This window comes from Myotis nattereri, assembly GCF_964212035.1.
Source record: "Myotis nattereri genome assembly, chromosome: 12".
Taxonomy (NCBI): Eukaryota; Metazoa; Chordata; class Mammalia; order Chiroptera; family Vespertilionidae; genus Myotis; species Myotis nattereri.
Window position 1 is genome coordinate 71,434,943 of NC_138087.1, and position 288,358 is coordinate 71,723,300.

Consider the following 288,358-nt stretch of genomic DNA (forward strand, 5'->3'; position numbering starts at 1 on the left):
GGCAGCACAAGAAAGAGGCGTGTGTTTAGAGGTGCCGTTTGCGGCATCAGCAGTCTGGCCTTGCCTCATCAGGAAATGAGAGCATGACCGATGGGCTCTGTGGCCTTGGGCAGATGTCTTCTCCTTTTTGGATCTTGACCTCCCATGCAGCATGATTTGGAGAATTAAACCAAAACGGCCCAATGACTCAGGACCTGGGAGAATACAGATTTCTAAGCCCCACTCATTGAAATTCCAGTGTCTCGGGGGCAACCTGGGAATCTGTATCCTTGCATGTCTTCCATGTGGCTGATGTATGTCGTGTGTAAGAACTACAGGTCTAGAGGATTTCCAAGAACTTTTCCAAACAGATCACAGAGAGTGTGTGAGTTTACACAGAGAATACACCAAGGCTTAATCTCATCTTCAGATATTAGAATGGTAGGCACGTAGCTGAAGGAATGAACTCCTTTGTTGGCATGCAAGAGAATAGAGTGGAGACAAGAGGTCTGCCCATGGAGGCCAGCTTTGTCTTCATGTGAGGGATGTTGTGTGTGTGAGGTGGTGAGCTTTCCATCCATAGAAAGGTACAAATTGAGAGTCAACGAAGCTGAAGTTCTCGTCCCCATGGCAAAGAACAAACTAACTGTGGAAGAACTGTCAAGGGACAGAGGAATTCTGGGAGTCAGACAAATGTGGGCTTAAATCCCAGCTCCCCCAAACCTGGGGACTTTACAGACCTGGAATTAAATTTTCCCACCAGAAAAACAGGACTCACTAGATTCATCTACCTCAACGGGACACTGTAGGGGAGACATTACAAATAAATAAGAAAGGACTGACATAGAGCCTGGCACACAGTAGGTGTGTGGTTTGCTTTCTCTTACGTTTTCACTTGCCCATTCCTTTGGCATCACTGCAGGTTCCAGGAAAACCTAACTTCAGGGAGAGAGAGAGCTTCTCACCCAACCACGTGTCCTGTTATGTAAGAAATGGGCTTATGCTAAACACAAAGTCAACAAACTCAGAACACAGGGTCCTTACTGGTCAGCAGACATTTCAGTGGTTGGCTGGGGCATGGGGCATGTGCCACAGATGAGAATTTTTTGCCCTTGTTCCTTTTAAGTCTTAAGTGAAGCTTCCAGTTGGGGATGGGCCAAGCTCAGAGCTCATTCTGCATATCTGTAATCGGGTTCATGGCATTGGGACTTGTTGAATCTGTTTGTCCCAGTGTCAGTGGGATGTAGCAGTCACCGCGCACACTGCAGCCCTTGACGCTGGGCAGTATTTCCAAGCAGCAGCGACACAGGCAAGTGTGGCACTGGGTTCTGAAGCCTCTTCATTGTCCCAGTCACTGCACAGTGCAATGTCAGGTGTAAGCCTACCACATTGTGCCCCTGTCACATCTGGTCACTTTTCATCTCATGCCTTGTAAGCAAGACGTGCCAAGTGGCTTGAAAGTCCTCACCCATTGCTTGTTGTTCCAGACCTCCCTAACCTTGCTCATGCTGCTTTCATGAGCGTGCAGACTCTTGCTCTTCTTTTTCTTCCGCCTACCTCTGTTAGGCAGTTGCAATGTCTTCTTTTGGCTGCTCAGTAACACTTACTGCTTCTCAGCAACACCCTAATTTCTTGGAAGGACAGGGTAGAGCACCCACTGGGATGGTGTGGTGGCATTTAAAGGGTTATCATCCCCCACTGCAGAGGAGTCTTCCTGCTCATGACCCACATATGACCTGCTGTGCCAACTGGAGACCACTCCCAGGAGGGAGGGATACAGAGAGGGGCTGCTGGGGTGTGTTTCGCTGAAGAGCCAGTAGATGTTTTAGCTCTTCTTGCTGCTGGGCCTCCGGAGCAGCCTGGCTTTCTAGCTCCTTCCAGTCTTGGTCTCTGTCCTTCATGCGGGGGGCAACCTCCCCCGAATGCTTGCAACAAATTCTTCTGCCACATTCTACTGCAAACTATGAGCCCTGGCACAGATAGTCAACCATGATCCAAGAGTATGTTGGGGTTCTTTGGGAGGCCTTCATTGAACTCTCAGATATAGTGCTCCTTTATTCATTCATGTTATTCCTAAGGAGGACCTACTATGTGCTTGGCTCTGTACTGTCCTTTCTTCTGAGATTCCCCAAGTGCCTATGTTAGCGCCCCCGAGCTTGTCAGGAAGCTCTGGTTCTGTGACTGCCTCCCGCTAAGGCTGCGAGATTGCCACCGAGCGCTCCATTCATCGGTGAGCCCCAGTGCCCAGCACCATGCCGGGCACACTTCATGCTGAATAAATCTGTATTGCAGGGAATTGACTTACTTTGGGGGCCTCCCTACAAATCAGCCTCAGCTTAAACCCAAAACTGCTTTGAGAACCAAGGCAGACAGTGTTGTATTCAGGAAAGCAAAGAGGAAAAAAACATGGTGGTGGTGGTGGGGGTGGGGGTGGGGGGGTGGGAATCGCAATGGATGTGTGCTTTGAGTCAATGAAGCATTCTTTTTCTGCTGGCCTGTTTGTAAAAGATCACGTTCTAGCAGTAGCCGTGCCCCTGTGAGGGCTCTGGTGACTGAATGGAAAGATTTCAGCGAGGGGTGCTAGTAAAACGCTCAGGGAACGGGATTCCCATTCCCACCCTCTCCCCACACCCTCCTCTCTGCCCATAAGAAGCCTTAATGCAGCTCTGACATGATGGAAACTGCGAAGAGCTGGAATTTCCACCCTGGGCAGAACCCAGAAGAATGTTATTCTTCCCGCTCCAAGCCTGGAGCCGGCAAGCGCTGGGTGGGAAGGGGGGCCGTGCAGGAGTGGGCAGGGCGGCAGAGGTTGGATGATGGAATGACAGGCCTCCAGATATTTGCTCCTTGCAGATGTGTCCATGCTGGCTTGGCCCCCACATCTGGGAGATAATCATCACCATGGCTCACATCTGGAAAGGACTTAACAGGTTGCGAAGTTCTCTCACTGATGCCTCCAATCTGAGCCCCACGGCAAAGTGGGCGGAGCAGATCTCCCTGTCCTCATTTGACCAGTTGGGCTCCTGAAGCCATCACATGTCTGTCACATGTCCTTGCTCAGGCAGTGAAGCCAATAGCAGTGACAGTGAGAATGATGATAACCAACACGTACAAAGCACTTGCTCGGGGCCAGGCCTTGGTCTGTGCAGTTTCCATGGAGAGTATCGGTCATTGAGCCTTCAGGTCATTTCTACAAGGTGGCATTTTTATCCCCACTTTACAGGTAAAAAGAGTGAGTCACACAAGGGTCTACCAATTTGCCCAGAATCACTCAGGGAGCCTGTGGCAAAGCCAGGATCCAAGCCCAGGCAGTTTGCCTCCAAAAATCTATGTTCTTCACACTTATTTCCTGCCTGCCTATCAAAACTGGGAATCGAAGCAAGCCTGAGTCCTCATTTCACTTCTCTGCTTACAGCATTAAACATTGCAGTGTGATTCTGGTAGGAGACGTTCATTCATTTCACTCAAGCACGCACAGGGCAACGACAATATTCCTGGTGCACAGTGGGGCCACAGTTGAGGGAGGGCAGTCTTACCGCCCAGTCCATTGGTTGTAAGTGCCTTGAGCACCTTGACCATTCTGAGCCTGCCCCTGAAACAGCATATGGGGCATGTTGGGCACTTCTTAGATAAGAATTGAATGAATGCACTGCCCCTGCTCTTGAGTAGTTCACAGTCTAGAGGAGAAAGACTTGTAAGTGGACATATATTCATTTTATTGCCTACTGAGTAATTAATTAGATATATGTGTTAGAGTGTTGAGACCTGCTGTGGGGTCTGGAGATGGAATGGATGAGCATGTGTTTGGAAGGTTTCCTGGTCCTGCCGGAAGGTCTGCCCCCCCTGACATAGAAAGGCAGTGTAAGGGAAGCGTCACTGGAGAAGGCTGGGAAGGTAAGCAGGGATCCCAAACTTTCTTTTAAAGGACCATACAGTAAGAATTGTAGGCTTTATGGACCAGATGGTCTCTGTCACAACGACTCACCTCTGCTTTACAAAAGCAGCCATAGATGGTGTGTAAATGGGTGAGCATAGCTCTGTCCCAATAAAGTTTTATTTGTAGAAATATACGGGCCAGTTTTGGCCTCTGGGCTACACTTTGCCCATCCCTGTTGTAGGGTGGTGGGTGCCATTGATAGGGTGTGATCAGATTCTTTTCCTTCTTTACTCATTCCTTAAATATGTATTGAACACTTACTCTGTACCATGTACAGCAGCAATTTTTTCACTGTTATTGCTCACAGTCTGTAGGGCTGATAGAGTCAGTCATAGGGGCCTGACAAGTCCTGTGATGGATGGAATCAGAGGGTCATGAGGCCACAGAATGGGACCCTGAACCCAAATTGGGAAGCTGAATACACTCCCCACTAATCCAAGGACGTGACATGTGAACTCTGGCCCAAAGGATGAGTAAGAGTAAATGAAATGAAAAATAAAATGCTCCCTATAAATAAAGCCTGGGGAGTGATAGAGGCCTTGCCGGGGTGGAGGCCTGGAAGGGGTTCTGTGCACCTGGAGCGCAGGTTGTGATGGGAAGAGACAGGCATTGAGGCTGACTGTTAAGTATTTGTTAGGTCAGTGCCACCCAAGAGAAATCGAGTGTGAGTCACACGTGTCATTTATGATTGTCTAGTAGCCTTATTTAAAAACTGAGAAAGACATGTGTGAAATTATATTTAGTGATATGCTGAACTTAACCCCAAATATCCAAAATGTTATCCTTTCAACATGTGATCAATATAAACAATTGTTAGTGAGACTTCACATTATTTTTTGGTAGAAAGTCTTTGAAATGCTGTGTGTATTTTCACATCCAGCACATCTCAAACAGACCAGGTTTCAAGTGCTCAGTGGTGGCGTGTGGCCGGACGGTCACTGCATGGGCCAATGCCAGGCGATCATTCCGAGCCGTGTGGCTGGTGATGGCGTCTGGGCAGTAGCTTCAGTGCAATGGGATTTCTATGTATCATCTGGTAGCAGGAGGGCTGCTGTCCTCGGCTTATGGCTTTCTCTGTCCATTGCCCTGGGGCGGGAAACTCAGAGAAGAAACGCAGAAAGCAGGAGAAAGGAAGAAGGGAGAATGGCCAGCGTTAGACGAGGAAGAAGAAAGTTTATGGCTTTGCCAGAAAACCCGGGAAAATTGAAAATAATGGCACCAAATTTCTGACCGACTTCGGTGATGGTTCACAGGCCAGAGGTCTGGTGACCCTGGTTACACAATGAGGAGGTGTAAGCCTAGGACTTCCACCAGGCATCAGCTCCGTGAACTAGCTGGCAGCCTAGTAACCGACGTTCCTCTCATCCAGAGCCTGGAGGTGTCAAGAGAGGGAGAGCAGGTCAACGGAGGAAGCCACCTCATTCTCTTGCCAGAGTTACAGGTTCAGAGTCAGAGGGGTTGGCACTTGCTCCTATCTGAGCCTGTGAAGGCTGTGATCTGTCTTCCCACTGAAACTTACTAGATGGCCTGGGTGGGTGAGTTAGTCCTGGTTACACCAACCCCCTCTCAGGTACTTGGATGTCCTTCTGTTTGCCCACTTCTCTACTTTGCATCAAAACTTTAAACGTAGCTTTGCCCTCAGTTGACCAACTCTTATCCATCTATGACTCTGTTTATCTAGACATAGGCCACAGGGATGTGCTAAGCGTTGGAATTACTGATTTTTAAAAAAAATCAGATTTTTGTATTTCTAACCACATGCTCATCTTGGTTAAGCCTTAGCATCGGAGGCCTTTCACGCTCCTTCTTCGATGGATAAATGAAAAAGATTCATAATTGACATACGATTTTTATGTTGGCAGACTTTACCAAAATGCTGAAAACTTTTGTTCCCGTGGTTGGTTTAGTCACAGCCTGGAGTTTATACCACTAATTGGATCGGCTTGTATTTTCTCCATGAATGGTATTTAACTCAGACTCTGTCCAAATGTATTCATATCTTCCTCAAACAATCACAGCAGACCTACTGTGATCTTCGGGGGAGCAGTTGGATGAAAAGCAGATTCTGTGTGTGTTTGAGGAATGGCAGGAGTGAAGGATGGCTAAGGCAGTTGTGGAAGAAATCAGGGCTGTTCGGAGCTCACAGGCCTGCCAGGCAAGGCTGAGCCTGGAAACGGCTTCGAGGAGCGTCATACGGCCTCGTTGTGTCTGGGGATTCAGGGTCAGATCACCTGGGTTCAAATTCACATTTCACCCCTTCCTAGTCAAGTGACCTTGGGAAAGTTATTGGACATTTCATGCTTCAGTTTCCTCCTTTATAAAATGAGGAAACCAATAATTATCTCTATTTCCATGGGTTGTTGTGTCTATTAAAGAAGTGCCTGTAAAGTATTTTGTTTCGTGTCAGGTACATAGCAAGCTTACAGTCAATGAAAGCTATAATAATAATTGTTAATATGCTTATCTGAGCTGGGACCTCAAAAATGAACAGGTGTGAGCTTTACATAGTTAAGGGAGGGTGTCCCAGGTGAAGGGCACCCTGACTTCCACACTCAGATCTGAGAGAATGTGGAATGCGACGGGAACTGAAGGGAGCTCATTTTGCGTGGAGCGAAAAGTAGGGTCGGGTAGGTGGTGGTGCGGGGATTGTGGCAAAAGATAAGTCTCTCGAGGTAGGCAGCATCCCAGTGAGGGGGGTAGGAAGAATCCACTGGGGGGTAGGCTAGCTAGAACGTGGGGGCAGCTGTGTTCTTGAGAGCTGAGCCTGTTTACAAATCTTAGGCTCTGAACCCAACTTGAAATGTACAGGTGAGTGGAGTCCCAACAACCGATGCTTTGTATGTGTTCACATGAGTTCCAGGAGAGCTGCAGATGTCTGAGATGAAAGCATCTGGCAGGGAGGTTCATGGAAAATATTTTGAAAATACCAACACAGAGAAAAATTTGTAACAACTCGACAGAAAGCCATTCCCCTGGTGGGCAAGAAACATCAAGGTTTGGGTTTAGACCTTGGACGGTGCACTGAACGTCTGGAAACCAAGTTCTCTCTGGATCCTTGGAAAGAGGTTTTGAAATGGGGCCTTGGGAATTGCGCGCGCGCGTGTGTGTGTGTGTGTGTGTGTGTGTGTGTGTGTGTGTCTCGCATGCATGCGCACAGATGTATGGACGGATAGACGCCTTGTGTCTGTGTTTCAGGAGGAAATGGGACGTCTGGTCACTTCCTTTCTAGCATGCGGTCCTTGTTACTCTGAGGTGCTTGTAATCCTGGAGAGGAATGTGTTCTCTGTGGTGCAAGGTTCTGGGAGGACGCGCTGCTCCTTTTCCATGCGAAGACCTGAGAGACTCCTGGCGGGAGCCACACAGTAGGACCCCACCTTCTGCACAGTCCGCACCCTTTATATGGATTTATTTATTGTGAATATTTCATATGCATGGAATCATATGACATGTAACCTTTTATGTCTGCCTCTTTCACTTAGCAGAATGTCTCGGAGGTTCATCTACTTTGCCACATACATCAATACTCTCTATCCCTTTTCATGGCTGAATAATGGCCCTTTGAGTGGACCACAGTGTGTTTATCATTCACCTGTTGGTGGACATTCTGCAACTTTGTCAAAAGTGCTCCCTTTGCAACATAGTGCAGATGGATCACTTGTCCGAGGGGCTCAGAACAGTGTGAAGGTGATTAAATCTCTAGTCCTGGTCAAGGAGAGAGCATGCTGGCCAGGGAGGCCACCATGGGGCCCTATGGCCGCATGGTGCACAGACCTGGAGAAGCTCCCCTTCAACACAGACTTCAGTTCCTCATTTGACAAAGAAAGCAATTGTACCAAACTCCAAAAAGCAAGTGGAACATTGACACAGCCACGTCCTTTCCCTCTCCACCCCGGCATGGAGAAGTGAGCTCCGCGATGACTTGCGCAAGGTTACATTCCTCTTTTCCCCGGAGCCCGGCCGCATTATGAAAACCTTTCTCAACCCAGCACTGCAATCACCACCCGTCAGTCTGTGTCGAGATTAAGTTGAAATAAATGCCATCCCTGGAGTATTTAAATGATAGTGTTTTGGGGCCCGTTTAGGACAGAAATGATAAAGCCCATGCCATAAACAGGCCACTGGAATTCAAACAGGTGCAGCATGTAAATGATGAGGCTCCCAGGGCCCCCCTAAGCCCATCCTGACTCCTTCCCCAGAGCTTTCCTCTCAGCAGGAAGATGACTTGATATCACACACATGATAAAAACAACTATGCTTGTATGTTTTCCTGCTAGCTCACCTTAGAAAATAGTTAGATGCCCCATCCCCATAGTTTATTATGTAAAAGGAAATCCAATTTGAACCCTACTGTCTGCTCATTGTTCTGTAAACCCAAAACTTCTCTGAAAAATAGTCTATTAATTTTTTAAAAAGGAATCTAAAATCAGTCACTAGCAGGGGCGTACAAGGACTTTCTAGAATCGCAGAATGTGACACACTGCAACTCATTCTGTCCAATCTCACCATCGAATGGAAGGGGGAACATCGTCTGCCTACCCACTGTTACCATTGTCATCCAGATAGCCACCATGTCTTTCCTGGTCTACACCTTGTCCTCTCACTCCCTACATCTGCTCCTCCCTCCCTCAGCGTTCTCCTTCACACTGCCATCTAAGGGATCTTTCTCAACCGCAAATCTGATCACGGAAAAAAACCCCGCTATTCCACAGCTCCCCATTGCTGCTAAGATAATGCCCGGTACCCTCAGCATGGCTCACCGGCCCAGGATCACCTCCCCACTCTTTCCCTGGTCCTCTGTGACCCTCTCCATATTCTTTGTGAGTGCATTGGCCTGTTAGTCAGTTTTGCGAGAGTTTTTTAATTTATTACCTAGGATGCTGCACCTGTTGGTCTCAGTTGCTGAACCTATCGCCTGCCTTTTTCGCATCACTGACTCCTCCTGTCTTAGAAAAGATACACCAGGGGCAGGTGGCTCTTGAGTCTGGTTCCCCTGATCCCTAACTCAGACCTCATCCCTTTGCAGTGGTTCTCAACCTTCCTAATGCTGCGACCCTTTAATACAGTTCCTCATGTTGTGGTGACCCCCAATTTCATTGTTACAAATTGAACATCATTAAAGCATAGTGGTTAATCACAAAAACAATATGTAATTATATATGTGTTTTCCGATGGTCTTAGGCAATCCCTGTGAAAGGGTCATTCGACCCCCAAAGGGGTCGCGACCCACAGGTTGAGAACCGCTGCTTTAGAGTGTTTAAAACAGTCATTTGAGGAAGCAAAGTGTCTCCAGGGCTGCTGGCTCGAGGGCCATGCTTTTGTCCTAGGTTCTTATTCTTGGCATCTGAGAATTGGGTTTACCAGTGCCAGATCGCATGATAGAAAGCCGCCTCTACCCTATTACTTATTTATTTTTGTAAAAAGACTTTAAAATACTATGGTTAGACAAATTCTAAAATCTTGGGTGACATACAGATCTATATGCTGACTGTTTCTGCCTGTTTGATAATGAGAAGTCAAAGCCACTAACGCCCAGCGAACTTCTCCATCATGGAGTACGTGTTGGTGTGTGTGTGCATGGAAAAGACACCGGAAGGAATGTCTCATATCCTCCGAGAGAAATCTCTTTGCCCCATGACTTCTGGTCTCTGCAGATAAAACCAGGGTGCACACAAAAACACATGAAGATTTGGTCACTTAATCTTTCTATTCGGGAAATATGTGCCTCTTTTCATGAAGCTATTCTTTAAATTTGGTGTCAGTCTTCACAGTGAATTCAAGAGAAGTGAATGGAACTTTAATCATTTATCTTATTTGGGAAATAACCAGTGATCTGGCAGATTCTCCCAATGACCTTCATTTTATTTGGTGCCCTCCCTTGTGTCTCTAGGTGGGTTGTGTTTGCAAAGAGGCCAGAACACCTGTGATGGCTCCCCTACCCGTGTCTTTTGTCATTCACACTGATATTCTCAAACTGCCCTTTTGTGCAGAGTTCAGCATTTCAGGTATCACGTGTTTGACCCGTCCTTTGGTTGTGCTGCCAACCACCAGCTCAGAATGCAGTGCCAGGAACCCCACTGCATGGCAGTGCCTGTGCGAATGAGTGCTTTAGTGCATCTTGTTTTCATTCTTATAAGGAACAAGCCGATCTCGGAAGAAAATGAGTGTATTGTTAATACGTGTCATAAGCAGCCCTTGTCTCATAATAATCATAGCCAAGAGTTAATGTAGTATCTGCCGCATTTTAGTCACTTCATATATTTATCTTATTCTAGCAACAACCTCAAGTGGGGACTTTTATTATTACCATTTTACAGGCGAGGAAACTAATGCTTAAAGCACCTAAGTAACTTTCCAAAGATCACACAGCTACTGAGGTAGTGACAAGATTTAAAAAAGAGAGAGAAATCCCATAGGCAGCTCAGAAACAGCAAAACGTTGGTGTCGGCTGCAGGTTTGTGGTATGAACGGGATGACTGTGTGTTTCATGATGAAGGGCAAAAATTAGAAGACTGAAGGTGCTGGCATATATTGGTGAAGAGGGCATTCCCAGGGCAGGCATGGCTGGAGGTGACATTAGTTTAGTCCCTGAAAACTGAACTTTCCTATAAGACGTGAGAATGGTTTTCATGTTTGCATATGCAAAATGGAGATGCTCTCCTGGAACTGTTTGTGCAGAAGAGGGGGTGTGTCCTAGATTCATGCTGCCACTGGTTTCCTGCCATTAGGTTTCCGCAGCAGACAAACAACACACCACTCCAAACTGAAGCATACAAGCTATTATATATTTTCATAATATAGAACTTTAAAGTATAATAATCAACAGTGGCAAAATATTTCTGTCTTTGACATTAGTTTTTTTGTGAGATCCAACCTGTAATTGAGACCAGAGAAAACAGTATGGAAAAACGAATCCACGAGAACAGGATAAAAATACCATGAACAGCAAAATATGTCTGAGTATTTAAAACCGTATAGAAAAAAATAAATTAGATGAACAATTGTGTAAATATAAATTAAAAAAGATGACATTCTTAATAAATAAAGTTTACTATTTACATTTTTTATATATTGCTAAAAGACTTAACTTAGATCCATAAAAACACATGAACAGGAAAAAAAAATAAAACCCAAAATAGGAGCAGCAAATTTATGCGCGTGAGGTACAGAAAAAGGATTGGAATCATGTTTTGGTTCTGGTGTTTAGATTTTTTTTTTTCCTTTTTCATAGTAGGCCAGTAGAATTCTCATGAGAATAGATTTTTAAGCACTTCAATGGAGAATTATTTTTTTGGTAGTTTCCAGAAGGTGCCAAACAGATTTTCAACATCATCATGATTAGAAATACCCATAATAATTATAACAATAATAAAAAGGTATAATATGGTACATAAATATGGAAGAGCAGTTTGTAATATGAATACATTTTCTCTAGACGAGATCACAGTTTTATTTTGTAAATATTACATTTAAGTATATATATACACACATATATGTACAACTATATATACATGTGCATATATATGTAAATTTATATTTATATATAATATCTTTATATAGATAGGTATCTGTGGACAGGTTATTGATTATAGAGACCCCAAAAAGCAACTCAGTAATTGTTCCAAGTCCTCCTCGCTGACTGCTGGTGTCTAGTTTGAGAAGCCCCGAGGGGTTTGCACTCAAGAGAGCCAGATCTTCTAACCAAACGCTGGGGAAGAAGAGCCTTGAGGGCCTCTCTTCCTCTATAGAGTAGGAAATGGCCTGGGAGTATCGGAGAGGAAGCAGTACACTGGCTTTTACTTTGCAGGAAGTAATTGGCTTTGAATCAAATGATAGAACTTGTCAAGGCCAGGATAAGGGGGGAAAGTCCAATTCACCTAAGGATGAAATATTCCCTAACACAAGCCTCCCTCTGAACACAAACTCCGTCTTTATCCCCTGGAGTATCAAACGCCCACTGACTGTCGTCCCTGAAAGGCCCGAGGGCCCCCACCTCTCTTGAGGGAGCCCATGGATTGTGTGTGTAGCCTTGGCTCTCAGATCGCCATGGCCCGAGTAGAACCTCAGGGCCTCCCAATCCCCCGGCCTCTCATGGTGAGGTAGGTTAAGTAGTATTATCCCCATTTTGCAGCTGGAGAAACTGAGGCAAATGGAGAGGCGAATTGATGACTTGTTCGAGATCACTAAGCAAACTGCTTGCTGCCTGGAGTCAAGATGTCTAGGTTCTTATTCTAGGGACATGATTCCTGTGTGGCTATTCAACATTTCCTTTATGGATCCAACAGTGGGGAGGAATTTGGCAAAATGTGAATGGGTTTAAAAAGAACAGGCTCTCATTTCATTGAGCTTTTATGTGTGTTGTTTGTTGGGTTTATTTTGTTTTGTTTCTCAGAAACCGTGGGGATTACCTGTTGGGTTAGGTAGCAGACTGTAGCCCCGGTGGACTGTGCAGTGTAGTTCTAAGTGCAGAAAGCCCAATGCTACTGGTCGGGACACACGTTTTATAGTGTGAGAAGCACGACAAAAAATGTCCCCTTAATATCTGGTAAAACCAATTGCCAGCCCTCTCACTCCCTATGAACACACATTGCCACCAAAGAGACCAATGCCTCCCAAACAACAACTCCACATCAAGGGGGAAGTTGCCTGATTTCCTGGATCTAGCACAACATACAGAAAATAGCAGGATTATACATCCCACTCTATGCCTCCTGTAGGGAAATCTTTATGCTTGTGTCTACCTACTCAGTCTGTAGAAAAAAACAAATTTTTTTAGGAAGCACAAAAATAGTTGTGTTTTTTTTTAAAAAAAAAAAATCTTATTTTTAATCATGCATATGTATTTCCTTTTAATCTCCTTGTCTTCTATTAATTTCTATCTGTACAGTTTTGTCACCATCAATTTATATTCTGCACTTGAAGTAGTTCCAGAAAAAAATCACACCACCCAAAACCTCAAAACTGATCACTTGAAAACATGGTTTCCTTTCTTTCTTCCCTCCTTCCTTTCCTTCCTTCTCTCTAACACAGGTAAGACCTATAACAAATGGACAGTTGCAACCAAGTTAACTCACACCTGGAAGGGAGGTGGCTGAAATCTGTCTCAAAGAATCATTTTCCACAAACAGCATTTACGCACTGGCCAGGTGGGACTGAGACCAACAGCACTGTCTAGGCAGCGACACAACCCGCTGCAGCCAGGAGCAGCAGCTGACACCCTCCATCCTCAAAGCCCTGCTCTGCATGAACAATGGTCTCTCCCGTCCATCACACCCATCAGCCACCGAAACAGGCTTCTCAAGGACGGTCTTCCCCTAAGAGGTGGTTGGCACCGAATCTGGGGTGAGGGTGGCAGTGGGGGTGGGGTAATGCAAGTCCTCTGGGCAGGCAGGCAGGGTTGTGGCTTAATAAGGCTTCCCAAGAGAGGGCTTGGAGAGCTGTCTACCTCATCTCCTTCCTTGCTGCTAACAGGCTAATCCTTCTATAGACACAGGACCCCAAGTGCTGACAGACAACAGGGCTTCCTCCTGGTACTCCCTTTTCCTAAACAGGAGATGATGGGAAGATGAGACGATCAGTTTATTCCCAGAAAGAAAATGAAATTGGGTGTCAGTGCACTGCATGAATAGAGCAGACCCAACTCCGCCAAGGTGGGAGGAGGGCCTATTGGTTACACCTCCCATGTGGGCACGAGGCCGGCCACCAATCCAGTAGCCTCTCTTGCCCAATGGCCTTGGCAAAAGGGAATTTGCGAGTGACAGGTTTGAATGATGGTAAGGAGAGACCGGGTGGAAGTTTGCTCAGAGGGCTCAACTCCATCTGGAGATAGAAGGCAGGCTTCAGGAAACTCTACTCAGCTGGAGAAGGTGGGGACAGATAAGGGGGAGAGGGAAAGGAAGAAAGAGGATGGGGGTCCATTTAAGGGAAGCTGGTAAGGTCCATTAGTCATGTTGTCTTGGGGTCTCCAAGGCTTTTTGCATTACTTCCTGGTGTCATAAAGCATCGGGGAGGGCTAACAACGTTATTTTTCTTAGTTCATATCTTCAACCTAATACCACACGGGGTGATAACTCAGAGCAAGAGAGGGGCCTGGAGAGTTGGGAAGAGCTCTTAGACACTGGAGAGGGGTACAGAACGGGATGAAGTCTTCAATTATAATTATTATTTTGCTAATAATTGGCCCTGGTAATTAATTATAGAAAAAAAATGTCCTGAATGAAAATAGGAGTTTGTAAGGAAGAAACATAAAGGATTTGAGCCTGGCCTTAACAATGGTGGCAGCCTCTTCACTCTGGAACTCCGTCTCAGAGTTGGTAATGTAGTGTGAACCACACAAAATTCTAAGCACTGTATCCTTATTTGTGGGCACCTGTGCAAAAAGCACCTTGATAGATTTTTTTAATATCACAAACCACAGATGATGGCCAATAAATGTCTTTTCAAGCATCCTTGATCAGTAGGCAATTGCTGTCGGGAGTGATGAAGGAGCTTTCTGAAGTTCTTGTTGGTCCCCATGGGAGAAAACACTGTAACTAACAATGCCTGCCTCAGAAGCAGGAATGTGTGGATCAGCGCGCATGCCTGGCATATTCCACTCCCATGCTAGACTGTTTTTGTTGGTTGTCTTCTCTAAACTTGAGAGGACTTGATTTACAGCAATCTTTATGGGCTATGTCTGATTCAGACCTTCCTTCGCATTGCCTCACTTTCTCAGTTCCAGGTGTCAGAAATTATGTCAAACTTAACCATTCTCTCCACCTTTTTCTGTATTCATCTCTCCTCATATTCCTCAAAAGGAGTGGATGGAACCTGGCTGAAAAGAGGCAAAGAGGGCCCCAAAGGGGGGGGGGGCTCCTATGGGGTTCTGACTGACTTACTCTGCACTTTTGGAGGTGGAATGTGGGAGAGACGGAAGGGTTGCCCACCCCCAGGTGTGGACGGGAGCACTGGCAGATGGAAGACTATGGGAAACATCATGACCATTCTGGGTTGCTGGGGACCGAGGCTGGCACCCTTGGACTTCCCTCTGATGGCCCCTGGAACACAGTCGAGACTGATCTCATCCAAGATGATTCTCTATTACAGGAGGCTAGCTGCTCAGGGCCACCTCGAGGTCCTCAGGACCAAAGCCCGCTGTAGCCTAGATGGGCAGGAAGGCTCGGTGAAGAAGCATAACTCAAGAGTCCTTACAACTCTAACAGTCCCCGGATGACTCTAGCATCACAGAAACATAACACTGTTCCACTTGATTATGAAATCTAACACTGGCTTAGACATTCTGCACTCTCGCTGAGGGTTCCGACTCCCTTCCAGGGTAAGAAGCCCACCCACAGAGGACCACGCTTCTCTCCATGGGGGGCTAAGGAGGGGTTTCTCTTGCAGGAGGACTAGGGAGTGAGGAGCTATGGGGAAATGGGGGTCACGTTTAAGGCAGACTGTTTGGTTGTGTGGGGTTTTTCCTAACCTAGTCCTATCATCTTGGGTTACTCAATGTATAGGATAGAGCAGCAGGAAAAGTAGCAGCAAATGTGGTCCCAAGGCAAGATTTGGGGAATGGATGGGTTCCGGAGGGATATTATGGCCTCATGCCTCAAGCAGGGGGCTCTTATAATACCTTGACATTGCAATTTTAAGCCATTTCCAGCTTGGCCTTAAACCCTGGAGTTGGGGTAAGTCCCCCATGGCAGCGGGAAAAATCAGGGGGCTTCGTACACTTTGGATTCTTTCTCCCTGGGCCCTACTTTCCTAGAAGGTAGGTGATCAGAGACCATTTCACTTTCGATCCCAAAGGACTGCACCACTGCGCACGTCCTACACATTCTAGGCCTCAGGGTGTGAACTATCTTGGCATCTCAGTACTCGGCCTTAGCAGTTTCTGCAGCTCTTTCTCCCAAGGACAGTGTTGGCTGGGAGCTTGGGAAAGGAAAGATTGACTTTGTTCCAGTCTCTCTCTGCTCAGTCTCCAAAACTGCCCTCACACAGATGTTTGTATGGGTGTGTATGCATGCATGTGTACTAACCACAGATGTGCACATTCCTGGGCACAGAGCATGTTCCTCGCTGCGGTCATGTGACAAATGGTTAGAGTTTTAGGAGGCTCTGGGACTGCATGCTGTGCATGTGATCCATCTAAGACTGTGGGGTGGGATTCTATGCCATTACTTAACATGGCGAGACTTGCTTCGTGCGCCCCCACTATGAGTCCTTCCTGGGTGAAATTAAAGGCAGACCGGTTGGATGCTAAGGATCCCTGGTGTGGAGAGGCCATTCCGTGGAGCAGCTCACTGTGAAATCAATACCAAAGGGATGCGGGTCCTGGCGCTGGGAATTCTTAACTCCTTGTCCTTCCTTAGCCGTGGCTGTATCCCCGGAGGTCTTTCCGGCTGTGTTCTCGGGCCTGGGGGTCCCGACAAGCACAGTCACCTTGTAGGTCACAGGACATAGGGAAGGGAGTGACCTGCGGAGAGAAAGAGAGGGGAGGTGAACCAGGGGTTTGGGTCTCAAGGGATACTTTTCAAAGAGGCAGCTCAGGGGACAATCGCTGGATTGGGGGGACAGCAGATTCAAGTTTGAGTCCTGACTTTGCTTCCCTAGCCCTATGATAGCTTGTATCAAGATCACCAGCGTTATTATCCTAGCAGCTTTCCTTTCTGGTGGCATTTACCATGGGTCAGGCAATGTGCAAAATACTTTGCAAATACGGAAACATCAAACCCTTCGACAACTCTGTAAGACAGATACAAAACAGTCACCATTTCACAGGTGGAGAAACGAAGGCTCAGAAATGGGCAGGCATTCCCCCAAAGTAACAAATGGCAAATCTTGCATTTCCAGTAGGACGAGCCACCTCTCCTTCACCCTCAGGTGCGTAGCTGTAGAAGTGATATGATGAGACTGACTTGCACTATGACCTTTTGGGCTGGATGAAATTGTGGGTGAAGAATTGTAATGCACTATCCCAGAGCTGTTCAGAGAATTGTGAAATGGAATATCTGGTAGGACTGTCGAGGTGATTGGTGAGATGAAGGATGTGAGAGTGTCTTTTAAAAAAACACAGCTCTCTGCACGGATTGGGCATTTCCATTTAGCGAGGCAAGGATGCAAGCCACAAAAGCTCCTCTCAGCAAGCTCAGAGCCAGGGCACCTGACATCCTGTTGGGGACATTTCACATAGAGATTTTGCATAACATTTGGTTGAAGGACCTAGGGAACAGATTTTAGCAAAAGAAAAGCGGGAGGCATACAATGATTTGCTATATGTAGATATTACAAAACCTGGGGAAAAGAAGACATAATGATTTGAAAAAAATTTTAAAAAGAAACAGTGAGAGGCCCTAGTGTCAGTTCCCGCGCCATCCCCTCACGTGCTCTGTGACCTTGGGCTGCCTTCCTTTCTAGAAACAGAGGCAGAGCCCAACCAAGCGAACGTCTTCCCCATGCAGCCAGCGATCTCTTTCCTAAGAGCGCCATGCAGCCCCTGCCTGAGCCCAAGCTGGGCTACCACGAGCCAAGTGGATTTCACCTCATTGCATCATGACATTCACATCGCACTTTCCCCAGAGGGTCCCCCATCTGCGCAGATGGATTTAGTGACCTCATTCGCCTCCTGCCTGGGCAGGGTCTCCAAGTGCTCACAGAGCCTCAGAGAGCTGTGACTCTCTAGCTTGTGGACTCATTCTGTGTAGCTAACTCTTTTTTCTCTGCCTCTTGGCCCATCCTCCCTCCCTTCCCCCAAACCTCTCCCCATGTCCAAATGTACGGATGAGCAGGAAGATTGAGGTATCAGCCCCAGCAGCTCTGTCATCTAACAGTGTGGCCTGGGGCATGTGACAATTTCTCTGCATCTTAGGTAACTCATTCATTAAATGGAAACAGTGAAAGCATACGTGTCCCTGAGGCTGTGGTGAGGGATGAGTGAAGTGACAAAAACCACCTACCACACAGTGCTTGACATATGCTCAGAGTTCAACCATATACCTATTTATGCACATATATAGCTTTCCTCCTCCCTCTCACTTGGTGAGTTAGGAGCATGTCCATCCTGTTCATTCTTGTTTTCCAAGGCCTAATCCATAGAACGAGGGAGTGTATGTTCACTTCTCCTTCTGCCTGACTCCTCCTCTGCACCCACAGCCAGCGTACCCGTTTCCCTAGTCAACCTACACCCGCAGGTGCTTGGTGCTGGGGGAGCCTTCTCACAACTGCCTCTTCCATGCAGTGTCTTTCTGCTCACAACTCCCTGCTGTTCCCTGCTTAGCACCTTTTCTCCCCAACCTCCATGCCCTTATGCAGGCTGTGCCTTCCAATCTAGAATATTCTCCCACAACTGCTTCGCCTCCAGGAGAAGCAAGAGTGTTAGAATGGGAAAAGACACAGAAAACCCTCTAGTCCGGGTGAGGAAACTGAGGCAGAGCTAAGACCAAGTCTAACTGATGGTGAGTGGGGAGAGTTCCATCGTGGGAGCTCAGAGGCCTGGGTGGGCACCCTCAGGCCCCATTCTTGCTGAGCCATTTGGGGAAAAGCCCTTCACTGCCATAACCCCGAGTTTCTACATTTGTAAGAGTGCGATTAAAAAAGCACCATATTTCATATGGTTGTGAGGATCAAATAAGAAGAAATATGCAAAAGCCCTAGCACATGGCCTAACACTCAGGAGATGCTTAATGCTAAATACACGTGTGCTGACTCGGATTTCCCACCAGCTCCAATTTCACCGTCTGTGACACCTTTCCTGCCTATTGCCCCCCCACCCCACCCCACCTCCCCCACCCCCCCCCCCACCTCCCAGACTTGGGCAGCCTCTTTGTCCTCAACTCACCCATCCCTTTATCTGTCCCATTCTGCTGCCCTTGCCCACATCCTAACGTTACAATGATCCAGTTACCTCTAATGTCTCCTGCACAATTCTCTCCATAACTCTTTTCCATCGGGCACTACGTCCCACGAGGGACTGTTTCAGTCTGGTTTCTCTCTCATGCATCCTGCCTCACCTCACACAAGCAAAAACTCAACAGGTACTATCTCTTCAACTAAGACTCAAAGTCCTTACCACGGGGTCAAGGCCTTGCAGGACCTGCTCTCCAACGCTTCCTAGACCTCACCTGCCCCCCTTTGTCCCCACACTCCTTGCGGCTTGTTTATTTATGGACTGGTTCCTCAAATACTCCGAGTGCTTTCCCACTTCTAAGTCTTTAGCCATTAATGGCCCTCCACCCTGCTCTCTCCCCTGGCAGCTCATTCACTCTGCAGGTCTCATCTCCCCCCTCACTGGCCTGACCAATGGCACCCTGACCTCCATCCCATCTCCCAGCACCCCGTCTCCATGCTCCTCGTACTGAAGCACTTCTCACTTGTACACCAGCTCAGTTGAGGCAGGGATCATGTCTGCTTTGAACTGAGTCTTTATATACAGAGATCAGGTGCTCTATGAACCCAGAGATGGAGGGACAGATGGACGCACGGATAAATATCCAGAAGCACACAGGCCAGGCAGCCTCTGCTCTTGCCCTCGCTGTCTGGGTGACTTGGCACAAGCCCCTGCCCTTCCCTAAGCTTCGGTTTCCCCATCTTATGTTAAGATTGGATGTTAATGTTCGGGACCTTTCTGTCTCTCTGAAAGTCCTCAATCTGAGAAAGACAGAAGGCAACTCCTGGGCAGAAAGTACCTAGAGATGCACATTCTGCACACGCTCCTTGCGTGCTCCCCGTCCTGCCACGCCCAGTTCCACCAGCTTCTCCTCGGCCATCAGGTTCCAGGACCTTGCCTCCAGCTGGTTTCTCAGGCCGGTCTGGTCACCCTGGCTCTGTGGGTGTGAGTGACCGTTCTCTCTCCTCCCGGGTCAGCCCAGGCCGTTTCAGCATTTTTCCCAAAGAAATGTGTCTGGCACCTAAGGAAGGAACCCCACATAGAACACAGCCAAGTCTAGAAGGTTTGCTCTCAGGGGCAGGTCTGCAGACAGGCAGCTCCTCGTCTCCACCACATGCTGAAGTGCGGCTGCGTTTACTGAGCCCTCCAAGGAGTTTGGGAGCAGACAAGCCCAGCTTGGGGTGGGCACTGCATGGCTTGGGCGAGTCCTTGGCACCCTGTGGACTCACCCCCCCCCACCCCCCGTCTGTAAGATGAGGGTCTTCATAAATACCTTGCAAGATTCTGGGAAGGAGTAATGAAATAATGTTGCCTCCAAACTAGCTTGCAGGTGCCCAGTGCCTTGTCCCCTCCTCCTGCCCTTCGCTCTCCTCTGTGGGAACTGCCTGTCCTGAGCTCTCTCTGCACAAGTGCCCTCCTGATCAAGGGCCTACACCTGGGAAGAGAAGGGAGGCAGTGGCCAGTCCCCCACCCTCCCAGGTGCTCCTGGGCCTGACCTAGATGAGACTGGTGAAGCCCATGTGTGCAGGTCCACAGCAGTGAACACTTTACACACATGCACATGCACACATGCATGCAAGCACATGCACATACACGCATGCACACACATTCGTACAGGTTCATAGCAGTGAACACCACTTTCCACACACACACGTGTGTGCACACACACATGCACGTTAGCATTTCCTGAGGGCCTTCCACTTGCAGATGACTGCCACCTGCTAGCATGCGGACCCCACACCACCTCATGAGGCTGTCGTTATTAGCTGCCCGTCTTGCAGATGAGAAAATAGAAGCCTCAGAATGTTTACAACAAAGCACAGCCGCCCTGGGCTTCACAGCCCATCGATTAGTAGATGATGCAGGATTCCAAACCCACTCAAACACTGAGCTTTCAGCGAGTGAGTCAGGGCGAGGTGCCTGCCTCACCACATGGCCGCCAACTACTGCTTTGCCAGATAGACAATAGCCCCTTCTCCCTTACATGTCTGGCCCTCAGTCAACACAATGTGCACTACTGCACTCACCCTTCCCAACAGCTCTACTAAGACAGCTATTCTGACCATCCCTGTCCTACAGCGCGGAGGAAACTCAGATGCCAAAAGGTGAGTCACTGGTTGGCAAGTAGCCTGGGTTCTGCATCCCTGTTTGTAACCATTCCTCCCTCCTGTCTCCCAAATGGCAGGCAGAGTGGGAGTCAGGGTCCCCTTTTCACAGAGAAAGAAAGTAGGGCATCCTGAGTTTCATCCTGATAAAGTCAGTGCTCAGCAGAAATCCTAGGCCCCTGCCTCCCCCAGTAGCTGCCCGCCTTCTCCCTGACATGGCCTCCCAAGAAAGCCTACCATGAAGGCACAAGCCCTGCAGTGGCCAGTTTACATCTGGGACACCTAGTGCTGTGTGGATAGGCCCCCCCAGAAATGCTGGGCCGCCCACTCTGGCATTCTGTCAACAAGCCCAGGTCAATGACGAAGGGCCAGGATTCTCCCCTTTTTGCCTCTGGGCTGAGGATGTCGTTCAGGCCAGGCGTTTCTTCCCCTGGGTGAGCTGCCTGGGCTGACACCTCCATGCACGTGTGTGAGCAGCTCAGGAATGCAGGCTGAGAAAATGTACCACAAGGCCCTGGCCGCAGATCTCCTCTGAGGCTGGGAGACAGGCAGGGGCTGGATTATACGCAGACTCTGCAGGGAGATCCCCAGCGGCAAGTGTACAGTCGGAGGAGTGAGAGGCACCCGGGACTGTAGGTCAGATAGCCCTGTCTGTCCACTGCCCACTGTGGGACTTGGTCAGGTCACGTGGCCACTCTGGGTGTCAGGGCATTCATAGTGTTGATGGAAAGATTTACGGAGACCAAGGAGACTATGGGGAGGATGTTGAGTCTGAGGACTCCCCTGCAAGCTTCTTGGGGGTAGTAGCATGGATTCATGCCTGGTGGAGGGCATGGAACAGTCCATGAGTACAGAGGGTGGTTTCAATGTGAATAAGTGGAGGATAAAATGGAGGAAAAGTGTGGTAAAGCAGAGAAAAGCACCAGCCTAGACCCAAAGGAGACACGGGTTTGATTTCTCACCCTCTTACTGACTGAGTGTATGTCATCAAACAAGCGACTTCCCCTCTGGGGCTTCAGTGTCTCTGTCTGTAAAACGGAGGTCATGGCAGTCCTGCCGCACAGGATTTTGGATAAAGTATAAAATTCAGGTAAAGCATTTAGCATAGTGCAGGGCATGTACTATGTGCTCGATGATGATGGTGGCGATGGTGATCTTGGAATTGATGGTAGTGTTGATGATGTGGTGATAATGGTAGTGATGATAGTATTGACAATGGTTATGATGATACTAACTTTTCAGGATGGAAAAGCTAAATGAGTGTCTAATTCATCCACATGAAAAAGTCAGACCTACACCCCAGATGAAGAAATCATAGCGTCCCAGAAGCTAGTGATTTTTGGACAGGGGGGATTAGTCTAATCTGCTTAGTCATATGCCTGTTATCCTTATAAACCTTCCAAGCTAGGCACATCTGTCACCTCTTCCAGGAAGCCTTCTAGAACCTTCTAGGCTGGTTCAGTGTTTAAAATCATTGACAACCCCCATGGCTCTCTGGATAAAACTCAAATTCCCTGCTTGGCCTATATCAGTCTTGCCCATCCCTCTAGGCTCATGTCTTGCCCATTCCCTGCTTGCCCTGTGCTCCCACCACATGCAAGGAACCATACTTCCCTTCGTGCTCTCTCCTACGTCTGGGTTTTTGCACAGACCATGCCCTTGGCCAGAAGCCCCCTTCTCTCTCATCCTTGTGTCTGGTCATCGCCCTACTTTTCTGACCTGGGGAAGACCTCCTGCACCTTTCCTGTCTGCTCTGGTGTTGCCCTCTCTGGAAGCTTACTGATTCCCCTCACCTGCGGTGTCTCCATGAGCAGGGACGATACTCTCAGTGCCCACAAGTCCACAAGACGCGAGCTCAGCATGGCTGAGCCCCAGTCCGTCTTGCTCATGGCCTAGACCAGTGTTATCACACGGCATCAGAACCTGGGGTTCATCAGGAATCAAATCAAATGCATGCTCTTGCCCTCCTGAAGTTTTCATTCTAGCAGCAAGAAGGGCAGGGGTTACCAGATAATCAATAATGTATACGTTTTGTAGTACGTGCCAACATGCTAAGTGTCACGGAAGGAAAAAGGAGTGGAAGCCAAGGCAATTGGGTGTGGGAGTGCCAGGGGGGATAGAAGGTGGGTGGCCAGGGCGGGGCTCCTTGAGAACGTGGCACTCAGGCAAAAAGACCTGCAGGAGGTGTGGGGGAGTCATGAGGAGGAATGGAGAAGAAGGTTCTCAGCCAAAGGAACAACCATGCAGGAGGCCATGTAGAGTATACTGAGACATGAATCTAATCCAAATGTCAAGCAATAAAAAGCTGGGGTGAACTAGCCTGCCCAAGGGCACAGAGCTAAGTGGCAGCCTGGGACTGCACCTCCCTTCCCAGGCATCTTCTAGAGTCAGTCTCCCAGTTGCCTGGAACATGACCAGGATGGTGGTCCCAGGCCACCACACCTCAGGCAGCCTGGGTGTGCCGATGCATGAAGGTGATTTCCCCTCCTCTGTTACGGCTCCACGTGCGCTTACTTAGAATGACTGCAATTATGAAGGAATACTTGTTGCTGTTGTTATGAGGGGAAACTGCTGAAGCAACCGCTCTGGAAATCTGCTCTGTATTGGAGACTTTAGGCTCCACCAGGAAAATAATACACTGACACGCTGGGAAGCTGAGTCCCGCCCCTTCCTGTCTGCCTCGCGCTGCAGACAGGTGTCTGGGTGAGAAACTGGTCACCCCTGTCAGACCGAGTTTCCTGCACTGTCTTGCTCTTGTCTGTCAGCCGGGCCCAGGTCACACAAGGCAGATGTGGGAAACAGCTGGTGTCTGCAGAGACAAACAAGGGAGGAAGGATGGAGGGAGCAGACAGACATCCTTCTGGGCCAAGTGACTGGGAGGCCCCAGCCCTGGGGACCGGGGAGAGGGTTAGGTGGAGAGTTGGCGAGAAGGAAGTCTGGGAGAAGGTGCTGAGCGCTGAACCCTGAGCCCGAAGTTCATACCCTGGACTCAGTCCAGGAGGACTGAGAAGCGAGAAGCCCACCCACCAGGGGAAGGGCAAGTGCAAGCCCGGAGCAGCGAGAGGTCCAGACCGGGTGCAGAGGCAGGGCTGTGTGGTGAGGAGTCACTGGGGTCGCATCTCAGCTCTACCACTTCCTGGCTGCATGGCCTAACCTCTTAAGCCTGAGCTGCATTATCTGTAAAATGAGGACACAAAGGCAACACCTACAACGGGCTACTGTGCCGACAAAGTGAATTGACACATGTGAAAGCAGTTAGCGCCATGCTTGGCAAATAGCAAGCTTTCGACAAATAGCAGCTACATTATTTGTTTGTAGTCGGGAAAGGCGAAATCCTAATAAGTTCTGTCACCTCGTACAGATGATCCCGCCTCTCTGAGCCTCAGCTGTCTACATGGTTGAGTGGTCCTGGGGTCTAAGGATGGTATTATGCACAGAGATTCCAACCCATGGCCAGGACATACGTGTACTCAATTAATGGCATTGCTGTACTTGGAAAGGTGCAGGAAGCAAGTCTGCCCACTCAACAAGTATCTGAGTGCCAGTCTGGGTGCTCATAGTCAGGGAATGTCCCCTGATATGTGTCCGGGGCCAAGAGTTCAGGTGGGACCACCAGGTAAGGGTAGGGAGGGGAGGAGAGGAAGGAATCTGGCCCCTGTCCTGCTCTCAGAGGCTTCCTGCTGTGGAAACTGGAGACAGAAAGCAGGAAGTTTTTCCACTCGGGGAAACTCCTGTCTGGGGCGTCAGGGATGATTGGCAAGGCTGGGAGCCTCCGCTACTCCCCACCCGGTCTTTGCTGCTGGGAAAAGCGGCTTCCACCTTGCCAAGGGGAGGGGTCCCACACCCCAGGTTCCTTGGCAGTCTGGGTTGACAGTGAACTGTCTGCAACTGGAAGGGAGAAGGTCATGCCCGGGTGCTCTGAGGACACGGCCCTATCCCCACCTGCTTTCCTCTTTGGAGACTCAGCCCGTGCGGGAGAAAGCTGGGCCTGTGAGTCAGACAGAACTGGGTTGGAATGGGAGCCTCGGCGCTCATGGCCAAGTGAACTCAAGCGAGTCCCGCAGGTACTCGGAGCCAAAACTGGCTCACCTGTGCGACGGGGCGACTAGCACCCTGCCGGGCTGAGATGAGGGTTAAAGAAGGTGACGGAGGACAAGTGTCTGACCGTGTCTGGCATATTCGGCAGCTCACTTAGGGGTATTTTATCTTCTTATATATTTTCTCCACCTCTCATCTCTAGAAGCCAGTTTATTGCAGGGAGTAGATGAGTGTTTACAAGAGAAAGTAGAAAGTTTTCAAGAAGTTGGAATTTATGTAGACGTCAAACTGAGAGAGGAAGAATGACTTTAATTCGGGACCCCTTTCTTCTCCAGAAGAAACACCTCCAGGAATCTCGCACCTGAAGAAAGGCCCAATCTCTTCCTAACAGCTGATCACTAAGGTTGAGCCTTGTGCACAGTAAGAGAGGCCCCTAGGCTCCAATCCACAGGCCACACACAGTTCTCACAGCCTGCCCCAACCTGTGCCCCCTCACCCGGACACTCCCAGTCCAGGTCTCAACACAAACATCACCTCCTCAGGGAGATAGATGCTGACGGGCACACTGTTCTCCGTGAGATCCCGTGCCTCTCCTTCACTGCCTCTCCCACCAGGTGATAAATGCCTGTCCTGTTCCTCACTGCCTCATGTCTCCTGACCTTCACAGGCCGTGAGCTTCGCAAGGGAGGCGTGCGCAGGGCCCGGGCCATGCTGGTTCCCAGGTGCACAATGAAATTGCATCTCCCTGCAGGAAGGAAGCCTGGCCGCCTGCATTCCGGAGCCTTGGCTTATAGGAAGGACAGTTTAAAGTGGGAGAAGGGAGCCTTTTTAACACACCAAAAGCCAAAATTAATGTATAACGTGGGTGGGAAAGGAAGAAAGAGTGAGTAGATCAAATGACATCTGAGATCAGGTGATTTTTCAGATCAGTTGTAGATGAGTATAAAATAGAGATCGTTTCCCATTGTCTCAATGATCACAAGAATAATTCTCAACTCAGTGGCCCAGGTCGACCACCGTTCTCCTTGCTCTTGGCTGGGCCCAAACTCTGGTCCCAGCGCTGGCCAGGAGGAAGGTGGGCATGGCCGCCCTCTGTGAGTGATACGTACTTCAGCCCAATGTTTCAGTTTTACTATAAACACTTGAATCACTCCTGGTGCACAAAGGAAGAGAATCACAACCAAGACTCATTGTACAGGTGTGAACAGCAAGAGAGGTTATGATGCTCGACGGCCATGACGGACCTTATTGGGAATGTCCCACCTTCTCTCTTCCCCTCGACCTCAGCCATCACCGCAGAAGGGCATGTTCTCTGCAGGACTTTTCATGGCAATCTCTGTCTCTGATGCCATTTCCCTGGTCACCACCCCCACTCCTTCCCCTCAACCCTCAAAATGCAGCATCGAATATGAGCCTCCTGCAGAGCCTTCTCCACCTCTAGCCTGAGCCTCCACAGCACCCTGTTCTTCCCTTTAAAAGTATGTATTACACTTTCACTTGTCAAAGCTTTCAGGGTAAGGGACCACATCTGCAAAAATCATCCATGAGCCTCCAAACCTTGCTCAGGGTCCAAGCACATGACATTAGCTCCACTACTGGCTAAAAGGATAAAAAGCACAAGACGATATGATACAGTACAATACAATACAGCTTGTAGGCAAGCGCTGGCACAACCAGAACAATGGGTTGTCCAACAGGTAGGGGTCATCCTGGCCCAGTAAGCTGGGCTGCTGGGGAGGAGGGTACTGCCTACCTTTTTGGTCTTCACCGTGGACGTGCAGCAGTCCCCACCGTCGTAGTTGCAGAAGGCTCTGTTGTTGATGGCATCACAGTAATTGTCTCCCATGAAGGGCTATAGGAGGAGAGAGGCAGGAAGGAAAGGTGCCTTGTTAGCATCCTAAAGCAAAGGTGGGAGTGGCAGGCACAGGTCTGTAATCATTTAGCCGTCTCTCATCTCCCAAACCGCTTCCTGGCTTCAGATCCCAACACCCGCTTGGACAAGTCAATACTTCTACATGTATAAAGAGTCTTATATAGCCAAATTTTTCCCAATTAAAGTATGGTTGCCCTGGGAGACACACTCCTGTATGTCTTACATCTTCCTAAAGAAGGGGGCTCATTTTACTTGAAGAAATGATAAGCCAAGTTGAGTCCCCTTGCCCCACTTTTACTGGTAGGAGGTAATTTAAAAACAATTTATAATAAAATATATGCAAATATATTAGGAAACTGAGTGTGAACTGCCCAAAGAACCACTCTCTAACTGGCCAATCTCAACACGGAGAGGGGCTATGGGAGAAAGGTCCATGAGACCTTTTGAGTAGAGTGGGAGGAGTTGGCCTAATCAGAGAGCTTCGTGAAGGTGTCCCTGAGGAAAGGACGTTTTGGCTGAGTTTGGGAGATGGGTGGGAGTTAATCAGATAGGAATGGAGAAGGGAGAATTTCCAGATAAAGGGGCATGTGCAAAGATCTGCTACTTAGAGCTTTCTCCTGTCCAGTATTTCTCATGCTGCTACTTCCAACAATGGAAGCAATTCATTCTTCAAGATCCAGCTCCAACATGATCCCTCTAAAATGCCTTCCCTGACACCCCCAAGACGTTCTGCCCTCTTGCGGTTTCCTGTCTGCTTCCTTTACTATTCTGTGAGTTCCTTATGGACAGGAATGTGTGTCATCCATTGGTCTTGCCCCTATTTCCCAGCAAAATGCCTGGAAATTTGAGCAAAACTTTGTATGTGTTCCTTGAGTGTTCATTTAGTAAAATGATGGACGATGGAGGCACACACATGGCTGAATGGATGCATGGATAGATGGAGGGCAAAAAGACTCCACAGGTGAACCAGGGAGCACAGTGACTGTTCTCACTTGGCTGAGATCATTTTATTCTCAGAACCAAGAGTCGTGTCCGGCACATAATAGTCACTCAGTGAGGCTGTGATGACTGAGCGAGCGAATGACCACTTTGGACACAGCTTGGGGTAGAGGGCTGGGGGCACAGTGTCTCAAACCCTTTCTGGATCTTGGCTACCTCTCCACCCTCCAGGTGGATGCCCCCTCCCTAGACCCAGCCTTTGTATCTCTTCTAAGTATCCCTTTCTGCCCCAGACAAGAGGCCAACTATTGGCGCTAAGCTCAGGAAGAAAGGAGACGAGGGGCACCTGCAAGGGCAAGGGTGATAAGCATCACTGGCAGGGTTCAGAGCCTGACAGGTGAGGGTCTTGCAGGTCCCAGTGCTGAGTCAAAGGAGGGATCGAATTCTGCTGTCACACTGGTGGCCCAGACCGCCGACTCAGCAGGACGCCTGCCCAGGTAACCCAAGCTCCCTTTTCCCGAAATGCTGGACTGATCCAGGGAGATGGGAAGAAGCAACAACCACATGGCCGTGGCCTTGATGGTTGCTGTCCCGTGCTGACTCTTGGGGGAATGGGGTTCTTAAAGGCTCCAGTGCCACAGGAGAAGATGCCACAGGAGGTCCCTAGCCAATACATAGACAAAAATGTGTGACCCAGGGACTGTCTTGTGACACAGGGCAGGGGATGGTTCAAGAGTAGGAGGTGACCTACTGGGAAAGAAAGAGCACCCGAATGGAAGCCAGGAGCCCTAGGCTCATGTCTGGCTCTGTGTCTGTTATGCTGTGCCACCTTGGGCCAGTCCATCCCCTCTCTGGCCACAATGTCCAGTTTATACAACAAAAGAACAGGATGAGACACACTAAGCACCCTTCCAGTTGGGGCATTCTATCACAATTTAGCCCAACCACCCACCATCTAGGTCTCCGTTCCCCATCTTTAGATTAAAAGGTCAGGTTTAGGTCACCTAGAAGAGCATTTCTGGTTCTGACATTCTAAGAATTTCATCGAATACAACTTTTCCTAGAGCACAGTCCAGTCCTCTCCAACTGCCTTTTCCTGAGCGGGCTCTGGGGGACCACGGAGATTTGGACATCCACCTGGATGGAATTCAGGGTCTCTTCACCACCAGCTGAGCAGAACCACAGGGCATGGGGCACACAGACGCGTCTTCTAGTTTTACGAAAAGCCCCTCTTGAGAACAAAGATGACATCCCCAGTACTCTGCCCTCCCCAAGCTTGTCGCTGATACACAGAGACAAAGCTCCATGGTGCCAAGTCCCAGGGCGTGGCTGTGACTCCGAATTGAAGGGTCAGAGAGCATCCTGGTTCTGTTATCCATTAACCATATTTCAGCTCAGTGGCTGGGTCTAAGGGGTTGAAGAGCAAGTGAGTGACATGTATATCGCAGAAGGATGTGACCTGTAAGATGCTCACCATAAAGTAGGAATGGAAAACACCTGCCTCACATGGTTCTGTGAAGGTTAAATGTGAACATGCTGGTAAAACCCCGCATATTACAGATGCCAAATCAATACGGCTTCCCTGCCACCCTCACTCAGAAATGCACTATTATGCTGAATGCAGGGTTAGGAGGCAGAACAACCTGGATCGGAATCCTGGTTGTTACCCAGTAAACATATTTTTGAGTATGTTTGTTGGTATCTCTGTGCCTCAATTCCACCAGCTGTAGAATAGGATTGCTGATTTCTGGCCAGGAGGCCAGTTAAAGGGATATTTACAACATTTAGCAGGTACAGTAAATGGTAGCCATGATTAACACACCGATAACATTAGTAACAGTAGGGTCATTTCCGCGGACTCACCTCACAGCCTTTGACACAGTGGATCACAGCAGGGTGAGGGTACCACTTGAGGCCAGCCGTGCAGACGACTCTCTGTAGAGACAGAGACGGGTCAGATGGGTTTGGTTCTGGGAGGGAGCATGTCTTTTCTGGCACCACATTCCACCACCCCACCTCTTTCTGGATCTTCCAAGTTCTGACCTCCCCTTAGGAATTACATGGAGAAACTGCCCAGGTACTCGCAATAGCAGGAGCCATAAGATTAAAGTAACACTTGTGTTCGCTGTAGGTGTCCTGAGCCTGTATTTCCCTGGCAGGAATAGGGCTGACAAGAAGCAGAACTGAGGGATGGAGACAAGATCAGAAAGGCCTTTCAGAAAATTTGTGGCTCATCTTTGACCCATGGACAGAGTTGGGGGTAAGGTGGGGGGAAGGAGGAAGAGTAGAGAAAGAGGAGGAAGAAGGTAAGGAGGGAGGGAGAGAGAGTGGTGTGTGTATACAAGTGTGTGCATGTCCGTGTGTGTGCATATAACTATATGTGTGTGTATGTGGGGAATGGTTGGAGCAGGGAGAATGCGGACACTGAGGACCACTGCCCAGGGCCACTGTGGGAGCTCTTTAAAAAGGCACATACTTTGGGGCCGCCTTGCATCTAATAAATCCAAACCTCTGAGGTTCAGGGCTTCGGACTGTCCCTTTTAAAAACCAGCCTCCCGGTGATTCTGGTCCACAATGCTGTGTGAGAGCCGGAGGATGAACGAACTAACCTTGGATTCGGAACCCGTGGAGACAGAGAACCCTTCGGGCTTCCACTGGCTTCCCTGCTATATGGGCCTGCTCACACTTCCCTGAGGTGGCCCACACTTCCCTTCTTTATCCCTGCGACTTTGTTCCTGCTGCTCTCCTTCCCCAAACAGCTTGTCCTCATCTTTTCACCTGGAGAATCTTTCGTTATCTCTGAACTTTCTGCTACAGACTCCCTGCCTCTGTGCTGCTCTCCCCTCCCCCACCCTCAGGCAGAGCTGACAGGTATGCATATGTGTATTTATTTATAGCCTCCTTTAATAACAATTGCTGTTATGATAATGACAACTAAAATGCATGGAGTGCATGCACAGTACTAACTGCTTTATGTATGATCTTATTTCTTTCTTGCCAGGCAGTGAGGTGGGCATTACTCTCAGGTCATAAGGACAATAATTCCCTAGGCTCCATAGCGGTGACGTGGAGAAACCAGGATTTGAAACCTAGCAGTCGCTTTGGAAATAATTTAAGGCAGCTCAGAGCATAACATCCAACATGCGGATAATTTTTAAAGTAGATGAAAAAAGAAAGATAAAACTAGGGAAATAAAATAGCATCAGGAATGGGGCTAATGTAACCATCCTAGAAGCTCCCTTCTCTAGTCTACAATAAATGACTGTTTTCCATTCCAGATTAACAATGATTTCTTTTAAAAAGTAAAAAATGAGATAAAAATGACCTGGAGGCAAATGCTTAGATTTGTAGTGAGAAGTAACTGTTTCAGGAGCCAGCCACGGAAGTCTATATGATTGGGGCTTGCTCTCCTGGCTGAGAGCCAGTTGATAAATTTTAATTAAGAAATAGCCCAGTCAGTGGGGATCAGTGGTTGAGGGTTGACCTATTCAGGGTTGAATTCCAGGTCAGGGCACATGCTGAGGTTGTGGACTTAATCCCCAGTAGGGGGTGTGCAGCAGGCAACTGATCAATGATTCTTACTGATATTTCTCTCTCCTTCTCCCTCTGAAATCAATAAAAATATATTTTAAAAAAGAAACAGTCACATGGTCAGAATGTGGAAAAGCCATGTGACTGGCTCATTCTCTCCCTGAGGGCAGACCTATCTGGAACCCAAATAGTAGTTAGGTTTCTTGGCGAGCTTGGAACTGAGGTCACATGACTCCGAGATCTGGCTGAGACTGGGATGGGCGCCTTTCTCCTCTACCACACTGCATCTCTGGTTCACCTTGGATCTCCCAGGCCTAGGATGGTGCCTGGCACATGGAGGAAGCCTAGGAAGTATTTATGTTAAAAATAAATGAACGGATCCATCTCAGGATAGAGATGATTTTGTCGATGGACTGTATTTTCTCGTCTTCCCCCTTCTCCTAGACCCATGGTCGGCAAACCGCGGCTTATAAACCACATGCGGCTCTTTGGCCCCTTGAGTGCGGCTCTTCCACAAAATACCACGTGCGGGCGCACACGTACAGTGCGATTGAAACTTTGTGGCCCATGCGCAGAAGTCGGTATTTTGTGGAAGAGCCAGTATTTTGTGGAAGAGCCACACTCAAGGGGCCAAAGAGCCGCATGTGGCTTGCGAGCCGCGGTTTGCCGAGCCGCAGTTTGCCGACCACTGTCCTAGGCCTAGAGCCGTGGTAGGCAAACTGTGGCTCGCGAGCCACATGCGGCTCTTTGGCCCCTTGAGTATGGCTCTTCCTAAGCCTTAGGAGTACCCTAATTAAATTAATAACAATGTACCCACCTATATAGTTTAAGTTTAAAAAATTTGGCTCTCAAAAGAAATTTCAATCATTGTACTGTTGATATTTGGCTCTGTTGACTAATGAGTTTGCCAACTACTGACCTAGAGCATCAGTACATTTACTATGCCTACCACAGTGTCTAGTTTAGAGAACCAGTTAAGTGTAGAATGAATTAAAGATCTTGGACAAACAGCCTACTTTGAAAATCTGCCAGTAGTCTTGAAATGTGAACTCTATCTGGCTCCCTACTGCCTCTATTGACAAGTCTGCCTTCTCCCAATAGATATACGCAAAGCAATATATGGGAAGGACCTTGGGTGCTGAGGTATGACAGACGTGGTTGCAATTCTTACTTAAAATTGCTCTGTAAATTTCCTCTTGGAGACGTGGTTCTCCCATCTGTTAAATGGGAGAGTGTCAGAGGCTTGTTGTGATGACACACTGAGATAAATAATATGGAAATGGTTAACCTAGGACTGATTACTTAAGGTTCTTAAGGGCAGAGCCTGGGTTTGAGACCTCTCTGTCTCTCCCCAGGACAAGGCATGGAGCACAGCAAACACAAACGTGTTGACCAAGTGAAGGAATGTGATTGCCCCCCATGTTCCTCCCTTCCAGCTCAGCTACTTTCGTGCCCCCCGATTCCCAGCCATGGGGCTAGAAGTAGAGAGAATCACCTGCTTTCATTCTCTGAGAAACTTTAACCAGACTTTCATTTCTGGGCTGGAGAGTCTGTTCCCAGCCAAAATACAGGATGTTCGAGGGGCACTCGGTAATGGTTGAAGTAGCAGAAACAGCAGGGTTAGGATCCACTAGGGATTTGATGCCCATCCCTCCCTTGCTTATTTGGGAGCTAATTTAATCCGTCCATAGGAGTGTCTTGGTGTGGTTGTACATGTTTCTGTCAGTTGAGGTTTACCTGACGTGAGTTCAGAAAAAGGACTTTTATACCATCTGCATGAGCCTATTTATCTTTCCAAGGTGTTTGGAGTTTCCACTATTCCTCAGAGCTGCATGCCCCACCTGTCTCACTACAGGGCCCCTCTGTATGTGAGGAGAGCTGGGAAAGGGGACAAGCAGCAGGAGATGAAGGAAGGGCTGGGCTGTTTACATCACAAGTTGTGAGATCCCAGTGGGGCCCCTCAAATGTCAGCTTTGCTCCCCTTGATGCCAGTGAGACCGCTAGTCCCATCAGAGTCCTTTCAGACCAGATTTTGTAAGGCAGCTTTCATTTCCTGCTTTGGTGCACAGGAAGAATATACTGTCTTCCTAGATGCAATGACCACCAGCATCAATGCCACCACCACCATCATCACTGTCAACAACACCAGCACTATCATCATCTCCACCATCAACCCTACCATCATCACCTCTACCCTCACCTCCACCCTCACTACCACCCCCACCATTAACAACCCCAACCCCATCATCATCACCTCTACCCTCACCACCACTACCATCACCACCAACCCTATCATCACCTCCACCCTCACTACTACCACCGTAATCATCAACCCCACTATCATCACCTCCATCCTCACCACCACCACTATCACCACCACCACCAACCCTATCATCATCACCATCCTCACTACCACCTCCACCATCAACACCACCAACCATATCATCATCTCCACCCTCACCAACACCATCAATAACACCACTAGCATTATCACCATCACCTTCACCAGCACCAGCACCACCACTGTCACCAATAACACCAGAACTACTGCTGTCACACTACCACCACCACTGCTATCATCTTCATCATTGCCAACCCCACCATCATTATCCAGATCCTTATCAACACAAAGTCCTCTATTACATAAATATTGTGGTCCAAGACCTATGCTCAGAACTTTCATCTATTTAATTCTTACCATAACTATAAGATAGGTACTAATTTTGAATCTGGTTTACACAAGAGGAAACTGAAGCACAGAGAATTTAAGCAAGTTGCCCCAAATCATACACATAGATGATGGCAGTCAGGAATTAAACCCATATCTATCTGATTCCAGGTCTATACTTTGAATACCACACTCTCCTTCAGATTCCCCTAACCCCCAAAGCTGCAAACATAAAGTGGCTTACTCTTTTGAGTAAGACCAAGGTTCAAAAAGGTGGAGAGGCTTTGAAACAAACACGGGAGCGGGCAGAGTGTCTAAAAGACGGGCCCCAGGCGGAACCAGACATATAAGAAAATACACTGAGCCTCCTCGTTCTGAGCTCAGATCCCACACCCTCCTGATATTTTCTAAGATATGCTGTCTTCTCTCCTGGACTTTTCCTTGGTTTATGAGACCTTCTGTGAGTGAACTGTATCATTTAACTTTAGAAAAAAATGAAAAACTGTATATTTTCCTTTTGGTATCAAGTGGGTAAGGTTTTTGAAAGCCTAGGCATTTTCTACCCCATATCCCTTAAATCTGAAGAATACCTGACATTTCAATGGAGGTACGCAATCAGTGGCTTTGAACGAGTGAATGAACAATGAGCAGATGAGTGACTGTATCATTATGTCCATGAGTGAATGAGGAATCGCTGGAGTCTGGACACATCTCTCCATCTACGGGCTTCCCCTCCACGGCTCAGGATAGCCCTTCTATACTTTGATATGCACTCTGAACCATCCCACCTCTGATCTTTGGACACCTGGCAGGATTTCCCACGGTGCTGTCTTCTCTTCAAGGAATGAATTCTCTTATCATTTGTTGCAAGGGTTGCATTTATAACATAAATCATAAACGTACGCATATCAAGGTGGTTGCCTTGTAGGACGGATACAGGAGAATTAGCCTTGGGTTCAAATTCTAATTCAGACACATTAGTTACATGAATGGGGCAATGGCATTTTCTCAGAACTTCAGCGTCTTCATCTATTAAGTGGTGATAATATGTATCTCACTAGCGTGTGATGGAGACAAAATGAGTTGGCACATATGAAATTGCCTAATAAGCAGTGCCTACATATCATAGATATTCAATAAATGCTGATTTCTTTTTTCTGTCAATTCCCTCCCTCTGGCCCTATCTTCCTCTTTCCCTCTTTTTCCTCCTTCCACCCTTTTCTCAGAAGCCATTATAAAATCCAAGGCCCCATCTACCTAGAGCAGTGGTTCTCAACCTTGGCTGCACATTAGAATCACCTGGGAATCATTTTAAAATCCTAATTTCTGGGCCTCATCCTCCGGAAATTCTGTTTCTTTGTTATGCGGTGGGGCCACAACATTAGTAACAAAGAAACAGAATTTCTGGAGGATGAGGCCCAGAAATCAGGATTTTAAAAAGATTCCCAGGTGATTCTAATGTGCAGCCAAGGTTGAGAACCACTGACCTAGAGGGATTATAAGCAGCTGAGGTTGTGAGCAGCATTTTCTCTTGGGAAACTCTCCAGCTCCTCTGGGCGAGAGGAAGTGCTGGGCAGACAGGGGGTGCTCCTGAGGAGCTGGCGGCAGAGCCTGAACCCTGAATTCTAGGTACCCGGGGCCAGAAGAGTCTCTCTCATTCAAAGGTTGCGAGCCAACAGCTTCCAGGCTACACAACCCACAGAAACATTTGGTTTGGCATATGAAGTCCTTAACAGAAGTCAAAATTATTTGCCAATATGTAAAAAACCCTGAGAGATTTCATATTTTAAAGACTCGAGAAAAAATGGAAAATCTGGCCACCCCAAGCCCATATTTCCACCTTGTCACACTTGGCTAGAGCCGCCCCCTTTGGAAGCAGCCTGGTATCCTCAGTTCACCACAGTCCCCACCATTCCCTGTAGTCTCTCCAGCATTCAGCCTGAGCGACATTTCTATCTGTCCTCGAGTTTTGTATTGTATTGTCTCATTTATTAGGTTGGAAGAAGATTTCTTAGTTTCCCTATTACTTTCAAAGTGCATGTGTATGTACCTGTGTGTTCGGGGTAGGGAGAGGAGGGGGGAGTCTGGGAGGAACTCCCATGGGGGGAGTACTTTAAAAACATAAAGGGATAGAGTGTTTTGTTCTTAAAGAAAGTCAAACTAAAATATTTTAGTACACCTGAAACTAACATAATCTTATGCCAATTATATACCAATTAAAAAAAAAAATAAAACCAGCAGGGATTACCTTGGTGGTAGGGGCACTGCCTGGCATGGAGAGGGGAGAACTCTGGGGAGCTGGAAATGTCCCCACCCCGACTTGGGTACTGGTTTCATGAGTGAACACAAATATAAACACTTACCATGCCATATGCTTAAGATGACCATGTAAGTTATAGCTCAATTAGGAGTAAAGAACCTCAACTGTATCTGAAAGTCCTCTTTGTTAAGTTGGGTAGTATGTACGTGAGGGTTTGCTATATTTCCTCTAAGTCTGAAATATTTATAGTAAATACTACTGCTATTACGAAACATATACTACTACATAGGTATTCAACATAAAAAAATGGTGTTCAGCCTGCTTCACCCATTCAGCCCACCTGCCTGGATCCTGCATATGTTTGAGTTTGTGGCTCTTTGATCTCAGCCTCTCTCATTTCACAGATGGGGAGACCGTGGCCTAAAAAGTGATACAATTTGTCCAAGGACATAAAGCAAGAAGGTTCCTGGGCTTGAACTAGGCCTTGGTCACCTCACTCAGCAACCATAAATATGCAGTGAGCACCTACTGTGAGCTGGGCACTGCGGGGTGTATCATGGTAAATAAGATGACCGCGGGCCTACCTTCACAAAGCTCACTGTTGTGGTAGCACACGATGTCAGTGGTGATACTGTACTCATCTAAGTAGTCCTCATTCTCTCCTTATATGCCAGTGGGTGCTTAGAACTGAGCCCGTCATGTACTGAGCACAAGTGGCAGGCTGCAACTGGCCTGCCTTGGCTCACAAGAGGCAACAGTGAGGTTTCTCTCTTCCTAACTTTGTGTGCAGTGACAGTAACTTGGAAAACTTGATATCTGCCACAGTGGGAATATTTACACCACAGTAAGTGGCAAATGCTACAAATCAGAGTTCCTTTCGGGGGGGGGGGGGGGCAGTTGCTAACTGTTTACCAGCATATCCCTGGTAAGCGGTCAGTAAACATTTTGCCTTTATTATTACTGTACATTCAAGACAGGCTGCATGGGTAGCTTGAATAAGCTGCAGCATCAAACTGACATGGGTCCCCGTTCATTTCCTCTTAGGCATGAGGCTTCCATCTCTGGGACTCCATTTCCTCCAGTGGAAAAACAGAGACTGCTACCTACCTCATAGGGGAGTGTGTGTGCATGTGCGTGTGAGCTGGAGTTTGAGGTGAAAGTAAGTGATCCAATGCCCGATGCACAGTAGGCGTCCATGAACTGTCAGTTCTCGCCTCTCACTTTCTTACCCTGGGACGAAGGTGACAGGAGTAGGGGTAGACCCTTGCCCCGACCATCTACCTCACGCTGGTCCTGGGAGGCAGACCTGCAGAAGGCAGAGCTGTCCAGGGCCTGCTCCGGCCTGGTGCCTCCCGCACCAGCAGCTCTATTTCTGCAGCTCTCGCCACACAAGGGGCAAGTGTGCAGCAGAGGCCAGCTTTCTGCCGTATTCCTGGAAATCATCAATCTCTGCCCTTCACCCTCCTCCCTTTTTCTACCACATTTTTTTCCTCCTGGATAATGAGGCCTCCAGAGACCGGTGGAGGTCTGAACCTTGTTATGGCTCTCTTGGTAGGCCGGCATCAATAAAGGCCGGCCGACCAGGGAACGGGTGGGGGCTGGGGCAGGCAGGCAGCGGGTGGGCAAATGGGGAGGGGGCTTGCAGGCTTTCAAATCCCTGGATTTATTTCACAGTGAATTATAACTGAACTTTTTAGTGCCCCAGGCTCTCAGAGGGAGGGGTGGGAATTCACCTGGGGTGGGGAGGGTGCGGAGCAAAGGCCTGAGTGGAAGCTGGGCCAAGGCACCATGGTCTGGGCCAGGCAAAGGAGCCCCGCAGTCCCAGGTGTGAGTGGTCCCCTGGGTCTGCACTGTGTGGGAGTGTGTCCCTGCCTGTTGGTGTGTGGGAGTCAGGGTAGGAGCGAGAGGGAGGCACGGAGGGAAGGAGCTGAGATCATGGTCCGGGCTCTGCTCCTGTGTGACCCTGGGTGAGGGATGGCGAAAGGCATGGCCAGTGGAGAAAAGGGCTGGAGGAGTGTGAGCTGAGGGAAACAGGGCTGCCTGGTGGGTGCGTCGGAGAGTCATAGGCAGGAAGACAGAGACCAGGGAGACAGATGGGGTAGACATGGAGGGAAAGAGGGCAGGGGAGGCAGAGTGAGGTGACAGTCCTGTCAGGAGAGGGAAGACAGGGAAAACAGGCAGGAAAGGGAGATAAAGTTGGAGATGGCACAGAGAGCAGCAGAAGAGGAAGAGGAAGGGAAGGGAGGGGAGGAGAATGCTGGGGGCACGGGGTAGCAGAGGTGGGCTGGCCAGGTCCCGCGCCAGGTCCATAGGCCCAGAGTGCTGAGTAAGCCCTCACAATCCTGCCATCCTCTCATTTGAGAAACAGGACACCTGGTATCGGGTTCTTCCCAGCTATCTGGGGCACGATCTGCAGGTGGGCAGACCGGAGGCCTCCCAGCACCCAGGCAGGAGGCTGGGCCAGAGACAGAGCTGAACCTCAGCCCTGCACCCCAGAGCCTCTGCCTCCCACTTTCTTCATGGGAAGGGCAGTGCCCAGAGCCGGTTCCTGTGGCCTGGGATGCATGCTGCCCTAGAGGACAAGAGCGGCCCCACATCAGCTCTGAGGGCCCCTGACTGATCACATAAAGGAAGTGGGGGTGGCCAGCCCCCAAATGAAATGGGCAATGCCATTGGCTGTCAGGAGGTGGGGCTTCCAAGGTCTGGCTGGGCAAGCCAGCCTGGTGCCTTGAGTAGAACAGGGCATGTGGCTCAGGCTTGGGTTCGAGCTGTCACTCCGGAGATCTCAGAGTCCACGGCCGAGAAGGCAGAGAGTGCTGCCCACCCTGCACCACAAAACCATTCCAAGGTTTAAATGCAGTCTGTGTGCCAGGACTGGGCACATGAACATAGTAAGTGCTTCGCAAACTGTCGGTGTTACTAGTTTCCCATGTCGCACATTCATTGCTTTCCACCAAATGAGGAAAGCACGGGGAAGATGCCAGAAATCTAGGCTGTGGCATGTAGAAGGCTTCCAAGAGCTCACACTGAGAAGCCCGACAGCACCTCTCTCATGAGTGCGTGTGTGACCCGACTCTGTGCTCTCTACTCATGCGTTTGTGTCCAGGTTTCCTCTCCTGTAACTAGAAACATCAGTCCCCTAGGCTGTCATCGGATTCAGTGGGACAGGAAAGCATAGGTCCTAAGCACAGGACCCAACAGAGTATTAAATATTTAAGGACTGGAGAGTGATGGTGACAGAGAGGTGTGGCCATGTGACAGTGTAACACAGGTAAAGCGATGAGTGCAGCACCCAGGCAACACAAATGTTCGACAAGGGCATTTTCCTCCCCTTAGGCCCAGGTAGGCAGCCCTTGTCACTTACCTGCACCCGCGTGGGGTTCAGCCAGTGAGGGATGTCACGGACAGTCACGTTCGTGGGCAGGATAATGGGCTCGCTGTTGTGGTCCAGGCAGGAGGTGGCACACTCGGACCCTGTGGGAAGCAGAGTGTGAGCTGGCCACTTAGCCCCAGTCTCCTAACGCCCAGGGCTGCTCTTCCCAGAGTGGGCCCTGCCGCTCTCTGGCCCCCAGTGACTGGGCTGCCCACCCTGAGGGCAGTGGGAGGGAGGGAACTCCCCAGCAGGGCTGCCCCTCTTCTCCCTGACTGTTCTCTCGTCTCCAGTTCAGCTGGCGCCCACTGCCATTTGCATCGGCCCCGAGCCCAGTTTGGTCTTGTTCCTCCTTTGCCTGAAGACCTTTCCAAGGTTCTCCATATCCAGGGCAAGGTCCAACCCCCTTCCCCGGCCTTCATGGGCTCATCTCCCACTAACTACCTTCACACTTTGTTCAGTCCAACTGGCCTGCGCCTGGGTTTCCCTCTGAGCCCCACACATCCTTTCCTCTGTCCTGCTCTCATTTTCTCCCCCTGAACCATCCCACCATCTGCCTTCTCACAGTCAAGTCCTACTGGCTTCAAGGCCAAGGTTATGTCCTCCAAGAAGCCCGCCCCATGTGTGCAGCGGAGGGAGCAGTGTTCAGCAGTGAGGAGTCTCACTCCAGGGTTGGCCCTACCCCCCGTGTCTCCCTTCCACAGTTACAGAGATGCCCCGAGAGGGCAGGGACAAGGTAGGTTCATCCCTGAGCCTAACCTGCTGCCTGACACACAGGGATTGCTAATAAGCACCAGCCGAGTGAGCGATGACTGCAGCCCCAGGCTTTTTCTTGGCACAGGACTTGCATTCATGCCTTCTACTCTTCTTCAAATGGTGCCTTACCAGGACCCTTCAGACCCCCAGCCTGCTTAGAGGAGACCTCTGTGCTTTCCTGACTGGCCAAACCCCCCTCACAGCACCCGCATTTGTCACTACCACTTCCGGTTGGCTTGGGGACTTTTAACATCTGTCAGTATCTCTCTACCCTGTGAGATTGTAAGCTCCACAAGGTCAGCACACTGTGCATGGCAGATGGCAGGCACTCGATAAGGACTTATGACATGAATGAAAGAGACGTTGAGGCAATGAGCGCATAGATGGAGAAGAAATAAGTGAATGAATGCATGACACAAGGAGTGAATGAGGAATAGGGGCTTAGGTATCTTATGAAGAAGGAAGTGAGTGTGTGAGTGGGTGCATGAATGAATAAATGACTGAATACATGGAAAAGAATACAAAGAACTGAAAAAAATGAAGGCATGGATGACCAACGGGGACTGAAGCCTTCGGTCCAGGGATTTCTCCTTGAAGATGATTAGCTGTCTAGCTGTGGGATGGCAAGCTGGCTCTAATTTGGCTCTTTCATGCTCTGGCCTGACCTCACACATTCTGATGTCTCTTGAAAATCAGTCCTATCCCAGGACATCTCCCAGGCCTCCAAAAAGGTGCTTACTCATGTGGGCAAAGAGTAGGGGTGAGGATCTGACCAGGGCCCTAAGGAGGCCTTTCCCCACCTGGGTGCCAAGACCACCCTGAACATCAGAACACCATGCGTTCACAAGAGACAGACAATTCTTTAAAATATATAAATATATTAAAGTGTATAAAAATACATACATATAAAATTCTATTAGCCATTCTAAAGCCTCCCTTCCAAATGTGTATACATACAGGGTGGGGCAAAAGTAGGTTTAAAGTTGTTCATATGGAAAATAATAAAATAATCTATATATATATAAAAGGCTAATATGCACTGTCCCCTCAGGAGTTAGACCGGGAGACTGGGAGTTCGATCACTCACTATGACGTGTGCTGCCCACCAGGGGATGGTGTGGAATGAAGGAAGGCCCTGGCTGGCAGCTCCGAATGGCCCTGATTGCCAGCCAGGCCTAGGGACCCTTCCCGTGCATGAATTCTGTGCACCAGGCCTCTAGTTAATAGATGATAATACAAGAATAAACTCTGTGTTTCAACTCCATCATGGCTCAGTGATTGAGTGTCAACCTATAAACCAGATGGTTACAGTTTGATTCCCGGTCAGGGCACATGCCTGGGTTGTGGGCTTGATCCCCAGTAGGGAGCATGAAAGAGGTAGCCAATCAATGATTTTCTCTCTTCATTGATGTTTCTATCTCTCTCTCTCTCCCTTCCTCTCTGAAATCAATAATTATTAAAAAACGAAACCCTACTTGTCCCACCCTGTACACATGCATACACACATACATATGGACATGTGTGCATACACACACACTTCTTGTGCATGCCTAGTTTATCCCGTGAACTCCTGTTGCAGCTTCTCCTCTCTTCAGTGGAAGAGGCATGGGGGGTGAAGAAGAGGCGAGGGTGGGTGGCAGGTGCAGGACAGGTTAGAACCTCCTCACTTTACGCACCAGGATGCTGAGCCCAGAAGGGGGAGTGACCTGCCTTGCGGGTGCCTTTCAGAGGCTGCTCCTTCTGCACATCCAGCCCCTAAGAGAGGTGCCCTCACGCCCCTTTCACAGGTGCCCAGAGCTCAGGTTACAGAGCTGGCGGTCCAGGACCATGAATGAGAACCGCTGTCTCTCTGACTTCCAAGCCCAGCGATGGAAATAATGGAACCTCACAGAGAAAGAGGAAGGGAGGCAGTCGAAGGGGACAGAGGCGGGTGAAGGGCCAGAGGAGAAGAAAGCAATGGGGGAATGCGAACAAAGACGAGTGATGAGAATAAAGGGGACACTGGCTGGGCAGTGGGGGAAGCTCAGAGCTGGTGGTTGTCATGAGATCCATCCTGGAGTTTCTAGAGAGCAAGGACAACGCCAGGCTTCCAGGATAAAATGCTTCTCAAAAAACGAAGGGGCAGCCTCTGAGACACAGACCAAAGCTGTCTTATCCCAAGAGGGGAGAAAGGAAAAATTCTGGTCAACACAGGAGGCAGTGGCCGCCCTGTGCTGCTGCCTGTCTTACTTCCTCTTCTCTGTGCTCTCTCCTCTGCGCTCCCCTCCCCCACGCCTGGGCAGCTCTGGGCTTGGAGACCAGGCTGCTGTGTTGTGATATATGAGCCCTAATTGGCATCATCACAGAGCAGTGATCTCACCAGGCCCCTGCCTGCCTCTCCTTCCCCAAGGAGCAGGGAGGTGGCAGCTTTGGTGGCAGTAGCCATGAGAGCTCCTCACTGCCAGAGCCTCCCTGTCCTGCTGGGGGGCTGGCTCTGGGGAGCCCCAGATGTGCCCTCCAGCCCCCAAGTCCCACACAGACCTCACCCCTTTACAAGGCTTTTGATGAAGTCCCTCTCCTTAGAGAGGTAGGCTCTCCCCAGGGAGGGGCTCCACCTGGGATGGATGATGTCTGAGGGGCCTTCAGAGGTGAGGAGGGAGAGGGAGCTGGAGCCCAGGAGGTGATGAGGGAGAGGGAGCTGGAGCCCAGGAGGTGAGGAGGGAAAGGGAGCTGGAGCCCAGGTGAGGAGGGAGAGGGAGCTGGTCCCCAGGAGGTGAGGAGGGAGAGGGAGCTGGAGCCCAGGTGAGGAGGGAGAGGGAGCTGGTCCCCAGGAGGTGAGGAGGGAGAGGGAGCTGCAGCCCAGGTGAGGAGGGAGAGGGAGCTGGTCCCCAGGAGGTGAGGAGGGAGAGGGAGCTGGAGCCCAGGAGGTGAGGAGGGAGAGGGAGCTGGAGCCCAGGAGGTGAGGAGGGAGAGGGAGCTGGAGCCCAGGAGGTGAGGAGGGAGAGGGAGCTGGAGCCCAGGAGGTGAGGAGGGAGAGGGAGCTGGAGCCCAGGAGGTGAGGAGGGAGAGGGAGCTGGAGCCCAGGTGAGGAGGGAGAGGGAGCTGGAGCCCAGGAGGTGAGGAGGGAGAGGGAGCTGGAGCCAAGGCGGTGACGAGGGAGAGGGAGCTGGAGCCCAGGAGGTGAGGAGGGAGAGGGAGCTGGAGCCCAGGAGGTGAGGAGAGAGAGGGAGCTGGAGCCCAGGTGTGAAGGGAGAGGGAGCTGGTCCCCAGGAGGTGAGGAGGGAGAGGAGCTGGGTGTCCAGCAGGGTCCCTGCCCTCCCTCTTCCTTCTCACTCAGTGTCCCCTGTTTCTTCTCCTGGCCAGGCTCCCCTATGTGCCCCCACCTCCCTGGGTGACCGACCCATTCATCAAGGGCATCTGCGTGGCAGTGGGAGCATGGGCTGCAGGGGAGAGAAGGAGATTCAGTTTCCAAGGTCAGACAGACTTCCTTCCCTTTTGGCTCTGATCATGAGGAAGCTCATGGGTGAAGGGATGCTGCTGCCACCCCGCCTACCACTAGACTGTGCTGAGGGCAGCAGAGCCAGGCCCCGCGGCTCATTGATGTGTGGCTGTGATGTGGGAATGCAGCATATGCACAAGGTGGGCAGGAGATGTGTCGGTGTGCATGGTGGTGTGAGCTCTGTTTGCCTTTTGTGCATCTTTGTGTATGTTTGATACGTTTGGGGCCTAAGAGGTGGTTGTGTCTGTAATGTGTGTGTTCTGATGTGTCACGTGTGAGCTTGAGCTCCGTGTGCCTGTGTGGATGTGTTTGTGTGGGTGCTGTGTTCGTGTGGTATTTGGCTGATGTGTACGTGCTGGGCATGAGTTTACTGAAGGATGTGTGTGTTTGGGTCTACGTTTCATTCCCAAACATGTGTGCTTGTGTTTATTTATGCATGTATGAATATATTTGAATACGCCAGTGGGTGTAGACATAAAGTCTGTTTTTATAGGTTGTTTGGTTTTTTTTTTTTTAAAAATAAAGTAACTCAATCAGTGTTTTGCTTACTGCCAGTCATGAGTGTGACTGAATGTTCACTGCATATCCTAAGTTGGGGGTGGGGACGCCATCAGACGTAGTGTCCAGAGCTGTGCACATCCATCAGCAGTGACGGGAAGGAGCAGCCAACAGACTCGCTGTTGCTCACCTGTTGCCCCCACATTCTAGAATGTCCACATTGGCAAGCCCTATGAGATCCCACCTCTCTGCAAGCCTCGTGTCAAGGCCCTTTGGACCAGAGCTCTGTAGGATCTTTAAGTGCCTTCTGAATTGTCACAGAGGGCAACCGTGCAGGAGCAGGGCTGAATATAGGAAGGAGCGCTGGTTTCTCCTCTAGGTTTAGGTGCAGACTTCTGGGCTCTGAGGCTGCGTCCATCTCCAGCAGGGTGCTCAGGCCCTGCCCACCCCTGCTCTCAGGAAGTGGTCACTCATCTTGCTGGGTGCAGAACAGGCTGGCTCTGCTGTGCTGGGGAGGGAGTGTGTGCACAGATAACCTTCTGCTCCAGACATGCCGGGTGACTGTCCCATAAATCACACTGGCCATGAGAAAGGACATTCAATTCCCTGGGCTTTTCATCATGGTCAATTAGGGAATCCGCCCAAAAGGTCAGCATCACTGTCCTCGGCTGAGCTCCGGCTCCATGCACACCCCGTTCCCCAGAAAGCCCCGGGACGGTGATTAATGTGTCTGTCCAGACTCCTGGTTCCCACCAGACCAATGCCTGGCATCAAAGCCCAGGTTGCCTCCCTCGCTGCGAGCACTTTGCAAACTGGCCTATCACCTCGCAAATGGTATTTTGAAGCTGCTATTTGTTTATCCTCATTTCGGAGGCAACCGAGACGCCATGGAAAGAACTCAGGCTTTGGAGCGGGTTCTGTTCTCCCTTTAAGTCTCCATTTGCTCAGTTGTTGAAGGTTACTGAGAGGACAGGACATAACGCCTCTAAGTGCTGGCCCATGTAGACGCTCATGAGTGATTACTTATGCAAATGTTAAGATTAATAATAAAGGCAGCCACACTGAACCACTACTGCCTTCTCATCTCCCTCCTGCTGCCACATGGTTGCTCTGTCTGCAATATCAGTTCGTGCCCAACAAGATCTTTCAGAGCCCTGTGTAGGTGAGCCTGCTATACACGCCCCCTCCTCCCCCCCACCGCATCCAGGAAGGAGCCTGATTGCATCCGGCTCCCTTTCCCCAGGGCCTCCCACAGGGCCCCACAGGGCCCCACAGGCAGAGGCACCCAGCTACCCGGTGAGGCACCAGCCCGGGCTCTCCGGAGCCCTCGCCCCTCCCACGCTGCCCGCATGCGCCCGTCCTACCTATGGCATAGCCTTCAGGACACTGCAGTTTGAGGTTGCTGTTGAGCTGGTTCGGGGCCGAGCACTGGCCTTGCATCTCCTGGCAGAGGTGGAAGGAGCCGCTCCAGGTCCCGTCTTTCCGGCAGTGGATGACGTTGCTCCCCCGGCCCTGAGCACCACGGAAACACAGTCAGACCAAGACACCACCCTCAACCGCAGCTTCTCAAGGAAAAAAGGAAATCAGAGCAATCTGTTAACACTGGTGGCACTGATGGCATTGGTAATACCTCCACTGGTAATACCTCCATTCTACAGACGGGGAAACTGGAGGGCTCAGTGTGGGCCCTTTCTGCAAACCCCTTTCCATGTCTGAACTGGCCAAAACTTCTCAGAGAGCCTAACTCCCAGGCTCCCTAAGTCCTGGCTCAGTGTCCCTACAGAGATTTCAATCAGAGAGATTTGTTTTGTTGGTTGTTTTTATTAACTGAGAAGGCAGAGGCCCCAGTGCACCCCAGCCCATACAGTGAGTGAGAGCACGGGCCCGGGGCTGTTTGTGAGGAGGCAGGGACACACCAGAGCTTGCTTCCTCTCAGGCAGTGAGAGAACATCCCATGCCAGGCCTCTGCCATTTGCTCACGGCGCTGCCTGGGCCCAGCTGGGAAACTTTCTCTTGCCCCTTCCTCCTTCCCTCCCTCCCTCCCTCCCTTCCTTCCTCATCATCTGTTCCATTCATCCCAGCAATGAAGGTACTAAGAAGCTGGCATGGGGATGCTTTGACCTGTGCCCTCCCTAGAGTCTTTAAAAATAAACAATACTCAGTTCCTCCATCTTCTGCACCGCGGAGGTGAACACAGCTTGCAGACACAGGCCTTCCTGCAAACCCCGTTCTGTGTCCAAGGTTCTAATGGGAGTCCAGCTCTGTAGAAACCTCAGAACTGCCTCTGAATTCAAGGAGCACCTCTTAGTGCCCATTCTGTTCCCAGCTCTGTGGGGCCCAAAAGTAAAGCGAGCCAGTATCTGGTCCCACTGAGCTGGGGAAGAAAAGACAGTGGTGTGAGCAGCCAGCCATGTCAGTGTGACTGTGCTCGGTCACAGTGCTGTGAGTACACGGGGACAGTCACCGGTTGTGCAAGGGTAAGCAGGGAAGGCTTCATAGAGGAGGTGATAGATGGAAATAAGTCTTTAAGGATGCATACAAGCACAGGCAGCACAGGGATGGGAGGACATTTCTAAAAGGCCAAAGGCCATGTGCAAATGCAAGGACGTATATTTAGCAGCGGAGAGTCCCCACCCCACCCCCACCAGCCTTGTGATCCAAGAAAGAAAATTGGGGAAGATTGAGCTGGTAAGGCCAGTAAGGTGTGGGGCCTTAAATGTCAGCTCATGTTTGGACTCCACCCCTTGGAAACAGAACCGTGGGTGGTTTCTGCCCAGGGGTCCATCTGCCTGAGAACAAGCTATGTATCCTCCCCCTCTTTCAAGGTCACCAGGAGAGAAAGTACACGAGGTAGAGGTGCCAACCATGCTCACCAGGGCACCAACCTGTGGAACAGCCCGTGTCCAATCCCAGAGTGCCCAGCCTTAACTCTGCCTCATCCTCCTGCTCCTTGCTCCCTGCAGCACCATTACCAACCTTGAACTTTCGTTTAAATTGACTGTATTACTGTAAGCTGAATCACACGGCCATGCGCTGTGCTCACTGCCCCTTCTGTCTGCTGTTTCCTATCCCCGCCTGCCCACAATCATCATCTGGCACAAGCCATTGTCTTAATGCCTCCTCATTGTGCAGAGCACACTGCCTTACGGTCTCTGACACGCATCGCCCGTTGTGCCTAGGTGATGAGCTCCCCAAGGTCTAGGAAGGTGCCCTATTCACCCGTGCAGCCGCAGGGCCTTCTGCAACCTTTAATAGGTCCTGGCCATTCCATTCACTCATTCCTCACTCAAAGGATATTTCTTCTATTCACTCAAGACCTGTTTGTTAACAAAAGGTGGAGTGAATAGAGTTATGGAATGAACTTGGCTATTAAATGAAGAAAAATGAACACATGGATGAGGAAATCAATGAGTAGGTGAGTGAATGAAGAAATGAGGGGATGAATGAATTAGTGCATGCCAAGGAAACAAATAAAATCTTTGGAAGGGCTAATACAGGCTGAAGCTCCCATCTGGGAAAACAGCTGCAAGGAGACAAGATTCAGAAGAGAAAGGGGGGCCCTCTCTGGGCCTCTCCTGGGCCGGCACGAGGAGGGGCCAATGGCGTTGGGAATCTCTGTGTCCGTGGGTGAAGGGTGGTCCATCCCCAGCATGTAGCCGTGGGCCGACTTGCATAGTCCACCAGAGATGTTCTGTGTGAACACAGGGGAAGTTTAAGAGGCTTCCAGAGAACCCCAACTCTCCCTCACAGAACCCCAGGCTCCAGGCCCCATGATTCTGCTGGGCCCCCAGGGGAGTAGGAAATTGACCCCAATTTCCTGGAGCCTTGGCCCGAGGCTATGATGCACTTGGCCTCCAGCCCCTGCAGGGCTGCAGACCTCAGCACTACGTGGGCCAGAACTGGCTGGGGAGCTCAGTTTGCAACAGAGAATGTATCAGAACTCGCTGGAATCTGCTCGGGGAATTTCAAACCAGGAAGGCTCCACCATAAAAGGCGGGAGCATGAAGGCACTGGTCTTGCTGCCTCCAGTCTCTCTCTCCTGCCCAGTTCATCTGGCACTCTGTGCTGCTGACTAAATCTGCTTTAAGAAGACTCCTTCTGCTAAGGTGCCTTCGCCTTCCTCACCAGGCATGCTCCCAGGCTGGCAGTCCCGGGCTTCCACGGTGGAACCCAGACAACAGGTCCAGCCCCACCTCTTGCTACGTGCATGTCCTTCCTTCAGTCTCCTGGTCACCTGGCCTCTCCAGCACACTGCTCTTGCTTCCCACTACCACACCTTTGATGCGCCCTCTGCACAGCAGACTTTCCGGAGCCTCTCTGGATGTTCAAACCCTCCTCTGGACTAGATCTTGGGGCACTCAGGGCTTGCCTACCACCTGCTGAAGATCCTCGGAGTAGGTCCTTGACGTGAGTTGGACTGCAGAAGACCTGACTGTGCATCCAATACGGGAAGACCCGAGACCACTGGAGCACCTGGCTCTGAATGCACCATTTTGCACACTAAGGTGAAATCCTCAAGAGGGTTAAGCGTCCCTCAGCAAGTCTGCCTCTCTGAGCCTGCGTATACAGCTACAAGAAAAAGCATTGCATTCCGGCCAGTGTGGTTCAGTGATCACAGCATCAGCCACAGACCAGTCCTAGGTTTGATTCCTGGTCAAGGGCACATACCTGAGTTGCAGGGCCACAGAGAGGGAGAGATAGAAGCATCAATGATGACTGAGATTCACTGATTGGCTGCTTCCTGTACGCCACACACTGGGGATGGAATCCGCAACCCGGGCATGTGCCCCTGACCAGGAATTGAACTGTGACCTCCTGGTTCATAGGTCGACACAACCACTGAGCCATGCCGGCTGGGCAACCTAAGTGAAGCTTTTAGAGCTTGGCACACAATTCAGGCTAAGAGTTAGCTAAGACTCTTAACCACTCAGCTATACTGTCTCTAAGGGTACTTCAGAATGAACCAACCATCACCCAGGTTTTAGAAATGCCAGCAGCAAGAATGGAGAAGTGATGTGGCCAGTCCTGTAGATGCCAATGCTGGGGCCAGGTCCCTTGACTGTAAGTGTCTGTGAATTTACCAGCGTGGAGGGGAGAGGAAAGGGAGGGGAGGGAGATGGAGAATTAAACTTCTTCTATTTAGTAGAAATACAAATAAAATAATTGCAGAGAGAAATGTGGCTGCATCAGGGCAAGGCGGAACCAGGAAGTGCAGTGCAGGATTGAAATAGTTAAGCTCTGGAGGCAGCCTGTGCTGCCCACAGGAACACCAGTTCTATCACATCCAGGTTGTATAAAGTCGGGCAAAGCACCTGACCTCACTGAACCTCAGGTCCCTGGTCTATGAAATGGGACAGCAATGCCAGATGTCATGGGGCTTAAACGCAGTCGTCTCTCTAAGCCAGTGGTTCTCAACCTTGGCTGCACATTAGAATCACCTGGGAATCTTTTTAAAATCCTGATTTCTGGGGCTCATCCTCCGGAAATTCTGTTTCTTTGTTACTAATGTTGTGGCCCCACCCCTAACAGAGTGACAACACGTCCTACAGGAGGCGGAGAGCTACAGGAGAGGGCAGGGAACAATTTGTTATGGGGTGAGGCCCAGAAATCAGGATTTTAAAAAGATTCCCAGGTGATTCTAATGTGCAGCCAAGGTTGAGAACCACTGCAAGTATTAGCCCAGCAACCGGTGTGGAGCAGATGCTCAATAAATTGCAGCTGCTGTTAATTACTGGTCTTTGTTCCCAGTCACGTGCATTCACTTCCTGCAAGCGAGGTGCAGCCTGGGCAGGAAAACGTGGCTTGTGCGATGACTCAGTTAGGAGATCTGAGGCTTTAAGACCTGATTCAGCCAGTAACCTGCTGGGTGACTTGGCTAAGTCCCTTCTGCTCTCTGGGCTCCAGTGGTGCCATTGACAGAATAAGTGGATGGAATGGGAGACACTCTGAGATCCTGCCCACTGCTCACATCACATGGGTGATGTTTCTGACTTCCTCCAGGAAGCCCGGGTGCGTGGGCAAGCATGGACGACCCTGAGACTGGACGTGGCCCCTGCCTGCAGAGGCACTGTACCCGAGAGCTATGCTGTGTCCACAGCAGAACCCGTCAAGGCAGCTGCACGCCACTGGTGGCAGAAAGGCTTCTACAGCCACCCTCTGTGACCCACGGGAGGAACCGAGGGCATGTGGATCCCACTCCCACGCTCCCTCTCTTGCCCCTGTTGAGTTGCCGAAATCCACCATTAAGTAATAACTTTGTACACAAAATTTCTTCAGGCTTTTCCTCCCCTGCACCTCCCAGAGACCCCGTCCCCACCCCGAGATGGCCCACTCCCCGGATTACCTACAAACAAGAACTGAGCCTGAAGCCTCACCTCGGACAGCTCAGGAGCACCTGCGCGGGGTTAGTGCTGAGACAATCAGGCTTCTCACCAGTCCCCTGGGCACGAACCCATGCACCCTGCCTTTGCTACCTGACTGCCCTGGCAACCTCTGGGCCGAGCATCGGTCAACACCACCGCCTCTCGCAACCGTGGGCAAGCACCGAGCCTCCTGAAGTTTCCTTCCTCATCTGGCCAATGGGCATATCGTGTCTTTTTCAAAGGTTTAGAGTGAGTTGTCGAAATAAGAGAAATCCTGTAACACTGGTTTGGCATCCGGGGAACACTTAACCAGACAGCTGTTATTAGGAAGGTTCTTTGTCTTGGTTTACAAAGATTCATTCTAGAACAAACGGTCCAATAGGGTAGCCACTACACAAGTGTGGGATGTTTACATTTAAAACTATATACGACGTCATATTTCGCTGCTCAGTCACATTTCAGTGCTCCACAGCCACACATGGCTAATGGCCACCGGACTGCCCAGCGCAGCTATGAGGGTTCACCATCGCAGTGTGACCAGGCAGCGCTGGTCTAGAGGACCCATATAGTCTACAGATTTATTGAGCGAGAGGTCAGGTCTCCCTGTGGTTCCACTGATCTCCCCCTCCCACCCCCCACACATCCTGTCCTCACGCATGCTGGACGCTCCGTCTCTGACTTTCTGGGGTAACTTTGCAACCATCGCCTTTGCGTTTAGCTCCTGTAAGAGCCCACTTGGAGCATCGGGAATCGTCCTCACTAGACGTGACCTCACAGGTGGTCTGGTTCACTTGCACCACACCCAGGGCTGCTGGGTAGGGGCCACAGGTGTGCTGCACCATTTCAGGGGATACTCGTAGACATACACTGCTTTCATGGACCCCACCGCATGCTGTGTCTGAGGAAACTGAAGCTTAGCGAGTTAAATAACTTGCCCAAGTCTCCCCGCTAGTAAGGTGGTGGAGCCAGGATCTGAACTCTGACACCAGGCCTAGCATCATCCTGGCTCCCAATGAACCAACCAAGTGGAGGGTTTACTTGTTAATTTGCTCTTGTGGCAGTGGGAGAGTGAACAGGCATCTCCCCTACGACAGCCCCGTCCTCTCCGCCAGGGTCTGAACTCGTTTGGAAGGCCAAGAATTCCTGCTCGTACAAGCTATTGGGTTTAAGATGCTCCAGGCTGTATGTTTCTGCGCGTTTACAGGCAGCGAGAGGGGATCTGAGGTGAATACTAGATTTGGCTCCCAGTCCCTAGGGCTGAGGGCAGAGGAAATTCATTTGCAGTACAAACCAGAAACGTCAATTGTATTAGGAGCCCATTTGGCAGGCGCTCCCTCATTCTTTGAGCCGACAAGCCATACCCTGCTCCTTTGCGTCTAGCCTCTCCGCCTGCTGCCAAACTGAACTGCTTGAGTCGTCTGATACATCTACATTTCCCTCTCCTTTAAGTACAAACTGGCCATGAAAGGTACTTGGCAAGCCCCAGGCAGACTGGGTTTCAGTTTGATAATATGACTGCTGCCAGAATATTATTTGGCTCAGTAGTCGGGGTAACGGTCAGCAACAGTTTTATGTAAGGGAGCGAGAGGGAAGTTGATCGGCCTGCATGAGGCCGTGGTAATCTCTGGCCTTAGCCTGTGCCAGCCCCAGCTTCTGCTTCCCTGGAAGTCAAGGATGGGAACGACTCGGCACACACATCCCTCAGTGGACACTACCAAGTATCTTCAGGGAGTGCCCACTGAATTAAGTCCGTCCACAGTTGGGGGGACCTGGGTTCTGATTCTGACTCCACTGACCCCCACTGTGTCACCTTGGGTGGTTGAGGGACTTCTCTGAGTCTCGGTTTTCTGAACTGGAAAAGAGGTGATTGGCCTGGATGTTCCCAGCAGCGCTCTGCCCTGCCCTCTCATTTCCCAAGCCCCTACTAGGTGCCTGGCACTGTCCCCAGTGCTGAAAACATTTCCCAGCCTGGGGTGGGAGGTGGGGCGGGGAGGTGAGGTGGGAGCATAACATGGATTTCAGTGTAGTGTGTCCAGTGCTGTGAAGGAGGACCCTGAGAAGGACACTGAGCCCAGCAGTGTGAGGGAAATCAAGGCAGGGTCCCTGGAGGAAGGGGTCCTGAGCTGAATCGTCGAAGGTGGTTAGTGAGGCAGCTGGAAAGGGTGAGAGATGGCAGAGGGGAGGTCATTCTTACTGGTGATAGAGGAAAGGTCTTGAATGCCACCCTGAGGAGTTAGGGTTGAATCCTGAGGGAAATGGGAGTTGCTGGTTCACCAGCCTTTAAGCAGGGGAGCCGTCATGATCAGATTTATGCTCCAAACAAGCCACTCTGGCTGAAACATGGAGGAACAGTGGAGAGGCCAGGGCACAGGCGCAGGGAGGTAACCAGGGAGCTTCCTGGTAGCCCAGGAAAGAGATGGTGGTGGCCTACATTAGGGTGGAGGCACTGGAGATAAAGGAGGACTTAGGATGTCTTGGAGGGAGAATGGGTTGGGCTTGGTAATGGCTTGGCAGAGGGGAGGATGGTGGTTTGGCAGTGCCTGGTATTTGGTGGCCAACAATAAAGACTCGTGAGGACTGGCTGGAGGTGGAACCTGCACTGGGCCCAGGTGGCAGGACACTGGCCTCACCTGGATGAATACCCTTGCACACCTGGGAGACATGGGGCTTGGGGTGCAGCCCTTACAGGTTGGGTCTATGACGGTGGAATTCCTTATAGACTTTGGTCTTCTTTGGAGCTAGCTTGGCCTCTCATTTCTTTCCCATTCTTGACTCCCTACCTGTCTTCCTGGAGGGTGTAGGGGAGGTATGTGTAAGGATTAAGGGCAATTAATTCACAGAACTCCAGCAGAGGCCGGCAGGCTGTTGGACTTCCTCTCGATTACAAGTGGACTAAATAAAATCCAATCCCTGCCATCTCCTTCTCTTCTTTTTTCTGAAGTTTTCTCAAAACTGCATCTTTAGTCTAAATATGGTTCCCTTTCTCTTTATGCTTGAAGAGTCTTCTGACTTTAAATACTTCAGGGACCAATGTCATGATGATGGTGGCAGACAGTTGGCCAAACAGCCTTGGTCACTCCTATTAGAGTCACTTCACTTCGATCAAATTCATACGCTGGGATTGCATATATGATTTCCTTCGTCAGGGTTCCAATACTAAAGTATTTTCAGAGCTAAGGATCTCAGAACAAATACAATATGGCATTGCAGGGAAGAAAACAAGGTTCAGAGAGGTTACAAAGAGCATTCGAATCCAATTTCCTAACCTCAGCACTGGTGATGCTGCTACTGCACACACCTGGCATCTGCAGAGAGTCCCCTGGAGGAAGTGGTTCTTGAACTAATGGCTGGTCTTGGGTAAGCAGACAGGAGGTGGACCCGAGTATTGATCTTAAGGTCAAGGAGTCTTACCTGGGCGGCATCGCTGTCTTCACACCTGATCCGACACTCGCTGTTGAACTGGAAGCCGTCTGTGCACTGGTAGAGCCCGTGGAACTTCGGTGGAGGCGGGTCACATGTCACGGGAACACAGGCTCCCTCCTGCCAGCTGCCGTCTTGGGTGCACTGAGTCTTGAAGGCGCGCCTTCAGGGAAGAGATAAAAGAAGAGGCATCTCAAGGACCAAATCGCTAGAGCCATGCTCTACCCAAACTCCCAGGTGTCTCTGAGGCCAGCTGCGTTTCACTCCTGGTTCCCTACCTGTCCTGTGGGCTTGAGAGGGGGCATGTGTAGGGATTAAGGAAAAGTCATCCATAGAACTCCTTTAACAGGGATGAGCTGGAGTTTCAGATTTTGTCACAGATACATATGAACTGAAATAAAATCCAAGCCCGGATGGGTGGTTTAGTTGCTTGGCACATTGTCCCTTGCACCAAAAGGTCATGGGTTCAATTCCCAGTCAGGGCACATGCCTAGGTTGTGAGTTTGATCCCCATTGGGGCACATATGAGAGGTAACTGATCTATGTTTCTCTCTCTTCCCCACCCTCAAATCAATGACAAAAGCATATCCTCTGGTGAGGATTAAAAAAAATTAAAATTAAAATTAGTTTAAAAAAAGGAAAAGAAAATCTAAGCCTTACTAGTCCCCGTCTTCTCCCTTCCTTCCCGAGCTCTTTGATTGGTGCTGACACTGATGACGTTAAACCCACTATTTATTGAACAATTACTATGTGCCAGGCATGTGGCAAGCACTTTACATACACATCCTCATTTATTCTGCCCACCATCCTACGGGGAACTCTTATTATTGGCTTCATCTTCTTGTTGAAAAATAGAGGCCCAGAGAAGGGAAGTCACTTGCATGAAGTCACACAGCCAGTAGGCAGGTATTCACAACTCCTTCAAGATTCCCATAACACAGAAGGGGTTTTGCTTCCAGCAAAGAAAGGAACCCTTGCTTCTAATCAGACAGCAGACTCAGCTCTGCTGCTCCCCAGAACCTGCCCCACTTACTTCTTCGACTTCCGAGAGGCGCCGGGCACATGGTATCCAGGCTTGCACTTGTACTTGCAGAAAGAGCCCACCTTGTGCTTGTTCTCTCGGCACCTGGCGGTCTGCAGGTCTGCATTGGGCACCGGGGGCGGAGCCAGACACATGAGCTCGCACAGGGCCTCCGGGAAAGACCACAGCCCGTCCTCCATGCAGGTCAGGAGGCTGTTGTTGCCTGGAAACAATAGACAGGCAGGGTTAGCCGACGGGGGTCTGACAGTCAAGCTAATTCATGGGCTGCCTGGACTTATGCCAACCTGAAGAACCAGAGGGTCTTCCACGTGTAATGCCAGACCCTTACACTTACAGCCGGGAACCTTGGGGGATGGAGAGAGCCGCTCAGAAGGAGCCCAGCTTGGGGGGTGACTTATCTGTGTCCATCGTGAATTGAGATTCAAGGCTCCTGACTGCCACTCCTGGACCTTTTTTCTGCACAGGAAAGAGACCTCCTCCCCCCCACCTTTGCTTTGCCAGGTGGACCTCTGAGCCCAGGGTTGGAAGGCTTTGCCTCCTAATAACTGGCAGAGTAAGCTCCTGCCGAGTCTACTGAGGGCTTTGACCCAGTGTGCCGCGTGACCTTGAGCTGCGGCTCCGCACCGGGCCCTGCGCCCTGTTCATCCCGCTCCCCTTGTGCCTGGTAGTGACAGCATTGTGGGACCTGAAGGTCTGACTCTCTCCGTCCCCAGTGTTCCTGATGTCCTGCCAGAGCAGGCGGGAGAGTAGCACACCCCCCGCAGCCCGTGCCAGCTCTGCCCGCCGTGCTGACGGCCACCCGGAAGCTGGCCGGATGGAGACGTTGCAAATAAAAGTGAAACCGGGGAGTCCAGCATCTCCCTGCCAGGTCGTAGATTATCAGCACAGCCTGCCCCAAGCCTCCCCAGGACAATTAGAGATGGACCCAGCACTTGGGTTTCTCAATCACACTCTCCTCCTCTGGGGTATTACTGAGCAGTGTTGACAGAAGGGTGGGGAGCATGGAGGCTCTGGGATTTGGAGGTCGGAAGGTCTGATCTGAAGGGGGCAGGGCGGAGTGACCGGCTGAGCTGAGGTTACTACATGCCGACCGCTCTGATGTGTAATCTCCTGTGTTCTCAAGCACTGCTCCTAGTCTGACACCTCCCATTTGGAAGCAGACTTGGAGAGGGAAGTGACCTAAGTTCTCACAGTCAGTGAAACTGCCCTTCAAAACCAATGTTGTGTCACTGCAAGACGGTGACTGTTTTTAATGGGAAGCTGGCCCTATATGCTCAGCAGAGCCCTCATTAGCTATTCTGAGAGGCAAACCCCAATATCCCGTCTACAGAGAGAAAACAATTGCTCCTGCCCTTCCCGGTGATGAGAAGATACAATGAAACAACAGTTATGAAAAGTGTCCAGAAAATGGTATCAAACTCATTTCCTCCCTCCCTCCCTCCCTCCCTCCCTCCCTTTCCTCCCTCCTAACCCTCTGCCTGCATTAGATCTGAAAGGACTCTGTGAATTGCACAGAAGCTTTCATTTATTCAATAAGCATCTACATAGCGCTCACTATATGCCAGCTACCAACAGAGCAGTGGACAAAACTTAAAAAAGAAGCCTCAAACCCTGCCCGCTGGGAGCTTATACTCTCCTTGGATGGGGAGGAACACCGTAAGTTATACCAGGAAGTAACTTTTCTGGTGTGATGAAAGCATTGAGCCCTATGGAGAGAAAGCAAGCAGGGAGAAGGAGGAAGAGAGAGTCCTGTGCAATTGTATTGTAGGCTCCTCTGCTCCCCTCCTTCCTGTCATTGTCAGTGTCAACCATCTGGTGAGCACAGATAATTTAGTGTCTGTAAACCCCAGAGGACCCCACGTCGATAAACTGTGATGCTGCAAAAACAAACCACTGCTTTTTCTACATTAACTAAAAGGCATGAGGGGTATGGAAGGAGGATTCATTGGGCTTCCTGCATTGCCTCTGTGCTTGGGGCTGTGGTGTGGGATGCCCATGCATAGCAAACGCTTGGGAGGAAGAGGCGTTATCAAAGATCTGCAGAGAGCACCCTCTCTATATTCCCCAAGGAGGATAAAATATCTGTGAAGAAAGTGTTGGGACTCTTAACAGTATCCCACATCTGCTATGCAAATCAAAATTGTGAAATGGATGGTGTGGTTCCTTTGTGGCCAAGATAGCACAAAACTGCAAAATGTTAATCAGAAGAGAAAAAATGCAAACCAGGAATGTGAATTCTGGGACAGGGTAAACAGGCATTAACAAAGGAAGAAGCCCGCTAAAGCAGGGCCTGGTGATTCAGGACCATGGACATGCCCCCACCCACATCAAACACAGCCCAGGAGAGGCAGACACGGAACTGTGTGGCATGGTATTTCCAAGCGCAGCTGCGGCCGCTCCTGTGCATGTGGCTTTGAAAAAAGTAGGGTATGACACAGGCTGCACATGTCCTGCCTGCATCCCTGGGCCCTGACCTCTCTACTCTGAAGGGTGAGGCATGGGTGGGTGTTCTGCCTGCACACAGGGCAAGTTCACAGTCCTACGGTGTCAAGGACCCTGTAAGTAGCACTCAACCAGGGATGGAGGTGGTGGATTCACAGGCTGGCTTCCAGAGCTGCAGAGGGAACACTCTACCCTCGCTCCTCAGAAGAATGAGCGCTGGCTGCCCACAGCAGTAACTGGCTTCAGAAGAGACCCCTGATGCTACCCTCACTTCCACACCTCCCTTTCTCCTCCCCCTGCCTGAGATCGCTAGGGCAGCACTAGCTGAAAAACACTGCATGAAGGACACTGGGTGAAGGACACTGCGTGAAGGACACTGCGTGAAGGACACTGCGTGAAGGACACTGGGTGAAGGACATTGCGTGAAGGACACTGCGTGAAGGACACTGGGTGAAGGACACTGGGTGAAGGACACTGCGTGAAGGACATTGGATGAAGGACACTGCGTGAAGGACACTGCGTGAAGGACACTGGGTGAAGGACACTGCGTGAAGGACACTGCGTGAAGGACACTGGGTGAAGGACCCTGCGTGAAGGACACTGCGTGAAGGACACCGCGTGAAGGACACTGCGTGAAGGACACCGGGTGAAGGACACCGCGTGAAGGACACCGCGTGAAGGACACCGGGTGAAGGACACCGCGTGAAGGACACCGCGTGAAGGACACCAGGTGAAGGACACCGCGTGAAGGACACCGCGTGAAGGACACTGCGTGAAGGACACTGCGTGAAGGACACCGGGTGAAGGACACCGCGTGAAGGACACCGCGTGAAGGACACCGCGTGAAGGACACCGGGTGAAGGACACTGCGTGAAGGACACCGGGTGAAGGACACCGCGTGAAGGACACCGGGTGAAGGACACCGGGTGAAGGACACTGCATGAACGACACTGTGTGGAGGACACCGGGTGAAGGACACCGCGTGAAGGACACCGCGTGAAGGACACCGCGTGAAGGACACCGGGTGAAGGACACCGCGTGAAGGATACCGCGTGAAGGACACCGGGTGAAGGACACCGGGTGAAGGACACCGCGTGAAGGACACCGCGTGAAGGACACCGGGTGAAGGACACCGCGTGAAGGACACTGCGTGAAGGACACTGCGTGAAGGACACTGCGTGAAGCCTGGCTTTCCTTGCGGGGGGAAGAGTGCTAATGTCAGAGATTGGCTTCCAAACAGTTCTGTGACCCTGACCTTCCTCTGTTCGTCATTTAAAGTCAAGCGGGTAGGAATTTGCTTGGCCTATCTACAAATGTGCCTGAGGAAGTTTCAATCTCTAATGAGTATTAAAGTAATTATAAACTGTCAAAGCGATGTGTTTTTATTATTTTATTAAAAAGAATATGCAGAAGACCAAATCTCTTTGGAAGTGCCTTTGAGATTAAAATTAACCTAGAGCATATTCAAGGAAGGAGGGCCAGGAGATCCAAGGTCGGGTTCATTGTACATACATGGTGTTGGTACTGCCCACATCCTAAGGGCAGAGAATATACCCTCCTCATTCTTTTATTTCTGGAACATAGCTAGTGCCAAGCACACAGTAGGTCTTCAATATCCATTTGTTAAGTGCATGAAGTATTATGAATCTACCTGTGACCTTGAACTAGTCAACTAACCTCTTTGGCCCTAGACCAGAGCTTCTTTGAATTCTTACCCAGCTTGAACATTTTAGGATGTGAAAGGCCATATACTGGCTACTGTATTGTTTTGAGAAAACTGCAGCTAGTGAGGACAAATAAACATGCAGTCGGCTGTGTTAGCCAAAGGCTGGTGCTGGTGGCATTGGGAAGAGATTGTTTTATTTTTCTTGGTAAGAAACAGAAGTCACAGTAGAAGCAGCGGAAGAAGGACAAAGAGCACAGTCGTGGTGTGGACCCACGACACCCTCGACTCTGCTCTCTTCAGAATACTAGGGTGATAAAATTAAACATCTTAGGAAGTGTAGGAAAGTTCCTATTAAGAGGTGACCTGGATTGTGGGAAGGTGCCAGATGAGAACCATGGGATAAAGCTGAACCCTCCAGAGCCTGGCTATCTGCTTCAGAAAAAGATGGAAGGGTCTTTGCCTGAGAAAGGAGAGAGAATTTGGAATTCCTAGAGGGACGGAAGCTGTGGCAGGATTCTGAAGGGAGAGGGCAAGGCGTGGATCAAAGAGCTGAGAGCAGGTGAGAAGGTTAATTGCTGGGCACTGTAGGATGTGGCCAGTCTCCCTGTTCAACCAACTCAGTCCCATCAAGGTGCTCGATGGTATCATGGGGTATCTTACAGAAACTGGTAATAAACCAAGTTTTAAATCTGAGGTTAGAGAGGCAAAACTGGGATAGAAAAGGCAACCAGAGCCAGAACAGAAAGCAAGTCTTTTAAAAAGAGTTTTGTAGGATGAGGGCACGCTTACTGTAGACACCCCACTCCATAGTCAGTTTCAAGTGTACCCAATCTAGTTGAGTTGAGGTGATGTAAATTATGTTGCAGTTTTAGCCATTCCATAAAGCACTCATGATTTTGATTTTGAAGTTTTGTGTTTTTTTAACTTGAGAATATTTTTCCCCTCGTGCATTTCTGTAGGTTCTGTCAGTGTGATACTGTCTGTCTAGTGTTTATTGGATAAAGGAAGGACCTTGGCACAAGTGATTCTAAGGTGTGGGTTCCTGGGATAGGTGGCATACATCCTGAAGAGGGCTTGGAATTTCGGTGAAAGGCAAGAAAAATTCACCTGGAACATAAGGGGCAAGTGGGTTTGTGGCGCTACCTGTGTCACACAGGTTCCCAGGTGCACTTGGCTGCTTGTCCTGGGTGGTAGCTGTGCTTCCCGGGACACTCACCTCCAGGTCCTGGGAGAAGCAAGGAGGGTGGAGCCTGTTGCCCAGCTGTCAGGACTCAGGCCCCTGGGACAAAGAGGAGAGGGGGCGGCCTCTGCACAAGTCCTCACAAGGGTGACTCTTGGGGAAGATGAGTATTTCCCAAGCACGTTCTCTGCTCTGGCATTTTATTATACCTGCTACCTCTTTCACTCCTCAACCTGGCCCTTTGCCTGGCACTCTTTAGCCTATTTTACAAACGAAGGTATTGAGCTGAGCAATGGGAAATTGCTCACCTAAGATCAAACAATTGGAACAGAACCCCCTAGAATCCTGGTCCATTTAATTCTAAAGCCAATGCTCTCTTTGCTTTAACTACATTGCAGGGAAAGGAACAACAAACGAAGGGAGGGAAGAAAGGGAAGCAAACAAAATAATGGAGGGAAATTGTTCAGATCAACTCTTTACCCCATGAGACATGAGCAAGCTAAAGAGAGAGATGGCAGGGCCTCTGCCTGGCCTTGCTGCCAACAGCGCCAAGCAGAGGATCACCCCCGAAGTTTCAGCCCCAGGGGTGACCATGCTAAGTGACCATGGGTCCTAGTGGGCCAGTGTGGCCGCTGGGGAGATGCTTCCCTGCATTCTGAAGGGAAGGGCAAAGTCGGGATCCACCACGATCAACTCGATGGCCTTTCTGGGGCCTCATGTGCACAGTACAGCCCCTGCCCCTCCCACGTCAGCACAGACGCAATGGCAGGCGGGTCTGAATCCCTTTGATGAAGAATTATCATTAGCCACAGTGAGGGGTATAATGATCAATGACCAGCGGTTCTCAGCCTGTGGGTCGCGACCCCTTTGGGGGTCGAACGACCCTTTCACAGGGGGTGGGTCGCCTAAGAACATCGGAAAACACGTATATAATTACATATTGTTTTGTGATTAATCACTATGCTTTAATTATGTTCAATTTGTAACAATGAAATTGGGGGTCACCACAACATGAGGAAGTGTATTAAAGGGTCTCGGCATTAGGAAGGTTGAGAACCACTGATCAATGACAATGTATGCACCTCCCATCCCCAGGAGCCTCTGATTGACATGTGTGAGTTCCCAGCCGGAAGTTAGTAATCTACCCCACATCTGGGCAAATAGGGCCAAGAGAAGGGCTCAGGCAGCCTGAATGACAGAGGTTTACCATTTCTACTGGTCTTGTCACCTTTCTCAGGTCAAATCTTCTTAGTACTCAAAAGAACGTTGAGTATATAGCTTTTTGATTCAAATCTTCTTGAGTTAAAAATGAGGGGACCTAAGGAATTCATCCTCAAAACATTCTCTGCTTTCCATTTGGGGCAGTTTAGTGAGAATGCTGTGTCTTTCATTCATTCTTAAATATTTCCTGTGGTGTTACCGTCATCAATTCATCCAGCCATCCACTCAATGTACTTTATGGAGTCTCACTGTGTACAGGCCCTGGGTTCGCTGACAGCAACACTCAAAGGAATTACACACATGGCCACTGCCTTCCAAGGACTCAAGTCCACTAGTCTTTTGAAGCTAGGTATCCCCTTGAAAATTTGGGGAAACGATTGACCCTCTCTGATCGTCAAAATGCCTGAGACCTAATAGTACACATTATATCTAAGTTTAAGAGAATTTATAGATCTCCCTCCAAGCCCTCATACCCCACAGAAGTCTATTCTCGCACACTCTACAGATGGACCCCAAATGGCCTCTGACAAGGGGCAATGTTTCCTCCAATAAACCAAGCAAAGGAGAGGGTCCTGGCCCCTCTGAGGACTGGGCACAACGTCAAGTCCAACACTCGGCTGGAAGCCAAGAGCATGCATCCTGATAATGCGGCTACCCTGCTCTGTGATTTCGCACACATTCCTTCCTCCCTCTGGCTGGACCTCAGTTTCCCATCTTGCCAATCATCGGTTATTCCTATGAGCTCAAAGAGCCCTTTTTATCCTAGGGTACCCAGCCTCTCCCTCCTTCCAAACATGGCCTCTTCTTCAGGTTGCCTGATGATGTCTTATCCAGCCCAGGAGAGGCCAGTAATCGCCTCCTCCTGCACCCGCTCCTCTCCCCAGCCGGCCTTTCCTAAGGGTGGCAGTTGGCTCTGGAGAAAGATGAGACCTGCGGTCCAATGTGAACCCCGCCACGAAGGAGGTGGCCTTGGACAATTTCCTCCTCTGTGACAGTTGGGAATAGTACTAATACTGACCTCTTAGGCTTACTGGGCCCTCACCATATCCAGAGCACTAGTCACATCCCTTCCAGATGTTACTCTCTGAATCGTCTTTTCCTCCCTCTTTCCCTTTATTTTTATAAAACTTGCAAGATCTTGGAGGGGATTCCATTGCCATACTTGTCCACACCTGGATTTTCCCTTAACCGCCCAACAGGGATGTTTACATCAGTGCACTTGGGGGAGAGAAATCAGGAGATGGATAAAATCCACCCAAGGCCTGGTGTCTGAGACCCAGGAGGGAAACCTGGAAGCAGAAGCGGCCGCTGGGCTTCCCACCCAGGAAGCAGGGCGAGCGCAGCCAGAGGGCCCTCTGTACCTTTCAACTGCGCTGGGTGGCGACACTGGAAGGAGCATTTGCTGCCAAAGGTGGTGCCCTCGAGGCAGGAGAAGGAGGCAGCATAGACGTGATGTTGGTCCGGGACACCACAGTCTACGGGCTCACACGCCACCTGCTTGTTCCACTTGCCCTCGGTGCAGGTCACTGTGACGCTGGGTCCCGTCTGGAAGGCAGAGGTGAACACAGTGAGTGGTGGCAGAGGGCGTCCCAGATATGGGGACACACCCTTCTCCCCAGGCAACAGCTCAGAGCCTTGTCAATCACCCCATGTTTACTGAGCATCTACTATGTCGCAGCACTGTTTTAAATGCTGGAGATCCAGCAGGGAGCAAATTTAGCACCCAGTCAGCCTTTTCAGGTGGAGAGGAGCTGCGGGCCCAGCACCTGCACACACCTGGCTCTTGATCAGCTCATCATCCCTCCGTATCTGGAGCACATAGCCCGTCCGGCAGCTCACAGTGCACTGGGCACCATGATAGCGGTCGCTGCTGGAGCAGTTGAGAGAGGCGTTCTCCACGGCCAGCTCCGGACAGTCAGTGGCCTCACATGCAAAGTGCACACAGCTGCAGAGGGAAGAAACCAGAAGGTCAGAGGGAGCTTCCCTGCAGGACCTGGGCACTGCAGCTGCAAGATAAAGGCCCACGGCCTCCCTCTCTACAATGTCAGGAGGCCGAGCCTAGGGAGAGGAGAGGAGATGGAGGGGAGGAAGGAGCTGGCCTAGGTGAGGAAGACTGGAGGCAGTGGTCACGTATGGAAACAGACAAACCAGGGTTCAAATCTTTGAGAGCTTTATAAGTTATTATGCTTCCAACCTTGCAGAGCCTGTTTTCCCATCTATAAAATGGGGATCATTCCAGTATAGCAAGTATTCACTGTGTTTCTTATCTGCCAGACACCGAGCTGAATGGAAGCCTCTTTATGTCTTACGGTAGTACTGACTCCCAAGGATCGTTGTGAGAATTAGATTCCATGGTTCGGGGAAAGCACAAAGCAGAACTCCTGGCACCAAAAAGCACTCAATAAATGGCAGCTAATGACAGCAGTACATCTGTGCTCTGTTCCCTAGAAGCTGCGTACCTTTGAGCAAGGTACATCACCTTTCTGGTGTCCCTCCAGTGTATTCTCAGATTCGGCCAACCCACATGGCCATGAGACTCCACTGAGGTGTTGGATGGAGTAGCCCTTGATAACTGTACAGTAATTTATGAATTGGTGGGAAAGCTGTCCGGGGTCATGCCTTGTGGTCTTTTGCTGCTGCTGCTGCTGCAACCTTCCTGCCAATTCCAATTCCCCCGTTCCTCAGGTCCCCGGTACATGCATTTCCATAGGACACTTCACCTGTGTCCCAGGTGAGCTCCATGCAGGCATCCTGCTCCTTTCTCTAACCCCGCGGCGCCTGCCTCAGGCACTGACAGCACAGGCCCTGGGAGCCCAGCAGTGTGGAACATGTGCTCATCCTTAAGGATGCAGACAGGAATGATGTGACATCCCTGCGCCTGGCGACCTTTCCCCTCCTCCTACAGCCCCCAACAGCAGGAACAGAAATGCCTAGCTCCTGACTGCTCACATACGTGAGCTCACTCCATCCTCACAACACCCCATGAGCTCAGTGTTATTCAGTTCACAGTCAGAAAAGCCAGGGACCAGTGAGATTCAGTTACTTCAGTTCCTGCCCAGATGTGGGTAATGTCTCCCCACACCTGGACTAGAACTGCCCTGAGGGTAGAGATAACACCTGTTTCATCTGGGTGCACTTCACATTGGCAAGAGAAATGCCTCGCATATGGCAGACATTCCCTAACTAGGGAGCAGTGAGTGGCGGCAGTGTCTTCCTATAGCTGCTAACCGTTTATTTCTTGGAGGTTGACATGATTCCTAGCAGCGAAAGCTTCTTGGGGCACTTCTCTCCCACCTTTGCCTCTCTGACCATCTGCCCTAGAGCCTGGCAGGCACACTGTGCACAGACAGTGAGATTCGTATCCAGAGCCTCAGGCTATTTTCCTGTTTTTATCCAGGAGACAGTAGGCAATTGGTGGTCAAACCAGCTTAAGAGGAAATCCCTGATGTCTGTCCTTTTTGCCAGTCTCAGACCACACTCCTGAGGCTGTTACAGCACATGACTACTCACTACCACACTCCCTCCCCTGCCCAGAAGGGTGGTGAGAAAAATGTGGGGTGCGGGAGAGAGAAGCTAAAGTCTCCAAAGCACATCACCAAAATTCACCTCTTTTGTTCAAATTCACTTTCTGAAACACCTGGGGAGGGGCAAGCATCTGACTTAGGTGTCAGCCCCCACACTAACGTGGGCTTTGCGCTCCCCACAGAACCCCCCTCGGAAATAATCGCAGTGCTAGTGGGGTTCCCTGACACTTGCTGAGGGGTTCCAACTCCCCGCCCTCCTCCCTGCTCCTGGCAGCCTCGGCCTTGCGCCACGAGGAGACCTGGAAGAAACTGGAACTGTGAAGTTAACACAAGGGCTTCGACACCAAACAGTGCATCTGCTCCCGTTGTGTAAGGGCTGGGGAAAGAGCCACATGGTTCCAATTCAACTAGATTCACTCAGGGAGCCACCAGCTCCCAAGCTGGTCTTCCACCTCCGCCTCACAGATCATGTTCTCTCTGCACTCCCAGGACTTCCCGGGCTCCCATAGAGACAAGGGCTTCTCTGGGCTGTGGGGCCATGAAGGAACCAGCGGCGCCCTCCTCCGTTCTGGGCACGTTAATATTCTTTGCAGGAAAAGGATAAGCTGGAAAACTTGATTTTCTAGAATAGAAAGAGCACGGGGCTTAGCAAGTGGGCAAATCTGGGCTCTACCCCAGTTCTGCCGTTTTTATCAGGTGTCTGACCTTGGAAAGGTCATAACCCCTGAGCCTCAGTTTCCCCCTCTGTAAAATGGAGCTAATAAAATGTTCTCTCTCAAGACTGTCAGCAGAGTGACCTGTCAGCCACTCATTCATCTATGCAGCAGACCCACCCCAGACACTGTTCCACACGGGGAGGTAGCAACAGAGGGGACAGGTCAGACTCCTGTCACCTGGGTGTTTCAGGAAGGAGAACATGTGTCAAAGAACAGTAATACACAAGCCTAATTGAGGTGGTATTTTCATTCCACCTTCAAGAAGAGGAGAGTGAAGAGAATTTAAATTGCTCGCCCAAAGGTACTCTGTGTAGACAGGATTCGTGTGGATCTGTCTGTCCCCAAAGCCCCCGTCTCTCCCTCTGCTTTCCAGTGAGCTGGAAAGAGTTATGGGAACACATTGTCCAGAAATGATAAACATGACCCCAACTGCCCCTCCCAAATAATTGACTCCCCGACACAGCCCTGTCATTTCTGAAACACTAAACAAAAATTAAAACAAGAAAAACAAAACAAAAGGAAAGCTTCTGGCTTCATTAAAAAAAACAACAACAACAAAAAAAAACGGGGGGAAGAATTTAATACCCATGATGAGCGGTCAATAAAAATAATTTAAAAAGGGAAAAGGAAGACACTTCCCAGAAGGGAGGAATGTGCGGGTGGGAGGGGCGGGGGAAGGGGCGCAGGTAATGTATGGATGAAATGCTCACATCTGGGGAAAGCTGGGGAACTCCTCCCGGCCCCAGGTGCAGAGAGAATCAGATATTTATGATTTTTCTTATCTATATTTTCACTCATTTATTTATAGACTCAAGTTCCATGTAGAGGTGAAACCTTAGGTGATCTGACAGCCAAGCCCCCAGCCGCTGCCCCCACCACCACTTGAAAGGGCCCTAATCATGCATAACAGGGGACACTTGGGTCACGCTGCAACCGGGACAGAAATTAAAGGGCAGTGAGGGCTCCTCTTCTGGTTCTGTGCCCTGGACTCCTGGCTGACCCCTGTGGCCTGCCACTTAGCTGCAATCACGCCATGGGGAGGTGGAGATAACAGCAGGTTGTTTATAAAAGCATTGTGGGTTGTTCATCTGGGGACAGCAAAACAAAAACAAAGCAAAACAAAACAACACAACAGAATGCGCGACCCTGGAGGGAGTGAAGGGAAAGGCTCTGGGCACCACGGCTGCAGGGGCACGTGGGCAGTGAGACAGAGACTGACACAGCTCCCACGGCAGGAGGCTGCGGGCCGGACCCTGGAATTCTGGAAGCCAGTGACGTGGTGGGACAGAGCAGAGATTCTGTGGACAGGTGAGGGCAAGGTGAGCTGGGTGTGCCCAGTGGAGGGCACATGCCCAGCCGAGGCAGCCATGCACTTCAGTCCCAGGCTGCCTGTGGGACTGAGGCCTGGGCCTAGTCTGGCCGGAGGGACAGCAGTGTTGAAACCTCTGATGAGGAGGAAAGATCTCCGTCCTGGATTCGGAAAACTGGATTCAAATGCCAGTTCTGCCCCTACTGTCTGGGTGACTGTGAGTGGCTCACTTCTCTTGCCTGGACCGTAGCTGTCCCATTCTCAGATGAGAGAGCAAAACAGAGGAGCTCTTAGAGCCCCCGGCTGTCAGGGTCATGGTTTTATGAGGGAAAAACAACCGAGGTTATGTCACTGCGGAGCCCTTGGAAGGGGAGAGAGTAGACTTGATCCCAGGGACTGACAAGGACTTGGAAGAGCAGGACCTGAGGGGTGAAGCTGGACAGCGTTCTGGAGAAGTCAGGGAGTCCCCAGCACAGTGCGGGTGCACACACAGCGGGCCCTGCACTTCGTGTGCAGGGGTGTCCCCCAGACCAGCGACCCCGGCGGGTGTTCTGAGAGGTGCCGAGAAGTTGGTTGAGCCTGTGGACAGCAACCTGAGGCCTGTGGTCTCCCCATGGGCAGCTTCATTCTGGGCTCCAAATTTTACATATGAATCCCTACACATTCACCTGGGAGGACATTCCACACATGGGCTCCTATTAGCGCACAGCCCCCAGGAACTCTGGGCTCCAGCCTGTGGACACCCACCACCTGCTCCGACCGCCAATCCACCCTGGATGGAAGGAGCGCATATGAGCACAGGAAGAAGCTGACCTTAAAAGTTAGTTCTCTCCAGCTGCCTCTCCCCGATGGGATGGCATGGAGGCTGTGGGAAGAGTTTGCGGTAGAGGAGGAAAATGAGAAAAAAAGGGGGGGTGCCGGGGGGGGGGGGAGAAGGGAAGGAAAGAAGGAAAATGGAAGGAAGGAAGACAGGGAGGGAGGGAGAAAAGGAAGGAGGAATGGAGGAGGGAAAGAAGGGAGGGAAGAAAGTTATTTGTCTACATACATGACCCACTGAATTTTATAATAAACTGCTCAATCTACTTAGAGCCATAGGATAGATAGAGGCGGGGTGTGTGTGTGTGTGTGTGTGTGTGTGTGTGTGTGTGAGAGAGAGAGAGAGAGAGAGAGAGAGAGAGAGAGAGAGAGAGAGAGAGACTAGAGCCTGAATTCATGATGGTTGCTTTTCTCATTGAAAAGGCCTCTTGAACTCCCCCACCACGATCACTATGCAACCCCCCATCTTACCCCCTTCCCCTAACTCTGTGTGGAGCTGGGGTTTGGCCAGAATTCCACAACTGGACCTCTCCTTTGAAACCCGATCCTGTTTTCTTGGACCCCTGCCTTTATTCCTAGGACTGCACAGGGGCTGGGGAGGACCCCCAAGTCTCAGTCAGAACACAGCACCTGGATCGATGTGGAGTATGATGCTGCTCCCGAGGCAGCCCACTAGGTATCATGCTGCTCTCAGGGGAGGAGAAAGCAAATGAGGAGGAAAAAGAGGGGGAGAGGAGAGAGGGGAGGGAGATGGAGAGGAGGGGGAGCAAGGAGAGAAAGCAAGAAAAAGCAGATGGGGATGGGGAGGGGGAGGGGGAGGGTTGGTAGAGCTGGGTGTAGGGAGTGGCCGGAGAAACAGCACCTTTCTCTACCTGGGGAGAGCCTGGAGTAAAGTGGGATGTGTGTTCCACAAGCTGAAATCTATAAAAACTGATGCTATTTACCTTGGTGCTTTGAGAAGGCAGGAAACCACCCCATGGCTTTTTCCAGTTGTTGCTTATTTTTCTTTTCTTTCCTCCTCGTTTGTTTGTTTGAACGCATTTGCACATTTGCACAGTCCTGCCTGTCCTCCCACACCCCAGCCAGGCATTCAGGAGGGCCCTGCATGCCCCAGGCCTCAGTCCTGGGCGCTCTGCCTGCTCCAACCCGGTCCCAGCCCAAGCCAAGCCGGCAGAGGCCTCAGAGCTGTGTCCTCAGCACCTGACTGGCTCACTGTCCAAATGCTCGCAGGTGAGCAGCTGTGAAAAGTCCTCTCCTCTCCCACCGGTGTTCCTGGCTCCGGTGGGCAGAGTGGCTTTCAGGGGCAGACAAAGCAGGGTTTGGCCTCTGATGCCTTGATGACCTCGACTCCCTCGCTGCCTCCACACCTCCAGGGACAGAGGTGATAGTGAAATAAGATAATACAATCATAAGTGCCAGTCCCTTCCTCTTCCCTCTCGCCCCTCCCAACTCTTGGGAACCACAGACTTTTAGAATGGGAAAGAACCACAGAGAACATCCAACCCATTATCATTTTGCAGATGGGGAAACTGAGGTCTAGAAAGAAGGGATGACTGGCTTAAGGTCACATAACCAGGCAGAGACAGAGCGCTTTGCCCAAGTTCGATGTCCCTCCACAAGTCAGAGGATCCAACAGGCACTTATCAGTTGACTTGTTTCCGAGGTTAAACTCTCCCTACTGTTAACTTGGGGCCCAGGACCTGCCAATTAAGAACTCAAAAGTCGTCAGTGCCGGCCTCAGTGCACTTGCGGGCGGTGCAGAGTCTGGGTGACGATGGAGAGCATTGTGGCCGAGGTGATGGATTTGCATTTTCCATCCGCAATGTTTCTCTGAGTTCTGAGAATTAACTTATTTTTATAGTCTGGGGAGTCGGGGAGGACAAAGCCCTCTCAGGGTGAAATGTAACAATGAGTGATATTTAAGGAGCTCTTTGGCCTCCAAAGGATTGCAACAGACTTTGCACAAGAGGCGAGAGACAGTGGGTGCAGAGCACTGTGGGTGTTGCAACCACTTTCTGTGTCCTCTGCAGCAGCAGGGCCGTGGGAAAGGCCCCTGTCACCCTCCCACCCCTATTTCCGCTCCTCGCTCCCAGGTACACAGGGTAGGGCTGCATCGCCCTTCAGAGGGCCTCACTCTGGGGGAGCCTACTGAGACCCCAACTCTCTCTTTCTCCTTCTGGATCTCATTGAACAAACATGAGTGATGCTGTATGACTCTGGACCAGTCCTCCTCTTGGGACCCTGGAATTCTAGACGGTACAGAAGTGTGGACACCTCTACGTGCTAGACCATCTCTGAGGCTCCTCTGCCCTCCTCTGAGGATTCTATGCAGGTTCTGGGCTGAAAAGCACCACTGTCGCAGGGAGATAAATGTCCTTTATTAATGCATTAGCTTTGCACGGTGCCTAGCAATGTGCAAGAACACCTTCACCTACAGCACACTGTTTAACCCTCACGACCACCCTATGGGGTAGATGTTATCACCCGTTTACTCCAAAACAGAAAACTGCGACTTAGAAAAGCAAAGCGACTTATACATGGACACACAGTCAGGAAGGGTAGATTCAGATCCAGTAAGAAGATCACCAGAGGGTGTCCAGGAAACACCTTTACCACTTAGCCCTAAACCAGGTTCAAGAACAGAGACGCCAGGTCAAAGGCACCGAGGGGGTGATGTTATGCAGCTCAGAGACAGGCTCCTAGACCACTGGAGGGATCTCAGGAGCCCGGCTTAGAGAAGACAGAGTTCAACCGTCACTGAAATACGCAGCGAACTGGGATGAGACAAGTAACAGTCCTCCTCTCCCCGCTAAATTTCAGAGAGTTATGCTTCCCATCTGTGCTACTCAGGAAGCAGGATATTCCAGCACTTCAGAGCTGAAAGCCAACGAACCACCACCCTCTCTCTGTTCAAATGAGGATGTTGAGGCCCAGAGAGAGAAAGCGATGTCCCAGGGTCCCCCTGCAAGCCACTGGGACTGCACGCCAGCAAAGGAGGCCCTCTTTCCACCACCCAGCCTACAGACCTCCCCACCCCTGGACGCCAGGCCCAGAGGCAGTGCTGCCCAGAGCCCACGAGATGGAGGAGGGAGATGCACAGAGATTTTTATGGCAATACACACGGCCACCCCATCCCAGAATTCCTCCATCTCCACTTGGCTACGCAATGGCAGGGTGGGCAGACCCGGGGTGCCTTACCTCTGCTCGGCAGAGCTGTAGGTCTCCCCTCTCTGGCAGCTGCTCAGGGTGACGGGGTCAAAGCCGTCGAAGGAGCGGAGGGCCACCCCCGAGATGGCGAGCAGTGGTGAGCTGAAGCTCACTCGCACCGCCTGGCTGTGGTAGAAGGGCTGGCTGAGGTCATGGACCACAGGGATAATCAGGGGATTGTTCCTGCAGCTCAGGACGTGGAGGCCTGTCAGGGGAGACAGAGGGCCGGGGGGCCAGGCTCATTACTCAAGGCCAGTCACGCCCTCCCCAACCGGCCCTTCCCCAAGCCCCCAGACCCTTTCATGTCCCTGCACAAAAGCACCATTGGGTGGCCGGTGGGGATTTCGAGTTTGATTGAAAGTTTCTTTGTCTGCCTTTTTCTCTTGGTTCCAAATCTTTCCAACCCCCTTGCCTCCCTGCCCCCTAAGCCTTCCCTTCACCTAGTGCCCACGGCCCTCTCCTCCCCCAAAGGGCCACCCCTCTGCCCAGCCTCCCCCACCTCCCACATTGCACTGGGGCCTGCTGGTCGGAACTGCCAGTGTTCAGGCTGCCTTCCCAGAAACAATTTCACCACTGCAGGCCATTGCGGTGGTACTAGGTGAGGGCCTCTGTAACCATCCTGTGGACAGGAGACTGAGAACCCTGGGCAGGAAGTGGCCTTCCAGAGGGCCACAGAGCAGCCAGCGACATACAGTCCAAGTAGCATGCAAGCTGGCCTCACTCCAGAGCCCTCAAAAGAACCGAGAGCAGGTCTCCAGGTTCAGGAGGGCAGGCAGAGGTGTGCATACAGAAGAGAGGAGTGATGGGCGGGATGCAGTGGGTGAAACCAAGTGGCTTTGGCATTGGTGGAACTTGGTTCAAGTCTTGCTTTAGCCACTTATTATGTGACTCCAATAAACCCCAGCACTCAGTTTCCGTATCTAGAAGATGGAATGATCCCAACCACGCCGGGCAGGCCTGCTAGGTGGGGGCACGAAGCCTCTCCCGCTTTGGTGGTCCATTCTCTTAGAGCTGGGAAGCATCTGAAGGGGAAGTCAGGGTGCTGAGGATGGAGGACGGGCTGGCGGGAGGGACAGTGGCACGTGGAAGTCCCCGGCATCAGGTAGCAGAACGTAAGAGCTCCCTGAGAACCAGACCTGCCCCGCTCTGCTGAAACCCTCCACTTGGAGCCTGGCTGTGGTGCGCTCTGCCAGGACAGCTATGAAAATATTTACTTCCCACTTAGGGAAATTTACCAGGAATCCAGATAAGTCCAGAGGGGTTTTCTTTCTATTCCTTATTAGGATGTTCCCCCTTGCCTTTGAAACTAACTAAATAAGTAAACATCAACACAAAACCGAAAAGCCCTCGCTGCTCCCTGGGCTGCTGCTTGACCCTGGAATGACCTGTCGCCGGTCTGCAATCTCGGGGTCTTTGAAATGAGCTCCCTCTGGAGTGTGTGGGCATGGCTTTGATGCCTGGACTGTGGTGCTGGCCCGGGATTCCACCCGCCCGGGATGGCTGTGTCGGAAACGTGGGAGCAGGTAACAGCACTTCCTGGGGGCAGGTGTCGTGCTAGGCACGGCCATACAGTGTCAAGCCTCGCTTATTCCCCACATCGCTCTGACTGCACAATGGCATCATTGCCCCAGAGCTCTTAATGAGGCACGGAGAGGTGGAGAAAACGGCTCCCATTTTCCAGGCACGCGAGTGGCGGGGATGGATTCTAACCTGGCCCATCAGCTCTATGTCCATGGCTCCTGTGGGTATGCTGAGGCAGGTGGCACAAGTGCCAACTGCAGCCCGTGTTCTGGGGCAGCTGACTCCTCCCCTGCCTTCCTAGACCTGCATCAGACCATTCCTGATCTTATTCCCATGGGAAAGTCTGGAGCTCACACTGGACACACAGCTGGCACTTTGGGGTCATTCCCAGCACCTCTGGCTACAGGGTAAAGAGCCGCTGCCCTGCGGCCTGGGCTCCCTGGGCCTCAGGTGCTGACGCGGACAGTGGGAAAGGGCCTTACGCAGGCTCCTTCCCTGGGCCTTTGGAGGACCATAGGGGATGGGAGTTACAGGTGGCTGGCAGAAGGCAGCCACTGAAGGGAGGACTTCCACACTGATCCCTCACCCCTGAACCTGTCAGTCAGGCTTCTCTAGACCCATAAGCACATCCTGACTTGATGGCAATGAGCATGCCAACGAGAGAACGAGGAAGAGGAGAGGGGAAGGAAGAGGCCTTCTCAGCCAACCCTCAGGACCACGCTGGGCAAAGATGGAACCAGGCACCCAGAGCCAGCCAGGCCCGAGGGAACATGCTCACCTAGATCGTGGCTCTGCTCTTTGGTGTCAAGCAGCTGGACGCTGATGGTTTCCTGCTTTTGGTCCCCATAGTAGGTCCCATCGGTCACCAGGTGGACAATAACAGCTGCAGCAACCATTGGCTGAGAAAAGTATGCCTGAAACACACATGACATCAGAGAGTCATGCATGCCCCTCCCCCTGGTGGGGAAGCAGCCACAGGATGGGGGGGAGGGGGTCTCAGGGAGAACCTCCTGTTTCCGAACTGGATTACTTGTTGTGGCTCTGTAACGGGAACAGAGGGGCAGTGGAGCCTCCCAGTGAACAGCACAGGCTCTGAGATCAGAAACTCTGCTCCGATCTCGGCTCTGCTCCCTCCGAGATGCGCCTGTCCATCAGTGCTGGCTGTGCCGCTCTAGGCCTGCGGTTCCTCACCTCAAGTGGTGGGTAAAGTGAACACCCGTATCAAGGGTGGCTGTTAGGCTCAATAAGGTGATGGGAGAAAAGTGTTTGGCACATACTAAGACCACAAAAAATGGTATTGTTACTGTTTGTCATTCCTCCATGCTAACCTCTGTACTAGGCACTGAGGAGACAAAGCTAAATGAGACATGGCCCATGCACTTCTGCAGACTATGAGGTTCAATATAGGTCAATGGCATGCAAATCAAAATTCAGTGCAATCCACAGTCCTTAGGGGGATGGCACCATGTGACAAGTGCCATCAACAGCTGACCAACCAACCATGTACAGGACTAGAGGAGAGAGAACAGCCACTTTTCTCTTGGGGGGATCAGTACAGACTTCAGGGAAGAAAAGACAATTTTTAAAGGTCTTGAACAATGAATAGGAGGTTTCAGGCAGACAAAAGTATCCAAATTCTGCCAAGACAAGAATGACTGGGGGGTATTTCACAAGCAATTAAGGGATTCCATTTCCAGGAGCATCTCACCGATCAGTGTTTTGTCCCCTGTCCTTACAATGAGCATCCTCAATGGATAGACAAACCATCCTAAGAAAAGGGTTGTGGGAGGCAGAGCTTCCTGGGGCCGCTGGAGCATCCAGGGCTCTTCAAGCACTGGCTTACCCGGAGCCAGAACGTGGTCTGGGTCAGCTGGGAGTAGGGGTAGCTGATGGTGCAAGGATACCAGGCGTGTTGGGAGATGCCTTCACTGAGATCAATCACCTTGGTCCGACACACCTGGGAAAAGAGAAAGAAACACAAGTGTTGTAGAGAGTGGCAGAGACTGACTTAAATTCAAATCGATAAACCTTTGCTATCTACATATTTTGTCCTTGGCATTTGCAGGAAGAATCAGGGATGAAGAGACAAGCAAGAGTCTACCCCAGGAGTCCACATTCTCATGCAGAGGAGGAAACGCTCAATGCCAGTGATGGTAGGGTTGACAGTAATTCTCATGGGAACACAAATCCTAGAGGAGTTGATAATTGAGTTGGGTATGAACAGGGTAGAGATAAGTGGAAGGGCATGGCAGGTAGAGGGAACAGAACCAGAGGCTCAGGCTCAGAGGACAGCAGGCATCCAGAAGGGTTAAGCTGTGGTCAGCTGCCTGGTATCTGTGCTGGGGGAAAGTGGCAGAAAAGATAGGCTGCAGGCTTGGATCTCGTAGACTCTGGAACACCAAGCAGAGCACACTTCAGAATAAATCTGTAAACTGTGCTCAGGGCTACATACAACAGAGCAAGACTGCGATCATAGGAACATTTGCTTTCCCCAAAGAAAATCAGCTCCACCACTTCAAATGCATATAGGTAAACATATATCCACACATACACACGCATTCATTCTCAATGACAGATATACCAACTTGGTGTTAAAAGAAACACAAAGGTGTAGACCAGCAGAATTCTTCAAACTTAGGGGCTTTGTGTGTATCCAAATGTCACTTCATTCATTGGTTCATTCATACATTCAGGTATTTATTGAGTCACTGCTCTTTACCAAGCACTGTGAGACAAGTGGACAAGACAGATGGTGAGGAGCTCAAGAATGGCAATGTGTGCAGATGCTCATCAAGTAATCGCATAGACACACATAACTGTAAACTGCAGAGCAGGTGAGGGCTATGATGGAGAAGGACAGAAAGAGCTGAGCTGTTCTTGTGATTGGTCAGAACATGAGCAGGTCATCCCAAATTAGCGCTTTTCCTCTGAGCTTGAAAGTGGCTCCTCTCTCCAAACCTCCCTAGGAATTTAGGTTTGTCATTCCACATCTGCAGATATCAGTCTGCTCATCTAAGAAGTAAGGCTGACCTGGAGAGGATCAAGATATTTAAGGATGAAGGATATCCATTCCATCAATATCTACAGTAGTAACAGATTGGAAATAGTTCGTCTGTTCATCTGTTAGGGAAGGGATGCATAAAATGACATATTTATGTGATAGGATTCTACGAGCAAAAGTATATTAAGAGGACTGAATTATATTCATATACAGGGATGATGCTAACAATATTTCACACCTGCTTAGTATGGGTCCTGGCCAAGGAAAATGGAAGCCCTACTTGTGAGTTTACAGACATCAACTTGGAAAGATCGCAAAAACATAACACTGATTATGTTTTAAAAAGAACAAGACCTAAGTGGTCAGTACATCTTGATACCATTTATAAAAATCACACAAAACAAGATTATACCCAGGGATTCATATAGATGAGAACAGAAGAATTAAAAAATGGAGTGGAGAAGTTCTACACCAAATTCACTAATCAAAAATACTTGGCTGCCCTGTAATCTATAATTGCAAACATTAATGCATTTTTAAAAAAAATAAACCTTTTTTGCCCTAGCTGGTTTGGCTCAGTGGATAGAGCGTCAGCCTGCGGACTGAAGGATCCCAGGTTCGATTCCAGTCAAGGGCACATGCCCAGGTTGCAGGCTTGATCCCCAGTAGGAGGCGTGCAGGAAGCAGCCTATCAGCGATTCTCTCTCATCATTGATGTTTCTCCCTCTCCCTCTCCCTTCCTCTCTGAAACTAATAAAAAAAAGGTTATATCTTTAAAAAAATATAACCTTTTTGTTTTGGAGTAAGAAAAGTTGCAAAGATAATATCGGGAGTTCACTAGACCCTTCATCTAATTTCTCTTAACATTAACATCTTCATCAATTCATCCTTGAGACCTCAGAGAAAGGAAGAAAGTTGCTTAACCAACTTTGGAGAATCACATTGTCACTCAAGAGCTTTGCAATGGTGAGCTGGCTATTGGATTAGGGACACTTGGTTCTGGTCCAGGCTCCCCAACATTTGATGTATATTTGTGGACTAGGACTAGTTATCTCACCCCTTTGAACCTGGGGTTTATCTTTCACAGTTGAATATTGGATGGCGTCAAAGGACTTCAAGGTATCACCTATGAATTCCTAGGGTTCCCTGGAGGTGTCAGCTTGGGGTTCAGGATTGGGGGGGGGTGCTTAGTTTCTGTTCCACCGTTTCAACCAGGCCATCATCTGAGCATCATCTGTTTTAGATATCAAGCTGCCTTGAAAGTTTCATTTACGAAAAGAGCTTTAATGCTTTAAAAACACTGAAAATTATTGAAACATGTTCGTCGCCAAAGTTTCCCTCACGGCTCCAGAGGCATCAGTGGGTCCTGGAAATGCAGTATTGGTTTCCTGACTGGCACAGGTAACTTCTTATGGAGAGTCAAGTCCCAGGGATTAAGTGATGGCTTCTAGGAGCTTCAGGCATTCAGATCTCTAGGAGCCTAACACCGAAGGGACCACCGTTAAAATACACAGTCACATTCATGGGATGGAAGACATTTTCAAGTTTATTTATTTTTCTCAAAAAACAACTGGGACCAAACTTAGGCAGGCCTGCCAGTGGATTGTGTTACATTTTACAACAGTGTGAGACTTTGCATAAACTATCTATGGCATTCGGAGTCCAGGCCAGCAATTCGACATGTATCATTTTGGAATTCTTTCCCCTTGTGGTCTTAGCTGCCTGTCCCCCAGCAGAGCGTGGTGGGGCACATCTCCGGAGGGCTGGTGTGTGTGTGTGTGTGTGTGTGTGTGTGTGTGTGTGTGTGTTGGGAGGCGTCAGAAGCTTATCTCCGCATCTAAAGCATTCCCAGTCAGAGAAGTCTTGCTTCAATACAATTTCCTCTTATCTCATCAGCGCTAGACAGGGCTTTAGAAGAAGGTGCTGCTGTTATTTTCTTCTCCTGTTTTCCTATTCAGGGTTGGGTTTGTTTCAGGCTGGCTGGGATCCTGACCAGGGTCAGTCAAGGCAGATCAGAGAGGAATGAATAAATCCTCAAAGCCCCAGTTGATCTTAAAGCCATCTAGGTTCCTGGGAGGTGGGGGAGGCTGCCGCAGGGGAGCAGACACTCGCAGCTCCTGCTTTGACGGACCTGGCGTGCCTCTGCTCACTCAGCTGCCCTTTATGGAGGTGGTGGCACACTGGACTCCGAAGGCCGGAGAGGAAGAGAGCCTTGCCCGTGCCCATGGCCACACTTGTATCCTAGGTGGTCACTAAGGATATAGGTGTGATCTCAAGGTAACGAGTTCTATGGGGATGCTCTGTTTTCCTCCACCCCCTTTTTTGCACCTTCCCCTCCAAAAGCAAATCCAATGCCATAAAGCATGGCTGAGCCATGTAGATTTTCCTGAACATTCTGCGAGGGAATAAGCAGGAGAGGCACATCAGACACTCCTGTGAACCCAAGCTCTCCCTCCAACACCCCACGTTCCTCCTCACCCGTCATCTCCCTCTGTCCAGTTTCTTCAGCGTCACTGGTTCCAGGGACCTTCCCAATCTCTCCCGACCTCTCCCCCTTCCCAAGTGCATCTGTGTGGAAACTGGTGCAGAACCGTCCGCTTTCCCTTAGGTTCTCTAGTCTCACACGTGCAAATCTTTCTGAGGATGCCAAGGGTTCCACCCTGCCCCCCAGGTCCTGAGATGTCAGGGGGTTGAACATAGTAACTTTTTTAACCTCTGTGTCCTGCCGGTATGAACAAGATCTGATCCCTCCCTTCACATCGCTCACTATCTGAGGGCACACAGAAATATCTGCAGCCTCCAGGCTCAGGTTCCCCTAAAACAGGGGTGGGGGACGTCTGGCCCAGGTGCTGTGGAAGGCCTGCAAAATCATCTGGCCTGGCCCTGCCAAGGCACTAGAGGTGAGATAATGAAATCTTTGATCAAACATAGCAGCTAATTTTTAAGTTGATAATTTTGTATGGCCCACAAATGATGTTGTAAATATTCAAATGGCCCTTGGCAGAAAAAGGTTCCCCACCCCTGCCCTAGAGCGATAAAGAGGGGGTCTCCTATCACTGAAACCCACATATGTGCACTGCCCACATTCATGGTTATTGTAGTAGCATCCACAACAGTCAAGATGTGGAAACAGCCTACCTGTGCATCAACAGATAAGTTGATAAGCAAAATGTGGTATACACGTACAATGGAGTAGTATTCAGCCTCAAAACAGAAGGAAATCCTGCCATTTGAGGCAATATGAATTAACCTTGAGGACATTATGCTACATGAAATAAGGCAATCACCAAAGGGCAAATGCTACATGATTTCCCTTCTACGAGGTATCTAAAACAGTCAAAGTCATAGAATCAAAGAGTGGAATGGTGGTGGCTAGCGGCTGGGGGAGGAGAAAGGGAGTGGCTGATCCTGGGCATGAAGTTTCAGTTAAGCAAGATGTTCTACGGGTCGGCTGTGCAACGCTGTGTCTACAGTCAGCAACACTGCACGGCACGTCAACTGGATTACAGTTGTTTAGAGCCCAGTCTTATCCCTTTAAACTCTGAAGACTTCTAAGGTGAGAACCGGGTTTGAGTTACCTTCCAAGAAATCTTAGCAGATTGCCCGCAATACGGATGCCACAGTTGCCCAGGGAACAAAAGTAACAATATAGTGACAATAGCAGAGCTGCAGCAGCCTAACTACATGCTTGTTCTATGCCGGGCACTGTTGTAAGGACTCTATATGCACTCAAGCATGCAGTCCTCAGCACAACACTGTGAGGTAGGGCACTATTGTGATACCCATTTTACGGACAAGGACACTGAGGCCTGGCAATATGCCTCAGGTCACAGAATTGATTGGTAGAACCAGGACTCAAATCCAGGTGTCAGCTCAGCCCACAATCTTCACTGAAGAGGCCAGCTTGCAAAAGGCCTGCCTCCATGGCTCTCAGGGCTGTTATGGAGGACGGACTTGGGATTTCTCCTTGTCGCCTCACCTGGGCTCCTGAGTAGGTGCTAATTCATTGGACCCAAGCAGGCCCTGTCCATCTGCCCTGGGCTGGGCCATGAGGCTGTGAGAGCCCTGGATGGCCAGGCAAGGGACCTGCCTCCTAGAACTGACTCAGTTGCTTCGCTTACTTCTGACACTCATTGCTCCCACTTGGAGAGGATGGAGTAAGAGGAACCCCCAAAGGGCGTTCAGTGCTCACGTGTGGCCAGCTGATTTCCAGCCTCTTCCTAGTGCCTTTGACCGAGGACATTATTGACCCTGCAATGCAGTATCCCCTCCTGTTGGCCTCTGGACCCACCTACGGGCCCAGAACTCTGATACTCTGAGGTGGAAGCTCATTTCCCAGCCACCTTTCCTGCCTAAGGCACCTGGAGGGGTAGCATAACAGTTCACAGCACCCATTCCAGCAATGTGTTTTCTGTTTTGTTTTGTTTTGTTTTCTCTTCATGTGTGCTGCAGAAGAGCTGGGACATCCTCTCCAGAGCTTTGAGATCAATGGATGTTTGAGCTAGGATGGTCCTCAGAGATGTGATTCCAGCCATCGCATCCAATAGGTGGGAACAGAGCCCAGTGCGGAGGAGAGAGACATCCCTTGAAAGGACACTGTAAGCTTCTCTGGGATGGGCTGGGACATCTGGTGGTGCCTGGGGTGCCCAGGATGACAGAAGCAGAGGCCTCCGTGTCCCCAGGACCTGCGACTCTAGTCCACTCCATGCTCTGTTAGCCACCACCTCCAGCACCCGCCGCCAAACCCACTCCTTTGCGAAGACTGCTTTCAATTAGAGGAGTTAACAATGTCTTGCTTTCAAGAGGTTTTTTAAATCCAGTTTATCTTCCACCCACACACGACGTACACAAAGACGGGAGAACAGGGGAGCCCGGAGAGCTGGTATTTTCCCACACAGGGGAGATGCCATGAGGTTTCCATTGGATTTCTCCTTTATGGATTTATATGCCCTTTTGTCAATCACAGGAGGGAGGAAGTGCTTGTCAAACCTCTAGCCCATCCTCTCCAATTTCCTCTTTCAACCCAAAGGGACTTGGGAATGAGCCTCAGAGGAAAAAAAAAGAGGAAAAGGAATAGGGAGGGACGAGTGGGCGGGGGCGGGGGGGGGGTCCTTGCTGACAATAACAATACACGTGAACACTCACACGCACGCACATGCACATGAACACCAGGCAGTGTTTCCCACTATCTCTACTCAGGCCACATTTTTACCTCAGGCTCTCGGGTCCAGTGCCAACTTATTTTCCCAAGAATTGCAAGGTTGCAAGAGGAGCTGAGTTCTGGATATGATGACTGCAGGGGAGATGCCTGCTGGGAGGCAGCCGTCAAACCCTGGCTGTGAAGGGCCTTGGGACACGGGAACACGAAGTGCTGGCCCAGGTGAAATAAAGCCACCTCTGTGCAGCCAGCTTGGCTGTTCCTTACAGAACATGCTGCTCCCTCCTCGGCGCTCCCGTGGGGGAGGGAAAGGGCACCCACTCTTAAAGATGGCCAATTAGGAAGGCTGCTCGCCGTGCATCCTCTCATCCAGTCCTCCTACCGTCTAATAACCCTGAGGAGCAAACATTTCTGTCCCCACGTTAGACACAAGCACTCTGAGGTTTGGAAGGCCTTGCTCCCCCATGGCTTAGGAGTTAGAGTAGCTGGACTCCAAGTTCACTCTTCCCACCCAGGGGCTAGACTTCCCCATTACTCTTGCTCATGCCCTCTGTGTAATGCACTTGCATTTCCCGTGTGTCCACCTGTCTCTGTGTGTGAGCTTCAAGGTCAGTGCCTGGGCCTGGTTTCTCTCTCCGATGCACTGGTGTCACTGGGTGGGGCTCACAGGACTTGCCTGCATTGAACTGGTGTGGCTTTTCCAAGGTGATCCACATGGTTCACATTGACGGATCTGACCCAGAAGCCTGGTTCTCTCCAGGCCTAGACCAATGTGCAGAGATGGTATAGACCCTGTGGTTCAGGGAAGTCAGTGGGAGACCCAGGATTCAGGCAAGAGGACTGGCAGGCTCCGCAGCCAGACCTGGCCACCCCTGAGCCTCACATGGAGTTGATGTGCATTAAATAGGCTGATGACACTAGGAACTGGTATTCACGGTCATTTCTCTCACTAGTGTTCTACACCACAGAACCTGTTGGGTACCACTGTCTCACTGAATCCTTTAAACAGCCCTATGGGAAAGGTACCAGTCACACTACTTCCCAGGTGGGAAACTGAGGCTGATAGCTAACAGGAAGTGGAACAGCCTCTGAGCCCACTGGACCAGTGGAGCCAACATGTGGTGCCAGGTGCCAGCATTCCCCCATCTCAGGACAGGGGGCATTAATAAACCGGGCGTGCTCTTCCCCGCCTACAGGCCTCTGAATCCATCTTAACAAAGGCTACCAGGAGCGCGCATGATGGGTCAGGCGTGGCCCAGGAAATGAACCCATTTGCAATCCGTGAGCTTGCTGTTAGCTCCCTGAGAAAAAGAACGGGGTCTTGCTTATCGCGCCTTCAGCATAACCAGCAGAGGAGGCCTAATGCAGGCACTAAGCAAGTATGAGTTGAATTTAAAAAATGAACTAACAACAATAATGATGTTATTGATCCTTTGCTATATGTCAGACTTTCCAACAAGGGCTTCCATGCCTCATCGCAAATGATGCATGTATGATCCATGCAACCCAAGCCCCCACTCCAGGTTCAGGCCTCTCTCTCTGTCTGCAGCATCCTGTCATCCTCCCCAACCCGAGCTGTTCTTCTCCCCACTCTGAAGTCCACCCTGACCTTTCTCCTTAGCCCCTTATTCCAAACTGACCCCCTTAACATAGACAACTTAAAGGGCAACACTGAGGGTTAAAAGCTATAGAACACAACACACATGCACACATACACACACACCTTCAATTCCCTTCTCCAACCTTCTTTTTACATACTTGATAACAATGAAGAGAGAGAGAGAGAGAGAAAGAGAGACAGAGAGAGAAGAGAAAGAGAGACAGAGAGAGAAGAGAAGAGAAGAGAAGAGAAGAGAAGAGAAGAGATGAGAAATGAGAGAGAAAATGAAAGAATGAGCCCTGGCTGGTTTGGCTCAGTGAATAGAGCATTGGCCCTAGGATGAAGGGCCCCAGGTTCGATTCCAGTCAAGGACACGTATCTCGGTTACAGGCATGATCCCCGGTCACATGTGGGAGGCAACCAATTGATGTTTCTCTCTCACATCGATGTTTCTCTCTCTGTTTCTCCCCCTTCCTTCCACTCTCTCTAAAAAAAAATCGATGGAAAATATCCTTGGGTGAGGATTAACAAAAAAAAAAAAAAAGAAGAAAGAAAGAAAGAAAGAAAGAAAGAAAGAAAGAAAGAAAGAAAATGAGAGACAGGGAGAGGAGGAGACAGAGACACCAGGCTTTCTTACACAGACTCTTAGAGACAATGATCACCTCCCCAGGCCTCCAGAGCAGCCTTCCCCTTTGATGCCTGCCTTAGAGACAGGAGGGGAGGGAGGGTGGACTGCCTTTCTTTCAGTCCTGGGATTTATTATTTGACGTGCACTGACAATCAAGCAAAGAGGCATTTCCTGCACAGAGGGCCAGTGTGTGGCCAGAGCAATGGCACCTCCTCCCGCCTAGAGTTCTGGAAATAGCAGCAGACCTGGGCCTCCACCAGGAGACACTTCCAGATAAGATAACTTGGCATCCATGCCCTCCAGCCTTGGAGCTCAGCTCTGGGGTGATTAGCACCTCATTTCCCTCTGGGTCTGTCCATAACCTATGAGGCATTTCACATGCCTTAGGGGTCTAACATCTTCCAGGCCTGCACCTTCCCACAGGTCTGAAATCCTATGCTTTGGGGTGTACACTCCTGACCTGATCCAATGATCATGCAGAAAAAGGGAATGGAGCAAAGAGATCATGCCAAGCATCACTATTCTACAGCGTGCTAACATCTGTACAGGAGGGGAAACGGCGTCTGAGAAGAGAGATGGCTCAGAATCATAGAGCTGGTTCTTAGGGACTGGGACTGCTCCTGCAATTGCTTAATTTCACAGGCAGAGGCTTTGGATTTCTAGCGGACAGAGATTGGACACCCCAACCTTCTTCAAAGGGGAACGTTTACGCAAGAGGCCTGACAGAGCACCTCTGACAGGTGGCAAACCCAACATATTTTCTGTGCCATCATTTAAACCAGCCACTATGGCCAGCACCTGTGCTCCAAGGGCAGATACTCACATTCTCGTGAGGCAGGGGGGTAAAGAGTGTGCCAAAGCCATGCCTGTCTGGGTCTGACCCCTACCTGTCCTCTATTACACAGATGAGGAAACTGAGGCCGACACAGTGTAAACGGTGATCATACTGAGGTGACAGTGATGAGCACCCCTCTGCTTTCACCGCCACTAACTCCATCCTTACATCATTGTGAAGGGGAGATTCCTAGGACCCCATTCCAGATGTGGAAACTGAGTCCAAGGGAGAGGAAGAATTCACCATGATAGCAGTGGTAGTAATGACTAAAAGGATGGCACTGGTCACCAATTTGCATTTTATGAAAGGTTAGTTTCCAGAATTCCATCCCATGGGCTGGGCAGTCTCTCCCCATGTGGCTGCACCCATCACTGAAACCCAGACGCCCGTTTTGAGGAGGTGCTGGGCAGGGGCTCCAGCTAGTAAATCCTCCAACAAGGGAGAGTGATTAGTGTCGGATGCGGTGGTCGTCGGCTTTTGTGCTGCTGACAACTCCTCCCTTGAAAGGCCCGGCAGGCTCGTTTTGCAGGGGCCCTGGCGGGCCTGCTCCAGCCTCTGTAATTATGCCATTCACCAGTCACCCAGGCCCGCGCTGAACTCCTGACCCAGCAGTGAAAGACTTGGGATCTCATTACTAATCTCTTAAGCCACCTCGTCCTCCAAAATACATCCATTTAAGTTGGAGGCCACAGCTTTGGGGGTGGGAGCCAGGGAGAGGGAAGGGCCAGCGTAGGGACTTCTCATGACATGGCCAGGTTCCCTCGCTGGGGCCTGGGGCCAGCGGGCCTGGCTTTTCTGCTCTGTGCGGGCAGGCCTTGCCCAGGGTCAGCTGTTCTGCTTAGAGACTAGGAGGCCTTTGGAGAGGGAAGGCCATCTGGGCCCACCTGCTTGTAATCTCAGGGGTGCGGGTGGGGGACGAGGCCTGTGTTTGTTTTAATTATTATTATTGTTGCTGAAAAGGGAGGGTACAATGAGCAGAAACCGCTAACATCTGGAGGCTGCTGTCCAGTTTACGTAATCCCTGTAGCAGAAGAGGAACACGGGATCCCCAGCCAGATGGTCCGTGGGTGACTTCATGGCAGCCGTGCCTTCTCCAACAGCGACATGCTGACAGGGTTGGGAGAGTGGGTGGTGGGACCTTCCTGAAATTCCTAAGGGGTGAGAGGCAGAGGTTTGGGAGCTCCCAGAGATCTGTCTCTCATTTTGGAAGTCTCCGGTTATTTTTTCCCAGACAAAGCCCACATTTCTCTCTTATGCATTCATTAATTCATGCATTCACTCCTTCAATATACACTGATGTAGCACTGATTATGTGTTAGGTCCTTTATTCCCCACGGTCTACATGAGAAAATGGATCCCAGAGCGGGGTGGGCGGGAAGAAAGAAAGGTAAAAAATCCCTTCTCCTGAAGAGCTCCCAAAACCATAGAGGGAACTGGGTGGAAGGTCCAGCAAACACTCCTAGGACAGCACAGCAGGTTCTGGGTTCAAGGGGTGCAGAGGAGGGACTGGCCCCGGCAATCTCAGCCTGAGGGCCAGGTCTGAAATGCAGACTTCATGTCAAGTGGGCCCTGGAGAGCAGGGGCTGGAGAGAGAGAGGCAGGAGAAGGGAAGCTGGGCCACAGCTGAGCCATGACCAGCCCGTTTCCCCAATGATGTCAACAGCAGAGGCATGAAGGATAAAGTTCAAGGTGCAGAATCTTGCTGCAAACAGATTTCTGAGCACATTTTTTTAAAAACACATGGCTAACTTTCTGTGTTTCCAAATCTCTCCTTTTCTAAAACACGGATACTGAAAGCAACTCATGCCATTTCATTATTCTAGGTCAGCACAGAAAAGCAGTGTAGACTCCAGATCAGATCAGAAGGGCGCTGTTAGCTCTGACCAGAATATTCACTCCAGAATATTCACTGGACACTAGATGGGAACGCAGAGACACTGCCTGCACTGCGGGAAAGCCCTGGGGCACGGCCAGCCAGAAGCACCGGATGGGGATCTTTATTTCAGAGCCCAGAGGCATTGCCAGGTCTAGAGAAGTAGGCGGAGCCTGAGACGTCCAGTTCTAGACCAGAATACTGTACGGTGATTCCAGAGCAGGAACAGGCACTTCTGGCTGCTCTAAACCCCTCACTCCAAAACTGCCTCAGACCAAGAACACAAACCCAACCAGTCTGAATCCGAAATGCCCTCTCTACTGGCTCCAGAGTGGACTTGGGAAACGCAGCCAACTCTGGAGCAAAGCATTGAAACTTGGGAACCACCACTCAGCTCGGAGCCATGCAAAGCGGAGCAGGGTGTCTTCGGGAGCCTCCAGCCTTCCTGGCCTTTCTCTCAGAGCCCTGAGATACTCGTGGTGAGTCAAGAAAGCAGTGACCGTGTCCCAGCTGTGGGCCTGCCTGGTCACCGAAACCCTCAGTTAGAAATAGCCCAGTGGCAGTTAACGGCAGTCTTGACCACACTGGCCTTTTGAAGACAGGTCAGGGGAGTGATTTTTCACTGAAAAGCATCTCTGTGTTAAAAGAACAAGACTGCCTCAGGTTCCTGAAACCAGGGCTTGGTTGTTTTGGTTTTCCTCCCTTCTCCCCCTTTCCTGTCTTCGCCAGCTGCCTCATTCAGATCTGTGTGTTCTGCCTTGTATCCAGGATAGAAGAGGAGTCACTGTACCTGCTGGGACCCCACTCAATGCCAGGAGGGCCATGCAGCCCTCACCGGCCCTGGTTCTCACTGAGCTCTCAGGGTCTCTGATCCCCACCTATAACTCCAGTGAGCAAAGGCCAACAACCCACAGAGCCATTGACCCCCTCCTCTGCTTTAGAGGAGCAGACAGTGCTCTTGCCAGCGCTGCCTCCAGCGTGACCTCTCCTTGGAGGAAGCGCCAAAGGATGTAATGCCGGACATATGCAGGCAACAGAAGGACAGGGATGGCTGATGCTTTCCCAGCACCCTGCTGGCCTGCCAGCTCACACAAGGGCTCTCATTTCTGAGGACAAGGGTGATGTTTCCCTCCGGCCTGCCCCTCCAGAATTCAGAAGCAGGGGTGGTGATCATGACATGCAAACTGGGGGCTTTGCCCACCAAATGCCCAATGGACATGTCTGACTTATGTGTCCATCACCTCCTCTGCAGATTCCTGTGAGAGACAGAATCTTTTCCCCAGCAGGGCCCTTGACCCGGGCAGCCCACATCTGCACAAACGCAGGGTGCAGAAGCAGCTGTTCTGAGACGAGGTCTCTGGGCACAACTGCAGCATGACCTGGGATCCCCAACGTGAACTCTTCAACAACCCCTACCCCTGCCGCTTTCCTGAACCTTCCTTCGAGCAGTGGGAGTCACACACACTTCCCAGTCCAAGGGATGTGGGCTGAAATCTAAGCTTCTCAGTGTGACCTTGAACCCTTCATAAAGCCCTAATTCCTCCACTGCAAATGAGGCAGAGGATGGTGCCTGCCCTGGAGGATCTGTGTAGGATGAGCACACGCAAGTCTCAGACATAGCCCCACACACTAGACACATACAATGAGCATGTCCCTCCTCCATCCCGCCCTACTTCTTTCTTCCTGGCTCTCAAGGACCACAGTTTTGGGTTCAAGTTCTAGATTTCCCTGTCCCGCCCCTGGGCCAGCTGCAGAAGCCTGAGTGAGTTAGTCAACTTTTGTGAGTCTCAATGCACTCCTCTGTAAACCAGTGCAAGTTAGCCGCTACCTGTGTGAAACGGTGGGTGGAGTCGTGAAGTAACTGCTCTGGCAGTCCGGCCATTCACACTGCTCCTGTCATGATCATCAGTACTTGTCATCACAATTATGTTACTGTCATTGCTGTCATTTATTACTGCTTAGTCATTCCTTTTCCTCTCTCCGAATTTCTGTTTTCCTCTTCTCTTCTCCTTCCTGCCTTCTTCCCCTTTTTGCACTTTCACACCCTCCTGGGCTGGGCCTCCCTCTGGGAGACCTCTCCGAGGGTGAACCACAATGTCTCAGGCCAAAAAGACAGCCCGCTCTGTTTCTATCCATCTCTGCAGGACTCTAGTTGTGGGGACATTCCCGAGACCCCAATCTTTCCCAGAATAAGAGGCAAGGGGTAGGGCATTAGTCCCGAGGCCCAGATTCCAGAAGCAGTTTCCTACTTTCTGTGCAAAACTGTCACCGTGCAAAGTGCAGGCGTAGTCGTAAATAGTCCTCGCATGCCTGCTATGTGCCGGCCCCTATTCTTGATGCTGAAATTCACGACAGTGAACACAGAATAACAACAACATAAAATCCCTGCCTTTGGACAGATAGCATTCCAGAGTGGCAGGCGATCATGGAGGCACTGAGAATTCGGGCTGGGGTCAGGATGGGCCTTCAGGACTTCTCCCCCCGACTCACACAGTGGCACGTGCCTCATCTGGAATGTAGGGGACACACCAGGGGACTTAAGGCGCTGCTCACTCTGGTCACCTATCTTAGGAACAAGGGGATGTCACCTGGCACATAAGGGAATCACTTAGAGACACTTATTTGTATGTTTAAGCCAATCATAAAGGAGGCATCACTCAGCAGGGGCTGTTCCCAATAGTGTCATTCAATGGATCACAAACATTCTCCGAGTATTCTGCAGGTGGCCAGCTCTGTGCTGAGCACTGGAAATACCTAAAGGGAGAAGATGGAGCCCAGTCCTTAACTGTCACAGGCCATTTGGCACAGAAAGCCATGAACACAGGCAAATGCAGAGGAAGAGGCAGCCTGCGCGCTGGGCCGCTGGGGGATTCAGAAGGGACAGGTGTTGTCAGAGAGCGAGGGTAGCACATCGCGGCGCGGGCAGTCAGAGGAAACCACAGGCAGAGGTGCCATTTGCGCTGGACCTGGGCGGATAGTTACTGGAGGTGGAGAAGCTGTAATGACCATGTAGGGTGCCGGGTGGGTCCTGGTAATACCAGGGGAACTATAAAGTACTATGCTGACACCTGAAGCTAATACAAAATAATAGTGAATGTAGAAAATATATACTTTTAATTAAATTTAAAAACATTAAAAAAAGAGGTGGAGTATTGAATGATATATGCTCTGGGCAGGAGAAATGGAATCCCCACGGCCTAGAATGCATCCATAAGGCAGTGGACTGTGAGGAAAAGCTGGTAGAGATCACGCAAGGCCCAGTCTGCAGAGGCTGTGGGTTTTATAGGCTATGGGGGGCCATATAGAAAGCTCCACAGACAAGAGATCACTGAGACAATGTTTATTGTGAATGTACTCCAGAGGCAAAACCACCCATTGAGCACATAGGCAGACTTACAGGACGTAAGACATCGTAACACCAAAAGATGAGTGTGTCCTACCTCACTCTGGGAAAGAGAGAAGTATTGTTATTAATTTTTAAATGTTAAGAGAGGTGGTGTGGTACACTAGAAAGTGCATGGGCTATGGGGTTAAAAGAACTGGATTTACTCCTGTTCTACTACTTGAAGTAGGGGACCCTGTGTGAACCTTTGCTTCCCCATCTGTGAAATGGGAACATAATTCCTACAACACAGATTGGTTATGAGGATTTCATGAAACAACTGAACTGAATGACTTTAGATACCAGGTCTGTACCAAGCACTGTTCTGTTTTATGGGTGCTCTTTGCTGGAATCCCCACAAAAATTCCCACTTAATTTTCCCATTTTACAGATGAGGAGTCTGAGGACCAGAGAGGCGAAGTACCTTGCCGGCGATCTCACCGTAAGTGGCAGCACTGGGATGCGATACACGCTGGAGAATGTGATCCACTCTTCCTATCCAATGGGAAGCCCACCATCTCCATGCGGTTATTTAAATGTAAATTAATTAACAGTTCAGGTCCTCAGTCTCGTGAGCCACATTTCATGGGTTCAACATAACAGGTGGCTAGAAGCTCCCCTACAGGACCGTGCAGGTGCAGAACACAGCTGGCATGGAGCCTGGGCTCTCAGTGACACACCCTGCCTGCTCCGGGGCATTAAACTCCCACCCACAGCTCCCTGCTGCATGGCAGTATATCTCCTCCCTCACTGCACTGAACTGATATTCAGTCCCTGGACCTCTTGCCCCTGGCAGCTGCACCGTAGACCTAGACCTGGGTATCACTCAGGTCGCATCCATATTCCTGAAGCCGACATCCTGCCAGCAAACCAGATCGCTCCTGAATCTATGTATATTGAAGAGTATGTATATTTAAGATCACCTGTTCCAGGATGGAGAGAAATGCAGACGTCAGCCAAGGGTCCCCTTTCTCCAAATGCACAGATGGGTCCAGTTTGGGAGAGGGTCCCAGAGTGGGCAGCAGCCCAGGGAAGCAGGCCTCTGGGCAGGGCCCTCTCTCACTGCCTGTCTGGGTCCATCACTCTCTGGAAAAGGAACATGCACACATGTACCCAGGGGCCTCCGGGCACTTGGATCTGGATGACGAATTAGGAGTCTGAGGAAACCCAGGGCTGGCTTGGGAGAGAGGGCAGAAGGCCCTTTTGGGTCTGATAACACATCCAGGCTAATTTAAAAAGATTGGGGAGTGCAGAGTGGGGGTCGGGCCATGAAAAACAAACACAAACAAACACAGACACAAACAAAAACAAAATCTTGTGCACAGCCAAACCCCAACTCCCCCCAGAACCCCTCCTCGGGGCCTGGCTTGAGAAAGTTTCCTTTCAGACTTAGAGGCATGAACATGAGGTTCCGGGGACAGAAGTGAATCCCCGAGCAGCGGGCTCAGCAAGCTCGACTGGCTCCTGCTTCCTAAGTGCATCCCAGCCTCGGAGAGCGGACACTGTTTACATTGTTCACATGTTTCTTGGGTACCGAACATGAAACCAAATTATACAGCAAAGGCCAGGCTGGCTAAACACCACTGCCCCCACTTAAAGCAACAATGATAATTTAGGGAAGAAGAGAAGAGATAAAATGCAAGAATGGAGAAGGGTCTTGAGGGAGCCTGGGTGAATGACAGGAATGGAAGAGCCTGGTGCTGAGTCTCATGATAGGGCAAGGAGACGTGGAGCACAGAGACGATGCAGGGCTAGTGGGTTAGGCCTGAGGAAGAGGCGAGACAAAGGCCAAGAAGTCTTCCCAGAGGGGCGGTGGCATGGGTTGGAGCGCTGGGTATGCCCGAGACCACAGAGCCGTGCTTGTTCTCGGGTTTTGAGTCAGGAGCCAATGGCAGGTGAGAGATGAAGACGGGCTCCTCCACCCAGGCCTGCCCTGCGCCATCGATACCTGTTTGCCACATAATGAGGCCTGCTAGGCCCAGCTTCTACTCAGGCTCACCCTTCCCCTTCCATGTATTCCCCCTGAGGTGAACTCCACTGTCCATGCATAACAGCAGCTGGCCAACATCTGTCTCTTCTTATTAGAAGGCCCTATTCCAGTGTCCCCTGTCCTTCATGGACAAGACAGACGGCTGGAGGGCAGTGGCTGAGTCATTCATCTCAACCTCTACCCACTGCTCCAAGTGATGCTTTGGACGTAGTAAGTCCACTATGAGATTACACTGCTTTTGAATCCAAATATCAGGACCATTTCCTAACAGCTAGGAGATGAAGAGGTTTAAGGAAGTTGTTTAATCAAAGTCAAATCTTAATAAGTGAAGGAAGACCAGGAGACTCTTAAAAAAGTCTGTCTCTGCTTTGATTTCTATAACCAAAAGAGTATTTCTTAAAAAAATAAAATAAAACCTCAATTGTTCCTAATTGCGTCTCTCAGTTGCAGTAACTTCATTGGCAGCAAGAAGCACTCCTTTAAAAAAATTTTCAGTGGCTATAAGAAGGAAAATGACATCCTGGCCAAGCACCTACCATATGGAAGTCATGGCTCCTATTTTATGGATAAGGAGTTGGGCAGGGACAAAGACAACTGGCTCAGCTTGCCCGAAGGGGTCAGCTAGTAAGTGGTAGACTCCAGGCCTGAGAATTAGGTTGATCTGATCCTCAACCTCGTTTTTCTCTTGAAAACTTTCATCACTGCAAGTTTCCTAGGTTACTCATGGTGCCTGGCACTTGGAGGCATTGAAAGCGTGAATGAATGCAGGAGGAGGGAGCAAGAGAGGGTGGGGAGGAGAGGCCTTAGCTGGGATCCTGAAAAATGTGATGGACTTAAAGTCCCTCCTAGCCCAAGGCTCCCTGACAAGTTCAAGGCAGTTTTAGGGACCAGCTCAGGGGGCTCCTTTCTGATCCAAACACTGTTTGTTTGTGATTCTCCTGGAGAACTTCTGGGTGCCCCACACCAACAGGACAGGCTGTAACAGACCATGGACTTTCTGTTCTGTCTCCTCAGATGACTCGCACATGTGCTCTTGAAACATTTTTCAGAAACCACCAGGAGAAAGCAGATCCCTTGGGTATTGGAGAAAACTTCTTGGAATCTTCTCCGACATTTCTGTGTGTTCCCTTTGCCCCTCCTCCTCCCTCCACCATGGGCAGATGCGGTCCCAAGTCACTAGTGAGAAGAGCCGCATGCTTCGCTGAAGACGCACATGGGGAAGGGACAACCCTTCAAAGTGAGCTCAGCACTGGGTGTGAGTCCAAGGTTTCTCTCTGCCCTTTGCAAATAACATCATCTAACCAGCATCGGAGAATTGCTTACCCATGCAAGATTTCTGAGCGAGGCTTTTACGATGTATAACAGTAGTGTGGGCTAAGAAAAGGAAGTAGGAGAAAGAGTGCCATAGGTGACGGGGGCTCATCTCTCTGAAACCCAGTTTCTTCACGATGAGAGAGGGGAAGAAAAAGTTCTGTTTTACACCCTAGGATAGGGTCTGGCATACAGGAGGTATCCCGGAGATGTCACTGCCTTCCTCAAATGAGTACCCAATTGCTAGCCCTCTGCTGAAAAGCTCCCCATCACATTCCGGATGAAGTCTAAGCTTCCAGCACCTGAAGGATGTCCCCATACACCTTTCTAGCTCATGTCTCTTGACTTTCCCTTTATTTTGCATTGACTGGTGACAAACTTGTAAACGAAGCGAAGTTTCCTCTTCCCTCTGCAAGTGTTCTGTGTGTGCTTTTCCTCCTTTTTCTCCCAGAACCCAGAAATAAGTCAGGCATACACCCCAAATCAAAGGGACCTTTTACACTCGGGCTGAGAGCTTCAAACTTTTTCATGTTTCTCCCATATTTTCAGGGACACAATTTAAATGCCTCTTGAAGAGGGCAACACTTAACCTTAAAGAATGAGAGCCTACAGGTGGAGATCTAGGCAGCATGGCAGAAACAGCAGGGAAATTTTGGGGGGACTGGAGAGGGACCCCCCTTTCTTGGTGTTCCCTGAATGCACCCTCCACAAGCAGAGAAGCGAAGGCACTGGCTCCCTCAGCTTATTCTCCTGTGTCAGTCACTGAAGCGGGCGTGAGCTGCCTGGTCCTGCAGGTCAGTCCGTATGAACCAGTGGCGTGCACCCTGGTTCAGCTCTGCGAGGGTGACCCCATAGTCCATCACCCGACTCTCAGAGCCTCACTGTCCCAACCTGTCATGTGAGAACATCAATTCCTATTTTTGTAGGAGGATTCAGAAAAATGGATGCAGAGCCTGGAGAAACTGGATGTTATTTTTATGATTTGTTCAGGATCTTCTGAAAGTGGGCACAGGACTTTTCCTTTCCTGCATGCCGGCTCTCGTCCCTGCAGACTGAGTAAGCCCATAACAGTGTGGCTTCCTCAGGGTAACTCCCTCCGACTCTCACACTCCTGGGTCTTGGCTGCGATTTGGATGGACACACCCTCTGATGAAACGGTGAGCTCTATGAGGGCAGCAGAAAGGCCAGAACTTCTTTGCAGTCTCTCAAAATGCCTGGCATAGTCCTGAGGCTGCAGTGAACATTTGCGAACACAACTGTGTTGAACTCAACCCAGTGCTGACTAAGCTGTGCTGTGTGGGTCACTGTGGCCAGCCTTTGGGCGAGAGTGTTAGGGGAGCCTAACATGATTGGGAGAGGAAATTAACCTTGGCCCTACCCACACTAAGTGGAAAAAACACACCCAGGCCTACGTGTTTTTGCTGGTTTGCTCCCTTAATCTCCACCAGGTAGAGGGTATCATTTCCTGTTTCTAGAGGAGGAAACTGAGGTTCCCAAAGGAGTCATTTACTCCAGGTTCCCAAGGAAGAAGAGAAGTGAGGAGGGCTTCCTCTTCACCCATCAGCGCCCATGCTCTCTACCTGCCCACAGGTCTCAGTGCAGGGTTCAAATAGACTTCTGTTTGATCAAGCAAATAAATGAATTAATACAAAATTTCTATAACACAAGACAAATCATGATTTGTATTCTAACAGAGGCACGAAGTATTATAGGCATGCCAAGAAACAAACGAATTGTCAAAGGACCCAGGGGATGTACCCACTAAGGGGTTGATACAATAAAATAGGAAATCAGAGACCCAACTGCAAAGGAAGTGGAGATGATTAGGTCTCCAACACAGGCATCTCCTGTTCCATCACCAGCTCAGTTGGAAGCCTCCTGGTGGGGACCTCTCTACTGCACAAGGCCATCCGACTGCGGATAGTTCTCGATCTCAAGGTTTTCTTTACCCAGACTCTGAAACTACTGCCCTGGATCTGCTTAGCCTAAGTCTTAGCCTTAAAGGATTAACCAAGTAAACTAGTTGGTTGAGTGAAGGTCCATGATTCCTGGGAGAACACTGCACATTCCTGACTGTTTGGGGTTTCCACACTTTCCCTAGGCCATTGTGGGAGGAGAGAGGTGCCTGCTTGGAGAAGAGGAAACTGGCTTTGGTAGAAATGCTGGGGGTGGGGGCAGGATAAAGGAATAGCTACATCTCATTTGGGCTGCCTTTGGTATAAAGTACTAGAGAAATGTGAAACACGGAGACAAAATAAGAACAAGATGGGATCTTTGCAAAAAGCACTTTAAATCAATCCATTTCTGAGGTTCCCAGAACAGAGAAAACTGGATTCTTTGGGTTGATTTCCATGTTTGTTCTGTTTCAGGGACTTCTTGAATTCCAGCTGGGCCAGGAAGGTGCATGGCCAAAATATCCAAAGAATGTCTCTTATTATAGGATGTTCAGCCCAATTTGCACAACCAGGAAGTTTTGATACTTCTGGTAACATCTGAATATAAAACTAAATGTTCAGAGGGGAGTAACTTAGTCCTAACCAAATTTGGGGATCTTGCATGAGGAGAATGGACGAGAGAGATCTGAAACTGTTCAAGTGGAGAGCTTATACAAAATAAAAAATCAAGTTTTAATCAACTTTCTGCACTCCTATAGCACAATGACCGTTTCCTCTTTCTAGCAGTCACGGTGAAACCCTGCCAACTTACTTGGACAGGGCTTGTCCTCCCCAGAGAATTCTCGTGCCTAAGTCTTGTACACGGACAAGGCCAGAGGTTGGGTCTTCCCCCCCCCCTTTTTTTGTTTCTTCCACAGACTCCAGCATAGAGCCAGGCACATGACTTCAATAGACACTTGTATTTCTCATTTTTGTAGCATCAGGGGAAGACAGAGTAGGACAAAACTGGTTTATAAAGCAAAAATGGAAACAACCATAGTCATTTCATCACTGCCCAAGTTCACAGACGTCCCAGGGAGCACCAAGGGGCCAGGGAATAGGGCCCTCGGGACAGGGAGTGGAAGCAGCCTGAACTCAAAACTGTGGGTAGTGCCCATGAGTCAGGCAGAGATTTCACGTACCTCACAGGGTCTGCACAGTGACAGCAACTCTACGATCTGTCCACCTATGATTCTTTCTGCTAGTTTCCCAGGGGTACTTGCCAGGAATCCAGTTACTTTCAACTTCTGAACATGATCACATACATATTCCTAAGCTTCTGCTATCATCTTCCATGACATCCTTCCAATCCTAGATTCTCCATGTATGGGCTATGGGACCCTGGGGAGCCACGCCGCTTCTCTGGTTCTCCAAGATGGGCAATACTTCTTAGCTTGAGGAATGGCAAGGGGATAGGCTATGAGATGTATGAGTGTCCAGTATGATGGCTGGTGGACCTGGAGACCCCCGGTCCCCTCCACTACTCTCCTGTGTCTACTTTGGTTCCTACTCTCTGGTATCCTGCCCCTACACTGCCTATTTTTGTAGGAATGTTTACGTGTGTTTGTGTGTACATGTATGCGTGCATGTGTGTGTGTGTGTGTGTGTGTGTGTGTGTGAGAGAGAGAGAGAGAGAGAGAGAGAGAGAGAGAGAGAGAGAGAAGGGCTTAATTGTGTAGGGGGAAGGTGCATCTAAGTACTTCCCAACTCCTTCTCTCAAGCCATCAACTTCTTCACTGGAGTCCTGACAGGGTGAGAATTAGCTACCAGCCTCCCCTAATCACAGCACAAGGTAATGAGCGCACCATGGTTATACCTCGTCCCCCTCTGCTGTGCTATCAGAAGGGAGCTAGTTTCCACTCCACAAACATTACTCAGTATTACATAGGCTGTGTGTGTGTGTTCATGTGTGTGCGTGCGCGCACAATGGGAGTGCAGTGTGTGAATGATTTCTAGGCATTTGCTTTCTGTGGGGGACTTCAGGAGACTGTTCAACAGCCCTCCAGACCGCCCTGCCTGACCCTGTACCCAGCCTGCACATACACACCCTCCCCGACCCGGTATTCTCCAGTGAGTTGATCTCATTATGGCAAATTTAGTTACAGCTGAAGTCTCCTTGTAACAAAGATTATGTCCAAGCCCAGAGTAATGGAACCTAGTCGATTTCATTAAAATAAAATTGGTTGCAATGAATAATTCAATAGGATGATTTTGTTTTCTCATCTCCTCTTTGTAGTATTGATAATGATTTTTTTAAATTGGATTTTTGTTTAGGAAGACATAATTGCCCATAATTCCTGACAGCCCGCTCCTTACCAAAGTGGAATAATTGCCCCATGAAGTCCCTTTCAAACGCTAAGACTGGAAAAGTCTTTCTCTCCTCTTCTCACATTAGTAGCAATAACCTTTGTGTGATTTTTAAGCACAGCTGCTACCTCACTTCTTGCTCATGTGAGAATCTGAGTGTGTTAATAATTCCCTTGTTTGAATGATGCTTTTGAGACATTTCTAGGAAGGGCTGCCTGTGCTGAATTTGGAATTCCTGGCTCTGCTGCCAGCCAGCCCTGCCAACGCTGAGCAGGATGTTCTCTGTCATACAGATGTGGCTCTTGAACATTGTCTCTTAGTGTTGTTCATCGTATGTAGCAATGTGTACACGTATGAGTGTGTGTGAATCTATAATCAATTAAACACACATTTCCTGAGCAGCTAGTCTTATCTGGATTTTGTACTTGAAGAAGGGGACAGAGATGACTAAAACTCAAAACAGTTATGAAAGTACCAGCAGCCTAATGGGGGAGCCAGACACACGAATGGATTATTAGAGTTTGTGCAATTGGGTGTAGCCAAAGATAAATTCCTCAAGTACAGAGATGGCACAGGGGTAGGATGAGGCCTAGACATTCATTCATTTACCCATTCATTCATTCACGAGGCGGGCACTGTCCATGAGAAGCATCAGGGAATACTGTGCTCCCATTTCACTCCACACACTCTCCTCAGGGCAGTCATGAACAAATGCAAAGGAAGAAACAGGGAATCTAATAAATGTAAACATACGCAAATCTAAGAAATGATCAGATAAACACTGTAAAATAGGTAAGTGAATATACCCATCTTGTACCTCATCCAATGGTTTCTTACTGGGCCCCTAAAGAAGGTCACATCTCTCTTTTATCTAGAAATCAGGTCTATCTCCCTGACCCTGAATCAGGGAAACAGTATAATGACTCATCTACAAGGCCAGGCGGCAGGCTGGCCTAGAGGCAGCCACTGGGCCAGGCGGTCAGAAGCACTGAGTCATGTCTCTGGGAAACGGGAGTCTCGGAAGAAGGCAGGTGCTTGCTCAGCAGGATAATTGGAAAGGGGGCTCTGGGGACAGCACAGCCATCCCTAGAATCACGTAAGCTCTGGTGGCCCCAACACTCTTAGTCCCTCAACTGAGCGGAGAGTCCTTCGGGGAAGAACCCTGGAACGTAAATAGTGCATTAGGGGACTGGGGAATGAGTCACAGCTTTTTAGAGTTGGGAAGGTCCTTGGAGATCAAGCTGATCTACTCTCTAATTTAAAGATGGGGAAATATGGGGGCCAGAGAGGTGGGGAGACTGGTCCAAGGCCACACAGCAATTCACAGGAGGGTGTTCAAGGAGTACCCCCCCACACACACACACACAAAATAAATTGTGGGACTCCTTCAAAAGAATGTGTTCTTCCCCACTGAATTGCAGTGGTATGTCCAAAATGGAATTCTTTCCTAAATGTGAATTATAACAGGTAGGGACATAGGAAGACAGTCATTACCCTGATGTCCCTTCCCTGTGCTTAGCTACTCCACATCTAATCCCTGAGAAATGGTACCCTTGAGGCTCTGGAATTACATTTGGCTAGAGGTTTGGTCACATGGCCACATCCAATGACCCTACCTTCGAGGCAGGAAGCTCTGAGGGACAGAGTAGAGATTCAGAATATCGGCAGGAAATGCCACGCATGGCTGGCGTCTTACCTGGGATGCTGCCGGCTGGCCAATGATGACCCAGCCTGGGCATTGCTGGTCTTGATGGGAAACTGAAGCATTGGATGCCCACTGATCTAGGAACCCTTGGGGCGTGTAGACACCACAGTCCTTGATGCTGGTTTTTTGTTCAAACTCCTCACATACCCCATCACCATCGTGGAAATAGCACCGGCTGGGTTCATCTGCAGGAGAGACACGGAAAGGGGAGAACAGAGAGATATTGGTCCTTTGGTCTCAGCCATCAGTAGCAGCTGTAGAACTGGACCAGAAGAATCGTCAGCACTGTTAAAGCCCATCACTGATCATCACAACGGATTATTATTCAGCCTTCAAAAAAGAAGGAAATCCTGCCATATGTGAAAACCGGAGCGGACATGGAGGGCATTATCATAAATGACATAAGCCAGTCACGAAAGGACATATACTGTGTTAATAATACTGTACTGTACACCTAACATTTTACGAGGTACATCTTACGTGTTTTTTACTACACACACACAAACTCACAAACACGTCCACCTTCATTACCCCAAGTGAGCCCACAGCAAGCTGGTGAGGGAGGCATTGTTATTTTAATTATCATGTTAGTCTTTCAGATCAGGAAAATGAGATCTCATGCATCGTTAATAATCTGCCCCAGGTCACACAGTATGTTAATGCCGGATCCTGGTTTCGAACTCAGGTTTTCCCTTCCTAGGTTCTAGGGACATTACCTGATGTCACAGAACTCCCCAGTCGCAAACTGAGGTTTATTTAGCTCCAAAGAGGATTTCGGTTTCACATGAAGAGTGGATTTATATACAAGAGAGGCTGGCTCCAGTCCCAGTTTGGCAACTAAATTGCTCTGTTACTTTAGACAGGGCTCTTCCTCTCTGGCCTCAATTATACTTACCATAGAGAAGGGGGTTAGACCACTGGGATGCTAGGAGCCCTTCCTATCTAATTCTCTAGGTTTTAAGGGCTTGTTAGATACCTTGGGCATTTCAGGTAAGCCAACCAAGCCTTCCCCATTCTGCAATAATGGGCTTCATCTTCTAAGGGGTGACTTTATTTCTAACTGACTGAACTGAATCAGCTTGTGAAGTCAGCAGTCGCCTACAACACCTTCAAGAAGCCTTCCCTGTAACAGAAAGCGCCGGGTCAAGCAGAAATAAGGCTGGGATTTCTAGGATGCTGACTATCTGAAAAAGGAGTCTGTGAATTCAGAGGCAGCAGAACGTTGAGCCCCTTCCAAGCTCCAAAATCCCTTGTTTATTTCTGCAGTTTACATAGTGAAATACTATCGAAAGAGCCAGAATAAATCAATTCATTACAATTCAATTATTTGAGGATGGGTCGGAGCCAGTGTGGACTCCAGTGACCACTAGCATGCCTGGCAGTTCAAGCAAGGGACGAACACAGGCTCAGCACTTCTCTGGAGCTCCAGTGTCCTGGTCTGTGTGGCCAACTCACATAGAATAAAGCCCAGGCCCAATCCAAGAATGACCAGCCATCAATGCAGACTTCGCTCACTAGCAACCCAAGACAGGGAATTGCAAAGAGCCTAGGTTTTGGCATCAGGTAAAGCCACTTTCCAATGCTAACTCTGCCATATATAAGTTGTGTAAGACTGAAACAAAATAACCTGTCTTCTCTGAACTCCATTTCCCTCCTCCAAAAAGGAATGGAGATAATACTTATCTTGTATGGTTGCAGTGATTTCCTGAGATGGTATGTACAACGCCAGCGCCTCTCCCATTTTATCTATTGGAACCCTGAGAACCTCAGCAGGTGAGGTGTTCAAAGAGCTAGAAGAAGAAGCCTGGCCTTTGACACCTAGCAGAGGGGTTTCTATGTGTGGTATCTACAGAATAATGACTGCACAGCCTCCTGTAGATACGGTCATAAGGTTGCCTGACTCTTGGTAACACCTTACTCCTCTTCTAATATGAAGAACAGCAAGGTAAGATTAAAATAAGATTGTAGAAGGTCTATTCTTTAAGAAGACAATTTATTCCCCCATCAAAGAGACCTCAGAGTGTCAGGAGTTGGGGCTAAAGTTAGAGTTCTCATGAAAGTTAATTTCTTCCTGATTATGTTTAAGACCTTAATAGATGTCTGCCTAGAGTCAGCGGAAACTGGGAATGGAGGAGAGAAAGAGATAGATATAGGTGGGTAAATAAGTACCTAAATAGACAGATAATTAATATAGACAGATTGATATAGACAGAATTAAAAGAGATAGGAGATAGAGCTAAAGAGAAGAAGAAGAGAGAGGGGAGTGGAAAGATGCCTGGTTTCTGCCCCAAGATCTTGCTGACAAAGCTACTCTGAGCCCCCTTTTTTTGAATAAAATCCTTGGACTCTGCTATTCATTTTTCTAGCTAGAGTCCCAGGGGCCCTTCAGCTACATCTGCCCACCTTCATCTGGGGAATTCTCTCTCCATTCCTACTCCCATGCCTCATGCACTGAAGGGAACATGGTGAGGAATGGAATACAAATGTGTGGCCAGGAAAAACAAAGGTAGTGACAACAAAACAACAGAACAAGACTGGCCTTCTTGTTTTCATTACAATTTGCTTAGTTCTTCTTGAATGCTTTATGCTGGGAGGGGAGCAGATTATAGTGAAAAGAGTTTGAAGCTAAATAATCACCTTGCTGCCTGCCTTCCATGTAGTAGCTAGGTAGCATTGATAATAACACATCCCATTGGGAGGGGTACTGTGAAAACCTATTAGACTCTCAGTAAGTATCTGTTGAACGAATGAGTAACTAAAATTTGGCACCTCTGATGCATATACTCTTGTCCAAATATAGTTTAAATTCTGCGCTCTTTGAAAAAAAAATTTATACTGGGTGTTAGGGGGAAGGGAAAGTTATTGAGACACCAGTGGCAACTAGCTTACAGGGGGTTGCAGGAACAGGCTGGTTTCCAGCTCATCCTCTCCTGACATGAGGGAACCTCTCTTGACATTGAGGGAACCCCTCAATTCAGATTCAGTTCCTTTCATGTGGTGACAGGTTAAAAATCTGCTCTATCCAGTGAGGAGTCTTGATGTGGCTGGGGGGCATTACCAAGTCTGTCTTCCATGGTTCAGCTTTTACTTGAAAGACACTTTCTTTTCCTTTTGGAAGCAATGAGCTCAGCTCCAAGAGCCCGAGGCCAATGGACTCTGTAAGTGGACAGACACAGCTGATGCTGCTTCACATTACGTAATCTTCCATTTCTGTGGGCCTGCACCATGGAGCGGAAATGCATGCCTCTGCATTCCCGAGGCATGTCCAAGGGACACTGAGCCAGACATAGATCGTCACCCCTATCTGAAAACTCAGAAAGCCACGCTTCAGGGAAATGAGACGAGTTTACCTTGATGTATAAGCAAACATTGGCATTCAAGCTATTGTTAAAAGTTCTCATCCTTGAATTCAGAAACCCTGGATTCAAACTCCTGATCTGCCCCTGGTTACCAGGTAATATTAGCATGTTAGTTCATCTCTCTGTTCCTCAGTTTCCCCTTATATAAACTGGAGACAAGATTCCCCTTTAGACTGCCTCAATAAAGGGCTGGGTGTGATCAACTACCATAATAGACTTAAGAGATGGGGAAGTGATACAGGTCTTAATGGCCCAGTGCCCAGTCTTAAGAGATTTTAGGAGGGAGAGATGTTATCATTCCCAGCTAAGATAGATCCTTATCCTCAGAGGAAAACTGGCGCGGACTATCACTGCACTTCACCAGTAGTTTCTGAGTATCTGCTCAGTGACTGCGCTGGCACTGGGGATACACAAATAAATCTGACAGGACTCCTCTCCTGCAGGGGGATCACCACTACTTGGAAAAATGGGGGATGGCTTCCTGAGAAGATGCTTTGGGGGCAGCATCTTGGAGGATCAAAAGAATTTGTCCATGTTCAGGGAAGAGCATAACTGCATCTTGATCCGTGTGTGTGTGTGTATGTCTGGCAAGGTCACAGTTCAGGGAGTTCAATGGATCCTGGAGACGAGACATTGAAAAGCTGATCTGAAGCCAGACTGAGGAAGGACTGCAATGCCCTGTTAAGGAATTTGAACATTATCCTTTAGAGATGGGGAGACCTTGAAGATTCTCCTGACCAAGAAAGGTGTGTTGTTACCTGTAAGACTCACAGTCTTTGAGGCAGTGAGGTGTAGACCTGACTTTGCTTAGCAGAGGTTCCATTTACTATTAATTTGACTTTGGGCATATCACTTAGAATTTCTGAACCTTGGTTTCCTCCTCTGAATAATGGTTGAATGATCGACTGTTTAGTATGATGCTCAGATGGCTTGATCATAACAGATGATCAATAACTGGTCTATAATGATGACAATGACCTTGGAGCTGAAAGCAATGGTTTCGTTTTACATGAGGGAAGCCAAGGTTCACATGTTGTGGTGACTTATGGAAGCCTTCAGAGAAATTTCCAGTAGACACAGGACTAGACTTATGGGTTTTGAACTCACAATGCAGTGCTCTTTCTATAGCACCATGCTGTCACATCAGACTGGGCTTTCAGTATACAATTCTGGCAACAAAATCATGTTTGACTCTTGACCAAGTTTCGATATTATTTTGTGGAATCTCTGATTTCACTTTTCGGAACAGCCACTAGTGTGAACTAAATATAACTAGTCTGAGAAGCTATTGGGAGTTTACCAAGTCTACAGCCCATTGAGAAAAAAAACAAAACAAAACAACTCCCTGCAGATGGGGAGATGAGAGTTTTAAGTAAAAGGAGATGGATTTGGTTTAGGACTCAAGGAGGAAGCAAAGAATTTGAACACAGACTCTTAGATGGGCTACCTTCCTAAGGGTGGATAGATTTACCTGTCTTTCTAAACTTCCTGTTTATGAAGATGGGTCAGCTTTGGAGAAATTCGCATCTGTTTCTATTTCCAGAGGGAACAGTGACTGACTGGCATTGGGATAGCCTCTTTTAGTCCAATGATTACTATTTTTTTTTCAATTTTTTAAGCACCAGGAAAAAAATAGTATTTTTTAAGTTCAGCTGTTTGTTTAGGGATGGATCCAACCACAACATGCTTCATGCCACATAACAATTCATCCAAACAACAATAAGAAAAGACCAAGATATGCATGATCTTTGTCCAAATAATAGCTCCTTGGAACAGGGGAAACTACAGTGCTTAACCCCTGAAGGTTTGCAAAAGGAAAGCCTGGGGTGTGGGAGGTGGCTCCACTGGCAAATGTTTCCGCTGGAACAGAAACATGGAGACTTTGCATCGCCGATCCTTCAAAAGCTTCATGAGACACCTACACTGCTGACCTCATTTAATTCTATTCAAACTGGGATTTGTCCTTAACATTCTCAACCAGATCAGCCTGTCCAGGGTACAGACGATGTGGTGACCAAGGGCTCCTACAGAACCATGAATCCACTAACCAGCTTCAGATGCTGATGAGGTCAACTGAACCTGAGGAGCTGAAGTCGGTTTCTGGTTCCTTCAAGGCTTGGCCACATACCAAAGTGAGCCAGAATCCCTTCTTGTGCTTCACTGTGACAACCAGGCACCATCCAGCAACCCAAAAGCACCAGGAAAAGAAGCGTGAATTTGGATGTAGTCTCACACTACCACTACACTTCACTCTCAGGCCTGCCATGAAAAGCACCCTCCGGGGGTAGCCTTGTCCTCTGTCCTCTTGGCTCTGACACCACTGGCTTGAAGGCCTCCCCACTTCAGTCCCTCCTCACAAAGCAGCCTATGATGAGCCTTTAATCCAAAACATCAATCTGATCATGTTTACAATACTCAATTGACTCCTGCAAAATCTGAACTTCCCCACCTGCTACTCATGCCCTTTTGTCGCCCAGCTCCAATGTTCCTACCTAGGCTCATTTCCGACCATGCCTTCACTCTCAGATGCACACAGTTCCTCCCCAGGATTCACACCTCAGAGCTTCTACCCTTAGTTCCTCAGTCTGAAAGGCTACTTTCCACCTTTGAGTCTTCCATCCAGATTTACTTACAGCATCTTCAGGTCATGAAGCCTCATATATCAATCTTCTGCATCCCTATTTGTCCAGCACAAAGCAATTCCCTCTATTTCCTCCATCATTATGTTCTCCTTCCAAACCAGCAAAACAGGATATTGCCTACATAAACATTTTTAATTTTAAAAATTAAATTATATTTAAAAAACCCACATTTTTTTTAAGTGGCATCATCCCACATCACCGTACCACTGTCTCCTACGTCACATTTCTCTTTCTATGATTCACCGTAAAGTTTATTGAATTATCTAAACTTATCCCCTTTATCTCCTGGAATTCACTCTTTAGTTCTCTTCAATCGAGTTTCTGTACTCACCACTCCACCCAAACCAATCTTGTCAAGATCACCATTGACCTCAACATTGCTAACACAAACCACAATGTCAAAAAATCTTGAAGTATATAAAGAAGTGCCTTTTCCTTGAGGTATTCTCTCTCAGATGCCATGGTGGCATGCCATCCTATCCTTCTGGCTCCCAGCTCTTCCCACACAGATTCATGTGCTGTCTTCTGCTTCCCTAACTCTTTACTAAATGTTGCCACGTTTCAGGGTTAGAGCTTAGGCCCTCTTTTTCTTATCTATCTACATCCTCTCATCAGTCCTAAGTTTTACGTACAGATTTTAGAACATTTATGCACTAATGACTCAAACATTTCTTTCGATATGACCTCTTCTCTGAGTCCCAACAATGACCTCTCTACTTAAATATCTGTTTAAAGTCATCACAAAATCAACATGTCTGAAACAGAAGTAATGGTTTCTCCCCACATTCCTTTCTTCCTCCTCTTAGTAAATGACATTGCTCAACAAAGGCTAAACCAAAACCTTCTGAATCATCACTCCTATTTTTTTAGCCAACTCACCAAAACCAAAAAAAGTACATCTTGTAGACTTTCATCTCAGAAAATTCCAAAAAGATCTACTTTTGCTCCATTACCAGCACCCTAATCCAAGCCATCATCACTGAGGTATTGCTCATTTAATCAGCTTTTTCTATGTCTGATTCCCAATCTTCCCTCCCCTAAAGTGCAGCTACAGTGGTCCTTTAAAAACATAAACTATATCAGACCACTTTCCTACCTAAAGCACCTCAATGGCTTCCCATGTCACATGGAACAAAATCAAAATCTGTAACATGGCCTATGAGTCCCTACTTTCTCTGAATGTCTCCTATCACTATCCTCTTGCTCACTAGGTTCAATTCATTTATTTGTTCATCCATAAGTGTATCCATTCAACAAGAATCTGTTCCCTAAACAAGCCAAACTTGTTATTGCTTCAGGAACTTGCACATGTTACTCACTTTATTGGAATACTTTTTTCTTGGATTTTCTCACACTCTCTTCCTTTTAATCATTTAAGGCTCAATTCAAATAGTACTTCCCCAAATAATAACCCTGTCTACTTACAGTAAGCTCACATCCTATTCCCCACCCCATTAGAGAGCAGCATATCACTGTATTTTATTTCCTTCACAGTATTATTCACTATCTAAAATGAATTTTTATTTATGATAAGATTTATGGGAGTATGTCTCAAAGTGAACCTCTTTCTTCAGGATCAAGAGCACTGCCTTGCCATATTGTGACTAATATTTATGAATGGATGAATGAATGAAAATGTACAGCTCTTAGATTGTGAGATATTTCTGAGCTGGCTCCAATCTTACCTCTACTTACATCCCCAATACTTAGGATAATGTCAATCTCAAAGCAGGTATTCAGTAAATAATGAATTAACAAAGTTCTTTTGGAGTTTCAGAATCTCTGTTATTGATTATATTGAAGATGGCTCAAACCTGATTTGAATCTGTTTCAGCAGTCTGCTACACAAAGATTTTTATGAAAATATTAATTAGAATGAGATCATAATACAAATACAAGCACATATTAAGAGAAAAAAATATCCAATTCTATCTAAACCACCCCATAATATTTTTTTCCTGTGAGACATCGTGACTCACCATCTGTCCTAATATTTTTTTTATTCTTAACTGAATTTGCAAAGAAATTAAGTATCTAGGTAAAAAATGTGGTGCATACTAAATTGAAATTTAATAAAGAGATTTGATGGTCTTATGAATTGGAACTTCAAAATGCATAAAAATGCATTTACATCACCTTGAATTTAGTACAGTTATTTGAATGGCCTAAAAAGATTGTAAGCAAAGATAGTGATCCTAATAAATGACAATACATTCAATAGAAATGAATGTTCAAAGCCCTGAATGGGTTTTAGCCGGGTCTCTTTTGGGTTCAGTGCTATCTACTGATAGGAAAGAGGGGATAAATGTCAGTACCACAATGGATTCTACAGTGGCCGCGAAATATGCCTGGCGTTCTAAGCATACACAAGAGGAAGAGTAATATCTAGGATGCAAAGGCCTTTAAAAGTATGAACAGGAAATACAATGAGATTTGTCTTGGGTAATATACGCTAATAATAAGTGGAGAAAAGCCACCTGAAACATTCATATGCAGAAGAGTATGTGAAAGTGACAGAGTGATGAAAGGTAGCAAACTACAAACAGAATGTCAGTGATTTTATTGTGATTTCATCACCCCCCCAAATAAATAAATACATCAATAGGTTAAAAAAAGATAGAAAGAAAGAATAAAGAATGGGACCCTGTTTCAATAGCAATAGCATGGTCAAGAGAACGGGAGTCTAGAGTAGATGTCCTCTATTCTCCCCAAGGCTGGGGACAAGACACTTCCCTCTCTGGGCTGCACTTCCCCCTTCTGTAGACTGAGAGAGTTAAATCAGCTACCTTTAATTTAAGATCTCCTTCAATGAAGTCACTCTACTACATATTTGGTACTTGATACATTTTTTCTATTAATCATTAAAGTATTGTTGTTGTTGTTGTTTTTGGTCTGGAGATGGAAAAATGTGACCAGCAAAATGAAGACTGAGAAGGGTGCAGGTGAAACCATTCGGAGAAACACAGAAGAGAACTATAAGGAAAAGCAGATGAAATTAGGGACAGGAAATCAAAATTTGAAGCTCATCTCTGTCACTAACTTACTCTCCCGTAGTGGGCAACACACATCATCATCGTTCTGGGTTTCATTCTTGTCTGATAAAATGACAAAATCACTTTTCCCACCCATTTCAGAAAGTGGCTGTAATGATCAAGTAAAATAATGCTATGGAACATACTCACACATGTTGTTGTTTTCACATATTTTTATCACAGCTACAGTTTAGAACTCATCTCCCAAATCGTCAAATGGCTTTTTTAAATTCATTGTTTAGGTCTCAACTCAACCATCACCTGCCTGGTGAGACCTTTTCTAACCACACTATTTTTACTGCAGTCACCCGCCACCCCCGCCCCCTCCCCCAGTCTATTTTATTTCCTACAGAGCATTATATTGCTTCTTCAAGAGTTTAATTGATCATTGCATTCTTTCTGAAACAGAAGAGCAGCCCTGGGAGAGCTGAAGGGTAGGCTGTTTTGCTCACTATTGCATTCTAAATCCAGGACATGTAAGACAATCCGAAAATATTTGCTGAATGAATGAATGAATAACTGATGGTTTTAGTGCTGCAAGAGTTTTAGAAATTATCTCGTCCTCATCCTTCAGTTTGCAAGTATCACAACTGAGATTCAGAGAGGTTAAGTGACTCATTGAATGCTGCATCGTTAATCATTATAGGCCCAAGGTTTGGGTTGACTGAATAAGGCTCGTTTTATAAACATTGGAAATAATGCAATGTCAAACAAAAATTGGTCTGTGAGAAATACATGCAGATGAGCATGAGAAAAACAGTGCTTTCAAGTAAAAGTCAGTGTGTACACACATTGTATCTGTTCTTCAATTCAGTAAAACAAGCTGCCCATCTGTCTGTTAAGACATCCTCAAGGTTCCAGAGAAGAGAGACTTTTGAGCAATGGGATGCTATGTTAGCAGTAACCAAGGAATCGAGGCCAAATCAGGGCCCCATGTGAAAACCACGCCCACCAACCCTGTCTGGCATAGCTGATGGTGACTAAGGTGACCACAGTGTGGTGGGTTTTTGGAAGGGTTCCTATGCAAGAAACCTCCCACCCTGAGCTCTGCTGAGTGTGGGCATTCAAGAAGACTATCCTCCTGCAATATGGTTCATGTGAGTCCACAGGATGAGACATTGGAGCCACGGTGTCCTTCTCCAAATTGGTGATGCTCGGAAGAGAGAAGCCGAGTCACTGGGCAGGAGTGCACTGCACTCAGGTAAGTTTTCTTTGTCTTACATGATGGACCGGCTACTCTTCTGTCCTTTGAAAAGGATTTTGTGTTCATCTGAATCGACGTGCTCTTTGATTGATAGTGTTACACTGAGTTTTGTTCTTACAGAAATGTGAGCATGTCTCTCTCTTCCCAATAAGGAATAAAGAATGGGAAGGAGAGAAAGGAGGAAGGGAAGGAGAAAGGGCAAAGGAAGGAAAGTAGGAAGAAAGGAAAGGAGGGGAAAACTGATTCTAAATCTTAAGAGTTAACTTGGAACATTTTAGATTAATCAAAACCCCTGTATTCTGATCAGAGATGATAAGGGTGGGCATCACTATTCATGCTCAGAAAAAGTTCCTAGGATTTGTGGTCTCTCTGCAATCAGTTTCCACCAACTGGAGAAGGTGTTTGCCCAAACAAGAGTGTGAGATTGCAGATGGCATTGCTGGCTGCAGGTGCCAGAATGGAGGTCAGGGAAGTCTCCTCTGGCCCTGGAGATGGCTGGGCAGACCAATTCGAAGCCACTGGTGACTGCTGGGGCCCAAGCTAGGCAGCCCCATGAAGAGATGTCCACAGAGGTATGGAAATGCTGAACCTAAGGAACAGAAGGCTCCCAGGGGACACAGTAGAAGCTCATCTAACAAACTACAGTTAGTGTGAAAATGCAACAGGCTACCTCAGAAGATAGTTGTTCATTCAATGTTTCCTGAGGCTCAATGATGTCAAGAAATCATCTGGTCCCTGCCTGCTTCCACAGCCTGCTCTTGCTTTCTCTCATGCTCTTGTCCCAGCTCCAGGCAGGCTGAAATCCTGTCCACTTCCTGGGTGTCCCAGATTCTTCCTCCCCTCCCCACCTTTGCAGAAGCTTTCCCAATGTTCCTAGCCTTGCTTTTCCTAAGTTGAGCCTCTAACCATCCTTTCATCCAGTCTTACCGACACTCCTCTGGAAAATCTCTCCGGCAATCCACCCCAGAAGGGCCGGTTGTCCCCCCTCTGTTCTCCATAGCATCATCTAATTCCCCAATTAAAATTATAGCCACTATGTAATAAGTATATTTGCTAAATGAATAATTGAATGGTGTGGTTCCTGTTAGGCACTGTGTTAAATGCTTTTAAATAGGCAATATCCTTTAATTCCAGAAGAATCCTTTGTGTTTGGTGGTGTTATCCCCATTTCACAGACAAGGGAAATGGTCTTTAAAGAGTTTCATACAGCGAAACCCAAATCCTTACTCATCTGATTCCAAAACCCACTCCCTTACGTCCACCCACGTTGCCTAATCCATGTCCTTTGTGAGAATGTGGATACCAAGGGGGATCTAATGAGACCGATGATCTGATTCTCTACGATGCCCTGCCATTCTGTGGTACTTGGGGAGCTCCGGGGTCTGCTGTCACATCCCTGCTCTCCACCAATTAACGGGGTGTCCATGAGCAGCCCACTTCATCTCCAAGCCCCAGTTCCCCCTTCAGCAAGCTGGTGACCTGATGTCTTTGCAGACCTCAGGAGAATGGAATAAGAAGCTGCCTAGAAAATACCTAGCAAGATGCCTAGCAAGGTGCCTCGCAGGAACAAAGGTTCTGGGGAAGATCCACGTCTCCCTCTCCCTAAAGGAAGCAATCTGTCTCAGCTACCTTGTGCCAGTTAAACTACACAGGCTCCATAACCTTTTTCAATTTTTAAAAGTAGAATCCAAGGTTTTTGTTGGCAAGTGATGGAATATGTGGGGGCCCAGACTCCTGGCCCACAGTCCATTAGGGAATTTACCAGGGGAGCTCAGGAACCTTCCACTAAAGTACTCCCTTCAGAGGCAGTACTTACAAAGCCATCAATTTCCTTAACAAAGAGCCTCTGCTTAAATGCCCCTTCAAGCAGTGTTATTTACACAGCCATCCACTTCCTTTTGAATTCTCTGCCTGGGGGGTGGCCTACCTGCAGTTTTTTCCAGCTGCTAGTTAACTAGGCTGGTTCCCAAGAGGAAGCTAGCTGGACCAGGACTTCGTTTTGAAAGCAATTGGATTTGGGGTTATCAGAGAGTTCTGGGGGGGTGATTTAAGTAACCACCAAAGTCACTGCTTCTATCCACCCCTTCTCCTGAAGTTGTAAAATGTTTGGACCTCATCAAAGAGTTATGACCACAGTCAGTACAGAGATAAAGGAGGCTTGCCATTGGAGCCAGTCTTTCCTTCACAGGAAGGTACAATCTAACTAAAGAATCCCCCACCCCCTTTAGTGGCAGAGCTGGGATCTGAACACAAGCAGCCCAGCGCTGACATCGTGTAGAGAGGACCACTGTGAGGTGGAAAGTCAGTGATTCAGACAGGTCCATCGGACCCTAAAGGCCAACAAAGCTCTACTACACTTTGTTGCCTGATAAATAAAACTTAAGAAAGTGACTCTTAAGAAACAACCCTTTAAAAATACATGCTTCCCTCACTCATAGTCTGCACTTATGGAGCCACAAATTATTTACAAGGTCCTGGACTAAATCCTAGGAATCAGAGGAATTAACTGGGTCTCAGCATGCAGAGAGCTCAGAGTCAAGTGAGCGGGGCAAGTAAGGAATTGACTGACTGACAGCATTTTGCTCTGAGGCACAAGATGCTGAGAGCAGGAAGGAACCCCACCAACCCCAACTCAACCTTACCCAGCATCAGAAGGCTTCCTTTAGGGCAGTGGTTCTCAACCTTCCTAATGCCACGACCCTTTAATACAGTTCCTCATGTTGTGGTGACCCCCAATTTCATTGTTACAAATTGAACATAATTAAAGCATAGTGATTAATCACAAAAACAATATATAATTATGTATGTGTTTTCCAATGGTCTTAGGCGACCCCTGTGAAAGGGTCGTTCGACTCCCAAAGGGGTCGCGACCCACAGGTTGAGAACCGCTGCTTTAGGGGCTAACACCTGGGCTGAATCTCTGAGGAGGAGGAACTGGTGGGGACACACCCCGGGCAGGGGAACTCTGAGAGCAAATGAAAGGAAGCTCGGGGCAGGGTCATAGGTGCAAAGCCCAGAAGATTTTGAAGCCCAAGGTACATGTGACTAGATCAGACCACTCCAGTCTTGATGCCTGATGCCATAGTAAGGAATTTAGATTTACCGTATTTTTCCGTGTATAAGACCCCCCCCCTCCCCCCCCCCGTTTCCGACTGGTGTTGAAAGACAAAACCACCCTGAAGTCTCTTCAGGTCAGTTTCCAGGAGTACTTTGTGGGCCCCTGAAGAGCATCCCACTGGGGGGAGGTGGGTCTTAAAACATTGCCCCTTGCCCGGCTGGTGTGGCTCAGTGGCTGAGTATTGACCCATGAACCAGGAGGTTGCTGGTTCAATTCTAGGTCAGGGTACATACCTGGGTGCAGGCTCAACTCCCCAGTAGGGAGCATGCAGGAGGCAGCCAACTGATGATGTTTCTCTCTCATAGATGTTTCTATCTCTCTATCCCTCTAAACAAATCAATATAAACACATTTTAAAAAGCCCAAAAGACAAACACTGCTCCTATCATGTCCTGATATTAGGACCTTACAGCAGCAGGCCCTGCTCTTGGTCTGACTGAGCCCAGTTGTCTAGGAAGCTGCCACCAACTCTCCCACCTCCACCAGGGGCGTTACTATGCCTATTGGGGCGGCCCCACCAATCCCTGCACATCCTCACTGACCACTGCCCTCTGTAGTCCTCCGAGGAAGGGTTTTGGCTCCTGCTTGTCACTCACACCCACACCCTGCCTGGCGCCTGACTTCATATGCCGCAGGTGCTCCATGTAGACAGAGGAGTGAGACTGGTCTCAGCTGTCTTTGCAAGACCCCAACGCTGAGGGCAGAGGGCAGAGAAGGCAACTCTGGTGGTTGTGAGCAGGGCTGCACAGGCAGGGCATGGACTATTTTATCTTTCTGGCGAATTAAAATTGAAAACCCTTAAAATTATTATAATTTCAGATTTGCTTTATCTTAATTTCCCCTTGGTATTTAATCAGTAGCAGCCAGGAAAAAGGGGCCTTTAGTTTCTCCCTCTGTTAAGTAGTTAACGATCTGTAAACAAACACTCCAGACAGTGTTTCTTAAAGAGACCCTGGGATCTTTTTATGTGGAGATTCCTTTTGCACAGTCTATTGTTGTCCCTTCTCATTTTCTGTTTGCTGGTAGGCTGTTCAGCTCTGGAAAGTACACTTAAAAAATTAGATAACAGCAATGATCAAGAGGTAGCATAAGTTTAGTAGCTCAGCCTGAGGGCCTAAGAGCCAGATCCCAGAGCCGAATCCCTTTCTTGGGGAGCCTTGAGTAAATTACTTAACATTTCTGTGCTTTTTCTTAATCTATAAAGTAGCCATAATATTAAAACTACCTCATAAGGTCAATGCAATTAATCAGAGGAACTGATAGGAAAAAAGTGATTAAGTCAGTTAAATTAATAGCAAGCTATTTCTGCTATTCTGACTGCTGTTTGGAATGATGAGATGGGGAGGGTGGTGATCTATATGCACATCTCATCACTCCCACTTGTTCCGAAGGTCTGCTAATTTGGAGGAGGACGCAGCTCTTACAGTTTTGGAGTTAGGCAGATCTTGGTTCAAATCCCAGTTCTGCTACTTAATAATCACCTGCTTTGAACAAGTCATTTCACCTGTTTGAGCCTCAGTTTCTCCCGGTGTAAAATTCAGGGGACAATCCGCACCTTCCTGCAGCCTCCCTCAGAAAGATCACGGGAGGAGATTTCCGTGGCTGTGGTCCCAGCATGGGACGTGGCTGTCACCAAAGTGTGTTTCCGCTTGTGGTGGTTTCCCAGCTCAATAAACAGTTACTGAATGGAGGCCACTTTCTCAAAAGTCACTTAAACATTTGGGGGCTCTGTTGTGTCACCTGGAAAGTGGTTGCCAGGGGTGCTGTGAGCGTGAAATGAGACAAGGGAGTAGAGGTTCTCCAGGGGAAATCAGGTGCTGCCCAGGCTCCTGGCCACTCTTTTCTGCCTCAAAGGGTCATTTGATTCAGGATGCCAGACACTGACTGGGGACCCAAGGATGGACACGATGACATCTTTCCTCATGAATGAGGAAAACGGATGTGTCCATGGAAAATGTGGTGGCCAACACAATTACAGCTGTGCTGCTCCAGACCCAGGGGTGAGACGGATGGGGTGATACCCTCACCTCTCTCTCCTCTGCCTCAATGGCTCCCTAACTGGACATTCTTTCACCCACTAGATACTCACGCATCCTTGCCAGCAGTTGGGTAGCAACTCTTTCTGTACAGGGCCACACAATAAATGTGCTGGCTTCATGGGCCCATCCAAGACCTCTGTTGGAGCTGCTCCGCTCTGTCTTTGTAGCGGCAAATATCTGAATCAAGGGGGATAGTTCTCTTTCAAGCAACTGCATCTCCCCAAACAGGCAGCAGGTAGGGTTTGGCTGGGACAGTAAGTAGCTTTCAGATGCCTGCTCTATGCAGACATGCACTGGCCGACAGGGCTTGGCACTGAGGGCAGAATGCACACGTGGGAGCTGCCTTCTTCTCCTTCCATGCCATGAGCAACAGCCTGGCCACGACCTTCAAGGCCCTGAAGGGTCAGAGTCTGCCAGGGTCCTGCCCCTGCTCTCTCTCCTTCCCTGCCATCCGGCCATGCTGACTTTCTTTGACCTCTTCCAAAGCTCTTTGCTGCCTGGAGGGTTTAACGGTCTGACCTTCTTGCAGTCCTCACTCCATCCCCCTGCCCCACTGCTCCCTAATTTGTCCACTTCCTAGTTAGCCTTCAAGTCGCAGGTTAAATGTCGTGTCTTCAAGGAGGCCTTTCCTGACCCCTCAAATAGGAAGGAGGACCTGCACTTACACACCTCCGATATGTCCATGCAGGGGCATTCTCAACGATTGTTTTCAGTAACTACTAGTGTCATATCCCTGGCCTCTCTGGTCTCCCTGGCTCACTGCTGGTTTCCTTGCAGCTAGCACAGTGCCGGGCACACAGCAGGCATCCATGGTCTGGGAACGGGTGACCTGGTGTGACCCGGCAGCCAAGTTGCACCGCCTTCTGTCTGGTTCTCTGTGTGAGTGAGAGCACGAAGCTGATTTATTCTGCAGGCGAGGGCAGTGGGGTTTTCACACCATCCCGGCTGCCTATCCATCATCTTATTTTAAGCACATTACTTTTCTCCAAAAAGAAAAGAGGAGGCAATTAGGTCTATATCCCTCACTTGCTTAATATTTCACTTTCCCTCAGGGCATTCCCTTCAAGTGGAGATCACGCTCATGAATATTAAATGTCTCTTCCAGCCCAACATGGTCCCCAAGAAAGAACGTAGAGCCAGGACCTACTGAAAGGCCCATAGGGACACTTGGCCCCCGGGCCTCTCCCCTGTCCCCGGCTCCTAGGTCAGGACTGCAGAGAGGCACAGCCAGGCACAGGCATGCACAGGCAGGCTTCTGGTCGCTTACAATGCCACAAAGAAGCCCTTGTTCCTGGCTACCCAGATTCACCTGCCTTGGACGAGGGCTGCCTTTCAAAGGCACACATCAAAGTTTGATCCCTATTCCTCGAATTCAGGCAAGCTCCAAGGCCTCCGTGCCTGACCCCTCCCTGAGAGTCAGGAAGCCGCTGGGCCCAGGGCTAGAATTGCTCCCTTCTGGCCTCAGAGGCCCTCCTGTTTCTTTTCATTCCAGCCTGGCCTCTCTGTGGGGTAGGCCTCCCGGGTTTCCAAAGGAGGTGGTAAACTGTGGTCTGAGGCTGAAGGCAGGCTTGATCCTAACCGGTGCTGACTCCAGGGTGTTTGAATGCATCCATCAGACCTCCCGGTAGAGGACTTCAGATCTTTGGTCTGGCCCGCATGGCAGCCTTCCACTCCATCGCCTCCTTTTCCTGCGCCTTTGTCCCCTTGCTGACCCCCTTTGACCCTCTGGGTTAAAGGAATTCCTTTCTCCTCCCCAAGCCCTCATTTCTTTTAAAATGCACAGTTTAAAAACAATAATGATCTGGGATTTAAATTCTAGAAGTCAGAGCTGAAAGGGCCCCTGGAGCTCCTCCAGCTCACGGCCATGCCTTTCTAGTCACTTTGCATAAGGTACTACCACGTGCTGATGGCAGGGCCCTGCTCGGGACCATTTTTGCCAGAGAAGGATTCGCACCTTTGCATCACTTGCAGTTGAGATGGGACTTGAGAAAAGGGAAGATGAAGCGGCACGGGCGCGTGTTTTTGAATGTTCACTAACTGCCATGCATTGTGCTAAACACGCTACAGACCTTATTTCCTTCTTTCTCTCAACAGAGAGACGGTGTGTGAAAATGATGTCCATTTTTCAGAAGAGAAGGCTGAGACTCAGACGGGGGACGGGAGATGACCAAGACGACCCAGAAGTAACCAACAGACACATTACACCCAACAGGTATTTGAGCTCAGGCTCCTGTCTCTAGCACATTCCCCTAAGTGACAGCTTCCCCTTATGCTAAAAAACAACACGGCTACTGTCACAGGAGGGCCAGCTGTTAAAAACGAAAATGCAGCCCCAAACCCAGATCGGCCTTATGTCGAGGGCACGGGCTCTGTGCAGTGGAACTTTATGGGGTGGTAATAACGGAAGGTTGTCGTTTTCATGACTCATGAAACAGGCACAGGAAGGACATGTGCATTCACTTTCGCTTCCTGCTGTGAGTCAATGGCACCAAAGCAGAAACAGGGAAAAGGAGGATCTCAAGAAGTTTTGGTTTTTTCTTTTTTTTTTTGGGGGGGGGGGGTTCCTCTGGATATTGACAAGGTCTTTAAAGGCAGGCAGATGGGATCTGAAGCCTCCTATGACTTAGCTGGCTGCTTTACTTAAGGCAATTCACTTCATCTCTCAGTGCCTCACTGGTCTCACCAGCCAAATGGGCATTATTATTCTGATTACACAGAGCTGCTGGGAGGCTGAATAAAATCACTTTAAAAAGGGGCTCTTGCCGTAACCAGTTTGGCTCAGTGGATAGAGCGTCGGCCTGTGGACTGAAAGGTCCCAGGTTCGATTCCGGTCAAGGGCATGTACCTTGGTTGCAGGCATACCCCCAGTGGGGGGTGTGCAGGAGGCAGCTGGTCGATGTCTCTCTCTCATCGATGTTTCTAACTCTCTATCCCTCTCCCTTCCTCTCTGTAAAAAATCAATAAAATATATTAAAAAAAGGGGGCTCTTAATACAAAGGCTGATACACTTGGGTGCCTCATAAATACAGTGACTTCATGAGTAAGTGTGCAGGTCTGCCTAGGGACTGTGAATCGCACCTCTGCTATTTCTAGCTGTGAGACCTTGGGCAAGTTACTTAACCTCTCTGAACGTCAGTTTCTTTCCTCTATGAAACTGAAATAATATTATTTATCTAGGGTTCCTGGGAGGATTACTACAACTTGTTATTAATTATACTGATAGCATTAATTATAGCAGTGGTAGCAAACACATACGTAAGATTTACCGGGTATTGCTGTTTTTAAATGCTTTACATATATAACCTCATTTCATTCTCAAACCGACTGTAAAAAGTAGAAACTATTACTAGCCCATTTTACTGATGAGAAGTCTGAGGCACAAATAAAAAGTGTCTGGGCCAGGCGTTTCACCCAGATCCACATGGGTGAATACCCATATCCATCTTAGTCCATCATTAATCCTTAAGCCATAGGTCATCATGCCAGTGCTAAGCATGCCACCTCTCCTAGCTGACAGCACCACGATCACCTTCATCTAGTATTTCTCTTTTCTTCTCTTAAAGGTCTGTCTTCCATCCAAGGGAAGCTTTATTTCAAGAAGGCATTTTGGCGAAAGTTACTATGCCTTCTACAGAGGGAGGGCTGAAGGAATACAGGCCAGGAAAAGTTTTATTTTGTTTTGTTTTAAAATTTTTCATTTTTTTTGGTTAGGTGAGAGGTGGGTCATCTGTCCCGATTTCATGTTGTTAGAAAGAAAAATAACAATAACTGTGACTCCCGGCAGAGCCCATGCTTCCTCCCCCTCCCCTCCCAGATGCTGCCTCCCTTTTAGTCACTGTTGATCTAAAGGCTCATCAGAACATTCACCAAGAAGAGGAGGCGATTCATCTTTTTGTTTTCCTTTCTGCACTTGGCTAGGATCAGGCCAGGGCGGCCTGACAGAGGGGCCACGAGGCTGGGTGACCTGCGCCCCTCCCAGTGACTGCTGGGAGGCGAATGGATCCCTCCGCCTCTCCCTTATCTGCCTTGCAGATAACTGAGTTATTGGCCCCTGCAGTAGGACTGGGCAGGGGATGCTCTGTGAGGACCAGAGACAATGTAATGCTAGTGGCAGGGAATGAGCGAGAAAAAGAGACACCCAGTGAATGTGCATGTCTGGGAAAGACAACACGGGGGTCCCTTTGCTTTGTTTTTTTAACTACATACCAGCATCAAGCAGAACTGGAAGCCCCCATGCCTTCAGGTGTTGGACAATCTGTGTCCGAGAGGAAAAGCAGCCTTCGGGCCCTCAGCTCAACTGCTTTCATTTCACAAAGAGAGAAACTGAGGCTCTGAGCTGCTAACGTGCCACACGCCCAGGCTTCTGAGTCTAAATGGGGACCTACACTCAGCTCTCCTGAAGGACACAGGACGGGAGGAGAGGGGCCCCCACCAGCACAGCTCCCCTCATGGACTAACTGTCGTCGCAGAAGGCAGCTCATTTCCAGCAGTGGCTCGAGATACGTTACTAAGTGTAACCCCTTTGGTGATGCTTCTCATTTTGTCCCACTAATTTGACCACTGCCTTCCCTCCTCCAGCTGCTATCAGCAGCCTGTCTGTAGCTCATGACTCAGTGCTTGGAGACAGAATCCCCACGCTGCCGAACAATGCCTCCAGCCAGTGCCTGCTGGGTGGGGGGCGTTATCATTTTACTGATACCACATTTTTAAACTGACATCTCAGGCCTGGTGTATGTTATATTTTAAAGGGAGGGGGGAGACGAGATAATTTCCACATTGCCAGGATATAGCATGCATTGCCCAAGAGGTCTTGTGGGTGGTATTCCTCTTAACAAGCAACTTGCCATGTTGCAAGGGGGACGAGGGTCCTGGGGGTGGGAAAGTGGGACAGGGACGTCCCAGGCTGTTGCATAATAACACATTGGCACCCTGGGAATACTCCTGGATGTGTGGGCTTCTGAAAAGTGAATGCAAACGCCACCATAAATCTGACACCCCCTCACATGGGTGGGGGTGGTACCAAACCCAGGGAAAACATTAGCCTACTAAATGGTCAGTGCCAAAAAAATAGAAAAAGGAGAGAAGGAAGGAAGTCCCTCAGATGGGGAGGCAGAGTGCAGAGTAGAAAAAGCAAAGGCTCTCCACTTCGTCTGGAGAGAGGATCCCTGTCTCTATGAGCTGTGTGACCTCGGGCAAGTTAAGACATCACTGTAGGTCTAAGATCCCGCGTCTGGATACCAGAGGCCTCACATCGGTTCACATTATACAAAGGTGCATGACACCTCATGGGTATTGATAAATAGTGGTTGTTGCTGATACACACAAACATACTCCCCAGCCCCCCCCCCCCCCCACACACACACACACGGAGAAAAGTAATAGTTAATGTGCGTCAAGCAGGTCTAACTTGCTAAGAATAGGGCTAAAACTCATAGTATCTTATGACAACAATTTTTGGTCAGGATTCTAAGTGACAACAGAAACCAACTTGGCTAACTTAAGCAAAACAAGCAAAGAAGCAAACTGTTCAGAGAACATTGGATACTTATGGAAGACTCTCTGGGAGGGCTGGAGAGCTAGCCTTGCAGGCTCTGAAGCCCAATTCCAAGCTCAAGATTAGGTCCGATGACTGGTCTTGCGAAGACATCTCAGAGCTGCTGTTACACACAGAACCTTCAGCCCTAATGCTGGATGCTGTCGTTGGTACTTTGGAAATGCAGGGGGTGTGGCCACTACCACCATCTTTAATCAAAATGGTTTCTGTAGGGTCACTCTGCTTCTGATTCAAAGTCTTGGGTTGGTGTCTGACTGGGGGTCAGGAGGAGAGTGCAAGTCTTGTGCCCACACTCAGCTACAAGGGGGGCTGGGAGATGCTTGTGTTTTCAAGTTTGGTTGTGGTGGTTGGACTGTGTCTCATTATCATTACAACAAAGAGTTCTTTTCTAAACCTAGGGAAGGGAGTCAAATAATAACTATCTACAAATTGGTAAATAACTGCCACAGTTGAATCCCAGGATTTTTACCATTTTCTGGATGAGAACATTGAAGCTTAGCCAAGGCCTCATGTCTAAACTATGGTATGAACCCAGCCAGTCTCACTCAAGCCTGTTCAATGGGCCACTATCTTGACCACTGTCTTGACAAATGTAATGATGCGAACAACGTCCACCTTGGCAAAGCCTCCCACGCTCCAGCCCCCTTTCTCTGACTCATCAGAGCTGGATCTCTGAGGAGCCAAAGATACATGTCGATTCTTGCGCTGCTTTTCTTAGAGGAATATGGTTTTCCAGATTAAAGCTGTGGAGTTTGTCCTTGGGATATAGTTCCTGGGAGCTGAGATCTCTGGGTAGATAGATCCCTTTTCTTCTTGGGATGCCCTGTGTGTCTGTGAGTTTCTCTAATAGTAAATGGTGAGGGCGGGGGGCATAGTGGAGGTTTTTCCTATAGCACAAGCCACACTCAACATACAGGGGCAGCAGGGAACTTTCCCTGGACACCACCCACACCCGACAGTTTTGTATGCCCTTCCATTATATACCCCATGAATTGTCCTGCAGCACTACGTTCCCCATTCACCCCGGGAGCCCCACAAGACCAAGAGCTACTGTTTTGCAAGTAGTTTACCACCATGAGCTCTGGAGTCAGGCTCTCTGGGTTTGAGTCCCCAGTTCTACCATTTAACTGCCTCTCCTTAGTTCACTTCCCCGTGCCTCAACTTCCTCTTTTGTAAAAGCAGGACACTAATGGAATTGTTATGAGAGTCAGTTTATAAATATGCTTGATATATAATAGACTAGAGACCTGATGCACAAAATTCGTGTAAGAGTAGGCCTTCCTTCTCTTGGCTGCTGGTACCAGCTTCCCTCTGGCACCCGGGACCCGAGCTTCCCTCCAGCACCCAGGACCCAAGCTTCCCTCTGGCCGCTGGCAGGCACCCGGAACCCGGGCTTCCCTCACAGCCCCGGCTTTGTCCAGAAGGTTGTCCAGAAGGACATCCAGTCTAATTAGAGTATTATGCTTTTATTATTATAGATGTTCAATAAATATCATCCATCAGCAGCAGAATAGGTGGAATCTAGTAGAAAATGTCAGTATAAAAATGGATCTATTAGGGTCCAAGTCTCATTCTCTTACAAACTTTCTCATCATCACGCCTTTCCTCTGAAGCACTTCCGTTAACGCTGTGTGCAAATCATTGATTTAGTCCACACCAGCTATTTTGTCCAAAGTATAGGCGGGGAAGTGAGGCCCAAGGAGGTATGGCAAGCTGGGGCTGGACTCGCTGTCCAGTGCTATTTCTAGCAGAGGTTCCCAGGCCCCACCACTGTATGCTTACAATTCGGTTCTTTTTCTGAGAAATGATGAACCATGTCCTAATTTTCACTTCCTCTCTGCACCAGACTCCCACCACCAAGAGCATCAAAGACTCCAAATCCATAGACCAGGGGTCAGCAGATGTGGTCTGTAAAGGGCTGGAGAGTAAATAGTGTAGGCCTTTTGGCCCATAGGTCTCTGTTGCAACCACCAAATTCTGCTGCTGTAGCAGGCAAGCACAGCAGACAATATGTAAAGGAAGGGCGTGCTGTGTTCCAGTAAGGCTTTACTTACACATGTAAGCAGTGGGACGAGTTTGGCCCATGGAAGGTATTGTGCAGACCCTCTCCATGGACAAGAAGCTTCTCCTGTAAGGGCTACTTATTTTTGTTTATGGTTGCCTAGTGCTCAAGCAACATAGAACATGGATGTCAGAACCCAAAGCATCCCTTTAGGGTACCATATCCTACCTTCCCACATCCTACCTTTCTCCCAGAAGCACTTGAATCACATGCCAACTTAGTGCAAGTAAAACAGGTAGCTACTTCCCAGCATGATCTGAGAGTCATGTTGGGTGTCATGAGGATGACAGCAAAGGTGAGGGTTTGGTTAGGGTAGAGCTTGTGACTATGAGAAATAATAATCACACACCTTGAAAATCACACAACAGAAGAGCAGTCAAGGCTCGTAAAAACCACTTCACTCAATCCTTTCAAGTTACAGAAGGTAAACTGAGGCCCAGGCTAAGGAAGCAATTTGGCCAGCATTATCCAGCAAGTTCTCACCACAGCTAGGACCAGAGCCTGGTTGTCTTCATTTTAGTCCAAGGCTCTTTCCACCCCACCACTCGGCTAATATCAGGCTTTTATACAGACCGACAAACTGAAACCAATGGAGGAGAAGGAAAAAAACAAACCACCTTCTGCCATTTAAAAACCCGAGGTCTTGTCTAGAAACTCTCCTGTCCTCCCTCCCTCCACATCTTTCCTTCCTTCTATCCACAAGCAGTAGTGGGACCCCCCTATGGTGCTGCTGGGCCCCTCCTTGGTGCCAAGGAGATAATAGGTGCTCAATAAATGTGTGCTGCGACTGGAATAAAAGGTAACTTATATTATTTACCTCAGGGAGCTCACAATTTACCAGGAGAAGGTCTAAATGCACCGGAATGCACTGCAACTGTGAAGACCCCATGGCATTTCCTCCCCTTTCCTCCTAGAAAATTGCCTTTCAGTGAGAAATCTTCCCAGCACTGTTTCCATTCCCCCCACAGCTGCCCCTGCCCTCCTCAGATAGAGCACCTCTGTCTTTTGTACTTGCAAATGATTTGTGATTAGTTTTCACCTCCAGCCCAGGGGATTAGCCTGGGGACCTTTGATCTTCAGGTATCGATTTGCATCTTAAAGGAAGTATGATCTCATCTGGGCCAGCTCAAAATTCCATCCCTGCCCCCCAACCCCTGTCTGTTTACCAGCCCCCGGCTGGCCAGGGCCTCCCAAGTGGGGCTGAAACAACAAGATCAGCCAGACTCCAAGAAGAGGCCTAGGGAAGGTGGGAAAAGGACCTTTGCTTTCTAAACACAGGCTGGTCTGCTGTTCCCTCTTCGAGTCAGAAAAATGCCCAAGGTTGGGAATGCGCTGGGGGGAGAGGGTGGGGGGAAGGGGGCTGGTGGTCCCTGGATCCTAGAGGGAGGTTGTGTAGCCAAATGGACTGAGCACATGCCTAAGAATCAGACAAAATGAGGTCCAAGTCTTGGTTTTGTCTCAAATCACTCCCGACCTGTATGATTCTGGGCAAGGTTTATAATCTCTCTGGCTTTTGATGTTTCTCATCTCTACAGTAGGAATAAAAGCCTTAAAAATCTATACTACTAACCATCCTGGACAGCTGGTGTGAAGAAGAGCAATACTGTGTGTAAGGTGAAGTTAGGTCAACAGAGTTCCCAGTCACCTCTGTCCTCTATGAGAACTTAAGCTACCCAGGGCAGGGATGTACTTGCCCTTTGTTTCCATTGCTGTATTTCCTGGTGCCTAAAACAGTGCCTGGCCCATAGGAGGCACTCAATACATATTTGCAATATAAGGGAGTGAAACTTCATTCAGTCACAACTATTGCTGTTATTGTAATTGGTCAAGGATTCCTCACTGTTCGTCCCTATCCAGGCCCAGGGAAATGACAAAGACTTACCAATGCAATTGAAGGAAACTTCCTGTTGGCAGAACAGGGAGCAGCCATCACCATTGATCTTATTCATGTCATCGCATTCTTCACCTTGGCCTCTGCAGAACACATAGGAGAGAAAGGGATCTCATCAGCTTCAAAAGGACAGCAGGATGTGGATGTGGCAAAGTCCCCTGCAACCCAGGCCTCAGGCAAGTCCCTTTCCCTGTGTAAGTCTCTGTTTCTTCATCGTCAAGATGCGATGCTTAAAAGGTGTACATCTGTTGGACCCCATGCCATTTGCTTTATTTTTTGTTTCTGATGACAACAGAATTTCTGTTTCAAACACTTTCTCTGAGATCTCAATCAGCTAAGTCAGCAAGTCGGATGGGAGTAAGATATGGATGAACAAACGAACAAATGAATGAACAGACCTTGCTGCACTGTGTCCAGAAAATGTCACTGCCACTTTAAAACGATGGATTTAAAGAACATTTCGGCATTTCTAAAATATAAATGCTGTCTTCACTATGCCCCGTGTCCACCCTCTCCCCACTTTCCCAATGCTCTTAAAGGTCAAGATTTTTTTTTCCCCTTCACATGCTCAGGCTGGGTTTTCCTTTTATCAGCCTTCTCCATAGGTGTGTTGTTTGCTGGCATCAAGAATGCCTAGGCCTGTGGAACTAACTATGCTTCTAGGAAATAAAAATGCCTCCTCTTGTTTATTTTAGGAATTATTTTCACCACCTGAGGATGATTCTGCAGAGGTTAGGATGGAAAGAAAATGAGCAATGCTCTTGGAATTGGACCTAGGAGAAAAGAGAGGAATAATAACGAAGAGATTCAATGAACTGGAGGAATAAAAACGGAAAGATTCAATGAACTGTTGATTAAAAAAAAAATTCCCATCCTCTGAGAAATAGAAATCTTGGGTTTTGATCCCCATGGTCCAAACTGGCTGTGTGATCTCCAACAAGTCACTGGATCTCTCTGTCTGATCCTTCTATCTTGGACAACGTAAACCAATGAACATGCAAAATAACTGAAAATGCTCTGGCTCAGTCACAGTCGCTATGTTTCGAGTCCTTAGTAGCTGGATGTAGCTAGTGGTTACTGTGTTGGACAGCACAGAAGAGATTTCCATCATTGCAAAAAAATCCACTGGAAGGTGCTATTCTAGATGCCGATGCTCCCTTTTCTCACTGGTTAAAATGGAGGTAATTATACTTACTCCTTAGAGTGCATGTAAGAATGAGATGTGATGGCAAGTGACTGGCACGGTGTGTGACACACAGTAGATGCTCAGGGGATCACAGCCCGTTCCCACTCTGTCCTGGGAGGTCTCTGCAAAGTGTGTGGCAGCTGTCCCTCCCTCCCTCCCTGGAGACCAGCTGGGCCCCATCACAGCATGAAGGAGTCCTCAGACTTCTGCCTTCACCAGGGCAATTAATACTGGGAAATGTTTGTTGCTTTTAAGAGGTGTCAGCGTAGCAGGATGGTGCCTTGCAATCAATCCTGAAGATGGCCAGGGCATTGCACTGATTTCCAAAGAGCCACCAAGGCTCTCTCCTGTCTGCACACCCAGGAGCAAAGAAGCAGCCCAAATCCCAAGCCGGGCCCCTGTTCTAATCTCCGCCACAGAGTCTCGCACGGTGGAAAATGGGGATGGCCTTGTGCTCCTTAGCTATTTCATGGGTTATCTGGGGAGAGATTTTTTTTTAAAAAAACCTGGGCTGGGTTCCCTAAGCCACAAAGAATACTTCTCAACCGCCTTCCCTCACCACCCAAACAGTGTGTTCTATTGGTTTAAGCATAAAATTAGGGTCACCACAAATATCTTCTAGGCATGAAAGATCTATCATTAGATAGAGAAGTTCTGAAAAACCTTCCCTGACCTCACAGGCTGGAGTGGGAGGCTGTCTTCTCTGTGACCAACGACACCAGGCTCGATCTATCACAGCGCTTGTCACACTGTCTGCCCTGTCCTGTCACTTGAGAGGCCCCTATCCTCGGCTTTAAGATGCCAAAGGAAGTGAAGTCTTTGTCCTCCTAGCACCCCGATGCCTGGCACTGTGCCTTGGACATAGCAGAAAGCATGTAGCTACTCCTTTACTTGTTAGTTTTGCACAACTGCTGGTCACCCAACAAGGCAACGGTGAATCCACATGAAAACCTGGGCCCTGGTTCATGTCTTGGTTCTGCTCCTTACTGGCTCTATACGGCTGAGAAAACCACTTTAATCTTTGTGTGTTAGTCGTCTCTTTCGTATAGTAAAAGGATCTATGTAATATGGTTGTTGGAAGAACCCAAGGAGATGGCTAAGTAGCACAGTGCCTCGTGCATAGTAGAGGCTCAGCTAATGTTTATGAATATTATTATCATTGTCATAATATTCATCCAGTGTTTTCAACCATTTTCTTACATACACACACACACACACACACACACACAGCAAATAACATGTATCATCCCCTGAAAAATCCCATTAGTTAAGATGCCATCCCTCCTTTACTTCAAAGTTGTGGTTTTTGTGTGTTTGTTGGTTTTGCTTAGGAAACTGTTCATGTTCACTAGCTCTGTTCAGTTTCTACAAAACCTGTCAACAATTATTAGGTAACTGCAGGTAACTCAACACGTACGTGATGTCTATGCAGGATACCAATTCTAGGTAAAAACACTAAAAAACGCTGTTAAGAATATTCTTTAAATGAATACTAACAACAATCCATTTCTAGATCAGCTGGAAGAACGCCATTGTTTGCAGTGTTTTACCAATGCGTCTATAGCGGGCTCCGAAATGGAGAGACTGAGTTGGACATCTGATTCCACATCAAGTGAGTTTCCTTTTTTATTCTTTGTGCTAAATTAGAAAATCCCAAATCACAATTATGGGTTTGCAGCAAAGACCGCAAGTGTTTGCTGGAGATTCTGGATCTGCTGCTCTATCCTGGAACCACAAATGATGGGGCACTTTCCCTGGGGACCGCCTTGCGCAGCTGCTCAGCGTTCCACTGGACAGCATGTGCACCAGAGCTGGAGGCTGATGTCTTCGGACGGGAGAGAACAGCGATGGCTCCCCTGCCCTATTTTAGTGCATCAAGCACTGGTAACCATGTCTTCATGCCTGGTGGTTGCATCTGGGTGTGGACCTTAAATATTCCTCTGACACATGTGGAGCTTTATCTTCTACGCTTAAAGAGTCCAATTCTTGGCAATCAGGCGGTCTGCACCTTAATTCAATGCCGAAGACTCCTTATATCCATAGATATTCCCTGAGACATAGCACTCAGCAAACCACTGGAAATCGTGTAAAGCAGTGGTTCTCAACCATGGCTGCACATTAGAATCACCTGGGAATCTTGTTAAAATCCTGATTTCTGGGCCTCACCCTCCGGAAATTCTGTTTCTTTGTTACTAATGATGAGGCCCAGAAATCAGGATTTTAACAAGATTCCCAGGTGATTCTAATGTGCAGCCAAGGTTGAGAACCACTAGTGTAAAGAATCACTACTGGCCTTATCAGTGTCAACATTTGTTTTAAAATGTCAACCCTTCTTTCAAAAACTTGAATTAGCACTTCCTTGTGACAGCCAGTATGCTTCAGTGTGTTGAGCTGTGTGGGGCACAAAATCTTGCTCGCATGAGCATCTTTTTGTACATTAAGATGAAAAGGTGTACCTCACTGCCCGCCTCTGATCTTATTCACAGCATTCACTACTCCCTTCAATGCTGCCCTAGGCCCTTGCTGGCCAATAACTGAGGTCTGTGTGGAGGGCTATTCATGTGCAAACTCTTTACTTGCATAACTGTGTCAATCTTGCTGTGCTCCAAGCTGGTCCTTTCATCCTGCTGCAGGTTTCCAGTTCACATTACATACTATGAAATCCTCAGTGCCAAATTCAATTGCTCTGCCCCTCCAGCACTGGTGTCAATGATGAACTGAAGGAAATAGCCATCCAGCCCTTCTCTTTCGTATGTGTGCTACGCCTATGAGCGGATGCACGTTCTGCACATCAGTGGCTTCATTCAACTGTGAAATAAATTCTTTACAGCCCCTCCCCCTGCAGAAACAGTCATTGCAGTTGCATTTCGCACAGATATTATGGGACACCCAGCAGTGCCATTTAATGAAGGAATTTTGCCGATAGCTTGTTTTGCCATCTCCACACATAATGTGTATCATTAAATCTGCCAATAGTTTTTTAAAATATACTTTTATTGACTTCAGAGAGGAAAAGAGAGGGAAAGAGAGAAACATCAATGATGAGAGAGAATCATTGATCAGCTGCCTCCTGCACACCCCACACTGGGGATCAAGTCTGCAACCCAGGCATGTGCCCTGACTGGGAATTGAACTGTGACTTCCTGGTTCATAGGTCAATGCTCAACCACTGAGCTATGCTGGCCGGGCATATTTGCCAATACTTTTAAGAGTATTAGCAAGAGTGTGACTTGCAACTAGGTTAGCAATAGAAAATACAATTTTACCAGTAAGGAAGTTAATTGTCAATGCTTTTTGGTCTCTTCTCCACTCCTAGAGACAAACCAATTTGATTTTGTGCCAGAAAAACATTTTTTTGGTACTTTTTCTGAAGGAAAAACTCAAAGGTTTACTTTTTTACAAACAATGCAAAAGTCTTGATAGCTTCCTGCCCCTATTTTGTGGTTGCATAACATCTTGCCCCATGGACAAGGGCAAGGATGGCCAGATATCCAATTAAATCCGTGTTTTAGACATCCAGCTTTGTATTTTCTGATCACACTTTTCCTCTTTGGCTGCTGGTGGGGAATCTTTACACTTACTACTTTGCCTCCATGTATTCGGTACATATGCTCACATTCAATATTCACTCTGGAGTACTGTCCCGGATTTATGGTTTCAACATTACAGTGAGTTGGAATATTTTGGTATTTTGGGGGGCCTTTGACCCCTTTTGTAAAGTGTTGATATAATACAATGCAACAGAATAACAAATAAATATGGAATTTTAACAGATGTAACTGGTAACCAGCAAAAAATGTAAAAGTGCTTTGACCCAGATGCACTGTGACCTGCTAGCTCAATGTGGGCTGGGATGGGAGAGAATGTAAGAATCCATGTGGCATGCATCTGTCCACTGAGGACAAGAGCATACTGGTAGTCAATGCATGATGGCCGCTCTGTCAAAATTACAGATCAATTGCATACTTGAGAAATGTATGTGCTCCAAAACGTATCATTATTTTTCTTCTGAGAGTAGCAAACCGCTGCAGACAAACGGATAGGCTGCTGGGGATCGAAGCTAACTCGCAGCTCACACACAGAAGAGCACCTGTAAGTTCTTCTGTTCAGCATCCTGAGCATTTCTGGGCCTAATGAGCACCACCCTTCCCCTTTCTTTAGTGAGATCCACTTACTTCTGGATGATGCCGTCGCCACAGTACCCACTTCCATGGGTGTATACAGCAGCAGGCGATGGCTCGCCTTCCTCACTTCCGGAAATGGTGATGACCCAGTACTGGTACACACTGCCAAGACTGAGGTCCCTGGAAAATGCACAGACGACAATGAGCTATATAGACACAGTGTGGGGAGGGGGACAGACAACACTGACCCCAGTGCGTACATCCTAATTCTTGCTTATTTTTGAAATACATGCACATTCCGTTATCCAGTATTTTTTATTGTCTGCTGTGGTGAAGGCATTCTTCCACTCATGATGGGTTACACTAAAATGCACAGCAACCACAATGAGCATCAATGGACAGGTGACCATGAATATTACTAGATATTTTTTTGTTGTTGAGCTAACCTTTACAATAACCCTGGTGGGTAAGAATCAGAGGGTGTGTATAATGAACATGTGGGAAACTGCCATCCAGGAAAAGTCAATGGGATAAGCAAAAGCCTACAGAGGCGGGAAAAGACAATGCCAGAGGTGGGCATTGTCTGATCCTTCTGCACTATTTTGAGATATGAGCAGAAACCCGTTACAGGCGCGTCAGTCCTTTCCTTATAAATTCTCTCCCTCCCGCCTCCCTATGTCGCTCACTCCTGACCAAAATAATAATGATAATCACAGCATCCATTAATGGAATGTCAGGCCTGGGGCGAAGCGCTTTCCACATATTTTCTCATTTGAGAATCAAAACCACCTTATATGTGCTGTAGTATTTTCATCTTCATTTTACATATAAATGATGAATCTGAGGCATAGAGAGGGTAGGCATCCCACTTACAAGCACATGTCATTACATGACATTCGTGTTCTGCTTCTGCAATCCCTAGCTCAGGCCTGTTTGAATAATCTCATCCCTTGCAAGGAGGGATCCCGACTAGGCATTGGCATTCCAAGCACTGGTTCCTGCCAGATTTCCAACTGCCCTCCATTGCATCTCTCCTCTGTTCTCAACGCCTCCTAGTTTAAGGCCTATTTTGACGTCCTTATACTCACCCTCATACCAGATCACCTCCCTCCTTTAGTTAGCCCTTGAGACTTCCGCTTGAATTCATCCTGCCATCAAAAGATCCTGGCTACTGTCAGGTATCCTCTGAGGCACAGACATATTGACATCAATTCCACATGAACAAATCCCCACCCCCATATCCTCCTCCACCACTGTCAAAGGAAGATGTTATTCCTTTTTTTCATTTCCCTCAGCATCAATTATTTACTTATTAAAAATAACAATGTGCCATGGGGGGAAACACACATACACAAAATGATAATGAAGAGAATTCCTATCAGATTCCAGAGTTGGGGGGGATTTCATAAACAAGAAGGCCATGTTAAAAAATCTCAAGTTCTCCTGCCCATCTGTTGTTTCAGCTGTTGTTAGGGTTGGAGTTGCTTGGATAAGGCCAGTGAGATAACAGGTGTAGGGGAAATGGATGGACAATGTCTCCTGACTCACAACACAACAACGATGAGCTGGAGTGTATGAGCATTAAACCTGTGGTGAGGAACATAGCCTTCCTAAGAATGTTGAGCTTATCACCTGAAAGAGAACTTGTGTTAGCAGAGCTTGAGCAGACAGTAATATTGTGGGTAGACCAGAAGTCCCTGGGGATTCCATTAGTATTCTGTCAATGAAGACTAAGCAGGTGCAATGCATAAAGATCCTGAGCTATTTTATGGGTGAGTGTATAAGTAACTGTTGCCTTGTAAACCTCTGGCATGCTAAATTGTCGATATAATTATATCCTTCCTTTTTTTCTTTTAGTTTATTCAATATTTTATCCACCTCTACACTAGGGAATGTATACTTCTTCTGATGCTGCTTCTAAAAATGGAATAGTGCGCTGGGAGAAAGATGGCTTTCCCCAAGGAATACATGAAGGCACAACATAAAAATGACATACATTCTACAGTACCTTCATTCATTTTGCTCTAAAACAGCAGTTCTCACCTGTGGGTTGTGACCCCTTTGGCAGTCGAATGACCCTTTCACAGGGGTTGCCTAAGACCATCCTGCATATCAGATATTTACATTACGATTCATAACAGTAGCAACATTACAGTTATGATGTAGCAACGAAAATAATTTTATGGTTGGGTCACAACATGAGGAACTGTACTTAAAGGGCCAGAGGTTGAGAACCACTGCTCTAAAATATGGAGGCCCGTTTTATATTAAGCAAATATAACCATGTTACGGTATACATTTTCTTTGTGCTACATCTCAGGCCACTGGGGGCACATGGTCACTCTCTGAAGCAAATGGGACCCTTCTGTGAAAATGGGACATGTGAGTGTGAAAAGCACTTCTCGAGACTGTGTTTTGCATTTGGAGGTGGGTGTCACAGATGATTCATGGCTGATAATATTTAAGACACTGCAATAACATTTGTTAATGTCTTCCTCCTCCCCTCTTCCTCCTCCTTCTCAATAAATACGACTCTCAGGCAGGCGAATGTGTGTCCATCCTCACTTCATCATCTACTCCTGTGTCACAGGCAGGAGTCTCACTGCTCCGAGCCTACTTCACATTAGTCACAGTGTTTTCTTACAGACTGATTATGAGAACACATATAAAGCACATATGTGCTCTGCCTATGATAAAGTTAACATATGTTAACCCATGACTGTGAATTATCCACATTCTCATTCACTGGAGTTCCGCTATATTTTCTTTACTAGACGGGATGGATGGAAAGGTAACTACCTACCTATAACCTTGGTTATTAGGTAAACCTATGAAGATGGGGCTATCATCTATCATATGTTTCATAGTTTGATGGACAGTCTGTCATGTCATTTGGCTAGAACACCCTCAGTGCCTGCCTGCAGCTAGCTTTCTCTTCAGGTGGTGATTTCAACGTCTGAAAATTCTGGGTCCCAGGTTTGTCAAATTTTTCCCTGGGCCAAAATCTGTCTCCCAGTAACTTCCATCCACCGTCCTCCTCCTTACCTACTAGCATTACATGGCACACATGACTGGTAGAGAAACCTGAATAACCCTCCTTCTTCCAAAAGTACACGCATGGCTCATGTTTCACTATCTCACAGAAGCCTGGAGTTGTTTTCAGACAGGAACACAGAAGCCTAGGCCACTCCCTTCATAAAAAGGTAGGGAAGGGGTATCAGGGTACAACTTACTAAAGAGATTATGTTCTCCCACTGAAGAAGTCTTGTGATAAAATGACATTTTCTCCAAGTTAAGTCAAAATGATCTCTTCCCAGCCACACACACTTCCTCACACAACCCATGGACATAGACAATAGGATGGTGAAATCCTGGATTGGGGGGAGGGGGGGCGGGGGAGAGCTAGAAGAAGTCAATGTGGGGGGAAAAAGGGGACATGTAATACTTTCAACAATAAAGATTAAAAAAAAAAAGTCAAAGCCGAAACCGGTTTGGCTCAGTGGATAGAGCGTCGGCTTGCGGACTGAAAGGTCCCGGGTTCGATTCCGGTCAAGGGCATGTATCTGGGTTGCGGGCACATCCCCAGTGGGAGATGTGCAGGAGGCAGCTGATCAATGTTTCTCTCTCATCGATGTTTCTAACTCTCTATCTCTCTCCCTTCCTCTCTGTAAAAAATCAATAAAATATATTTAAAAAAAAAAAGTCAAAATGAATGCTGGACAAGGTCTCTTTTCTCAGGGATCCAGGTAGAACAGAATTCTCTCAGGACCAGCTCATGGCTTCTGAAGGCTTTGCTGGAGGTTAGGATCTATTTCATAGTTGGTTTAAAAGTAGGACGTTTATTTCAAGTTGTTCCTTCAGCTGCTCCTAAAACCATCTGGAAAGTCTTACACTGTCACTCGAACTCCTTTCCCTCCATGCCTCCCACACCCAGGCAGACCCCAGGCCTTGTCAATTCTTCCCACCCACAGCTTCTACTTGTATGTCATCCCCTCTGCAACCCGGCCGCCTCCAACATGGCAACCTTGATGGCTGCAGCGGCTGCTGGCTTGCCCTCCTGCCTCTATGGCTCCCTTTTCTGGTCTTGCCAACACCATGAGAATATCTTGATCCAAAGCCACCCTCCAACCCCAAATCTTCTCATTTGGTGATGGGATCAGCAAGCCGGAAACTCCCTGCCAGTACTATGTTTGGAGCTAAAATTTTACCATTTCACCTGAAAAATGATTATTTTTATCACTTCTGATTTCTTTCACAGGATTCGGAGTGCCATTTTAAATTTACTGCATGAACATGCCACACTTTATTTGGCCATTCGTCTCTCGATAGATATCTAGGTTGTTTCTATTACTGCTATCATTATCATTTAATCATTTGGGTTGTGACTCTTATTGTTTTGTTTATGCTGCTTTATAGAATAGAATTTTAAATCATTTCCTTCATGATTTGTGCTTTTCATGTCTTGTTGAATAAATGTTTCTTTACTTGAAGGTCATAAAATAGTCTCCTCTATTTCCTTTGAATAGTTTTAAGGTTTTTATTTTCACATGTATGGCTTCAATCATGTGCAATGTAGTTTTTAAAATGATGTAAGTTAGGACTATTCCCCCTCCTTCCCCCCCACCTTGCCCCCTCCAAATACGGATGGACCATTTGCCTAGCATTATGTCTGGAGTACTTAATTCTTTCACTACCGAGTTTGAATGCCTCCCTCGCCATATGTCACTCAGGATTTAGACAGGTTTTGTTTATGGCTCACCTTGGTTCATTGGTCAATTTTTTTTAAAATCGTATCCTTCACAGTCTATTTTGACTTCCATACTTTTACAGAAGTCGAAGTCTTGATTTATACTACAGATCTATGCTAAGGAGACCTCTTCGCTCTTTCATGTGAATTTTAAGTTTCATTTTTAAACTGCCTGTTAAGATTATGATTCCAATTTCATTGACTTTATAGATGTATTTGAAGAGAAAAGAGATCTTTGTCCCACTGCATGCTCCCATTTACACACACAGTTTATTTTTTTATTTATTTAGGTCATCATTTACGGTTCCAGTAAAGTTTAAAGCTTTCTTCATAAAACTTGTGATGATTTTTTTATTAGGAAATATATTCCTAACTCTAAGCATTTTATAGATGTCAGTGCTGTTGTAAATGGTAGCTAGAATCTGTCTACATATCTAGCTATCTGCAGACATACATACATGTACAGATATATATTTGTACTATCATATTTTGGGGCTGATAAAAGTAATTGAGTTTTATAAATGGATTTTCTATTTAGAAGTCCTCATAGACTGTTTTATTAGGTCTAAGAATTTGTTGATTTTTATTACTGTTACTATGTAGTCTGTTACAGAGAAGAAGAATGATAGTTTCTTTTCAATTCTCAGATTTTTTGTTTATATTTCTTGTCCACCCAGTTGCCAAGACTCATGGCACTGCATCAATAAAATGTGAGGTGCGGAGCGCTTACCTGCCTAGTTCCCAGTTCTGTTTTACTTCTTGCCCCTGGCAACATGTTTTTCTGTTCTCATCTATGCATTTGAAAGGATGCTAGTTACATCAGTTATGGTTGATCTAGAACTTCCCAATAGATGTTAGTATTGGAAATATTTGTAGGTTAGTCCACCAAATTGTACATACTATGTTTAATATAAACCTGACAGGTAGAAATCATTTGCATGGTGTTCAGGGTAGTTTAGTAATCTGCCCAAGGTCATGGAGATATTAGCTATAAAGAAGAATATAAACCATGCAGTTTCACGCTAGAACCCTTGACCTTTCCATGACACTGAGTTGACTCCTCAGATAAGCACACAGAATGCAAAAACTCTGTGGGGAGAAGGCAAGTGTCCCTTCATAGCCCTAAAGTCTTTTAGGAAGCTGCTACTCCAACTAAATTGTATTTCTTATGTAGCATTTTAGAGAAAAACAGCTTCAGTTCTAACATATCTTTAGGATGACCTTTTTCCTCAGTTGAGAAGTGACAGTGCATTATCACACTTGCTTTATTATTATTTTTCTAACCATCAAGATCACCCATGCCTGTGTTAACCACTTAGAGCACGATGTGAAAAATCTTAAAATAAAGCAAAACTGTCACAAATTCCATCGCCTTGTGGCTATTACCAAGAACATTCTGGCCACCCATCCATTCATGTATAATTTTATGTACAAACATGCTCACATGCAATTTTCCATCAATATAAAATCACAAACCTGTTCCTATAACCTCATTTTTAGAGTACGTGGAAAAAAAAAAAAGAGTACATGTAGAATCATTAAATCCAGCTCGTTTGCTCTATGCTACCTAATTATATTAATGACTTTGACCACTTTTTCAAATCCTGGATAAATATATGTATCTCATTTCATGCGTTCATCCATTCATTCACCCAAATAGCATTCACCGAGTCATCCAGCTTCTCTTGGGTTTCTGGGACTCGGTGAGCCACAAAATATGGTCCTGCCTTTCGGATGCTCATAGGTTTGTGGGGAAGAAAATGCTTGGCAATGGATGGCTTTGGCACAGTCAATAAGGGTAGGGGCTGTGGGAGCCCGGGACCTGGGCTGAGGAGGTGACTCTGAGAAGTGGCCTGACTCGAGAAAGCTAAGGAGAAGCCAGATCATTAGAAGGAGAAGGGAACGGGCTTGCATGGCAAGGACATCGTCGTGTTTGTTTCCCGGAAGACCATTTTGGTAGCAGCAGAGATACCTGGTTTAGGGGGAAAGGTGGAAAGGGAGACCAAATATACCTCGTGGGCTGGAAGATGCAGGGATGAACTGAGTGCCTACCGCGTTTTGGCACTAGGCTAGATGTTTTCTTATTCCATTTCATTTACAGAGATCTAAAACTTACAACAAAATAGCCTTCCCAGCTGAGGGACTCTGGAGTCCTGTCGTTTTCTCAAAAGGATTTAATTCTTACCATTCATACATTAAGGTTAACTACATCCCGGTTTTCCTGCATGTGATAAGGATATCCTCAATTGCAACTTCATCTGTGGATCACCCTGAATTCTTTTATTTTTTTTTCTCTCTATTCATGTGGTGTTTTAAAACGTTTTTTCTTTATTCAACCCGAATTCTTAAGAGAACACTTTACTTCTGTTTCAGACTGAGAGGTGCTCTGGTCTCAATTTTCATTGAAGGAGGGTGGCTGTGAAGCACTTGGATACGCCTTTGGGGAGGACTTTCTGGCATTGCTATGGATGCCACCTGGACCACGAGTCAAGGAAAATGTTCCTAGTTCTCCCATTAAATTGGGTTGTGATTTGGGATCAATCAGTTCTTCTCTCTGGACCTCGCTTTCCTTGTGCCACTAAAATGTTTATTTATTTAATTTCTTTCTCTATTGATTAAGGTATTAAAATATTTTTTATACACAAGGTGTCCCCACAAAATGTTGGCTGTCATTAATTTCAATGGGTTAAATCTGAAAAGAAAGAAACATCATTTAAGCTATCAGCTGTTCAAGTGGGTATACATTTTTGGAGGACACCCTATGTATATATGGAGTTTCAGGTAAGAATCATCCCAAAGATGAAGAAGATACCATCGTTGGTCTCAAACAGTTCAAAGGCAAACAGGAGGATAAGTCAAATGCAGCATGGTTGTAAAACAGGGTAGAGTTTGAAGAGCTCCAAAAGAGAGAAAGACCAAAGAGAGGTTAGAAGGATGAGAAAGGCTTAAGGAGAGTTCTGACACCTGGATTAGGTTGATTCCTGTAGAAACAGGTGTCTTTAGCACCCCATACTTCATTAAAAAACTCAGCATACTTAGTTGCAATTAGATGCTGAATGTCTGATCTTCTCTGATGTATGTTAAGTGCTTCAAGGACAGAGAACACGTCTGCCTTTCTTTGCTATATATCTGTGCCTAGCACGGTGCCTGACAGACACAGAATAGGCTTCCAACAATATCTGTTGAATGGATTAAAGTTTGAGACAGTGCACATGGGATAATGTCCAAAGACATAAATTGCGTGTATGGCATTCTGAGCAGTAGGAACAGCTCAAAACAGGACACAGGTAAACCTTTTTAGATGAAGAAAGTCCAATTAGACTGAACATCAGGAGGAGCCAAAAGAAGTGCTAAAGTTTTCCTAGATGGTCAGGTTAGAGTGTGCATAGATGGCAGAAGGCTCTGAGGTAAGATGCTGAGTCCCCGAGTGATGGGGAGCCACTGTTGTAAAAGCAGGGCACCAGACACAATGACTTCCTAAGGCCCCCACCCCTCCTCCAGTTGTAGAAATCACAATTACATGTGCTACAGTGGCTGAGATACTGAACCAGCACCCACGTCTTCAGACAGGGTGAGCTCCCCCGACTCCCAGAGATCCCTCCTTCCAGGTCCCCCATCCAGTAGACAGCAGCGCTTTCCACCACACATACTCCTTTAGTAAAGCAAAGCTGCGATGTTGAGGTATAATCTTGGGGAAAATGGACTATGGTCTTGCAATACCCATCTGCTTATTCCTTCTGGTGACCACTATGAGCTCCAACTCATGGTCTGGATTAAACGGATGAAGAATGGGATGACAGGGACCTGAGACTCCTCTGGGCATTCGGATCCCTCCCAATGGGAGGGGGGTCCGGCCCTCTTCACACAGGTAACACAAAACTCTTTCTTTGCACACGGGCAATGCTGCCCTCATTCTGTGCAAGGCTCAGGCAGGAGCAAATGTATACATGCGACTGATTAATTCCAGCAGCCTTTGACGGAGTTGTCCAAAGATTTGCCCTGGTACCAATTTAAAACACAGTAGCAAATTTAATGAAACTAACAGTTTGCAGCCAAGGCCTTTGTTATTTTGTTTTAATCATCTTTTACCACCAATTGAAATGATTTTCTACTTTCTTGGTGCAATGAAATAAAATACCAGGGAAAGAATGGAGGGACAATGTGGAAATTATAAAAAAAAAAAAAAATCCAGAGCTTCAAATCCGGGGATAAGGTAACAGCAGTCCTGAGACTTAACTGGCTGTGGAGTCCGGCAGAGATTGGAAGGAAAGACATTTCCCAGTTTGGGGGAAACACCACACCTGGAGAGCATTAAGGGAAGGAGAGCGGAAAAGATCTACAAGGGACTCTTGTTTTTCCTGAATGCAACCAAAGGCGATGTGTGACAGCTTCCCCAAACAGCCCTGCTGGTGATAGACAGGTCTCTTGACTACAGAGCAGGGGCTTGTGACTAGCTGACCGGTCGCCAAGGCCTCTGGGAGCTCAAACGCTGTATCCCATTGGAGGTAAACAAGGCATGCAGCACAGTGTGAAAATCGAGGCCAATTGGGGGCCAGCAAGTCCGGTGCTGGGACCCAGTGACAGCTGGTGATTGAGCGGCACTAACTGAACACAGTTGTTGAGACCAGGGGCCAGTGGGGAAAGCAATCTCCTTTCTCCTCCCTGTGGCCTCTCTGGGTGGCCAGCAATTTTATTACTGGCAAAGGGCGAGCCCAACAGCGTTTTCAAATTTGGCACCACATCTAAAACCATTTGGGGGCTGGGCTTCTCTTTCTTCTCTCTCCCCTCTCCCCCCCACCAGCCCCAGGAATGAATGCTTTGGGTTCGGTGAAAGCCGGAGTGCAGTTAGCAAACTCCATTTCCCCTCAAATTCGAAACCCATGTGCACTTGGGGAAAATGTAATCCTTATGTTTCTGATTCATTTACACTTAACTCATCAAAACGCTATTTTGTAAGAGCTATTTGATGTCTGCGAGGTCTTCTGAGCTCTTTTGTAAGCTTTGCTTCTTAGAAGCAGGAAGTCACGTTTTTGATGGGAGGGAGAACTTGAACCTAAAAGGTTGAGTTTGTTTTGAAATGAGGGCTCTCGGAGGGTCACGTGGACCCTGAGCTTGGCCAAATGTGTGCTCTCATTTCCTATACCAGCCCCCTCCCCAGCACCAGCTGCCATGACGTTACTGATGTCAGCTCTCTGCGATTGTACTCGGAGCTTCCAACGGAGACTTCTCCACAATCGGAAAGAGCCGAACTCAAACCTGAGTCCCAAGGCCTGGTCACGCTCCAGCACTTGGTTCTGTGGGGGAAGGAGCACTTGGATGGGGAGTCAGGAACCCCAGGTTCAATGACCTGTTCTGCCATTAAAGGGCTGTGTGGCTCTGAGGAAGTGGCCTCCCCTCTCTGGGCTTCAATGCTCCTTCCAGATCTGAGAGTTTTTCTGTTTAATTCCTAGAAAGTAGGAATTTGGAGCACCTCATAATGGAGCTTCTGGAGACGGAGTTTGTATTCAAGGAGCTGAGCTCAACAAGAAAACATGAACATGAAGAAACAGAGCTCAATGGCTTCAGAGATCACTCATCCCAAGTTTCTCATCATGGGATGGATACTGGACATGGAGAAAGGGAATAAATTGCTACAAGTCATAGAAAATTAAAGTCAAAGTCCAGCTTTCCTGGTATTTTTGACGAACATCCTTGGTGGAAATTTCCAAACCTTTTAGTTTATAGGATATTGAAACTGGAGCAAAGAAAACCCTCCTTCCCACCTTGACAACAAGGCTGTGAAAGCGGCATTAGCATGGAAGGGGGACTGGCATTCTGCATGAGGCGCAGTGAGGTGGTGTCTGGCTTGTATTAAAGCCCATGAGTGAATGATTAATCCTGGGTAGAAAACAAAGCCTGTACCTTGTAATGTTATAGGTATTAGTGCCATGGAAGATTAACCCCGCGATGCCCCGAGGGACCTTTGCAGAACTGGACTACACTTTGAGCATCAGCGGATAAAGAAAACAAGTGGTCTCACAGGTCCTGTCTGCCCCCCACCCCAATACACACACACCTTTGCACACACGCATTCATGTGTGCACACACCTCAAGCTTACCTCGACTGCTCCCACAGCTCCATGGAGGGAGGGAATGTTATGGTTTCAAGGGAAGTGTGATTGCGTGCCAGACACTGACTCACTGGCTGCCAATGGCAAGGCACTTCTGCACTCATCTTCTTTCTCTCATCCCAACCCAAACGTGCCTCTACCTTCACATTCTCAGTGTCAGGGATGCCGGTGACACAGGCATCTTCCACGCCCCCTCACCTGCCCCTTCCCTCTGCTCAGGCATCAAGTATTTCCAACCCATTAGTCTGGCTCAGCCCCACTCCCTTCCCTCCATGCTCTCAACTTTACTACCCTTTACCAGCACCATCATCTCTTATCTCAGTTTGGCAGCATTGTTTCACTTCTCTTTTGTCCTTTTTAATATATATATATATGTGTGTGTGTGTGTGTATGTATATATGTATACATATATACATATGAGCGGGGGGGGAGAAGGATGGAGAGATAGAAACATCGACAAGATGAAGAGAAACATCATCCATCGGCTGCCTCCTGCACACCCTCACTGGGGACTGAGCCAGCAACCCAGGCAGTGCCCTGACTGGGAATCCAACCGGTGATCTCTTGGTTCCTGGGTTGACACTCAACTACTGAGCTACACCGGCCTGGCTCTCTTTTGATTTTCTGGTAACTAGTCCATCTTAGAAGTTAAAGAAAAGCTTCAAATATACCAGGTATCATCTGTATCATCATGGATTCTGCTAGCTATTGATCTGCCACAGAGTTTACTTATTCATTCATTCAGGCATGCATGCATTTATTTACCTCCATTTATTGGCCACCTACTTGATGCCTGGCCTTGCCTGAGAAGCTGAGGATAAGGTGGCAGATACTACCTAGTCCCCACGTCTAATCAAAATGCCACTCAACCAGAAAAATGCAGCAATACGTTTGGAACTGTCACAAAGGGAGAGCTTGATAAGCCCTGAGAGAGAGAGAGAGCATGTCAGGGAGGAGCTCCGAGCTACCCGGTGTGCCTGGGAGGCTGTCTGTACAGGGGCCAGCCTCTGAGCGCAGTCCAGACTTGTTGCCAGTGTGACATGGCACCTGCTGCCTCCACCCTTGCAGAATTAGACTCCCTCAGTGGTCTGAACGGAATGTCAGCCCTCGCAATGTCCTTTAGGGTCAGCTACCTCTGCCTTCCTGTTCCTGAAGGGGCCTTGGGCCCACCGAGGAGAGTCACAGGTCAGGGACACAACAACATTTCAGAGCAGGCCTGGAATTCAGGTCTTCTGATCTAGGGCCAGCATTTTGGTGGGTTTCCTCCTTTTTTGCCCCCTTTGGTTCAGCTAAAGCGATTAAAGTGCGATTTATCTTTTATTCCTTCTAACCCAACACTGAACCATAGGAACCCGGTTAGAGTTTCACGGGACACAGTCTCATGTGTGTGTCTGTGCGTGTCCGTGTGTTTGCCTCTCACACATACTCTCCAGCCTGGCCCTGGCCAGGAATAAGCCGCATGAAAACCAAACAACAGAAAGAATCGTAAACATTTAAATCTGCAGAGTTCCCCAGACAGCATCACGTCCTCACAAGCTTGTGATCTGATTACAGTTGTTCAGGGCACCCCGTGTGAGACTGTATGGAAAGGCATCAGCACCCACTTTTCTCAGGGGAAGGAGTTGAGGCTCACACTGTGGAGGCACCCGGTTAGGGTCCCACTGCAAGGCAGTCGTGTGCTGGCCTGGGAGCCAGATTCCTGATTCAGAACTCAGCATCTCTGAAGTAAATGCCTGAGGTTTCTGTTTCAACAGACACAACATGAACTCACGGAGCCCTGTCCTCAAGATTCTCATCATCTCTGAGCACAGACTGAATGGATTTTGTCCGCTCATCTTGCCAATGCCCAGTGTGAGATAAATTCCTCCATTCTTCCCACATCTGTAATTACTCTGACGGCTGTTATTTTCCTTCTCTTTCCTATTCACTTGTTTGTTTTCTTAAAAATCAGGAATTGGAGCTACACAACCAAGTCCAGTCCAACCTACTTATCCCCGGACAAACAGCAAAAGAACGAAGAAGCAGGTGACACCAGGACACACTGCAACCTGATTTCACGAACTCATTGTTATTTATCCAAAGAAACTCTTGGAAAACCCTCGAATCGAATACTACACTAAAAGCTATTCCTCCATTTCAGGAAATAACCTCATTCCAAATGCTCAAACCAGAAACGGAGTCACTGGACAGCTCCATCTTAAAACCTTTGCATCCAATACATCACTAAGCCCCGTGGATTCCACCTCTGACATGTCTCCAATTCATCCACTTCTCTATGCAAATGATCATAAACTCTGGTTTGGACTTCAGCAATAACCCCCAATTTCCACTCTTCCTCAATCCTTTCTTCAAAGAGCACCTGGAGCAATTTTATAAAAACACAAATCTGATTGGCTTAGACCTCTATTTCCTAATGAATAATAAATATAAATCCAAACTATATAATAAGGGCCATTCCCCCTTCCTTTAAGGGGAGAGTATACTCTTTATAACCTCTTGTTATAATAATCTTTAGTTTGTAATAATATTTTTTACTTGGGATATTTTTCAGTTCAGCTTCCCTATCCAATTGTAAGATTCAGAATTACAGTACCAGCAATAAGATTGGCACGTTGTAATGACTTGTTACAGAAAGGAAGGAAGAAGGGAAAGAGAAAGAGAGAAGGAGAGGAAGAAAGAGAGGAAGGGAGAAAGAATTTATCAACAGAGCCTCAGGTCTATCACTTATCTTCTATGTCTTATTTAACAACTGTAATGGCCCACTTGCTGTAAAGTTTGGTAGTGCATCAGACTGATACAGAGACATTTTTAGGATAAATGATTTCAGTGGTGCTAGCATCAAATGGATGCTTCACACTTTCAAAATCATGAAGGTACTTGGAGACAGTCAGCACTTCTATAGCTGCTGCTGAATCTGGAGATCTGTTGATTTTGCAAAACCCGAATGTTCTCAGAACCGGTATTTCATCCTGAGAGGTACTTGGCCTCAGACTGAGGAGAGGGAGTTACAGGTGGATGATGCCCAGCTTCCAGAAATAGAGTAAGATTGTGCTGACTCTATACTCTGCCAGCCTGGGCTAGGAGCAGAGGTATCAGGGCTTGGAGAAACAGCTCTCACTCCTGATGCTGCGCCTCTGTCCTGGGGTGGGGGTGGGGGGCATTAAAATCCTAATTTAACAGATGGCAAAACCAAAGTATAAAGAGATGAACAACCAAACATAAATGAAAGATATTCTTAGCAAGTTACATAAGAGAAGATGTTAAAATAATTGAAAGATGCTCACTCAAGATGTTCATCACAAGAACATCAATGAGAACATCAAATGCCCAAAGACAAAGCACTTTCATTTTGTCAAATCGTAGTGACAATGCAGAACATAAGGTCCCACTACCAACTGCTGTTGGAATATGAGCTCAGTCACTCTCTCAGAAAGCCATTGGTTGTATCCACTGAAATGAAAAAGGTCATGGTTTATAACCTAGCAGTTCCACTTCTCAGCATCAGCCTGGAAAAGTGCTCACATGTGCCCATGAGGAGGTTAATACAAGAGCTCTTGCTGCAGCATTTGTTTGCAATAGAAAAATGTGTGAAATACTCATTGCCTAGCATTAGGAGTAGTTATTCCTAATAGGGAATACTATACAGCAGTTAAAAAGAAGTAGATTTAAGAACCAAAGTGATCAATAGTCCAGATTATTACACTTCCCTTCCTCAAAACTCTACATTTGTTCTGAAATTGAACAACCACTTTTGCTATGAAATATACTATGTTGTTTCATTCATTTATTTGTTCATTCATTCATTTACCAATGTTTGCTGAGCATCCACTTGGTTTTAATCATGGAATTGTGGCAAGTCTCTTCAAGGATCAACTCTTACTCATCCATCAGTTCTTAACTTATACAGCACTTCTTCCAAGAAACTTTCTTTAACTACCTCAAACTGGGTTAGATATCCTTTCTATGTTTTCCTTGTACTCCTCACACTATAGCATCTTTCATGCTGCAGTATAATCACTGGATTCCTTACCTATTTCCCCCTTTCAACTGTGTGCTCATGAGGCCAGAGATCAGGACTCTATTCCTAGTTCCATGGTGATAGACACCCGTAACTATTTGCTGAATGAATTGATGGTGAATGGATGGGCAGATGAATAGATAAATGATAGTGAGCTGCTATTCACTGTTCCTGCTTTGCCTTACACCTGACTTACCCTAAGCCAAAAAAAAGGCAGGGGGGCTTAGTTTTGTCAAGTTTTTACTTCTTAGAGAAATCTGAAGATTTCATACAGACCCAAGCAGCACGGTGCCCGGTGCAGAAGCAAGTCAAAGCAAGTCAAGATGACAGTCAAATTGAGAAACAGAAGCCTCCCTTCTTTGTTCCCAGCCACACGCATGAAGAACTGGCTGTGTAACTTGTGTTGCTGGGCTCCAAGACTGGGTCTCAGGAATGGACTGTGGGCTAAAGGCCTGCGAGCTGCAAGCATGTCTTCTCCTCGCTGCACATTGAACTTCAGCCAGCTTGGATGCGTGTCTGAGCTCTAGAGGTCTGCCTCTGCGTTATTACGGCAGGAGGCGTTGTGGTTGAGAAAGGGGAATTTGGAGTGAGACCAGCTCTGCCATTGCCAGCTGTGGTAAGCTGGATGAGTACATTTTCTGAGCTCTAGATTTTTCTCTGAGCTCCACCTGCCTCATAAATATTTGTAAGGCACTTAAACGGCGAGTATTCAGTAAGTAGTCATTATTATTATTAGCATGATTATTATCCACACACCACACATTTCACTAGGGCATTGGAACCAGTCAGAACCACTCCAGGTACTGATCTTATAAACAATCTCTGCTGAATCCCTTTTACTTAAAAAAAAAGAAGAAAAAAAAGGAAAAAAAAAAGAAAGAAAATAAAAAAGAGGGTAAATGAGTCACCTGTCACCTAAGAACAACATCTATCCACACAGAATTGCATAATGTGTTTTCCCCCAATTTTACACACAGGGAAATTGAAGCCTAAATAAGTGACGCAATGTGTCTTAATGTCACATGGCAAATTAGTAGCAGAGTTGGCGCTGGTCCTCTTTTCCTCTGCTAGTGTCACTTCTCATTCAATGAAGAGGTTTCCACTTAAGGGAGATGTTCTGCATTTCTTCCTCATCCTGGCCAAAAGTAATCAGTCTACTGGAAGCATCCATGGGGTAAGCCCAGAAGCCCTTCTCTCCATCAATGTCATACCTTGGGAAACTATCTCCAGGATAGATAACAGAAAGAATAAATATTTTTGCTGAGAGAAAAAAATGAAGACAAAGGTCAAAGGGGATCATGTAATGGGTTGAGTTGGGGAAGGAAAATAAAAGGCATTTTTTCCTCTCTCTCCTCTTTTTCTCCAAAACAGTCTTTATATAGAACTTGTCCATGAGCCAATTTATTTGATATGGAAAAAATGTGAAAGCAGCCAAGTACACACACATGCAGAGACACACAGAGGTATTTGTGTTGGAGTTCAGAACTTGCATTACTAAGAGATAACGAAGTTGAAATGGTAGGTTGACTTGGAATGATGTTTTACTTTGTTCAGAGTCTCAGAGAACATTCACGTCAGGAAGCCCAGTTCTCCAGTAAATTCCTTGGGACTCAAGAAAGCAAAGAGAAAGGCCAGCGAACACCTGCCCTTGTTCTTGTCACACATTAGGGACGAGAGAATTATTTGTTGAGTGAATGGAAGAACAAATGGCGCACAAGAACGTGGGCCTGGATAGTGAGAAATTTAAAAATTTCTCAAGTTTTCATGCTGTGCAACCGAGTCTGAACACGAATAATCTAGCGCAAGCTCCTCCTTGTAGAAGAGGCCTCTAGAGACCAGAAGGAGTAAGTGACTAGACTAAGATCGCAGAGCGGGTTAGTGACCTCGCTAAAAGTAGAACTCAGGTGCTTTCACTTCTTCAGTCTAACTTCCACCATTCCACACTTAGCACCCCTGTCAGCTCTCCCTTGCTCACAATTTGAGGCAAGAAATAAAAGCTGTGTTTAAACTGAGGTTTAAGACATCTATTATTTATTACCCCCATTGTTTTGTAAAGAATTTTTAAATGGATGCATATTTATGGAGCTTTTACTACTCTAGACAAGTGAGGAGATGGCAGGGATGGGGTTATGGAATCTTTTCAAGGCAGGATGATTCTTTACATTTTAAGTCCATTCCCAAACACAAACCAAGTGCTCCCTCTGAGTTCTTAAACAGATGTTCCTCATCTCCAAGTCAATGAATGGGCAAGGGCTTGCTTGTGATGTGCACGTTAATTGCTGGCATGTAAAAGGAAGTGCTGGTAAAGAGTTTGAAAGTGGTTCTGACTCTTAAAAAGATTAAAAGTTTCCTCCAGAACTTGGTTTCTATTAATGATTGGCTTCATAAATATTTTCAAGTAGACAGAGCACAGATTGTCTCTTATATCATCTTATAATCAAAGAAAGAGCCACAAAAGACCCATAGAAACCATGGACTTCAACATTTTCATCACACAGAGGAGGAAATTGAGGCTCAACGAAACTGACTGATTTATCTTTTGTCAGTAAGTGGACTGGCTGGGACCAAACACAAGGCGTCTGACTCCTGAGCTATTTTTCTTTCCAAGACTCAAAGTGTTCCCTACCAACATCCATCACATGTCATAAACATTCAACAAATGTTTGCTGATTGACTTCATAGAGTCTTGGTACTCAAATTAGGTGGCCAAGGCTCCCTCATTGGTGAGGTTAAAGCAGAGGTTGGAATCACATCATTAACTGAACAATGGCTGAGTGCTCTGGCTTAGGAGTCAAGGTGGAATGCCAATCCTGATCTCACCACTTCCTAACCGTGCGATTCTGGACACATGACTTCATGTCTCTAAGCTGCTGTTTTCTTCTTTGTAAAAGGAGCAGGATAATAGGGTTGTGGATGTAGAGAGGATGGAACAAGTAAAAGATGTAAACACCTTAGACCAGCCGTGGGCAAACTACGGCCCGCGGGCCGGATCCGGCCCGTTTGAAATGAATAAAACTAAAAAAAAAAAAAGACCGTACCCTTTTATGTAATGATGTTTACTTTGAATTTATATTAGTTCACACAAACACTCCATCCATGCTTTTGTTCCGGCCCTCCAGTCCAGTTTAAGAACCCATTGTGGCCCTCGAGTCAAAAAGTTTGCCCACCCCTGCCTTAGACCATTGTTTGGCACATAGGAAAAACACGAATGACTTCATTATAATGTGACCTCTTGTGTAAAATATCAATCCTGAGGATGTTTGAAGAAGGTGTACTAGAGAGGAAGCTTAAGATATATACTGTATTCAGGAGAAACACTAAGTTGTATAAAAGCACTGGCTATCCATAAAAATTATGGAGACCTAGATCTGCAAGGGCACGTATGAATTAAATGGGTTTGGACCAGTGCTCCACTTCAAAAAAAGACAACAAATCAAGGACCATGACTGGTGATGTTAACCTTCCATCAAAATTCTCATACAAATACCCAGGAAAATGGTCAATTCCCAGCCAACTTCACCTTCATCTCACACACTGAAGAAGCAACCAGAATGCATGAATATTCTTCAGTGTAACATAGAAAAGAAATCATCATCAAATTTCAATTATTCTACTTTCATTAGTAATAAATGACTTCCTCATTGCTAATTCCATCCAACTGTTGGGAAAACCAAGTTTCCGAAAGACTGGGATGCTTAGAGTCACACTTGGAGCTATCAGCAAAATCCAAGTCTCCTCGTTCCTTATCCTTGCTCTTCCCACCGTATCAGTTCTGCCTTGTTAAGACAGTTCTATACACAATGCCGCATTATAAAGCCCTAGAAGTGAGTCTGGCTGAGATGAGCCTTCTTTTAATCCAGGCCTCTCCGACTCTCCTTTTTTCCTTCCACACCCCACCCACTTGGTCCTCTCCTTATCCAGAAAGTGCACTTACATGTCTGTGAATCTTCTATTGAGATGCAGGATGGAGGCCACGTCCACCTGGAGAGGAGGGTCCCGGACCACTTTGTACTGCAGGGGCTTACATGCTAGGCAGAGGGGGCTGTCTGCAATGGAGGTCAACATGGCGGCATCAATCTCCAGGTGCTCATCCAACGTGTAGATCTGAATGCCATATACCTCCTCGCCCACATCCCGGAGTTTGATGGTCAGTGGAACATCGCAGAATACGTTCTGAGGGCCAAGGGAGATGTTCTTCCCCGTGGTTGTCAACAGTTTGATGTCATTGACAGCCCCACTGGAGTCCCAGTCAGTGGAGACAAAGGTCACCCAGACCGTCAGAGACTCAGGAACCAAAGGATAGTGAAATTCCAGTTCAAGGTAGCAGCCTTGTGGCTCAGGGCAGGCTGGCGGGACCGTGTGGGGGTTGACAGCTGAATTGGGGCTCCAGGTGCGGACACTGGACTTACAGGGTTGTTCAACATCTGGATGGCCTATGGAGAAGAGATGAGGATATGAGTTTTTGACAGACCTTCAGTCTGATCCTTGGAGTTTCCTGCAGACCTCAGAAGAGGTTGGCCTGACTAGAACTCAGATGGAGGGAAAAAGAAAGGGAAGATTCTCAGTGTTTTGGTGAATCAGCTGTCTGTCTCGCGTCCAGCTCATCCCCATGACTGCCACAGAGATCTTACGTGCATCACCAGACACTTGGTCAAGGCTATATTCAAGTAAGTGTTGTACTATTTAATTAATGCCCAAAGTTTCCTTCCTAATCTGCCACATGTAGGCTTTGTGGCTAGGATGGAAAGAAGAAAGGGACACATATTTATCAAACACCTACTACGTCCCATAAACTTGTTTAACTCATTTCAGAGGTGAGCAGATCTAGAGTGAGATGACCCTAGTATCACAGCTTAAAGTGTAAAGGTCAGCACTTGAAGCAGGTGTTGGCTCTTCTGGAAGTTCATATTTATTGTTTTCACTACTGGATGCAGGGGGCACTAAAATAAACTAGGTTCCTCATGGTGTTGCCTTTGATGCAAGCTGCTTAGTGTGACAGAAGGGCCAGAAACCTTCAGCAAAGAGATGAGTGCAGATAGCTTCTGTCTCTTGGACTGAGGATTCTGGGAGGAAACTGTCTAGAACCATAAATGACAGAGCTGGAAGGCATCCCTGGAGCCATCTTATCTCTCCTCCTCCCCTTCTCTATATGAGGTCATCCCATACCACTGAGCTTCTCCATGCTCTGACCAGTCTGATTCAAAAAGGGGAGGGCTGGGTGAGGAGCTAGGAGAAGGAAGGAGGGATTCTTCTGCTCTTTCCTCTTGGAGACAATGCCTCATCCCCAGTGATCTCAGACTGCATCGACTTCTGAATTTTTCTCCACTGAGATCATTAGTCCTAGACCCTCACAGAGCTCTCCTTTACTCAGCTGAGAATAGCAATCAGGGCTCAAAATGTAGTGATTGGCTCTAATTTGTTTAAGGAGTGTAGCAAGAGATATAGATCAGTTAGTGAGGGTAGGATGGAGGACTTTAAGCTGTTCTGTCACATTTTCCTCCCTTTAGCATCAGTGGTTGGTGGAGGGTGGGGATGCTGTTACAGCGTAAGAGGAATCATCGCGATATGAAAAACAGAAAGTCATCTGGGGTGGAGAAGCCATTCCAGTGAAGGCTGTACATGCCTTCAATCTCCTTGTGTCTTGCCACCAAGAGAGAAGAGAGAAAACACCAGGTGGGAATGGAGAAGAGAAGAGAAAAAGAGCAGAAAGACGGGAACAAGGAAAATGCAGAAAAACCTTTTTAAATATAACACATGAGAGCAAGGAGAGATGGACACAGCTCTAAGATTTCTTCCACTCTTCCTTGGCTAGGTTCATTCATCTGTAGCAGCAAGTGCTGGCTAGAAGCAATCAGTCATTTACGTCAAAGGCACCACCTACGCTGAAGCCTTTCTTGCCATCTCCACTCCATCCCACTGAGTTCCTGATTCTCTTGACTTTGTGGGTTGTTGGCACTCATATGTCACTTATTCATTCAAAAAGCTTTATTGAGGGTAGCATTTTAATATATATATATGAAGCACATTCCACAGACATTAATTAATTCACCTGCTCATCACCAAAATCCTGCAGGATTCTTATCATTTTTGTAGCTCTGTTTCATTCAATACAATACAGCCTTTGCTTAAAACAGGGCCTGGTCCAAAGATTGTGAACATAGTGAATACTCAGTACATATATGTTACAGAAAGAATCTTCTCTCTTGGTAAAGTTAAGGAAGAAGTGAATGCCCATGGACTATAGGAGCCTGCTGCGGGAGGTGAGTGCCAGGTGCACATTCCACTCACTCCATGGGCTTTCTCCTGGAATTGGCAAGGGATGGAGCAGTCTTTCTCCCTTCCTATGAGAAAACCACTGTCAGTGGTGGGGAGCCACAGGAGAGCAAAGATGACAAATCTGTTTGGCTCAGGCTTTCTCTCTGGTTTCTTGTTAATCAACAGAGGGGCCAAATGCTTTTCCAAAGGACAGAAAGGTGAGCCTGGTCATTTATTATGCCCAAGTGTGTTAGAAATAGAAATCTTAGCAAGGTTTCTGCTTGTCTAGTTATCAGAGACAAACTTTTAGAAGTCAAAAAGAGCCTCAAGTGTCCCTGAGTCCAACCCATCACCAAAGCAGCAATCCCTTTGATAACACCATGCTTCATGACTTGATCACCTTGTATGTGCCAGGAATGGTGCCAAGCACGTTACATGCCTCAGCTCTTTTCATCCTGGCAATAAGTGTATGATGCAGGTCTTATGAAACTCATTTTAAAGAAGAGGAAACTGAGACTCCGATGGTTAAGTAATTCCCTGATGGGGAGTAGAATATTCTGTGATAACTGTCAGTCTGGGCAACATGCCAAGCTTTGAAACCATGAAAACTGGGTTAAAATATCAGCTATCCAGCTTCACATTGTGTCACCTACTGTAATACTACCTCACAGGGTTTCTGTGAAACTCAAACGGGATCAAATATTTAATAGATGCATGCGCGCACGCGCATATCCTATCTAAGGAAAGAGAGACATGGTAATTAGCGTACGACCACTACCCTTCCCATTGGCTAATCAGGGCGATATGCAAATAACTGCCAGCCAAGATGGTGGCTGACAGCCAGGGAGGCTTGCTTGTTTCAGTGACAGAGGAAGTCAAGCTTCCCAGCCTGCCTTGCTGGCCTCTCAACTGCACTCTAAGCAACATTGTAATAAATATAGAAGCTAAACAAAACCCGGGCTTCATCCAGCAGGACCGCAACATTGTTTCAAACACAGAAGGTAAACAAAGGCAAGAAACCTGCTTTCAGCAGCGGAGGTCTCATAGCTGGAGCCGAGCCTCAGAGCTAAAGCTGGCCAAGAATAAAAAAAAAAAAGGAAAAAAGGACAGGTTGGGAGCTTCAGTCACCTGCCAGCCTGAAAACAGCCCTCAGCCCCTCACCCAGGCTGGCCAGGCACCCCAGTGGGGACCCCCACCCTAAAGGGTGTGTGACCAGATGCAAAAAGCCATCATCCCCTCACCCAGGCTGGCCAGGCACCCAAGTGGGACCCCCACCCTGATCCAGGACACCCTTCAGGGCAAACCAGCCGGCCCCCACCCGTGCACCAGGCTTCTATTCTATATAGTAAAAGGGTAATATGCCTCCCAGCACCAGGATCAGCGTGTCAGGGGGCAGCGCCCAAACCCCTGATCGCCCTGCGGCTCTGTGTGTGACAGGGGGCGGGGCCACAACCTCCCTATCCAACCTGCTCTGTTTGTGACAGGGGGGAGCTCCTCAACCCCCTGATCAGCCCTGCTCTGTGCGTGACAGGGGGGAGCTCCCCAACCCCCTGATAGCCCTGCGGCTCTGTGTATGACAGGGTGCAGCGCCCCAACCTGCCCCCCCCATCGACCCTGCCTTGAGTGTGACAGTGACGGCACCCCAACCCCCCGCCCCCATTGGCCCTGCCCTGAGTGTGACAGTGGCAGCACCCCAACCCCCTGATCCCCCCTGCTCTATGTATGACAGGGGGCGGTGCCCCAACTCCCCTATCGGCCCTGCTCTGTGATTGACAGGGGCGAGCTCCTCAACCTCCTGATCGGCCCTGCTCTGTGCATAGCAGGGGGGAGCTCCCCAACCCCCTGATGGGCCCTGCTCTGTGTGTGACAGGGTACGGAGCCCCAACCCCCCTGATGTGCCCTGCTTGGTGCGTGATAGGGGGCAGCACCCCAACCCCCTGATCGGCCCTGCTCTGTGCGTGACAGGGTGTGGCGCCGCAACCTCCCTATCGACCCTGCCTTGAGTGTGACGGGGTGGTGCCCCAACCTCCCAATCGGCCCTACCCTGAGCGTGACTAGGGGTGGCATCGCAACCTCCTGATCTGCCCTGCTCTGTGCATGACAGGGGGCGGCGCCCCAACTCCCCAATCGGCCCTGCTCTGAGCCCGACCAGGGGCTGCACCTAAGGCTTGGGCCTGCCCTCTGCCACTCGGGAGCAGGCCTAAGCCAGCAGGTCATTATCTCCCGAGGGGTCCCAGACTGCAAGAGGGCACAGGCCAGGCTGAGGGATCCCCTCTCCCCCGCGAGTGCACAAATTTTTGTGCACTGGGCCTCTAGTATATATATAATTAGCTCTGTTCTCACAAGTAAGGAGGAATTAACAAGGAAAAGCTCAAGATGGGGCAGCATTCCAAACCAAGAGAACAGTGGATAGAGAATGTGCGTCCAGATGACTATGGTTTTGAGAGCAACAGGAGAGCAGCAAGTGGTCAGGCTGGCAAAGTAAGTAGAATCCAGGTGACGAAGGGTCTCACATTTCACTTTAAGGGGATGGACTTCATATTGAGAGAGATGGGAGCTACTGAAGGATTTTAATCAAACATATGAAAGTTGTCTTTTGGGAAAACCACTCTTTAGAGATAGATACTATTTATCCATTTTTCACCCATCCATCCACCCGTTTACCCACCATCCACACATCCATCCATCTATCCATCCACCCATCTATCCATCCATCCATCCATCTATCCATTCATCCATCCATCCATCCATCCATCCATCCATTCATCCATCCAAGTATTCAAAGATTAATTGTTGAGAGCCTGGTTTGTGTCAGGGTTGGCTAGTCCCAGAGAAAGCAGATTTCTAAAGAAATGGTCTCTGCCCTCATGGAGCTTTCAGTCTAGTGGTCAGTTAGCAGACGTCTGTACTAAAGCAGCAATGAATGCATAGCTGTGCCTTGGAGAAAGAGAACATCACAGCAAATGAGGAAAAACCTGAGTCCTAAGGAGAAAAGTGCACACAGATGGGAAAGTTGATTGCATGTATGGTGGTGAGGCAGGGAGAAAAGCTGAGACAAGGAAAGAAACTAAGGAATGAAGAAAGGATAGGAGGGAGGGAGGAATAGAGGGAGAGAGGGAAAGGGGGAGGGGGAGGGAGAAAAGCACAAAGGTACCGTTACTTCATTATTAATATATAGCCTTTTATGTATATGGTGGCTAAATGAAAAGTCACATGTTTATATAAGCTGGCCACTAGGAGTGAGGCCAAATATGTGTGTAAATTATATTTATACATAGTTATGCTGATTTAAATTTACACTTATGAAGATCTATACAGACATCTATTCTATATTTATGTGCATATACACTGCAGCTGTTGACACAAATATGGTTATAAAAACTTGGAGCCAAGTTTTTTCCAGATGAATACTTCAGTGCACCTGAAATATTCTAGGCAGAAAAAGGGGGAAAGACTCATGCAAATAAAAAGAAAAGAAAACAGTGCCATGTGTTAATCTCTCATAGAAAACCCAAGGCTTGTAATGTATTATACGCTTGCGTAAGTGATCTTAATGGGATTTCAGGCCGTCAGATCTGGCTAGTTAACTCCTGGGCTATAAATGTAGTGTGGTCTTGAATACCTCAGAAAAAATTTATCTGTGAAATATAGTTTTTACTAAAGAGATAGGAAAATGGGGTTTCTTTCGACTACAACCACTTTCTGTGGGCAAAGGCAAGAATTCCTGTGACTGTATTTACCTGAAGTTCAAAGAATGGAGTTGATAACACGTTAGATAGTCAATAAATATGTTTAAATGAGGAACCTTCTGTCTTGCTCATATGGATTTAAAATAAATGAATTACAACTGCTTGGAATGCTGGAGCTGGAAAGGACATTCATTCTGTGGATAGGACGCTATCTCCAACGAAGCTCCGTGGCTCACTCACGGGCACAGAGCATGTTGATGGACAGGCTGGAGCCAAGGTCAGTCCTCTACCCCGCTCCACTCTGACCCCCTGCTCTTTCCCCAATCCCAAAGATACGGCTGGCATCGCTCATGGGTTTCAGAGTTTTCTGTTAGTTTGGGAAGTCCACAAACTTAAACACGCAAAGATAAATAGGATGAAAATGAGTTGAGAAATAAATTACAGAGTTTGGCTCATGGAAAAGTTTATTTCTTCAAGGATATTAAAAAGAGTCTGAGCCAAAGGATCACAGAGCCTGTGATGGGATGCTCTAAAAAAAGCACAGTGTCTTTCCCTGGCCTACCTGCACTGGATTTACGTATCCTGAAGGAAACCTGAGGTTGCTGGGGTTCCTTGCAGGCCAAAGTCAGCTCAGGGAACCAGGGGGCTCGATGTTTCCAGTGAACCCATTTCTGCATGTCAGGCTTTAAGAGGGTCAGAGAAAAACCAAGAACAGCTGGAACCAATCGACAGTTGGGCTATATGGAGGTGTGTGGGGATGTCTGGAAATTATTTCATTCACACAAGTGGTAGAACAAATCAAGATGATTTTAGCCAAAGAAGTGGCAGGAAAGAGTCTTGCTGACCCTTCCTCCCAAACATCTCTTACTGACCTCTCTCCATTCTCCCTGCCACCGACCTCATCCGGCCACCACCGCACTTCTCCTGGATTCCTGCACCACCCATGGGCCGTTCCCTTTCCTCCAGCATGCTCCCCAGGACCCCACTCTCTGCTCCAGAGGAACCCAGTGTGCATCTCACTGGATTCCAGACCCTTGCCAAGGCACGTGGTGTCTCCTTCCTGCCCTCGGCATAAACCGGAACCACTCCTCTTCCGGTCGGTATATACCTCACCCAGCCCCACCTCTCCCCACTCCACACCTTGCTCTTTGCGTTCCAAATCCATTTAAGCTCTTCTAGCCTCACTGCGGAGCTCTCATTCAGGTGGGTCATGTCCGTTAGCAGTTACCGTACCATCAATTAAAGCTGAGAAACTTTAAAGAACACACAAGCATGTGTTCCACGGGCTATCAGAGCAGTAATAACATCACATTCCACGGAGCTGCCGGGAAGCGCTACAACACTCTCAGGAGAGAGTGAGAGTGAAAAAGGTAAACCATGTCATGTATTATTATGAAAATCATTGTGGACTTTGAGGAACCCTAATGACCTAAGACCTTCAGATCCCAGGTGGAAACCATGGATTCAAGGATACCAAATGTCTTTCACATTCTCCAATGCACCATGCTTGCTGGCACGGTGACATTTCCCAGGAAGCCTGAGTCTCCGGTTCTGGGGGAGCTCCCCTTTTTCCTGCCCCCCCACCCCCCGAGTGCTCCCTACTTCTATTAGCACAGGTCTCATCACCCCGGATGGTATTTGTCCATCTACTTCTCTGACTCTCCGCTATTACGGTTGGCTCAGCTTTGCCCACGTGCCCGCCCAGAGCCTGGCATACAGGCCCTCCCATGGTTATAGATGAGACTGGTTTACTCTCTGTGGGCACAGAAAGTGCTGTCTGGCCAGAGACATACACTTTCTCCTGTGAGAACCCAACATGGCTTAGGTTTGGGGGAAAAGTCCCGACTGCCCATTTCAGGAAGGACTTTCTAACAAATGGAGCTAGAACAGGAAGGCCAAGAAATACTGGTGCAAGGACAGCCTGGTGTGAGGACAGCCTCCATGAGGGAGGGCGCCAGGGCTTCCTGCACCGGGTGAGAACCCCGCTGGGTGACCCCCGAGCATCCCTTCCAAGCCTGAGGGCCTGTGACTCCGCGAGGGTGAGCTGAGGGTTTCTCCAGAATCCCTCTCGCTTCACATTCCAGATGGGCTTGTTTAGAGTTCCCGAGTTCGACTCTCGTTTTTATTTTAAACTACTTCAGAAGATTAAGTGTAGTGTTGTCATTTTTCTCCTTCACTTGCCTCTCTGATCCCTCTGCCCTTTTCTTTTCAACCTTCTTTCTAAAAATATAGAGGAAGACAGAGGCGTTCTCACTGAACCTCAATGAGGAACCAGATTCTGCTCCCTCTGAGGGATGGGTGTCCCCACCCAGGGACTGCTGGCCTGAGCTGACCTGATTGGAGCAAGGGGACTGGGTGTGGGGGTGTTCTCAGTGTAAGTCTGTGAGGGAGGCTGAGGCACTGCCTGAGAAGAGAATAGCGGGTCCCTGTCTCTCAGCCTGGCTTTAGCAACTAGAGCTGAGCCCTAGGCAACAGATACAGCAGAAGGAAATGGAATAGACAATAGTCCCAGAGTCTCAGTTCCAAGCAGCCTTGCTTCAGAGACACAGTGTAACAAAACATTGAGCAAAAGGCACTCTTAATTTTTATGGAAAACCAAGCTAATCTGGCAGCGAAGGATACTGTAGGAACAGAGAGATCACTAGCCACTGGGAGGCTTGGGAGACTCCCCCTAAGCAGGGAAGGGTCTGGTCATGGGTGGAGCCCATAACAGGGCAACCATGAGATGCTTCCCTCAAGGGTCTTGCAGATCAATGGATCCCAAAAAGGGGAAACTGAAAGGAAAAGTCATGACACATGTGATAGTGCCCTGGATATTCCAAGAAGAAAGAAAGAATCAAAGATACTGATGTCTTGAAGCCCCCACGTGTGTATTGATCCTCAGGTGACCTTATCTGTGTACCTGCAGCCTGTCAGAGTCTGGAGGTAAATATAGACGCATACATGTATGTCTTTGTCAGGTGTGTGGCCTTGGCACTTATTTAATATCTCAGTGCCTTTGTTTCCTTATATGTAAAGGGGGATGATATACGTAGGGAAAGTCAGATACTCAAAGGACGTGTGCTAAATGAAGGCATGTACATTGGCCTTCATGTTGGGCAAAGGGTATGAACTTCCAGTTGGAAAATGAAAAGGTTCTGAGGTTCTCCTCTGCAGCATGGTGACTACAGTTAGCGATACTCTACTGTTGTTGAGAGTAGCTCTTCAATGTTCTGGCACCATAAAAGGTAAAGTAGGTGAGGTGATGCATGCGTTAACCAACTTTGTAATATACATGTATCAAATCATGCCATACACCTGAAACTTACACAATGTTTTATGTCAATTGCATCTCAATCAAGCTGGAAAAAAAGGACAAACATGTTACTACTTAAAAATACTGGCCTTGCAGGGCAATCTAAGATCCAAGGAGATGGTATGTAGAAAAGATCATTGGAATCATAACACTCCAGATGGACCAAAAGAGTTGTTCTTCTCACACCCAACCTGTCAGTGAGCTTCCAGGCTGGCTCACCTTCTGCTTCCCGGGGACTCCAGTGTCCGGATGGGCCACAGGGCATCGGGGAGGAGGCGTTGAAGGCATACTGCACCAGGATCCTCCCTTCCAGGCAAAGGTCACATGCTGATCCCAATTCTCTAGGAGGCCAAGGAGAGAAGGAAAATGCACTGACTTAGGAACAGTTGAATAAGCCCCTGACTCCCCTAGGCCAAAGGCAATGGAGGACACAACTACTCTACGTTACCCCCTTTCCTGACTATGTATGCCAAAGCTTCCAGGATATGACTGTAACTGAAATTCCTCCCTATTGCCCCACAAGGACCTTGTAGGGGCCTAAGTGGTTTCCATTCTGATGATAGATACACTTCTTTAACTTCAAGCAGCACAGGTTCAACAGGCCAAAGACACACTCACGATCTGCAGAGTCGTAATTCCATCAGCCATCCAAACCTCCACTGAGAACCTGATGTGTAGTTGTGAGAAAATCGGTTGCCCCGTTTGACTTCAAATTTTATCCTCTTACCAATATTTATCAGGTACCTACCATGTGCCAGGCACCATCCTGCGTCCCAGATATTAAATAGGAAGAAGGCATGGTTTAGTTCCTCTGTCTGAAAAATGAGTGGACTGAACTAGAAGATAATCAGAGAACCTTCCAGCCCTGACATTCTGGGAATGGATGAGTCACTCCTTGGTTAAACACTCACAAGCAGTTTCCTTGCCATGCCATCTCATTCCTTTTAGCAGCTTTCCAAGGGGCAAGCCAATCCCTCAGAAGGATCCGCCCCAGAAGTGGAATATGATGATGGCTTCCCCTACTGTCTACTGTCTTGTATCTGGATCCAAATTCCCTTTAGCCACAACAGCCTCTGGGATCCTACTTTTTCTCCAGACTTGGCAAATGTTTCAGAGGCAGTTGCCAGGAAGGGAGAGAGATGAGCCCTCATGTACTAGGGTGGACCCAAAACTCCACAAATCTGAGCGACCACTGCAAAGGAACTGGAAAGGGAATGATGCCAAGAAATGTGCCAGCCCGATCCATTATTTGTCAAAATGCAATGATCCTGCCAATAGCTCTTTGGTCATTCCTAGAAGGTCCTTCCTTTGGCTTCCTGCAAGAACACAATGGGGGAGCCTTAGGGTTTCCCTTCACAGGGAAGCTCTGTAGCCTCTGAGCTCACATGGTATGGAAAAGCGTGCTGTGGAAGCTGTTTGCTGGTGCTCCCCATTCCTCCTCCCCACAGATGTCAGGGAGCTCACCCCCAAACCTAAATCTGAGCAAGCCATGCCCCTGCTTATCTGTTTATATAGTCGTCATCAAGTGTAGTTGGGTGGTTGGATGGATAGATGGGTGGATGGGTAAATACTAGTCATTCAGACATGTTGCTAAGATTCCTGACTAACGTAGCCAAGTTCTTCAAATTTCAGAATTTACATCCTCAGCTTCATCATTGAAAATATAAAACCATACATATAGGTTTTTTTATACATACATATGTATGGTTTTAAAACCATACATATAGGTTATATTTTTATACAGTCATAGGAAGTTTAAAAGCACACTAAATATTCAGAGATAGGAAAATGATTAAATAACCTAAGGTTAATTTGTTCAATGAAATGGTAAGTAGTTATTCAAAAAATATTTATAAAGATGATGAAATTTCATGGAAAATGTAAACTATAATGTTAAGTGAAAAAGGCATATTCCAAGCTGAATCTAAAGCCAACTGAAGTCATATTCAAAACTGAATTTATAGCCAGCATTTCAATGTTCAAATAACCTTAACATGACAAGATATTACTGGAAGTAATTTCCAGGTGGTGGAACACAGGATGATCCCCTATTTTTATTCCTTCTGGTTTTCTGAATTTTCTATATATTCTGAATGTGGACTAGCAATAATAACACTTATACAAATAAACTTATAGGAAACAAATGAGGACTGAAGAGAGAGAGACTTGCTCAGCACCACTATGGAGGGGGCAGAGTTCCGTTACAGTGACCACAGTTCATGCAGAGCAGCTCTGCGTCACATGAATGCCTCTGATGACAATGAGATTACAAATGTCCTGGGATGGAATCAGGTACTACACTCAGGCACCACACTGACTTAAATGGCCAATGAGCCTTTCTTTCTGTTTCTTCATTTTTTTTCTGGATCATATTTATATAGTCACCTACACTTCGTTGAGTTTTTGGCACATCCTACGTTTCCAATAAATACTTCGATGATGAATAAACCATCATATACCCGACAGCAATGTGCCTTGTTTTCACAGAGCTCCATGAAGTATATTCCTTCATATTCAACCATTGATTCACATGTTCATTCATTGTTTAACCTATACATTCAGTGGATGTAATTGAACAGCATCTGATGGCTAGTGCTGTACAAGTCCTAGACACTGGCCACCGAAGGATCAGGATATTAGATGTAATGTTCCCATTTTACAGATTAGGAAACTAAGGTTCATGAGTACAACGTAATCATCCTAAGGCCATAGCTTGGAAAGCCACAGAGTTTTTGTGGCCTTTACCAAAATCAGGCAGTGTCCTATTCATCCAGGGAGTGTATATGTGTGTTTCTTACCTTTGGCATTTATTTGATTTTCATATATCTGTGTCTACAGATACACACACACACACACACACACACACACACACACACTGAAATCATAGAAATATAGGACACTAATGCTGAAAGAGATCCTCTTTCATATCTGGGTACCTTGAGAGTCAGTGCTTAAGCTCCAAGTCTGTGCTGTCCAATATGGCAGCCACCAGCTACATGTGGCTATTTACATTTAAACAAATTAAAATTTAACAAATTTAGAAACCCAGTTCCTCTATCCCACGTGCCATCACATTTCAAGTGCTCCATAGTCACAGTTGGCTAATGGCTACCATATCAACAGGGCAGGTTATAGAGTATTTCCATTACTATATAAAGTCCTATTTGGACAGTGATTCACTCAGGCATCCACTGTACATAATGGAGTAACTTCTCTCTTGTGCATCTAGAATGGTACTAGCCATGCCACATCCTTGGGAGATTTGAGAAAATAGTCACTCAAGTGACTGTCTCTGTTCTGGGATTTGGGAGAAGAATGCTGGTGAGAAAGGCTAGTACCCTTCGGCTTCAAGATTGGAACACAGGCTGAGGAAGAGGGCATGGATAAGATCTCAAAGCCTTCAGACCCCGATCTCCTGGTTCCCAGTTCAGTGCTTTCCTAATACGCCACAGCCAATTGTTCAGATAACTGAAACCAGCCAGTCAACACATGTTTGCAAGACAGATAGAAATAAAGAAGTTAGGAAAGCTGGGGGGTGGCCTTGAATTATTTATTCAGTTGCCCATGTGTGAGGACACAGGCTGTGGGAGGATCTGAACATGTTGTTTTAAGGAAAGCACTTGTATTCTCTGAGACCACAGATGTGAGGAACAGCAGGAGGACATGAGGATGGCCAGGGGCGAGAGGTTGGCATTGATGGATGTAGTGGAAAACACCAGAGATGGTGCAGGGAAAGAACATTTCAAGTAGCTAAGCAGCTCTGAAAAACTTCGTACAATATGAGAGCTGCTATTTGTTGAACATAGAATGTGTGTGCTGGGCATATCACAGAGGTCATCTTGTTGAAATTCCTCCAAAATGCCAGGTGAAGAGGGCATGATTAGCACCTTCTTATGGAAAATCAGAGGGCCAGAGAGAATCTGAGAGGTGCGATCGCTTGACCAAGGGCCCACAGACACGAGTGGTAAGGCTGGGACGGAACACACACAACCTGACATCAAAGACTGTGTATTTCAAACTAAGCCAATTTTTGGAATATAAACTGTGTGTATGAGAAAGTGACATACATAGTTCCATTTCTTTACAACAATTTATTGAACTGTGGACTGACTTCCTTCAGCCATAGACTATGATCTACGTAGCTGTTAACCCTAATTAGACATGTTTCTAAAATGTCAGTTTTAATTTAACATATGATAACTCCGTTATGAAATCTTAGACTGAACAGAATAGCTATTGTATGAGCCTCAAGTACCAACTGACTATTGGTTATTAAAAACATATTGATTGAAGCGGAGGGCACTGTGAAATAGAGCCATATCTCATTACACAACAATTAACCCTCCAATAGGTTTCCAACAATCAGATGGTATTTATTTAATGGACAATAACTGCTTTATGAAATACAAATTGAATACATACACAGGAAGCTTCATTTACAAAACTTCCATTTTTAAGTGGAAGTGAGGCCAAGGCTGGACCAAAAGCCTGATACTTCTCATTGCCACAGAAAAAATAAATAAATCCATGGGCTGCTGGAAAGCCTGCTCTGAAGTGTCACATGAGGTTTCCCAAACCCAGTACTGAGCTCCCAGTGAGGGTGGCGGGGGGAGGGGAGGGGTTTCTGCAGAGGATAGGGGGTGCCTTTCCTCCCCCGTGGTCACATCCCCCCACTGCTGAATGAAGGGTCTAGATTCAGGGACTGATGGCAGGATGGAAAATTAGAGCCCCAATTTAATGTGGTGCCATAATCTAATATATTTTTTATATACATACACACACAATGCACACACACACACACACACACACACACACACACACCCCTACCTCCTTTATAATTTGGGCTTTGTAAGGATTTAATTAACACACATGGGAGTCTGAGACCAGGCACTGTCAAATGGGAGCCGGACTCCAACTCCTACCACCTTCTATGGGCTTCTGGTCAAATCTCCCAGCTTCTTTAACCTCCAGTTCCCTTCTTGCCTGGCAGATAGGGAAGATGATCTCTCTTTTACAGAGTGGCTGGGAAGATAGAATGAGACACTGTATACAAAGAATTCAGTACAGAATCCGACACAGAATAAGCACTGGATAGGTCACCACAACCACAGAGTAATAGGAATTAATGATTAGCTGGTTATTGTTTCCCACATCATCCAGGCTATCATCATAATTGGCTAAACATCCCCAAGATCATCTAGGGGGCGGGGGTGAGCTGTGATATACTAATCTGTCCTAAATTATAGCTAAGTTCCAAAACAGATGTCAACATGTGAACATCGTAGCCTGTTTTCATGACCCTCTAAAATCCGGGTCCCTGAAGCCAGAGGTTCTCAGTGGGTCTCAATGCTGAAAGGCACTCCGAGAGAGGGTCTCCACCTCAGGCAGTGAGGCCTCATGAGACGCACTTTTCAGGGGAGCAGAATACGGCTCAGGGAGGGAGAGTGACTTGCCCAAGGCCACACAGCTAGAAAATGAAAGACAGGAGCAGCACGAGGTATTCTGTGCCTCAGCTTATCATTCCTGGTCTCCCAACAATTCTACCCTTTCATTCTACAAAGAAACACTGCTCACAGTCTAAGATTGCATACTAGGTAGAGATATATGCACATGTCTATCTACATTATACATATGCATGTGTATTCACACATAATGTATGAATATACACATAAACTTATACACACCTTCACATATAACATGTCTACAAAGGTGTTTGCCAATTTCAAGTCCTGAGCTCTTGGAGATGAGACCAGCACCTCTATCCCAGAGGCGATTCTAATGAAGGTTTCAGGTTTTTAATGCTAAAATAAAGCTAAACATTCACTCCATTCATGTAAAATATGTTTTATTATTTATTAATTTATATTAGCCATCATTCATTTATTCCTTGACCCTCAAATGTATCATGTGCCTCTATGGACCAGTCACTGTGTTAGGTGCCGGGGCACCCACGGACTGAAGGCGAAGACAAAGAACACAGCCAAAGCTCCCTCCCAGTTTCGCTTCCCTTCCAAGTTTCCCTCTTCTTGGCAGGAGAGAGCAAGCGGAATCAACACTTCATGGGCCATGCTCACCTTTCAAAGAAGTGGCCATCGATGGGTGGAAACCACTCCAGCGTCACGGAGTCAGTCGTGTGGCCCACAATCTGGGGAGCCAGGGCGACCGGCGCCGGCTTCTTGGAGGGCTGCCAGCCCTGGTACACCAGGTCCAGGTAGCAGTGCATTCTGGCGACTTGATTGGGCGTGAAGGAGTCGGTGCAGTCGTCGTCTGCAAGGGGCAAAGGGTGAGATAAGAACTTGGCTGCACAGGCGGGCATGCAGAAGGATGATGTCTCCTGGAGGCCTGAGAGCCAGCACCCCAGCCCTTGCCAACTCAGAGCCGGCCTCTTCCAGCACTCAAGAGTTAATGGTCTGTGAACAAATTAGTGTAGTCATCACTTCTGGAGACAGGTGAGGGGGAACAGGAGGAACGGGAGGGTGGACAGGACTGAAAAAGCACAGCTGAGACGGACAGGGAACAGCCCAGAGGTCATGGCTAAGGACAAGGGCAGGACAAGCTGCTTTCCCTGAGCCCCAAATGCACTGGTCTGTATGTCACACCTTCCCTTATCTGCTCCCTCCCTCACCATTTATTCACTGTCTTTATTCATTCATTCATTTACTTGTTTGTTTACTCATTCACTTGTTCCTTTACGCACTCACTTGTGCCTTCACTCTTTCCTTCACATGCTTTGATCCACTCATTCATTCATTTTGCTATTCACTGATGGAGTGAGAGTCCTTCAAGCAAACCTTCTGAGCATCTATTACATATTCTCTGCTCTGTGCCAAGGGCCACAGAAAGGTGAAACGTGGAACACCCCTGCCCTGGAGGAGCTACCCATCTAGTGCTAAAGTGAAGGTCAGTTAGTTGTACAGGTCAAGGTTGTTATGAGGCTGCTAAAGTCTGTGAAGCCATGTGACCACCAATGAACAGAAGGAGGCAGCATGTTGGGAAAGGAGAGTGAGCCAGGGCGGCTTCTGAAGGAGAAGGTACTTGAGGTCAACCAGACTGCATGGCTAAGGCTGAGGAAGAAATCGGAGGGACTGCAGGGGACAGACCTGCAAGACCAGAGTCACGGTGTGCATGCTGGGAACATGAGGACAATGACAGCTTCTGCACAGTACTGACATGGGGACACTTATCATGTATGAGCCAAGCAAAGTGCACTGAGCTCTCCCATTATTTTTTGGAATAAACACTACGATATTCTCCATTTTACAGACAGGGGATTGAGACTGAGAGGAATCAAGCAACGATTTCAAGATCGCAGAGCTTGAGACAAGTCTGGGATTTGAACCCAGGCAATCTCGACTCCAAGGCCAGGCTTCTAATCAATATGAAAACTTCTTTCTGAGCATAAGTGAGACTTTGTGTGGGGAAAGCATCCTGCAGGTGCTTGATAAATGGGAGCTGAGCCTGAGGGGGCTGGAATACAATCCCTTAAATGTCTTTTGATGCAATGACCTTCAATCTTCTTCTCCCTTCTCTAAGATGTGGACTGCAGGCGGTGACCCGAGACTCAGCCCCCAAGGAAGAAGCTTGCCTCCCGTCTCTTCCTTCAACAGCTTTATTCAGCTGCCCTATGGGCAGGGCCAGGCACTGTTTTGGCTTGGTTTCCAAAAACACCACTTCCCAGAGGTGTCCGCCTGGTCAGGGTTTCCGCAGCTGGGCCCCAGACGGAGGAGCACGGGCTCGCCAGATCTTAAAATAAACCCACCGCTGGGAATCCTGCAGCATAAGCTCACTTCTCTTATCAAACAAACAGAAAATAAGTTTGGGCAGGTGCTGGGTAGTTGGACGTGACCTTGAGAATCCAGCTTGGGGAAAGGGCAGGGGTGCACGGAGGGTATCCACAGAAGCTGCCTCTGATCTCCTTAGTAATTTGTGACAGTCTCCTTTTCAGCCCCTGGGGAAGTCTTTCACAACCTGAAGGAAGCAGAAGAGCCTGATGTCCCTTAGCAAGTTCTGTAAAAGCATGACTAGCGCAAATCTCTCTCACGTCCTGATTTCTCCTTGGAAACCAAACATTCTATGGCTCCCTACAACCTGGAGAACAGAGTTCAAACATCTCAGTCTGAGAAGGGCCAGATCATCGGGTACAATTTTCTTTGTTACTAAGAGCTTTGCCAATCATCCTGGAAGCCGTGGGAAAGCCACCGGATAAGCTAGAGGCAGGAGAAGGGCACGAGGGCTAAGGCAGTATATCTGCATAGTTATATTAATGCATGTGGGACCTGGAGTCAAATAGGCAAGTCATTCATGCCCTCAGTGCCTCAGTTCCCCATCTGTAAAGTGGGTGGTTAAGTGCTGATCTCAGAACATAGCTAAGGCTAAGGGTTAAGGGGAGTAGAGCACCAAGAAGCATGACAAATGCTTAGTACATGCTCACTGCCACATGACTGGGTGCCTGTGTGTGTGTGTGTGTGTATGTGTGCATGCACACACGTGCATACATGTGTTAGAAAACTTGGAGAAGGAAATAAACAGAATGTAAAATAGTCCTCCTCTTTGATCTAGCAATATCACATTTAGGAATTCAATAGGTATATATTCATGAACATATATGGGGAAATATATATAAAGGTCTTTTTAAAGCATTATTTAGCATAGTAAAAATATTGGAAATAGCACATCTCTCTATTAATTAGGAAACAGCTGTGTAACTTACGCCTGAGCATAGAACAGAATACAAATCAATCATTTCCAAATAAAGGAAGTAACTTTAAATCTCGGATCCTGATGTATAAACGAGGGCTATTTAAATTAGTCCCAACCCATGGAGTTGTGCACATCTTTGAGCAGAATCACACAAAGCATTAGTCAAGATGAATGGAGGAGAAATGCAGTTTTTCTCTATACACCTCTGATTTGTTTCTTGTAACCCCAAAGAAGAATATTTACCTTTTATAACATAAAAATTAGTCATTTCCATGTCTGCCAGCAAAAAGAGAATTTGAAAAATAGAACCTGGTAGGGAAACTGAAATGCCTTTGCAATTTAAAGTTGAAGTCAGAAAAGAAAGTCTGCCTTGGGTGCATAACTTAGAGATGGAGCTGCTATCAGAATCCTGGGTGAGGCACCAAAGGGTTCTGTTTATCACAAATGCTCTGTCTCAATTCGCTCATGTCTAGCTTCCCACCACCACGTGCCTCTCCGCCTGATATCTGTAGCCACTTTACCCTGGTCTCAGGACCAACAGGCACATCTTGTTCTTCTGTCCCCACCATGTCCCCTAGTGGAAAGGAATTTGGGGCTGGCATTCTGCTGGGAGCCTGCACCAGTCCCATGATGTTGATGGAGTGCCCTGGGTTTGCTAAGGAACTTGGTTTCCATCTGTGGCGGGGAGCCACCGAGCACGGAGATGCAGGGCCTGGGCGCAGCTCCTTCACTTCCTGCGGAAAGGTGGGCAAATGCTGATCCCTGCCAGCCTCATTTTCACCCACTGGATAAGAGGGAATAATAAGGGCACCTTCCCCCTAAAGCTGAGGAAGGCATTTAGCAAGCTGACCCAGGTCTAGTGCATGGATAACTGAGCTGCCTTTTGTAAAAGTCCCTCCCTGTGTGTTGTTTTAACAATAATGATAATGACAGTAATAATAATAAAGGAATATGAAAGTTACAGACATTCGCTGCAGAACATTTGTCATATGGTAAAAAAAGAGTTACAAAGAAATAAATGTCACCCTAAACTCATTACCTAGAGATAACAGAATTAATATTTAGTATACAGGTATATGTATGGGTGTATGGATATGAATATGTAAATTTCTCAGCACAAACATATACACACATGCACACACACACCTTACTCTATACATAAGACTCTGTGACTGTGTGACTGTTTTCACATTAAATAACTCATAAATGACCCACTAATTGTCATGGACTGAGCACTAGCTATGATACGAAGCCTGTCACCTATATGACGACACCTATCACGCAAGGTGACTATTCTCCGTGGTCTCCATGAATCAACCGAGGCTCGGAGAGGAGAAGTAACTTGCTTGGCTCAAAGGCTGGTGCATGGAGGATCCTAGTCTGGCCCCATGCCCCGAACTTCACCCTCTGAACCACTCGGCCCGCCACTCTCCTAGTGGCCGCATAGTGTGCATCCTGCAGATGCCTTGTGATTTATTTTAGCAATCCATTCCCTTCGGACTTGTACGCTGTTTCTCATTTTTCACACATATAAGCATTTTTCTTCTACACCTGGCAGATAGTAAATGCCTAATTAATATTCAGAGAATGAACCTTGCTAAGACCATTCTTCTGATTAAATCTTTAAACACAGCAACTGATTTATTTCCTCAGGATATATTCTTTAGATATGGGCGGCTGGGCAAAGCATATGGCACATTAAGGGCCCTGACACGGAGGAAGATGGGGACAAGAAGTGGCTCCCATAGGTTGGAGAAGGCTGGTTACCACACTCTGGGAGCGGGGTGGGGGGGTGGGGGGTGGGGGGCTGGAGCTTGGTGGGCCCCTAGGCCTGTTATCTTCAGGAAGGAGGGTCCAGGCTGCTGCCCTCCTATCTGCCCAGGGCAATATGACCTTACTCTCCTTTTGCTCAACTAGCTTCTCCCTGTCACCTGCCTGGTGCCAGCTTGATCTGAGCAACTGGGACCCTCTCAGCCTCACCTAGTATCAGAAACAGCCAGATAATTACTGATTGCTAACCTTCCAGTGAGAAAAGCTTGTCTTGGTTTTGCTGTGTGACTCCAGGCCAGCTACCGACGCTCCCTAAACCACACTCTCTGCATCTGTAAAATGGGTGCAATAATAACAGCCCTGACCTCATCGGGTCATTTGGAAAGTTCTGTGAGAGAAACCTATGAAGTGTTTTACACAGTGTCTGGCCTGTCATAGACACTCAATCATCAGTGAAGACCTGTGCCGATCAATACGGTAGCCTGGCATGGTTATGTCAACTGAAATGAACCACAATTACTTAAGACTGAGAATTCAGTTCCTCAGTCTCACTAATGGCTAGCATCCTGGGCAGCACAGACACGGAACACGTCCTTCTCTGCAGAGCGTTCTGCAGATGGCGCTGCCCTAGACTCTTCACTCTGCTAGTGACCAGGCCTGAGGAAGAAGCACCGGGAAGTCAGGACTCCAAGAAGTTGACCCCAAGGGGCTCCACCCTCTCGCCTGGACTGCAAGGGCCCTCAGCACCGCTCTCCTGCTCTCCAGGCCCTGAGAACCTGATCCTGCTCTGTATTTTGAACTTCATCCAGCTGCTTTTGTCACCTCATCTATCAGAGATCCTAAGGAAAACAAACATTTCAAAGCTCGTGGTTGCCTTGAATATGCTTTTGCGGGTGTAAGTTTGTTATCGTAGCTCAGTGAATTAGTTCTGCTGTTAATGGGTCACTGAGCTGAGGGGTTCCTTTAGAAAAACAACAGTAAATCAATCACCCTTTAGATCTGTACAAAGGGGAACAAAAAGAGATTTAGTTTATGGGGGTCTGATAGCTAGTGGCAGCTCCTAGGCTCCTAAGAAGCCGGCAAACTTCCAAACTCATGTTATTGTTTATTTTCCATGTGCGTTGTGCTGGCCGAGGAAAGGTGCCGCAGAAATGGACCGTAAGCAGGGCTGTGTGAGGGGACAGGGCACTGGATGTGGGATGTCCGCTGGGCTGGGAGTGGAACCCAGTGGGAATCTGCTTTTGAGGAAATACCCAGCACTCTGGTCTTTTCAGAGAACGAAACCTAAAGACTCTTTATGGTGCCCAGGTGGGGACTATCTCTTAGAGCAGTGGTTCTCAACCTTCTGGCCCTTTAAATACAGTTCCTCATGTTGTGACCCAACCATAAAGTTATTTTTGTTGCTACTTCATAACTGTAATGTTGCTACTGTTATGAATCGTAATGTAAATATCTGATATGCAGGATGGTCTTAGGCAACCCCTGTGAAAGGGTCGTTCGACCACCAAAGGAGTCGCGACCCACAGGTTGAGAACCGCTGTCTTAGCGAGCCCTCAGGTTTGGACTGTATGAACCTGAGACCCCCAGAGGTCATCAGCCCAAATGGGAAAATAGGAAGACCCCTGTGGATCATCTAACTCACTGTGTGTTAACAGCAGAGTCATTGTTCTACATGCAATCCAAAGCATAACGCCAACAGAAATGAAACACACTTGGAGGTCTTCCCTGGTTCAAGTGGAAATAGAGGCCTAGAGCCCCACCCAGGGCAGTCCCTGACGCCTCTCTGTGGAGCAGGGTGGAAAACCACCCAGGTTTCTCAGTTTCCCTCTCTCCCATCATCTGGGTCTCTGGTGAAGAGTGGCACCATTGAAGATGTGCTTGCAGTCAGATGTATGACCTGGGGCACATAACTTCAGTGCATCCCAGAACTGTCATCTGTAAAATGTGAATAGTTCCTACCCTTAGATTTTTGGTGAGAATGAAATAAGATGGCATCTACTCTAAAGTCCTTTATGGACAATAACCTTTTCTATAAGTAGAAATACTGTTATTGATAAGCATCAATTTTATAGGCCTATTATATGAGGATTTATTCACTTCCTTGTGTCCATGGCTCCCTCCCTCCCTTTCTTCCTAACAAGCAATTTATTAAGCACGCAGGCCCTGTTCTGGGTGCTAGGAATACAGTGATGCATTAGAGACAATCTGTGCCTTCACAGAATTCCCTTGTTCTAGTGGGGAAAGAGGCCCTAAGTTAAATATTATAATAGAATTTGTGTAATTCTGTAGCTCTTGCCTTACATAGGGCTGTTTGTTAAAGGGGCCAGCAGTGAGGGCTGTTATACTCTGAGGAAAGGATGCCTTGTTCTAATTTGCTAAAGATGTTACAAGGGCTAGAGGTGGTCTTCACAGGTGCTAAAAGGAAGTGCGGGCATCCTAGAACCCAAGGAATAAATCCATAATACTGTTACTAAAGGGTTTTGATAGGACATGTGCGCTTAGAAAAAGGACATATTGATCTCATGTAATCATTATGTAATTACAAAACTAAAAGCATTCCTTTTTTTTGGTAATAAAATAGTAAAGGAGGGTGTGAGAGTTTTATGGTGTTTTTTTGTTTTGTTTTGTTTTGTTTTTAAGGTTCAAAAACCACGAGCTGAGAAAAATATAGCTGAAAAAGGGACCTTAGAGACAGAGTCTAAAGAACCCATTTTCTGGAGAAAAGAGAGGAGATGGGATGGGCTGAAAGGCACCAGGTGAGTGAGTGGCAGAGCCAGGCTTCTACTCAAGGTGTCCTGAGTACCAGCCCACGGGCTTTCCAACGTGCGTCTTCCTGAGGGGCTTTCAGATGCAGCATCACCCATGGACACTTGAGGTTCTCAAGGTCATAGAGTTAGTGAAGGCAGACTGAGCATTGAAATCAAGGGGTCTGACCTTGAGGGTTTCATTTAAGTAGAAGCACATATAATACTTATAAGCCCGGGAGTGAAATACTTTCTAAGGAAGAAGTTGCAGTAGAAATGTTCACCGGAAGGAGTATTATCCGGATGTCCTGGGATGAGGAATTGTCAGGAAGATGTGTTAGCAGCGGTAAGCAGCTTGCTCAAAGATACGCTGAGTCAGGACTGGAGCCCCTATCTGCTGCCCAGCCCCAGGCATCCCGCCCAGAGTGGGGCCCTACCTGCATAGCTCATGAAGTTGTTGTAAGGAGTGTCGAAGAAGCTGTGAAAGCCACAGGTGTCGTTTCCTGGCCCTGGGTCACCACAGAACTTGTATTTTGGGGCTGGGTTGGTGTCACTGCAGAGGTCTCCGGTCTCAAAGGAGGGCTCGGTCTCCATGCAGGGGTCACTGCAAGACTGTATTTCTGAGATGCCTCGAAAGATGTGATAGAGGCCCAGGCTGTGCCCGATCTCGTGGATCATGGTGTGGGTGTGCCCAGGAATGCCATAGACAGATGGGTTCAGGACGATGCCACCTGCAAGGGGAAAACCAGAGCATGAGGCAAGCTGGACACTTTGCTTCCTGATTTAGGAATCCCCCAATCAATGGGGTGCTGCCCAAAGTACCCACAGGCTTTTCCACCCTATGCCTCCTACTGCCCTGGGCGCTGTTGTGACTTGTAATATGAATCACTGATTTAGTAGAAAGGAGTCTCAAAAGTCATTTTTGCAATCCCTTCATTTTCCAGATGGAAACACCAATGCCTACAGAAGTGAGGCAACTTACCCACAGTGATCTCCAACTACTTAAAAGAGACTGCATGATTCAAATTCAAGGCCTCTGATTTCTGGGCTGGTAAATATTTCTGCTGCAACTTCTCCCTTAGGAAGTAAGTCACACCCAGGTTGATAAGTATTCTACGAGCTTCTGCTTAAATGAAGCCTTCAAGGTGAGACCCCTTGGTTTCAGGGCTCATTCTGCCTGCACTAACTCTGTGACCTTGAGCAAGTCAATGACATCTCTGAGTCCCATTCCTTTTTCTCTCTCATCTCTGTGAGTGAATGTTCGTGAAGGCGAGCACTGTGTTGCACTTGTCATTATAACAGTGACCATAAAGCCAATATTTCTTGAGCATTATGATGTCTCCTTAGGCCAGCTGCTGAGTGTTTCTTGTGTCTAATCACAGTCATTCCCAGCCAGATGAGACAGGCACTGATTCCCAGAGAAGTGAAGCAACTGACCCATGGTCAGGAGCTAGTCAGTATGGAGCTGACATCTGAACCATGACCCCTGGACTCCAAAGTGAGGGCTCTTTATCTGAGTTCTACAGTGGATGCCTACCTCAGGAACCAAAATATGCCATCTCCTTAAATGTGTGTTAATATTTGCTGAATGCTGACCCCACAAAAGAAGTTTTGCCAAGTCTAATCACACGTAAGCAGCTAGTATAGCATCTGACATAACAATGAGTCCCTTACTCACTGTCTAACTCAGTGATGGCGAACCTATGACACGTGTGTCAGAGGTGACACGCGAACTCATTTTTTTGGTTGATTTTTCTTTGTTAAATGGCATTTAAATATAAAAAATAAATATCAAAAATATAAGTCTTTGTTTTACTATGGTTGCAAGTATCAAAAAATTTCTATATGTGACACGGCACCAGAGTTAAGTTAGGGTTTTTCAAAATGCGGAAATGCCGAGCTCAAAAGGTTCGCCATCACTGGTCTAACTACTTGTTACTCAAAGTGTGGTTCACCTAGATGGTGATTAAAAATGCACAATCTCAGACCCCTCCCAAACCTACAGCTTCAGAATCTGAATTTGAACAAGAGCCCCAGGTGACTGACCTGCATAGTCTATTTCAGTGATGGCGAACCTATGACATGCGTGTCAGAGGTGACACACGAACTCATTTTTTTGGTTGATTTTTCTTTGTTAAATGGCATTTAAATATATAAAATAAATATCAAAAAATATAAGTCTTTGTTTTACTATGGTTGCAAATATCAAAAAATTTCTATATGTGACACGGCACCAGAGTTAAGTTAGGGTTTTTCAAAATGCTGACATGCCGAGCTCAAAAGGTTCGCCATCACTGGTCTAGTTTGAGGAATAATAGTCCACACCGTGTGTCTTAGAAGACAGCATTGCTTTGCTTGGCGAGACAAATGAAAGGTCTCATAGAATCAATGGGCAGCATCCTTCTATGTTCATTTCAGGCACTGGAGAAACCCATGCAGGCTAGCAGAAAGATACGTAAACTTTATCTGAGTGTGTCTAAGGGAAGGTTAAAATTCAGGTCTGAGCTTCCTCTAAGTAGTAACTTTAAGTGCAGAGCATCATTTTATGCAAGAACGGTGAGAGGGCAGAGCCTTGATCTGTCCTGGCAGGCCTGGTGCTGGAGAGCAGGAGATTTATCTCAGATTCAACTGCCGGGAGGGCGAGCTCGCTCAGTCATGGGGCGGGTGGGGTCTATTAATTCTGAACTGCTCAGGGACTTCTTCAAACCCAAAGATAAAGATGTATGAGAGGACTGTGGTGATGGGGGTGTGTGCATGTGTGTATGTGAGAAGGGACAGGCAAAGGCAGGGAGGAAGAGAAACTGAGACAGGAAATCTCTCTCAATTATTTTATGTCTACTTTATGCCGATCATAATACAAAACATAATCCCCTTCCCACCCAAGACTTTTTCTAGGGATCATGGTGTAACTAGCAGGAGTGTGTGTGTGTGTGTGTGTGTGTGTGTAATTTCTAATAAATGGGGTTTGATTGGGGCTACTTCAGAGAACTTGCTTATGATCAATCTCTCTCAAAACAGGGAGGTGGCAGCCTGAAGGACAGCTGGAGTTAGCCTGACATAGGTTGCAATCCTCCATTTGCTTCATATTGGCTGTATGATCTTGGGAAAGTGACCTTGACTCTCTGGGGAGTTCTAAAAGAAACAGCCACAATAGTGTCAATGACTCCGTCTCTCCAGGAACTTGGACACTGAGGTAATGGGAAGAGGACCCCACAGGTATTTTTCAAGGATAAGGATAGGATTGCAGACTTACTGTCCAGGTGGGCTCTGCTTGTTCTACCTCATTCCCGCCAGCACACCCCTTTGCACAGAGCGATAGCACAGGGCCCGAGTCCTGTTTCATTGCCTCTCTTAAAAGGTGAAATAGCTGGAGCCTGACATCATCCTGAAATACTATAACATGCTATGGATTTATAGCCTTCTGTACTCCTGGTCCTGAGCCAGTCTCTGAAATTCGTGGAATATCAGGAGTACTTTTCTCTAACTTTAGAAGTCTGCTGTTCAACCCTTTTAAGACTGCTCATGGCCTTGTTCGTTGCTTTTCCAATAGCACAAAATTTCAGCACTGAGAAGGGTCCTTGGAGGCCACCATCTAGCCTAACCTGTTCATTTAAAATCTGAAGAAACTGAGATCTGGGAAAAGCAAGAGACCTGCCTAAGGCCGTACTACTGAATCTGTTCCCTGCTGAGAACAACTATGGATTTTGGCTCTGGACCAGCACGATTCCCAGACATCATACGAAGCATGTGGTATAAGCTGATTGTGCCCAAGTTTGCCGAAGTTCCAATCTCTCTTCTGCCCAATACCTCTCTGTCTGTCTGTGAATCCACCTGTCCGTCTACCCATCACCAACCTCAGGGTTTCTCAACACTATTGCATTTGGGACTAGATAATTCCTTTCTGTGGCTTTTGCAGGAGAGTTAGCAGCATCACTGGCCTCTACCCACTAGATGCTACTGGCATAGCATCCCCCCATTTTAACAACCAAAAATATCTCTAGACATTGCCAAGTGTCTCCTAGGAAATAAAATCCACCCCTCTTCAGTTGAGAATCACTAATATTTATTTTTTATCTGTTTCTATTTTCATCATCATCACACACACACACACACACACACACAGTGGTTTCATTCTCTTAAAAACAAGTGGAAAATGAGAGCTGTCTAGAGCAAACTAAGTCTAGAGTTTAATTCAGCACAACGTCATTATTTGAAGTTACAGAGTCCTTCATCTCCAAGATAGCGTAGATGCAGCTACTGGACTGTGGGTCTACCCCTGGGAGACCAGGCAGCCTGAGGAAACATCCAGCACAGTCACTCTGCTGAGACTGGGCATTTTCTGATGAAGACACTCACTGAGTCATCACTACTCACTGGTGGAAATAATGGGAACATTCCACCAAAGGGAAATGGTTAAAGACACTGCAGTGCCCTCATTCAATGGAGTGTCATGTGGCCATTACAAATGGCATCTTTAGAGAGATGGAAATAACCCAGAAAGATGTGTGTGATGTTAAATGAGAAAAAGTGGGGTGGGAAGTAATTACGAAGATTGCTGTAACATGGAAAAATGTAGATAGCATAACATTCTGTGAAAAAAGAGAACACAATATTGCATTTATGCTATGATTTCAAATATGTACAAGTTAAAAATGCACGTCTGTGTATATCTGTGAACTGGAAGAGAGCATGGGAAAAAATTTTACAAAATCGAATAACTCCAATGTTTGCTCACAGTGCGTGGTTCAGAAACCATTGTCATTTCTGACTTTGGTATTGATATGCATAAACATATATCTTGTTTATGGACATGCATAATTTGAATGTAAGAAGAGTTCCTGGTGTTGGTGGGTGGAACATGAAGGAATAAGGAGTTCTTACAAACTCGCTTTCTCTTGCCTCTCTGGTGGCTTTCAAGCCAACCCATGTTTGGCTGTGCCAGCACAATGTGGTTACAAGGCTGAGGAGATATTTGCATGAACGAAGAGGCAGAGAGGCAGGGGGCACTGAAAGCAATCGATGAACGGAGTTAATAAATCTGAATTCAAAACATGGCTCTGCCACTGACGTGTGTGACCTTGGATAAGCCCCCACTCCCTCTCTAAATCTCAGTTTCCTCACTGGGAAACAGGGTGAATACTGTTGTATTATTTTTTCAGAGCATTTCTTAGTGGTTGACAAGAGATAAGGAATGCTCAAGAGTTTTGTAAATTTAAAAAGTGAAAAGTAAATTGTTCACCATTCCCATACCACCACCACCATCAGGATCGCCATCACCACTAGTAAATGTATTCCTGTGCTAATCCAACTCCCTCCTAGAGACGTTTCTAATTCTCACCTAAGGGCATTAGGGCCTCCTTGTCCCATGGCCAAGTGGCTACTCCTGCCAATTCCTCCTCCGAGGAGTTTGCAAAGAAGATATTGAGGTGTGTAGTTCCATCCAGTCTAAGAATGTTCTTCAGTTCATTAACATCCAAGTACGCTCTGTAATAGAAAAAGAACCTTGGCTGTCATCACCATTCAAAAACGTGACTCTTCGCATAACAGGTACTGCTCATTCAGTAGAGCGACTATGTGTCAGCTACTTTGCTAAGCACTTTATAGACATCACCTCATTGACTTCTTTCAATACATATTGTAAGGTAACTGATATGGCCCCATTTTATAGATAAGAAAATTATATCCCTAAGCGTGTAAGGCTTGATGAGGTTGCTCAGCTTACAAATAGCAGAGTTCAGTTCAGAACTGAAATTTATCTAAGGTCCACATCTGTGTCCCTAAGGACTCAGCTATACTGACTAGTGACAGGACCACACAATGTGAGTACGTACAGATCAAGAACACAGACCATGGAAGAGCGAACATATTTTCTAGTCTTGGCTTCTTTCTCTTTCCTCATTCACTATGGACCTTGGACCATTCATTTGGTGTATACGGAGCTGTGCTAGGAAGCCTTCTTTGCATTTCTATACCAACCTTGCCAGGAGGCACTGTTACTTGGTTTTCAAGATAAGCAACATGTGGCCCAATGTTATTAAACAGGTTGTCCAAAGCTGCAGAACTGGGTTTCAGGGTCAATTCTGTCTAGCTTGGAAAACCATACTCCTTTGACTGGGGCATCATGCTGTCTCCTGTATCACACGATTCTGCATTCTGCAAGCCTCTATGTCTTTGTCTGTACAATAGACTATAGAAGGATATTGTATTTGAGGTCGCTGCTTAGCCTGACATATCTGGAAAGTGAATTAACTCCCCTTAATTCCCCATAGTATAACTGTCAACTCTTTAATACTTGGGACAAACACATGTTGGAGAGAGAAAGAAATGGTCTTTGGAGAGAAACTGGCACATCCTAGGTGCTCAGTATTAAGATGCCCTCCCTTGCAGAGGAAGACTCTCCCATCAAGACAGAAAGGCTAAAGCAGGGGATCAGTCACAGGAATATTATTTACACTCATCCCAGAACAGAGACAGGCATCCTGCTCTCTGCTCACAGTGCCTCTTCCAGCTCCTATGTTATATTTGTCCTCTTATATTTTAGGGATCCTGTGAGCAGCTGATAATCACTTCTTGAGGAAGGCTGGAAATGAATCCAGTGATTCATTGATAAATAAATGAATAAAAACATAAATAAGCAAGCAGGCAAGCAGCTTGATGTAGTAGGCGAGATAAAGTCCAGGAATAATGATATTTGATGTTTGTTGGCCTGATTTTACATGGATTATCTCCTTTCATCGAATTATTTATACCGAGGTGGGCAGCATTATCCCCGTTTTCCAGAGGAGAAGATAGAGGCTTAAAGAACCTTCATATCTTGCTAAGGTCACACAGTCAGTTAAAAGTGTTTTCCTTTTTCACAATGTTGTCTCTCCTAGGGGGTTGGCACAGGGCCTGGCATGTAGAGCACATAATGATGGTTCCCTTGTCATGGAAGGGCCTTTCAATATGAGAGTAAAGTCCAAGCTCCCAGCATGGCCTGCAAGAACCCGTCTCCACTTCTGGCCTCATCTCTCTCCGTCCCCTCTCTTGAATCCCCCACTGTGCACTGGCATCACCCACCATGAAGCATCAGCCCCAGTGCCTTTACTCATGCCATTCCCTCTAACAGGGACTTTGATGAACAAATCCAAAGTCCATTCTGGGACCTCTCCTCCAGGAAGACCTCCCTGATTTCCACATCACCCCCCCCCCTTCTTTACCATCTTTGTACTCATCCACCTCCTATTTGTAGGTACTCTAACACCATTCCAAATAATCACTACCCCTGTCTATATCTGCCACTCTTTGTGGCTCCCTGGAGGGCAGGGGATGCACCTTACTCATCTCTGTTTACTGAGTCCTCAGCACAGGACTTGACACCTGAGAAGCACTCAGTACATATGGTTGGATATGAATTCACACTGGGAAAGAAAACAACCAAAATATTTAGGTCACAGTCTGTTACGGCACTTCCTTGCTATGAGACCCCCGTTTCCATATCAATACACTGGATGCTTTACAGAGCATTTCTGTGGGTCATGGCCTTCCACCTCTACTCCGATGGGAATAAGAGATGTCGAGACCTCCTGTCTACCCACATCATCAGGAGTTCATAAAACCAAATACTCATGTAACCATAATCTTTACAGCTTTTCAAATAACTGGCCAGGAGAGGTTGCATCTACGTGGGCCTGAACATGGTTGAGGTGACCAATTTCAAAGACAACCACACAAGTTCAGATATTGACGCAAAGCCTTGCTATTGTGCCCTTTTCCTCCCAAGGTCCCATCCTCAGCTTCTTGGCCTGGAAACCTCATAAGGAGTTCAAACCAGGCTGTTCTGTGATCAAAGAAGGAAAACCAACACTTATTAAGCACTTGCTGTATGCCAGCTCCACATGCTGTTCCATCTCTGTGCACATGTGATGCCACAGAGTGGGCAAGATGGCTCCGTCCCAAGCCAGAGCCTTGGCTATGAATCCAGCTCTTCCACTTGACATTTGGGTCAATTATCTTAACTGAGCAATTTATTTGACTCCCTGCACACCAGTTCCTTTATTCACAAAACACAAAAACAATAATAGTACCTATCTCATAGAGTTGTTCAGAGGATTTGGGACATTAAAAAGAAAGTGTAAAGGGCTTAGAATACCTGGCATGTAGAAGTAAGTGTTTAGCTATTCCCATTATTTACCCCCATCTTATAGATGAAGTAACAGGGGGTTGGAGATCATAGAGTGACAAGGCCAAGGGCAACTCTAGATGTGGCCAACACTTCCCACAGCCTCACCCTCACTTCCAAGGGTACTGCGGGCCACGGTGGTGAGGGAAACAGTGTGTGGGAGGAGAATGAAAACACAGAGAAGCTGAGGTTTTCTTGGCTCAGCCCTTTCCACATTATTTATTATTTTATAATTGATTTGTCCACTTCCATCAAGTGTTCTCTCTGGCAGAGAACACAAATGTTATTAGAGAAAGTCACCTCTTCGCCCCATGGCTCTAGGCTGAGAAAGCTTCAGAGAGAGAGGGGGATAGAAGGTAGGGCCAGGGGAGACATTTTAATTGGTTGTTTATTCAGTTGTAATTGCAGAAGCAATCTTTTTAGGGGGTGGCATTCATTCTGGCCCAAGGCAGAGATGTGGGATGTTGGAGTTATTCCCTTGCTTGTCTGTGGGTTTTCTTTTTTTCATACTTTGAGAAGCCTCTGTTTCCCAAAAGAGAAAGAACCTACAGTAGCCATCCTGGCTCCTAGCCTCACTAGCCTCTCTTCTCTCCATCTCTTTTGGGAGGACACACCCAAAGGAAAAGAGCTCTGGGGCTGAAAGTCTTCCTCTACTTGCTACGGTCTTCCCACCAATTCACAGCCTTGCTGGGTGTCTCCCAAAAGCATCAGGGAAAAATCTTGGGGACAGGAGTTCATGTGGGTATCTACCTGCTTCCTCCCATCTCTTTAAGATACTGTGTATTCCTTTCAGTCAATGGGTGGAGGAGAAATCACAGAAGGTCAAATTGAGCAGGACCACGAGAGTCTACAGGGACTGAGGATGAGAAAAGGACAAGGACCTGCTCAAGGCCACATACCTTTCCATGTTGCCACTGTGGGAAGGTTGGCCCTGAGTGTATAAGATAAATTGGTAATTTTTTTAAAATCATCATTAACCCAGAAAAAAATCAATCCAAATACAAAAACTCTGTGTGTTTGTTAATTTATAAGGCAATACTATTCAAGTCGGATGGCCAGAGCTATGTCCATGGCTGCTTTACCTCTCTGAGTCTCAGTTAGCGCCCAGGGATGCAGTAGCATTAGAGAAGGCATCTCAGCACAGTCCTGGCTGGCACTCCCCTCCAAGTCCTGGTCTCCTATTTTCTGCTCCTGGGCAACACCTGAACTGACAGTCGGCCTCTGGGTGGCTCCCTCACTCTCAACTTTCAGTGTCTCATCCCCACCATCCAACCTTTTTCTTCCTCCCACACCCTCCCACTCAAGTTCTCATTATTTCCTCACCTGAGAACCTCTGGTTTTCCCCAATTATGCCCATTCCCTGAGCATGTCCACCATTTACCCTCCTCTGCCCCACAATCTCTTTTCCTGAGTCTCAGCTTTCCAAAACCCAAGCCTCCACGCTAAGTTCAGTGTACAGGTGATGTGCTCCATGGACCCACTAAGGACCACACACCTTTAACATGGAATAATGCTGTCCACCTAACAGGGCTGTCCGAAGGACTAGAGGCACAGTGGAGGAAGTTCCTCGCACAGGGCCTGGCCCGTAGAAGGCAGTCATTAGTCAATCTTGGCTATTTTCATTGCATCGTTATTATTATTCCAATGATAATTATTAGCAACACCAAAATCATCATCATCATCTCTAGCTGCAAAAGATGCCCCTCTTCTCAGAGCCTCCCCCCCGCCCCCACTTTGGATTCTGGTTTTTCTATTATCAACCTCCTCTGTGTTATCTTCACAGTGTGAGCATCTGTCTTCCCCATCAGGCTGTGAGCATCAAGCAGGTGGAGCCAAATCTTTATCCCCTCTGTGTTTCCTAAACTTTCCCTTCCAAAGAGACAGAGAGAGTGTGCTACCAATGATTGGCAGTTATTGAGCACCTCTCTTAAATTGCATAATCTCAAAACAGGAGGAGAGGCCCAAGGCTCAGGAAAATGCACCAACTTGCCCAAGGGTCACAGAAGGGTCTGAGGACAAGCCTCTATTCGCTAGGCTGGGTGGCAGCACCAATGGGTGAAGTCATCCTTTCCTGGCGGGGGGGTGGGGTGGGGACACAGGTCCCTGCAGGAGAGCATGGCTTGGGAAGTTGGGCATGGGAGGGACTGCGGCCTCCTGCAGAACCTGCGTTGCCTGAACTCCGGGCCTGTTGCTGCCACACTCTGAGGCCCAGTCTGTAGCGCAGGCTCACCATCTGCTCTGTGAGCACGTGAGTTAGCTCAGTGCTTTTCAAATCCCAGTCTGAAGAAGGCTGAACCCACATGAACCAGATGCACGTCTAAAGGAAAAATGTTTCCGAGTCAAATGGGTTTAGGACATGCTCTGTTAAACAAGGCTAAATACATATATTTCTTAATTGGAAGAATTTGCAGAGCCTTTAATATGCAAAATGAAGAGTCGGTCAGATAGTGTATGAGGTGTTCCCAAACATATTGGGCCATAATCCCTTCCCCCACCCCACCCCTGCCTTTACCCCACACCCAAATAACAGCATAACCAAGACAGTTTAGGAAATGTTGAGCTAAACTGGAAAGTCCCTCCTAACTTGGATCCTCCCCCTGAGCCTCTCAAGAGAGGTGCCTCCTTTCTTCCCGCACAGCTGTGCACCTGAACCTCACTGGGAAGGTTGCAGGTCCCCTGGAATGTCGGTTTCAAGGGGCCCAGCCCACAGTGCCAAGGCACCCAGACTGTACCCCTCTGCCAGAGCCGCATTTCAAAGCCATGAGAGCAGTTCTGGAGGGAGATCAAAGCTCTCTCAACTCAACTGTCATTAGAATATTTTCTTTATGCATCTCATTCACTGGTGAGTGCCAACAACATATTTCCTAAATGCACTGGCTGAGATGGTACAACTCAGTAATAATCTCAATGAGAGAGCTGTCAGGGCCTGTTTGGCTGAAAGAGAAGCAAAAGGGAACTACATTCAGAATGCAGAACAACAACAAATCCCTCAAATGAATCACGGAAAACTCGAGTTTTTCCAAGTCTGGAAACATAATACACGGGCTCTCCCATTTTAAAGATGGTTGGTCAGTGGTATGGCTCACAGGGAGCCCAGGTCAAGACGGACCCATCTCAGGTTCTATTCCCACTAAAAGCAAACTGACATCCCTGCTGCAGAAGAGAGAGCCGCCAAGGAGACCTTTGAGAAGTGCCATGCCACGGGGCTGTCCCCTGGGCACTTGATCAGTGCAGGTGAGTTACAGGAATGGTGCCGGCCATGTGCGGATGCCCTCAGTTGGCTGAGAGTGGGAGACTTCCAAGCTGGAGGCTGGGGACAGTTCTTTCAGGTTAAAGGAAAAAGCAGCAGATTGCTAGAGATAAAGCCACACCTTAAGAGAGAGAGAGACGGACAAGGGTTCAAATGCTCCCTCTCCTACTTAAGGGACAGTGTGGCCTTACAGAAGGGACTCAACTCTCTTGAACCATAATTTTCTCATCTATAAAATGGTGATGCTAACATGCAACCTAGAGAGGGGAATATAAAAACTCAAGGAAGCAATACATACGAAAGTACCTAGAAGGGTGCCTACCCCATGGAGAGGCCCCATGATGCCCAGTTCTCTTTTTAGCTCACTCAAGGAGCTAGAGAGAACAAGCCTTCGCCCCCAAGGCCTGTGGTGTCCTTTCCTCAGTGAACCCTGGTTCCTATCACTGGACTAATATGTTTATCTTCCTCGCAGGCAGGTGCCCTGTTTCTACAGCTAACAGAATGAGTCTTCCTGATGCAGCCTATCATTTCCAGGGAGGATCTCGAGTCCGTGACCCAACTCCTCCACTTTCAGAACACACTAGGCCATTTGAAAGTGATTATCAAACGTAAAGATCAAAGCCACTCGAGACAAGTCATTAAAGCAAGATAAACCTCAGGATGTTTATTGCATCCATATCCCTCATTCCAAATTACAAGCTTTCTCCAAGCGGTGACCAGTTCTAAAACCTGGATTTTGTACTTTTATCCCAAGGGCCCTAATGATTTGGACTTTATTCTCCTGCTTACTTTCATTGTCAGAAATGCTTAAATATGCCTCTCTTGTCTGTAAGGAGAGGCAGGGGGTGGGGGGTGAGGGATGCGTGGAGAGTTTATTAAATTCTAGGAATTCTGAATGATTGGTTTCCAAAATAATAGCTTTTTTGTAGAAGCTTGAAACATAGTCTAAAAAAAAAATGTAACAGCACCAATCCAAGATCAATTGAAAGCACAGCCAGTGTTGTTCAGTGGTTCAGTGTCAACCTATGAACCAGGAGGTCATGGTTCGATTCCTGGTCAAGGCACATGCCCGGGTTGTGGGCTCAATCCCTAGTACGGGGTGTACAGGAGGAAGCCAATCAATGATTCTCTCTCATCATTGATGTTTCTATCTCTCTCTTCCTCTCCCTTCCTCTCTGAAATCAATAAAAATATATTAAATTTAAAAAACACACAAAAAAGAGCAATTGAAAAAATGATTATTCTTTTATTTATTTATTGAATTACTCATGGTTTCATTACTCTCCTCTTCCCTCCTGCCCTCCCTCCTTTCCTGTGAGCTTTCCTTTCCTCCTTCCTACCAGCTCCCTTCCTCCCTGCATATCATTAATTTAGTCTTTTCCTCTTTCCTTCACCAGAATTTACTGAGATGCTACCAAATACCATGCTTTAAGGTAGAAACTGGGCATACAAATAAATTCCACATCGCAGAGTTAGCAGTTTTATGAACGAAGCGAGGCAAATCAGATGATCACAACATAATGTGATAATACTAATAAAAACTACCACTTGGGGAGTTGACTACACCCTGGAACTGCTAAAGTACTTTTTTACATTATTTATTTGAAGCATTATAAGAGCTCTATGTATTAGGTGTGGATATTCCCAGTTTATAAAGGAAGAACCAGGGCTCAGTGAGGTGACACCATTTTTCCAAAGTCCCTGCTCCCACTCACAGATTTCAGAGGTGGGATTTGACCCCTGTTTGTTGGCTATGACAGGCCATATCCTTTACTGTGAGTCTCTTATCTTCTGTATGCTACAGTAGAAGGGGTGCTGAACATGATGGAAGCACAGAGCAATGACTCCTCCCTAAAGGAGGGTAAGATACCAGTAAGGTTTTCACATGGAAAATAAATACTGATTGGAGGTCCGACCGAGTGTGGGGGACCAGGAAAAGGGCTGAAGCTCCAGAAGCCAAGAGGCATGCAAGAGTGTGAGGAGAGTGAGGTTCTGCAAGTCCTCTGCGGCGGCTGCAAAGTTGGGGACATGGGAGCAACTCCCTAAGATGAGGCCGTAGGCGCCAGCAAGGGCCACATCGGGAAGGTTCTTGTACAGCAGGTTATGGAGGATGGAGTGTCCAGAAAGCTCTAAGCAGACGCTGGCAGATGTTATAAAGATAAAAACGACCTGGTTCATGTTTCCCAAACATCTTTCTTTCCTTTCTGGGGGAACATGGAAGGTGGACTGGAGGAGAGAAGAAATGGAGAAGTAGGAATTGGCAGTGGCTTGTGGAGATACCCTGAGAACATCGAAGTAGGAGTAGGAGAGTATTTACGCATGGGGGACAATTCAATGCTGGGGGGGGGGGTGGGAGGGACGTGAATGAAGGTCTGGGTTCTGACTCGGTCCACTGGACACTTCGCCTTACTGGTCTCAGATTCTATACATCAATGCTCTCTTGCCCCACTGCTGGCCTTTTAGGAGTATTGTCTCTCGGGGTTGTGCCCTCTGCTGAGTCAAATGGAGGGTCAACTCTTGGGAACATTGCTGTCTGTGGCTCACTGCGGGGCACGATCACACCAAGCCCAGGACTTGGGTGGGATCAGAATCTTGAGGATTCGGTTGGGAGGAGAGGAAGGTGCTGACTCTTAGACCTCTAGATCATTTTTAGAAATTGAGGTGGAAGTAGCAATTTTTAACTTTGACAAATAAATAAAGCATTTGAAGATGATCCCCACCCCCCCCTACCCCCACCCCCCCCACACACACACCAGCATGTATAATGTCTCTTGTAGAATAAAATAAAGGATACTGGAGTGGCCCTCCAAAGAAAAGAATAAAATTATCTTGGAATAAAGGACACTCATTTAAAATTAATACCTTTCACTAGGAACTATTCAGCTCCTATTTTTCTCATTTGCCTTTTTGGAAGTGGCTTCTGGAGAGGCTGGAGCAGAAGGCAGAGTGTCAGAACACCTGGTTCCTGGCAAGCTTGGTGACACCCCTTGGTGAACATGACTCAGACTGGAAGTGACTTTGACCCCAAACAAGTCAAGTACCCATTTGCTGTGTTTCCTCAGCACCTTGAACCTTTCCATAAAGCATGGATCCAATGAGCTACTGACCTAACTACAGCGAATTCCATGAGGGTAGAATCACACCTATCTTGTGAAATGTTCACTGTTGTACTCCAGCTCCTAGCACTGTACCTGTACATAGTAGGTGCACATACACGCAGAGTGAAGTGATCTGCTACTTCCTAAGATCTCTGCATGGGATACCATAATCTTTGTTTTACAGCCTCAGGTTCTCAGAATTTACTTATTTTCAAGGAAACTATTAAGCAATAAGAATACCCTGATAAGTAAGAAGCAACAACTGAAGTGGGGTGGTGTATTGAAAGTACCAGAACAGCCATGTGATGATCTCACGTCAAATTATTGCTTGCACAACAGTTCCAGGGCCCCCAACTGCCTCTTCTGACCACCTCACTTGCCTCTTGGAGGATCAAAACCACAGTTGATAAACCATACACTGACCGCAGTGAGCAGAATACACACACAGCTCACCAACAGCCCTGTGGTTTGTCTTGCACTTGGAGCACAATTAAATTAAGACAAATCACCTCTCTTTCATAAGCAGTGGCAGCCGCAATGTTCTAGGTAGATTGTGTAGTTTGGCTCTACTTGTTAGCCATGAAAACCATGAAACAGATGTGAAGAGTGACTGAACAATATTATGTTTGGGAAGAATAGAGCAAGAATTACAACATCATCATCAATATGGCAACCTCTAGATTTTCAGTCTGCACCGTGGCCCCATACCAATCACCTAGCCTTAGGCAAATTACAGAATGATCTAAAGTTAGAACTACATAGTCCTTACAGTAAATGTAGACCTCTCTGGATGACCTCAAACAAGTCTAGGAACTTCCCTAAATTTGGGTTTCTCCCGGGGTTAGAAAAGAGATAGGTCTCATGGGGTCTTGTGACAGTCAGGGCTCGAGTATGGGGAAACGATGCTGGGAAAAGCATGACACTATAGGTCAGGCTGTCGAAAGGAGAATTAAATTCAAACTGATTTTTGGAACAAGGATGCCAAATTCAGGGCCTGAGGGCCGCGAGTAAGTAAAGGAGCGGGTACACAGACTGCCTGAGGTGGGGTACCATCATTAGGCCACCACTGGCACTTGAGTCAAAGGAGTAGGATTTTTTTTTTAACTTGTCACAGAGCATATTTGTTCCTTCATTGCTATTCTGAACATATTACACTCCATTAAGATATAGGGGCTGGCAAATCCCTGGGAGGCAAGACCATCTCTTACCTCCCTGGATGTCCCCAGTGTCAGTGCCTGGCATTATTGGTATCTTTTCAATATTAAGCTCCCCCACAAGCCTGGAACCAGGATGACAGTGTCTGATTCGAAAATGTCTGTACAGGAAGAGATCTGGGAAATATTCTACCCAAATCTACCCATTTTACAGATGAAGAATTGGGAGTAAAAGAAGTAAGATACTCCCTGATGGCTAGGAAGTTACTGGCAATATCTAGTCACTTCCTTCCTAAGGTATTGCCAAGCCACAGGCAGACTGGGTTTTTTGTTGGTAGCACGAATTCTCAGGAAAAGAGCTCTCGCTTGTGTCTCTCTTCCACCCTCTGTATGATTCGGAGATGCTTCATGCTTTTTGGAGTTATAGTCACCCTTGTCCTCTGTGGCCATAAAAATAGGTCAGTAATCAGAAGTCAAGCTCAAGGCTAAGAGCTGCGGCTGGCTGACTGAACCCAGGAAAGGCTGCGATCACAAACATCAGAAGCTTGAAATGGAGGCAATAGTGCCCTCACCTCCACCCTTCACCACCAGACCACCCAAACAATCTCTAGAACAGGGCAAAACATAAGAGAAGCAGAGAGGGAAGGAGAAAGACAGAAAAGGCCCCACCAAACAATGGGGAAATAGAAGCTGTTTGACTTGCGCCAACAAACCTGTAAGCAACACCCCCTGCTGTGCAAACTCTAGTTTTATGTTTTCAGAAAGTGAGTGTGGGGGTGTGGGGATTCTCTCAGGAGGTGGACAATAAGCCAATGATGAGTTTTGGAGATAAGCTGAGCTGTGATCCATGTAGGGACATGTGGTTCATGCACATAAAAGGTCCTGCTGTCTGTCCTCTCAATCCCCCCTCACACCCCCTCTGCTTTGTTCCCAACCTGGGAGGCCATGTGACTGAGCACCGAGGCTGTCATGAGTGGTCAGTGTCACCAGTGGATGTAGAGAGGAAAATGAGAGTGCTGACTATGCCCGACCCAGATGGAAAAACCCCACCGCCTCCCGCCGAGGCCCTCAAAGGGGCACCCAGTGCTCCCATACATCCAGGAGCCAGACGTGGACACACACATCGAGGAAAGGGGTGAAAGGGGAGCCACCTCAGATCCCCGCAAGTTGAGGGGCCTCCCTGGCGAGTTCCCAAAAAAGGATTCCAACTTGCATCAGTAACTGAGAGACAGAGTGTGCAGCAGCAAGAGCCCCGGCCAGGAGATGGCTCACTCCACCCCTTCCCTGCTCAGTGTGGGCCTGAGGGGGTTAGGGCATCTCCCCACCCCTAGGGCCCCCCCTTCCCTAGGACAAGCGTGAATTACTCAGCCAGCCCTTTCCTCAGATCCCAGCCATGCATTTGCCTTTTGTTGGAAAGGCATTAACTTGTGTGGTGTGCTGCTTATCTCTTGAGAAAATAGATACATTAGCCTTTAATATGTGCAGAGCTTCCGGGATAAAGAAACGCTTTCAAAAAATGGAATTTGCGAGGACCCAGAATAAAAGGGGCCCTTGGTGGTAAAGAGTGACCAGGTCGTCTCCAAGTGCCTTGCCAGTCCCAAGGCTCTGGTGAGGGGCTCAGGATCAAGGGGGGCTGGAGATGAAGAGACATGTATGTAAGAGGTCAGAAGATTTCCTGGAGATGGAAAATCCCCAAACTAACCAGCACTGCTATTTTGAGAGTTCGCTAAGGACTGTATATTATTTCACTGAATCTACTAAACCAGTGGTTCTCAACCTTCCTAATGCCGCGACCCTTTAATACAGTTCCTCATGTTGTGGTGATCCCCAATTTCATTGTTACAAATTGAACGTAATTACAGCATAATAATTAATCACAAAAAATATGTAATTATATATGTGTTTTCCGATGGTCTTAGGCGACCCCTGTGAAAGGGTCGTTCAACCCCCAAAGGGGTCGCGACCCACAGGTTGAGAACCGCTGCTCTAAACCTTCACATGTGTTACTATCATCCCAATTTTTACAGGAGGCTACTGAGTCTTTGATAAAGGAAGAGACTTGTTCAATGTCATAGGAATGTTAAGGGAGCTGGTTCAAATATGCTCTGTCTCTGAAGCCAGTAGTCTTATGGATTTGCTAGATGACCGGTCCCGAAGCTTCTCACTGGTCACTATGCTGAGCTCCTTATTAACCTCAATTTAGGGGCCACGTGCAGTTCTTCTGTTGCTTTCCATTCACCCCTCTATTCTGCTCTCAAAGACCAAGGTCACAGGCACACCAGTCACAGATGGGACCTGTGAGCAAAGGCGCACTTTGTTCAGAAGACAAGCCCGAAGGGAGCCCAGACGGAAGCAGAGAAAACAAGACCATGTGCATCAGTGGCCTGGGCCTGTGTGTTTGGACCAGGCAGGTATGGGGGCTGGAGATGGCTGGAAAATCTAGGAACTTCAACCAAATTGGAATGTCAACCCATTCTAACCAATCCCCCAACAGTGCCAGGGATTAGTCCATGCAGAAATACATCCCCTAACATAGTTAGACATTTGGGTCGGTTTCAAGATAAACTAGTGTGCAAGCCTAATGAGATCAATATAACTTTTGTGGTCTTTATTTTAAAACGTCAGTTCTGTGGACAGTCCTAAAAACAAAAAACAAATAGTATTTTAAAAATGAAAATAATCTGGGCACATGCCCTCAGTGTGTGTAGTGGTTCCATTTAGGCGTGTTTTATGAAGCTGCTGGACAGCATCTCCAAAAAAAACAATGCTGACGAGAGATCCATGTGTGCAATCCAGAAGGGAGGAAGCTTGCGCCAGCACCTACTATGCGCCAGATGCTGCGCCAGGCACTTCACACAAAGGACTGCATTTAAGTTTCCTGACATGTCCCAGGAGAGCCACTCTCACCCACTTTTAGAGATGACAAGCCAGCGACTCTCCCTGAGAAATGGGCCGAGGTCAGGCCGTGGATCGAGAGTGGGAGCAAGATTCAAACCCTGATCAGTCTCCATCATGCATCCTTTTTCCCCTCCACCAAGCCTGACTCCTGTTATTGCTTTAATGAGTATTAGTCATGTTAAATAAACTCTGATATTCTGATTATAAAATTCCAAGCCATTTCTCTTACATGTTTTCTGGAAAAGAATGAAAAAAAAGTTGCTGAAAAAATAACCAGGGCCTTTTTCATCTGTTAACTTCCCAGAACTCTTCGTGGGATATTATTTTATGTGACCCTCAAGGCAACTGTGCCATCCAGGCGGTCAGATATTGTTATTATTCCCTTTTGACAGAGGTGAAAATGGAGGCACGGGGAGATTAAGAGACCTGCCCAAGATTGCATAGCTAAGGAGCTGCCGAGCCAGGCCTAGAATCTATCTCCCCTCAATTCTTCCTGCATCCTGTAACAGTAAGGTCCTCCGGGCTCTACTACCTGAAGAACAAATCATGGTATCTACCTATCTGCAGTTCCTCCCCACACCTTCCTGCCTCGATCGCTTTGCTCTCCCCCACCTCTTTTTATTTATTTATTTATTTAATCCTCACAGAGGATATTTTTCCATTGATTTTTAGAGAGAGTGGAAGGAGGGGGAGAGACAGAGAGAGAAAAACGTCAATGCGAGAGAGACACACCGATCAGCACACCCGGGATAGAGCCTGCAACTGAGGTATGTGACCTTGACTGGAATCGAACCCGGGCCCTTCCATCTGTGGACCAGTGGTCTATCCACTGAGCCAAACTGGCCAGGACTCAGCTACCTCTTCTACAGCACTACAAAGCCAACTAGATGCTTCTCCACCAGAAAACTTTCCAAAGTTCTCCAAACCACAGGGAGCCTGTCTTTTCTCAGGGCGCACGTAAGCCTTATCGTCTGTGCGGTTCATCTGGAAATTAATCATCTGCCGCCTGGCCGTGTCTGGAGTGACGGTAACAAAGGTCATTAAACCACAGCTTACAAGCGCCTTCAGGACAGAGATTACATCGTGGCTCCCCGGGGCATTTATCACAGCGCCCTGTTTACTCAAGTGTCTTAACAAAATACGGATGATGGGTAAGAACATGACCATTCCAAATAGAATTTTTCCTAGTTTCAGATTGCCAGCTTCTAAGACACCAGGACAATGCAGGGGGGTGAAGTGCCTGGGGACCTGGAGACAAGACTCGGGGTCTTGCTCTCAACTCAGCTGCACTCTCGCCGTGAGGCTGGGTCAGTGCCGCAGCTCTGGCTGCTCAGTCTCCTCGTCTATAGCAAGAGGGGGCTGGATCTTCGGCTTGAGAGCCCCTGGTTCCATGCAACTTTTCCCGATTTGGAAAGAACTTCGAGGAAGGAAGTATATGTCCCATGCCGTCATCCCAGCCAAGAAGTGAGACCCAGTGAGTGAAGACGAAACACTGAATGGCAGGGGGAGAGGCTGAGGGGTCTACAGATACCCGCAGAGGGGTCAAGGAGGCTGCCTCACCCGGCCAGCGTGGCTCAGTGGTTGAGTATCAACCTATGAACCAGGAGGTTATGGTTCGATTCCTGGCCAGGGCACATGCCCGGGTTGCAGGTTCAATCCCTAGGGTAGGGCATGCAGGAGGCAGTTGATCAATGAGTCTCTCTCATCATTGATGTTTCTATCTCTCTCTCTCCCCCTTCCTCTCTGAAATGTGTGTGTGTGTGTGTGTGTGTATATATATATATATATATATATATATTATACACACACACACACACACACATATATATATATACATATATATATATATATACATATATATGTATATATATATATGGAGAGAGAGAGAGAGAGAGAGAGAGAGAGAGAGAGAGAGAGAGAGAGAGACTGAGACTGTCTTAAGGCTTATTGTACCCTTTCCTAAGACTTCCAGCAATGTCCAGCAGGAATCTGGGTCCAAAAATAATAACAACATGGATACAGGGAATGCCCTCGTTACATAAAAAAAATAATAAACAAAAAGAGAAAACATAATGTTTCCCTACAAGCCCCCAGTATATAAGGGAAACCCCTTTTTCCCCCTTTTTTCAATTCCACATGAAAACATACTCATGGACAAAGGTGAAGTTCACCTGATGGAGTCAGAGCCTGAAGACTGGAGGGGTTCCACCAGGAATGTGATGGATTTGTTGCAATATCCTCTGGCATTGGGATGCCTACAGCCCAAAGTGTCACCTGACCCATGATTTCCTGCTACTGGGGATTTCTATTAACACCCGGGTTTTCCATTTTATTTGTTAAAAGGCATGTGAAGTGCATTCTAACTTGTTTGTAGACATTTCTAGTGGCTGCAGATGAAGCTCTACCCTCCTGGCTCATGTCCACCACAGCAGAGAATGCCAAGGTTCACCAGAATGTCTTTCTCTAACTGCCGAGTCTGAGAGAAAGACTTCTCCTGCTCACACATACTGCTCCTCCTAGCCAACGTGGGATCCTTCTCTCATACCAGTGATTGCAATGGCACCTTTACCTGCCTGTCTCACCCAGTAGATCAGTGGTTGCCAACTGGTGGTCTGTGAGGTCCAAAAGGTTGGTGACCGCTGCACTAGATGCTGAGCTCCAAAAGGGCAGGGGTGGGACGGGACGGGCACAAAAGGGACGTTCAACAACTATCTATTGAGAAAAGAGAAGAAGAGAGGGGGGGAGGAAGGAAAGAAATAAAAATAAAATGAAGGAAGAAAGGAAGGAAGGAAAGAAGGACATAAAGTAAGGACATGACGCAAGAAGGAAGGACTTAGTGTGATAGTAGTTTTCTCCCTGAGAAGAACCCTTCTCTGCTTATGGCCTGGACCTGAGCCACACTGCATGACTTCTTATTCTCCAAGTCCTTCCTCACCAACTTCTCCCCTCCCCCTTGCTTATGCTGTACCTTCCGCATGGGCTGGCCTTCCCGGTGTTCTGGACGTGTTCTGTCCACTCATCCACATCCTCTCCCCTACCTCTCCACCCTGCCCTGCGCCCTTGCGAGTCTGGCCTCTCTGAGTTGCATAAACAGATTCCTTTGCCTTGTGATCCCCAGTCTGGTTCCCCAATGGAAAGCACTGGCTGGAGACTGGAAGGCACAGGCAAACAACATGAAGAATCTCCTCTTCCGATGCCCTTCTGGCCAGAGTGCAGCAGGCTGGCACTCCTCTCTACCCAGAGTCACAGCTGCTGCCAGAAAGCCCTCTCCATGCAGCCACTCTCTTTAGGTTCCAGAGCCGCTCCTCCTCCTAACCCTGCAGGCCAAGGATGGAAATAGCTCCCCAATGTTACAGCCCTGGCCTTGTTGGTTGTCCTACACTGTTGTAAATAGCCTCTCCTTCAAAATACCTCCTCCTTCAACTCTCCTGAATTATTCTGTTTGAATGTGCCATCTGGTTCCTGCCAGGACCCTCTGACTGATGCAGACTGCATCTCTACCTCTCAGCGTGCTGACCGATGCCTGTTCAAATCAGGCCTGCTCTACTGACTTGCCTTGTTTTCTTGAGACAGACTCAATCTCTGCTTCTCGGGTCTCCTGCTGCAGTCTGTCACTAAAACCACAGCTCAGAATGTCTTAGGTTTGAATATGACTCCCCCAATAAAGTGGAGGCCCTTCAATGGTGAGGAATATGCCTCCATTGCTGCCAACGTCACTAGTGAATAGCAGAGAGGCTGGCAAAGGGAGACATGCCCAATAAATGCCTGTTTAGAGGATAGAAACACTCACCATGTGGTTCCCTAAAATGACTTGGAATAAGATATAAGCATAAAGTTCGGCTGTGTAGTACTCAACCCCAAGACCATCAAGGCAACCTTCTCCACCATTTGCCATAAGCCTGGCTATAGCCTCCACGTGCATGCCTCAGGTGATGGGGAGCTCACTCATCTGCAGAGAATTACTCCCCTGGAAGGAACATTCTCATAAGAAAAGGCCTTGCCTGTTACTCACTTCAACACTGCCTCCTGTGATTGAAACACTCCAGTACCAGCCATGGCTTAGAAACCATACGGAATAATTATGCGCCATTTTCCATGGAACATGGCTTCTGATACTTGAAGTGCATGTGCCATAGGCCTGTGGTCCTTGTGAGAATGTTCTTATCCAAACATCTTCAAATGGTTACATGACACGGCTCCTGCCCCCTCACTGCCCCAGTCCCCTTCTTTGTGCTCATCCTCAGGTGGCTGTGCTTATCATGGCCTCTTAATAAGAAAACTCGCTGCTGGTGTAGCTCAAGGAAACCCAAGGCCATTATCCAGTTCTCCTCCAAACCCACTCTCTCAGCACTTCGTAATCCCAAGCTCTCTAGAGCAGTTGGGAAGAAGAGAGTGAGAACAGAAGGCAAGGAGCAGGTCTCTGTGGCCTACGAGGATGACTGGGCAGTGCTGGAGAGCTGTGCACTGCAGACAACCAGGATGCAAGGATCTACAGCCCCCTTAACCACCGCGTGACCACTAAGAGGCCATGCGAGCTTTGGCCTTCAGGTCCCTCTATAGAGGATGCTTCTGAGTCTGCAGCCCCAGATCTGCTAGGGCTGGATGCTCTCCTGTAACACAGGGACCCAAGGACTATTAGATAACAAGTGTGTTTAAATGTGTTGAAAGACATTGTACTTCTCTGATGGAGTCTGCCAATCTGCCCAGCTGCATTATGGGTGGATCTTATTTTACTCAGGAGAATCGCTACATAAATTGTCACAATGATGAAATTTCATTGGGGTTACTCAGATTAGGCAATGGACCAACTATTTCTCACCAGTCTATTGCACAGTGAGTACAGAAATGGGGAGTGAGCCCTTAGATACATGTATAGAACTCAGACGCTGCTTCACCGTGCTTGTGGTATTTCATTTTATATCAATTCACTTTTGCTGTATATTACAAAGGTACTGTTTTGTAGCATATAGAAAAAACAAAACCTGGCCCTTCACCATAGATTGAGAAGAAGCAATTGAAATATTATCTTTTCACACACACACACACACACACACACACACATATATATATATATATATATATATAGAGAGAGAGAGAGAGAGAGAGAGAGAGAGAAGAGAGAAGAGAGAAGAGAGAAGAGAGAAGAGAGAAGAGAGAAGAGAGAAGAGAGAAGAGAGAAGAGAGAAGAGAGAAGAGAGAAGAGAGAAGAGAGAAGAGAGGGAATGAGAATGAATCACCTTGGGCAAGAATTAAGTTGAGCTCTTTATTACAAATTATCTATATAATGTCAATCTAATTTTCACTGTCTCTATTACAGGTGCCCGTCTTCCTTCCTTCTTTCCTTCTGTCATTTCTTCTGCCCACCTCTGTTTTGAAAAGTCACAAAGTAAAAATTTCTCTACAAACTTCCACAGGTTTCTCTCTGCACACAGGAGACCTGATTCTGCCAGAATGCTGTCACCCCCAACCTGCCAGGAGATAGCTGTGCCCCAGAGGGGCTCACGCAGGGCACACAACTTTCTAAACCAGCAAAGAAACAGGCCCTGGTGGGAGTGGTCACAGCACTGGCATAGGACCACTCTCAGGCACGCTGGGCATGCAGTCCCATGACTTAGGAAAGAGGAGGCCACTGGAGCCTGCCAGTTCTGCCTGCTGATGGTGAGGTATCTGGGACCTGGAGCCCCACGGTCCCCCACACCAGCACAGTGTGCCCTCCACAAAGGTTGGCTGCCCTCGGTCCTGACCCAATCCCACTCAACAGTTTTCTCCCAAGGCTTCAGAGAAGCTGTCCTGCCTGCCAACTCTGTCCTTTAACTCTGCCACTTATTGTTCCTTGGACTTAAATATACCCTCCTTCAGTGGGAGCTTTGTAGTCCATGGATCTGAGTTCAAATCCAAGCTTTCCATTGAGTAGCTGAGTGAACTTGAGTCAATCCCTTCACCATTTTGAATCCTGAATTTCCTTCAGGAAAAGAGGGCTCAGGCTACCCACCTTCTTGGGACTTGGTAGGTGCTAAATAAACATGTGCTGCATAGACGCAAGAATGGATGCAAGAATGGATGGATGGATGGATGGATGGATGAATGAATGAATGCATGGGTGAATAACTTCTACCTACTTCTGGCCCTTTTCTCTTCCCCATGCCCACTCTGCCTGGGTACACTGGTAACCTCTTGGAGTCTAGCTCAAAAGAGCACACACTGCATTAATCTTGGAAGACTTGCATTTGTGAATTAACCAAATGATTTTCCTGACCCATGACCTTGACCAAGTCATTTCACTCTCGAAATTCCTCTTTTCCTGTCCATCAAATGCAAATGCTAACTAACCTCTGTCTTGTCTTCCTTGCCAAATTGTCAAAGCCCAAATGAGAGCAGAGATGAAAGGGCATCATGACCTGGAAGGAACTGGCCACACACCACGGCTGCTTCCCACATGGGCTGCTCATGTGTTGAGCCAAGGTGAGAGTCCAGGGCCCTCCTGGTGCCAGGAAGGTGAGCTGACGTGCTCTCTGGCTTGCTGCCAGGCATCGTCATTCCTTTGCACATAGGTATTCTGTCTGTACATGGGCGGCCCTTGCTCTTTGGAGAGAGACATAAAGAGGGGAGTCAGCAGAAAACCTGCCGAGGTCTGCAAATGCACCCGGGCTATCAGCAGGTCCAGGGTCCTGCGTGCGGACAGAATGGAAAAGTTCAGCCCGAATCTGGGACATCGGAGAGTGGATGCTGACTGTTTCTCTGGCTTGAAACTAGTTCTTCCTGGTCTCACGTAGAATATAAATCACCCAGGGGTTCACCTTTGGGTTTCTCCTTTGCATTCCTGGTGAGAGTTGGTAGCATAAGGTAGAGGCTAAGGGGGGCATTAGATAAAAGACGCTTCTTCTACCCTCCTCTCAGCAGGACAGGAAGAAGTGCCTCTCCCCAAGGGCCCTCCTTTCTCCCCCAACCCAGTCTCTGATGCGCAAGTTGTACCTGCACCTTCCCCAAACACTCATGCTGCAAATGAGTCTTCTCTGTGATGTCCCATGGCACTCCCTGACCACAGCGCCTGCTCCCTTTATCATACAAAGAATGACAGATACACTCAATGAGCGCATATTACCTGCTAGCCACTACAAGAGATGATGTTTTATTCAAGGGTGGGCACAGGAGGTTTACGGTTGTGAGTATGTGAAACACAGTCGATTCTTGTGTTATTATGACCACAGCCTGCGTGCTTTTTCCATACAAACAACTGTGATCCTACTTTTGCCCACCCCTGCATGCCCTCTCTCAATCCTCAGAGCAGCTCAGCAGAGTGAGCACCAAGATTATTCCCATTGCACAGATGAGGAAGTGGCTTCCAAGAGGTCAACAAGTAAGGAAATAGTATCACAGAGATCTGACCCTGGCTTTATTCACACTGCCCAACCGACCACACTACTCTGTCCAGTACGGGAGCCCCATACGGCTATGTACTTGAAATGCAGCTAGTGTGGCTTAGGAAGTGGATTTTCAGTTTTATTTCATCTTAATTTACATGTGAATAGTCACAGGTGGCTGGACAGACAGCACAACTCTAGCCCACTCTACCACGTACGCTTCAACAGCTGTTTGTACCCAGCTCATGCCACCCAATTTAGACTGTGAGCTCTTTGAGAAGACAGGGTCCTGACCGTTCCTTCTTATCCCAGAGTAGGCAGTCAACACATTTTTGTAATGGATGATGCTCGATGTGGTCCCCAAGATCACATGAGTAACAGCCTGGTCTCAGTCACAAGGCTGCCCTGTGAGCTGGAAAATTCCCAGGACTCCCAGGGGCCTCAGGGCACATGCCTATAAAATGGGGGGAAGCTCAGCTCTCAGCTGGGCATCACCACCTGCCCAGCGGGTCTTACCTGTGTGGAGAGTCAGGATCGAAGCATGTCTGGGTGACATCTGTGATGTCAGGGTCACAGCACTCCCCGCCGTCGAAGTTGAACCGTTCGTAGTTACAGTCCATGTCACACACCCCATTCTGCTGCTTCTTCATGAAGGCGGGGTGGCGCAGGTGGCGGCAGTCCCCACCGTCGTGGCCGGTCAGCGTGTGGTTGCACTCGGGGTCGCAGTTCTCGTCCCCGATCTTGCTGATGTCACAGTTGGCCAGGATGAGGCGGTGGCGCAGGGAGGAGTTGCTCACCTCTAGCACCTCCAGCTCCCAGGAGATGTTGTAGGGCTGGAAGGCCTCGGCCAGCTGCCGGTGCTGGAGCTCGATCTGTTGGCGGCTCACCGTGGGGTTCTCGTGGCCGTCATCATGGAGGTTGACCACGCGGTAGCGCACCACCTTGGGCCGGCGGAAGCGCGGCAGCTGGTTGTAGCTGGCAATGACTTGCGCGTTGTCGCACAACGTCTGCCCGCACAGAGGGGGCTCCAAAGTGGTGTCCAGCAGGAAGCTGTGGGCACCGCTGAACTCCACCTGGGGGCTGTGGCCGTCCTTCATGGGGGACCAGGTGCGCTTCACATTGTCCCAGTTCTCCTGTAGGAGGAGCTGAGGTAGAGGCGTGTGGAGGCCATGGGTTTCCATGTCCAGCAGGACCTCCCGCTGGGTCCTGGCCACCTTCCACAGACTGAAGCGCTCGATATAGCCCCGGTAGTTGTGATTCAGGGTACTGCCCCCCAACATGAGCACTTTACACTTCTGAGTCAATGGGCTGAATATGCCACCCACCTGATCCCCAGAGGTCGCCACCTGGGCCCCATTCACATAGAGCTTCATCAGCCGCCCATCGTAGGTGGCAGCTAGGAATACCCACTGGCCAGGGAGGTAGCTTTGGTGGGCATTGATGGTGGTCACTTGCCGGGCCCGGTCTGTCTTCAAGGAGAAAAAGTAGCGTGGGTCTCTGTTGCCTTGGTCACTGATGGTGTGAATGCCCACGACCCATCCTCGGTCACGTGAGGTATAAGAACACTTGTCATACAGCCCTATGTGGCCCCAAAAAAGAAAGATGAATAAATAAAAGATGGAAAGAAAGGGGGTTACGTTATTTTGTTGCGATAAAACTTATATCAGGATGTCCTAGACCAATCGTCTTCAAATTGGCAGTTACTACTGGAGCCTCTGGAACCACCCTCAGGCAAAGGCAAGGGCTAGAGAAAATGAGAGGACAGGGGAGTTGGGTTGGGGGCTTCTCACCATAACTGTAACCCAAGTGGATGCACTTTAATTGGTTTTGCATATGGAACACACAGAGAAACATTTTTGTTTGAAGAATGGGTACTTGAGCTAAAGAAAACAATGACATCGTCACCAATAATGATCATTCAAATCCAAAAACCTTTGACTCTGCAAAGCTGTTCTATGGGAAAGAGGACTTTCTAATTAATAGGGTATTTTAAGTATGAAATGATATGGGAGGTCAGAGGAGAAACAGAGGGAGATAATAATGAATAAAAGGTGTTCTTTAGTAGGACAGCTCCTCCTACAGTCGCCATAACTTCGAGTGCACATCAGACATGAGCAGCAAGCCATCCAGTGCTCGGTGGTGGTGAATTGTTGGGAAAGCCAGCCTGCAGAGGTGGGGACAAGGAACTCCATTGTTTCTATCTCAAACAGGAGTCTGGCCAGACCTGACACTTATGCCAAAGAAAGGCAGCAATGCTGACTGGCTGAACTGGAAAGGTTTTCAGAGATCACCACTTTCAACTCCTTCACTTGACAGCTTAGAGTCTCGAGACCCAGAGAGTGGAAGGCATTTGTCAGGTTACACAGAGTCATGGACCAATTTCCTGAGACCCAATTCAGCTTGTTCTCCTCTAACACAAAAGTTAATATTTTAAAAAATAAAACGAGCAGCCTCTTACATAAGCAGGTGTTGGTGACCCCTCCATAATAGTTAACAATAATAAGTACAATCTACCAAGCCTCTGTGGCAGGTCAAGCATTATGCTAAGGTCTATGTGTGCATTAATTCCTTTCATCTATGTAATACTCCCAGAGCACATGGAAGTTAACAGAGGAGCACATGGAAGTTAAAGAAGATAAAGAGATAAGTTTAAGGCCAACTGGTTGGTAAGCAGATCTTGGATCCATCAGACCCTAGGACTCACGGTCCTCAGCACCTTCCTCTCCCTCATCAATGCCACTGGGGATCTAAACCATACCATCTGCCTGGGGATGGCACAAGTTTCATCAGGTGTTTGGGAAAGTTTTAAACCAGGACATCTCTAGACTTACTCTGGGAACCCCAAGAAGTCACTTACCAGAGGTAAGCACCTTCCTCTCTCTGGATCTAATCTTTCCACTCATCAACCCCCACTCCCCAGCCTTTCTGGAATATACCCAGTGTCCATGGCACAGAGAGGCTACTGGGTGGAGAAGAGGGATTTCTAAGTGAGAGTATATTTTAAATGTTGGCTGACACCTGAAGCCAGGTGGGAGGATAAAGAGAGGGATGCAAGAATCAATAGAAGATGCTCATTTAGGACAGGGCCTACTTTTAGCTGGAAAATTGTTGTGGCCACTTTAACTGAGTGTGCATCTACCATTAGCACTCATCAAATGAGCATGGAGAGCTTCCAGAAAAATCAATAAAGGAGGTCCACACAGTCTTTACTCCTTTGTGGGCACTGGGGCCTTAGAATTTGTGTAAATCTCTCCATTAGTTGCTGACACGGATGGCAGTTTTGGCGCCAGGCAGTTCACCTCTACCTCTCCTCCCACACTTTGCCTGACAGTTCTTCAGGAAATGGCCAGAATGTCCTCCCAAAGTCAACCTTTTCTCACAGGCTGAGCAACCTTGGTAAAGCCTCAACTATCCCTTCTGGGTCTTGGTTCTCTACCTGGTAAAGAAAGGTCTTGAATGAAGATTCCCCTCACATGCTTGGTCTCTGTTTACCTGTGATTCTAAGTTTCCTAATGGCTAAAACAGAAACCACCTCTTCCAAGAAGCTCTCTCTGATAGCCCTGTAAGGAATGATCATTTTCTTCTCTGAACTCATTTTACTTTTAGGAATCTGGACACGTGCTTTCTGGTTTTCGAGTCATCTTACCACACCCTCTCCCACCCCAGACTGGATGCCTTTTTTGAGATGGAAGACTCTGTCTGGGTCATCTGTGTTCTGTCAGCAGCTCACTCCATGCCTTGCCTAGAGCAGGCACTTATGAATGAGCACATGAATTATTAGTGAGATCAAAAGCACTGGTTTATGTTTCCATGGCTAGAGGACAGAAAGGATCAGAAGACAGCGTATGTTCTTGGTAGGGTAGGAAGAGTAGGGCCTCTGGACTCGGGGTCATTCTGATGATAGCAATTACTAGCTGTACATTTGGGCCCAATCCCTCCACCTCTGTGGATCTTACTTCCCTCATCTGTAACTCTATTTAAGTATATGGTCATACTGAAAAGCCATAGCAGATACACCACACGTGGCACAAGGTGGCTCTCCAAATGGTAGTTCCTTTTTCAGATGCTGGAGGGTCTAGGAAATGATGTCAAGGGCAAAAAGTAGAAAATGACAAGAAGCAAAACACAGAAAGGTCAGAGAGAGATGGTGCACTGAGGGCATCTTGACCATGTACCAAGAGCAAGTACGATGAAGGCTCAAATAAGCACCAGTCCTCCTGCAATCCCCTGGCAAGCCTACTCAGAAAGCATAAATTCCAGTGGGCCTAGCACTGCCCCTACCCCTCAAGCCAAGGCTCTGACCCCAGATTTGGAATAAGTTACCCCACTATGGGAAACAAGGAGAACAATGGTTCCTAGAGCCCCCACTCTGTGTTCCCCACTCACCTCTAAACTCACCATCTCCTCCTTCCCTGGCTAACACAAAGCCCCTACCCTTGAACAGAAAATTCTTCTAATGAGGAAATGAACATCTGAAACAGGATCCTTTCTCCCCCTCACCCCCTCTCTGTCTCTGCAGGTTTTTATTTTGCCAGGGGCTCTCAGTCCCTGGTTTTCCTGTTGCCTTTGGAAGGCGGCTAGCAGGGTTAGCAAGGTAAAATGTTTACACATCTGTAGGGTGCCCTCAGTTCAGAACCTTCCTGGCTTGGGACCATGGCTCAGGGCACCTCTGTTTGCAGTTGAGAGATGAAGGAAATAGTAAGCAAAGGCCAGACTGTGACACTGAGCACATGGAGCCAGGACTAAGAGGTGGCTGAGCCCCAGGAGGCAGAGAGCGCGTTTTCAATGGAACCAGGAGGAAACACATTAAGGGAAATGAGAACCTTGAAGCGGTGACTTCAGAAGTTCAGAGGGAAATATTTACCTGAAGTGTGAGTGGCGAAAGGAAATCACTGACTCCAACAGGGATGGGATGGGGGATATAATGGTGACAGCGACTTATTTCTGTATGAAAATAACTTCATCAACAGTAGTCACATTTCAGTGGCTGGAGGTAGGGGGGTGACACTGTGAATCACCAGCCCAGGCCCAGGGCCCTGGAACCAGAGATCTGGGCTCAGCTTTCTGGATGGACTTGCCTTGGAGAAGTCACCATTCCCACCCCATGCTGCTGGCCTCATTTCCTTTCTCTGAAAAAGGAGGGGGTTCACATGAGATGACACCCCCACCACGATTTAAGAGCTCTTTTGTTCTGTTAGAATGGTTCCTTGTAAGCAGAGGTCCTCAAAACTGCATTGCTTTGAACCGGATGCCTCGTCACTCCCGATTGATTCCAATGTGCTTAGGTCCCCTCGCCTCTGTGTATCTCCACACAGGGCATGGAACAGTGCTCTCTGGAGGACACAGGTGTACCCGACACTTTCTCCCGTGGGTTCTCCCCATGGTTCTCCAGGAAGATAGAGATGGTGAAAGATGGTGAGAATCGGTCTGAGGCTGACACCATCTGTGTAGTACTGGAGGTTGATCCCAGGGGATGCGTGCCCACCTGGCAAGATGGAAGCCTCAGGCGATTGTGCGCACATCCACATCTAATTAGCACACGCTGCTCAAGGCTGTCATCATATATAAGCAGACAGTGAAGGTGGGAGAGAGCCCGTTCCCCAGCCCAGGAGGTATGTAGGGCCCACTGCCCAGGCGGAGAGGTAGAGGCCCAGCCCAGGAAGGGGGCTTTCCCTCAGCTCCCATAGTAATCACTGGTCCCTGGACCCCTGGTCAGCTGGCCTCTCTAAGGCTTCCTGCAGGTAGGCTTACTGTGCAAAGGGCTTCTAATCCCCACCTAGAAGTTTGATGGTCATTGCCTCACTTTCTTCTCATCCACCCACTAAGCCTCACCCCAGAGGTGAAGACCTGAGTGAAGGGGTAAGTCCAATGGCAGCAGGCTTGGAGATGTCTCCCCCAAACTCAGCCTGGGCGGGACTGGGAGACTCCTCTGGGCTTTGGGGTCACCCTCTAAGGTCACATTTTAAAGACATTACCCCAGGGCAGCTCTGTCTGACCACTGTGTTCCACCCCAGGGACAGACGAATCTTTCATACTTCTCAATCACTCACCCAATGTCTCTGTTTCATCCATGTGTCTACTTGGTTCATTGTGAAATGCCCAGCACCTAGCACAGAGCCTGGTGCCTTGTGGATGCACCACATAGTTTGTTATTAGAAGTAAAAAATAAAGGGAGGTAGGGACACCTCTCTATTGCTGGCTTCTTTTAAGAGCAGCGAACCCTTTATTTAGACCTTTCTAAGTACCATGTGCACTACATTAATTCTCTCACTTAATCTTCACAACAAAACTATCAGCATTTCTCCTTTTGTCAGAGAAAACCGAAGCTCAGGGAGGGGAAGAGGCTGGTCCAGGGCAACGCGGTTTGGAATAGAGGCCTACAGGATTCCTAGGCTCAGGTTCTTAATCGCGTCATTGCTTGAAGCGCCAAGTGTGGGCTGTCTGAAGGCACGGCCCCTCCAAAAATATTTCTATAAGTCCCACAGCGCCAACACAAGCAAGTTGAACTGAACTACAAGCCAGGAGGCTGCTGCCCCGTGTCATTCTTCAGCCTGGGCCTCCAAAACCGACTAAGAATCAACGGTCCTTTTTGATTAGTGCTTAAGCTGTCCTTCTTGGCTCACCCCACTTCATGGGAACCCGAGGGTTTCCTGGACCCGTTGTCTCTCTAGAATGAAGAATGCCTCAGCATCTGGATTTCCAGCACTTGCCTCCTTGCCTGATGGTGCCTGACCCAGGTTTCTCCCACCTTACAGGGTCTATACTGAAATGTTCTTTTTCTCAGCTGTCATACTCTTGGCTGCCTGTGCATTTGCTATGAGCTCAATTGTGTCCTCCCAAAATTCATAGTTAAAGTTCTAACTCCTAGTATCTCAAAATGTGCCCTTATTTGGAGAGTCTTTACAGAGGTAATCAAGTTAAAATAGGTGCGTAGGGTGGACCCTAACTCAGCCTGACTGGTGTCCTTAGAAGAGGAGAACACTAGGACACAAATGCACAAAGAAGGAAAGCCATGTGAAGACACAGGGAAACGAAGGCCGTCTATAAGCCAAGGAGAGAGGCTTTAGGAGAAACCAACACCCGGACATCTGATCTCAGATGCCTAGCTTCTAGAATAGTGAGAAAATACATTTCCGTAGTTTAAGCCACCCAGTCTGTATCACTCTGTTATGGTAACCCTACAAAAGGAAAGCACCATCATTTTGTGAGTTTTCTCAGCTCTCCCACAAACATTTCTTTAAGATCTATGCCAGCCGTGGGCAAACTACGGCCCGCGGACTGGATCCGGCCCGTTTGAAATGAATAAAACTAAAAAAAAAAAAAAAGACCGTACCCTTTTATGTAATGATGTTTACTTTGAATTTATATTAGTTCACACAAACACTCCATCCATGCTTTTGTTCTGGCCCTCTGGTCCAGTTTAAGAACCCATTGTGGCCCTCGAGTCAAAAAGTTTGCCCACCCCTGACTATGCCATCTTCCAGTGCCTGGTGCCCGAATCAGAATTACTGCCTGGTTAGGATACATTGTCTGAATCTACTCAGTTCCTATTGTGAGCAGAGCAAGATGGATTAGGAAGATGAAAAACTGCCATGTGTGGTCACCACGCACAGGAAGTGGTCCTCACAGGGGCCAGGTGCTTCTGTTTTTCAGCTCCAGTGTGTATTTCTGAAACACCTGCTGTATGTTGAGCAAGTGGATAGGTGCTCGGTGCCCTGGTGTCTCATATAACCCTCATAGTAACCTTGTATAATGGATGCCATTTACAGGTGAGAAAACTGACAATCAGATAGGTGAGGTCACCTGCCCAAGGTCACACAGCACTAAGCCGTAGGAAAGACTGGAATTCAAGATTCCTCCTTTCAAGTTCAGTTCCACCACAGAGGAGTGGGGCCTCAGCTATGCCTCCATCCTGCATTTTTTGCCCTCAAATATATCCCCAGGATGGGTTAACACAGCACCAAATTAGCTCAGATAACATTTGACTTTCTCCCATCACTGTCTAGGGAAGAAAATTAGCAAAAGGATGACAACGTATATCAAGTTTACATTATTATTTGTTTTCTCTCATTGGGAGAGTGGAGATGGGAGGAAAGAAAACTCTACCGGATAATTTCTATCTGTGACAGTCACAGAAGCCTCTATATAGCAGACTCTCTACTAAGCACAGATGTCTTAGTCCTATTTAGTGCTCAGAGTGACCCACTGAAGTGGGCTTTTCTGACATCCCTTTGACAGAGAAGGAAATGGAGATGTAGAAAAGCTAAGTGACTCCAGCCCATGCCCAAGCATCCCAGCCAGACAGCGGTGGCATCAAAACCAGACCAACAGTAAGCCAGAGCTCCACTCCAGATGCTTTTCTCCAGTGGGAACAACTCCTAGCCCAAGGTCAAGGTTCTTTGCTCAGTTCCACCACTACTCAGGTATGAGAGTAGCTCCCTTCTCTGAGCTCCCTCATGTGCCCACTTATGAGACAGGAGGGGTATACCAGATGGCCACAGGGGTCCTGTTCGTCTCAGACTCCCTGTAACTCTGATATCCCAGGTTCTTCAGACATCCCAGCTTTGGTTCTCACTGTGGGGAGATGTAAGGTCATGGAGGAGGGGGAGGAAGGGAAGGAAGGCAGTTTCAGGACCTCCAATTTAAGGGTGTCCACTCTCTGTGGGACCTCTGGCGGGGAAAGACAAGCAGAGTTTAGAGGATGAGGGGATGAAAGGGGGGAATTTAGGTCAACAGTCTGGTTTCTCTCAGGAGGCTAAAAAATTTAAGAGCTAAAGTTGGAGCTGGCCCCTCTCTTGTTGTGTTTTGTTTTGTTTTCCCTTCTGTGATTTAATGGCTGGTATCAAAGCCACAGCGCAATGCTTGAGAGAGCAATCCCATGGAAAGCTTTTATCTGTCCAGAGGACAGTGATTAAAACAGACAGATTTGGGTTAAGTGTACCCATGGTCCCCACATTTGCTACAGTCGGGGGGAGGACTACCAAGGGGATCCTGGAGGACTTGGCAGTCCCGGAAAGGCTGGGACGTCACTGAGACAGGCATCTCAGTACCTGAGGGACTGCTCCTCAGCATCCTCAGCCCTCCAGGCCCACCCTGGCTCAGAGGATTGATTGCGGGCTCAGTGGAAGGAGGAGGCTTAAAAGAAATTACACCTGGCTGGAGGCTTATCCCAAACTGTTCTGAGCTCCGGACATCCCTGTCTCCTGGTGTAAGAGAGGCTAGAGCATCAAAAGAGACCCTTTGGAGCAATCCACAAGGTCAAGATTAGCTCAGGTGTCCCCTCTGTGTTGGCCATGCAAGTGAATGTGTGGGGCCGATTCCCCAGTGCAGGACTGTGTGGAGCAGTAGGAAGAGTCTCTGCAGTGGCGTGACTGTCTGTTCTCTGCCTGTTGGGAACCAGTATCTGAAACTGCCCCAACTCCGTGAGTCTGCTTACCTTTGTTTATGAGCTGTGTGACCTTGGATGAGTTCACTCAACTCCCTGAGCCTCCGTTTTCCCACAAGTACAGCAGGGATTAAAAAGTCTTATCCTGAAAGCATGATAGATTGCTTTCAGAGATGAGGGAGAGACATGCTGCGTATTTCCTGGTAAACTATCTAAGGCTTTCCAGATGTCAGGTGAGATTGACCAGAGTATGCCCAAGGATTCCTAAAACCCATAAGCTTTATTAATACACAGACCTATAGCGTATGTTTGGGATGGCAAGGTGTTCTTGAGGCCTCAAGGGTCACCTGTGATTCCCTCTGGCTCTTAACGCTCCAACCTGCTTTCTCTGCTTCTACACAAGCAGGGTGTGTGGACACAGGAAGGTCAGGGTCTTATACACCAACAAATGTGCATTCAAATGCTGCCTCTACCATTCACTAGCTATGCGACTTGAAAGTCGGGGCACCTCTCATATTAGTCTTCATCGCTCTCTAAAATGAAGATGATACTATCTACCTCTCATGGTTGTAGCGAGAACTAATGAGATAATGAACACACCAGGTTTTGGCACGGGGTCACTGGCAATGTAACAAGTGTTAAGCATGTGTACTGCGGAGTCTGATTCCTTGGAATCCCAGGGCTGCCCCTTGTTAGCTATGGAGCCTTGGGCAAAATCCCTCCCCCTCCCCCACAGTCTTCTCATCTGAAGACTGATCACAACAGTACGTAATGCATCGTGCCATTTTCAGGGTTTAGTGAGAGAATGCAAACACCCATGCGCAGAGCAGGGGACAAATGTCAGCTACACTTTTTATTAATATTCATCATAAATGCCTGTTGCTTTTTCTCGGAATTAGAACCAATTGTTTTGTTCCCTCTTTTGTGTTGTTAAACTTTATCCTTTCTGACGTCGTCCTCTGAAATAGAGACATGTTCCCTGATCACTTTTTCATGTTGTCAGTGAAATTGGTGCATATCGACTTAAAAAAAAGAAAGTGGGAGGAGAGGAAAAAAAAAGACAAAGATGAAAGAGGAGGGGCAGGATTCATGCTTTGTTGTTGTTGTTCACTCTCACATGTTGCCATAGCACAAAGCTGACCCCGCACTGTGTGGGGCTGACGTTGGCGCTGCCCTGGAGAAGACAGCCTGTTAGTCATTCGGATGATTTCAGGACCTATAAGCTCTCCCTGCTCACTCATCAAACCTCAGAGAAAAAGATACCACTTCCCAGCAATTTCTGAGGACCAGTGCATCCTGCTGTCCACACTCTTCACAGCAGCCTCAGCCCTTCTCCTCATTCATGCAATCAGACATAGTCAGGGCTGGAGGTTCCCTCTGAGGTCATCTAATCATCTCCTTTAGCCCTGACCTCCTGCTGGGACCACCTATGCCACATCTCCACAAGCATCCATTCATATTTCCAGACTCAGAGAACACCTGCAGTCTGAAAAAGGCCTTTGCACCTTCATGCATTCCTCACTAGAGTGAACCCAAATCACCCCCCTCTCTTTTCCACTCAGTGGCCCAGAATCTGACCTTCAGGAACCCACGGAGTTATTCTGTGCCCTTGACATCAGGACAGCCCTGGAAATGTCTGAGGCTTTTGATGGAGTCATCCCTGCCTCTTCTATTCCCCAAATTAAAAGCCCCAAGTCCTGCCTGATGTATCCATTTCTTTATTCACAGGTTCATTCAACACATGTTCATGGGGCATCTATGTATCAGGTCCTAGTTGGATGTCCCAGGTATAGACTAGACTAGACACAGACTATGCTCTCTGGCAAGAGACCTGCTATTCCCTAATTCTAGGGCCAGTCCTGTTGATACAATGTACATACAATGGGAGTTGATACTATGCAATTAGGATGGCCTATTAATTACCATACCCGTCTCCTTACAGCAGTGGTTCTCAACCTTCTGGTGCTTTAAGTACAGTTCCTCATGTTGTGACCCAACCATAAAATTATTTTTGTTGCCACTTCATAACTGTAATGTTGCTACTGTTATGAATTGTAATGTAAATATCTGATATGCAGGATGGTCTTAGGTGACCCCTGTGAAAGGGACATTCGACCGCCAAAGGGGTCGCGACCCACAGGTTGAGAACCGCTGCCTTACAGTATCCCTAGGATCACTACTCTGATTTGTTTTAACACCATTCAGAGCTACATGAACCTTCTGAGAAAGAAAACTGTGGTACATCTACACAATGGAATACTATGGTGCTGTAAAAAGGAAGGAACTCCTATCATTTGCAACAGCATGGATGGACCTGGAGAGCATTATGCTAAGCGAAATAAGTCAGTCAGAGAAAGATAAGTATCACATGATCTCACTCATTTGTGGAATATAATGAACAAAATAAACTGATGAACAAAAATAGATCCAGAGACAGAGAAGCACAGATCAGACCATCAAACCTCAGAGGGAAGGCAGGGGAGGGTGGGGGGAAGGGGGAGAGATCAACCAAAGGACTTGTATGCATGCAAGCATAACCAATGGATATAAACACTAGGGGGGTGAGAGCACCAGAGGGGAGGGGTGGGGGGCAATAGGAGGGTAAGGACACATATGTAATACCTTAATCAATAAAGAAAAAAAGAGAAAGAAACAGAGCCGCCTTCTATGGCATGCCATGTACAAGGCCAAAGAACTTACTGTGCTTCATCTCTGAATTATTACAACTACTCTAATATGAGTTCTTTTGGTCCCATTTTATAGATGAGAAAACTGAGAATCAGAGAGTTGCATTGACTTGGCAAAGGCCATTTGATTTGTTATAACATAACTAGTATGAGAACCCAGCTCTCTGACTTCAAAGCCAAGTGCTTAACCAATGCCTTAGGTTTTCTATGGATAAATATAAGCAAAAATTGTTTAATTAGTTGCATACTTACTTCTTCATATGGCCACTTTTTGTAAAGTGTCAAGTACTAAGTGACAAAGAGTTAGGAAAGCACAACTTGGCTGAGTGCTGGCATGATTGAGCCCTGTGACCTGAGTCAAGTGGCACTTCTCTCTGGTCCCCTTTTCCTTTCTGTGAAAATGAAATGACGTCTAGGGACTTTTTTGAAAAGGTAGGAAAAAGATTTCTGAACTTTTGCCTTGATTCATCACCGTGTACTATTGGTTTGGGGAAAATTCCTCTTCATCCTGACTTTCATGGGCCTTAGCCACTTTTTCCTTTCCTCATAAATATAATTGTATTTTATGACTGCCCTGCTATAAAGATTTATATAATCAGGAAGCTAGATTCATTATTACTTATATAGTATTATTATATTAACTTTTTTATTCTGATTTAAAAGAGATCAAGCCATTTTATGGACCCCTAAAAATACTGTGGACTTCAGGCACTGGGCCAACTTTGCCTAATGGATGTGTCAACTTTGGGTTCATCTTTGGACCTCAGACCCTCATCTACAAAACAGCATCAGGAGGGAGCACTGAGCACCTGTAGTTGACACAAGGCACTCAGAGGGGTGGGGAAGGTTCCCACGTGGGCAAGCCAAATGATGTCAATTTCATAACTGATGCAGGACCATAGCAAGTTATGTAAAAAACACATCCTAGACAGTGTGGGCCGAGCTCTGGAAACAAAAGCTCCTCTCTCGGGTGAGCCTACCATCACCTCATCGTAGCCCACACAGCCAGGGGTGAGCCTTTCAGGGCAAGAGATGAGAAAGGGTGATAAGGAAGGGACACAGCCAGACAGGCAGATCCTGGCCTAGGAGGGCTGGTGCCATGCGGAATGACTCTCCAGTGCAGGGAGGGCAAGGACGGCTGATGGTGCCAAGCATTCACTGCATACTAGGCACTGTGCTAAGCCCTTTGCATTGGATTAGCTCAGGCAACCTTCACCAATAATCCAAGCAGGAAGTATTGATATTATCTCCATTTTACAGAGGAAACTGAGGCTCAGAGAAGCTTCAGTAACGGACTCAAGCCTGAGTAACTCCTGGCAAGTGACAGAGGTGGATTTCAAACACGGGCAATCAGACTCAAGAATTCGTGTTAACTTCCACATTATGCTGCCCAGCCAGGGAATCTGACCACGTGAGGCTGAGTGGTAGATTATAATTATAAATAAATAAAGCATGATAGAGTAAGTTCTAGCACAGGTGCAAGCAAACAGAGCTACTTGATTGGGACAGGGAGGCTCAGGGAAATTTTCCTGAATGAGCAACTCAGTGACAGAGCCTTGAAAGAGGAACAGGAATTTGGTGGGGGACGACGGGCAAAGATCTAGCAGAAGGTGAAGCATGTGCCAAGGCCAAGAGTTGTGATCTCTGCTTTCGATGAACTGAGGGGACACAGAGTAATAGAGGGAAATGAAATAGCAAGAGCTGTCTGAGGGTAGACTGCAAAGGGCTGTGAACGGCATGCCAAGTATCTGAAGTCTACTCCATAGGCAATAGGGAGTCACTGGTGGTTTTTCAGGAGATTCCATGGCGGTAGAGATCATTGGCAGGGGATTTCATGACCTTCTAATATATAGGGTCACACAGCTGAAAGAACCAGAACTCATGTCTTAAGACTCCCTGTCCTGTGCTCAGTGGCCATCTGTAGTCATTAAGACGTAACAAAAAGTGTGGAATGTAAGCAAAGTTTTGAAGAGAGAGGGCTGACAGGCTACTCAGATATTAATTTTCTATTGTTTTCCTATCTGCTAGAAAATTGTGAATTGCGACTCAATTCAAAGGAGCTCTTTAAAGGCTCCAGATGAAAAATAGTATTTAGGTGCTCACTAGGACTTCAGAATTTTAATATTATTCCACAGATGGAGGATGACCTAGCTCGCCCTAGGTCTCTAGTTGACCTTGATCAAATATCACCTACATTCTGGGGCTTGGTTTCCCTATCTACTCAACCGGGAGAAGGTGGAGAGTGGAACTCTTAAATTCCTTCCCAGCTTGGACAGTCTATCATATAAACTCTTGAGTTGCAGGGATTGGACCTTCTTTGACCTCATACTCTGAGCACCCAGCTTGGGACTTAACACAAGGCAGACCCCAATAAACAACTGCTGAATACATGGAATGAGTTGCACTGTTAACTCAAGACTCCTGTGGAAGCTTTAGGGGATTTTAAATGGAAAGTTGGTAATCGGGGACCATTCTGTAAACAAAAAAGCATAAGAGCAAGCAGATCAGTAACCCAGACAGACTAGTGTTTCTTCTCTGGCTATAAAAGATGTTGAGTAACTAAGAGACTAGAAGTCTTTTAGAGAAGACTGATGGGGAGGTTGTCAAGGACATTGCACGGTCAAGGGGGAAACCAAATGTGAAAAAGCATGGAGGTGGGATTATATGTTGTAGGAACACCAGATAATTCTACTTAACCAGAAGAATCCATGTACGTCAATGGTGCTCAACCAGGGCACATTTGGTGATGTTTCTGCAGACACTTTTGATCAGCAACACCATGGAAGAGGGGCTGCTACTGCATTTAGTGGGTGGAGGCCAGGGATGCAGGCAGCTAAACATCCTCTAGTGCACAGGGCAAACTCCCAGGACAAAAATTACCTGTTCCAAAACATCAATATTGCTTACATTGAGAAATGAGAAATCAGGAAAGCTATGGTAGGAAACAATGTATAAGGAGAAAGTTGTATGTGAAGCTAAGGCATTCTGAGCTGATCTGGAGAGTTTTGTGGAGGAATGGTTACAATGTGGACTCTGGGACTAATTCTACCACTTGCTTGCTTTGTGACCTTGGGAAAGTCATTGAACTTTCCTGGACCTTGATTCTGTCATCTGGAAAACTGGGGTTATAATAGAACCTATTTCAGGAGGTCACTGTGAGGATTAAAGAATCAATGCATGCATTGTACTCAGAACAGTGCCTGGTACATATTATGTGCCAAATGTGTTGACTATTATCATTGTCATGTGTACGTAATAGGAAGCTATAGTAGATTCAAGTTCAAGATGGTGGTGAAAGAATCCCTCCAGTTGCTGATAATCCTAGAAAAATAATCTAGAGCTGCATGGTCACCATGTGACTATTACATGAACCCAATTAATAAACCTTCTTCAATCAGCTTCTGCTTCAAATGACACTACAGGCTGGGTGTGTTTGGGTCTTTCTTGTTGTTTGTAAGCAACTCTCTGCCTGGGCTCTGTTTTCCAGATATCCATGAGGCCCAGGCCAGCATCCGACTGCCTCTGGCGTCCAGGCTCCTCACGGTTTTAATAAGTGGAGGGAGACAGAGGAGGCCAGACATGAAGACAGATGGAAAGATGGAAAGGCAGGAAGCCTTCCACTAAAGCTGTTGCCAGCGATACACACTGTTCATAAGGACTCCAAGGACGGAGCTGGGGGCATGTTTGAGAAGTCTGTTTGAGCTCCTGGTACTGTTCTCTTGGAGCCTTTGTTTGTAAACAGATATTTCTGCTGACACTGGGCTTTGTAAGGGCCGACAGATTGGGGTTGGGGGTGGGAGGGTGTTGGAGAAAAAAACAGGTTGTGTCCGCGAGTCTTAGACCATGTGTTTGTTGTTGAGAATACAAAGACCTCACTGTATTAAATGAAAATGCTTGTTTTACAAGGCGAGTGGGAATATGATAGGTACGTGTCGAAAATGCTTCGGAAACTGAAACAACCTCATGCCATGAGGGCTTCCTGCTACATCATGCATCCAAGGACACACATGGATCATGAAGGCTTAGAATTGCTCTACAAGGGTTTTGAGGGTTGTGGGCAGAGAGTCCCATAAGCCAAGTGGCTGTGAGCTCCCTTCTCTGCTCTTTTCATAAAGTCTGCCCTTTCTCTGAGAGCCCTGCCTCTATTTCACTTTCTCTACTGGCCTCCCACAACCTGCTGATCCAAGGGTAGAAGCTGCTATTGAACTAAAATATGAGTGTGTTAAAGGAGCCTCCAGTGGTCTAGACTCAGACTCAGAGCATACTGTAAAAACTTGTAATCATATAACTGCAGGAGGACCACTTTCGTTTTTTCAAAGTAGTGTTCAACTTATGAAGTGGGATTCCATACTAGCGCTCTAGCAGAAGCAAATGGTTCAGGGGAGGTTTCTCAGGGGATTATTTCAAGGACACACAGTAGCATAAGAACAAGCATTGGAGTCTTCAAACTCTTGCTCCCGGGCCTAGTAGAGACCCGGGTAGACGGAAGATTACATGGATGGACAGGTAGATGGATGACAGCATGGAGTGATGGAAGGGTGGAGAGATGAAAGGGCAGATGGGTGGATGGGTGGATGGATGGATGGGTGGATGGATGGATGGGTGGATGGGTGGATGGATGAATGGGAGTGATGGAGAAAGGGGGGAGACAAGGAAGGCAGAGGGAAGGTGGAAGGGAGGGAGAGAGATAGGGTAGGTGGGTGGATGGTTGGATGGATGGAAATGGAATGGATATTTGGACTCAGAGATTCATGGGTAAAGTCCACCCACAGTGAATAATTATGGTCAGGACCACCTCAGGCCACATTTGAAGTGAATATCCCTATTTTAAAACTCAGAGAAACTCAGAGACCAGAGTTTGAATAAACAAAGTTGTAGATTATATTTCTAAGGAATAAACTAACTTGTCCTTAGAGGAAAAAATGTCCCAAATTCTATTTACTCCAACAAGGGTACAGATGAAGGAAAGTGCAATTCCTCAGGCTGATCTGACAATTCAGCATCAACATTCTCATTTTCACAGACCTGCTAGAGTGTTCAATTTTAGAGCTGGGAGCAGGCGTCAGGAAATGACCTCTCGTGCCCCCAGCTTTTCAGCATTTAAGTCATCATTTGGGGACCACAGACCCCTTTAAGAAACTGATGAAAACTTTGGACTTTCTCCCCAGAAAAATGTGCACAGCCTCAAAGTTTTACAGTAAATGTCTTGGGGTTCACAAATCTCTTCAAGTCCTCCTGGACCAAGGGAATTCTCCTCTCCTCCATTGATCTAAAGCAGCGGTTCTCAACCTGTGGGTCACGACACCTTTGGGGGTCGAATGACCCTTTCACAGGGGTCGCCTAAGACCATCGGAAAACACATATATAATTACATATTGTTTTTGTGATTAATCACTATGCTTTAATTATGTTCAATTTGTAACAATGAAAATACATCCTGCATATCAGATATTTACATTACGATTCATAACAGTAGCAAAATTACAGTTATGAAGTAGCAACGAAAATAATTTTATGGGTGGGGGTCACCACAACATGAGGAACTGTATTAAAGGGTCATGGCATTAGGAAGGTTGAGAACCACTGATCTAAAGTATTAGTGCTAGTCAGGTTATTTCAGTTGGTAATGGCTTTGGCAAGGAAATAGATGGTGATGATATTAAACAAAATACCAAGTCATATCAAAAATAATAATCTCAGCAATCAATTTACACCATGATAATGGTATGATTGAGACTCTACTCTTATCCTCACATTTTATATTCTCCCCTTAGTGGTCAGAGTGATCTTTGGAAAACCGACACCAGATGCAATTGGTAACTTCCTTGTCTGAAACTTTCTAATAACTTCCTAGGTTATCTAGATTAAAATGCAGATTCCATGACCCGGGATGCCGTCATCTCCAGACACACATCTCCCAGTGGCTTGTATACCTGCTCCTTCAACATCCTGAACTTATCCTATGCCATGGTTTATATCCTTTCTCTCTCCTCTCAATCATTATACTCCCACCTTCCATCTTCATTTATTGTCTTTCTCTTCCCACAAGAACTCAGAGTCCATTAGGGAGGAACCGGCTCTGTCTGCTCACTGCTACATCTCTAAAGGTGCTGGGCACATCACATAGTATCTATTTGTTGGTCAGATGGAGACATGTGCAGGTTTTTGCCTTGGTATTGTCACTGTCATTTCCCCCACCTTTGGATTCTAGATTTCCCACTTGTAAAAAAGATAGTGTGGGTCCTATCCAACTACAGGATCCAATGCTCTGAAATCTTTGTGGCCAAATTTAAGAGATCTGATCTCAAATCCAGGACAATATGGCTAGATAGAAGACATAGACAACTGGACTGCAGTCCTTTTCTGTCCTTAATTTGGGGATGGAATTTGGGATAATTTCCTTGCCTCCTCTGGACATGGGATTCTCCATCTGTGAACTGAGGATACTAGATGAGAGGCACCATCAGTTTACATCATTTCTTCATCCAGAAATCCACCCACACACATTGGTTGAACCCCTGCAATATACCAGGCCCTGGGAGGTACCCTGAGCACAGAAGACATGATTTGTGCCAGTGTGCTGCTCTCATTTCCTCTGGGAGGTCTGCATGGCCCAGATGAAGGTTGCAGGGGGAGCACTGGTGCATCCCACATTGTCACACATGGCTCTGCAGCAGCTCTCTAGGGACGGAATTGGAGAAGCTGAGAGAAAACCATGGGAGAAGGACTCAGAAGCAACAGAATGTTACACTGGCTCAGCAGAGAGAAAGGGAGGTAGAGAGTAATGGGGAGAAGCAGTAAAGAATACACACAGGTAATGGTCAGTTCAGAGAGACCAGGACCGTATCTAATTGGCAATGCTATTCATAACATGTTTGCCATCACTGCTTGGCCCTTCCTAGGGCCCATAGTATCTTTTCACAAAGTTTACTGAGCACCAACCCACAGGGCTGGCCATGTGCTAATGTTGGGAATACAGCAGAGACAAAGACAGAAGTGGTCCTTGCTTCTGAGGAGCTTGGACAACAGTGGGAAGAAACAGACAAGCTCAAAGACAATCACATCAGAGTGATAAATGCAATGAGGCGAGAAACAAAGGGCTGTTGAACTGGTGATGATTAACTGTCCAATCATTTCCTAGTGTCATACTCCTAAAAGCTACTCGTGGCCAATGTTCTCCGCTGAGACATGAATCAAAAAGTGTTCACTGTTCTCATTTGACCTATGGCTCTACAATTTATATGATGTGCATGACGTATCCATAGGAAAGGGAAAGCACACACTCTACATATATACCTGCGCCACCTAGTTCATGAATAAGTGCCCAACCTTCCAGGTAGGAGCGACCTTTTATGCCTCTGAAATCTCAGAGCACTTTCTAGGCCCCATAATAAAAACATGATGTATTCAAAAACACAGAGTATCTGCCTCTGTGCTTGCCTAGGGCACGATTAATTGCTTAGTTAGGGCAGTTACCATGATGTCATGTATCTGTTTACCAGTCTGCTTCCGCCACTAGGACTGGGAGCTCCTCAGGGATGGACCTGTACCCTGTTCTTTTTAATCCACATATCGCAGCTCAATGTATATATAATACACAAAGACTTCAAAATAACTATCTAATTAAATAAATGGGCAAATGGATAGATGGGCAAATGGATGGACAAATGGAAGGAAGAAAGGAAGGGAGGAAGGAAGGAAGGAAGGGAGGGAGGGAGGGAGGGAGGGAGGGAGGGAGGGAGGGAGGTGATTTACCTCTCCTAATATGTGGCCATTCTGAACCTCGCAGAATGCTGAGGGCAGAGGTTTGGCACGTAAGAAGTGCTTAAGGAAAGCAACTGAACAGCGAGCTGCATGATGGATTCTAATAAGCTCAGCAATGTGTATGCCCCAGTGCCACTGTCATCCCACACTGGAAGGAAGAAGGGATCCAGTGGAAAGAGCTCTGATTTGAGAGTCAAAAACCTGAATTCTAGTTTCAACTTTGCTGCCAATTTGTTGATTAAGTTTACTCAACTTAACATAGTTCGACAAGTTAACTTGCCCAGACCTCAGTTTCTCTATCTGTAAACTGAGCAGATTGGATAAAGCACACTCCATCATTCCAGCTTCAGAATTTGGGGGAGGGATGAACAAAATTCTGTCTTTGCTTGTTTTTAGCAGATGATACCTAATCAGCCCAGCCGGGCTGGTCTGAGAAGAAGTCATCGTGGGAGCTCAGTACTGGCTCTACAGAGGCTTGATCAGCTCCAGGGAGAGCATATGGCACGTCAGCCTTGTCACCCGTCCTTCCTCTACTCAGGACCCCACAGTTCATGCGGCACAATCACTACACGCATCTCGGTTTGGCCCAGAATGTATCCAGGACCTCCCAGAGGGTGACAACGTGTCTCCATTGGGCATATTCTGGAGAACACACCCCAGAATTTCTCAAAAGAGAAATCCGGAAACATTTTTGGCAGAGAGCATCTTTGAAATATGTGTGTATCTCCCAGTAGACTACTTAAAGATGGGAAATGCTCTCATGGAAGTAAATGGTCTATTTGCTCAAAAGTCACCTACAAATTAATTTTGCATATCAGAAATGTCTTAGCCAATCTCTTTTAATATTCATTCAGATTTTTCCTCCATCTTTCCCTCCCTTCCATCCTCTCCCCCTTGATCCTTTCCCTTTTCAGTCTACAATCTCTAAGTGCATTAGTGACTGGACACACCATTCATTCATTCATTCATTCATTCATTCATTCATAATTCATCCTCTCATCATGGGTCATTTCCAGGACAATTACTGCATTCCAAGCGATGCAGTAGGCCCTGTGGATAGAGAAAAGTTATAATGTCCTAGATTTGAACCCCAGTTCCACTAACCTTTAACTGTGGGGCCTTCAGTGAGTCCTATAACTTTCTAAGTCATATTCAAAGGATTCAAAGTGTAGCACTCAGCACAGTGCCAGAACATAGTAAGTGCTCATTATAAGCTAGCTGCTTTTATTACTGTTATTACGGCTGAAAATGTGTACTCTCCCCCTCAAGGGTATATAAACAGTGGATAGAGGATTCCAGATCCCGAGGTCATCCCAAGGTCTCACAAGATCAAGGGAAGCAGACGGAAAGACCCCCTCTCCCATCAAGAAGAAGGGAAATGGATGAAAACCCAAGCAAAAGATATGACTGCCAGGACACTGGAGGCCCAATGAGAAGCTGATAAGGGGCAGAGAGAGAAATCTGAGAGGGAAGCTTCAAATTATGTGCTGCAGTGCACACACAGAACAAATGCTTTGCAAAGAGGCGAGGGGCTGGGAAGGGTAGACCCAAGGCTAAAATGTGGCTTGGATTAGAAAGGCCGAAATATGAGTTGAGGAGGCATTTAAATACACTGCTCCCTCCTGGCTCTGTTTTGGAAGACCATATTTCTTTTCCCTTCTGACTTCTTTGCTCAAGGGGAAATAGAATTAACCACTGTGTAATGTTTTTGAGTGTGACGCACGGGCTAGGTCATGTGCTTTGGTTACGTAATGCACCATGCCTGAGGTTCCTGAGCTCTTTCTTCCAGAATCATTAGATATTTAGCTGGTTATCTTTTGCAGTCATGCATTCATTGAGAAAAAAATTAAAAAAAATACAACTCCTTTAAAAGCCAGGCACTGTGCTAGGCAGTGAAGAAGTGATGATGATCTCAAATATGCACACAATTAAATGTGACAGAAAGAAATCCAGGTCTTTTGATATATGTGTGTAGAGGGTACAATGGAGGCAGATGGATAAGGGAGGTGGGGAACCAATTCTACTTAGAGAAGAATCAGGGAGGGCTTCCCAGAAGAGGGGAACCTTGAGCAGAATCTTGTAGAGGCTTAGGTGTTCTGAAAAATGGTGCATGGGGATATAGGAGGCTCACCAAATGAAGAAAATGATGTGGAATAAAAGCCTAAGTTATCTGGGGTACTGCAAATAATTCCATGATATTGAAGAACCTCTAGTCAGAGTCAAATTTGCATTTTAGAAATATCTGCCTATTGGATATTGAAGGATAGGTTGAAAGGGTGCAGAGGTTGAAGCTCATAGAAATGGGCACCACATTACTAGGGAAAGAGTTAAAGCTAGAGACGCAGAGGGTCTAAGCTAGAAAGAGAAAAGGCGGCTATAAAACTGTCAAGGAGGCAGGACAGACAGGAACAGATGACTGATTGAATGTTGTGGATGGTATAGCCACAGTCGGTGGCACTAGATGGGGACACAAGGAATCTGGAGGAAAACTGACTGAGCTAGAAGTGCATGTTGACATTTCTGGTGGATACTTAGATCAATCGGTCTGGAGTCCAGAAGAATCTGGAGATAAATGATGCACATCAGCAGATAGATGATATTTACTCCATGGGACGGGGTGCAAAGTGAGGAGAAAAGTAGACCTAGCTCTAGCCTCACACTCAGAAAACAGAGGAACTTACCCAGCCTGGTCACTGCTCTGGGCTAGTCACCAATCCTCATCTATGAAATGAATGGCTTAGATGAGTGTTTCTCACTCTCACACACCTTGAGTCTTGGGACTTACATGAAAACAAATATGTATTATGTTTTATCTGTGTATTTTGCATCTCTTGAAGCAAGGCCTACTTGTTCCTGATTTGCTTGTTAATGTATCTTTCTCTATTTTCTCATCAGCTTTTGTAGCCGAAAGACGTCCAATATCATACAAACACATTTGCTCCTATTCAGTCCTGCCACATTTCATGTTTAGAGAGCAACATGAATTAGGAATTAAGGGAAAATGGACATGGGACAGATACAGGAATGCCTTCTTGACTACAAAGGTGATAGATACAGGTTAAACCACAAACTTCCTGAGGGCAAAAGAGGCTGAAACATGGTTTTGCATTTAGTCACATGCTACCCCCGATGCACATACTTAAATTCCAAGCTGCAACCTCCCTCTACTGGACTTTCTGTCTTATATAAATGAACTTGAACCTGAGACCTTCTCAAGTTCTCTAAAATTTAAACAGGGTCATGTCTCTTACTCTTCCAGGGCCCTGGGTTTATGGTAAATAATACTGAAAAACAAGTTTTCTTTGTTGTTTGAAGAAAAAAATTTAATGGCTAAAATCAGTGCAGTAGGTCTGAGGGGAAGAAAGAGAGAAAAGAAGGGGTTGGAGGGAACAAGAGGTCCTTCATGGATGACAGTACTGGGGATTCCCAGAAGGAAAATAGGCTAACAGGTGGCTACAGACTCCAGAGTCTTACTATTTTAATTCATAAAATGATCTGATTAAAATGATAAGCAAGACTAAAAGGCCAGTGCCTTACTCTGATGTCTAAAAACTTCTCTAGAATGGCCTTTGTATAGTAAGAATTATGAAATTTGAGCACTCTCACCATTAGCCAAGTAGGTGATCACAGGGAAAGTTGCTCAGTGAGAGTTTTGCATTGTGGCAGCTATTATTAGCAATACTATTGGTGAGATGGCTTCCAGCCATTGGGAAGTACCAATATCCCCTAAATAATGTCTTCAGTCAGTCTTGGACTGAAATTCTACCCATTGATACTTGGCTTTTCAAGTCAAATTTTTTTTGGGCGATATTAAAGTATATATGTCTCTGGAAGAGTAACACTCTAAGTTGTTCCCAGTCACTGATACCTTAGCAAGAAGGAATGCCATGTCCTTTTCTGAGAATGAGTGATGTTGGGGGAGCGGAAGCAGAAAGTGTGTGGGCACTTGGCCCCTGAGGGAGACAGGCACAGGCACCACCTAGTGGAGGAAAATGCACCGAGAAAGGGAGGAAACTTGGAATTAATGCCAACTTTGCAATTTTGTTTTTGGACAACCCTGATTAGATTATCGAATCCTAGGAGATGTCTGCTAGAAGGTTCTCTAGGACAAAGATAAGCTCCTCGCTACCCAAATGGTTCAGTTGAGGAAAAGTGGCCTAAGACATACAGAGAAGTGCCCAAAGTCACACATCAAGCAAAGCACTGATGGTCTGGAACGGATCTCCGAGCTCCCAGTGCACTGCTCTTCCTTCTCCAGTGCATGTGGCCTTCTCTGGATGGCCATGGGTCTGCCCTTAGGGCTCATCATCAATGCCACTGCTCAGCACAGCCTCCCCACAGCCCCGTTTAAATCTCACTCCTTCTGGAAGCCCCACACAACGTTCCCTAGAATCCCTCCTCTGCTTTATTTTCCTTCTTAAGCATTCACCTGACATTGTGTGATATGGTTTATCATTCACTTATACTCTGTCTTCACCTTTCCCCTCCCACCCCACCCCTACCTTCCATATAAACTCCCAAAGGCAGGGGCATTCTCCTCTGAGGTTCATAGCTCTGTACTCGAGGCCTAAAACTGCACCTGGCATGTAGCAGTCACTCAATAAATACTTGTCAAATGCTGGGAAGGGGTGGTTACATTTTACTCTGTCTCTTGTTTTTATGTCTATTTCTTACCTTCTCTATAATGAACACACACTGCTTTTGTAATATGAAACAATCAAATGTTTCTTCTGTTTGTCTTTCCTTTTACTTTTTGTTTTATGCTAAGATGATCCCAATGAATCTTTCCTGAGTGGCCAGGGAGGGAAAGGCAGTGCCTGGCTCTGCCAAAGGAGAGAAACATGTCTAACTCTGAGAGCGTTTGAGAGAATTTGAAATAACGTGTGGCAAGGGCTGGACACACGTAATACCAATGTGAGTTAACATTTACTGGGTGCTTACCCATGGTCAAGATCCCATTACTAAGCATTTTTCCACATGGAGGCCCAGTTAATCTTCAAAACAAGCCTGCGAAGTGGGAGCCGGTACCATCCGCATTTTACACTTCGGAAAAGTAAAGCTTGACGAGATTACGTAACTTGCCCAAGGTCATGCAACTAGCAGGTGGGAGAGTCAGGAAATCAAACCCAGGCCATCTGACTGAGTCCTATGATCAACCAGCACAAAATACTTGCTCAGTAAACACAGGCCCTTTCCCATTTCCTGGTGGTGTCAGCTCTTGCTGAGATCAGTCAACTGCAGGTCATTCCCCCAGGGCTCTAGATGGTCCTAGGAGACTCCTCAGGCTTCTGGAGATGAAGAGAAATAATGAGCCAGCCATGAAAAATAGAGGTTTGTGGGAACGTGTGTGTGTGTGTGTGTGTGTGTGTGTGCGCGCGCGCGCACACGCGCGCGCAAGCACAGCCATCACAATATGTTCTGTATGGACACAATGACTAGCAGACCCCAGGAGATTATGCACAGAACCAAGGAAGCTACACCTTTCACAATGTGTGGGTAACTCCATACAGCAATGACTCTCCTCCCTCAAAAGCCTCTCAGTGCCCAGCAAGGCTCCACTTGGCCCTTCTACACGACCTTCCTAAGGCTCCCCTCCCTGCCTTTCTTCCCTTCCCCTCAGCTTCCCCAGGATGGTCCATCTCTTAAAATTCTGCAGCCCAGACTGGGTTCTTTCAGTTATTCTCTGTGCGACCTTGGAAGAGTCCTCAATCCTCTCAAAGTGCCACTTCTGTATTTGAAAAACTAGCAGCTCACCGAACACACAGGGACCTAAGACTTCAACTCCTCCTGTGGCTCTGAAACTCTTTTCATTTTTAAAACTTTTAATGATGGAACTCTCCAATCACACACAGAGTCTGGCAAAACTGTGTTGAAGCCCGACATCTCTGCAACCTGGTTTCACGATGTCATCAGGTTACCAATCTTCTTTCATCTACACCAGTGATGGCGCACCTTTTGAGCTCGGCGTGTCAGCATTTTGAAAAACCCTAACTTAACTCTGGTGCCGTGTCACATATAGAAATTTTTTGATATTTGCAACCATAGTAAAACAAAGACTTATATTTTTGATATTTATTTTATATATTTAAATGCCATTTAACAAAGAAAAATCAACCAAAAAAATGAGTTCGCGTGTCACCTCTGACACGCATGTCATAGGTTCGCCATCACTGATATACACCCTCCCTCATCCCAATACCCTATTTATTTTTTTCTGGAAAATTTTAAACAAACCAAACAAATGTAGCATCGTTTTATCCATAAATACTTTAACAGGCATTTCTAACAGATTAGGATCTTTAAAAATATATAACATTATCATTATCACCCCTAATAAAAACCACAATCATTCCTAATGTCAGTCCATATCCACTCAAATTCTGCAACTAAGCAACCTGCACATTCCCTTAAATGGAATCCTGAAATTCCCACAATTTAAGCAGAACAAGGTGTGGGGAAGGTGGGAGAGACAGACCTTCACAGGGGGTTCATAAAATTGTGGGCACAATTTGAAAATCTTTATTATATCCCTATTCTTCGTTGTGTATTCTGAGATCACTGCCCAGAGAGGGGCAGTTAAGTTGTCAAGACCACACAGTAAATAAATGGCAGGATTTGGCAGACCTGTGAAGTCCCAACATCAAAGGATTCCAGTGAAGTCACAGGTAACAAAAGATTTGCTAACGCTGTTTATCATTTGTAGTGTGGATAATGAAATAAAGGCACCTCTGCAGGAATGACCTTGAGTGCACAAATCCCTCACCTCTCCCACCTCTGGCTCCTCCTACTATTGCTGACATGTGGATTGGGTTCTGACCTTGGCTAACAGCTTCTGCCACCATGCCTCACCTGGTTCCTGTGGCAACTCCTGAAACAGGGATGCTGAGTGTAACCACACCTGAATCCCTCTCCCCTGAGGCCCCAGTGGCTGAGTCAGAGGCCCCAAGTCACACAGTTCAGAGGAGGCCAAGGCAGGACATGAACTCAGAGCTCCCAACTCCCAGTTTTAGATCTTCCAAGGAGCCAAGGGGCCAAAGTACACAGGTCAGCTCTCAGTATTTCCGGTAAGTTTGTCGAGGTCTGAGGCAAAGCCCACAGAGCATCAAGAAGAAAGGTAAGGGAATGCTGAGGCAAAGAAAATGAGGGAAGGAGTGTGTGGCAGGTGAGGGGAGAAAAGTCATTTGCTGCATTTCTGAGCCCCTGGCCACGGGTAGACAAGGCACAAGCTGCATGTAGAGGGAGTCCTCCTACCTGGGGCACCTGGGATCTCTCTTTCTCATCTGAGACCTGCAGCTAGTGCTGGTTTCACAGTGATCACAGGTGTGAGTGTGTGGGCAGGGGAGTGAGGAGGGTGAAATAATAGGAACATACCCCTTCCTGCAGGACTAGCCTAGGCAAAATGGGAATGCCTCAGTGCTGAGCTTCCCTTTTTAATATCCCCTGGTCCTGTTCTGAGGGGCTCCCCTCCCAAGCACTTGGGAAAATTCATTTAAAATCAGATGCATAAAACTCAATGTGTTACACTGTACAGACATGTTCACACTTTAAAGGCAACGCCAGAAGGGGAGGGTATGGCTTCACACACAGCAATCGCTCTGGAAACAGGTAATGTCAGGGCCAGGGAACCTAGGGGTTTGGGCTCAGCAGGGGAACTAAGACCAGAAGAAGGGTCTTTCCTGGTGTTTGGCAATTCAGAATCAGGACAGCTGATTTCTCTAAAGGTTCAGCCACTAACCAGCTGCATAAGCAGAAAACACTACTTCCCCTTTGGCCTCAGTTTCCTCATCTGCAGAGTAGAGAGGCATAACACTGAGTCTGTGGTTCTCCCCACTGAGGGTCCTTCCACACCACCTGAGAAGACTTTGAAAACCACCAGTGCCCAGGCCAACCCCACGCCCTGACATCAGAAACCCTGGGAGGCAGCCTGGGCACTGGGGGGTTGTAAAAGCTGGTGAAGCCAAGTGCTGCCAGGGACAGAAACTATTGGACCAAAGGATCTTTCTGGCCCACTAAAGATGAGGTGGCTTATGAACATAGTTTAACTCTTAGCTCCTGTATGAACCTGGTCTTCAGTTTCCCTGCTGCACAATGAGGTATCTGACCCAGTCTGTGCATGGGCTGACCAGGCACAGCCCACGCTCCTGAGCCCCATACCTCCCACCTCAAGCGTGCCTTCCTCTGTACAGAGGGGCCAGGGCGATGCAGCCTCCATCCCCCGTCTGTCCATGCGAATGGCTGCTTGGGGGAATGTGGAAGCTGGGGAAGGAGCAAGAAGCATGTGACAGTAGATCTGTGACCTGGACTCCGTTATGAGCACGGTCTGGCTCCTATGAGTGGGGGTGCAGGCTTTCCCTGGAGGCTATCAGCTTTTCCTGCTTACAGGTCCAGTGCTTCTGGACCTCCTCTGGCTCTCTCCACCAAGGGGTCATCCAAGTAGGTCACAGAAGAGGAAATCAAAGTGCAAGGAAGGGATGTGAGGTGGTCTAACTCTTCCTCAAGATACACTGTCCACTCTAGACAGACTCCCCAGCAACTCACAAGGAGTAGCCCTACTCAGGTACAAACAGGCCCCATTTTCCGAAGACCAAGCTAGCAAACTGGAAAGAGAATGTGGTTATTGACCAGATGCAGCTACTGTTGACTGAGTCCCTAATGTGAGCTGGAACTGCACCAGGTACTTCCTACATAGTTATTTTTTTTTGCAATACCCTGATCTTAGTATGCCCGTTTCACAGATGAGCAAACCAAGGGATGGAGAGATGAAGTGACTTGATTTAATTCACACAGCATCTAATTGTCAACAGAAAGTCCAAGCCCAGTCTGTCTGATAATTTGGCTTGAAATGAAAATCAGATCTGCTAGGTCAAACCCTGGTTCCAGGTGAGATGTATGCTTATTCTTTATCCTCTTTAATCTGTAGGTGATGATCAGCACGCAGAGAGGCAGAGAGGAAGGAGAACACACAGCAGTCATTTCCTCTCGCTCCAAAAAAGACTGCTGAAGAGGAAACAGGCACTCGGTACTCAAGGACACATCTATGCTCTGACCAACTGATGGCCTGTGGGACTCTGTTTCCTCCTCCGTAAAAGGGAGCTGACAATGCCCACCTTCCAGGGTGGCTGTGAGAATGAAACGTGCAGGCACAAAGCAAGCACCTAGCACAGCGCCTGGCACCTTGAAGGCACCCAGGAACTGCTGGTTTCCTTCCTGCCTTTAAGTGTCCTTAGTCCACAAAACCAAGACCGAGATCTTTGGAAAATCGTGTTGAATAACAAGAACAAAATTTATTGAGCACTTACTATACACCAGATCCTGTTCTGAGCACTTTTCACATATGAGCTCATTTAATGACAGATACTCAAACTATCCTAACTTTGTGCATGAGGAAGCTGAAGTCCAGAGGAGTCAACTAGTTTGCCCAAGGTCACACAGCCAGTTAGGGGCAGAGGTGGATTCCCACTTAGGTAACCTGACTACTAAAACGGGCTTCTAACCATTGCAACATTCTAGACACCCCGTGAATACAAATGCCAGGGAGAATAGTATTAATGTACGGACTCCTAGAACCTAGCTTTCTCAAGTTGGGAAAATGCAGGAATTCTTTTTGGGGGGTGGGTGGGTAGTAGGAAGTAGGAACTGTAAAAGGGAGGGATAAAAAAAGACTTCTGAGTAGCCAGCAAACTCAATCCAACATTTAGAATGAAAGAATAAAGCATGATGAGGGCAGCATTGCTGGATGGGGTTCAGGTAAATCCCTTTCTCCTCTGAGCAGGGATTCTGGATCACTATGGGGTGGGCTGGGAGGAGGGGAGCACTTGTGGGGTCCACATTTCACTTATCTTACAGGTCAGAAGAAACTTTAACAAGATTAACTGCTGCTCAGGGGCTCTGCTCAATGGAGCAAATTGAACCCATTGTTTTCGTTTTCTTTCTCTTTCAAACTGGAGGGCCACTGGGGTGGTGGGGGGAGGGGGGACGGGGGCAATTGGGGATGAGGGGCAGGAGTCTGGATCCTGCCTGGTATGGTACAAAAACAAAGGGATGCATCAGAAAACTCCCACCCCAGGACTTGAAAGACAGCCCCAATAGCCATGCCTGAAGACTGAAGGCTGTGTCTGGGTGGTGGGTCTGCGAGGGGTGAGAGGTGATGGTGTTCATTAGACACGTTCTCTCCATGGTGTAGGGAATGAGGCCGGGAAGTCAGGATGCCTGGGATTAAATCCCAGTTCCTGCCACTGAAGACCTGTCATCCAGGACACAACCTTCCTCTGTTCCCGTCTCTGCCTCCCTATTCAGCCAAAGAGAGAACTGGCGCCTCCAAGCACCCTGATCCCAGTAGCCTTAAAGAATTCCTCAAGCCTAAAGTCCGTCCCTTGTCAGGGGTCATCTGGAGAATCCTTCACTTTCTAACTTTAGCTTTGTTTTTGCCGGCACAAGCCTTTCCTTTTATATTTATTAATATATATCTGTTTTCATATATATATATATATATATATATATATATATATATATATATATATAAAATTTTTTTTCTCCTTCCCTTTTGGGAAAATAAAAGGCATGTTTTCTGAGCTTCAGAAGCAAACTGCTCCTTCCCTCTGCCTCTCCATACGCCTGTCTGAACTGGTGTCAGTGAAGTTTGAACCGGGGCAGAAATAGCATCCCAGGCAGATCTGGGAGCACGGCCCGCCTACCAGGAGCAGCAAGGCCTGCCTCTGCCAGATGACAGACCCGGTTAACTGCACCGTAAAACTAGACCTTTGCGAAACCCAGTCGAATCCTGCAGCAAAGAGTGAAAGAATGATGTAAGGCAGCCTGGCCTGACAGCGAGGCAGCAACCCTCTGCCTGAAATAGCAGCGCAGTCCCGCTGAGAGATGCCTGCTCTCTCCAGATAGGTGACCAGGGATTCCTAGGAAAGTGGCGAAGCCCAGCCTCAGGGAGCCAGCGGAGGTCAGGCAGCACACTGGGCCCTAGGTCTCCAGCAGCAGGAGGAGATGGCTCCGCACCTGCGTCCCTGCTGCCCCACCTGGGCCCTGCCTCTCCCAGCCCAAACTTACAGGAAGGGAGAAGCTGGAAAAGTGCTTCTGCAAAGAACCTCTGTTTGTTTGCTTTTTAATTCAAGGAGAAGCAGGTTCTTTTTCGTCCGACAGTCTCTCCCATGTGGAGGATACACAGAATGAGTCTTTTCTGGCTCAGGGCCAGGTGTTTACACACCGCCAAATCTGGCTCCGACTCAACTAGGGGAGGGGAAAAAATCCACCAGTATCCTCGGGAGAAAAGCTCCTGGTTTTCTGGTGCTACGCTACAGCAGTGCCTTTTTTTTTTTTTTCCTTTTTGAGAGGAATGTTATTTCCACACATAAAATGGACCAGGCATTTTATACAAGCAATAATAACCTAGCGTCCCCCATCCAATTAAAGTATTTTACTGCACAAATCTTTGTGTGAGAGAGTGACGGAGTGCACAGGAGAACGCGTGTGGATAGAGGCTCCTTGTCTGAATTACAATTGCAAGCACGCTCCTGAGGAATCCCAGGTGTTACATATATGTTTAAATGCATTTACTGCCTTTTCAGTGATGATACCTGTATAACCCTGGGCTCTCCCCCTCTGGAAGGGAAGCCTTCCAAATCACTGGTTATGACAGGTAAACACGGGGGAAAAACAGATCCTCTCATCTTTTAAAAATCCTCTCCAAGCAGCAGGCTCTACGCTTCTCCGATGTTCCCAGAGAGAAGTAAACATACCGCAGTCCTGAATTACCATCACCATCATCATCATCATTATGAATAACGTCTCTCCTCTACCTATATTACACCCCGCTCTGGGTGACGAGGGCTTGGGGGCTGAAAGTGAATGAGCTCACTTTCCCTCTCCTTCCTGGGGAAAAAGGAGGAAAAAAATAGCATCCGATGACGTCAGATGTGTGTGTGGGGGGAGAAATCACTTTCTAGCTCTTGGTTTGGTAGTAGGAGAATGGGAGCTTTAGGGGCACATTCTTGGCACAGTAGTTGAGTTGGGGTCCCCTGAAATGGGCTTCACGTAAACAGGACAGAGTCAGAGCTACCCGGGAGGGAGTGCACGCCAAGACAGAAAGGAGCAGAGCTGCCGAAGAGCTTAGAGCTTTCCCTTCTAAGAAAGTGTGTGTCAGGGGGTAGGATCGCAAAAACGCTTCCCCACGTTCCTGGCAGCAGCGAAGGGGGAACCCCTTCTCTGGCTTTAAGGCGTCCCAGGACCTGGCAAGGCTGTTTGTGCAGGAAGGGAATCTCCCAGCCAGAAGAGGCAGAACTTTCCTTCTCTCCTCCAGCGCCACCCTACCTCGGTCCCCCGGTTTTATTAAACGCATTGCCACAGACTCATTTTGCGAGGGTATGGATGTTGGAGCACTTCTAAGGTTTTCAACCCTCCGAGAGTGTCCGGTTTCACTCTGGGCTTTGCTATGGAACCGGGAAGGGGACAGAGAGGGAGGGTGAGGAGGGAGAACTCAAAGTCCCAAATGAGAAAAGCACCCCGTTCAGCAGCCAAGTCCGGGAAGACTGGCAGAGTGTGCGTGAGGAAGGTCTTGCCCCAGCCCCGAGGGACAGGCAACAGGCTTTAAAAGCGAGGACATGGATGGCTCTGTGTGAGTGAGTGAGTGAGTGTGTGTGTGTGTCTGTGTGTGTGTGTGTGTGTGTGTGTGTGTGTGTGTTGTTTGGCTGGGAGGAAGCCGGTCAATCCCAGAGGCAGAGATCAAGCAGAGAGCAACTTTGGGGCACTTCAAGGACTTCTAAATCCAGGAGATTACAACCACCTCGTCCTTGCAGTCTTTGAGGATAACCGGGTCAAGTGAAGGGGGTTACCGCGATTAAAAAGTCCAAGAAAGCAATGGTCCCCTAGCCTCTTTTCCCATGCATCCCAATTGGGTCACCCTCCCCTCCATCCCAAACACAGACAGCACTTTGGACCATCCCGAAAAAGGCTTCCGTGCTCCAGGCTCCCAGGGAGCGGCTCTTACTGACTGGCCGCAGGTCTCCGGACCTCCAGGAGCGCTCCCTGCGATCCTCCCCGGGGTTTAGGTGGCAACACCTTTGGAGAGCACCCATTCCTCAGATAGGGCAAAGTGAGCCTGGCAGCTCGCACAGGGTGCCTCCGCGCCTCCGGATGGGCGGCTCCCGCACAGACACACCCGTCCGCCCCGGACCAGCCTGCCGCCCGTGCCCAGGCAACCGCGCGCCCCTGGGGCTGCGGGGCCGGTGCAGCGCCCACCGGGCGCCCTTGCTTACCTGTGATCACCGCCGGAGATCTCTGGCCCCCCTCCGCTCGCAGCCACACTTGCAGCGTGAACGCGTCCCGGGGCAGCTCCAGGTCGGCCCGCAGGCGCAGCTGCTCGCCTCGCCCGCTGAAATAGAGCGCCCGGCTCGGCGGGCTCGGCTCCTCGGCGGCGCCCCTCGCCTCCCGCTGCTGCCGCCGCCGGGGGACGCGCACGGCTTCCCAGGCACCGCCCGGCGGCGGCGGCGGCGGCGAGGCGCGGCGGCCGCGGGCCGCCCGGGTGGCGCAGGTGGCCGGGCCGGCGGCGGGGCGCGGGGGGCGGCTGGCCCGCGGGTCTCTCCGGGCCCGGCGGGGGCGCTCGGACAGCCCGCAGCCCAGCGCGGCGCTCAGCAGCCCCAGGCGCAGCACCCAACTCCAGAGCCGCATGTCCGACGGTCCCCCCCGCCCCCCCTTCGCCCCTGCACCGCCGCCGGGAGCTGCCAGCTTTGGGAGACTCGGCGCCTCGACTTTCTTCGCTTCTTCACCCTTCTTGGGCGAGCCCCCCCTTTCACTTGCTTTTTTCTTTTCTTTCTCGCTTTCCTCCTCAAGGTGTGTGCTCCACTACCCCCACCTTTGAAAAATACAGCCCAACTCCTCCTGGTTGGCAATTAATTTCTCTCCCTGCTCCTTTATCTGCCTTATCCCCCCTCTTAACAGCTGGTTGCCTTCCTCCTTGTTTTATTTCATTTTATTTTATATGATTTCTCGCTCTACCAAAAAAAAAAGCTCCTCTAAGACACTGCTCCGCTGAATTCCCTCCCCCCAAAAGATGCTCTAATTTATTTATTTTTTGCGTCCTTTATAACACAAGCCACAGCCCCCTTCTCCCCCCACCGGTCCCCCCTCCCCTCCCTCCTTCTTCACAAAATGAAAGGAAAGGGGGGGAAAATCTCTCAGAAGATGAGTAAACAAGCGTATGCTAATCTGCTCCCGAGCGCTCCACCTTCCCAATTGAATGAGTCCCTGTTAAAACTGCGGGGATCATGACTAATCAATCAGTTTGGAGAGGCCAAGCTACGCAGCCTGCCTCCACTTTGCCGTTTGCCTCTTTCCTTCGCTCCCGCTTCTCCACCCCCCTCCTTTTTTTTTAAAGAAGACAATCTTAAAGTAACAATTTAATGAAATTCTGTACACACCCCCTTATGGTCCTCCCAACTCTCCCCATTCCTGCTCAAAACACACACATTCCTGTTTTTGTTTTGGTTTGCTTGCGTTTGTCCCCTCCTTCATCCCCCCTCCTCATCATTATTTTTAACCCCCCTGGAGGGAGAGGAAAAACAAAACAAAACACCTCTCTCTTCTCTCTGGATCTCCTTTGCACTTTGCTGGTAAACCTCATCCTTCGCTATAGCACATAAAGAGTCTTGAAACTTGATTCTCAGATTTTTTTTTTTAAATGCTGTTTCTCCCTTTCACCTCTCCTCTCTCTCTCTCTCTCTCTCTCTCTCTCTCTCTCTCTCTCTCTCTCTCTCTCTTTCTCTCTTCACCCCCTTTCTCTCCCTCTTCCTCTCCCCCTTTCCCTTCTCTCTTGCCTTTCCTATCCTTCCTTCCCTTTCTCCTTCTCAGAATTCCCTTGAAGTTATGCAATGATGAAAGTCCCCCTTCTTCCCTGAGCCCCTGTGTTGCTGGCTTCAGCAGGTCCAAAAGCTGCCCTCCTGGATTCGGAAGAAGAAACCCGGAGGAAAGGCATTTTCCAAGGCATTTGCCTTTCAGAAGCTGTGGACTCAGCACAGCCAGGTCTCTCACTTTTCCTGAATACTCTCAAAAAATATTCTGCTGGTTGTTAGACATTATTTTAGTTTAATATGAAAAATGAGAATGAAATATTAATTTGCCTATTTTTAAAAAAATCAACCTGAGAAATTCAGGTTCTCTAACATTGTTCACGTCCCAGGTAAGGATCTGACCAATGTGCTGCTTTGTAGGACTGTTTTGAACTGGCACATAGATGTAATGTATTTTTGTTCTTCTTGTTCCCCCTCTTTCTAGAACTCAAAAGCTCCCCCTTATGGCAAAACGGTTCTTTCCTTTTTTTTTTTTTTTTTTCATCCAAGTGTATAATAAGTCAAAATGAGTTAGCAGTGGTGGATTACACATTATTACCAGTCTGTTCAAATAATGTAGTGACAAAAATATGCTGTGTGAGGTTTGCATGTGGATAGCATGCTGGAAGCCTGGGGGTGAAATGTACTCCACCAATGTGCCACTTTCCTCCCCATGTGCTCTGGTCCTCAGGGCTGCTCCAGATGCTATCTGAGAGCTGGGCTCATTCCTACTCTTCAGGGAGAGGGAACACCAGTGGAGAATAAGTGGTTGTGAAACTCTGCAGAGTTGTAGAATGAGCAAGTGAGTCAGACATCCCCTCTATAAAAGCCAGAATGCAGCATGCAGGGATTATGACACCATTCTGAAAACAGGAGAGCCCAGATTCAGATCTTGGTTTGGAAGGAACATGCCATATAGTCCTGGGCCAAGAATGTTTGAACTCAGTTTCTCCAGTTATAAAATGAAAATGGCATCCTATTCTACATGTGTTTCCAGAGACTGGGTGGAAAGAAGTGCTATGGATAAGGAATTTGCCTAAGCAAATCTTTCAATTTCTGCAGCGCCAAGTCATCTAGAAAAGCCGTAAGGTTGCCATTCAATTAAAAAAAAAAACGGAAAAAAGAAAACCTATCTTGAACTACATAAATTATATCTCACAAAATCCCTCTCTTTCGCCAATAGAAGTTGGAAGATGCCTACTAATTCACTTCAATTGTGGCAGTCATTTGGAAGCTCTATTTCTTCCAGGGGCTTCTCAGTCATTGTATACAATGGTTTTGAATATTTCTAGACGTTTGGAGCTTTGTCAACTCTTCCAGGAAGTCAAAACACGAGGGCTATAGTTCTTAGTCCCCAACTCACTCCAACACATGTCAGTGCTATGCTCTGAGTTGCTTCGCTAGCCCTTCACTTTCTCACCTTTAAAATGGGAATAGGCATTTCACAATATAATTTGAGGAAAAATATGCTCTTCAACCATACAAATGCTACATAAACACCATTTAATCTACTGCCATTGTCAAGGACTAAGAGCTCCTTAGGTTCTTAAAGACAAACAACATTCTGGGAGCCCAGGCTTTCACTGATGTCCTGTGGCAGCACAAAGAGGAAGGGACAGAGAGATCCACGTCTCAGAGCTACTGGAGCCGCTTGACTCAGTCCCTAAACGTATTTGGGAGCAATTGCCAAAGCCTTGGACTGGTCTCTCATGGAATATCCATTTATTATTCTATCCCACCTGTCTTGGAAGCCACTCTTACTTTATGCATGTATGTATCTATGTAGGTATGTATTCTGTATGTGTGTGTTTGGTTTTGACTGAGTGGACAGACTGGGTAAATTGTAACCTTTGGTTCATGATCCACTGTAATCATTGGCCTATGCATGGCATTCTTATTTATTTACACATATGTAATAAGGGATATGTCACATGCTGCCAACCCTCTTTTGCTCCCTCCCTTGATCTTTCATTATCTGTAGTCAAGGAGCAATCATCTGAGAGTGAGGAGACTTGGGTCCTCATTCTGAGCTGTGTGAGATCTTGGACCTCAGTTTGCTCTTACGTGAAATGAAAGAACAGGAGTTGAAGATTCCTAAGGTCGCTTCCAAATATGAAGTGGAATGGAGCTTTTGATTATTGCAGTGTGACAATAATTCCCATTTAATCATACTTGGTCAATTCCCTCTCACCCTCCCCCACCTCAGGGAGTCCCTTCTTCCTGGGGATTTTTGTCCTAAAAACTACTTTTTTTTAGAATAAAAATAGTTCTGTCCCTCCACTCTTATTACTTGGTAATAAATAAAACCAAGATGTTTTGCCAGGGAATGGGTCAGGATCTAGTGGAAGTTAGGAAAGTAACACCTAGTGGAGTCTAAAAGTTTGGGGAGGGTTTGAGTGAGGGAGGGAGGTTCAAAGTACACATTTCAGAGCCACCCTACCCTGGGTTCCTATGACTTCCAGCAAGCAAGTCTAGTGGCCTTATTATGGATGTGTCCTGAGGATAGTGTGCTGTGACACATAGTAGGTGCTTAATAAATGAGTGCCCTCTCTTTCTTTACAGGGATCTAAATACTATGGCCGGCTATGCTTTCACCAGCTTCCATTTAGAGCCGGAGCCCTGCCTACATCTTACTCAAAGGCAGAAGGATTAGTCTCATCTCAGAATTCCTAGGCAGGCACTGTCTGGCTGGTAGGATCTGGAACTCGATTATATCGGCTCTTGCATTGTTCTCTGTGTCCTGTTTATGTCTCTCCTCCAAGATTAGAACTTTCCAGGGCAAGGATCTTCAAGGGCCACTTCTGCCACCACAGCGCTCCTCCACTAGCCTGAAGGGCTCCCTCATCTGGGCGGTCCTAGAACTTCCTCTGAATTTCTCTGGGCACATCCCCAAAACCAACTATTAACGTTTAATTACACACGTGCTTGTCTCCCCTTTCTGTGCGGACAAAGATTCTGTTGCATTCATATTTGTGTATAGCCAAATGCTTAGCCCATCACTTTGCACATAGCTCCTGGTTTAGTACCATTAAATTTAATTAAATATGTATATATAAATGCACACATATATAGATCTACACATATGTGTACATTTATATAGATGTAAAAATGTATGTTTTTTGCTTCTTTAGTTTTTTCTGTGGTGCCAATATGTTTAATGCTCTGAACATACTAGGTTTTTAATAAATACGTAATTTTGCCAGCCTTTCCCAAGTGATACATCTGTGGACACCCAGACAGACACTTTGAAGTTCATTGGCTGCCCAAGTTGAAAGTCACTAGAAAGAATGTGAACTTGGGAGTAAAAGAAATTTGGATTAAAAGCCTATCTTTGCTAAATAACGATCCTAATAACAGCTTATATTTATTGAGTATGCACTGTGTTCCAAGCAATATTTAAATGCTTTTTATAGCAATGATCCCATTTAATCCTCCTAAGGAGCCTACAGAGGAGGTCCAGTAATCATTCTATTTTACAAGAGAAAAAATAATCTAAACACCCTGATTCACAGTGACCAAAGAGTGGAGAGCTCAGCCAATCTGGATCTAGCACTATGTGTTCTAGCTTCAGGGGCTAGGAAGAATCCCTTAACCTTTTTGATAACTGTTCTTCATTTTTATAGATGTCATGGGGTTACCTGGGAGGTTAAATGAGACGATGGACACCATATTACATAGTGACTAGTACATATGTCAGTGGGTGTTAACTAAACACTGGCTTCTTTACTTCCTTCCCAACAGTAGTTTCATTCTATTAATTTAACACATGTAGTAGAGTTGTCAATTATAAAAATTGTGCCAGAGTAATAATGATCCACCTGTATTGAGCACCCACTATGTGTTAGATACTGTACTCCGTTTTTAACTTTTCACAAGACTAGGAGGTAGGTTAGAACTCAGTCTATCTGAATTGTTAAGCAGTATTCTGTATATCCTTCTATCTTCTTAACTCATATTAAAACATAAATTTATTTGCAGCCCTGAGAATATTTTAGCATCTCTACTCTCCATCTGAAAAAAAATTAAGTCGGTAATTTAATAACTGCCTGTTCTACAAAGCCATAAAGAAAAGAGCCGGTGGCCACACTGTCTGAGGTAGGGTTAGGGGTTCCAGCTTAGGAATTGCTCTGGCCGGAGGTGGAGCTGGTGAGCTCTAGCTGTCTTCCTCTGTATTTTTTTAACCTTTTGTGTCCACAAGTGGGTGGTCCTGGAATGAATTGGAGTCTTTTCTTAGTCTTCCTGCAGGCTTATGACTAGGGAACTGAAACAGCAGCTTCTAGAGTCCAACCCTGGTCCTTTGATTCATTCCAAAGAGTGTAATTTTGTTCACCTCAGGTGCCCAGGCATTTCTTAAACGTAGAGTTTTAGTTAAGGATGAAGACTGTTGCTTGACACTGCACTTTTTTATTTGTAGAAAAACATAGTTTTATCATTTTATTTTTACTCTTTAGTAATAATAATAACTAGCTATAATTTATTATGAGACAGCATCTTGAATGGTTATTGCATTATTTCATTTACCCTCAAAACTATATGTAGTTTTTTTTTATTCCCATTATACAGACTTTTTAAAGAATGAGGCTCAGTAAAGTTGGATTTTATGACACATTTGAACCCAAGTTTATCTCACTCCGGAGTTCCCATTCTTAACTGCCTGGCTGGCCTGGTTCTAATCTACTATTAATCTTTCTATTGTTTTAAATTGGACTCAAAACCATATCTCCTTAATCTTGTAGAAGAGGAAGCTTTGTGAGAAATCGGAAATGGAAATGGGCAATGGTGGGCATTCTCTTCATTCCTTTTGCCTTGTTTTGTTGAACAGAAAATAAAACATCTGATAACCCCTTCCGCTTAATTCTAGGACAAATGTATCTTGTGGCATTTTTGAGATGAGGCCTTGAGTCGCATAATGGACAATGCTTTCAACTCTGTAGTGTTTGTTTTTCTCTCCAGAAATTGCAGAATCACTGTCCAGTTGGCCACTTTTTATATCAACTGAGACTGAAGATATGCAATTAATTATTCTTTCAAAAAGATCTTTCCCTGGGAAACGAATTCAGCAATGGTTTCTGATGAAACTCAGTCTATGCCAGTGAAGAATAACAGGACTTGTTGAGCACCTTCTGTATGCCATGTATGAATATGAGGGCACAGAGTCTCATAACCACTCGATTAGGTTGGTTTTGCTCTGTTTGTTTTAAAAGATAAGGACATTCAAGTTTAGAAAGAGGGAGCACTTTACCCCAGATCACCTCACTGGAAGATATACCTCCAAGCCAAATCTCTAACCTTTGTGCTTTTTTCCAATCTAGTGCAAATGTCACCTCTGCATAACATTATTCTTTATTAAACATGAAAATAAATCATTCCCAGAGGATTATTTAGCTTGTTTGGGTCTCCTATATTGTTGGATTTATGCCCTTGTCTTCCTTTCTGTGCCAGATCTTAAGCTTCTCGAAGGTGAGACTGAGTCTTCTGCCTTTTGATATCCCCTATGGGAATAACCCTCTATAGTTCATGCTGAACAGAAACTCAGTGAACACTTGGCGAATGCCTAGGGACCTCTGTTTCTCCTTGCTATGTGTAACTTCCAGAATAATGCCCTGTTTCTTTCATTTCACCTTAGCTTGGGTCCTTTGAATTCTTAGAACCCAGTTGAAGAAAGTCCTGGCTCTTTCAGAAAACCTTACTCATGCCCTCCCCCAGTCAGAGTTAATCTCTCCATCCTCTGAAACTCTCTCTCATTTTGTCTTCAAGCCATGCAGCCAGCTCCCATGCACAGCCTGTGTGGCTACTTACCTTGTCATGTGAACATAACCCTTCCTATGTGGCACATGGGGATGACGTTAGTATGTGCTGCACCAGCCTACTGTCATATATATATTTCTTAAAGTAGAAACAGCTTTACAGCCTATTAAACCTACAGCTGAAGACTCACAGAGGGGAGGGGATTCTTCTAAAGTCACATATCGAAACCATTCCAAAGTGAGAATTCCCTGGTTTCCTAGTTCCCAAACCAATATTATTTCTGCTATGATGTCGCTCTTATTGCAGATGGTAATAACTCATTTATTCAATTGACAATTATTTATCAGTTATCAATGTCTGTGCCTGGCAGGTTTGGTTAGCTGTCTAGCATAATTTTTCCCTCTCAAATTATCATCATTGTCACTGGTACTTGAAATGTATTGTTTGCTTATGTGTGGTGAGTACTTATACATTGCAGCATGCAGTCTTTATAGCAACCCTAAGAGCAGGTAATATGACTACTTCCATTTTCCAAAGAAGAAAAGGAGTTTTAGCCCTAACTGGTTTGGCTCAGTGGCTAGAGCGTCAGCCTGCAGACTCAAGGGTCCCAGGTTCGATTCCGGTCAAGGGCATGTACCTTGGTTGTGGGCACATCCCCAGTAGGGAGTGTGGAGGAGGCAGCTGATTGATGTTTCTCTCTCATCGATGTTTCTAACTCCCTATCCCTCTCCCTTCCTCTCTGTAAAAAAAAAAAAAAATCAATAAAATATATGTTTTTAAAAAAAAGGAGTTTTAGCCTGTGTTCTTAAGCTTTAGGATAAACTACAGCAATGAGACATTTGAAAATTCCATCCAGAAAATTGGAGATTCATTGTGCAGTGTCCCAAGTTTGTCCTGAAACTCATGGCTCTAACAGTGGTCAGCCCTCCACAGTGAGGTCAACCAAATTGCTGAACACTGATAGAGAACGTCTGTATTCTGGGAGAATACAGGATGCAGACTCACTTGGACGACATATGAAAACACTAACTTTAAACAGTGAATTCTATATAATAAAAGCATAATATGCAAATCAAACGAACAGCAGAATGACTGGTCTCTATGCTGCGCACTGACCACCAGGGGGCAGACGCTCAATGCAGGAGCTGCCCACTGGTGGTCAGTGTGCTCCCACAGAGGGAGCACCACTCAGCCAGAAGGCGAGCCCAGCTGTGGTAAGAAGCAGCAAGGGGGTTCACGGCTGGCGAGCACAGTGGAGGTGTTGGGAGCCTCTCCCGCCTCCACTGCAGGCAGGCGGTAAGAAGCGAGGTGTCTCAGACTACGAGAGAGAGGTCTGACTGCCGGCTTAGGCCCGATGCCCCCCTGAGGGGGGCATCCCCTGAGGGGTCCCCGACTGCGAGAGAGTGCAGGCCAGGCTAAGGGACCCCTCCCCCAGTGCACGAGTCTCATGCACCAGGCCTCTAGTTAATAATAATAGCAACAACAACAACAACAATAGCCTTAGAGCATGGCCCTGGTAGATGTGAAGAACTCTTGTGCTCCTCAGAAAAAGGAGACGTTTAACTTTACTGTGTGTGTGGTGTCATGTTCAGAAATGTCCAATTTCCAACTGGATCTGTTCCTGTGGTGGTTAATAAGGACCATGAGTTAAACGAGGCTGATTGAGGGGCTCTTATAGGAGCCAAGAGTGCAGGTTCTGTTTTTACTTCTGCCACTACTAGTAAATCCCTGTGTTGCCTTAAACAAATCCTTTTCCTTTTCCTTTCCCTTTGAGAATCTGTCTTTTTCTTTGGAGAGAGAAAACTATCTAGTTCCTGGACTGGTAGCCAGCAGATATGCTCTGGGAAGGCCGTGCTGTAGGGCCATTGTTCACTCTGTTCTCTGGGGCCAATATTCTTCCTGGTGGAGTGGTGACTGGGAACTACCAGTTGTTAAATGATTCTGAACATGACCCATGTGAATAATTCACTTCTGATTTTAGAAGGCTGGTCGTCGTCATCCTGATTCCAACAGGAATCCAATTAAACCCCCCGAAAGATGTGACCCCTAAGACTCCCACCCACTCAGTTCTTCCCTGGTTCTCATAAGCACCCTGGAGTCATTCTACAGTACTGCTTAGCACAGTTCAGAATGGTGGGCTGCCTCTTGCAGTCAAATGTGCTCTAAGTTTAGAGGTGGCTCTTTGGCCAGCCAGGCTTCTCAATCCACCAAGTGGTCTCAACATCTTTCTGACACTGTCTGGGCCACAGGGCTCCTATGTTCTCAAAAGCAGTATGGCCTTGTCTTCATGTCCCACATCATTAACTTTACCCCCAGAGGGGAGAGGAGCAAGCACTTCGGCCCAGAAAGGTAAGTGGGAAGACACTGTGTAGTTATTACTGGCCCAAGTCACTTAGGGTCTTCATGCTAACCCAGTGAACAAACCCTCTGAAGACTGGAGAGGAACGAAGAATGCTCATGTTGGGCCCACACTGGCTGGGTTTGATCCTGACCATGTGACTGTATAGGAGTCCTACCCTGTCCATGTCCCAGTTCCCTCACCGGTAAAGCAAGGACAGTGATAATAACACCTGTCCTTTGGGGTTTCCATGAGGAGTAAATAAGTCAGCATGCATTAAGCACAGGACTTCTCTGTGCAGAGTTGATGCTCAGTTAGTACAAGTTCTTATTTTAATCGCCTTTCTATTAAGCCTTCCCCAGTCCTTAGCCTCCCAATATGAAAATGAGCATGTTGTTCTCTTATTAATTTAAGAAATATTTGTTCGTGCCCATTGGGTACGAGGTATTGGGCTAAGTGCCAAGGATTCAACTATGACCCATGTCCTCATGAGCTTGCCTGTTTAACTATACTAGTAATGAACACACACACTGAGGAACACAGGTGCCAGGAGCTGGTTACCTGTTTGCTGCATTAATCATTTCCATTCTCACAACGAAGTCCTGAGGTAGGTATAATCAGTGCCCTCACTTCACAAAGGAGGACAGTGAGACCAAGAAAAGCTTATCCACAGTTAAAATATGAAGGAGCCACAACTCAAACTCAGGCAGTTTGGGTTCTGAACCTAGTCTTCAACCACTCAGCCACATATCTCATTGGAAAGGCAAGACATTAACTAAAATAACAAAACCAACCGAAAACAGAAACAAATGTGACAGATGCGGGTTGGAATGGTACACACTTGGTACCTCTGATGGATGAGATGGGGAGCCCAGGGCAAGCACACAGAGGGAGTCAGGGGACTTTTACTTTGTCTTGCTTGGCTTCTCCTTTTACAATGGAGGCATATTGTGTGTGGATTTTGATACTGAAAAGAAGAAGAAAATACTGAGAGATGAATTATCAGCACAGAGTCTTTCTATGCACAGCTCACTTTAGATTTTGAGAAGAGGTTTTCTCTTTCATCATCTCATTTGAAATTTGGGACCGCCCTGGAAGGCAGGTGAGACAGCAGGGATCGCGACTGGCTCCACTTTAGGGATGAGGAGCATGAAGCTCAGGGCTCCTGTGACGGAACCAGGGTAAAACAGCCAAGAGGGTTGAGCCTGGGATTCCTCGTGTGCACCTTGATGCAGGAGCATACCCCATCCTGACTGGCTAACACGGTTCCCTTTGCTGCTAGACAACAGCACATGATGACGATGACAATGATGGTAATGATGGAATAAGTAACATTTCTAGAGTACTTTCTAAGACAATGCACTTTGCTTAGCTTTCACTCATCAAATCTTCTCAACACCCATTGGACATAAGCACATTTCTTAGTTACACTTTCTGGACAGGTGGCCTGAGACTCAGAGGCTCACTGACTCATGCGAGGTTGTGTGAGAATTTCAGCCAAATCCACTGAACTTTTGCTCCTAAAATGAAATTTTGCTCCTAACTGCTCCCTCCTTGGGCTTCCACAGTTAGTTATAAGAAAGGAAAAATAAAAACCCAGACTTCCCCATTACCTCAATGTCAAGACCAACTCCTGAGGAAAACTTCATTGACGTCCTGAGCAGCTGTCCCACCGTTATCCCTCTGACAATTCCTCCATCCATCTGCACCTCAGTTTCACCATCTGAAAAATGGAAACAACAATACCTCCTTCACTTAGCAGAATGTGGTTCTAAAAGGATCTGAAGGAGCAGCCTTTACAGGAGCAGCTCCTTGGCTTTGCAGTCTTACGTCAATGCCCTCTCTGGCCAAGCAGGATGTAAGGATCTGGACAAGGTTTGTGTCTTGGACACAGGCTTTGGAGCATGAGTTGAATGTCTGGCTCTGTTATTTACTAGATGCATGCCGCTGGGCAAATTACCTCACCTCTCTCTTGGTCTCCGTTTCCTTATCTATAAACAGGCTTAAAATCACCTACTTTGCAGTGTTAATGCGAGGCACAAATGAGATAGGGCACTGAAGGCCCTGGCACAGAACCTGACTCAGAGTGCGTGCTTAGAGACGTGGCTGTCTGCTTTAGGTGTACGTATCTCACGCTGCACCAGCCTATTGCCAATGCTCGAAACCCACGGAACGATAGACAGAGTTACACAACTTTTAAAGAAGCAATTCCAACCACAGATATTTGTTCCAAGGGATCCCACTCTATCCAAATGGACTCATTCATCCTCAGGATATATTTCATAAGGGGAAAAGAAAAATGACATTCTTTATTTTCATTGGAACTTTTTCTTTCTCCCTCTCTTTCTTTTTAAAATATTTTCAGACTCCTGAGGGACTAAGGAAGGAAACCTGAGAAGCTAAGACTTGATGCAAATGAATGTCTAATTGCTGGATTTCAAGTTGTCGTTTTCTCTGCCACATCATGTGTGTCTGCTATGCCAGGCGAGCGGAAAGGAAAGCGAGACAACCTCTTCGCAAGCACACTTGACGTGTGTTCTTGCTTTGCCCACTAGCATGGCTTCCAAACTCCCTGCCCAGACTACACACTCTGCTTTAAATACCTGTTTGTATTCCCTCCCACCCCACCCCACCCCACCCCATTACCAGGGTGGCTAAATATTAGTTTGATAATGACAATGAACCTTTTTGCAGTAGGTACTGACATTCAGATCTGAAGAATAAAACACTGCTTACTTAGGATAACAGGCAAGAAATTCTACTGAACTTCAGCCTGTCTTTCTTTCATTTTTCCTTTCTTTCTATTGTTCTTCCTTTCTTCTTTCCTTCCTTTCTCTCTCTTTTCCATCCTTTCGTCCTCTTTCCCTCCCTCCCTCCCTCTTTCTGTTTACCTTCCCTCCTGCCCTCCCTTCTCTTTCTTTCTTCCTTCCTTTCTTCTGTTCTTCTTTCTCTTTTCCTTCTTCCTCTTTCCCTCCCTCCTTCTGTTACCTCTTTTCTCTCCTACCGTCCTTCCCTTTCTCCCTCCCTCTTCTTTCCTCCCTTCTCCCTCTCCTTCCACCCCCTCTCTCTGTGTCCTCTTTTCTTATTTTATTACACAAATGAAGCATGGGCTCAGGAGTGAGAACAACCAGCCTCCACAGCGGACTGGGTAAATGAGCCAGCTGGGACGTGGGTCTATTCCTCCTCCTGCCTTCCACACAGGTCTCATGCCCTGAGCACTCACTGTGCCGAAAGCCATGCTGTGAACTTCACAGCCTCTCTCTCAAGTCACACAGGTTGTATCTATCAAATGAGGACTCAACCCAGATATCTTGCTCTCTTTACTCACTAAGAGATGCTGTGCACGAATTTAAAAGTTTTCTGAACATAATATAAAACTAGATAGGATTATTCTCAACATTAACATTCTTTTTAAATGTATGTGTATATATATGTATATATATATTTGTTTCAGAGAGGAAGGAAGGAAGAGAGAGAGAGGGAGGAAGAGAGGGAGGGAGGGAGGGAGGGAGGGAGGGAGGGAGGGAGAGAGAGAGAGAGAGAGAGAGAGAGAGAGAGAGAGAGATAAAAACATCAATGATGAGAGAGAATCACTGATCAGTTGCCACCTGCACGCGCCACACTATGGATCGAGCCCATACCCTGGGCATGTGCCCTGACTGGGAATTGAACCAGTGACCTTTGATGAATAGGTTGATGCTCAACTACGAAGCCATGCTGGCCAGGCAATCAACATTAACACTCTTGATCCAGATCACAATGGCAACTGGTCCACTTAAGTACAGTTGGTGTGCTTGTTTAATCCCCTACAGCCACAGTAGTTCTGATGGTTACTTTCTATGACCTGCTTGATGTGGCTGTCATTACTTTTGGGACATTATGACTGTGACGATGAGCATGGAACCTCCCTAAGGTTGATTATAGTATCTTCCTTATATGTGCCACAGAGCTCAGGGCTATATATCTCTGATCTCACCAGTATGGAAATTTTGATGTTTAATGTACTTTCTCTGAAGATTTTCTTACAATATTCCATGATAGTGTCATTGTAGAGAAAGATACAGTTGAGCTAATCAAGCCCATGGAAACAACGATGCCATGAAAGGCAGAACTAGACAGAAGCTTTTCTTGTCCAGTAGCTCCCATCCCTATATTAGAGATGGGAAAATGGAGAAATAGGGGGGTAGCCACTGTATCTGGCCTTTGCTGGAACAAGACCCCAGGTCTCCCGAGTTCTACCAAAGCACTAGTCCACTCTATCACAATTCCTGTGATGGCACTAGTTCAGCTGAATATTTTTGGTCAGATATGTGAATGAATGAAACACTTTTAAAGCCTAGAAATGTTAGGACAATGCATAAGCCCACTGCCTGTCAATCATGATAATGACATTATTAGGAATTCCAGGACTCCTACAATGATGCTCCCTTGCTCTCGGTGCTTCCAATTCAAGGAGTTCTACATCTCCACAATGCAGAGAAACAGGTTGCCACCCAGATAAGCACACTGTGTTTCAAGTACTCATTAGTATTCATTGTCCTTGAAGAGTGACTATTATACCCTTCATATTCCTGGGGAAATTATGCATATGTAACAGCAACTCACACCCCACCCAGATACATTTTTGAGGTAATTATATACTTTTGTTATTGTTGTTTTCTGGACTAATAAGCTTCAAACAACACCTTTATTGCCTAGGGGAAAGAAGTCTGACAGCTCCAGATGGCAGCCCATCAAGACTGAATATGCTTGTTGAATCCTCCTATTTCATGGTGATGTCCCTCGTGGGATGGATGAGACCGACCACCACTGGCTAACAGCTTCCACAGAGGAGGAAGGTAGCGCTGGCTACCGCCCACCCCCTGAACCTCGAAGGGGAGGGCCAAGATTTCCTTAAAGTTCAGCAGCTCATCCTTAGTACACAGATACATCAATGGACTATCTCTTGCTTGAAGAAATGTTTTGTACACGATGTGGCTTTTGATAGTCATGCTGTCCATGTCCCCAGATGGCACAGGAAAATGAAAAATCTCACCTCACTTGATTATTCTTCAGATCTTCATGATGACACTAATTACATAGTCTAATTAGCAGGCTCCTGTCTGGAGATTGGGAGTTACTTGAAGAAAGAGGGTAAATTTTGAAATTTGCTTGGTTTTATCTTTGGCTCAATACTCAGTGCTGTGAACTTCTTTACAGAATAAAAGAACTTAAGAATGGTCATCAAATTTGCTGATTTTAAACAATACCATGTGGTAGTTTGTCCAGGTTCAATTTCTTATTTTAAAAATACTGTATGTCAGGTGACTGAGATGCAGTCTTTGACCTCAAAAAACTAGAGAGGAAAACAAACTCAAATAAAGGAGTGTAATAAAGTGTTCAAACTGATCTGATACAGGTGTGTGTGGAGTACTATGGTACCTCAACAGACAACAGGGGGGTAAGGGCATGAGTGGAGTGTGGGGGGGGGGGACAATGAGGGGATAAGGACACATATGTAATACCCTAATCAATAAAGAAAAAAATAGTGGAAGAAAACATAATATACACAAACAACAAAAAAAGAGATAAATGGTTAATTCAATTAGATGAAGGGGGAAGAAAGAAAAAGTTAGGGAAATTTTCAAAGAGGAAGAAAACATGTTTAATCAGATAGGGAGAGAGCTTGGCATTTCCACGTAGAGGGAACAGCATGAGCAAAGGTCCTGTGGAAGGACTTAGACAATTTGAAAGAGGCAGTTGGTTTGGCTGACCAGAGTGTAATGTGCACAATCAATGATAAAAAAGATGGAGAACTGCCCTTACAAGACATTCAGCAGGCTTGAACTTGATCCTTAGACCAGTGGGAGATAATAAATGGTTTTATATAAGGGGGCGATGTTATGAGATTTGTTTTTTTAAAGGATCACTCTGTCTATTGTTTAAAGAAAGGACTCTACTAGATGCTGGGGGTAAGAAAACAAGACTAGAGATCAAAGGACTCATGTGAGAGGTGGTGAGGCCTGACCAAAGATAATGAATACACATATATTCAGGGAGTAAAATCCATAGGACCTGGTAATGGAAGAAGAATGAGACAGGAGGAAGAGTTGACACATTTTGGAATAAGAAACTTTGGAACTAGATCAAGGGGCACTGGAGAATGCAGTGGGGACTCACCCCTCATCCTTGCTGGTAGGTTAACATATTCTCAGTGAGAAAACGGAAGTCAGGCCAGGGTCAGGGGTGGCCCTCTCGATCCCTCTGGTAGGGGAAGAGTACTCTTCAGTGCCAGATGGTTCTGAGCTTCCTGATTTTGGTGCACTCTCTATGTTCTAGAACAAGGACCAAATTTACTAGTCTTATTTATAACAAGGTGCTATAGAAAAGAGAGCCTCAGGCATTGATAGACCTCTCTCCAGCACAGGGACTTTCTCTTCCTAGACATCATCTGGCCTCCTTAAATACTTTCAATGACCAGAAGCTCCATAATTTACAAGATTGTCCTGTGTGAATCTGGGGAAGTTGAATGGTGGACATTAACACCAATAAGTCAATTTTTTTGTCTACACAATGCCACTGCCTATACTGAATCCATCTAGTCCACTACCATCATGCCAGGTAGGTTAGGAGATTTGCTCAAGATCACTTCACCAGTACATGGTGGTACCAGTTCTGAAACTCAAAAAAGGTGCCTGCTCCTTTGCTCCCACGATGCGAATGTGCGCCATTGCACGTAAACACTGCATCACCATGACTCTCCGGGTTTGTGTCACTTTCCCCCCATTTGACTGCAGCCCCTTGGAGAGCAGGGACTCTGTTTGGTAACTGCTCATCACATGCCTCCCTCGGGCACTGGCCCAGAAGACATAGGTGTTTGATAAATGTTGCTTGAAAAACAACAATAGAAGATTCAGTCCTTTTTGTTGAAAGAATAATGCCTAAAATCATCTTCTCTGAAACTTTTGATCATGGCTTTCCTCCCTAAAGTCACAGAGAAGAAATATTTGTCTTCTACCTGAGGCTCTTCAATCATCTCTTGTTAATCCAACCTCCATTGCCTACAGTTTTACATATGGCTCCCAATACTCCCTCCCAGGGGTAAACTTTCCTTTTTCCCTTTGCTTTCTAAAATGTTACTAATTAATAGTGGGAGCAACAGATAGATCCCTCACCACAACCAGCTGTTCCCTGATTAGAAAAGCCTTTCCCATGTATACAAACGCTTGATGATTTCAAGAGACCAGACGGAAACTGTCACGGCATCGGGATTCAGTGCCCGACCTTCAGGCAGTGCCTAAGTGTGCCAAGCCATGTGGATGCAAAGAAAACCAAGATGAGTCAGTGGCCCAGATGTTTTGTTGTCAGGTCACCAAGGCTCTGGATGATTGGAGGCCTGGATGCCAGAGTTTGTGTGGCCATGTGTAGCCACAGCTTCAAAGTGAACACAAACCTAATAAAGCAAGGACTGATTCCAGAACTGATGGGAGGTGAAACACAGGGAGAGGGAGGAGATTTGGGCAGAAGGAAGGGGATAGAGTAGAGGAGAATCGGGCTTTCAGGGGATGGTACTGGGTCTACCAGAGACATTGATATTGGGGAGCTAGCTCACATGATCTTGTGTCACCATTCCTAGAAGGGGGAGCATGGCACCAAATATTTCCTGAGCACCAACTCTGTACTAGAGACTGTGGGAGACTCTGCGAGTATGTGGTGAACACGACAGCCACTGTGTGTACCCATATTTAGTTGGGTATTTAGCAGAGACAAGGGACATTAGAATGCCTCCTGGTAAGTGTTTCAATAGGGAAGTACAAGGTTCTGAGGGGTCTTAGAGGAGGTCACCTAATCCAGATCTACGAGTGTGAGGTGTATGTGTGTGTGTGTGTGTACATCAGAGGGCATTCCAGAAGGCTTCCTGGAGGAAGTAAAATTTTAGCTGAGGGTTGAAGCATGAGCAGGATTGAGCCTGGCTGTGTCAAGGGAAGCCCATTCCCATCAAGGGAACAGTATTATAGAAGTCTGGTGAAATCATGATAAGTTTAAGTGATGGAAGGAAGTGTGTTGGTGAGAGTGGAGTGGCAAGAAATGAGTCAGGAGAAGTATGGCAGGGTCACATGCTATGAGGTCTTACAAGCCATGTTGCCATTAAACGAACTGTGGAGTGGCGTTGCCTGCTGTGCTGTGAGGAGAATTGGTTAAGAGGGACAAGATGGGAGGCAGAAAGATCAGCTGGGAGGCTGTGGCAGGAATTCAAATGAGAGATGGCAGGCTCGGACACCTCCCAGGTGGCATGAATGGCCCCTTTTCAGTTCCACTTGGATCCTTCCCAACTAATTTTGCTCTAGCCCTTTCACTGCATCTTCATCCTTCATGAATTCCTACCTCTAGGACAACTCCAGACACATAGGAGATGCTCACAAATGGTTGTTGAAAAATGAACAAACTAGTTCTGGGTCTGCTTTATGGAGATTCTCATCATGTTTTCTTTCCCGGTCATATGAATACTTCTCAACTTCTGAAAAGGATTAAGATCTTATTAAATCAGGAATGGTAATGTCTTCCACTTAGCACATATCCACTAAATAAATGAATTTCTGATCACTAGATATGCTTTTAACTTTTTGATTTGTCTTTTCTAATCCTTCATTCTCCACTGCAAATGTTTGTCCAATCAGACCTTCTGATTTTTTGATCTCTGTGGAGTCATATGACCCCAGCACTGGAGGGACTTTAAAGATCACGGAATCCAGCTGCCATCATAGGTATAACAGTGAATTATTAAATAGCACTAGGTACCAGACCCAGTACTAAGATCTTTTGGGGATTTTACAATTTAATCCTCACAACAACCCTTCAGTTACATACTCTTGTGATTCCCATTTAATGAGGAAAAAACTAAAGCACAGAGAAGATAAGTAACATACTCAAGTACATACAACCAGTAAGTGGTAGAGCTAGGGACCACACTTAGAGTCTGTGCTTCCAAACAGCTGTCAGCCATGCCAGCACCGTGAATGTCGTGTGGAGACCGAGTTCCTCCAACACCATCCCCATAACAGGCATTCTGTTTCTTCCATGTAAACAATGATGGGAAGACTGGGAAATAAACTGAAGAGGAATGCCTCTTCCCCAAACACAAAGCTAGAATTTATTAAAATGCCACCCATTGGGATGGTCAAAGGATACCTTTCCTCTTCCCCGAGGATTGGTGGTTGGGGTTTCACACTCCAGGGGATGCTGTTTTCTTTGCCATCCATCAACCCATCACACCCCTTTGTAACTCCATTACTTGGGCCTGGAAGGCTCTCTGTGACCACTAGGCTGGGTTGGGTTCCCGCCTCTATGTTCTCACAAGTCCTTTCACTTTCTATCCCAGCTCCTTTCAGAGTCTTACAACTGCCTGGGTGCTTGACTTCCCCTTTAGAGAGTGGTGTCTGCCAGGGTGATACCTTTCCTGTCTCACTCCTCATGGAGTCCCTATTCCTAGTATAGGGATAGCAGACTGCATTTGTCCAGAAGAATGTGGTGACATTTTAAGAAAGATGTCACATTTTCTCTCACAGGGACTGTTTGCTCCTTCAGTAAATGTGTTTCGCCCCACCTTTTTCCTATTCCTTTCACCTTTCTTGCCCCATGGAGAAAGAACCACCAGGGAGCGGCGGTGGAAGGATCTGGCTCAGCTTCAGTTCTCATTCCAGTTCTGCCAGGAATGTTTGATGGGACTTTGGGCAATTAATTTGCATTTCCTGGACCTCTAAAATGAGTAGTTTGGACAAAGTTTGAAATTGCAAAACGGTAGCTCAAGGGCTGTGCAAACATGCTATGATTGGTATACATAGTATTTTTTAAAACATGTGCATTTAGTGAGAACATTAATATTTTTAAGTAAGTAATTGCCAATTCATCAAATCTGAATGCATTAGAGCCTTCCTATGATCATAGAAGACACCAATCCTGGTGCCTTAGTAGTAACTTCCTCTTTAGATGAAGCGTGACCTCTCCAGTTCACCTTCCTGACTGGTGTCACTCATTTCCCTGCTCTTCCTGGCTTTGGTGGACATTTACGCTCACCACCCCTGGACCAAATGGTCTCAAAGATCTTCTCCACACTTAAAGTATTTGGAGGCCAGTCCCTAGTTATGAGAAGCAAGTATCATCTACTGATGCTTTTCCCCCAAATAGATAATAAAATGTACATTTTTATTATCCTGTGAAGATGTCACTTTAAAAAATCTTCAAGAGGAAATTGAAATCATGTTGGAGAAATTCAATTATCATTTTGTCTACTAAGACAGACCCTGGCTATTCCCCTACCACATGGGACCCCCTCTCACCAGATAATTCAGAGTAGAGAGTAGCATGAAGACTTGAAGTGCAAGACAATTTAGGCAAAAGTAAGGAAGGGAAGAGCTTCAGGAGACCCGAAAACATCATTTGGTATCACCTAACTATAGCCAGGAATCCAACTGCAATTCTTCCCTCAAGGTATTGTCTGATACCTGTAAGACAAGATGAACCTGAAATAAGTCAGAGAGAAGCCTAAAAAGCAATTCAAGCATCAGAAGTAAAGGCTAGAACGAGATCTAAGATCTGAAGTCAGTACAATGTCTAGCACACAGTGGGCATTGCATGAGATGGTGGCATATGTGAGGAGAAATGTGATGTATCTTTTGCAAGAGAGATACACAGATGAACGTTGAGAGCAGAACTGATGTAACTGTAGAACTGGACCATCTCTTGATACCATGCCTGCAGGAGGAGAACTAACATTTGTGGATACTTAAGCTTACATGCACTTTATATTTTGTCATCCCATTTTCTATGCATCATAACTCTAGAGCAGTGGTTCTCAACCTTGGCTGCACATTAGAATCACCTGGGAATCTTTTTAAAATCCTGATTTCTGGGCCTCATCCTCCGGAAATTCTGTTTCTTTGTTATGAATGTTGTGGCCTCATCTCATAAAAAGAAACAGAATTTCCGGAAGATGAGGCCCAGAAATCAGGATTTTAAAAAGATTCCCAGGTGATTCTAATGTGCAGCCAAGGTTGAGAACCACTGCTCTAGAGAGAGGTGAAGTCACAGAGCAGGACCTGAGCCCAGGCCACCTGGCTTTAATTTCATGCTCTTTCTGTGCCACCTGGGCCACTGTATCCTCCTCTAATTCTTCATTATGCTTACTTCTGACAGTGCCTTCCATTTATTCAGGTGGTTTGTCTCCTGGTGCCATCTCAGCAGGCACTAGGTTCCAGGAATCCTACTCTGCAGCAAATATCCTCTCTGCTTTCTGACCAAGAGTGGGCAACTCAGGTCTCCAGCATGCTCAGCTCACAGGTGTTCCCTCTCTCTCTCTCTGTGAAAATGTCTGAGCTCCTGGTCTCATGCCAAATATTAGGGAAAAGGTGAGAGACTTCTGGCAGACTGTCCCTCTGCCAGAGGCCCTAGCAGTATGATCGCACACCATGAGAGAGATAGAATTTCCCTCATTCAAGAGGACGCAACAGACTCGAATTGGCCCACGTGTGTCTCCTGGTACAAATAAACATGTGGGTGACAAGCTGGATAGTGTAGTATGCTACCCCAGGACTCTGTCAGAGCTGGGCTGAAGTTTACTTCTTGCCTATATTTTACAGAATTCTTTTATTGTAGTAAAAATATATATAACAGAAAACTTACCATTTTAATCATTTTAAATGTCCAGTTCTGTGGCTTTAAGTACATTCACATTGTTGTGCCACTATTACCACCACCCATATCCAGAACATTTTTATCTTCCCAATTGAAACTTGGCATTTATTAAACAACTAGAGGCCCAACTGGCTGCCCTGCCCATCGCTGCTCATAGCTCGCTGCCCCGCCCTCTACAGCTAGTAGCTCTCGCAGCTGCTTGGCTCCCTGCACACCAACCTACCCTGCCCCGCCCACCTCGAGAGCTCGGGCCTTTTATATAAGAGACTAGAGGCCCGTTGCACAAAAATTTGTGCACTCGGGGGGGAAGTGGGGGGCTCCCTCAGCCCGGCCTGTGCCCTCTCGCAGTCTGGGACCCCTCAGGAGATAACGACCTGCTGGCTTAGGCCTGCTCCCAGGTGGCAGAGGGCAGGCCCAATCCCTAGGTGCAGCACCTGGTCGGGCTCAGAGCAGGGCTGATTGGGGAGTTGGGGCACCGCCCCTGTCATGCACAGAGCAGGGTGGATCGGGAGGTTGCGATGCCCGATAGGCATGCTCAGGGTAGGGCTGAATGGGGGGTTGAGGCACCGCCCCCTGTCACACTCAAGGCAGGGTCGATGGGCAGGTTGCAGCGACACCCCCTGTCACGCACAGAGCAGGGCCCATCAGGGGGTTGGGGCGCTCCCCCCTGTCACTCACAGAGCAGGGCCAATAGGGGAGTTGGGGCACCGCCCTCATCACACACAGAGCAGGGCCGATCAGGGGGTTGGGGCGCCGCCACTGTCACACTCAGGGCAGGGCCGATGGGGAGGTTATGGCTCTACCCCGTCACACACAGAGCAGGGCCCGTGGGGGGGGGGAGGTTGGGGTGCCGCACCCTGTCATACATAGAGCCGCAGGGCGATCAGGGGGTTTGGGAGCTCCCCCCATTAGGCACAGAACAGGGCTGTTCAGGGGGTTGGGGCGCCTTCCCCTGTCATGAACAGAGCAGGGCGGATAGGGAGGTTGTGGCCCCGCCCCGTCACACACAGAGCCGCAGGGCAATCAGGGGGTTTGGGCGCTGCCCCCTGTCACGCTGATCCCGGTGCCAGGAGGCCTCTCGGCTCCGCTGATCCCGATGTTGGGAGGCATATTACCCTTTTACTATATAGGGTAGACGCCTGGTGCACGTGTGGGGGCCGGATGGTTTGCCCTGAAGGGTGTCCTGGATCAGGGTAGGGGTCCCCTGGCCAGCCTGGGTGAGGGGATGATGGCTGTTTGCAGCTGGTCACACACCCTTCAGGGTGGGGGTCCCTACTGGGGTGCCTGGCCAGTCTGGGTGAGGGGCTGAGGGCTGTTTTCAGGCTGGCGGGTGACTGAAGCTCCCAACCGCTCCTTTTTTTTATTTTTTTATTCTGGGCCAGCTTTAGCTCTGGCTCCAGCTCTTAGGCTTCCACTGCTGAAAGTAGGTTTCTGGCCTTTGTTTACCTTCTGTATTTGAAACAATGTTGCGATCCTGCTGGCTGAAGCCCGGCCGACTAAAGCAGGTTTCTGGGGTTTTGTTTAGCTTCTATATTTTTAACATAGTTGCTTAGAGTTGCAGTTCAGAGGCCTGCAGCGGCAGGCGGGGAACGTTGGAGTCCTCCGTCACTGAAGCAAGCAAGCCTCATGTTCTCTTTAAGCTGCCTGGCTGCCGACCACCATCTTGGTTGGCAGTTAATTTGCATATTGCCCTGATTAGCCAATGGGAAGGGTAGCAGTCGTATGCTAATTACCATGTTTCTCTTTTATTAGATAGGATAGCTCCCTATTCCTCCCTTCCCCTAGCTCCCAGCAGCCACCATTCTTCTTTCTGTCTCTACGAATTTGATTATTCTAGGTATATCATATATATATATATATATAATCAGACTATATTTGGTGGTCGTTGTTGTTGTGACTGGCTTACTTCACTTAGCATAATGTCTTCAAGGTTCATCTATGTTGTAGCATATGTTAGAATTTCCTTTCTTTTTAAGGCTGAATAATATTCCTGTCAATCGGTATTTGCATGGCTTTCATTTTGCAGCTATTGTGAATAATGTCGCTATAAAGATTGAATGTGCAAATATCACAGATATCTTTTAATCACCACTTATATATATTCTTTAAAAGCAAGGATTAAAATTATGTAGCCAGAAGTGAAGCCTACTGGACATACATTAATGATACTAATTTTAAAATTGAATGTTGCTAAGGAGATTATGGGAAATCAACCTTCCCCCTTTTACCAGAAGTCTTTTCTAAACACGAGATATTTTCATGTCCTTTTCATCCTTTAAATATATCATCAAATCCACATGAGTTTCAGAATAAAATACAAATTCCTTCGCATGGCATGCCTGGTCTCAGCCAAATTCCCCAGCCTCTTCTGCTGTCCGTTTGTCCATCCCCAAGCTCCCCGTGCAACAATCAGATTGTACATGGAGCAGGCCTTGTACTTGATCCTCACGGCCCTGCACTTCCACCTTCACCATAGAGAGCCTCTCACTCCAGCACTTACGATACAGTATGATCTAGTGCTCTTTTCCCATGTCATTTCCCTGTGGACTACTAGACAGTGAGGATTTTATCTTATTCATTTCTGCAACACCCCTATTTAGAAGGAACTAATATTTTTCAAGTAAAGTTTGAACTATTTCATTGCCTAAAACAGGATTTGAACATCTTGACTGGACCCTTATTTGCTGTACAAATCCCTTTTAAAGACATAGTGCAAAAGAAAGTATATGTTCCGGACACATCTGAAGTCTGAGGATTGTTTTTTGAGGAGTCAGACAAGAACTATAATTTCCACATTTTTTTTTAGCACAGGGGCAGTGGGAATGGGTCACTAAAAGGTACCATGAGCCAGAGTCTGCACTATAGAGAAAGGGGTCAAGGAAGGAACTGCAATTCCTGAAGAGCAACATGTTCTCTTTCAATAGTCCTCCCTATGGGTCTTTCATAATTCCATAAAACAGGAATAATTAAAATAGAATTTCATGATGGCAAAAGACTAAAGGTCATGTGACAAGTCTTGCTTTTTGGGCCTTGGTTCATTTATTGGTAAATGAGAAAGTTGGACCAGAAATTCTGAAGTGCTGTCCCAACACAACATCCTCAGTTTAAGCATGTACTGAGCATGTATTGATACCTTTTATGGTTATCCCCTGGGCACTAAGCTCTCTATATTATGAACCCAACCATGTATGTTCTCTTCCCTGGAATCAACGGAAGTCTGTTTCCTCACCTCTCTGAGAACCATACAAACAACTTTATCCCTGAGCTCCATTTCTTTGGGCAAACACACCCCCCAGCTCTTTCTTTTTTCATAATTTTGAGACCCTTTTCCACACTGAACATGTCCCACTTAGTTCTTCCCATTTCCAAGTGTGGCAGCAGCAGGGGTCCCAAGACTTCATGGGGAATCAACCTGGTACAACTAGAGCCTGGCTTTGATGTTGCTATGCATAATGACCTGTCAGTTATGCCAGCTGAGATTTCATCCAGAGGCTGGGAGTAATTTGAATCTTAGGATTTGTGTTACTCGAGAGAAGGATAAAAGGTTCTAAGAGAGTAAAATCAGGCATAAGAAATGGAAGAAGATTAGGGATCTCTTTCTTCGTGGCATCTTCCCAGATGAGCGCTTGGTCGCTCATTGTATTAGTCTTTTATTGCTGTTATAAAAAATCATTGCCCCATTAGTGGATTAAAATAAAAAATGTATTATCACACAGTTATGTAGGGCAGAAGTCCAGTTTGGCTTGGCTGGGGCTCACAAAAAGGCCAGTGGACTCTGGTTAGTGTCTCACAATGCTGAAATCCAGGTGTCCACAGCACAGCATCCTTTCCTGGTTTTCAGGGGGCGGGAATGCACTTCCAAGCTCATTCAGATTGCTGGAAAAATTCAGTTCCATGTAGTTATAAGACTAGAGTTCCTGTCTCCTTGCTGGCTGTCAGCATGGGAGGGTGGCAGGAAATAAAATTGATGATGGAGGCAAGAGCCAGGCTGAACAAATTCTAAGTTCAATGGAAAATGATTGGAGGACTTATGCAGGGAAGGGACCTGATCTAATTTTGTGTTTATAGACAATACTCTGGACTCTTTCACAAAGAGTTGTGAAAATACAAGAGCGGGAACAACAGTACCAAATCAGATTCTCCTGCAGTGGCCCAGGCCAAAGAACAGGGTATCTTGCAATCCAGTGATGGATTCCAAGATCTAAACTCCCAAGCAGTATGGCTTCCGGTTATATGGCACAATTTAAGAAACTCTGGATCAACTCATTTAGTTTTTGAAGCTAGAGTCCTAAATAATAAATAATACAACTTTTCATTTCAAAGGCAAATCGACGAGAAGACTAAAATCCAGCCTGGTGCCCTTTGCTGAGTGGCCACAGGCCTGGTACTGGTGGCAGCCATCCTTGGTTTGCAGCATGGCCTCTCCCTCGGAAGTCCAGGTCCAGCATAGGCAGCTACTAACCATGGATTGCTTTGTAGCTCCTGACAGGTAACCTCAAGGTTGGTCATCGAAAGCCGCTGGCCTTGGCCTGCACTGGGGCCACTCCCAAGGGGCTCCAGAACCAATACACCTAGTTGCTAGCTTCAGACCACAACTGAGAACCATCTGATTAACTCCATAAGCCACACACCTAAAGAGTGGTCTTGGCAGGCACCAGAACCCACTGGGGTGAACGCTACTCCATGGGGTCAGCCTCTTCACTGCGGTCATGGCCAGTTCTCACAGCCAGTCAGCCTGAGGGTCAATCCCACCCACTGATATATCAACAGAAAAATCAAGGGTCAACCACACCAAAGGGCACATACAACCCACAAAAGAGACACTCCTGGAGCTCCTGCCTCAGGTGATCAAGGAGACCAGGACACTGGGCCCCACAGGGCACCTACTACCTAAGACCACACTACCAGGAGTGGGATACATAGCAAATCTATGGAATACATAGAAATAAGCACAGTGAGGCAGCCAAAGTGAGGAGACAAAGAAACATGCCTCAAGTGAAAGAACAGCAAAAAACTGCAGAAAAAGAATAAAATGAAGTGGAGGCAAGCAAGCTACCAGATACTGAGTTGAAAACACTGGTTATAAGGATGCTCAAGGAAGATAGGGAGCACTTCAACAAAGAGATAAGCATAAAAAGGGAAATAAATCCAGCCTTTGTGTCCAAGTTCACAAAGTCAGTTGGATGCAGAACTGTGATTAGAACCTGTGCTTCTTGACTTCTAGCCCAGTGCTCCTTCTACTGCATGCACATGCTTGGAGTTGGCCCTTGTCAAGTGTTTCACAGACAAATTATTGTTCATGAAATACAGAGTGCCCCCCTTTTTTGGCTGAGAGAAGAAAGACATGTTTTTGTTCTTGATGTTGAGGGTTGTAATAGGTAAAATTAAAGAGGGCCTGTCTGCAGGTGTCAGGGAGATAAAGAGAGTTTCTAGAAACATGCCAGCAAGAGCAGGACTGATTTATTCTGATTCTACCAGGGGAACCTGGCAAAGCGGAGGCTGGTCCCCTACCAGGTACCAGATATGGGTTCCTGGAAGTTCAAAACTGCTCATATGTCCTTTGTAAGGTCATAAGGCAGGATGCAAGCACAAAAACATTGTTAATTCATGTCCTGCTACTTTAGAATCTGCTATAATTAGGAGAAAGTATGTGTGATGCTAATACATGATAAAGGCCAAAATAGTAATGGCATCTTCTCTTAGTGGTGACAATGTGCATTTGCATAATGCAATCTCCTTTATTTATTCTTATCCACTTAATCTTACCGTGTCTGTATAATTCATACAAGTCACATCTATGTGTGTACATGTATGATATACTAGTGTATATCAATTATACTTATGCCTATTTCTTTTCTCTGTAGTCAGATCCTAGCTCAGTCTAAAGGGAATTGAGCCTTGTCTATGTATGTCTAATGAAGCGATAGATTTGGTAGACCTTAGGCATCTATTTGCATGAATTAATTTATGTGAGAGTCTTGTGTTTAGTTTTTTCTCTTAGTGAAGGAGGAGAGAGCAGGCTGGTATGCTATTTAATGCAGAGAGAAGGGACAGGGAGAAGAGAGAAGAGTTAAGAGCAGAAAAGTAGAATGGGTAACAAGTCATGTGCTTCTTGGTAGCACCATAAGTCAGTTCTTATAAGCAGCTTCTTGGGGCAGAAGGTACAGAAGAAAAGAGAAATGCCGGAGATGGAAAGTAGAGGATTATGCTTCTTTCTCAGGTGGGTCTGACCCTTTGAAGAGAAATGTTGGTGGCAAGAGCTAAAAAATCTGTTTCCATGAGATAATTTGTGAGACTTCACTCACAATAAATATATCAGTTAGCTATAGCTATATAACAAACCATTCTCTCAAAGTAGTGGCTTTAAACAACTGTACATTATTTTCTTCCAATGTCTGTGAGTTGTTTGGGCAGTCCTTCTGAATGGGGCTGGTCTTGGTCAAGCAGTTCTTTCGGTCTTCGTGAGACTCAGATGATCGTTAGAGTGTTAGTGAATCTACAATAGTCTTAGCTGAACCAACCTCTGCTTCACATGTCTCATCCTCTAGCAGTCTGGGCCAGGCATGTTTTTGCAAGCCTCTGTTTACATAAGGTTTGTTATTATCTCCTTGGACAAAATCAGTCACCTGGCCCAAGCCCAGAGTCAATGGGTTGGTTTACAATCAAAGGATATGGATTCGGGGAGGAATGACAACTTTCACAGTCAATCAATTGCATGTAAGCAAACTTTCTTCAGGCTCAGGTGAGAGAGTTGTGCGGAGTTGAGAGAGGAGCATTCTCCCCATTGCTGACCAGAAGACAGCTTAGCTCTGATGTAATGTGTACTGTAAAAAACAGCAGGGTTTGGCAAGGAGCTCTCTCTCCTCACTGCTGAGAAGGTGGTGGAAGCCTGCGATGAGTCAGTTACTCCATGAGCAGAGCCTCCCTGATGTTCCACTTTGGGCCTGTAGTAGGAGTAGTACATAAATATTTGGTTGTGTATTTTGAGGGACCCTGGGGTGAATCATCCTTAGTAGGAGCACATTATTCCCTTTCAGGGTCCTGAGCATCACGTTTATGGTGAGCAACTGCCCCAAGTGACTGTGCAGGAGACAGCAATTAAGGGACCAGAATAGAAGGACAAGTGGTTACTCACTGATCATAGGCTGATATCTATAATAATAAAAGTATAATATGCTAATTAGACCAGACAACTGAACGACCTTCTAGACGACCTTCCAGACAAAACCAGGGCTGCGAGGACCGAGCCCCCTGCACGAATTTCAGGCATTGGGCCTCTAGTGAAAAATAATTAGAGATGTTAGCTAGATGATGCCGAGGCCCCACAATCATGCAAATGAGAGCTTGGATCAGTAAGATGTGGGTGCTCAGGCCACAGAGACCTCAGGCTGGTGTAACATGGAACATTCCAGGTTTATTTACATATTTATTTGTAAAGGTCTGTGCACTGTAAAATATGTTGCAACCTAGATTTCCTATCAATGAGGATAAGATTTCTTTCTTGAATTAGGAAGGCTTTCATCTCATCCACTTTGTATTCTTCATTCACATATTTTTGTAAAAAGCAGCATGGCAGAAAGAATAGGAAAATGTTCTGCACTGGCATCAGGCAGATCTGAATTAGCATCTTCATGGTACCCTTTAAGTGATTTAACATTGGTGAATTGCCTAATCTCTCTATGGCTCTCTTTCTCCTCTGTAAAATGGGGATAACCTTATCTTTGTTATGAGGTTGGAGGAAGGATTAATGATAAAGCATGCAAAATAGCTGGCACATCACAGGTTTCTAATAACTTTTTTTAATTATTGAATTTAATTTATGTCAACTAGAGGCTAGGCATGATCCTACATGCTACAGAATCAAAAACAGTTCATGGTCCCAGAACCTCACATACAGATTTAATGAATAAACACCTGAGTAATGACATGCCTGTCTCCCCTACACAGCAATTCGAGTTCTTGAGGTCATAGCACTGTGTTCTTCTTTGCAGACCCAGTATCCCAGCATCTAGCACAGAGCTTGATGAGTCAATGTCTTTTCAATTGAATTGGATCGTATCTGTGAAGTCTGGTCTTTCTTACGATAATCAACATAGAGTCTCACCAGAAGAGCTGTTGAGTACATTTTGGGAGACTGAATGGCTGAGTGATGAAGGGAGAATGAAAAAAAAAAAAAGAAAGGAGAAAGGAACAATGGAAGGCAGGAAGGCAGGAAGGCAGGAAGGCAGGAAGGCAGGAAGGCAGGAAGGCAGGAAGGAAGGAAGGAAGGAAGGAAGGAATGGAGGGAAGGAATGAATGGAGGGAGGGATGGAGGGAGGGAGGGATGGATGGATGGAGGGAAGGAGGGAGGGAGGAAGGAAGGAAAGAAGGAAAGAAGGGAGAAAGGAAAAAGAAAGTAGAATAGGAGAAATGGGAGGAAGAGAGGAACAAAGGAAGGAGGAGAAATAGAATACACAAGATTGAAAGGAAGGAAGGGAAGAAGGGAGGGAGGGAGGGAGGGAGGGAGGGAAGGAGAGAGAGAGAGAGAGAGAGAGAGAGAGAGAGAGAGAGAGAGAGAGAGGAAGGAAGAAAGGAAGGAAGGAAGGAAGGAAGGAAGGAAGGAAGGAAGGAAGGAAGGAAGGAAAAGAGCCTCCTCTTCCTGTCTCCTCCACCAGAATTCTTGAATATTTGCTGTAAAGAAACACCACTACCCACCTCTGCTGGCAATGCCGCAGGAGTAAATGGGCAGGCCCCAGGCAACCTGGGGCAAGGAGGCAGAGGTCTTCGAATTCCCTAGTTTTCTATCTTCTTGGAATAAAGTTGCCTTTTTCTTTTTCCACATTTTTAACCCTCTGACTGACAGCCAATCGCCCTGCCCCCAGTGCTCATGTGTGCTCATCTCAGATACCAAGCTCTCCCCCAGTCCTTTTCTCTCAACACCAACACAAGGGTAATTCATCTTCCCTTGGCTAAGCCCCTCTAGGGAGCTCCGATCTTCCACTCACCTCACCCCCTGCTAGACCCTAACCTCTCACCACCCAACCACTGCCCCCCTCAGTCCTTGCTCCTACCCCTCAGTTGTCAGAATGTGTGAAAATTAATTGATTTGGGAAAGAAGAATTCAGGGGGGCTGTCGTAAATCAAAACATTCCATTCATACTACCCCAGCTTTCAAGGAGAACAGGGAGTCCTCAAAAAAATAAGGAAGAGAAAGGAGCTCAGAGGGGGATGGGGCGAAGGAAGAAAAGTAAGAGGAAGAGGAGGAGATCTGAAAAATTGGATTTAGGGTTCATGTATTAGAAATTTGGCCTGCATGCTTCTTGGGGCGATGTCGCCGCATGAAATAAATACTGTCTTGGGCTTTCAATGAAACTATTGCCATATGTTGTGGGGCTGGAAAGTTGCCCACCCCTTCTCTGCACCCCTAACTCTCCTCCCACCCCCCGCCCCTGTTGATTCACTTAAGGCTCTGATTAAGTTTGGTGAAATCCATATCTTTGCCGTCACTTTCCTATATGTTACAGATGGACTGAAAAGGGGAGGCTTGCTGCCAACCAGTGGAGAAGGGGGACCCACTCCTTGCTAGGTGCCAAAAGTACAGGAGTTCAAATGCATGCAAGGGTTTTTGCCTGCTTGTGCAAGAATACTGGGAAACGCCAGTGAGTTCTGGAAGTGGCTCTTAAAGATTAAGGAGAAAAAAAAATCTCTCCTTAATGGAAGAGTGGAAGTTTCAGGGATGCAGGTTTGAGCTCAATAGGAGGGAAATACAGAAATCTTCATAGCAATTAGTACAATTGTAAAATAAAGCAGACTTCTCCAAGAGGGAAAAGCTTTCTTTAACTTGCCATGTGTAAGCACACATGTCAAGGTGCTGATGAAGGAAATTATGAACTGCATGAGGGCATGACCTAGATCTATAGATTACCAACTTCTATGGCTATGGAAACCTTACTGTTTGTTTGTTCATGTTTAAAGGACCTGTATTGGAACATCATATATACATATGAAAAAAGCAGCTATGGATCTTCCTGGAAATTATTTCATATTTTCATTGTCTTCATTAAAGTAAAAAAACAACAACAAAGAATCTGGAGTTATTACATGATGACACAGCATGACAAAGTTCTGATTGACAAAGATATATTTGTCTATAATAACATTAAAAAAAACTTGCCTTGAAGACTCTGGATAATTTTAATTAAAAGATGACTAGAAAAACTGTGACCAAAGTTCTGTACCAAAAGCAATGTACTAAGCAACCCCAGTTAGCTCATTTGAAATATCTCAAAATGTAGTGTAGAACCGATTTATTTTTCATATTGCACAAAGTAAACACTTTCAGAATCTCCAAAACCATGGGGATCCATGGAACATAGTTTTAAAGCAATTGCATAGATCTGTGAGCTCCCACTTCCCTATGAAGTTGTAAGAGTTTTGAGTATACTAAAGATAGAGAGATTTCTTTCTATGGGATTGGCTGAATAAATTCTTCATTTCTTTAGGAGTGTAGATTATGTACATGGAGCGAATTAGGTGTTGTCAATAAGTACTGTACAAAATACACTGATGAATAACATAGATCCAGAGACACAGAAGCATGGAAAAGACAGGGATGGGTGGGTTGGAACATATCAACCAAAGAACTTGTTGTATGCATATATGCACGAACCATGGACACAGACAATAGGGTGGTGAAGGCCTGGGGTGGGGGCAGGAGTGGGCTAGAAAGGGTCAATGGGGGGAAAGGGGGGCTATATGTAATACTTTCAACAATACAGTTTTTTTTAAGTACTACAAAAGATAAGTAATAATCTCAAATAGGTGTCTTCGTTCAAGATCCTTAGAAGCAGACCCTGAGGCAAGAGTTTGAGTGTAAGTAGTTCATTGGGAGATAATCAGAGAATATACCAAGAGAGTGGGAAAATATGGAATCCAGGCAAGGAAGAGAAGGAAACCAATAAAAGCAAGTTACCACTGTGTGGGAGCAACTGGCACTCTTATCCCGCTGGGAACTCTGGGAGCCAGTGTTGAACATGCGGTAAATATACTATAGGACCCATTTCACACTTATTAGGATCCTACTATTAAAAACAAAACAGAAAAGAACAATTGTTGATGAGGAAGTAGACAAATTGGACCCCTTCTTCAGTGTTAGTGGGAAAGTAAAAATGGTGAAACTATAATGGAAAATAGTTATGATAATTCCTGAAAAAATTAAAAATAAAGTTATCACATGACTCAGTAATTCCACTTACGGGTATATATCCTAAAGAATTGAAAACAGGGACCCAAACAGATATCTGCACACTCATGTTCATAACCACATTATTCACAATGGCCCCAAAATGAAAACAACCCAAGTGTCCATCCCCTGATAAATAAGGAAAATGTGAATAATGCTGTAATGAACACAGGGGTGCATATATCTTTGTAAATAAATGTTTTAAAATATTGAAACCTATATAATTTTTAGTAACCAATGTCACCTCAATAAATTTAAAAGTAAAATCGAATAGTAAAAATAAAAAACAAGGAAAATGTGGTATATACATAAAATGGAATATTATTTAGCCTTTAAAAAGTAAATCCTACCATTTGGGGCAACATGGATAAATGCAGAGGGCATTTTGCTAAGTGAAATAAGCCAGACACAGAAAGATACATCTATATGATCTCACTATAGATAAACGCAGAATCTAAACTAGTCAAACTCATTGAAGCAGAGGGTAGAATGGTGGTTACCAGGGGCTGGGCAGAGGGGAAATGGAGAAGTGATGGTTAAAGGGTACAACATTTTAGTTATGCAAGATATTAATTTCTGGGGACTTAATATGCAGCATAGTGCCTATAACTAACAATAGTATATCGTTTACTTACAATTTCTAGGAGAGTAGATTTTATGGTTAGTGTTCTTACCAATAATGATAATAACAATATTTACCTCTATATATAAAAGGCTAAGCAACCGTCTGACCGGTAGCTATGACGCACACTGACCACCAGGGTGCAGATGCTCTCGCAGGAGCTGCCAAGCTGCAGTGACTTGGCAGCAGTGGTCCTCGGGTGATGCACCCCAGAACCAGAAAGGAAGGAGCCCAATTCTGGGGGGTGTCACCTGAGCAATGCCCTCTTGCAATCCAGGACTCCTTAGGGGACGTTGAAGAGCCGGTTTCAGCCTGATCCCTGCAGGCTAGGCTGAGGGATTCCCATGTGCCAGAGGGACCCCCGCTCACTCCACAGACACCCTTCAAGCCACTGTACTGCCCCAGGTGCGGTCAGCCGGGGAGAGAATGGCAGAAGGTTGGCTCCAGGATGTGTCCAGTCCGTTTAGCCCAGTCCTGACTGCTGGCCACCTTCTAATTAATTTCCTTTCAATGTGCACAAATCTGTGCACCAGGGCACTAGTTGTTATTATAAAGAGGGCAGGAGGAAGCTTTAGTAGGTGATAGATATGGCTATCATTTTGATGGTGGTAAGGATTTCACAGATGTATGTTAATCCCCAAACTTGAGTTGTATACATTAATTATGTACAGCTTTTTACATGTCAAATCATACCTCAATAAAATGTTTTTTGTGTGTTTTTTTTAAAGCAGCTATAAAATCTTAGGGTAATTTTTTTACTTTACTGAGCCTTGATGCTTTCATCTATAGTGCACCGGTTAATAATGGCGGATTTTGGAATCAAAGAAAAGACAATAATTTCAAGAGAAACATCAAAAGTGCTTTATTCAAAATAATGTCCATTGCTAGCTACATATTTCCCCCATCTTTCAGGTAATTTGTGGATACCGTCCCAATAGAACTTTTCTTGTTTTGAGGCAAACAATTCAGAGACCCAATTTTTTACTTCTTTGTATGTTCTGAAGTGCTGCTCAGAAAGTGCGTGTGCCATCGATCGGAACAAGTGGTAATATGAAGGAGTAAGGTCTGGTGAATACAGCGGGTGGGTTAATAAATTACTTTCCAGGCAAGCTCTTTTAATATGTCTTTAACTGGTTTTGAAGTGTGTGATGGTGCATCATCATGAAGCAAAATTACTTTGCCATGTCTTCTGGCACATTCTGGTCATTTCACCATCAAAGTGTTGTTCAAATTGATTATTTATTGTTGGTAGCGATCAGTATTAACGGTCTCACCTGGTTTTAAAAGCTCCTAATACACCACACCTTCCTGATCCCACCAAATGCAGAGCACTGTCTTCTTTCCGAGGTGATTTGGCCTTGCAGTCGATGTTGATGGTTGACCTGGGTCAACCCATGATTTTGTGCATTTGGGATTCTCAAAATAAATCCACTTTTCGTCGCCAGTCACAATTCGATGCTAAAAAGACTTTCTTTCATGCCACTGAAGTAACATTTTACTGATGACTTTTTGGTTTTCCATTTGTCTTTCATTCAGTTGATGTGGCACCCATTTTCCTTCCTTTAAAATCTTTCCCATTGCTTGTAAACAATCAGAAATTGTTTGCTGAGCAATGTTTAATCTTTCTGCAAGTTGTTTTTGAGTTTGACACGCAGCTTCATCCAATAATGCTTGTAATTGTTGGTCTTCAAACTTTTTAGGTTGACCTGGACGTTCTTTGCCTTTCACATGGAAATCATCACTTTTAAAGGGTTTAACCAGCGTTCACAAGGATCTTAAGATGGAGCATTTTCACCATAAGCTTCCCACAGTATTCAACAGCATTTCTCTTCAAAATAAAGTAATGGATTAAAACTTCCCACAAATGCTCTTTTTTATGGCATGAAATTCAACATTTTTAAGTGTAAAAATATCCATGATGTTAACACCTTCAGCAAATTTGACATGTGAAGTTTTGAAGCTTGCTGTCAATACAACAAAATAGCATACATATCAAATCGCATATATATCAACATATGTGTAACTCCATCTACTGAAAATAATCCGCATTATTAATTGGTACACCTAGTAAAGTTGAGATGACAGTACCTACAGCAGGTAATTGTCATTTGGTCTGCCATGAATATGGACTTATTCTCAATTTGGGGGACTTCAGTGTGTGTCTTGGAGAAAGGTAGGAAGTCCATGTGAAGAAACGCACCCCTTTAGGTATCCTGGTCTTGAAGGCATACCCTAGATCTGGCTGATTTGATACTCTGCCTTGGACTTCGGAGGTCAACTGAGTGGTTTAGAGATGAAGGAATGAGGAGGAGGGGGATTTCCGTTGGGGCCAGGATAGAGTCTACATTCATAGGTGGTGGAGGCTTGCAGAGATCCTTATGTTTGCTGCCCAGAAATATTCTGTTCCTTAACACAGGCAGAGGTGACTTCTGTTGTTGCTAATGCAATTCCCTCCTCCTAGGGTTCTAGTGGGAATTAAGAGGAATTAGCTATATAAAGTATTTTGTACAGTGTCTGGGAGGGAATAGTATGGTTGCTTCCCCTCCTTAACAAAGCAGAAACTTTTAAACAGAACTGCAGACTGACTCCTGAGTGCAAGCTATTTGGCTGTTCCGTTTTCTTGCACCCATCCATCATGCCCTCTCTCCCACGTATTATACTTCATGCATCCTTCCAGGAAAAACAAAAAGGTGAGCGTTCACAGAAGTTTGTTCCATGACTTAATTCTGTCCAGAAGAAGGCAAAGAATGATGAATGTTTAAAGTTTGGTTGTAGTTCATTGGCATCATCTATCATAGTGGTTTTTGGACTTTTTTTTTCTGTTTCTTACTGGTGGTCACATTTTTTTTCCTCCTTGTGAAATTCTACACTGAATCCCAGTATGTGAATTAAAAGTTAAGTCGCTATTTAGTCTCTGCTTTGCAATACATTCTTCCCATTTTTTGAGAATGACTTTCTGCTGTGTATTATAATAATTTGTCCTCTGTCTTATCCCACTTCCTTAGTTCTTCATCCGGATACCCTCTTCTCTATGTCCATTCTCATCTTTACACATATGGCAACATTATGCAGCTGGTAGCCATTCAATGGCGCGCTAGCAGAGGAAGGATCCAGGAGTGGCAGGGGTAGCTTAGCTACTAGAACATTTTAATCCTCAGCAGCACTTTCCTGTGAAGACCTGGTTTTAGTCCTTACTGAATGACCTTGAGTATCTTACTGGATCTCTGCATCTGTTTCCTCATCTGTGAAGTGGGAATGCTCCAAAATATTTCACTTAATATGTGTATGCCATAGATATTGTAATGCAATGAGGTAAATGTCATTGTCCCAGTTTTAAGGCCCCTGACATAGGGGGTTGACCAAGGACCTTGCTCAAGATTACCCAATGAATAACAGGCCGAGTGGAGACTTGTATCTAAAGCAGATGGGTCTCTAAAGCCCCTGTTCTTAATATAAAATTATCAAAGTCCCAAGTGGCAGAATAAAGAAGCTAATAAGTGTAGTGGGACCACCTAGGAGAGATGAGAGGGAACAGGCACTACAGGGGCCATAGTCTAGTGTTGGAGGAGGGAGGATTACCTGCCAGGAGAAGTGTAAGTTTCATTGCAATGACATGTGCATGTGACCATTAAGAGTGGAGCTACATGGAGACACTTGTATACATTTAAAAGACAAGCAACACCGATGAATTTTAAGTTTAAGGGTTACAAATAGAATTGGATTTTTGATTAGGAAAATAGCTTTCTCCAAACTACAGAATATTTTACTGAGAAGAACAGTGACAGACACAAGGATCCAGGAAAAATAGGAAAATTAAAATATCATTGTATTTCTTTCAAAAATAGGCATGGGGCTAAATTAAGAGACATTTCAGCCACCTTAAAAGTGTCTTTTGGTTTTTTTTTTACCATGTTATAAAAATAAGGAGAAACACAAAAGGAAACATTAATTGAGTGACTAATGTAGATGCAGCCAGGAATCCCATCAAATAGATGCTTGTCTCTTTTTAGAGATAAGACTCCAAGAGGTGAAATGGGCTGATTCATAGTTGCAGAGTCAGTAACCACAGAGTTGGTACCCAATTCCAGGCTTCCCTGGCTCCAAAGACTTGCTCTGTCTGATGCTTCAAGGGCTGCCTCTTAAAGAATAAACAATGCTTCTGATTTTGATTCTGAGGAGTTACTTCCCAATATTTCAAAGGAATTATATAATAGATACACTGTGTGGCATTATTACTACTGACAGAGCCAATGAATCATTCACATCTCTAACCGGGTGGTGTAACTGTTCCTGCCATGGTTGTCTTGTCCGCTTTCCATCCAGAGGTTTGGATTAAATATTCATTCACCATTAAAATATTAATGCAGCCCTACTGTTTCTGTAACAAATATTAATTTCTTATGGCATTTCCAGGCAATGCATAAGTTTTACATTTCACATCCCACAGGAAACTGCTCATCTCCTGGCCCCTTTTGTTCATGGTTCTGTTCACTCCTTTTGGCTACAGAAGTCTGGAGGGAGCAGTAGGGGAGAGGACACGGGTTTGTAAACCAAGCCCCTACCCAGCCACTGCGCTCCTTCCTTCTCACCGCTGTGTTGTCTCTGGTCCAGGGAATGTTCCAACCAGCAATCCGGGAAGCCAGTGGCACAAAGCAAGGGACAATCACTGGGATCAGAACCACTGTCTGAGTTAAACTTTTAGACATCGCTGAGTGTCAGGACTTCATGATGGACCATTTCTCCTCCTTCATTATCTCCACACCACTCTTTCCTCTTTCCAGACATGGGTTCACTCCTCCACCCCCATTTTTCAGGTATTTTTATTAGAAGGACACCATATTCAATTTTTTTTGGGGGGGGCTACCAATTCTTACTAAGAGAGGTCTCTACTTAGCACCTTTGCAACTATGGTGCTCAGAATTATCTGGTTGTTCTTGTCCAGATGTAAATCCCTTGGCCCACTGTGACCCACTACACCAGAATCTGGGTCAAGGCCTAGAAGATTACAATACATTCCAAAGTCTGAGAAGCTTCAGGCTAAGTATTGGGTTAAGTAGGCTTTGATTTCAGACAGACTTGGATTTGACTCCACTTCTTATTTACTCTGGGACTCTGGGCAAGTTAACGTTGTAGTTTCTCCATTGATAAAAATGGGAATAGTAACACTTCATTCAATCAAGGCCCTAAACATATCTATCACCTCCAAAAGGTTCCTTCTTCCCTACCTATTTAAGAGCTGTTTAAAATAACAATAATAAGACTTACTTCAAAATATGATGTTTGACATAATATGAGATATCTATATATAAAAGCCTAAGCGACTGGCCAACTGAACGGCCGGCCAACTGGTCACTATGATGTGCACTGACCACTGGGGGCAGACACTCTATGCAGGAGCTGTCCCCTGGTGGTCAGTGTGCTCCCACAGCCAACCTTCTGAGGTCCCTTCCCCCAGGTGACCAACCTCCACAGTCCCTCCCTCCCTGCCAGCCGTCCCTAATCCTGACTGGGCAAAAGAGCCCCGATGGGCCCCAACCGCCGGCAGAGGGACCTCACCAGTGCACGAATTTGTGCACCAGGCCTCTAGTTATATATAAAACATCAGCACAGTGCACGGCACAGTGTTCAGTAAATACTGTCTATTAATAGTGATGATAGTGTCAAATACATAGGTGAATAATGTGGCCAACCACAACCTGTACACAGAAAAAGATACCAGCTAGCACTGTTTATTTAGCTCCTGCTCCATCAGTGCAGGGGTATCCCCAGGATCTGAGACACTTATAAGAAACCATTAAAGATTCTCAAAGTTAGAACTGGAGTTCAGGCACCCTAACCGAGGGCCTCCAACATGTTCTCTGTAATGCTTTTGGTTTTCAGAATTAATTCATACTGGGGAGCTGAGAGGAGTTCCTTTCTGACAGGCCGTGAAGGCAGCCAGTTCACTGGGCAATTACTCATGACTATTTCAGGCTGTTGTAAGTTGCTCATTGCTTGGTCCTTTCCCTTTGCACATTCCGAAACGGAGCTCACTAGGCTTTGCTGCTCCATCCCAGCACCACTGGGATTTATCTAGGGGTTTTGAGGAAAAAGTCTTGGAATTGAACATACCCAGGTAGAAATCCTGCCTCGACAGCCTATCAGCTGATTAAAATCAGACAAGTCATTTAACCTCTTGAATCCTTATTTTCTGCCCTTTAAAAGTAGGGGACGACTCATACAACTTAACAAAAGGAAGATAAACAACCCAATAAAAAAATGGGCAAAGGACCTAAATAGACACTTTTTGAAAGAGGACATACAGAAAGCCAAGAGACATATGAAAACATGCTCAAAGTCACTAATCATCCAAGAGATGCAAATCAAAACGACAATAAGGTACCATTTGAAACCTGTCAGAATGGCTATCATCAACAAATCAACAAACAACAAGTGCTGGTGAGAATGTGGAGAAAAAGGAACTCTCATGCACTGCTGGTGGGAATGCAGACTGTTCAAGACAGTATGGAGTTTCCTCAAAATATTAAAAATGGAACTGCTATTTGACCCAGTGATTCCACTTCTAGGAATATATCCCAAGAAAACAGAAACACCAACCAGAAAGGATATATACACTCCTATGTTCACAGCAGCACAATTTACCATAGCTAAGATTTGGAAACAGCCCAAGTGCCTATCAGCAGATGAGTAGATTAAAAAACTGTGGTACATCTACACAATGGAATACTATGCTGCTGTAAAAAAGAAGGAATTCTTACCATTTGCAACAGCATATATGGAACTGGAGAGCATCATGCTAAGCAAAATAAGCCAGTCAGAGAAAGATAATTATCACATGATCTAACTCATTTGTGGAATATAATGAACAAGATAAACTGATGAACAAAAATAGAACCAAAGACATATAAGCATCGAACAGACTGTTCAACCTATGAGGGAAGGCAGGCGGGGGGTTGGGGGAGAGGGTGATCAACCAAAGGACTTGTATTCATGCATATGAGCATAATCAATGGACACAGATAGTAGAGGGGTGAGGCATGTGCTGGAGGGTGGGAGCGGCCAGGGAGAGATCAATGGGGAGACTCATGTAATACTTTAAACAATAAAGAATTTAAATTAAAAAAAGTAGGGGACATATTCTCCTTTATGTTATAGGTTTAAATAAGAAGATACATGCAAAGTATTAAATCATAATAGTTGTACTTTCTTTTATCATTTTTAATTCTTTTCTTTTGATCTATATTTTTAAGATTTTTATCTTTCTTATAAAATTTGGCAAAATAATTGCTGCAATTCATCCTTTAGTTTTCATTATGTACTCCCCTTTCCCTCTAGCCCCTTATTGTATCAATTTCTCTGGACATAGAGAGAACTCTTTAAGCCATGAGACTACAAAAGTAAATATTCCTTTGGGGTCAGAGTACCGAACAAAACTTCATAATCACTTAGATGTATGCTTTCTTTAAAAGTTGCCACCATCAACACCTGTTCATCCTTCCAAAGTCACAGCTATTTAGAAGGTTTAATTATTGTCAAGTACAGTTAAAGATCCAGTGTGCTGAGGCTGCAAAATCCAGTTGTCCCAAACTAGATGTGTCCATAGAAATGGAATGTTTAGAGCCAGGGAAACACTGGTTCTGTCCTCACCTGTGCTAGTTGGCTCACAGCTAGAATGGCATGCCCAGTTCTGGGAATCACACTTTGATGTCTGTGCAGACCAATGGTAGCATATTAAAGAAAAATCATTGCGAAGATGAAAAAGGAAAGAGCCAGATAAGAGCAGGTGAAAGAAAGAAAAACTGGGGCCGTAAAATGTAAGATAAGATGATGAGAGATGGCCTGACCGGTTTGGCTCAGTGGTAGAGCGTCGGCCTGCCAACTGAAGGGTCCCAGGTTTGATTCGGGTCAGGGGTATGTACCTTGGTTGTGGGCACATACCCAGTAGGGAATATGCAGGAGGCAGCTGATCAATGTTTCTCTCTCATCGATGTTTCTAACTCTCTATCCCTCTCCCCTCCTCTCTGTAAAAAATCAATAAAATATATTTTAAAAAAAAGATGATGAGGGATGGACTAAGATGTGATTACTGGCTTCAAAAATCTGAAGGGAATATTTTCCAAGATGGGCATTTTAATTTATTTTATTTCAAATTAGGTCTTTAAGAAAATAAAAGAGATTTCTTTGCATAATTCCTCTAAAACCCCACTGGTCCTAACATTTCCCCCACTGAGTACATAGTCTTTAATAATATAGTTGGGTAAGGTTAACTAATGTTTTAAAATTACATTCACATTCATACTTGAATTTTTAGATAAATATGAAATGGCAATAAGTGTTGTTGAGACTATACTTTGTACTTAAATGAGTTACAATAATAAATCCTAGAGTGAATCTTTGAACATCTTTGAACATCAATGAAAAAGCACATTACATGTCTTAATAACAAGGGTTCAATAATTTAATTGTTGTGTTATGGTTTTTGCTTGAGGTTGCACTTTTAGTGAAAGCAATATGCTTTATTTGTACTGAAAAATATATAAAGCACATTAGGAAATTAAAAAAAAAAATCTGAACGGAAAATTCGGATTCGACATACTCTGTGAAACTGCAAATGGGTAAAATTAGAATCGGTGATTAAATTTCACAGGGTTATGTGGTTGAATATATAATAAACAATTTTCTAACAACAGGGGTATCCAAAGATGAAATTGGCTAGCCCATGAGGTAGTAAGCACCCCATTACTGCAGACCTTCCAGCAAAGGCTTGTGGGAGGGATGTTATCCATATAAATCTCTGAGTGTAGACTATATTTAAAAAGTCTTGCCCTAGCCAGTTTTCTCAGTAGTTAGAGCATTGGCCAGCAGACTGAAGGGTCTTGAGTTCAATTCCAGGGAAAGGCACATACCTTGTTTGCAGGCTCAATCCCTGGCCCTGGTTGGGGCGCATGCGGGAGGCAACCAGTCGACGATGTGCCTCTCTCACATCAATATTTTTCTCTCTCTCTCTCTCTCTCTCTCTCTCTCTCTCTCTCCCTTCCTTCCTTCCATTCTCTCTATAAAATCAATAGAAAAAATATTCTCTGTTGAGGATTAGCAACCAAAAAAGTCTTTAGAAATGCCTGTGATTCTATGAATGAGTCATAGAAATGCTGTACGACAAGGACAACATTTTTCAGTGTGTTCTTCAGAACAGACTTGTGCTTGATTAAGGGTATCATAATCAATTAAATTTGAGAAATGATTGTTTGGCTTGGTTAAACATCTTCTCAGGGGATTTACTTAATTCATGAGTATTGTGAATCTCCAAAAATATACAGATGATAAAAAATATTTCCCAGAATTGGTTTGGTTATAGAACCCTTTTATTTACCATGCTGTTTTTACTAGTGGGACATCTCATAATACTAGTGTATGGCAAACCCTTGTGTAGTATTGAAGTAGTAGAGTGGGCTTTGGAGTATGAAAGAAAAGGCTCAAATCTTTACTCCGCTATTTACCTGCCATTAATGTTTGAACAGGTTTTATTTCTCTCAGTCCACAGGTTTGAAAGATACAGAGCATAATACTTGATACACTGTAAGACTATGCCAAATGTTAAGTAACATCATCATCAACATTGTCATCATTGTCAACATCATCACTACCATCTTCTTTATCATCATCACCATCACTATCATCATCATTCTTGACAAGATCTGATAGGGATTCTGCTACTACATTAGTCTTTAGTTATTTGATATTTAATCCAGTAAAATTTTCATGACATTAACTTTTTGTAGGAGAATTTGAAAATACAGATGTAATTTTAAAATATGCATGGTCCCTGACTCCTCCAATTTTTTTTCAAAAGAAACTACCTTCAAAAATATTTGTACATATACACAAATACATCAGCACACTAGAGCATGGTGCATCAAAAGACTAAAATAACCTAAATGTCTATCACTACAGGGCTTGTTACCAAAATGAAACAGAACAAAACAAAACAAAACTTTTCACTGTGGAATTCAATGTGATCATTAAAAAGAAAGATATAGCTCTTTTCTATGAAAAGATTCTTTTTGGTTGTATTACAGTGCTTGAATCATGGTTCATTGCAGACAATTACCAAATACTTTTGAAATACAATGATTCAATATTATGATATATTTCTGAGAAAGAAAGGAATTTGCAAAATAAAACCATATAATTTTTGTGTGTATCTCTGTGTATACTAATATATATATATTCCACATATACATGTATAGACATGGATATGCATTTATGTATACATATAATAAACATATATATCATATAGCATATAAAATGTACATAAATATATATCATTAGCTAAGAGCTTGAAGCATAGTTAACCTTGGACCAAACCTAAATTTTAGGTTTTAATAGTAAAAAGCCTTCCCTATGATTTCTGTAAGTTCCAGGACTTTTCCCTTTTGTTTTTCTCCATATAGTTGTTTCTACATATATTCATGCTACTTCCATTATATCCCATTTGAACTTGGGATGCCCAACTCAATCTTTTTACCTGTATCTCCAAGAATCAATTCACTCCCAAGTTCTTTCTTATCTTGTTGACACTGCTGAAGATTTTAGAGTTACTAAGCACATGGGGTGGCACTGAAACACATATGACATCCTTCTATCTTGCTGGCTTCACTATGACTTCTTTCTTCCTTCTCCAGCCCTCTCCACTCCTCCTCCACCTCCAGAGCAACAGCCTAATTCTTGGGTTTGTTTCTTCCCAAGCCCTATTTTCTTAAGAGCTTTTTTTCTAACTCAAATGCATTCCCAAACAAATGCCCATTGAACAAGTTTTCCATCTAATTACAATTATAAATTTATAGACAAAAGCATGTAAGGGTACACATTATACCATTAATAGTCACAATCTTTAGGGTCTGAGCTTATAGATACTGGAATATATGGTTGACTAAGGGATTTTATATTTTCATGGACATACTTCTCTATTGCTTGAACTTTCTTAGTATGTTTTATGTTTATAATCACATGAATTATAGTAGATATACACAGTGCTAGTTCACTCTATGATCTGAAACTAGGGTGGGGAACCTTTTTCCTGCCAAAGGCCATTTGGGTATTTATAACATCATTTGCAGGCCATACAAAATTATCAACTTTAAAAAATTAGCCTGCTATATTTGGTCAAACATCTAATTAACTTACCACTAATGCCTTGGCAAGGCCAGATCAAATGATTTCACAGGCCTTATATGGCCCATGGGCTGGATGATACCCCTGGAATAGGACATGTGACAATGAGAAGCTGAGCCTCTCTGGTGATGAAACACAGCAGAATGAGAGGAGAAACCAGTTAAGAGGGGACTTGACTCTCTTACAACTAATTGAACTTTGAACCCTGTGTGTTGGGGAAAGGAACTTGGATCTCCTCGAGTGATCTAGTGGAGACATAAGAGCAGCCGAAAAACAGCATTTCTATATTAAGCAGATGCTGTAGCTGAAAGTAAAAGCCCTTCAACTTAGTCATGAGAAGAGCATGTTGTTCAAATAAAGTCCCGCTAATACCACTCTTAATACATCTGCAAGGCAGAGCTCTGCTGAGACACTTTTCAGCAGCTCTCCATTCTGCTCACTAGCTGTGGAAGCATTGGATACCTGGCTGCTGAGATAATAACACCAATGGCATTGGAACACATTAGAGGTGTGACTAATCTTTGTTTCCTTCTCCTTTCTCATGCTTGAAATCAAATCCTTCTCTTTCTTTCAGGGAGTTGATTTCCATAGAAAATGCTACTAATTGATAGCCCACAGGATGTGAAGTAAGCATTTTTCTTGGATGCCCAAGAAGTCCCTAGGGATGTTTATTTAGCTGTATATCTTGCTCTAGCCTCAGAGGTTCATGGGGGAGCACTAAAGAAGTAAGAATCACAACGAAAACAATATTAAATAATAACAATGGCAGCTATAATGTGAGTGCTACATGCTAAGTTCGGCAACAAAGAATTTTACAGGCAAGACTGATTCAAACTTTTCAAGTCCATGCAATAAGTATCATCTTTTTATGCTTATTTTACATAAATAAACTAAGGCTCAATTAGGTTAATGTGTCCAATGTGGGTGATATGACTAGACTGTCTCACCTAAATGAGCCCTAACAAGAGCTGTTCACTTTCCTAAGTGACTCAAAACTATGAAATTTGGAACTCAAGGGATGCTCAGGGACAAGAGTCCAACCTCCTTGTTTTACAATGGGATGCTGAAATCCAGAATGGTACTCAAAATCATGGCATCACAGAGGAGAGCTCACCGTGATGAGGCCAGGAAACTCTATTTAGTACCACTCTGCTACTCTAGTGTATAACAATCAGTCCAAAAGACGGGAAGTCCTCAAGACTCTTACCACCACACTTAGCCCCATCTACACCTGTGCAAACCAGCCCCTGGCATTTACAATGAGCTTCCCACAAGACAACCAAGGAGAGGGGCCTCCAGCTTCTAGGAAGAACCCTACTTATACCCCAATGAAGCCTCCCAAATGGATCAGACAGACAGGAAGAAAGCTGGCTCTGTGGCATCTGGTTAGAGAATGGGAATAGATTGCTGGCATGTTCTGAAAAGCCCATTAAATTTCACTGAATTATTCAGTCCCTTCCTTGCTCCTTACAGAGTGATCTGTCTTCCATGGTTCCATTCAGATCTTTCCAACTCTCCAATCCTCAAGAAGAAAGTAAAAGCCCTTCCATGGGCTTTACAAGCATTCTTGCAGAGCTGAGTGGGGACAAAAATGTCTTGATCAGACCAGCTCGAATTCCATTTTATCTTCTTCCAGCACACCATTGGGAAAAGCACTGGTGTCAGGCAATATGCGCTCTCAACTTCTAGCTGTTGTTTTTTTAACTACTTTACTGAGGTATGGTTGACATATCTTCTTTACTGAGGTATGATTGACATATCTTTCATCATGAGCTCAAAGAACAAGGCATGCCACTTTACTCTTCTGAGTCTAATTCCTTCACCGCTAGTTTTACAAATGAGCTACAATGGTCACTTTAACTCATATGGGTGAGGGGACTAAGTAAAAAGAAGCAAGCACAAACCTGCTTGTAAACAAAGAGGCAGAAAACAAATACAACAAAGATGTTGATTGACTCTTATTGTGGCATTGTGGAGCATGAGAGCCTGGAGGTAGAGACTTACAATTTGTCTAGGTTTTGTCATTAACTTCTGTGGGTTTTGATACAGCTAAAAAAAATAAGAAAGTTACAATACATGTAAAATTGCCTTCAAATAATTTTAGATCATGAGAGTCTGAAATGACCATTCTCCTGAGCATCAAAGTCCAGGATGCTGTTCAGAAACTAAGTCCCACAAGGTTGCAGAGATCATGGACTCAGTTTTGTCTCCATGGATTTTTTTGAATATCATTGTTTTTCTAAGTTACCATTTCTTCCAGGTCATACATACCTTTGCATAAGGGGGAAAAAGACATTTAATGGATGTACATATGTCATTTATGTTTCAAATTACACATCTAAGCTAGAAGGGCCATCCTGGAATTAGGTCCATGAAACAAAAATGTCTACCTATATCTTAAGGAGACAAACCGTTTATATCTTGGGCAAACATCAACATCAATAACAGAGACATAAATGTGATGAAGATTGACTAGGGGAGGGTTGAGCAATTGACTAACATGACTCATTCTTGCCTCACTCACATTTAACAACAACAACAACAATAATAATAGCCTGCAGAACGGCTCCTATGTGTCAGAGTTTTATTTACATCACCTCATGTAATTTTCCTAATAAACCTGTGGTGTGAAGTGAATGCCCACTTCTGAGGGATGAAGAAACAGAGGATGAAACATATTGTATAATTTACTCAAGATCACAAATGAGCAAGGGATAGAAACCTGATCAGAAACCAGGATCACCTAAATATAAAACAGTTCCAGGTACAACACAGCAATATATCTCCTTAGATGGACAGATTTCATCTGCCTTCCATTTTGGAATTGTGCTTGGCATATCATCAACAACCACTAGATGTTCCTTGATTATACTGAGTTTACATTGTGAGAAGAGATCAGGTTGAATGGCAAGAGGGTAGAATTATTGCTGGCCTATAAAGCATTAAATCCTGAGTTTTCCTCCTATCTTGAACATTGTTGTATTGTGTGATCTTGAGAAAGCCACTAAATCTTTCCCTGGCTTGGTTTCCATGTTTGTAAATGAGGACTATTTTACCTGCCTCATGTACTATCAGGGCAGTTGCAGAAATCAAATGACATGTCAGGACAAGTACTTGGCAATAGAAAGACATTGCTATTACTGTTGCTCTTTATGATGAAGCATAAGGGCTTATGGTATCTCACTCTGAAAGATAACTGTGATAAACTCACATAAACCAAGGGATAGAATGATTGTGGGCAAATACATGAATGGAGGAAAGTAGGAGGTGTGTGGGTGAGCACGATGAGTAATATTGGCACTTTGGGGCATTATGAATATCACAGGAGTTCATGGGAGGCTGAATTCAACCCAGGACAAGTCTGCAGGGTGAACTGGAGGTGAAATAGGTGGGTATTGGGAGAAGTCAGAGATGGGAATGATTGACTCACCATCTTACTCCTGGATCCATCTCCTAGACCCACAAACCAGGTATTAACCTCACAACATAGCTTAAGACTCTCCCAAAAAAGGTCCATCTAATAGATTTTTATTGGGTACCTACTAAGTGCATGGGAATGGGAAGACAGACAAGAGTAACTATTATACAGAGAATGGTCATAAGGGCCAAGAGATATATTTAAAAGTGATTAAAATAGAACCTGGAATAAATTCACCATTTACTGAATGACAGTGATGGTAGTGGTGGTGTTCATTTGATGCTCAGGAAGTGTAGGATGCAGATATGTACAATGTATAATCCCTGCCTTCAAGAAAGCTCACAACCACTTGGACCAGTGTTAGAGCAGGACAGGAAAGACTTGAAAGAGGAAGGAATAAGATGGTGCTGTGGTAGATTGCTTGCAAAAATGACTCCAATGTCCTGCTGATTCCTGCATCAACACCTTTTGACAGGTTCCCCCATCAAGAGGTAGAGTCTACCTCACCACCCCTGGAGTTTGGGCTAGACTTGGGACTTGCTTTGCCAAGAGAACACAGCAGAAGGCTTTTCACACTCTACTTCCTCTCTTGGATCCTTCCCAACTGCCATGAGGACAATCCCAAGCTGCCAGTGGGTTTTGAGTTGATGAGGGTGTTTGGCCTTGGGGTAAGAGTTGAGAGGGCAGGACAGGCTACCCACCATCCAGGGATGGGGCTCCTTGAAGGCATGCACCAAAGTCTGAGCAAGAGAACACCAGGAGTGAAACCCACAAAGGTCAAATGGATAATTCCTGTCTAACCTTAAACCATGAGAGAAGGGAAAAGTTAAATCACCAACAAGAAACAGGTCAGGAAACAGAAAAGGGTTTCAGGATAAACAAATAAAAAGTGACACAGGTAAAGGCTGGGGACATGGTAAATCAACATCCCCATCCAAAAAAAGATGTGACCTTAGGCCAGCACAGAATTCCCAGTAATCCCTGTTACCCTCTAAGAAGAAAGAAAGAGAAGTCTGGAGAGTGTGTGTCAATGATAAAACCCAGAAAAATCTGTGTCTTGAACTATACTCTGAAATCCTTTATCCATCTCTTTTGTTATTCCTTTCTTCAAGATTCTTTCTTTTGCTCTCTAAGTCAAGACATTTGTTAAGATTTTCTCCTTGGGATCGATGTTACTGCTGCACACCAAATAATTCTGATCACATGGTAGGTTATTCCCCTGGACACATAGTAGGGTCACACTTCCTATTTCTCTTTGGTTAAGTGGAACACGAGGCCACCCCTGGTGAAAGAGTACTAAAGGTAAGTCATATGTATCTCTTCCATGCCAGGGAGTTTAATAAATGAACTTGTGACCCACTAGGGGTCTCTTTTCTGCTGTAGAGACCAGCAGCATTGAAGATGGTGGCGACTCCACCAATGTGGCCCCCGAGTAACAGCGATTAGTAAAGTTCCCCTGCCAGCTGATGATGGGTAAGAAATAAACAAACCTGTGTTATTTTAAGCCACTGAGAGCTGGAGGTTAGTTGTTACTGAAGCAAAACCCAATCTGTCTTCATCAATGGGGCCCTCTTCTGCTTGCTGGTCTAAATGAGAGTTTCTCAGAGTGTGTTCTCTAGGATTCTAGCTCTGAGAGGTTGTCTGTTAAAGGGATTTTAAGGTAAAAAAAAAAAAAAAAACTCTGGGGAACACACACTACCCTATTCTCATCTTAGAATATCCCAATAAACACCTTGGAGCAAATGGGAATATACTGTTGTAGAACCTGCCTTTGGCAAACCTATCCTTCTTAAGGTTTCAACCACCACCAATATGCAGCTTATCCCTAATATATACCTCCTACATCCAGATATCCCCACATGGAATGTTCTCCTGGCATTTCAGCTTTAATAGGGCAGATCCCAAACTCATGACCTTCCTACAGTTCAACCAATCTCTGTGACTCCCCTCTCTGTGGACAAATTTGGGGTAGACTTTTCATCCAAAGTTCCCTTTTAAAGTTTCCATGCAGCCACCAAGCTGCGCCAGGTCACCCTGACTCCTGGTGGTTGCACCTAATACAGGTACTGAACAGTGCATTTTCTCTTGAAAAGACTACACTGCTAGAAAGCTGTGCAGTTTATTTGGATGCTCTATTGAGTCCACTCTTCTCAGTGTATTCCACAAATAATTGCTTTCGGGAAGGAGACTTTGCTTGCAATCTCTTTTACACAGACAAAGTGTGGAGCTCAGAACTTACCCAAATAATTCCATAGAGAAAGGAGAACAGAAAGAACTAAAATCAGCCTAAAATTTAAGATAACCCTTAGAGAGTGCTACCTCTGTACTGGGCACAATGCTAAATGTTTCCCATGGAGTTTCGTCATTTACTCTTCCCATTTGCCCAAAAGCAGGCAATATTTTTATCCAATTTTACAGATAAAAGAATGAAGGCTCAGAGAGGCTTAGAGGCTTTCTGAAGGTACAACAGTAAAACAACGGGGGAGCCAGAATAAAAATGTGAGCAATGAGACTCCAGAGCTGTGCTCTAGACTGCTACTTCATTACACTGCGATCATAAGGAACATACATGGACGAGTCTGCCTTTCATGTTCACTGTTATGCTAAGTCCTTTGTAGCATTTTCACATGTAAATCCCTAAATCTGACCCGGGAGGTAAATGTGCTCATTCATGGGAAAACTCATTTCCAGAAAGAAGAATGAATTTGTTTAAGGCTCCCAAATGGTAGAGACTTCTTCTGTGGTTTCCTTCACCAGGTTGCTTCCTATGGGGTCCCCTAACCTTCCTTTCTGTCCCACTGACCTGGCAGGGAGCTTGCCTAATCCTTCCATAACTAGCTCCACACATTTTTCCATACTCACAAACTATGTTTCTTTGAAAGCCCATCTATTATCCACTCACTCAAGAAGCACATGGTGAGATTTTACTACATACCAGCCCCTGCTGAGATGATGATGCAGAGCAGTGAGCACAACACCATCCCTGTCCTCATGCAGCTCACACTCTATAGGAGGAGAGACAATAAGCAAATGCACCAAGAAATAATATATGTAAAGTAAGAGAAGGTGAAACAGAGATAAACAAAGCAGGTTAAAATTAAAAAAAAAGGAGAATAATGGTAGATGAGCTTTTGAATAAGATGGCCCAAGAAGACTCTTGGAGGCACTGAAATGGGAGTGAACACTTAAATCAATCCTTAAACACAGGACTCTCTTTTCTCTCCTCTCCCCAGTATATTTTAGCATTACCGCCCCTCCCCCTGACCCACACACACTTAAGCACCAATATACACACGCACATGCACACACACATGAACATTTGCATGCTCTGCATTCCTCCTCTGATCTGAGCCATCAGTCTTGGTTGCTTCTGCCTTCACAGCATAAAACTACCAGTTCGTCATTTACGGTTCCTTTCAACCAGTGGTTCTACAACATCAGTGTTCATGAGCATCATCCTAGAAGCTCATTAAAAGATGATATTGCCCAGCAGATGTGGCTCAGTGGTTGAGCATCAACCCATGCACCAAGAGCTCCCCAGTTCAATTCCCAGTCAAGGCACATGCCAGGGTTGTGTGCTTGATCCCCAGTGTGTGTGTGTGGGAGGGGGCGGGAGGGGCATGCAGGAGGCAGCCGATCAATGTTTCTCTTTCATGGATGTTTCTATCTTTCTTTCCCTTCTCCCTTTCCCTATCTCTCAAAATCAATAAAATTATTTATTTTTTAAAAAAGATGATCTCTGGGACAGAAACCAGTAGGTCTGGGATTGGAGCCTGTGAATCTAAAGGCCAGATAACATGGATGCAGGGTCAGGGCCTAGTGTCTCACTATTTGATTTGTTCTTCCTCTGACACCTGGGAAAGGCAGCGTCCTCTTCTAGACTAGTGGGGCGGCTCAATGATTGATTGCTTTTGGAGTCAGCAAGACTTAGATTTTCAATCCTCTTATACAGTTTCCCTAAGCCTTGCTTATCTAATCTGTCAAATGGGGGCAATGATACTACCTTCCTTGGGTTGCTAGAAAGACTACAGGAGATAATACACGTGAAACATGTGATACCAAGCTCTCAGAGAACCTCACTAAGAGCTATTTTAGTTCCTGTTCATCTGTCCCATGATACTATCTAACTGGTTCCACACCCACCCCTTCAGAGACCCTAAAGAAGCTCTGGAGTCCCCTAGAATTTTCTCTGCAGCTTCAGAGTTACTGACAAGAGAGAATGGCTTGCCCCAGTTATGTAGAAATCTAGTTTCTGAACCGGAATAAGAGGTGAGGTTGCCTAACTCCCAGATATTTTTTTCTCACTACTTAGTCATCTCTATTCTGTTTTTAAGTCATGCCTCCCTGACTTCCCAGGGAAAATGGGGTCCAGAGAATGTTCTATTTAGAGACATCACAGTGGTGTGAATATAGGTTAGGTCTCTCCAGTCGCATTGCCTGGGTCAAAACTGTCTCCATCATCTAGTTATCTAGTTGCGGCATGGCCTTGGGCCAGTACATGCTTGCTGTGATATATATATATATATATATATATATATATATATATATATATATATTTCTATGTTAAATATATTTTTATTTTACATATATTTGTAACATTTTTTTTAGATAGTAAGTTAAACGTATAGCCTAGAGATTGTTACCACAAACATCTAGTTTCAAATACCTGTTTGCCAGTTCTATGACTTTGGGCAAGGACTCTAAAATGAACCTCAGTTTCTTCCACCTCTAAAATGGGGATTATGATATCTGATTCTTTGTCTGTGTGTGTGTTAAAATAGGTAATGCATGCTTAACATAAACAGCATATCCTACATATGGTAGATATTGAACAAGAGTGGACATCTCTATATCATAGATCTTGATCACAATTTGCAAGTGCCTTTGACCATCTGAGTTAACTTTGCTAATGTGAAGGCCATTTAATTATAGCCCTGATAGGAAGTTGACTATTTATTTCATGAATCCCAGGGACAACAAACTCAATACCTTGCTAGGTAGTATCTTATTTTCCAGATAGAAATGCAAACCTCTGCTTCTGAAGAAAAAAGTTAGTTTCATTCTATGATGTCTGCATTTGCACCGGGCAACGCTTTCTCACACAGCACCTGTTTCCCACTGATGATAACTATTTTAGGATCCAGTTGGCTGCCCTGTGAATCTGTACCCTGGCACCCGGCACTGGACTGTCGCCTTCATCTTGAGCTGAAGTATTTCAACCTGCTCTCCAGCTCTAACACCTTAACTTATGTCCTGTCTGAACTGGTTTCACAGTCGAAAGGTCAACGTTTCAAACCTCATCTCTAATAAACAGAGGTTCCATTTGAGGCTTTCCAGCATGGGGACACCATTTCAGGCATTTTAATTACTTTTATATGTTATTTTGTTTAATACTCACTAAAACCACCTGAAGAAGATACAGTTTCGCCATTTTAAATATGAGGTCACTAAGGCTCAGAAGGAGTGGCAGGCCATGGGGTGAGAGGAAACTAGCTAAAATCACAGACCTAATAAGTGTTTTGAATCTAGGCATATGTGACTCCAAATTTCATGGAGGAATAAGGGATTTGGAGGCGAAGAGATCTCAATCCACATCCTTAACTCTACCATTTGTTATATGGCTGGGTAATGTGGGGGGAATTCCTGAAACTCTTTGAGACGTACGTTCCTTATTTATGAAATAGGAACAGGTCCATCTACTTCACAGGGTCGTCATGTGCCTCGACAAGGCACATCTATAACGTGTGCGACACAGTGCCAGGCCTAGACCACGTGCTCCAAAGATGTCAGTTTCCTGCTTTCTTGACATTGACTCTCAGCAAGTCTTTTTTTTTTAATGTCAAAAACTAATGGAATTGGAAGAAGTCAGGTAAATGAGTATCTATAGCAATATTGTACTTTAAATGGTTATTGAACAAATACACAAATATTTTTTTTTTTTTTTTTAGAAAGGAGAGAGGATGTGGGAAGTGAGAGGATTTTCTTAGGGGCTATGTAGGCAAGGAGACCAGAGAGGAGGGAGGAGAGGCAAAGATGAGCTCGTTTGGTGCAGGACTTATGCAGGACTCAGTTGGCAGCTGGCTGAGCTGTAGTTAAAGTTGGGAATAAGGTAAGAGGGGTAACTGAGGATGAAAAGTTAGACTTGGGGATGGGTGGAGGAACTGAGGTGACCCTGAGAAAGGATGACTAAGCTCTCAGTGGGTAATGACATGCCTGTATCTAAACATAAAACATTAAAAAAAAATCAAACTAGGTGTTTGGTGACTCAAACCTAGGGAGAAAGTCCTCAAATACTGGTGAGAACAAAAACACCACGGAAGGAAGAACATTTTGGGGAAGATTAATTACGTTGGAATAGCGTTGTTTATTTTCATTCCTGTAAAACAACCTTACCATCCAGCTTTTTTTTTTTTTTTCTCTTTTCTTTTTCAGGCAGTCAGCATCTCCAGGAGGAAACACCCATGGATTTCAGTGCCTCATGCTGAGTTCCATCTGCTGCCATATTACTCAATGGCAAATGGCACCCATATTTTCCCTTGTGGAAAATATATTTACTTCTTGGGATGTTTAAAAAGCATATTTCTTTTGATTTATTTGATGTTATAAAGGGATAATCACAGTTAACTCCAAATATCTGAAATCTAATGGATTCATTGAACCACTGCTCCAATGTGTTTCTAGAGAAGGGAGGCAGATGGAAAAGATTCCCATCTTTGGACTAGCTAGGAAACCACTTACAATAGTTCAGGGCACGTGGCTGCAGAGGAAGGCAGTCAGTGTGCATTCGGAGTCTACACTTTTGTAGTCTCCCACAAGCTCAGTGGAAGGCTGATTGTGGGACCTTCAGGAGGCTAAACCGTCTGTGTGTCCAAAGGGACATGGATTAGGGAGACACGCTGGCTCAAGCTGAATTTCTAACTTTTCCACTTAGCAGTTATACAAATGTGGAGCCTGCTCTGAGTACCGGTGTCCTCTCTGAGATGTTTCCATAGTGCTAACAATCTGCATTACCAGGTATGAGGCACTTTGAACAAAGTACTTACTTGGCCACCAGGCCCATGGACAATGCTCAGACAAGAAGAGTTTTTGCTGTTGCTACTTGAAAATGTCCTTATTTTGGCATATTGTGGTGTTAAATAAGAATGCAAACACTTATGAGGTGTGTTTTTAAAAAATACGTTTTTACTGATTTCAGAGAGGGAGAGACAGACTGAAACATCAATGATGAGAGAGAATCACTGATTGGCTACCTCCTGCACACCCCACATTGGGGATCGAGCCTGCAACCCAGGCATGTGCCCTGACTGGGAATTGAACTGTTACCTCCTGGTTCATAGGTCGATGACCAATAACTAAGCCACGTTGGCCAGGCTGGGGTGTTTCTTATGTGCTGGATACTATGCTTGGTGCATTTATTAGTTGTATAAGTCAGAGAAAGTAACACTAGTTGCTATACTAAACAGTCCCCAAATAATTTTATATATATATATATATATATATATATATATATATATATATATATATATATATATATACTGTCCTTACCATAATCTAACATGGCTGTGGCAGGAGCAGCTTCACCCCATTCCCCTTGAGTAGCACCTATCATCTTGGTCTTCCTTAGGACCTCAGAGTCTCCCTCTGGACTTATTTTTCATACCCAACTGGTAATGAGTGGAGAATCAGTGAGTAGAAGGTCCTAAGGTCCTGAGGTCCTGAGCTGGAAATATCCTTTATCAGAAGGGTCCCATTCTTCTGCCTAGATTTAAGCACCAATGTCCTCACTTAGAAATAAGGGGCAAGAAGACCATTTGTGTTCTCATAAGGAAAAGGAAACATTTTACTGAATACATTGCTTGCCCTCTGCTCTATCATTTCATTTAATCTTCACAAACTAGTTGCAAGAGAGGGCTTAGTCTACATATGTTACCCATGGGAGGCTTAGAGCTGCTAAGTCACTTGCCCAAAGTCACACAATTAGCATTGACAAGCTGGTTCCCCTGATATTAACTTGAATTGCCCACACTTTGAATTGGAAGCACAGACAGATGATCATGGAGGGAGGTCCATTTGCATACTCAGATGGGATAGATGGGGTAAGGATCACCCAAAGAAATATTAAAACGTTCATAATTGTGGATTTTTAATGTCTAACATCCAACAGCCCCAAATAAACACTTTAAGAGATCATCTTCTCCAGAAATAAAGTTTCAGTAAAATTATAGTGTGAGGAATATTGAGATCCTTTGTGTGCTTAGGACTGAGCTAGAAGTACAAACAGCATATGGTTCTAGTTTCTGACTCCCAAAGGTTTTGGTCACGTGGAGAAACTAAGACAAATGTTTCTGTAACACTCAATAAAAATGGCATCATTAGGACAAGAGAACATACCTGCAGACGGCTACATAAACTAATTTTTAAGCGATCAGATCTTTGAGGGAGAGTATCTAGGTTGAAGCCTTTCTTTACTCACTTATTATGCATGTGTTTTGGATGACTTGTTTTCACCTTTCTGAGTCTCAGTTTCCTCAGTTGTTAAAAGGGTAATTTTAACAACTAATTATTTTAACAACCAATGATAGGATCATGAGAGAAAAAGGTGTTCATATATATAGACAGATAAATATATATATGAATTCTCAATAGTTTCATTTTGACAGATGTTTATTAAATATTAATTTTCTACTTCCCTTCATGCAACAGTACTATGAAAAGTATTTTAAAAGTACTACCATTTATTAGAAGTCCATTATATCTTACTTGATGTGCTAGGTACTCAGATGAATTATTGTTTGATTCTCACAAGCCTCTTGTTGAAGAGGTAAAGTCACATGCCTGACATCAGAGCACAGTGGTAGAGGCCCCTGGTGCTCTGATCTCAGACCCACCTATGCCACCCATCATCACACTTGGGCTGTGGAGGTCATCCAGCCCAATCATTGGTTGTGCTCTGCTTCTCTAGGGACTCAGAGACTTTCCTTGAATACTTCTGGTGTTAGAGGGCTCACTCCTCTCTCCAACACTTATAACATCTATCAGGCAGGTTCTTGGTTAGAAACTCCTTTCTGTGGGGCAGAAATGTCCTTTTCTATAACTTTTACCCATCAGTCACAGTGCCGCCCTCTGGGGTTCGCCCAGAACAATTCTGCTTCTGCCTCAAGGCAGCAACTGGGACATTTAAATACATTCATGAGGAGTCTTAAGATTTTCTTCCTTTGCAAAATATTCTTCAACTTCCCTATGACATCAGGGTCCTTCATCCATCAGTATAGCGACTCCAGGCACTTTCCAATTTGTTAATATTATTCTAAACGTGCTGTGCCCAGAAGCAGAAGTGGTTTCCAGTTAGAGGCCAGAACACAGAACAGCAGTCTCGTTCAGAGGACCTGAGACCCCACTGGCTTTCTCAGCAGCCTTGCTCTATCATTGGCCCCTGCTTTCCTTGCAGCCATCACATATGCAAAAGCTATAGGACCTTCTATTCCAGTGTATCAACTACGCTTCCAATCCTATCTCTGTTTCAGAAACCTGATAAGGATGATCCATTCTTATGCTTTAAATTGTTGTTGGGAATTTTGAGCAGGACTGGGCTTGACCTCTATGCCCTGACCATCACCCTTAGAATTCTCCCCGTGACCACACAAACAATAACCTTCACAGAGGATTCGGTCACACAGAATATTAAAACTGATGCGCAGAAACAGCCCACTATCAAGGGCAGCAAACAGAAGAAATGGTGACTCCAAGAGAGATGATAAAACAATCTGAAATAGATATGTATCTTACTATCAAAGCAAAAGAACTTTTCAAAGGAGAACCTGAAAATTAAACTTGTAATCTGAAATGGATAGAGCCAGCAGAGTTTTAAACAGAGGTTTATATACAACTGAAGAAAGAATTAGTAAAACAGAAAATACATTTTAGAACACTGCTTAGCATGGAGCACAGAGATGCGAAGATTTAGAAAATCTGAAAGTAAAGTTGTAAGAGGGACACCTGATGGGCTGGTCATCCAGGGGCATGTATTCATGGTGTGGGATGATTACCAGGAGGAACTCTGAAGGTCGATTGCTCAATAAGCCCTGGCCAGTCATTATGCTGCGACCTTCTTTACCCAACTAATATCTTTCACTCATTGCCATTCATCTCATCTTAAACTGCCTTTCCTACCCTCCTCATCTATCCTTTCTGGCAAAAAGCACCAGACCCACCCAAGGGGAGGCAGTGAGTCTGATGCAAGGAAAGATGGGAGATTCCAACAACTGCTTGAACTGCTCAAATAATGATGCATGTCCTAAGCAAGCACCCCCACACGTTTTTGGAATATTCTAAACTACATAGAGCCATAAATCTTTAAATTTAAAGTATTCCCACTTCTCTCCTTATACTCAAACTATATATTACTACATTTTTAAACATAGTTATCAGTTATCCAAGTTAAAGATGACTCAAGTAAATAGTTCTGTCCCTTTCAATGTGCCAAGATCCCCAGACAACCTCCACCAGTGAATTGAACATCGGGTAACCCATCAGTTAAAGTTATTTCTGAAGTAGTTATTATTTATATCATTTTTACCAGAATTTACAGGCACTTACGTAGGTACTGCTTGTAACGGTGCTTTATGGACAACATAAATGATGGTGGGCCTTTCTCCTCTTTCCCTGTCTGTTCACATCACAGAAAATCATACATAATAACCAGAGATGTCTAGCACGTAGTAAATTCTTTTGCCTGACGCTTTAGATAGGGAGGGGTATACAAGAAGGTGCTGGCATGGCACAGGGATGGTGGCAGGAAGAAGGGATTCTGTTATCTCTTACAGGAGCAAGTACTGTTAAGTTGCATTAAAACCCACATAACTGGCTTTTTATGAACACTTTATGGTATGATTACAAGTGTCCATTTCCCAAGGTAAAAACCATCTTCAGGAGATCAAAGAAGTTGTAAGCTATGGCATTTGGGGGCTATTATGAGCTGAATTGTGTATCCCTCCAAATTCATATGTTGATATCCTAACCCCTTAGAACCTTGAATGTGATTTGAAGATAGGATTTTTCAAGAGGTAATTAGGTACAATGAGGTCACACTGCTAGGCACTAATCCAATAGGACTAGGTGTTCTTTTAAGAAGAGGGGATTAGCACAGAAACAAACACACAGACTAAGGGGCAACCATGTAAAGACATAACAAGAAGGCAAACGATCTGCAAGTCAAGGAGTGAGGCCTCAGGAGAAAACAAACCTGCAGACTATGCGATGTTGGGCTTCTAGCCCCCAGAACTATGAGAGAGCCAGTTTCTATGACAGTGATGGCGAACCTTTTGAGCTCGGCATGTCAGTATTTTGAAAGACCCTAACTTAACTCTGGTGCCGTGTCACATATAGAAATTTTTTGATATTTGCAACCATAGTAAAACAAAGATTTATATTTTTGATATTTATTTTATATATTTAAATGCCATTTAACAAAGAAAAATCAACCAAAAAAATGAGTTTGCGTGTCACCTCTGACACGCTTATCATAGGTTCGCCATCACTGTTCTATGACTTAAGCCACTCAGTCTGTGGTACTGTGTTATCGCAGCCTGAGCTGACTA

At 46.5% G+C, this 288,358-nt stretch overlaps 1 protein-coding gene across 1 annotated transcript; it reads right to left on the reverse strand.

Moving 5' to 3' along the window:
- Positions 1-16,262: 16,262 nt before the first annotated feature.
- On the reverse strand, positions 16,263-229,578 carry PAPPA (pappalysin 1; the record flags this gene model as incomplete). The annotated part of the gene is made up of 22 exons (XM_081102850.1): positions 229,004-229,578; positions 196,422-197,484; positions 175,322-175,467; positions 170,421-170,714; positions 162,844-163,036; positions 156,989-157,110; positions 147,465-147,963; positions 128,707-128,835; positions 123,337-123,428; positions 98,437-98,630; positions 74,565-74,678; positions 73,500-73,635; positions 71,192-71,405; positions 63,405-63,573; positions 62,990-63,173; positions 55,111-55,321; positions 54,069-54,240; positions 45,660-45,807; positions 39,558-39,667; positions 29,598-29,669; positions 26,676-26,774; positions 16,263-16,370 (listed from the first exon to the last, which is right to left on the reverse strand). The coding sequence occupies exons 1-22, from the start codon at positions 229,413-229,415 to the stop codon at positions 16,263-16,265; spliced, it is 4,881 nt and encodes a 1,626-aa protein (XP_080958976.1). The 5' UTR covers positions 229,416-229,578.
- Between the last annotated feature and the right edge of the window lie 58,780 nt (positions 229,579-288,358).